The following is a 220,601-nucleotide window of genomic DNA, read 5'->3' on the forward strand; positions in this document are numbered from 1 at the left end:
CAGGACCGATGGAGGGGATGAATGATTCAGGGATGCTCTGGCAGCTCCATTACCAGCCACCTAGTGCAGGGGCCTGGCGAGACTCCAGCAGGGCTCAGCCTAGGGTGGCAGCAGGCACAGACGAACCAAGGCACTGGGCTGGGAGCTCACTGGGGCACACAGCCCCGGGCAGAGCTGGTGCCCACTGGTGCCCCACAGAGCCTGCATGCTGGGCAATGCTCTTGGCAGCAAGGACAGGGCCAGAAGCTGCAGGGTCTGGTGCCACCCCCCCCAGTCGAGCTGGGCACTCGGGGCAACTGTAGGTGCCTCACAAAATGGGGCTGCCCACCCCAGCCCAGGCTCTGGGCACCCTTCGGCCTGCAAAGGCCCCCTACCAGCCCCAGGAGAGAGGGATCATGGGCGTGCCCTGCTACCTACCTCTCTGCCCCCCACCCAGGGCTCCAGCCAGAGCAGCCTTCACCTGTGCACGCCCTGACGCCACGTGGACTGGCTGAATCCAAGCACAGCTCCCGGCTACGCACCAGATCTCGCCTGACCCCCTAGCACACACGGGCGGAGCTCAGCCTGGGCCCGGCAGGCACAGCCAGGCTGCAGCCACCTTACCCCAGAGCAAGCTGTGCCCCGGGCCCCAGAGCAGCCCACCAGGCCAGACCTCCATGGGAGCCCAGGGTGGGGTGGGCAAGGGGACACAGGGACCTTTCAGAAATGGGAGAAAGCCCCAGCAGCAAAGACCCCCCCCCCCACCCCACATCCATCCACAGCAGGACACAGGGTCGAGCTGGGGGACATCAGAAAAGAAACCTGCTTTATTGAGCTGGCTGCAAAGTCCAACCCCAAACCAGGGTCCCAGTGGGCACTGGGATCCAGCGACAGGCAAGGCACAGAGGTGGGGCTGGGCTCTGGCCCTTGGCACGTGGTCCGACAGCTGCAGTCAGTCCTGTGGGCACAGCCCCTCGCCTCACAGCTCGATGGCATAGAGGAAGTCCTCGGTGTCAGCCACGGGGCTGGGGGGCGGCTGAGGCGGCCTGGTGGGGCAGGGAGGCTCGTGGAGGCTGCGGCCCAGTGCCAGGTCAGCGGGCGCCAGGGCCTGGCCCTTGACCATGGTGTAGAGGAAGTAGTGGAAGGCGGTGCCGTAGGTCTCATGGCGCAGGGACCAGCCGTAGGCCGGCTGCGCGTAGTGCGGCTTCCGGAAGTGCGGCTGCGCAAAGCTGATGGACACGAAGCGCCCACCGGGCCGCAGCACCCGGCTCACCTGCAAGGGGAAGCAAGACCATGACTGCCCGGCAGAGCCCCCGGGCCGTGCCCACCCCTGCTCCGAGGCTTCCCAGCCTGGTGACCTATTGGGCTGCTTCCCACCTTCCCCCAGCTCCCCTGCTTGCAGCCAGTCTCCCTCAGCCCCAGCTCTACAGGCTGCCAGGAGACCAGGGCTGGGAGTACAGCCACTTGCTCCATCGAGTCACACCAAGGCTGCAGCCCCTGGAGCCCAATCCCATGGGCACCGCAGGCATCGCCCCACGACTCCTACACACAAGCCAGAAACACCTCGGGGGGAAGGAGGGGCCCATTCCCCTGGCTTCTCCCCCGCTCCCAGCCCCAGTGCCAGCTCCCTCCAGCCTGGGCCCAGGCTGCTTGAGGCAGGGAGGACTCGACCCTTTTAATCATCCTCCCCTGGCTGGGACTAAGCTCCCACTAATAGGATGGAAAAGAACATCAATTTTCCTGCCTGGCTTTGCCCAATGTCAGAGGCAGCGGCGGGCAGCACCAGCGTGCTCGGCATGCTAAGGGGCACAGGGCGGAGCAGAGCGGAGCAGGCAGAGCCCCCCGCACCGCGCTGCCGGCTGGGGACTCCCCCGCACTCGCTGCCCGGGCCCGTGGCAGGCGGGGGGAGCAGGGGGGCTGGATGTCCTTCGGTGCTCATGACTCACGGCCTGGCAGAAGCAGCTGCAGAGCTGCGGGGGGGGGGGAGCAGGGGGCTCTGCAGCAGGCGGGGGCGGCAGAGACAGCAGAGCTCCAGCAGCGCCCCCATGATCACACAGCCACCCCCCCGCCCATGCATGGCCAGGCCGCCCCCTCCCTATCTGATACGGAAGGGAAGGGAGGATATGGGGGCCCCAGTGGTGGGACCGGAGCAGAGAGGAGGTGCCAGTGCCGCACCCGTGCTCCCAGCGGGGGCATCTGGGGGCTCCCTGGGTGGAAGCCCACCAGGCTGGAAAGTGCCAGGCTCACCCTGCCCCTTGCCCACAGCCCAGGAGCACCCTGCAGCAGCCGGGACCTCTTCCCTTGCAGAGGCCTGGAAGCCCCGGCAGGAAGGGGCGCCCGAGCTCTGCCTGGGTCCGCGTCGCCTTGGGCTGGTCTCAGGAGCCCCAAGCCCATGTCTCTGCCCCTCGCCACACGGGAGGAGGTTTTGCAGTCCCTTTCCTCAGCTCCCTGCCTGCACCCCTCCCACACAACACCCCAGCAGGGAGAGGACAAGTGCTAAGAGTCCAGGAGCCAAAGGCCTGGGATGGAGATGGGAGGAAAACAAATGCCCTCAGTCCCTGGGCAGGGCTATCCAGGGGAGCCCCAGCCCCCCATCCAGGAACCAGGGCTGGTGCTGGGATCCCTGGAAGAGGGGCAGAACCCCAGCCTGAGGTGTCAAGGCTGGGGGGTGGCACTTCCCCCAGCCACAGCGAGAAAAGAGCACGGGGCGGGACTGGGCCTGGGCACGGGCACCAGGCCCCTGGGAAGCCAAGGGGCCATTTCATCAAGGCCCAGAGTTGCCCGCAAGGCAGGGGAGGGGGTCACACAAGAGCCCCAGGAAGGAGGGGAGGGGAGAGGGGAAGCAGGGTCTGTATTGGCACTAGTCCCCTGCCCCCCCCTCCACCCCACAAGAGAGCTGCACTGGGCTCAGGCAGCAGGAAGGCCGGGAGCAGCCACAACCCATGTGGCAGAGCGGGGAGAGGACACCCGGGGGGACACCTACTGCTGCAGGGATCCCCCGGGACCCCAACCAGGCCTCCATCGCCCCTGAGCAGAGCTCTCCACAATCCGCTGGGGAAGCAGCCGTGGGGCTAGTGCCTAGGAGCCATGGGCTGAGCACAACGGGCAGAGATGAGCCGAGCGCCACGGGGCTGGGCTGGGCCAGGCCCCACAGCCCTTCTCCCCCGGCTCCCCTCCCCTCCTGCCAGCCCCAGACAGCTGATGCCTGGGGCCTGCACAGACCCTGACCCAGAGCCCAGCTGCCAGGCCAGGGACAGGAACAGAAACAGGCTGGTGAGGGCTGCGAGAGCACAAAAGACCCCGTGCCCAGGAGAGCGGCACGTGCCCCAGTGAGCACTGGGTGTGAGTTGGTGCTGGTGCGCACATGCCCAGCTCTGTGCTCACCGCTACCCCCAGTTCCTCTCAAGAAGGGCTGAGGCAGCTGTTCACACCCACGAAGTAGGCAGCCAGGTGCTGGCAGGGAGGTTTGGCACTGAGGTGGGCTCCCAAGCCGAGATGGGGCAGAGCCCTGTGGACTTAGGGTGGTGGCGGCAGTGCCCAGCTTAGGAACAAGCTCCTCCAGAAGCCAGGAGGAAAAGAGACCTCCCCTGGCTCCCGGCTCCTCTGATTCAAAGTCGTCTTGGCCTCAGCTCCCCCAGGACGTGCCTCCCCAGAGCAGCAGTGCCGTAGCCAGACCGAGCCCCCCGTCCACCAGACCGCGGAGCTGGAAGGAGCCAAGCCTGGACCTGACCTTACAGCACAGAAAGGAGAATGACCCCAGCAATCCCAGGGCTCCACGCAACTGTCCTGGGGGCAGACACAGGCAGCAAGGCAGGGGGATGGGACTCCTGGCCCCCTGAACATCAGCTGGGGAGTGGGGGCCCTGCAAAGACATGGGGAAGGTCCCACTGGGGGGAGATGCCAGGAGGGAGAAGTTGGAGGAGCACGGGGCAGGAGTGGGCAAGAGAGACCATGGGGAGGAACAGTGATGGGGCAGGGTTTGCAACAGGCTATGGCTGCGCTTGCCAAGGCCTCCCCCTCACCTCCCAGGGCCAGGAGGGACCGGTGCTGGGCTGGACAGACCCTGCCTGGGCTTCCTCGCCCAGGGAGGTCCCTGTCCTGCACAAGGCTCCAGCCCTGGAGCAGAGCTGGGGGGTGCAGTCTAGATGCTGCAACGCCGGGTTTGAAGGCCAGGGAGCTGGGAGACGCTGGGGGCTGCAGGGATTGAGCTGAAGATTAGCAGCTAAATCCCTCCAGCTGGGCCAAGAGACAGAGTCAGACAGCACCTCAGCCAGCGCGGGCTTGGTAAGGGGGCCCTGGGGCAGCAACACGACGCAATGGGAAACAAATGTAGGGCAGACCCCAGCGCGAGCCCAAGTCCAGCCCTGGCAAGGAGAGAATCAGACCAGACAGAGCCCCTTCACTCTCCACCCAGTCCCCAGGCAGTGCCTGCAAGCTAACTTTGTCGGGCAACAGGGGCACAAGAACCGCCCTGGCCTGTCCTAGCACGCGCACAGCCCCGCCAGCACGGTGCCAGCAGGAACCAAGCAGCAAGCGTGCATCTCCAGCCCTCCCGCCCTGCTGCTCCCCCCCACCCCGGCCAGGGGCCCCAGCCCAGCCCAGCTAAGGGAACAGGGATCCCTCTGCCCTCCCAGCCTTTCACGCTGCCCCCAGCTGCATCAGACCAAAAGACGGCAGCAAGGCTGTAAAGCCCGGGTGGGGGCTGGGCCTCCTCTTTCATATAGTCAATTTACTTTTGCATCACCAGTTCGCTGCTGGGCTACTGCTGAGCCTTCGTGGTCTTCTCCAGAAGGAAATGACTGACCCCCTGCCGGGCTCCCTGGCACCATTGCTGCTACCCATCCCTGCAGCACGCGCGGCTTTGTCCCCTCACCCACCTACGATCTCGCTCCTGGGGCACCAGGGCGCCGGGACCTGCCGCCCACGCCCAGCCTTCCCCCAGCTGCCAGCCCGCTGCCCGGCTCCCCACGGGACTGAGCCCCGGAGCTGGCACCGGGGGCAGCAGGCTGAGCAGAGTGCCTCCGATCCACGGGGACCAGCCAGCACCGAGCCCCCGGCTCTGGATGCAGAAGGGAAGCGGAGACCACCCTGACAAGGCGAAGGTGTGGAGGGTCCCAGGCGACACGGCCAAGCTCTCAGCTGCAGGGCCATGGGACCCGGGTGTCACCCCCGGTGCAAGGATGCCCGGTCTGGGGCAGGGAGGAGGGCAGTAGCAGAGCCCAGCCGGATGAGACTGGGGTGAGAGGACCCCACCAGGGATGGACTGCGCCCACGAAGAGCCCAGCTCAGAGCAGGGCAGGGCGGAGGGAAACCGGGGGGGGTCCTGCCGCCAGCCGGGGAGCATCCAGCACATGGCGGCCCAGCCCCCACCCCACCTGATCTCACTCCAGCGCCGGCTGCTGTGGTCGCATCTCCCCCCTCACGCCAATTAATAAGGGCCTGGAGGCATTACCCGTCCCCATGGTAATGTCACTGCCTAGTCAATACTGACGAGGGTTGCCATGGCAACCGGGGAGCATGAGCCAGGCAGATCTCCCTCAACAACGGGGACCCCAGCTAATGAGAGCGGGGGGGGGGGGGCTGGCTTCCAGTGCTGCCTGGGGGCAGGGCGCAGCCGCTCACCCCATGGGGCACGGCCCCCACTGCCGCCCAGTCCAACCCAGGCGCTGGGGCCCTGCCCAAGGGCCGAGGCCGGGGCCATCCCCCCCCCAAGGCCATGAAACTGGGCCCAACACCCCATGAGACAGGACAACAACACGTGAGCCCCTGGGCGAGACAGACGGCAGGGCTGGGCACTGCTCCAGCACCCCTGCCCCACGGAGAACCAGCAAGGGGGTGGGCACCAGCAGGCAGCAGTGCCCAGCCGAGGTCACTGCAGCCAGGGCAGGGGCCCAGCCTGGGCCCGCACCCCGCTCAGGTCCCCCAGCTGCCCGGGGAAGGATCCTGGCCATGCACAGCCCCAGTGGCCCCCCAGCTCCGCCCCAGCCTTGAGGCAAGGGCTGATCCCCAGGCATGCAGCCACCTCTGCCCCCACCTCCACCCCAGGCTTCCCCAGTGCCCCCCGCCCCAGCAGGCAGGCGTGAGATGCTGCAGACCTGTCACCATGGCAACCCCAATGAGTCAGGCTGCAGGGACGGGCGATGACAGGGACCAGGAATTTCACACCTTCCCCTGCAGAAAATGCAGCATTGGGGAGCCGGACCCTATGGGCATGGGGGGGGCAGCACTGCCAGGGCCCCTCGCTGCCAACCTGCAGCCCCAGCATTGCTCCCTGACACATGGATGTGCTCATGGCCTTCAGCCCACTGCCCCCTGCCATGCTCCCCACACCCAGCTGTGACCCCCTCCCATTGCCACCCACAACCTCCCCCCCACACCTGTCATTTGCCTCCCTGGACTGGCATAACACGGCTGGGACGCCCCGGCTGCAGCTCAGGGTGAAAGGGGAGATGACACCGACTCCCCTTCCCAGGATGAGGCCCAGCCTCAGACGTGAGGGCTCTCGCGGGCTGCGGGTGTTGCATTTGATCCCAGACCTTGCTGTTCAACTGGAGGACCCCCCCAGGAACCCAGTGGGACGTAAGCAACTGGGGTCTCCCCCACCCCCTTAGGGGCACAGGGGACACTGCAGAGGCTGGAAGAGATGCAGCCCCTATTACCAGACCCTGCAAGGGGAGGCCAAGACAGGAAGCCAGGAGAGGGCCCTCAGGGATACTGAGCCACAGGCCCAAGGCAGGCTGGCTGGGCCACCCACTGCTGACTGGCAATGGCTTCCAAGGGGCTGGAGTGAGCCCAGCTTGCCAGGGCCATGTCTGGAGGAGCTGCCACAGACACCCACCCAGCCTATTATAACTTAGCCTGACCGCACCCAGGCCTCCTCCAGCCAAGATATGCACGACCTGTTTCTATCAGGGCACCAACTACCACCGCAGCCCAGCCCAGGGAGCTGCACCAAGGTCCCCAGAGGTTGGCATCTAGTCCTTGTGGTGCCCTCACCCCTGGTGAGACACCAGCACTGCCCTGGGGCAACCGTGGGTCAGCATGGAGCCCTGACCCACTCACCTCACTCAGCACTCGGTCCAGCAGCGCTGTGGCCTGGGGCGACACATGCCAGGGGTCGGCCTCGCCAGCCACCATGGCATCCAGCACGCCCTTCTCCAGCACTACATCAAAGCTGCCATCGGGGAAGCGCAGATCACGGGCATCCATCACAATCCAGCGCAGGCCGGGGCAGTGGGCATAGCAGGCACGCATGGCTTCAATGCACACGGCCGAGTAGTCGATGCTGGTGATGTCCACGTAGCCCAGCTGGAAGAGATCATAGCTCAGCGTGCTGCTGCCACAACCTGCAGGGGCATGGGACAGCCAGGGTCAACCCTACCCTGGACCATGGCGCGGTTCCATAAACCCAAGTGAGTGCAAGACAGGGGCAGTGCCCAGCAGCCAGGAGCACGGGGTGCTCTAGCTGGTCCACCCCAGCACGCACAGGATGCCTGCAGGCACGGAGCCCTAGGGGGACCAGCTGCTCCAGCCAGCCATTAACTCTGAAGCCTACAGAGGACAACTCAATGCAGCATCATGGATTACAGTCCCGGGCACTGCAGCAGCAGATTTAGCTACTGCACCCTCCCCAGGGCATAGGGACAGCAAACCTGGAGCTCTAGCCTCAGGCACATATTTGCACACACCCCCCCAGCACCATGCAATCTATCACCCCCTCTGCCCCACCCCAGGGGCCTGCTAAGGAGCAGGACATCATATATCTGATGCAAGAACAGAGCAGACATCCAAGAGGAAGGCTCCTCTTATAGCCCCAGCAAGCAAAGCCACCTCCCCCCAGTCCCATTCATGGCAGGTGCCAGGCACAGGGACCTGCCCTCACCCCCTCCCCCCGCTCAAGGAGACGAGAGAGATCCCTCCAACAGGGCCCTGGCACGAAGCCCAACAAGTGGCGGAGAGACAGGAGGGAGCTGTAGTGACCTCTATTTTGACAGGACATCAGTGCACTCCCTCATGCGGGCATGGCGGAGGGCCTGCGGCGAGAGGGGCATGCTGGATGCCCACCCCCCTACAAGCTGGGGAGAGGCCAGAGCAGGGAAGGAAGCAGTCGGGGAGGGCCCTGGGGTCATTCCCAGACCAGCACTGCCCCCACCTCACCCAGGATCCGGCCATACTGTGGAACACCAGGGCTTCCCCAGCCCCATTCAGCAGCTCTGGGCCGCCAGGCGCTCAGGGGAGGGAGGGCCGCTACAAGCAGTCAGCAGGTTCGAATTAACTTAATTAGTGACAAAGTGGCTCATAATGAGCAGTTTGAATAGTCAGTTTTAATTACCTCGCCTGCCTTCATGCTCCATCCTGGTGTCGTGTATGTGGGCACATGCACCGCCCCCCCCTTGGGCAAGGGCAATGGAGCACAGGGATGGGGGCACAGATGGAGCACCAAGGGAGACCCAGGGACATGAACATAGGCACACACATGTGTGGGCAGAGACCCAGGGCTGTGCCTGCCCTGCTGTGGCTCCTGGCCTACGGGCAGCCGCCTGCCCTCCCCAGGGGCTTCCCCATGAACCAGCGCTGGACGATGCCCAGGGGAGAGGGAGTGGCAGAGGCTGCTCTGCCCAGGCCCGGCAGGAGGCGAGTCCAACACAGGACGCACGCACTGCAGGCAGCAGGGAGACAGGACCCTGATGCCACGCCAAGGTACAGGAGAAAGGGCAGCTCCAGGGACAGCCCCACGCCCCCTGATTCCCAACCAGCCCAGGGCTCCCTGGGCCTCCCCCAGCACAGCAGCTCCAAGGGCCCCCACACAAGCAGGGGGGAGCAGGGAGGTGTCCATGCCCGTGGCCCTGCCTGGAGCGCGTGGGGAGCAGGCCTGGGAGGGCTGCGGCAGGGAAGCGGGGCACTGGCAAGTGAGCAGATGACTGCAGCACGGCACCATCTGGCAGGACTTCCCGCACGGGGGGAGGGGTGGCCAGGCCTTTGCAGAGAGGCAGAGCTGGGGGGGTGGAGCATTAGCCCCTCAGTCAGCCCACAGTGCAGGGTAGGGGGCTCCCAGCTGAGCCGCCTCCACCCTGGAACAAGGGCACCGAGGGCAGGAGAAAGGCTCACACAGGGGGCCCCAGAAGTGGCCCCCGCCGGCAGCAGCAGGTGATAGCCCTGACCCGGGGAACACGGCTCCCCCCAGGTCGCTGGCGCCGAGGTAGGATTTGCTGGCCATTAATCACAGATCGCAGAGACTGAGCCCTAAGGGGATCAGGGATTAGGCCGCTCTGAGCCGCACCTGCCAGCCTCCCGCCCCGGGGATTAGGGAACCGGGGCCGGCGCCGCAGCTCAGCGGTCCTGGCCCTGCGCCAGGTGGGAGCACCGCCTTGCACCCCCACCCCGCGAGGCCCGGGACCCGGGGGTGCGGCAGCTGTGACTGGCACAAGGCAGCACCCAGCCAGCTGGGCCGCGCAGACCGGCTCAGGTCCCGGCTCGTGGCCTAGGGGGGCAGGGCAGCGCCGGCCAGCACCGTGCCCCGAGCGCAGCCCTCCCGCGCCTGGAAGAGCCGGCCGGGCATCGCAAGGAGCAGTCCTGGCTCCTTCCCGGGTGCCCCGAGCTCCCTCCTTGCCCCGGGAGGAGCCTGCCTCGGGGAGGGCACGGCTGCAGCAGGCAGCTCTGGACGGCGGCCCCCGCGGCACAGGCAGCCAAAGGGGCCGTGGGCAGCCCCGGGCTGGCGGTACCGACGCAGGTCCCGGCCCCGGCCCCGGGCGAGGGCTGCCCCCCGGCGGCAGCAGGACGGAGCGCGGCCCCGCCTGCCCCCGCCGTCGTTCGGCTCCAGAGTGAACGCGGGCCGCGCTCACCCAGCACGAGGACGCGGTCCCCGGGGCGCAGCTCCGGCTCCAGCTGCCGGCGGAAGCGGCCGAGGCCGCCGAGCCACTCGGCCGGGGCCGCGCCCGCCCGGTACCGCGCGTCCCAGAACCCGCGCGCCCGGTAGCGGCGCGGCTCCATGCGGGCGGGGCCGCCGCCGCCGCCGCCGCCGCCACGTGCTTCCGGGCCCACACGTGGAGCTTCCGGCGGGCGCTTCCGGGCCGGGCGCGGTGCAGCGCCCTAAAGCGTCCGGCCGGAAACCCTCCCTCCCGCGCGAGTCCCGCGGCCTCCCAGGAGCCGGCATCGACCCGGGCGCCCCCCGCGCCGCAGCCGGGCGAGCCCCGCGGCCCACTCCCGGCCCGGCCGCCGCTGCCCCCGCCGCGAGGGGCGGAACCCTCCGCGCGCGGCCGCGTTTCCCGCCGGCCCGCGGGGCGCGGGAGCCCGGGCGAAGATGGCGCCGGCGGCGGCGGCGGCGGCGCTGGGGCTGGGGCCGGGGCTGGTGCCGGGCCCGGGGTTGCGGCGCGCCTGGCGGGAGCGGCGGCGGCTGCTGCTGGAGCCGCGCTATACGCCGCTCGTGGCCGCTTGGCTCTGCCTGGCCGAGGCGGGCGTCTGCGTGTGGGTGGTGCGCAGGGCGGCCTGTGAGTGCGGGCCCGGGGCGGGGGGTGCGGCGCCCCCTCCCCTGGGGCACGGGCCCTGCCTGCCGGGCGGGGCGAGGGTGCCCTTGTCGCCGCTCACGCCCGCGCCGCCCGCCCGCAGACACGGAGATCGACTGGAAAGCCTACATGGCGGAGGTGGAGGGCGTCGCCAACGGGACCCTGGACTACACGCAGCTCAAGGGCGACACGGGGCCCCTGGTGTGAGTAGGGGCCGCGGGGCGGGGATGGGGCCGCGGGGCCGGGGCAGCCCCCTGGCAGCCTGTCTGTCCCCACAGCTACCCCGCCGGCTTCGTCTACATCTTCCTGGGGCTGTACTACGTGACGGGGCGCGGCGCCGACATCCGCCTGGCGCAGCACCTCTTCGCCGGCCTCTACCTGGCCACGCTGGTGCTCGTCTTCCGCATCTACGGCCGCACGCGGAAGGTGAGCAGGGCCACGGGGGCCGCGGGGCGGGGCGGGGCGCTCCCCTCCTCCCGGGCAGGCTGCCGACGGCGCGCGGGCCCTGGCCCAGGTGCCCCCCTACGTGTTCTTCTTCATGTGCTGCGCCTCCTACCGCGTCCACTCCATCTTCTTGCTGCGGCTCTTCAATGACCCCGTCGCCATGGCCATCCTCTTCGTGGCGGTCAACCTCTTCCTGGACGAGCGCTGGTCCTGGGGCTGCTTCTTCTTCAGGTCAGTCCCGGGGCCTCTCTTCCTCGGCCCGGCCGTGGGCATCCCCTGCAGAGCGCGCCCAGCCCAGCACGGGGCAGGGCTTTGGGCCCCCATCCCCATGTCCAGCTCCCTTTCTCTCCTTCTGCTGGGCTGTTCACCCAGGTGCAGGGTCAGCCTGCGAAGGCAGGTACTGACTGTGCCCTTGCCCCCAGCCTGGCTGTGTCAGTGAAGATGAACGTGCTGCTCTTTGCCCCGGGCCTCCTCTTCCTGCTCCTGCGGCGCTTCGGCCTCGTGGGCGCCATCCCCAAGCTGGCCATCTGCGCAGTGCTCCAGGTACGGTGCTGCCAGAGCTGCATGACTCCTGGCAGCGTGAACACTTCTAGTCGCCCCTGAAGGGCTGAATGGCAGGGGAGAGGGCCCAGGCTGCCCACCCCAGCACCAAATCTGCCCCTTTCCAGCTGGGGCCAGCCCAGCAGATCCCCCAGCCTGGGTCAGCTGCTTGTTGCTTCAACAACTGGCTTCTCCCAGCTGCAGACAGACAGGCAGAGCCAGCACTTGGCTGGGCCTGGCAGCAGCAGTAAGGCAGGGATGGCAGAGGGGAAGTCCTCAGCCAGTCCCCCATGTCGCCCTCAGTACGTATGCTCATCCTGTACCCTCAAACCCCCAGGCACAAGGCTGTGGAGCCACAGAAAGGGACAGGGGTGGGGAAGAGAGCTGCTTCCGCTGTCCCCACACCACCATCCTGACCATGGCAGTACCTGGGGGCCTGGCATGTCTCATAGGTGGTGCTGGGGCTGCCTTTCCTACTGGAGAACCCAGGTGGGTACCTGAGCCGCTCCTTTGACCTGGGCCGCCAGTTCGTCTTCAAGTGGACGGTGAACTGGCGCTTCCTGCCCGAGGAAGTTTTCCAGCACCGCGCCTTTCATGCAGCGCTGCTCGTGGCCCACCTGACCGCCCTGGCCCTGCTGGCACTGCGCCGGTGGCACAGGTGAGAGCCTGAAGCAGCTGAGCCCCAAGGTGGTGCTTGGCCCCAGCCAACAGGTCTGGGACCCCAGTCTAGCCTGCTGCTGGGTACAAAGGGGCCCAGGCTGCCTAGATACTCCGGCATTGGTGAAAGGAGCCCCACAAGGGGCAGACGTCAGTGCTGGTGCATTTCCTTGCAGGTCAGAGGAGAGCATCCTGTCCCTGCTGAGGGATCCCGCCGACAGGAAAACATCACTGCAGCCATTAACACCCAATGATATCCAGAGCTGGGGGCAGGGGATGGGAGGTGGATGGTCCTGGGGGCCACAGAGCGTCTGGGAACAGGGCCTGGCTGGGCTGGAAGGTGCCATGGGGGCAGACAGGCACTCACAGGCCTCTACTCAGCTCAGCTCCTGCTCGTAGCTTCCTTGACGGCTGTGCACAGATCATCTTTGTGCTGTTCAGCTCCAACTTTGTGGGCGTGTGCTGCAGCCGGTCCTTGCACTATCAGTTCTACGTTTGGTACTTCCACACCCTGCCCTACCTGCTGTGGGGCTCCCCTGCCAAGAAACTGGGGCACCTGCTCCGGTACATGCCCACCTCGCCCTGCCCTGTTCTGCAACACTCAAGGGGACGGGGGAATCCTTAGGGCCTCTCTACGTGGCTCGGTTCTGTTTACTTTGGCCTCGCTGCTGGGGTAGGTGGGGCTGTGGGTCGGAGTAAGGAGCGACAGGGCTGGGGGCACTGACGGGCCTGTTGCCCCTGCAGGGTTCTGGTCCTAGGCCTGATCGAGCTCTCCTGGAACACGTACCCATCCACGGTGTACAGCTCGGCCTCCCTGCACGCCTGCCACGGAGTCATCCTGCTGCAGCTCTGGTATGGCCCAACCTCCTCACCTGAACCTTGCGGCCCCCCCAGGAGAGTCGCGGCCTCCCCGAAAAAGACACAGTGAGATGGGGGCACTGGACAATGGGAACTGCTGGCTACTCTGCTTTGCTCTGCTCTGCACCTCCAGGAGCAGTGCTCTGGCTTGGACAACTATCTGCTGACTTGGCTGGCCCCACCGGAGCCAGGACTGCCCCCACAGCTTCTCTAGGGGATGGGGTCCCACCAGGGTACCAGCTCTTAGCTGGGATTCCCCCAATAAAGGTGGCAGAGCCCTGCTGCAGGCTTTCCAGCCCCTCCCTGACACTCCTGTAAGGGAGGAGCTCGCCTGCACTCTAGGGTGAGAGCTGCTGTGGTTCGGAGCCAGAACTCCTGGGGTCTATTCCTAGCATAAGGAGGGAGCATAGCTGCAGGAGCACGGGGTCCTCCACTCTGCCAGCCTCTCCCAGCCCTACCCAAGGGTGGGTAGGCAGGCAGTGCGTAGGGTCTAGCCCAGGCTGCCCCCCTTTACCCCTGCTCCTATAGAGCAAAAGGCCCTTTTACTGTCTCTTCCCCCTACCATCCATGCACTGCCAAACCCAAGGCAGAGCTAGAGCCCACATGAACGTGTACCAGGATTGCCCTGATGCCCCTATCCCCCTTGTTGCTCATGGGCTGCCCAGCTGGGCACAGACTCCCCTGGGGTAACAGTCAGAAGGGGGGTGCCCTACCCCCTCCCCCCCAGCAGTGCAAGGACAGGTGGGAACAGCTGATGGGAGCCAAGCCTCTTTATTGGGCAGGTGAGGGTGCAGCTCGGGCTCAGACACTGCCGGGGCTGTAGCAGAGCATGTTGAGCTGGATGTTCTCGTCCCAGTGGCGCAGCAGCAGGAAGAGGTGGCGCGCCGCCCCCCTCAGGGACCCCATGTCCACGCCCTCTGGGAGCTGCTGCGCCCGCAGCCATGCATCTGCTTTGGCTGCTGCCAGCTCCCACTCCACAAAAAAGCCAGCACAGCGGTGCTCCAGCCAGGCCAGCGCCACAGCTGTGGCCCAGCTGGCGCTCTCCAGGTCACCCTCCTCAGCTTCTGGCCCTGCGCCTTCCTGCAGGCTCAGGCCGGCCTCCGAGGGGGCTGGGGAATGGTCGTAGGCATCTGTCTCAGACCCACGGCCACTGTCTGGCCACACGGCCATGCTCAGTACCTCGGAGCAGGTGCTGTGGGACTGGGGCGAGCCTGGCTCTGGCACCTCCTGGCTGGGCTCCTCTCCCTCAGGGGAGGGCTGGCTGCCTACAGGCTTGGCACCACCCTCAAGGCTGCCCTTGGTGCCCAGGAGCCCCGGAGAGGGACAGGAGGCAGGGCTGAGGCTGGCGCGGTGTGAGGCATAGGGCGAGGCCCGGCGCAGGCGGTCCAGGGGGATCTGCACTGCCTCGGCGAAGCTCTCTGTCAGCTGGAAGGTGCCCGGAGCCTGCTGCAGCCGCACCTGGGATGACAGGTGAACGGTTGGGAAGGCTGGGGGGCCCTGAGGCAGCCCCTCTGCCAGCTGAGCTGGGGGCTTTGCTCATGGCTGGGGCCTGCTCCTGGGCACCACTGATGGAGGCAGCCACCCTGCGGCCTTGTGACCAGGGCAGCCTGGGATTGGGGCCATGAGCATGCAGCTGCACGCGCCACATAGGCCTTGGGAGAGTTGCTCCCTTACGGGCCTCTGTGGTGCCTGTGCCAGCTGGTGCTCACTGACACCACCCAGCGGATGCAGCTTGCGTGTGCCTGGCACTGGGGGGGGGTTCAGCTCCTTCAGGGGCTGTTGGACAGGAGCAGCGCAGAAGGGCTGGGGCAGCAGGGGGTCCTCACCAGCGGCAGGTAGTCGTGGGCAGCACGGTCGCGGGGGGGCTCGCCCTCTGGGGTCAGGCACTGTGGCCACGCTGCCAAGCCGTGTCCCCTGCGCCGGCTGAGGCTGAACCTGCCAGGGAGGAGGCTGGTTAGCACCTGCAGGCACTAGTGGATGCCCCATCACCCCCAAAGCCAGGGGGAGCCCAGCCCTGAATGGACCAACCCAAGCCCCTTAGCCAAGGCGTCCAGCATGGCCATGCTGCCCCCAGCTCATGAGACCCTACCCAGGTTCCCTCCCCATGATGCAGCCCTGGCAGGACCCGCTCCCTCCCAGAGAGGAAGGTGGCTGGGCAGAGCAGGGGGACGGGGTCCCAGCCAGCATCAGGCCTTGGGCACTGGAGCTCACCTGGAACCAACAAAGCTTTCGGCAGACTTCTGGGATCCTACGGAGTTGGCAGAGGGACTGGCCGAGGGACCTGCAATGGTAGGTGAGGAGACTAGGGGACAGCCCCGCTTGCCTGCTTCTGGCCCAGGCGGAGTGGTCCCCCTTCGGTGCCACAGCAGCTCCTTGGCCCAGGCCCCCCTGCTGTCTGGCTGGGGAAGGGCCCTGCAGGATGCACAATAGGGTCGGGGGGCTGGACCCTCTTCCCCACCTTGGTGTTCCCATGCCCTGCCAGGGGATGCCCTCAGGTGTGCCCATGCAAACAGGGCAGCTTTCCCGCGGCCCCCCCACTCCCCTTGCTGCAGAGACCCAGCCACGTCCCAGGCCGAGCTGTCCTCGTGCCTACAGGCTGGAAGCATAGCAGGTAGAGGTTTCCCATTCCCACCAGAGAGCCCAGCAGGAGCCACAGAGCCTGCCAGGCGCAGGGCAGTCTGCCCTCACCCTTGGGTGCCCCCATAGTGTCTGCCCTGCAGGGGCTGAGCCCTGCTGGCCACAGCCCCCAGCCATTGTGTGGGACTCACCGTTGGGGCAGCTTTGCTTCTCCCAGCCTTGGGTGGCGGAGGAGACGCTGACCGGAGACGCCGGGATCCCATCGCGCTCTGCAGTGGAGCAAAGGGGTGGCCAAGCAGGGCCTGGGCAGCTACTGAGGGTGCTGAGCTCAGCCCCTGCGGTGGCTCTCGAGGGTCCCACTGCCAGAGGTAGGAGCTTGCCCCAGAGTCCTAGCCCCCACAGACAGCCCTGCAGGGGCCCACACCACCCTGGAGGGCCAACATGCTGGTCCTCAAGTTTGCCCTTGGGCTGCGGGCAGAGCCAGGGTGCACCCTGCTCCCGACACCGGCCCTGCGCTTAGGCTGCCTTGAGGGAGGCTGCGGTGGGGCCTCCGCAGGCACCACGCGCCAGACCTGAATACCAGCCTGGGTCGGTACCTCCAGAGATGGCAGCGTCGTCCAGCTCGTCCGAGTCATGCCTGCGGCCCAGGCCCATCGAGTAACTGCGCTGGCGCCGGCTCCCGGCCTGGGACCCACGCTGGTGGCCAAGTGAGCTCCCTGCAAGGAGCCAGCCCCCATCAGCTTCCAGCTGCCTGTGTTTCCCCAGGGCTGGTTTCAGCTGCACTTTTCCTGCCCCCTCTCCTTGGCTTCCTGGCCTCATCCTCTTAAGACCTCTGACAGGCGCACCCATGAGAGGTCATTAACTACCTTGCTCTGAAGTCAGCCCACAGGCAGGACAGATATGTACGGACTAACTCGGGTGCTTAACCTCGGGCCCACAGCTCCGTCATCCAGGAGCGCCCAAACCCCGTGCACTGGGCTGGGTGGAGGTAGTGTGGGGGCTCTGGGCCCTAACCCCAGCACACAGGCAGGGAGGGGGAGATGCTAAGCCCCAACTAGCCCACAGACCAGCTCCATGCCACCTGGCCTGCAGGGCCAAAAGGTTAAGCGGCACCAGACTACCAAAATATGACTATATGTATAGCACAAGCTTTGGTGAACCCCGGTTCCTTTGTCAGATGCTGTGAAAGGACGGTGCAGAGTATAAGCAGGAGAGAGAACTCAGAATACAAAAGACAAGGGAGGAGGAGGAGAGGGGGGCACTCCCAGGACAGCAAAGCCAACAAGGTGCACCGCACTCGTAATGGACACAGACCCAGGAGGCCAAGTCCTGGTCTTTCCCCAGCTCCACAGGCTCCCCGCGATGCTGAAGCCGGGCCCCTGGGGTCCTACCTGTGCGGCGAACCTCAAGGGCTGTGGGCAGGGCCTCCTGTGTGGAGGGGTCCACGGGCACCAGGCAGGTGTAGATGGAGGGCACGTCACAGGCCTTGGAGGACTGCATGGCCTTGAGGCGGAACCGCCGGGCGAAGCCTGCGGATAAGATGTGGGGTGAGGAGGTGCAGGAAGGGCCGGGCTGGGCGAGGGGTGCGGGCCCCCGGGCAGGACTCACCGTGCTCCAGCTCTGCTTCTCGCTGGGCCGTGTTCTCGTGGTCCCGGATGACGGAGCGGGCAGTGAGGCGGTGCAGCAGCTTGTCCCAGCCTTTCCCTGCCTGCTCCTCCTTGCCCGGAGCCTCCTTGGCATGCAGCAAAGACTCCAGGGCGGCACTCGCCTGCCAGGAGACGGGCTTGCCGGCGCTGAGCGCGTGGATCACCACCTGGCAGTGCATGGGCAGCACCGTGGCCTGCTCGCCCTCGGGCGTGCTGAAGAGGTAGGGGGGCTCCACCAGCATGTCCCAGTCCAGGTGGGGCGTCGAGAGCAGGTGATCTGCCGGAGAGCGAGGCGGGGTACTGGGTGAGGGACCCACGCCCGCCAGGTGCCCCCCACCGCCCGCAGCACTCACTGGAGTCGGCTTGGCTCCCCTGCAGCAGCCGCAGCCCTGGCCCCAGCTCGTCCAGCCGCCCCTCCAGGGACCGGTTCCGCTTCCGGGACACCTTCTCCAGGGTGCGGCGCAGGCGGTGGGCGTCCAGCTCGCCGTGTGGGGATGAGAAGCTGCGGCCGGAGAGGGCGGCTCGTGCCAGCGCCTTCTTGCGCCGCAGCAGCTCCTCGGAGCTCAGCGCCATGCTCACCTGGGAGACATGGGGTCAGCGTGGGGCGCAGGGCCCTGTGCTGGGGGGCTTCCAACCCATCGGGGGCCATGCAAGGCACCAGCTGGATCCTGCCCACACAGCCCAAGGTCTGGGTCCTGCCAAGGGGCAATGTGCTGCCCACCCAGTGCCTTAACTGATGGCAAAGCCACGGCTCCACACACATTTCAACCTGGGCGCAAGGGGCTGAGGGCCATGGGGCTCCACCCGCCTCTGCCTTCCTCAGCCAGGCAACAGAAAACTCAGCCCCGTGATGCTTGGTCCTCGGGCTGCAGAGCGAGTAGGCAGGAGAGCAGCAATAGGAAACCGTATTGCTGGTGGGTAGGTAAGGATGAAACTGTATTTAAAGCTGCCCCTGCCTTAAAGGGCACGAGAGACCACCGCTGGGCCCCTGGTGGTCCAGCCTTAGGACAGGACCCAGCTAAGTCCTGCCTGGGGCGAGGGGGTGCGGGTCTGAGCCTGTACATGGAGGATGCCGAGGATGCTGAAAGAGGGCTCTGTTTTCCCGGGGTACCGGGCGCAGGGATCAGGCCCTGCAGGGAAGCAGGGGCAAGAGGACGACCTCTGTCCCCCGCCGCCCCCGTCACAGGAGGCCTTACCTTAGCTGCAGCTGTCACCTGGGCCTGCGGGAGCGGAGCAGACTTGGTGGAGGATTCACACAGAGACACGCTCTTCTGGCCCTGCTGCGAGGCTGCCTCAGGGGTCCGGGCCAGCGAGCCCCCGTCGGGAGCTATGTCCCGGGAGCCGGTGGACTCGCTGCTGGTGGAGCTGTGGGAGAGCGGGTCCTGGCTCCGGTCGGTGCTGACAGAGCAGTGGGTGAGCACGTACTGCTCCTGGATGTAGGACGCCTCATAAATCCGCTTCCAGATGTCTGCCCCTGACGTGAGGTCCCCACCTGCCGTGGCAAGGCAGCTGCAGTGCTGCTCTTCCCTGCGAGGCACACCCCCACCCCAGGCTTCCCCGCCGGCCGGCTCCCTCCGGGCACAGGGAGAAGCTGCTGCAGCCCCCGAGCCCGAGCACCCCAGCAGGCAGCGCAGGGCCTCCGTATGCACTCACTCTTCTCCGACTCCTCCACGCCCCCGGCCGAGAGCTCCAGGGAGATCTCACAGGAGATCTCCTGCAGCGTGCGGCTGAGGTCCTGGCTCTCCCCAGCCGGGCATAGCGGGGGCCCGTCTGGGCCAGAGGCCTCGTCCGGGGACTGGAACACGGACCCCGCAGAGCCGCGCGACAGGCTGCGACACGCCCGCTCCCGGCCCTGCAGGGGACAGCGTCGGGGGTTACAGCACAGCTCGGGGCCAGGCCTTTGGTGGGCACGGCCCGGTGCTGGGGTCCTGCCCCGCCGCCCCCAGGCAGGGCTCTTACCACTGCCTTCTTGTCCCGGAAGCAGGCGATGTTGTAGAGGGTGCAGTAGCTGATGAGACAGTCCCCAGGGTACAGGGCCGCAATCTCGTTGGGCGACAGCAGTGCCTCCATGGTGTCAGGCACGTACCAGTCGATGGTGATGTCGCTCACAGCCGGCTCGATCGCCTTCTTCAGGGACTTGATCAGCTGAGGAGGGGCCCAGCGCCAGGGCTGTCAGCAGCAGCTCGTCGCATCCCCTGCCGCACACAACCCCCAGGACCCCCACCCACTCCTGGAGCCAAGAGGATGACGAGTGATGCTGAGCCCCGCAGCCAGGCCCTCTAGAGCGGGCAGCCCAAGCCGTTGCCTCCCGAGGAGCAGGAGTCCACCAGAGAAGCCTGGTCTCGGTAGGAGGGCACATTTTGGGGCAGCACAGGGTGAAAGCTTAAGCTGGACCTCAGGAAACGCTTCCTCGCTGTGCAAGCAGGGAGGCAGTGGAACAGGTGCCCGGGGAAGTTGTGGACTCGCCACCGCTGGAGGTGTTCACGGAGGGGCTGGTCGGGGATGATCTCGGCATAACCAGGCCCGCTCTGCCATGGGCATTTCCCAGGCCTCAAGGGCTTTGCTGGTTGTCCCCCCTGCCCAAGCTCCTGCTCCATGTGGCAGGGTGTTTTTAAGCTTTAAAGGAGGTTAGCTTATGGATTTGTACAGGATGGTTTGCACAGGGCTGATCTTTTAGTCAGGGGTTGGACTGGATGTGACCTCTGGAGCTCCCTTGCAGCCCCACGTCTCTAGGATCCTACGAGTCTTTCCCCAGCACAGTGTCCCGATTGCTCCCGGCCCTCCGACGTCCCATCCTGGAGGTGGGAGATGTGGACAGCTTGCTCCAGAGCCCAGCAGCACTGCTCTGTGGAGGGGAAGACCCTCCAGCCCAAGGGCTACATGAGGAGGAGGTGGGGAGAGCCGGTTTTGTTGCCAGTCCCCCCGCAAGACGCCTTCCCTTGCCTGCGCGCTCCCCTGAGCGGGGCTGTCCCTCGCTACGGTACAGCTGGGCTGGGCAGGCGGCGACACCTCAGCCCTTCGGCCCCCGGTGCCAGTCCCCGTGCTGCTTTAGACAGGGCAGTGGTGGTCGATGCCTGCTGGGCGTGGGCACCCTCAGCTGGAGGGCCAATAGAGAGCACGCCCGAGCCCCACGCCTGCGGCAGGGAAGAGGCTCTTACCTTGGGCTGCAGCCTCTCCCCTGGGCTCAGGAACTCAGCCCGACCTCGGCTCACCTTGGCCAGGCTTCTCAGGAGCCTCCGACAGGCCCCAGAGCCCAGGCCAAAGCTGAAACACCTGCAAGGAGCAGCAAGGCTGCTATAGAGCCACCCAGGGGCTGCTCTGAGAGCCCCCAGGCCTGGCTGGAAACAGGCCCTGCCTGAAGGCAGGACAAGGTCTCTAGACGGCACCGAGCTCCCTCTCCCAGGGCCGGAGATGCGGGGGGCAGGGAGGCATTCATGAGCGCAGGCGTGGGATAGCTGTGGGCGCCACCTCCCCAGCAGAAAAGTGTTAGCCCTGCCAACGTGTCCCGTGCCCCCGGCCGGCTCCGTACCTGACGGTGCTTGCCTGCCTCCTCGCCAGCTCGATGACCCGCCCCGGGTTGCTGACGTTGGCGTCGGTGAAGAGGAAGAGCTGGCGGGGGTAGCCCCGGTGCAGCCGCTGCCCCAGCATCCAGCTCAGGGCTGCCAGGAGGTTGGTGCCGCCCATGTCTGCCCGCAGCTTCTGGATGTGCTCGCAGGCCAGCCGCAGGTTCTCCTGCCGACACGGGGCGGGGGTTACCCGCAGAGCCCTCGAAACCCCTCACTCCTCTCCCCTCCTCACGTGGCCAGCGGCATGAAGGGAGCAGGCAGCAGGACAAGGAGAGGACAGATAAGCAGGACAAGAAGGGGCTGGGCTACAAGCAGACAGCACCGGGTCCTGGGTGCCCGCGGCGGGAGGGAGGGTCACAGGGGCTCCAGGAAGGGTGCCTGGGTCCTGGGATACTGGACGGAGAAAGCCCCGAGCTCCCGGGCACAGCACTCACGTTGCTGCACGGTTTGCTGGCTGGGAAGAGCGGCTTGACGTTGGAGCCGAATCCAGCGATGTTCAACAAGGAGCCTGATGGGAGGCTCTTCACCGCCACCAGCAAGCCCTCCTGGGAAGACAAAACCGGGCACGCCAGGCAGGTGAGGACGGCGAGAGAAGAGATCTCGGAGCTGGGCGCTGTCTGCTCGGGAGTGCTTGTGGCAGGAGCAGAGCTGTCCCGCTCGGGTGTCACCTGCTGTCACTCCCTGGGTGACCGTGCTCAGGTCTTCCGGGGGTTGCTCTTTGCAGACAGGGCCGAGTAGCAGGGCCTGCGGATGCTGCTTCAGGAGGAGCAGACCAGTGAGCAGCTGGGGACAGGCTCACTGGGGGGAAAGAGGCAGAAGGCGGCATGAAGAAAGAGAGGGGGATTCAACTGGAGAGGCTGAGCCGGGAAGGGGAGGATGAGGAGCCTAAGCTGTCTGCTGTGAAGGATCGGCGGCTGCAGCACCATGGCTGGGATGACAGTCTCAACCTTTGGACCTGGCTGCATCCGGTGAGAGCCTGCAGGGCAGGTCCTGCAGCTGTCCCAAGGCCCTGCCATGCCCCCTGAGTTGGAGGGGCATGACCGGCGGTGCACCCAGCGGAGCTGCACCAGCTGAGCGTTGCCCCGTGCATCACACCTCTGGAGTCCCAGGGCTCGCGGACCTCCCAGGCAGAGGACCCCCCGCTGCTGCTCTAGGAAGCCCCCATGTTTCCCCAAGGCTCGGGTCTCCCTCCCCATCTCTGCATCCTCTCCCTGCCCTTGCTGCGACCTGTCGCTTCCTCCCTTGGTCTCGGCTCTGAATGGCATTAAGCCGGCTGTCAGCTTCTCTTTCGGGCACTAACGAGGAGCGTAACGAAGATAAATCCGTTAATGTTTATACGGCAGCTTTGGCACGTCGAACACCAGGTGAACGCTGCACTCCCTCAGCCAGGTCCTGACATGGGCTGGGCCAGGGGGTCGCCCAGCTCTCCGCCAGTGCCAGGGAGAGCCGGGCTGAGACGTGCTCAGCACACCCCCAGCACTCAGAGTCCTGCTCTGTCCCCTGCTGCCGGGGGAGCAGACAGGCTAAATGGCCCCCAGCTGGCCCTGGTTGAGCCAGGACACCAGCGGCCTAACCACCTCCAGCTGCCCCAAGTGCTTAGCAGCAAAGCCCTCGGGCTGCTGCCTCCTTGGTCTTCGTTTCCTGGCTCCTGCCTTTCACTCCTAGTGTCCCAGGCCCTGGGTGCAGCCAGTTTATGCCCAGTTTCCTGCTCCTGGGGTCCTACTTGTTGTCTTCACCCTTGTTCCTGGTCCCAGGTGCAGCCTGGACCCTTGTGCCGCAGACCCCAGTCCTCTGGTGGTCACCGCCAGGCTCGTGGCTTGGCTTGATGATGCCCACATCCCAGCCCCATACAGATACACCCGTCTGCCCCAGACACCGGCTAGTGACACCCGTCTGGCTCCCTGCCTCCTGTTCCTAGCACCCTTAGCTCATGGCTCTAGCCAGGGTGACCGCTATGTCCCGGACCCTTGCAAACCCTGGCCCCGCAACCCACCTGCGTCTGGTCCCCCTGCTCCGGTCTGCCTCCTTGCCTCTTCCTGACCCCCTGGGCTGTGGCCACCTGTATCCGGACCATGCTCCTGTCACCTGCCCCCTCATCTCAGGGTCCCGGCCTGCAGTCTCCACTAAGACCTACATCCCAGCTTTAATGCCATTCACCAGGCCCCTTCCTTCAGCCTCGCAGGGTTTCCAAGCCACACTGCAGCACTGGCTGCGGAGCCATTAGGACGAACGATGCCAGCAAGACGCCATGAAGCACGACCAAGTGCTTCCCCTCCTGTCATCTCTCCGTGAAACTACCATGCTCCCTTCTTCCATCCATTTCCAGGTCTCTTTCTGGCCCCCAATGCACCTGCTCATACTTCTCTTGCTGATACCCCGCAGAGGGTCTGTCCCATTGCTGTCATAGGGAGAGGCTACATGTACTCTCTGGTCACCCTCTGGCACGTGCATCATGTAGAGCTGCACTGAGGCCTCTCCAGGACTCTCTGCCACTCTCCAGACATTGCTCTGCGCTGTGCTGGGACGAGTGCCAGCCAGACTGGCTGCTCTCACGTGTGCCAGGTATTCCCTCACAGCTTTCAGTGCTGGTTCTAGGTCCGCCTTATTAAATAAAGGGAAAAAATCCAGCCAGAAGAGCTGGTCTGAAGAGGGGCCAAGGAGCTGTACAGCAGCTGTGGAGCTGTTCTGCAGAGGCCGCTTCGGCACAGCGGTGCTGCCCAGGGCACTTATGCAGCCTCGGCCCCATGGGGAGGGGATGAGAAGATCCAGACAAAGGCAGATGCCAGCCCGCACCTCTAGCCAGTCCATACCTCCTTCCCCAGTACCCGCCCCTGCTGTGCCCATGGCTTCATTCCCCTACCCCCCCACCCCCTTGGTACCAGCTCACTGGAGTCACCCTGGGTGCCGCAGCCAGGGACCCCAAGAGGAAGGGCCGGATTTAGCCCTGAGGGTCCAACCCTCCTCGCTGGATTTATTTTGCTACTACAAATGTTTCCCTGGGCAGCTCAGGCTGTCAGCCACCCCTGGGTCAGCAGCAGCAGCAGCCCCTCGTCACTCCTCCGGGCTCAGGAGAAGCCCGTCTTGTTCACTCCCTGCCCAGAGCCGTGCTGGCCGACCGTCTCCTCCACGGATCAGTCTATCCAGGAAGGGCCCTGGCACTTCCAGCTGGAACCAGCAAGCCTCACCCTCCAAGATACTTCCCCTCCAGCCCAACAACGGCAAAAGCTGGAGGGAAGGAGGGGGGCATTACACAGCCCTGGCCGGCTCAGGCCCTGATGGACTGTGCAGAGAAACCAACCGGAGGGTCCCTTCTCTCCGCCGCTGAGGATGCCATAGCTATGGCCAGGCCCCCTCCCCGTAACCTTCCCACGGCAGCGCTCTTAGCTTGAGCTCGCCCTGATCTCGACCGAGCAACCGCCGAGACTGATGGAGTCGCCGTGTTATACTCAAGCCTTGTGATGAGCATGAAGGAAATCTGAGAGTGACCGAAATCCCTTCTCTCCACCCTCCCCGTAATGGGACGGTTTCAGACAGCTCCATAACGCTCCTGAGCGCTCAGGGACCACATGGCCACGGGCTGCTCCTGGCAGCGCTCCAGGTCCGATCCCCCCAGGCAGGGGGACGTTGCCAGGGCCAGAGCTGGGCCCTGCACCTGCCCACCTTGATGCGGTCGATGTTGGGGCCGCTCATGCTGCCGCTGCGGTCGACAAGGAAGAGGATCTCCCGAGTGATGGTCTGCAGGTCGGTGGGGAAGCTGCCCACCTCCGGGCAGAAGTTCAGCATCAGCACCGGGTTGTGGAAGATGTCTTTGTGGAACCGCTTCTGAACAAAGGCCACCTACAAGCAGAAGTGAGGGGACCGGTAAGCTCTGCCAGCCCTCCTCCCCTTCCCACAAGCCTTGGGGGGCTCCTCCTTGCCCCAGCCTCCAACCCCGCATGCACCAAGCCCTGCACTGGAATTGCCTACTCCTCTGATGCTCCAGCCTTTCCCTGCCTGTGCCTCAGTCCTTTAGCTGGCCCCTTCCCTCGACTGTCCTGCCAAAGACCCCTAGGGCAGGTCACCTGTCTCTCCCCGTCGCTGTCCCTCTTGGCAACTCGAACGTAGTCCCGGCGGCTCCGGATGTGCGCCTCGTACTCCTGGTACGTCATCGTGCCTTCCTCAATAACGAGGTGGGGGTGATGAGGCTCTGGGAACAAGGACAGACACTCGGAGTGGTCCGTGGCACCCACCCAGCAGCCCTTTGGCCGCTGAATTAAGCATTTAAAGGGGAAAGCAGCTGAGAAGTGAGGTGCTGGAAGGGGAGCCTGGGCCACAAGAGCCCTGCCCTTTGCAAGCATGCCACAGGACAGAAAGGGCCCTCCTGAGGCTGTTCAAAGCCAGGCAAATGGAAAACAATCTGCAATACCAGCCATGTCTTCATGTGGGGGAGCCTCCACCCCAATGCTTCCAGCTGGGAAAGGCACGGCGCCAAGCCTGTGCTGCTCAACCTTCCAGCCCCGGGGCTGGATGAGTGGCACAGAGTTGGTCCACGGGCGAGATCCAGCCATGGAGCAATCCCATGGGCCAGATCCAGCTGTGGAGCAATCCCACATGCCAGATGGGGCCACGGCCGGGCTCCACGTGCTGGAACCAGCTCAGAGCCATCCGGCACATGGAGCTGTATCACGCAGCCTCGAGGACTCCCTAGGGACTGGGTAACACGGCCTCCTGGCCCAGATTCAGCTCAAGGGCTGGAAGTGAAGCTGGCTGAGCTCAGCAGTCGGGAGCTCTCCCAGCCCTGCTCCCTTCTCCGCTGCACCCCCAGGAACTGCAGCTGCCCGGACCTCTCTACAGCCCCCGTTCCCACCCCGCTCCCAGCAGTGCCCCCTGCCAAGGGAAGCCTTGTGCTCCCCAAAGTCAGCATCTCCTGCATTTCCCTTGCCTCAATCCCTGCGCTCGAGCTCTGGGCTTCTGAACCGTGGGTAGCAGGGCTCCTCTTACCGCAGGGGTACAGAATAATCTCCAGATTCCGGTCGCAACAGTGACCCTCCGCCAAGGTCACACAGATGGTGGAGGCCGAGCTGGCGTAGGGGTTGGCATCGGCCCGGAGGGCGTGCGATGGGCTCTCCAAACCTGCAGAACGAACGAGTGGTGGGAGTCATGGACACTGCAGGTACCAAGGGGGGCGGGGAGAGAGGGGGAAGTCTTCCAGCCCGGCCTCTGGATCAGCACTGTGGTTGTACTCCTGCCACGCTGAGAGCCTGGACACATGGCATGTCTACACTGTAGTAAGCAGCCTTCACGGTAACCTACTTCACTCTGGAGTAGAAGCACCCCAGGAAAATCCGGGGTAAGCTCAACTGGTAGAGGTCCGGCATTATCCTGGGGGCATCTCTAAGCAAACCAGCTATTGCCTGCTGTCTTGCCACCTAGCCATGAGGTGTTGCAACAGCCTCCTGCTGCCTTCAGCTACCCCAGAGGAGCTGCTCCTGGATCTGCTTTGGGTCCCAATGTCATTTCCACTGAAGTCCAAGGCAGATGGTGGGAACGTGTCGTGTCACGTGGCTGAGCCCTTGGGCCCTGCCGGAGGAGTCGCGGCTCCCCCCTGTTGTGCCAATCCATTGTCTGACCTGCAACCTTCAGGTCCTCTGCTCTCCACCTCCAGGAGCTGGGCAGGAGCTCGCGGCATGACAGTAAAATGCACAATAATGGCATTAAAAGAACACTGTGGTCTCTGCAATTGAGGATGGAGATGTTTGGAAGCACCGGTGCATGTACATGTTGCTACTCCCCGCCCGCCCCCAGTCCCCAAGTATCCTGCTGCAGGGTTTTGTCCCATGACAACGTGCAATGTCTTCCCCAGGGGATGCCTTCCTTGTTCAGTGAAGTCACTGCTTGCTCCAGGGGCTAGTCCTAGGCTTGATTTATCATCATTCATCACACACCATTTAAACCCTGCACCAAATCCAGAAGGTATCAGTGACCTCCCAGGTAGTCAGCTAATCACTCATCTGCTCTCACCAGCAAAGTGCTCCACAGTCTTTCATTATTTAATCTTCACAGCACCCCTGTGAGCGGAGGTGAGGCAAACTGAAGCATGGAGAGGAGGGCAGCCAAACCTGTCAGATATAGCTACTATTTTACGTGTTTGTGCCATAGGTTTCTCTGCAGCCCTTCCCAAAAAAGCCTTGGGGTGTCTGACAATAAAAGAACAGCGTTCATAAATAGAGAATAAGACATGAAAACGAGATGGTACAGCAAGACAAGCCGCCTCCAAGCCCCCAAAGTCCCAGGCTGCTCACCCCCACTCCTGCTTCCCTGGCTCTGACCACGGGCCCCCACGCCTCCAGCCTCCCTTCTCAACCCGCACTCACTATCTCCAAGGAGAATACAGTACCTCCACCTTTTCCCCATCCCCTATTTTCCCTCCCACCCCTGTGACGACTCTGAAATTCATGCTAAGCTGGGGCCTACACTCAACGGTTAAAATACAAATACCGATGCTGATTGCCTAGGGCACGAGGCGAGTTTGCAGCTAGTGCTTCTGAGAAGAAATAATGAGGTATCACTTCCAGCTCATCTTACTATATTTGTGATGGTTTTAAGCAGGCTCCCCTAGTTGTCTGGGTTGTAGCCGTGTGAAACGTTCGTCCTTGATTAATTAGTATGGTGAATATTTCTTTTGCAATTCACTCATGTTATGTGCAGGAGGAGTCATTCTCCGTAGGGGACAGATGGCTCCTCCTGATTTACTTCTGTTTTGTCTGGGGGTTCTCTTGATTTTCCAAGGGCGCTCTTCAAAACCTTGCATTTTCCCTGGTCGTTAATCAGTTCCTTAATACGTTACAAACTTCGTAGTAATTCATTCAAGTTGGAACTTTCTGATAACCAGTAACGAGCAGTTTGATTAACAGGATGTTCCTGTCAGCTCTTGCTGGGGACTCGCTCTTGATTTACACAACTACAAGTATGCTTTGAAGATGCCGAGCTAAAGGGGATCAGAAGAGGAACGACCCAGCTAACGGGGCACATGCTTCAAGAATGAAAGATCTCTCTGGCAAGAACTGCTGCCGCGCCCCAGCCCTCTCGAGCAGCTGGAAGAAAAAGGCCGGCTCTCTTGTCGCCTGTTTGATTCATAGATGTAAGGTCGGAAGGGACCTGAGCAGATCATCAAGTCTGACCCCCTGCCACGGCAGGAAAGAGTACTGGGCTTATATGACCCCCACTAAGTTAAGCTCATATGACCCCAGCTAGGTACTTATCAAGCCTCCTTTTAAAGACCCCTAAGGTTTGTTGAGAAATTATCATGTTATAGAGAAATACTGGACTTTGCTTTGGTTTGGGCTCATTTACCCGTGAGTACTTGTAGTAAATACAGGTACTCCTTGCTTGTCCCAGTTAATGTTGTTTCGTTATTACGTCGCTGATCCATTAGAGAACATGCTTGTTTAAAGTCGCCCAATGTTCAGTGATAATGTGGCTTGGCCGCTGCTTCCTAGTAGGTAACTACTGGGACATAATTGGAGTCTCTTAACATCGTTTCGCTTCAAGTCTCGTTTTCCAAGAATGTAACTACAGCGTTAAGCGAGGAATAGCTGTAAAACCTTTCTGTCATTTATCGAATGAGGTGTCATGTCAATCCTTTAAGGCTAGTCCGAGATCCCATTTCATTACTTCACCCCCTGCCAGGAGGTCTCCCCACACCTCGCTGCCCTTCCCCAGGCCATACCTCCCCCCACTCTCACAGAGGAGCTGTGGCTCTCCCCAGCACCTGCTCTTCCTCCCCCCTTCCTCCCAAGGAAACACATCATTCAACTAAAACTAATTAGAAAAAGCAATACAGACCCTGCACCCCCTTCCCCATCTCTGTCTCTACCAAAGGGCAATGGCAAAGGGCACCCATGAGCAATCTCAGCTGCACAACCTGAGGGCCTGATTCTCTGGAGGACGTAAGGGTTTTTATAATGCTTTAACTGCTCCAAGAGCAGCTCCTGTGCCGTGAAGCTGTGGGCACTCAGCAATGCTGCTCATCTTCCAGGTGTTTCACACCGGGCAGCCAGGGAACAACTGGATTTGAGTGACTTATCTGGAAGCCCACAGGAATATGAAGCCGAGGTAGAACCCAACCCTCCAGGCTTCCCAACCTGGGAGCCCATCCATCCTCCTCCGGCAGTCTCCCGCTCAGTTCATTTTTATGCCTTCCTACTCCCATAACACACGTGGCAGGGACCGATGCACCCCAGCCTCATGCAACAGCCCTGAGGCATCCCCCAAGTGCAACCCCACTGGGTGCTGTGGAAAACACTAGCACTGGTACAGTAAAAGTCTGCACCATAATGCACGGCACCGCTGGGGGTGGAAGGAAGGCTGCAAACTGAGCACAGGCAACACCGCACTTCCCCCACCCTGCTCCTGGCTGGTCCAAGAGGAACTCAGCCCACAGCAGGCTCCCGGCATGGTCGAAGTCTGGCAAAGCTGGAAGCAGCAGCTTCTAATGGACAGTGTTAAGCAACTGTAAGTGCAGGGGGTACTATCGCTCGCTCTGCCTGCGCAAGCGGGTCCATGCCCAGGGAGGGAGAGAGATAGAGCATGCTCCTCTGCCCCAACCTCCAGCTCCTGCCCAACCCCAAGCTGCCCTGCAGGACTGCCCCGTGCCAAACGATGGCTCTGGGTCCGCATGTCTGCAGTAGCTGCCACGTGAGCTCGAGGGGGCACGTGGGGCCTGGGTTTGGCTAAGGCACACCCTGAGAAGCAAGCGCTGCTAGGCAAAGGGGTGTCATCAGCCAGGTGGGAGAGACCTTTTCCCCCTCCTTTCAGCGGCGTGCAACTCGTATGATCAGGGGTCAGCAGGGCAGGCCTTATGAGGATAGGCTACGGGACCTGAACCTGTTTAGCCTCCACAAGAGAAGGCTAAGGGGGGACCTTGTGGCCTGCTACAAACTGGTCAGGGGGGATCAGCAGGTATTGGGGGAGTCCCTGTTCCCCCGTGCGCTGCCAGGAGTGACCAGGAATAACGGTCACAAACTGGCGGAGGGTAAGTTTAGATTAGATATTAGGAGGCGCTACTTCACAGTCAGGGCGGCTAGGGCCTGGAACCGGCTTCCAGGGGAAGTGGTGCAGGCTCCTAGCCTGGGGATTTTTAAAAGGAAGTTAGATGAGCACCTTGCCGGGGTCATCTGACCCCGGTGCTCTTTCCTGCCAAGGCAGGGGGTCGGACTAGATGATCTACCTAGGTCCCTTCCGACTCTAGCTACTATGAAACTATGAAACTATGAAGTGTGCTCACTGGCATGTACACACACTCCTGCTGGCACAAGTGCTTGCACTGATGTGCGCGGCTGCCTGAGCACGCCTGGCTCCATGCCCTTGCAAACACTTGCATTCAGGTGCCTGTTCCATGTGTGCGCCAAAGCAAACAGATGCGCACCCCCTTGTGCTCACATCTGTGCACACAGACCTCCCCACCCATACAGCCACACGCGTGGGGGCTCACGCTCACGTGGGGCCCCAGCTTGCTGAGAGGGAGTGGTAAGGTACTAGGCTTCATGGAAGGAGGAGGCATCCTGGGAGGAGATCTGGGGGAGAGGAGGGCGGGAGCTGACGGGAAGGGCCAGGAAAGGAGCTCTAGGCACGGGGCAGCACGGAGAGGCCCTCGGCCCCTCTCGCTAAGCCGGTGCCCTCCCTCTTCACCCTGCAGCCTACCCAGACGTGGCCTCCACCAAGCAAGCCGCTGTCTAGTCATCACCCTGTGCCATGCTCAGCGCAACCTCCCAGCCCCAGCAGCTCGGAGAGGCAGAGATGAGTTTCCTCGAGCCACAGGAAGAACCGCAGGGATGTTCACAGCCCAGCTGGGATCCCTGAGGACTCAGGGAGGGAGGAGCCGGCCAGCAAACTGATGCAGCATCTCAGAGGCAGACGGGCCCCGAGCCAACGCTAATGGTATTAGTTCTGCTAACCTCTCCAGCACCCGCTCCACTCTCTGCAATTCACTCCCATCACCCGTCCGCCCCAGCACTTCCTCTCCCCACAGCCATCCCTCATGTCTCTAAGGGGAGGGTATCGACTAAGCTATAAAGAGGCAGGCTTTTACCACTGGCGCGAGTGGTGGAGAGCCCATCATAGGTGAAATGAGTTGACAGGTCTCAGCCATAAATCCATGATGTTCAGAGGCATGTGGGCAGCTCAGCCAGCATCTCTCAATGCCCTGAGACTCCCCCTGCTTTCCCTCACTCAGGAACCGCACTGAGAGATGCTAATTAATTCTTGCTGCTCTTCGGTCCTAGCCATAGCCTGTTAGTCCTACCTTAGACCCAAAGGAAGTGAGTGTAACGCTCCAGCCAGGGTGTTGTACCATCGGCGAAGAACCCAGAACAGCCCTGAGAAGAAGGCACCCAAGAAGGGTGCGTGGTGGGGTGTTTTGGGGCAGGGCAAGACTGCCACTGGCCCACAGTGTGGCTTTTATAGGCTAAATCTAGGCTGTCTTGTGTCAGATTTAGATCCGGCCTGTAGCAGAGCAGGATGCCATCAGACAAGGGCCCTGGGGAAGGAGGAACCATGTTAGCACAAGTTCCTTGGCTCTGGCAGGATTATGTCATATTAATTCAAACCCCCCCACCCTTTAATTTATGTCCCATAGATTGGAACAGGATGGGGGGTGCTGAGGAAAAGCAGAAGGAGAGGGTTTGGAGGAGGGATAAAACCTAGGTTTGTCCTAGGGTACCAGAAAAAAATTCATTTGGCAGTGAAGTGCATCGCTATAGAGTCATAGAGAAGTCAGGCTGCAAGGGACCTGGTCCAGTCCCCTGCCCAAGACAGGATCGTCCCTCTCCAAACCATCCCATACACAGCCAACATCTGAACTCTTCATAAAACTACTGTCAACCCTGACACAACACAAGACATCGGACCTGAACCTGCCGCAGGTAAAGCCGGGGCACCACAGCAGTCAATGTCCTGTTTCTGTAAAAGGTTGTTAATGTACATGTGAGTGATCCCAGGGAGAGGCCATCCCCCACGACAGAGGAAGGCAACACCCTCACAGTCCGTACAACAGGACCGTGGGGTACAATTCCTTCCTGACCCAAAATACAGTCTGACCAGGAGTGGAGGGGCAAGACCCTCTAGCCAGAAACCTCCTGCAGAAGCACTGGCACAAGTGCTGGCACTGGCAGAAGCCAGCTCCTGCCCATGCTCTCGTCAACTGACCTTTTGCTTTCATGAAAACCAAGGGACAACTGAGCCCACCGGCAACCCCAGCCTCATACCTGCCAACAGACAGGGCCCCTTGACCAGCAGCTCAAAGGTGAACTCGTAGGGGAAGGGGTTGTAGGCCGGGCCCCTGAAGACATCGGTGCTCTCAAGAGGTGCTGCGAACGACTGCTCGCTCCGCGGGCTGGGGGCTCCAAAGCAGCTGGTGGGACTGAAACCAGACACAAGGCACAGTCACACTTTGCCGGGGAGGCCTCCCCGGGAGAAGGCCCATTTGCCTCTGCAGTGCAGCAGCCTGCAGACACCCCTTCAGTCCAAGCAGCCCCCACCCCAGTCTTGCCACAGGCTCCCAGGCATGTCTGTCCCCTCCTCCTGATACCCAGGGATGTCTGCTTGGCTTCAGTATATGCACACCCAGGTTCCTCAAGCCACTGGAGCTCCCCAAGGCCTCGGGACAGGAACATGGAGGCTCCTCTTCCACCCCAGCTCCCTCCCATGCTACTTCTCGGGGAGCTTACGGTCTGCCCCAGGCTCATCCAGGAGACTGGGGATGTCCACTACTCTTGAAACCCAAGCACACCCCCCGGTGTGGCACTGTGCTCAAACCTGGTGAAGTGGAGTTACCCACAGAACCAGCCCTCTGGTTTCATCCTCGCCCCAGGGCCCCTGCTTGCTCTCCCAGCCCACTCTGGGACCTCCTCACTCAGCCCCTGGGATGGCATAGACTCTGAGAAAGCCATGAAAATCACCATAGGGCCAACCTGTCGTCACACAAGCCTCCGGGCTCGCTCTCACATTCAGGGATGCGCACGACGAGGGGTGTGAGGATGGAAGGGAAGGTGATGTGGAGCGCACCATCTGGTCGGGTCGCCAGCTCCTGGCTGCTGCTGAAGACTATGGTCAGGGTCTCCGAAGGCCGGATAGGGCCCGTGCTGATGATGAAAGTGGAGCGGTCTAAATCTTCATCCAGAATCAGATGACCTGGGCAGGCAAGGAACAAGAAGGAGTCAAGAAGCAGCTTCCAGTGAGAGCCCTGAGCTGCTGCTACCAGATACAGGCTGGTAGCAGGATGGGGCTGAGATCAAGGGTATCATTGGACTAAGAGCTGTCAGGCATGGCAGATGCATAAGCAGGCATGGTCCCTGCCCCTAGTCACAGATGATATAGGGCTGGCACCATTAGCACCCTCCCTAGAGGTTCAGACCAGCCTGGAGGGAGGTCATCACTGAAGGGTCTGACAAAGAAGGTGGGGAAGCTCGGGACAGGGAGCAGAAAGCAGGGGGAAATGGGGGCAGAAGTGCAGACTGGGCTGATAAAGCAGGGTCCTGAGACTGAGTCAGGAACCGGGAACTAGATGGGGAAGGAAAGGAAGTGCCCACGAGGGATCCCACCGGAGAACCGCGCAGGCCAAGGGGCAGGAGAGGAGGGGAGAGGTGAGCTGTAGTGGACAAGATGGACTATGCGAGAAGCCAAAGGAGGGGAGGAGGGCGCAGTCGCACCAGGAGGTGACAAGGGGCAAAGGGCCAGGGGGTAGGAAAGAAGGGATGGATTCTGAAGCAGGAACTGAAAGGACCTCTTAATAGGCTGAATGGCAGGAGAAGACAGACTGAAAGGGCCTGAAGATGATCCTAGATGAGAACAAGGATGTGCTTGTCTGCCACGGGAAGGCGGGGGGGGGGTGTGATTTTAAGAGAACACCTAGAGAACAGGCTGAAAAACACGGAGGTTAAGACAGGCAAGGCTCTTTGGGGAAATCTGGTATCTTTTATTAGACCACCTCAAATGGCTGGACAAAAATTATTCTTATCAAGCTTTTGGGCATAAACGCCCTTCGTCAGGCTGAGGAAGCATCTGTCGATGGTCTGTGCTCTTCCTGGATGGAGTGGTAAAGCAGCCAGAGGCCGGTATGTAAGACAGGGGATTCAGGAGATGCTAGGCAGGCAGCCAGAGACGCAGCCTTAGACATCCCGGAGATTCAAAAGCCTCCAGGGGAGAGCACGAAGGAGTGGCTAGAGATAGGAAGGGCAGCAGGACTGAACTGAGAGGCAGATGCTCAGGTGGGAGAAGCAGTAGTGAACAGGGGTAAAAAGGCGAGGGGTGGGAGAGGGGCGAAAAGGGAGGGCAGACAGAGGAGACGATTAGTGAAGTGAACCCAAACCGCAACGGCGGGACGAAGAGGCAGGCAACTGGGCTGAAGGCATGCAAGGCAGAGTTGGGGCAGAAGACCTCGGGGCTGGTGGACTGGTATGGCATTCGCAGGCGAAGGATACGAGTGAGACGGCATCACGGGGAGGCTCTATCAGCTCATGCCTGCAGCCAAGAGTGGGGCTGAAGGGAATCCTTTCTTCAGGAGCGGGTTCAGGGGAATCGAACCTCAGCCCCTGCCAAGCCAACACTGGGCTGCTGGTATAAGAGGGATCAACCCGGCATTGACAGTCCAGCCCCGGGAGAGCAGATCCTGGGAGCAATACGACAGACATAATCGATCACCCTCCCAGCCCCGACAGGACCGGTCTCACCTCCGGGGCCTGTCCAGACTGGGAGAGATCACTTTCATTCATAAGGGCAAACCTCGAAAGGGGCAGAGTTTCCCTTGGCAGCATCCAGACATGGACAAGCTGCCTCCGAGCTTCGCTGAGCGAGACGCCAGGCTGGGAGCTCAGGAGCGGAGGCTCTGGCTGGCTTTCCAGCCTGTCTGACTCCCAGTCGTGCTGGTCTTCCCTTTCCCGGGGGTCTGAGACCCCGAAGTGAAGGGTAACCTTCCAGCCCTCAGGGGAAGCCCCTGATTTCCATCTGTCCGAATTTGAGCTGAGCCACCCTCAGCTGTGACATCCCTGTAGCCACCCCCGTGTCGCGCCACTGCAAGGCAATGCTGTCCAGCCCCCCGCGCTTACCACTGGCGCAGCGCAGCGGCTGGCCCAGCCCGGGGCTGCACTCGGCGCAGCAATCCTCCGCCTGGCGCCGGTGCTGGATCTGGAAGGCGACGCGCCTGCCTCCCGTCTCGGCTTCAAAACCCGCGACGACCTCGGACTCCTCCAGAGGATAGATGAACACCCCTGCAGGGCGCAGAAAGGACTCTGAGGCCAGGCGCTCCGCAGCGCCCAAAAGTGCCTGAGAACAGACGCAACCTCAGCCTCCGCACCCCGACCCTGCAGCACACAGCGAGGCCGCTCGTCACTGCAGACTCTGCTTTAGCACTCGGGAAGGTCGTGGGGAGCGACGGCTCGCGTCCAGCCACAGAGCAACAGCCAGGACCCCCAAGGGTCCCCCCTTGGTGGGTCCCCCAAGGACCACAGAGCCTCCTGTGTCTTATCTCTGCCCACCGGGGGGGAAGAGTTCAGCCTCCGTTCACTCCAGAGCCCTTCTGCTGAGCCTCCGAGCGAAGAGAGCTGAGCCCGATGGCAGACACCAAAGCCAGACAGAGACCCACAAAGTCACGGCACCAACAGAGCCACCAAACAGGAGTGACTTTCAGTCACTACGGTGGGGAGGACAGACTGGAGCTGCAGATTAAAGGTTGGTTTCTCTTTCCCAACTCCCTTCTGAACTAGCTAGTCCTCCACCGAGGAATTTCCAGCTTTCAGCCAGGGCAGGCCAAGGCAGCTAGAAAACAGCTCCAGATCCATTTAAATGTCTTTTTAAGGCACCAAAGAGTGCCTGCTTTTTAAAACAAAGCAGCTTGGCCCTTTGTCACCTTGCTGAAAGGTATCTGGATCACAGCCTCCTGGATGCCTACCAGGAAAGTCCACCTCTGCCTACATCTGTGCTGTGTTGGGTTTGGGAATGATCCTGCTGACACCAGTATGCAAGTCCTGGCTTAACTGTGTGGTGTGTTCCACTGTCTCTTACTGGAAGATGCTGGTTTTGGTTCTGCCTCTCTCAGTCCCCTCTAACAGCTGGCCTCATCAGCCCTTGTTAGCTCACCATGTAGAGGCTGGAGCTTCACGCTAGGGACAGACATTACACATAAACCATTTTAAGTGACCAGAAACTGGTTTCAACTTGTAACAGAACAGACCTTGAGTGCACATAAACCAGTTTGAAAATGGCTGAAACCGGTTTGAGATAAACCTGGTTGAATGTAGTATCAGACTTAACTGATTTAGGTTAAACCGGTTTATGTAATGTCTGTCCCAGACCCCTTCCTGGCTTAACTTAAACCAGAGTCCCCCAGCATCCCAGATGCTTTGCAGCCCTAGGCGGGGCTCTCTGCTCCAGGGAGCTGGGCTGGCCTCTCCCCTCTGCTCCCTGGCTGGAGCTCCGGCAGAGAGGACAGGCATAGCAGCGTCTGCCCAGCTTCCCCATGCCACCCCAACACCCCCACTCCCTGCTCAAGCAGGGATTCCCCGCTCCCCTGTCCCAGAGCATGGACCATAGCCAGTATGTCGTATGCTAGCTAATGCCGAGAGGTGTCTGTGTAAAGCAGACAGGACAAAGGCAGACAGGACAGTGTCTACTTAGGGCTTTTTGGAGCTAATCAACAGGTAGCTGGTAATGTCCCTCCTCCATTCCTTCCCTGGAAAAAGCTGTGTAAGAGCTTGAACTAATACAAGAGGTTTTTGCTTTGCTGACGGGCTCATAAATGCTCTGTTATCTTGACCTGCTGAGCTGGTCAAGAGCAGCAAAGGGGGTGGGGGGAACCCCTCCCTAGCCAAAGCATCCCACCAGGGCCTGGCCAAACCCCCACCCCCCTCAGCTCAGCATTGTAGAAGTGAAGGGAGGGCTGCTCTAGTGCCCCGCCCCAAACTTCTAGCCTGAGCTACTGCAGGCATGTGCCTGCATTTCTTCAGTTCAGAGAGGATGTCTGTATGGTTACAAACCGGTTCAGCCTAGCCAGGTTAGACTAACCTGCAAAGATTGAGTCAATTCAGACTCAGGCTCTTTGAATGTCTGTCCCTAGCCTGAGAGACCAGGGCTGAGTGGATGGGAGGGTGCTCCATACTGAAGTGGGCTGGATGTCACCTGTATCTCCTGGGTCTCAGCTGGGAACAGCAGCCTGCTTAATCCCAGAAACCCATCTTACCTTCCACGGGCTCCTCCTCAGGGTTGATGTAAGTGAGGTGGGCAGTGAGTCCCAGGGAGTACCCATTGGCACAGGCCTTCACACATGAGCTCTTCAGAGGGAGAGCTGTCCAGGTAGATGGTGAGTACAAGCCTGGCATGGTCTCTAGATACAGTTACAGAGCGGTGCCAGCTGCGACTGCAAAGAGCGGGTGAGAAAAACAAAAGCAAGCATGGGAGCCTGAAGACAAGAGGTGGAGATAAGACTGCACACTGACTTCAGCTACAGGGAGAAGATGCCCCCATGTCTTCCACGTCCACCCCAGAGGCTGCTCCCTCACCCGACCTCGTCTGTCTCTCTCCTCATCTCCCTCCCCTCCAGCTTCCCTGACTCTCATCTCACCCTTTCTGATCTACCTAAAGCACTGCTGCCCGATCCCTCCTCCTGTCCCACTGCTCCACCTGGTCCACTCCCCAGCTGAAGGCCACTGCGACCTCACCAGCTTTCTGCATCGCACCTTTCCCATCCAACACCTTCACTCTCATGATCATGCAGATGTTTCTGCCGCCCTTTCTCCCTGCTCCCTTTCAAGCCTCCACCATAGTTTCATTTCTGTATCTCTCTCTCGCATCTCCACACCTCTGCCCGGAGCCATCTTGCTCTGCCCCTACATCAAACCATTCCTTTCGGTGCCTTCTAATCCTTCAGAAAAACTGTTTCAAGAAACAAGTTTCAATAATGAATTTGGGGGTTCATCTGACCCCCTCCCCTTCTCTCAGTGCTCACAATAGGATATGCCTGTACCTGAACTTTATTCTTCAGCATTTGTGCTGGGCCTGCTGGTTCTTTACAAAGTTATACTGTGTAGATCATGGGTGGGGAGCTAAGAAGACAGCCCCACGATAGCAGGTGCTCAGGGAGAGCTCATTTACTGTAACAACCGTAGAATTCAATTAACTGAGATGCCAGACAGGGAAAAGCCTTCCCCTGCGCTCAATAGAAAATCAAAAACCAATCCCAGTGCCAGTTGCCTTTGGAAACAGATTCGGAGTCCAGCTCCTGGGCCTGATTCTTTGCATGGTTAGACCAAACAACAGGGCACTCGTACTACGTTTCTGTTTATTTTTCCATGCAACGGTTGAGCATTTTCCAGTGAAACCCACGTCAGAGCCTAAGACCCTCCCAAGAAGCCTCCAAAGACACTGAAGGCACAGGAGGATTTATCCCAGACTAGGGAGCATCCCTGGATGGCCCAAGCACCCCCTTCTACCCATAGGGACTAGACTGTCACAAGTAACAAAGCCGTGCCTGGGTTTCATAGCAGCATGTCTTCTGTTCCCAAGCCTGTCCACCACCACCTGGTCACAGAGGTAACCAGGGTAATTTATGAACAAGGGAGGGGGAAAAAACCCCAGAGTCACTAGGACAAGACAGGGATGGGAGTGTTTGCTGGGGGATTAATAATTAACAGTAAGGTCAACATGCAATCTGAGCACTGTGAAGAAGGGAAGGAATGGGAGGGAGGGAGATGCAACCCCAAATAACATGCAAGGACACTTGCAGTCCATGGGCAGACCCTGCAGGTCCCTGCTGATCACAGCAGATCCCAGGCCATGCCTACTTGCTACCTTGGGTCACTCACTAGAACGGGGACAGAGTCCAAAGGCCTGGATGCCAACCCATTCCTTCAGTCACCAACCATGGTCACCGACCATGAGAAATGTCCAAAACTATTACTAGGGCTAAAATCCCTGGGATTTCCAGAGGTAGAAGTGAGATGTAATGGTCTCCAACCTGGCACCTCAACACGCAGGTGGGAGGGTAGCCTGCTCCTTCTTGCACCAATAAGTCTTGCAGAGAGGGACTACCTGTTCCCTCCTCCTTTCATCCCCATGCCTCCTTCCCTTACAAAGAGGGATCACTGGGTCCTGAAGGATTCTGGCTCTGAGCTCCCCGGCAGCTGTGAGCTGCTGGATGCCTTCTCCCCATCCCATCTCCACGGGGGAAAAGTTCAGGTTCCACATTTCACACTCTTCATTTGCTGCGGTGTTTGTTGGGCCCAATCTACCTGAATGTCTCCTCCTACTGATCAGTCTCCAGCCTCCCCTTTCCCTCCCAACCCAGTCCACTTAAAACACTTTTTGTTAAACTTTTGGATGAGCCACAACACATCTTCCCTGCAGATGGTGTGTGCAGAGAAGAGGGATCTGCACAGTCTATGGTGTCTGTGCCCACCCAACTTGATCGATGCTCCACTTCAACCCTAGCTGAGAAACACCTAAGTGTAGACCGGATACAGAGATCCCCAAATTACTAACACCTGCTGAAGATTTAGCTGTTTTTGGTGGAACAGGCTAAGCAGAAAGGGCAAGGCCAGATGGAAGAGCAGCACCTGGTTTCATCTTGCTCTGGTGGCCTTCATCTCAGGAGCAGCTTATGAGATAGTCTGTAACTTAGGACTCCACAACCCTGAGATTATGGGTTGAGGATGCATCTGCCCAGTGCAGTTGGAAAATGGAAGAATAATGGAGGCAAACCTGGAATCGAGTCAGTCGCTGTTAAGGGAGATGATGCCAGGGAGCTACACAGACAAGAACCAGCCAAGCAAGCAGACCCCCAAAATACAGATGAAAAAGTAATGTTATTGCCGTGATACTACCTACCCACCCCAAAGATCCAGTGGGACTCATGCCTGGACCAGGAGGCTGAAACTTGGCAGTCCAGCTCTGGTTGTGAATCCACTGAAGTGAGGAGCTGAGGGTATGATTCCTGGTGCGTGTGCCCAGGGATTACATCCTAGCTCTATTAAAGTCAATGGCAAAGTTCCCATTCACTTCAATGGGGCCAGGATTGCACCCCTAAAGTGTAGGTCAAACTGCATTCAAGGGCTGGGAGCAAATCCTGTCTCTGCAGGGCTGCTTTGTGCTCAGCTGGCATTGACTGGGCATTGCTATAGGGTGAATACACTGATTACACTGCAGCTCACAGAGGCGGCTCTAGACCACGGTGGGCCTGAAAGCCAACAGCTGGAGGGAAGTTCTTATTGATCTGTATGACGGATAAAGGGAGCCAAGACTGGAAGAGATCAGTCCAGGACAGGGGCCTCTCCATGCCACACAGCCCGAGCTCCATCTGAAAACTGGTCAGTCCATTTTGCCCCCACTGCTCCGTCAGGGAGGTGATTTCATGCTCATAGGGCTTTGGCGGTTCAAAACCTTCCTCTTATTTCCAACCTAGTTTTATCTCCTATCCGTTTACCCCCATTTGTTCTTGTGCTAATACTGTCCTCGAGCTTAAACATTTCTCATCTCTCCCTAGTGTTTACCCCAATGTATTTATAGGCAGCAATCTCAGCCTCTGCTTTGCCAGGCTCAACAAGCCAAGCTCTGTTAATCCCTCTAGTGACACAGGCTCTTCATCCCCTCATCACCTAGCAGCCCGTAGCTGCACCTGTCCTGAGCGCAAATTCATCTCTTTTAAATGCCGTATTCCAAAGGAGCTCTTGCAAGGCACAGGAACAGTAATAGCACAACTCCCCTTTTCTCTACTGGAAATACCTTCTCTGATGCACTTAAGGATCGCAGTTGCCTGTCTCACAGCCACATCACACTGGCAGCTCCTAGTCACCAAGTCCTACCAATGGATGAGCTCCCAGATGACAGCAGAAGTCCCCACACCTCAAAAAGGATATAGAAAAACTGGAGAAGTTACTGAGAAAGGCAATGAGGATGATGAGTGGCATGAGGAGAGACTAAAGAGACCAACCCTATTCAGTTAATAAAAGTGACACCTGATGGGGTGAGAAGGGTTTATAAAACACTACGTGGTGAAGAGAAAGTCAGCAGGGTTTTAGTACTGACTATCGTGTCACAATCCAAGAACTTGCCGGGGGAGGGGAGGGTCGCAAAATGAAAACTAGTGGGTAGTAAGTTGACAACTTACTACCTAGAACATAATTAGGCTGAACATTTGCATTCCTAATTTGCGTGGTTATTGCCTACCCAAATCAAGCAACTGCAAAGACAAATAAGCACGTTTTTAAAGAAAAGGACTGAAACAGCATGGCTTCCAAAAGCACATGGCTGCATTCTTCTGCTCCTGAGACATACAGATGGAAAATGATGTATTAGTTTGGGACACCGCTTGAAATTACACACACGAGTAAGTATGCCACCTCTATGCGGTTTGCCCTACACTGGAGGAATCCTTTGGTGACCACTCAAACTGGTTTTCCACCAGGTTTGCAGCTCTTCGGCGGTGCAAAACAGGGTAGGATGGGAACGAGGATCTGGGCCCTGATCCCTAGCAAAAGGATGTTCTTTTCACACATGGTGTATAATTTAAGTGTGGAACTCGGTGCCACCGGATACGGTGGAAGCTGCCAGCTTAGCTGAATTCAGAAAGGGATTGGAAACATCCTTGGAGGACAGGGGCATCAGGAGCTACTGAGCGTGGGAGTGTGGGGCACAGCCTCTGAATCAGAACTTCCTAGACCCTAAATGCTGGGGGCTGCAAGCAGGAGAGAAACAGGGGGAAAAAACCCTGGTTAGACCCAGTTGGCCCCCCCTTTCAGCATCCACTCTCTGCCCCATGCGGTGCAGGAGACTGGGCCAGATGGACCTCTGGTCTGACCTAGTAAACGGCAGTTTTCATGTTGTTAGGGCCTAAGTGCATGGCTTGTATTTCAATTCCATCCCACATGTATTACTCTAGTCCTCGCTGCACGAAGTCCCAATCCCCACCTGTATGGACCCTGCCCTCCAATACGGAGTCAGCAGCGGACGACATTACTCCACTCCAGCTCTTATCTTGGCCCTGCCCAGGGACGGGGGGTTCGCTTTTCCTCACCAGACCCTCGGGTCCGTCCCAGCCCTGATCTTCAGCAAAGGGGAAAGCAAGGAACCGAGCCAACTAATTGAGGCTGGGCAAGGCCATTAACGACACATTTCACCTTGGAGCCACTTGACGCGTGCCCAAGACACCACGCTTAACGCACAACCAACGAGCCCGGTGTTTGCCCGCCTCTGATTGGCCACAACGTCATTCAGTTGTTTACCAGGGACCTACTAGGAAAGCCGTTCCGGCTGCTTTTTTATCAATACCCTTTACATTTATTCTACCAAAGTAAACAAGCCCCATCTGGCCCTCTCATGTTTTATGTAGGCTGCTCTAGGCCAGTTGGTAATGCATAAAAACAGACCCACAGGTCCTCGCCCCGCTCTCATCTTCCTCCTCCGCCCCATCCAGAAGCACGTCCTGCGACTAACTGTTCATCCCGGGCACCTCCAGCCGGAGAGGTCAGGTCCCCTCACCTCTGCAAGGTGCCAGCTACCCCCTGGCTTTCTGGGTTTCTTATCAGACATCACCGGGGGAAGCCGGCTCACTTGTTCGGTCTCCATCGACCTGCCACTTGTCACTTCTCACCTGTTACCTGAGGGAGCAGCTGTCGGCTGTTCGCATCTATTTTATCTGGCAAGAGCAGCGATCTTAATGTAATGAACTGGTATTGAGATAGATCAGCTGACTCGGAGTCAGGGGAGGAAGCTGTGTGCAGGGAAATGAGAAGCCAGGGAGAGCAGAACCAGCTTTCTTTCCACAGGGCTGAACTCAGGCCTATCACAAGAAGACACAAATCCCCAGAAAACAACCAGGTTGCAACCATTTGAACCACATTTTTGCCCCAGAGCATCTGATTGCTCAGGGAATGACCATGCTTCGTTAATGCACTGTCCTTTAAAGTTTCTTATATCCAGAGATATATATATATCACGCGGAAAGACCAAACCCAAGGCATCCTGACCAGGCACAAATAGTCAAGACCTTAGTTTGACTTCTCTACCAAAAGACGGCACCTCCAGCAACGCTACGCCCCTGTTAAGAACTTGATTGCTTTGAAAGAAACAAGCCCAGATCGTTCCCTGCCAAGTGCGCTCTGCTATTAGTTCCTCTCCCTGGATGGGTAAAAGCTCTGCAGACCTGCCAAGCAGGGGCCCTGCCTGGCTGAGAATATGCGCAATGGGCTGCACACGGAGAGTGAATTCCCTCCGGGGCTCAGGGGAGGAGACCCACTGCATCTGGTGCACATGGTACGAATCTCCTCGTCCCTAATGCAGTCTGCTTCCGCAAAGCCCAAGTTTGGGTGGCTGCGCTGGGCAAAGAGTGATCACAGTTGTCTTGTCTCTGGCTGTCCCTCCATTAAACCCCTGCTCCCCTGTCAGGTTCTTAAAACCTACCTGGAAACAAAAGAGGATTTAGGGTCATAGAAGCATAGGAAATTAGGGTTGGAAGGGACCTCAGGAGGTCACATCTAGCCCAACCCCCTGTTCAAAGTAGGACCAGCCCCAACTACAGCATCCCAACAGGCTTTGTCTACCTGGGTCTTGAAAACCTCCAAGGATGGAGACTCCACCACCTCTCTGCATAACCTGTTCCAGTGTTTTATCACCCTCCTCGTGAGAAAGTTTTTCCTAATATCCATCTTCAACGTCCCTTGCTGCAACTTGAGCCCATTGCTCCTTGTCCTGTAATCTGCCCCAATGAGACCAATCCAGCTCCAGCCTCTCTGGAACTGCTCTTCAGGGAGTTGAAGGCTCCTATTAAATCCCACCACAATCTTCTCTTCTCCAGACTAAATAAGCCCAGTTCTCTCCGCCTCTTATATAAGTCACATCCCCCAGCCCCCAAACCATTTTCATTGCCCTCTGCTGGACTTTCTCCAATTTGTCCTTGGAGACTTGCCTTGTCTTGCCACATTGAAAACCAGTCCTCTCTCTCCCCCAGGGAATACCGAGGCAGTCTTCAAACCCTGTGGCCATGGCTGAGTACAAGGCTACTCTTGGGAGGGTCAAATGCAGCCTCTGTATTTTTAGTCCTTGAAGCTTGACACTAAGAGTGGGAAAAGGAGAAGGTCGCACACGCTCACAGATGCACATGTCAGATGTGAAGAATGGGCCCTCCAGTCATGGGAGTGCCAGCCTGCTCCCAACCCACTGTTCAGGCAGGGAGGGAAACGTGTCACGCTCGCCGAGTGCCAGGCACAACCCAAGGAAGTGGCTCGATGTGTCTCGGGTGCAGCACTCCTTTGTGACAAGCCAGCTGAGACTTATGGGAGCTGGACATCAGAAAGCAACTCACCTGAGCCTCTCATTTAAGCCAGAAAACCAGCTCTAAGTCTCCCTGAGCCCACCGCACACCAGATCAAGTCAACCCCTTTAAAACCAGAACCCGGGGCCAGGACTTTCTTCCAGTCGTACCGTTAGACCCATTCATTCTCAGGCCACTAACCCATAAACCAAGTAATTTAGAGCAAAAATGGCCCAGGACTCTGCCTCCTTCGCCCCCCCGCTGCTTCTCAGCACAGACTGAGTGGAGGCAGCACTGCAGAAAAGGGTCCCACACTCCTCTGAGGTTGGGACTGTAACAATACAGACCCGGGAACATTTGCTAATGTACCATGACATACCGAGCAATAAATAATTAAAGCCACGCTCCTGAAATCTATAAGCGCAGGACAGCCTGTGATGCAGCGGCCTTGGCTGGACAGTTATTTTATTGTCTTGATTTGCCTTCTTGCTCATTCACTGCATTTAGACCCTGTCTGCAATAAGTCTCCCAGTCAGCAAAGATGAACACTGCCCCCTCCTCCTCCCCCACAACTACCTCCTCTGCCAAGAAGCAGGAGTTGCCGCCTGGTCAGGGAGTGCCGACTGCAACTCACCCCCCAAAGGTGCCAGGGTCCCATATTTGCCCCTCCACCATCAGACCTTAATGTGATTCATAACCCCTCTCCATTTCCTGCCCTGCAAAGTTGCACGGCAGGACCAGGCGGGAAGCACTTACCTGGAGGATGACACAGAGTCTGCAGTCTGGACTCGCCCAGCTCCAGACAAATTAGACTTGCGCTGGGGGCAGGAACGAAAGCTGCCCCTTCCTGGATGGTGCCACCTCGCCGGGAGTCTGCTTTTTCCTGCCCCTTGGGCTCTGGCTTCTCCTCTTAGGAGGAGGATGATGGGCTCCCTCCCCTGCCTGCTCTCTGCTGCAGACTCTCTCGCTGGCACTGGCGTGCTCAGTACCGGAGCTACATCTCCGCTCGGTGCCAGAAGTAAGGCTGCTGAGCTGTTCCAAGCCCAGCCTCATTAAAGGGCCACACGCACTGGTCTGGCAGCACCTGGGAGAGGATGGGGCCAGCTCTCTATGCGCTCTCTTGCTTCTCAGGGGGAGGGGGAGCACTGCCAGAGGTGTTTGAAGAACAGACAGAAAAGCCTCCAAGAGCACCAAGCTAGCCTGAGCTCTCCGCTTCCCAGCCCAGCTCAGACGCCTCAGGACAAAAGCCCATTAGACTAAGTTTAAATGCCCACGATATGCCCAACCCTTGCTCTTCCAAGCCTTGTGCATTTGTGCACCCCTTTCCACTGCCTTCGATCCCAGTACAGCGTCACAACCTGCAAACCCAAATCAAATCCCTCCCAGCTAGCCAGGCTCTTTATTATACCAGCCCCAAATGTCACAGGCGAGAATCCAACCTGGCTCTCCCAACAAAATACTTGCCAGGAAGGGGGTCCAGCTCACCATGAGATTGGCAGGGCGACAAGAAGCATTAGGAAAAAGGAGTGCGGGAGACAGTCCCCCACTCAACCCCAAACTCCAAATCCAAAAGCTGCCTGGAAGACATCAGGTCCTGGTGAGTCTCTGCACCTTGTGCTTTCATTGCTGTGACACTATCATCTGGAGGAGAGCAGAAAACACGGCTGATCTCAGAGGACATCCCAGTCGCAGGGGATGCCGGGCCAGCAGGGAAGAGGAGGACAAGAGAGTCCAACACAGAAGAGTGCCAAGGAGCTAGAAAAGGCCTCCTGGAAGGGAAGAGGAAACCCAGGAGATATGAGGGAGGGCTTGGCCTCTGGAAAGTCCAGCCTGGAAAGAGTGGGAAATCTCAGGGGAACTGCCGATTCAGGTCCAGAAGGAAGGTGGCAGCCCGGGACTCTCACAGGAGAGGCTTATGCCGTGAGGCCGTTTCCATCCCAGTTCTGCTCGGAAAAGGCGCAGACTTTGGGATGGCTTTATAACCTGGACTCCTATTCAGGCCCCCTTCACCATGGTATAATAGCACTATGCTCCTAGCAGTCTGAAAAGAGCCCCTACCCAATAAACACCACCCTTGTTCATCCGCAGCCCCCGCTCCTGTACTCATCCCCCTGCAGAACGGAACAGGGCTAACCATGCAGCGACGAGGGAAGTGATCCCAAACCGGGCACGTGGCCGCACGGCCCCACACTCAGGAAGAGCTCAGTCCCTACCCTGCCCCAAGAGATGGTCCAGGATGCCCCCAGCTCAGCCTGCGTGACACCAGCAGAGCTCAGCCTTCCCTACCCTCCCAGCCCGGAGGACGGGGGGAAGGATGTTGCCTTTGCCCTATTACACATGCCTACAGTGCTTACCCTGGTCCTCCTGCCGGCTGCAAGCAGAGGATTCTGCCGACTGTGTCACCAGGCGCAGGTTTTGTTTAGCGACGGACGTGCCTTTTCTGCACATGGAGTTTAGCAACACACCCTCCTCTCTGCTGGAGCAAAGGAAGACCCTTAAGGGCCCCACATTAGCAAACCTAGTTACCCCTACATACTGCTGAACCCTCCTTCAACCCAGGACTCCTGTACTGTATATATTGCAGCTCGTTTCTTCCTTGCCCTCAGAGTGTACACACACACACACTATACATATAGATATGGGAATAGACATACATGTATCTGTACACACACAGATATTTATCTATATACCCACATGCATATACATACGCACAATTTTATATACACACCCATTTTAGAAATATATGCACACATTATATATATATTATATACATACATACATGTATGTGCACATATATAAAAATAATATGTGTATGTTTCATGCAAGCATTGTGCACGCGCACACGCACACGCACACACACACACACACACTGCAACTGCCCCTAGCTTATCATTTTTTGCCCTTGCCCCAGTAATGTATGCATGGTAACCTATAGGTTATGTAGTATATGCCACTGGATGCAACCCCTGCCTCACAGTATATGGTATATACTGCTGTATGCTTAACCCAACCCTACTGCTTATATATAGTACGGCACCCCCTACAACAGAGGTGGCCAACCTGTAGCGTGCATGCTACAAGTGGCATGCCTAGCCTCTCTGTAGGGTGCACGGCAGATCATGGAGGGGGCAGGCAGCAGAGCAGCAGATAGGACAAGGAGCACAAAGCAGAGCAGCAGAGCAGGCAGCAAAAGCAGAGCAGTGGATTGGGCAGGAACAGGACTCGGGGAGGGTGAGAGACTAATGCATGGCATACCTGACAGAAAGGTTCCCCCCACGACCATACAGCAATAGTATCAAATACCCAAGCTGCCTCCAGTCTTTATTTGGCCTTTGTAACAGATTCGGGTTCTGCAAAAATGCAATTTTTTTTTAAAGGAAGGATGTTTCTAGGCCATACAGAGGCTGAGAAAAGCTTCCCTGCATGGCTCTAGTGGAAGCTCCTGGGAGCAGGGACAATCTTACACAGTTTTATAGGATTCTGATCATGTAAGAGTGCCATTGTAGCCCTGAAGGTCCAAAAATTACATGAGACAAGGTTTTCTTAGGGAAATATCTTTTATTAGACCAGCAAAGTACTTGGAATAGAGTTAGAAAATATCTTTTGAATGCAAGATATTCTTCCTCGGGTCCCTTGAAGAAGAATGTCTTGCATTCAAACTTGTCTAATTCTATCCCAACTACATACCTGGTCCAATAAAAGATATCCCCCTAAGAAAGGCGTCTCTCATCAAAAACTGACCAGGGTGCCCCCCAAGATTCAGGAGGCACTAGTCACTCGTGCCAAGAGCTCTAGGTGCTACTGCAGTGGGAATGAATGAATGCCTCGATGAATGAATAAAGGACGCAGCGATGTCTTCCTGAGTCTGGCAGCAGCCTGCAGCAGCTCTGTGAGATGGCACTGTGCTTCCCTTTGTCTCAAGCCAGCATTCCTGCCAACAGCCAGGTGGTGAAATAATTAGGCTAAACATTTGCATTCCTAACGTGCATGGTTCCTGCCTACCCAAATCAAATAATTGTAAAGACAAATAGGAAACTTTTTAAAGAAAAGGACTGAAACAGCATGGGTTCTGAAAGCACATGGCAGCATTCTTCTGCTTCCGAATGGAAAAGAATACATTTACCTGAAATTAGATATGTGAGTAACTATGCCACCTTTACGCACTTTGCCTGACACTGCAGGAATCCTTTGTTGGCCGCTCAAACTGGTTTTCCACAAGGTTTGTACCCCCTAAGTGGGGGTACAGACAGGGTGGGACAGGAATGAGGATCTGGGCCCTTACCCCTGCTTCTATATACTTTATCCTCTATTCCATGAGCTGAACTATCCCAAAGTAGACAGCTGATTTGGTGCTCACAGGTGGAAATGTGGTCACAGATATAGCCACATCTTAATCCACAGATGGCCAAGAAAAGGAGAACCAAGGATTTGATGTGCACACCCCCTGGAAGCAGGCATGGACTCCCTGGAGGGAATGAAGAATAAGGGTCATATTCTCATCCTAGTAGGCAGCAGGGGTGGTCACATCCTGCACAAGCTACGCTTCTCAGCATCACTTCCACTTTCAGCTCTGAAGACAACATACACAAGAGTCATCCCATCCAGAAGGAATAAAGCATCATCGGGACAGAAAGAAAGAGACAGACGTTTCAGCAAACTACTTGGGTGTTTTGTACTGATGAAGGAGATCTGCAGCTACAGAGAATAAGGGAAATAGCTGTATCTTTTTAAGTGCCAACTGGGTGACCTTATCCTGTCCAGCTGCATGGATTTAAATCAAAGGGGAAGCAACTGAAAACAAAACACTGGCAAAAATAAGGGGCAGTATGGCTCCTTGGGGAAGCAACAGGGAAGGTAAGACTTGGGAAATACTCCCAAGCTGACAAAACTTTTCTGTCTAGGTCTAACCCAAGATCAAAGTTGTACTGAGACCTTGAAGAGACTAGCACAGCCAAGAAGTTGGGAAGAGTGGGTTGTCAGCAGCTGCTGGTTGAGGGTCTCTATCGGAGACTAAATGCAGTCAGCTTCTCCAGCCCTGGAGGCAGAGGGACCTGGACCATTTGGAACGGACCCACACTTGCAAGGAAAAGTTTAGGCAAGGGACAGTATATGCATATAGGCCTCCGTTGCCCTGGCCCTTTCCCTTGCCTACATACCTGTGGGTGAATAAATTATGCTTTGCTTTCCATCACTTTAACTAGGGTCACAGGCCCCCAGAGAACAGGGCCTTAACGTATGGCCATTGTGTCCTCAGTTGGGAGAGGATCAACGAGAGCCATTTCCAGATAGTGATGCCTGGTAATGTCTCTGATGGCCCAGAGCTCCCGAATGGACAAAACCACCAAAGTGCACAAAGACAAAGGTACGGACGCCGTTTCTGCCATACAGAAGAACAGATGGGAAACAGGAGGCTGCCCCGGGGGGCCAGTCCAAGGGCAGCTGGGCCCTGTCTAGGTGCGCACCATTTGAAAGAGGTGCAAGAAGTCTGGCTGTCACCCTACGGGAGCACTTGAGAGGGACTGGAAACTCACTCTGCCTTCCCCTGGCTAGATGGTTGCTATGTGCCATATGTCAAAGCACTGCTGCCAGGAGCACTGTGTCCCAGACTGCTCCCTAAGCATTTTTCTCTTGGGAACATCACTTCAGTCTTTGCTTGAATTCAGCTTGAGCGAGCTGCTCCTCACCCAGGTGCTAATCATCCAAAGACATGAGAACAGGCCTGCAACGGCACTAGCTGTGTCTGCAGGATGGGAAATGTATAACCAAGAGTCGCTGGCATTTTGTTGGCTGCAGAGCCCACGCAAGCTCACCGTGTCTCCAGCTGCCTTCCTGTGGATCCTGAAAAGGGAAAGATGCGAGCTGAAGAGCAGGGGATGCTACAGGTGGGGGATCTGGGAGAAGATCTACGTCACCGGTGTCTGGGTCCCATCAGGCAGGAAAGGCTGATGCCAAGTACCGCTGCACCCTCTACCCTCTGTGCCACGTCGATGGGGCAGCAGCATCTTGAGGGCAACGGCATTCAAAGCTGCCGACTGAATGACATGAGTAGAGACGTGACCTATACCACCACTGGGACGACGCTTTTGTTTTCGGCCCACGAGCACTGCTTTTGTGTTGTGCCCTCCCTGCAGCCTGGTCACAAAGCACCTAGGACACTATCACATGATACTGGAGCTATTGTTCGTCCGTAGTTTTTTGATGATTTAGCTTAGAAATCAGAAGCTGAAGGCAGGGCATGTGCTGGTGAGATCATTCAGCGTTTTTGTGCGAGGACTACTGGATCTTTCAGCAGCTGGCAGGTTTGCCTCTCCGAAGTACTAAAAAGCAGTTGTTTTCTTGGTTTCCACCAGCTAGCAGATGTAAGGAACATTTCTCTGCTCGTGGGTTGAATGTTTCCAAAGGCTTCCAATGCTTCGTTGTTGGTCATAAACTAGAAGTCCATCAGAGTGGTGGGGTGGTAAATCCCATCCGTCCATTGCCAGGGGTTTTGCCCTGGAAAGCTCACGATGTGTCCGGTGGCCCATTGGTAGGACGTAAGATAAGGACTCCTTGGAGTTGGTGGTTGGATCTGACGTCGGGGTTACGCAGCCTACATGGGTTAGTTGGTTTACGGTGCAGAACAGCTCTGCTGGCAGTGGTTTTATGGTTGTGAGGGAGGATAAAATGCTCTTGTGCAGTGGCACAGCCTTGTAAGATGTCTTTGTGCTGTTGACAGATGGATGTGGAGCGGGTTTTACACCCACAGCAGTCTAGCCTTGCACCCACCACGTTCCTCACCCGAGACGGTCTGCGGGCAGTCGTGGTCAGTATAAGGGCGGAGAGCTGATTGAGCCAAGGATGTTAACAGCAGCAATCAGTAGGCAAGTTTACTTCTTCACTAGCTTGGCACCTCTGCTGCCTGGCTGCTGAATTTAGCCTTCTCTGTTGAGCCAAAAAACTTAAAAGAATTACAATTTTCCTTTCAGTTCCCTAATGAGGGGGAAGGCAGATCACAATCTTTGCCTAGAAGAGGCAACAGCTTCTTTAGGACAGTGGGAAGTTATGAGAACCAGGGATACAGGTTGTCTGTTTCTCATTGGGAAATGGAAAAAAAAAGGGGGGGGGGGATTTTTCCTTTTAATGGGGAAACACGCAGATTTTCCATTTTTGCAAAGAGCTGTCTGCAGGCTGGCAGAGCTCCAGCCTGCAAGGGGCTGGGGGGAGCGGGGGGGAGAGGGGGGAAAGCGATTAGGCAGGGGACTCCACGTGCTTGTGCACAGACACATGCACAGGGCCGCCAGGAGCCGGGAGAGCAGTTCCCGCAGGCGAGTCCGGCAGTGGTGAGGGGGGATCGAGGGAGGGATGGAGTTGGGCAGGGCTGGGATGCTGCTGCTGCCCAGCGTGGGCAGTGCGTGGGGCTCAGAGCCCGAAAGCGCGGCTGCAGGGCCCCGGCTGAGCATGGGACAGGGCTCCGGGCAGCTCATCCAGCGGGGCAGGGGGGCTGGGGCTGGCTCCCCGCCGCTGCGCGCAATCCCGGAAGGGGCAGAGGAGGCACATGCCCCCCAGATTTGTGCATGGGGCAGCTGCCCGCTGCAGGCCCGCCCCGCAGCAGCAGCATATGCCAATAAAATTTTGTGTTCAGTTGATATATATATAGAGAGAGAGACAGAGAGAGATAGTGGCGCTTCATTTCAATTGCAGCTCTGAGGTTGTTCAATCAAAGAATTTGTGTTTTTATCAGAGAATTTGTGATTTTTAAACAGAGGAAACCAGGATCCCTGATGATAACCTTCATTTCTATTCTGAGAGCTGTGATCAGATCCACCATGCGCCCAGCTGAAGATCTTGGTCCGGACACCACATGGCTTCCATGGGTCCCATACGAATGAGGAATCCAGACAGCGTGGTGTTGCCTGGGTGTGCAATACAGTTTTGAGAAGGATGAAACGGGGCAGTTATGGCACTGCTGGACAAAAGATGTATTAGTTTATCCATGGAGTCTTTATCTGGAGGCTTGAGGCTGGAGTGGGAGATGACTGCTGTGTCACCGTCTCCCTTTCCGTTCTCCCAGGATCCTGCTCAGTTTATATTAAGTAGCAGGCCTTGTATGCATGGTAGAGGGCCTTGTATGCATCATGACGACAAATATGTTATAGAAGTATTAACAGCCTGCTTACACTAATACAGAAAAAAATGTTAGCTTGTTACACACACACACACGTATGGGCCAGCAGAACTACAGAGGGGCCCCGGGTGGTTTTAAACCAGGTGGTATTGATGCAATGGTCAGAGGCCTCATCCAAAACCAGATCAAAGATGGTGGTGGGCTTGTGAGTGGCCAACCTCGCATTCATCATTATGAGCTCTTTATCTATATGACAGCACTTAATTAAAGACTAGATTATGTCTTTATGTAAAAGAGGGGGGCAGAATTAAGGTGCCACAGGCTACCTAACCTACCTCAAGTGTTTTACTTCGCAACCTTAATCAGTGTTCTTTTAACTGGATTGGGCTATGCATGACCTGGTCTATTCTGCTAATCCAGGATAGGGATAAAAAGCGTAGCCTGTCTACCAGTATGGATCTGATTCCAACTGGCATATGAGTTGGTCATGGAGATGGAAAATGAAGAGGGACAAGAAGACAGGGAGAAGATACCCCTCTACCTGGGACCTCTTGAAAGTATATTAGCAACCTTTCACAGAAGCGGGGCGTTGCCTGCTGTGGCTCCCCTGCCTTACCTGCGGCAGCTAAGGATGTTGTGTTTTGTGTTGCATGTGGGTTGACAGTAATTTTACAAACAGTGTAGATGATGGATTAGCATAGGATAGCTTTAGATAGGGATGCTCCTGCCTCAGGCAGGGGGTAGGACTAGATGACTTCTGGAGGTCCTCTCCAGCCCGACTCCTCTCTGATTTCTGTGATCAACAGGAAAGAGAGAGACCTGAGGATGGTGGCAGGAGGAAAGAAGGACCGGAAAGAAGGAGAATGGGAAAGAGGCTACAAGGATTGAAGTAGGCCCCTCTTCACCCACCCAGCCAGATCGTGCTTGGAGGCGGCCATCCCATTATGTGAGCTATGCTGGAACGAGAGTCTCTCCCCACCTAAACTGGACCTTGCTGGGGTGTGACAGTTCCTCCCTGCCCCTCTGCAACGGGCTGAAGCGGCTTGCCTTCTCACTTCCCCGTCTGGACCGCGTTGGATAAAAAAAGAGGACAGAAGGTGACCTGTGGTGAGCAGGCAGAGGAGGACGTGCCCTCCAAAGGGCAGGACATCCCTCAGCTCGACAGCTTCTTAATCAGGGGAGTAAATCCCATGCAGATGGGCTCACCCAGCTGCTGTGAGGCTCCCATGGCAACTGTTCTTCTGCCTTTTGATATTAAGCAGCAGAAAGTGCACCCGACAAGGACCTGTTAATCCGCTGATGCCTGAAAGGGAATAAGGTGTTCCACCGAGCTCACGTGGCTGCTCGGCCTTGCGATCCAGGGGAGGGGAGGACAGCCTTGTAGCTGGAGAACAGGCTTCCCCTAACCCATGCTGCAAGGCCGCTCACAGCCTGTATCCCGCGGGGGATGCTCGCTCCCGGGGAGGCAGCCTGGGGCGCCCTGGAAGAAGGGGGTTTTAGTGCCGACGCTGCAAGCAGAGCTCTGCAAACAGGCCGCTTCATCCAGCTGCGCCAGAACAACGTTTCACTGCAACCCCCCGCCCCCATGGCTTCACGCAGCAAAACATGCAGCTTCCTGCCCATGGGGGAAACGATGAACACCAATTTCCCCCGTGTGAAAGTTAGTCAACGCATAGAGAAAGCTCGTTCTGCCCGGAGCAAAAAACAGCTGTTTTCCTCTAAAAGCTGAAGCGTCGAAGGTGACGAGCGCGGGACAGGAGGAAGTTCGGTTCCTGCTGGCGGCCAGTAGTCAAGAGAGAGGGAGGAAAAGAAACTCTTTCCCTTCTGTCCATCCGAGAAGGGCTGGGCGGCTTCTGGGAGGCCTGCGCCCCTCTCTGGGCCGACCAGGCTCACCAGGCGGCAGGGAACCCCACAGCCCCCCTTCCCGCCCCGTTTCTGGCTCTTCTGCCGGGCCGCTGCGGCTTGGCCGAGCTGACAGCTCCCTCTAGCGAGAAAACCCACCCCTCGGGACCGCGGAGCGCCCGGGCAGCTGCGCCCAGTTTCCATTTCGCTTCCGCCGCTTCAACTTTCTATTCCGACGACCGGCGGCGGGCGAGGACAGGAAGCCCGGCCTCTTCTGCTTCAAAGGGGCAAAGTCTCTGATGAAAACCCGCGTCTTTCTGCTATTAAAAGGGAATGCCGCGGGCCCCGCAGGCTGGGGGCCCGCGAGCTCCCGTTGGCGGCCAGCGGGCAGCTCCCGCAGGCAGGCGCGGGGGGCACGGCGGCGGGGGAGCCCGCCACCACGCTCGGAGGGTGCACGTGCGCCCGCCTGCACGCGACGCGTCGCCGTGGCCCCTATCCCCACCCGTCCAGCCCTAGGCGCCCGCTGAGCCCGGTGCTTTTCTGATATGTTTGCAGCGTTAAAGCAATGTGGAAGCCTACCGATGCCCCGCTGCCCGCAACCCCGGACATGTCAACCACCTATCCATTGGGGGGGGTCACGGGAAATCAGAGCCCCCCACGCCCTCGGGTCCGACACCGAGCAGCAGGCAGTCCCGCCTCTGGGCCACGCCCCGCGGCGGTGGGGGCGGAGCCTGTGACCCCTCCCGCATCCCGGCGGGAGCGGCCGGGCAAGCCGGGGCCTGCCAGCCGCGGGGTGCGGTGGTCGCGGGCCGCGCCGGGCGCCGAGCGGTCGCGCAGGAGGCAGCCCCGCAGCCCGGGTAGGTGCCTGGGCAGGGAGCAGGCCCTGCGCCCCCCCGGAAGGCCTCGCCGAGAGGAAGCGGCAGCTTCCCGCCCGTCGCAGCGCGGGAGGCCGCGGCCCTTCCCCCTCGCGCCGGGCCCTGGGGAAACGCGGAGCAGCCCCGCGCCCTGCTGGCTGCCTCGGCTGCTGCTCCTTTCCGGGCCCTGGCCCCCGGCCCCCTCCCCCCTCCGCCCGCCTGCGAGGCGGCCCGGGAGAGAGGGCATTTTGTGCCTGAAAGCTGCCTAACATCCCCCAATTATGCAGCTGGCCCCGTGAAAGATGCACCAAATCCCCCCTGGCTTCTCGCCCATGCTCTGACCATCTGCTACAACAACACCCCGGCCCCAGGGACATTCAGAGTCAATGGCCCTGCAGGTTATAACCTATTGTTCCCTGGATGGCCCTGCAAGACAGCAGGTTTGCTGGGCATCAGGTCTTAATGTGGTTGAAGGAGACAAGCGTGGTGGGGGGGAGCAGGGACATAGCTTTTCTGGGCTGCGGAGAGGCACAGAGGTCATTGCTGGGTGCGGGTGCCATAGCTGGTCTGCGCTTGGGCGCGCATGTCTAACTTCCTTTGTGCCCACAGAGTGTGACCCCCAACGCTGAACGATGGGGCGGCCCCGCAAAGACCCTGCCAGTGCGTCGTCCCCTCGGCAAGCTGCAGCTGTCCCCAAAGCGACCCCGGCTGCACCTCGTTCCTCCGCCTCGTCCCAGGCCAAGGCGACGCCGGCAGCCACTCGACCGAAGAGCGCTCCAGCCGCCAGGAGCGAAGGCAGTGGCCGGAGGCAGCCAGAGAGGGCAGCCAGCGGCACCGCCGCGAGCAGAACCAGGCAAACCTCATCCCAGCCAAGTGTCACGGCAGTGCACGGCAGCGACGCGGGAGATGCCCAGAGGAGCTACAAGGCATCAGAGAGGAGCCCTGCAGCGACAGGGAAACCTCCCTCCACCAAAGGAAAAGCACCTGCCAGCACCGAGCCCTCCTACCCGGGAAGGAGCCAGTCCAGCCGCTCTCAGGCCGTCTCCAAAACCCAGGACAAGGCCAGCAAGTTTCCCTGCCAGCTCACGGGAAAAGAGATACAAAATGTGGAGGAGGAAACCCGGGGCCAGCGGGACAACCCCAAGTGGTACGAGTGGCGGGAGAACCGCATCACGGCCTCGGTGGCGCACAAGATCGCCAACAGCAAGTTTGTCAACAGCAAGACCTCGGAGGTGCCCCAGTCTTACCTGAAAGCTGTGGTGAGCTCGGGCTCCAGCGTGCAGACACCGGCCATGTCGTGGGGCACCCAGAACGAGAAAGTGGCGGTGCAGGCTTATGAGGAGCTCAAGTCTAAGTCAGGCAAGCTGGTGAAGGTGGACGACTGTGGCCTCTTCATCCATCCTGGGAAGGAGTGGATCGCGGCCAGCCCCGATGGAGTCATCAAGGAAGCGGGTACAGAGAAAGTGCTGGGGCTGCTGGAAGTCAAGTGTCCCTACAAGCACAGAAACAAGACGGTCAGCGAGGCCTGCAGGGACAAAGACTTCTGCCTGGAGAAGGAAGGAGACTCCTATGCCCTGAAGAGGAACCACGCCTACTTCACTCAGGTGCAGTGCCAGCTGGCAGCCGCGGGCCTCAAGAAGGCCGACTTCGTTGTTCACACCAACAAGGAGACGGCCATTGCCCCCGTGGACTTCGACGAGGCGTACTGGGACAAGACAGTCCCCAAGCTGGAGAAGTTCTACACGGAGGCGGTGATTCCTTACCTGGAGGAGAAGGGAAGCCCCTCGGTCTGGGCTAAGGAAGAGTGAAGGGGTAAGGATGTGCTCTGGCCAATGCCCTCTCCTCCCCCGGCCCCAGCTTGGGTTGCAGTGCTAATAGAATAAAACGTGGACCTGGGTTTCCATCATTCTTGGCTTGCTCCGATTCTGTACCAGCAAAGTGCTGAAGGACCCCGCTGAGACTAAGCTCTCCCTGGTTAGCTTATGAGGCCCACGGGGCAGGACTCACGCCCATCTCGGCCTCCACAAGGCTGCACACCTACGCATTAAGTATGGTTCTGCCCCAATTGCAAAACATGGCATTGGCAATTCCTTGGGACTGCACCCTTCTCGCAACAGACCACCCTACCTGGCTGCTGGCAAACCCCACTCCCACAGAAAAAAAAACGGCCTGTTCCCAAGCCACCATCTGTTTCTAAAACTCGGTACCGGGACATCAGACTCAATCTCTGACTAAAACAGCGTTGCCTTGTAATCAAGCTGGGCGTGGGGTTTATCAGAACTAAACTGGCAGTCTAGTCCTTCTGGGCGTCCCCACTCATCTCGCAGCTCTGCCAAACGTCCAGGCTAAGATTGCTACTAATGACCGTAATCACACTGTGCCATGAGTAATTAAGTGCCTTATTGTCACCTTCAGCCCAGGAAGTATCACCATGTCCACCATCTTTGTGGCTTCGCCATGCCATTTCCTTAAAAGCTTCAGCAACTAACCGATTCCTGCCATTACTACTAGGCTTTGGTCTTCCACATACCCCTGCTTCCAGATCTATTGTTTCAGGCTGCCTGCAGACTCAGGAAGACCGAGTAATGCTTAGAAGGTTAATTAAGCAACCAGGAAGTCCCCAGAGGCTTCTTCGGAAAGAAAGCTTCTTTCTTTGTGGCTGGCTGTACCAAGTGTGTCACGGTATGTGAAGCTGGCTCCCGGCTTGGCATTGTTTGTTAATTGAAATGGAAGCCCCAGTGTCCGAATAAAACGTTTGCTTTGGGCAACTTGTTTCCGGTCATCTTTTCTGGAGCGAGAAGTCATCCTGGGGGACAGGGTGGGGTAATGAAGTAGAGGGGCTCATTGGCGGGGACCAGCGTGTGCTCACAGAGAACAGCGATAGTTTCTAGGGTCGGAAGGGACCTGAGTAGATCATCTAGTCTGACCCCCTGCCATGGCAGGAAAGAGTACTGGGGTCAAACAACCCAGGCTAGGTGATTATCCAGCCTCCTTTTGAAGCCCCCCAGGGTAGGGGCCAGCACCCCTTCTCTTGGAAGTTGGTCCCAGACCCTGGCCGCCCTGACCGTGAAGTAGCGCCTCCTGATAATGACCCACAACTGAGGAACCCTGCCATTTCCCATACCGTCTCCACACCCAGGGCAGTGGGAGGCCATCAACAACCCAAGTGTGCTTCCCAGCGAGTGACCATGTCCCAGACTTCATCCCAGCCCCAGATCTAGAAGTCCCGCGGCCTGTCCCACCTGTAAGCCAGTCCCAGAGTTCACCTGGCAGGTACACCCCCTACCCTCATAGCCTTGGTTTTTAGCGCCCAGATTACTCTTACCCGGGACAGTCTCAACCCGTCACTGCTGTAGCATTTCCCCTGCTGCTTCGCCGACTCCACGCCCTTTGCTAGTCATTCCTTCCACCATGCAGGGAGGCTGGCTCTCTTCCAAACGCTGCAGGCAGACACTTGTTGCACCCACTAAAGAGTTTACTTCCCTTCTCATGCCTGCATCCTTCAGGATCCAGCGAACCCTCGAGAGAACTGCTGTCAGAAGAAAAGGTCCAAGCCCCCCACCACTCTCCCCTACAGCAAGGAAGGGGACTTCCCCCAAGACCCACAAAACCATGACAAGGCCACGGGGGCTATGGCAAAGATTCTTTATTATATACACTTCACTCCAGCCACACTCCACAGGGCACAGACCAGAAATGTGCTATTTTACAGATCAATAAAAAGTGACTAAAAACTAGAAAAGTGTAAAGCACTTGAGGGCCTCGGCTTCCTGCAGCAGGAGAGGGGCACAGAGGAGTGGTGGAGCCATGGGGGAAGCAGCCCCCGCTCTCCCCACAAGTGGTCCCATGGCAACCAGATGTGCAAGTAGGAAAGATCCCGGTTTAGAAACGGGCCCGGCTTTGTGGCGTTGGGGTCCTTTCGACCCCCGCCCCACCCCGCAGGGAGGCCCAGCACAGTTCCTCGAGGTACAAGAGGCAGAACAGAAGGTAGAACCACGGCTAAACCCCACGTCTCCCGTGGAGAAGCGCACACAGCACAGAAGGCACATGGGTCTGGGTCTTTGGAGTGGCGGAAGGAAAGGAGCAGAACGTGGGATCCAATACTTAGTGCACGTGGACCCCGTGCCGCCCAGCGAGGGCGACAAAACCAGACATCCTGCCAAGAGACTTGAGGGCTATCCCATCCAAGGGCAGCGAGTTGCATAGAAGATGAGACTCAAGGCACAAACCCCCGGTCTGGAGGTATGTGGAGTCTCACAGTTTCCCCGGGGAGGGGAGGGTGCCTCGCTGGCCACCAATGTGGAAACTTGGAGGGAGGGGGCTGCCTGGAAGTAGAAACCTCACCTGCTTCCTACTCTCAAAGCTTGTTTCCCCGTGAGCCAGCAAACTTTGGGGACAGAAGCTCCCCCTTCCCCGAGTGCACAAGGGAGCAGCCAAGGAAAGAGACTGATCCCAGCCCTCCCTCCACAAAGCTTGCTAGCCCCTTCCCAGACCGCCCCGGCTGCATGCCGCTTGGCCCTTCTGCCAGGAATCCCTTGTCCCTCTTGTCCAGGGACTCCAGTGCAATTGGAAAGTCCAGGCCGGGACCCCAGCCGACAGCTTAGCAACAATCACTCAGTAATTTCTCTAAAAGTGTCTGCTTTACAGATTATTTACAGTCTCTCTCCAACACTATTTACAGTAACTGCACACTGCCCCTTCCCCTACCCTGGAGCTGGCAACTTTGCTCAGATCAGAGGGAGCAACCCCCCTGCAGACTCCAGAAGAAACAGGTCTGGGGAAGAGGGCATGTCAAAGCTTCGGCCCAAGCACCTTGAACACAGCACCTGCTGAGACCGGGCTCTTACTTGTTAGGTGGCTGCCTCGCCGCAGGAGGCTAGGCAGACAGCCACTTCCCTGCACTCAGCGCTGCTCGAAGACACCCAGCCCAGAGCCGGGCAGAGGGGACAGCTCCCCTTCCCCACTAGAGCTGCCCCTCCAGGGCCCCGGAGCAGGAAGCTTCTGCTCTAGTCTGGGCTACGTCTGCTCTGTTAAAAGACAACTTCAGTCTGGGGCCATCACAGGACACCTCTCACCAGCCCTGCAGAGACTTAAACAGGCCGTCAGGGCCAAGGAACAGGCCTGAGCTGCAGAGAGGAGCAATCCACTGAGATAAGGGTCAGCAGCCACCACACCACACCACGCCACGCCCCAGGGGAACTATTTGGGCTAGGCTCTTCCAGGCTACCCGGGGAGGCGCCGAGCCGTGCTCCAGTCGGAGCAGGGTTGTCTGGCTGGCCTCGTGCACTGGCTTCTCCTGCAGGCCCCCCTCAGCGCCTGCAATGCAGCGGTAACTGCTCCCTGAACGCCACAGCCCGGGGCGGGGAGAAAGGTGGTTTCTCCTGAAGCCAACCAGGTTCCTGGTGCTGGGAGCGCAGGGGCTGTGTCCAGCACAGAAGCTCCCCTGCCCCAGCAGCGCAGGCCCTCCCCAGCAGTCACCGGGCGTTGATTGTCTAGCCAAGTTGGGCTGCAGTCTTAGAACGACGGGGTCCCCACGCCCTCGCGCGCGGGGACCGCTCAGTCACAGAAGCGCTTGCGGGGCACCGTGCGGGCCCGGTTCGAGCGGCGGATCTCCTGCTTCGCGTCGCGGCATCGCTGGCAGATGAAGACCTCAGGCACGTTGGACTTGCGGATCTTGGCGCAGGAGAGGTGGATCCAGGTGGTGCACTCGCTGCACTCGATCATGGGCCGCCCCGCGAAGGGCTTCAGGCAGAAGCAGGTGATCAGGTCCCAGGCGTCATCCTCTGGCGAAGAAGAGACAGACCCCAGTCAGACGACGGTGCCCCCGCATGCTGATGACTTGGACGGAGACAGCGAGGGGGAGGGGGTGCAGCGTCCCGAGGGAGCGCCGACTCCCACGCATAGTCGGACAGCAGCTCCAAGTCAAACCCCAACCCCTTCCAGCCTGGCCACGCTCTCCACGTGTCCAGCCCACCCGCCGCTGGAGGCTCTAGGCTCTCACTCACCTTCTGCTTTGGTGTTGGGAGCTGCTGTAAACTCCCCTGATGGCTCTGGAACAGAGAAGAGACATTTAGCTTGGCTCAGGGGGTTCCCATTACAATCCACTTTGGTCAGGCTGTTTCCTAGGCTGCAGAATACAGCCCTTGGCCCAAAGGAAAGGGAGATCCCGAGCCCCAAGCTGCTCCACAGCACCCCCCATTTCTCTGCACTTATAACAGCCTTCCTACCCCACTCCCTCCACAGTGGTGGCCAACCTGCACGAGGGGCCCAGGCAGAACAGGGAAGGGAGAGGCAGCACAGGGGCAGACAGGCCGGGGAGCAGAAAGCAGAGCAGCACAAAGCAGGAAACGAGCAGCAGCAGCAGGTGAAGCAGCGGAAGGGGATGGGAGTGGCACTCGGGGAGGATGCAAGTCTGGTGCGTGCCACACGTGCCGGAAAGGCGGCTCTCCGGCCCCAGGGAGCTCTTCCTGCAGGCAGGGATGGCGCAACATGCCCAGCTAGGACAGGGCAACCCGGGGCGCCGCCTGACACCACGAGAAAAACCCTCGCGCCACACATCCCGTGGGCTCTCCCAGCACGAGCTAGCTCAGCTTACCGCGAGGCTGGGCGCTCGCTGCGCCGCCGGCGTCTGCTTTGCTTTGGTCCGAGGCGTTCGAAGAGCTGGGGCTGCTCTCCTGCCGCTCCGGCTGAGGGTCGCCGCCGGCTGGCGTCTCCGTCTCCGGCACGCAGTCCTTTTCCTCCTTGATGGAGGCCTCCGGGAGGGACGCGGGCTGGGGCTCGCCAGCCGGGCTGACGGGGGACTCCACGTGCTCTTCCTTCACGGGCGGCGCCGGCCCCTGCGGCGCAGCTGGCTCTCCCCACTGAGGCCGAGCATCCCCCGAATGCTGCGTGCCTGCCGGTACCGCTTTCTTTTCTGTTTCCTGGTCTAAAACGAGCTTCTTCGCAGGCGGTTTCTTCTTCTTGGGTGGCTGGGGCTGGGCGCTGTAGAAGCTGGGGGCGAAACGGTGGCAGCCGAGGAGCAGGCTGTCCACCCCGCCCCTGCGCCTGGCGCTCCTGCTCTTCCCGTCGTCCGGCAGGACCTGGCACTCGGAGTGGGACGAGGCCCAGCTGTCGCTGTCCTGAGTACTGCCCGTGCTGTTCTGGGGGCTCATGCTGCCGCCGAGGGCCCAGGGCTCGTTCTGCCAAGGAGACGGAGGGGAAGAGACGCGGCTGTAGCCCCAGAGCCGGCGGCGCAGCGGCGGGGGGAGGGGGAGGGGGAGGGGGAGGGGGGACAGGGCCGGGAGGGCGGCGCGCACTGACCTCCTGCGGGTAGGGGATGTAGCCGGCGTAGGCCAGCACGAAGGTGCAGAACTGGTTGAAGTCCTCCACCGTCCTCTGCCGCTTCTGCGGGGGCTGCAAGGGACGGCTGCCGTTACCAGGTAGGGGCGCGGCACCGGCACACGTGCGGGGGGCGGCTCCCGGGACCGGATCGCTCCCAAGATGGCGGCCGCGCCCGGTCCCGCCGCGGGGTCAGTGCGGGGGGGCCGCGCGCCCGCGGCAGTCCCCGCCCCCCGCCCGCGCGTGCACCACCCCCCCGACGGCCCCCCGGGCGCCCTCGCCCCCCCCCCCCGGGGGCAGCGACTCCCCCCCGCCCCCTTCCCGCGCCGCGCTCACCTCGTCCGGCGCCGGCGAGCCGGGGCTGGGCATGGGGCTGCTGCCTGCGGGGCACGAGCGGGTCAGCGCCGCGGGCCGGCCCCCCCCCGCCGCCGCCCCCCGCGGGGCCCCCCCAGCTCCCCCCGCCCCGCCCCGCCCCGCCCCGTCCCCACCTGCGAGCTCGGCGGCGGCCAAGGGCCCGTCCATGCCGCGGGGTCGGGCCGGCTCCCTCCGCTCCGCGCGTCCGCCGCCCGCGCCGCCCGGAGTGCCCGCCCCCGGCCGGCCGGGGCGGAACCACCTGGTGGCGGGAGGGGGCGGGACGCGCGGCGGCCCGCCCCGCCCCCGCCCCCGCCCCCGCGCGCGCCCGCGAGCCCCCCGGAGAAACACACGGCGCCGAGGCCCCGGCGAGCAGCTTTATTTGCACCGCGGCGCGACGGGAGCTCTGCTCAGCGCTCAATAACTTACCCCGTGCAGCGCCCCGCGGGGCTGCCCGCGCGCCGGGGGCGAGGCCCGGCCCCCCCGCCTGTGCTCCCGCGGGCGGGGCAGATAAGCCTCCGCGGGGGCGAGAGGTCTCTCCCCCGAGTCCGAACTGGGGGCTCCATGGCTTCCCCCTTCGCAGCAGCAACTCAAGGCGGAGACAGGCAGCACGCCCCCGCCCCGTGTCCTTTCACCCCTGCTCGGCAGCTGGAGGGAAAAGCAGGCCCCGGCCCCCCCCCGGTGCCCCTGCCGCTCCAGCGGCCGCAGCCCCCCTATAGGAAGCCCTCCTTCCGGAACTGCTCCTGCAGGATGTCCCTGTACTCGTCGAAGCCGCCCTCGATGCGCGTCACCGTCGCCTTCTCGCACACCCACAGCTCTTGGCACAGCAGGCGGATGAAGCGCTCGTCGTGGGACACCAGGATCACGCCGCCCTGGGACAGAGAGAAAGGGCTTGAGCCAGGAGCCCCAGGCACGGCCCACCTTGACGCGGGGGCACGGCCTCTCCGCATCTCCCGGCGGGGCCGCCGTTAGTAAAAGCCGTGGCGGAGCAGAGCGCTTGGCCCTCGGGCTCAGAGGCTGCAGCTCACGGCACGCGCCGCTCGGTGGGCGAGGCCGCGCCGCGTGCTGGAGCTTCCAGTCTGCGTCAGCTGAAGGATGGGTGCGGCGCTCGGTCCAGCTTCGTGTGGAACAAGACCAAAAGCGGCCCCCCCCGGCCCGTTCCAGCATGGCCCAGAACGCTCCCCTTCGCCCTCGCGTGCAAGGGGCACGGGCCGACAGAGATCAGCAAGGGAGGCAGCAATGAACCGCCAGGGTTCCCTCCCCTCCTCCCCCAGAGGCTTTAGGTGGTGTCCGCAGCTAAGGCTGGGGCTTGTGCCGGGGCTGGGACCAACACTGGACGTTCCTGGGTACAGGGTCTTACCCCTCCCTTCCAGGTCACACCAACTGACTGACTACTTGGGGTCAGGAAGGAAGTTTAGCCTCTGGTCAGACTGGTACGGACTGAGGGGGTGCGGGGAGGGGTGGTGTTTGCTTTCTTCTGCAGCAAGGGGTGTGACCTCTTCCTGGGACCTCTCGGGTATTTTGACAGCCCCTGCAAGAGCAGGGCACTGACTACCACGGCTTCAGGTTGGGGTGCTATGCTTGGTGGTTGTGACAGGGCCGCCTGTGTCATTTCAGTACCAGGCGAGACAAGGATTTGTACGGGACGGGGCTCAGGCACGGGGTTGGACTAGATCAGCATTTCTCAATCTGTGGGTCGCAAGAATATATGAAAGGGTCGCGAACAAACTTTAAGAATGGATTCTCCTTTGAAGGAGAAAGACATGGGAAACCGCGGCTTTCCCCCACAGGCTGGCAGAGGTCCAGCTTGCAAGGGGCTGCTTGGGGACCCCCATACCCCACACACTGGGGGCAGCAGGTCAGGAGCAAGAGGCATTAAACAAATGGGTCCTGGTACAAAAAAGGCTGAGAACCACTGGACTAGATGATGACCTGAAGTCCTTTCCAGCCCGACTTCCTCATGACTGTGAAGATGGGGTTTGCCAGCACTGCACTCCACACCCTTGGGATTAAGGCTAGTATGCCACTAGCCACCCAAATTCAGGTAACAGCCCAGCCACCACCTGCCTCAACTTTGTCTGCACCAGCAGCAGCTTCTCTTCTGAAGGGAGGTCCAAGCTGCCCAGGCAAACTGCATTACTCCATGCGAGACGCCGAGGGGCCTGTATTCAAGGCCTCCACATCAGAACCCCTATGCTCGGCACACCTGGCACTGGCACAGCAGTGCTGGGAGCTGGGTCAGGGTGGAGGCGTGCTGCCGAGCTGCTGCTCTTTGGCCAGCTTGAGCCTGTGTCAGCCATGTCCCCAACCTGTATTTGTCCAAGGAAAAGCTGACAGCCAGCCCCTGACAGGCAACGTGAAGCTAAAGCAGAAGAGCACCCCACTCCGCTGCCCACCACGGTTGGGAAGCCACCCAAGCCTCGCACTGGGGTAAAGGGGGTACGACAGCACAAGGCAGGACAGTGCATCCCATGAAAGCAAGACCTCCCGCCTGTCCCAATCTGCAGCTCAGGGAGCCTTACCCGAAATTTATTCAGCGCTTTCGCCAGGGCCTCGATGGTTTCCATGTCTAGGTGGTTTGTCGGCTCATCCAGGATATAGAAGTTGGGACTGGAAGCGGTGAAAGTTGCAGGGGGGGAGGAAAAAAAATCAGCATCTCCGTATTCCACTGGGGGATGCCCAGCAGTGCAGCCACCCCCCACAGAGCTGTCCAGAATGATCCACCCCAGCCAGCAGTGCCAGACAGCATGGCCTAATGCTGGGAGGAGGATCCTGGGGGGTCTTGCTGCTATGACAGCGGGACAGAACCTGGAGGCTTACCAGAGCATGGTCATCTGGGCAAATGCTACGCGGCTCTTCTGACCTCCTGACAGGCTAGCAACGGGGCGGACGGCCAGCTCCCCTGAGACGCCGTAGCTTCCCAGCTGGTGACGATACTCCTCCTCCGTCTTCCCTGAAAAAGCACAAGGGCAGCATGTCACAACACAGCCTCAGCCTGTTGGCATTAGCACCCAGGACACTGGCACAGAGCTGCTGGCCCACTCCAACTTGCACTGAGCTCTTTGTGCTCGGCAGCGAGCTGGACCAAGGTCTTATGCCAGGATCCTCGCGTACCACAGCTCTTGAGTGAGGCAGGGCTTCAAGGAACCACACAAATGGAGGCTCCACTAGGAACATGAGTGACACAATGAGGACAGGGGCTCCAGGGGACTTGACTGTGACTGAATTCAAGTGACGCTGTCCCTAAATGCAGTGCCAGGGATTTATATAATGTGAGATTACAGAGCAGGAGGAAGCTGGTGACTTTGGCAGCTGAGAATGACGAGGAGGGAAAAGATGGGGGTCGCCAAGGTTTTGCTGGCCTAGCAGCCAGCTACACTGCCTGCAGAGCTGGTGCTTAAGTCAGAACCCCAGTGAGAACTTACTGCCTCACCAGGCAGGTGGGGCTGTCATTTCAGGCTGGCTGCAGACTCTCAGCCCTGTGGCACTCACAAGGGGAAGCCACGAATCAAGGGACCTGCAAGCCTCCACTTGAGGCATCTCCAAGACACAGCTTGGAGCTCTTGGTCCCTAGAATCAACCGCTTCACAGGGAGCATGTTAGTAGGGAAATTTGGCAAGGATGTTCCCACAGCACTGCAGGAGGTTCTCCAGGCAGCAGCCCCTGAAGTGCCCTCCCTAAAGACCGAGTTCATCACTGCTGCTCCTGGATTAGCCAAAGGAACTGCTGAGGGCCAGGCGAGAGACTCAGCAATGGCCTAGGCAGCAAGAGACCAAAGGCAGGTCTTGCTTGGCACAGCTGAGCTCCTGACTGGCCTAGAATTAACAGCTCTGGAAACTGCCGGCACTCACCTGGGAACTTCTTTGCCAGTAGCTCTACAGCACTGATGTTCAAGTCCAGCTGGTCTACATGGTGCTGACTGAAGTAGCCAATCTTCAGGTTCCTTCCAAGCCAGAGAAAAGCAACCATTAGAGATCACAATGCGGAAGGCTCCTGCAGCCTCTGCCAAGGCCAGAGGGAGGGTACAGCAGAAAAGAGAGAGACAGAGTGTGTGCGGGGGGGATACCGGGGGGGCAGGGACACGACAACTTCCCCAGGGCTCAGACTGCTCTGGACACAACTCTGGACACAACTTGGGGCCACTGGTAACGGGGAGCAGGTTAGAGGCGGGTTCCCCAGACCACCCCGGTTCCATGAGTTGACCCCAGGGCACAAGAGAGAAGACTCTGTAGGAACCCATTCAACAGTGGAAACCCATACCCCCTCCCCCAACAAATCAGCAATATCCTTCAGCCCATCTCCCACAGCCCCTCCCCTACAAGACATACCTGTGCGCGTGTCTGATCCCTCTGACTGGAGCCAGGTCTCCCATCAGGATCTTCAGCATAGTTGACTTCCCAGCTCCATTCTCCCCAACCTTGAGAGAGAAGCCACAGTTGAGAACTCCCCTAGGGACAGATCTGGGGTCCCAGAGCCTAGAGGACTCATCTTCTCCCCAAGACCGGGTTGCATTTTGGGGGATGGAAGATCCAGTCACTTGTCCCCCATTACTAGGTCAGCAGTGGAGGTCTACTGGCCAGGAGTCAACAGAAGGGGGACTCCCCTCAGCTCCAATATCCTTGCATGGCATTCATAAGCTAGAGCCCAACTCTAGCGCCTGCCAGGACCTTTGTGGAGCATCTTCCCACTGCCCCATTCCAGCCAGGTGCCTGGTACGTACCACACAGATCCGGGATTCCAGGTCAGCCGAGACAGAGAGACCACGGAAGATGTAGTTATTTGAGTCATAGTAGAAATCCACTTCGTCCAACTGCAGGATTGGGGGAGAGAACTTCTCAAAGCCATCGGGGAACCTGTGGATGGGTGGAGAGGGTCACCCAGAAGATGAGAGCTCAGCCGTGTCCCAAACAAAGGGATCCACACACTGCAAGGAGCAGCAGAGGAAGAAGGGAGACTGCAGCTGCTAACCTCCTCCCCATAGGACACCCAGTGGGGTAACTGCAGGGCTGCCCTCATCGCAGGACCTGACCCACCTCCCAGCCACCCACACCTGAGCCCTCAAAGTCAGACTAGTGTGAACATGCCAAGGAAATAGCACCATTAGGTGCTCTGGCTGCCTGCCCCAGCCCAACACTGCAGAGAGGGACCAACCCCAGAGCATGGCAGCAGCTACTGCAGCCTTAGCAGCAACTTTGAGCCATGTTTAAGGAGCACGTTTCAAGTGGCAGGGCCAGTGGAGGGAAGGGACAGTGGGTCTCAGGCTGCCCACTCTCCACAGGCACCACAGGAGCCTGGCCTGTCTGCCCCTAGCGAGGGGGCTCAGGGACACTTACTTCATGATCACCTCCGACTCCTTGTCCACTGCTTTCAGCTCTGGCCTGGGAGAAGGAAGAGTATTCATCGCTCAGTGTCCTGAACCAGGACATGGCATGCCACACCCCACCACTCACAGCAACCTCAGTCCGGAGGTGTCACTGGGAGACTCCCCAGGCCAGCTAGAGTACAGCCAGGCCCACAGAGCTGTCCCAGATGAAAGGACAGCGATGCCAGGGATCAAGCTGCATGCTTGATGAAAATGGAGCCATGATATGGTGGTCATGTGGGCCAGGTGTCCTCTCCCAAACAGGAGCCCAGAGACCACCGACCTGTAGACCCCAGCACCCTCCAGATGGACCAACTGGGAACTCCTCAAACCCCTTCTGCCCTAGCCCCCCTCCAAGACTGGGGTGGAGCCATCTTCTTCACCCACTCTCCCCTCAGCCAAACCCGTGGCATGGCTCGACTTCCCAGTCCTTTCCCTGCCTCCCTCTCAGCCATGAGCAGTGCAGCCCAACACAACAGTGCTGCTTCCCCTCCTCCCTCACAAGCCATAGGGAAGGGCAGGGCCAGGCACTCACAGCTTCTCCAGCAGCTTGAGCTTGCTCTGCACTTGAGATGCCCGGTTTGCATTGTAGCGAAATCGATCAATGAAGACCTAGGAGAGAAGATCAGAGTCCCTCAGGCCCTGTCTGGGGGTGTTACTTCCCGTCCCCGCCACCCCGATGCTCCATTATTCTGCCCATCCTACAGTGGGAGCACTACTGAGGGCTAGAGCATCCCTTGGATGTGGAGGGTGCAGGGGCAAGACTGAAGAACGGGTTACAATCCCACAGCCGTCAACAGGGAAGCAGGCCAATGATACCAGCTGTCTTCCAAGCTAAGGAGCCCCCTCCACTGCCACCCAGCCCCCAAAGCAGTGCCGCACATGAATGAGTCCCTCAGCACCTCCAGAGGGGATCCCAGGGTGACACAGAGCCATGTTTCTCCCAGAATGTGCGTACACCTCCCCCCACTCCCTGCTAGCACCAGGGTGCCTGTCCTGTACCTGGATATGCTCGCGGTACTGCTGCTGCGCCTCGTACTCGCGCTGCTGGTTCTTCAGTCTCTCCTCCTTGATCTTCATGAAGTTCTCAAAGTCGCCCCGATAGGCGTTCAGCCGCTGTGAGTGCAGGTGGATGATGTCAGTGGCCACGGCATTGAGGAAGTTCCTGTCGTGGGACACCACGAGGATGGTGGACTGCCACGTCTGAACAAGAGAGCAAAAGGGAAGACCTGAGTCAGGACACACGGTAAGCCTGTATCGGGACGTGTCAGCCTTGCCTACGTGACGGAAGACTCTAGCTAGCGTTGTGAAGCACATATCGCCACACCTGACATCAAGCCATGGGCCACCAAGAGAAGTCTCTTTTCCAATCTGTATCACAATACCAGGGGAGCTTCCCCCAACTGTTCTGGACAGTCCCGCAAGGTCTACTGCCCTCAGCCACCCTTACCTACCTGCAGGTAGTTCTCCAGCCACAGAATGGCTCTCACATCCAGCATGTTAGTTGGCTCTGAAGGGAATGAAAAGAGACATCAGGACAGAAATGGGCCAGACCACAGTGGCTCGTGATGTTCTTACTAAGAACTGCTCCAGGTAGGAGCACTGGGAAGAGGAGCCAGCTCCACCAGCATTTCTATTAATGCAGGGTCCAGAGGTGATGGTTGGATCACAGCCCAAGTGCTTAGGGCTGCACAGAGTCCCTGCCCTGAAGGGCTCATAGCCCAGTTCTGGACAAGATGCAATGATGGGTAAAACTGGCAGTGGGAAGCTGGCACCTGCAGATACCAGAGCAGGCATCACACCTTCTTCTGCAAGGCCTGGAATAACCACCAGAGCCTTTAGACCAGCCTAGAGGCACCTCCTGGAGAACTCAAAGGAGGGAGGGACCTCTCATGTGCAATTCCTACTGGGCAAGAATCCCAGGTGCAGGGGGAACACAGGAGCCAGCCCCACAGTACAGCGGGCACTCCCCCCCTGCACCATTATATCCACCCCCACAAGGCCCCAACACAGTGGTGGCATGCAAAAAGTATGTACCTGGGCCCAAGAAAGCAGGATACAAGTCAGGGCAAAATCCCTACTGCCCGCAGGGGAAAGTTCATTAACTGCCCCCAGCTGCTTCTCCACTGCTGGGAGCCATTAGAAAAGGGACTGTTTGCAGCGAACAAATGCTGTGCTGGGGCCACATCAGGGCTTTGTAGGCCCTGAGGCTCAGCGATCAGCCATCCCCAGAGCTGACCATCCCGCATGTGGAAGGCACCAGTGGGGTGGGTGGGGGGCAGGACAACAACCCAGTGAGGCTCCTCACCCAACCTCTAAGCTCTTGGGAGAGCAGTGCATGCAGATCTCCCTCTCCCACTCTGTCACCACTGTCCTGATGTGCCTGTGCCTGGCCAGAGACACCCTGGCTGTTTAGTCTACACAGGCAGCCAAAACTCCCGCTGGGTCTCCCATTCCTAAACCAAGGATAGTCAAGGCAACCCTGGGGTCCATTCAGAGATGAGAAAGGACTCGGGGCATGAACTTACCATCAAGCAGAAGAAGATCCGGCCTGAGAGAAAGACAGGGAAAGAGCAGTGTTAGTACTCAGGGTGGGTCTCCGGGCCTGAGCAGTGGTGCTGCAACTCTCACTTCCACTCTCACCCCCAGCTGCAGGGCCTGCCCCACAGCCTGTGCACCCTGTGGGTGCCCTGTTGGCAGCAGCTGGGAGCTCCTCCCACAGCCAGCTCTCCTGCCCCTTAGCCTAGAGTGCCTCTTGCCAGTGCAACCAGCCTGAGCTCACCCCAAGGCAGCCCATTAGGCCACTTCGGCAGTCACCCACCTCTTCACACTTCCTTGGACAGAGAACCAAGCGCAATAACATCAACCCAGACAGCACTGTTTGGAGACCTACCTGGCAAAAAGGGCTCTGGCCAAAGCCAACCTCATTCTCCAGCCTCCCGAAAACTCTCTGGGTAGAGATAAAACCAAATCCAAGAGGTGTTAGCCCTGCACTGCTGTGTTGGCCCACAATCACTCCTCACCCACTGAGTCCCCTGTTCTTAGACCCTCAACAGCTGAGAGATGCCAACGGTGCTCCCTGGGGGCAGGTACCCTTGTAGGTCTGCTGTCCCCCAGAGGCAGCTTAACACTACGGTTGACCCCGGCCGCAGGAGAGGACAGGGGGAGTCCAAGTTTGCCAGGCTTGTGAGCAGCCACAGCTCCAGAGCAACAGCACATGCTACTGGGCTGGCTCCAAGCAGGGCCCTGTAGCCCGATGCCTCAGGACAGCAGCCTACATCAGGAGCAGAAGAACCAAGAGGCACCTCTTCCTCAGCTGAAATTACAAGCAGTCCCTGCCCGTGCCAGTGCCCTGCAGAGCCCTGGCTATGTCTGGTGCTTGTTGGTAGGAAGTAGACAGCTTAGGGTTCTCTGTGCATGGGGCAGGACACTTACTTGGTCATCTGCTGCTGCATCTTTGCACTGAAGCCCAGCCCAGCAAGAATGACAGATGCCCTATGTAGGAGAAAGAGACACGCCTGAAATCCCCCCCAGGACTAGCACCAAGATCCCAAGGTCCACAGTAGAAACTGCTGTGCTAAACATCCCCTACCCATGGGCAGCACCAGCTCCCCAGCAAGGCACCCATTCATCCATAGCCCTGACAGCTACACATGCAAACACTGAAAGCAGGCGCTGGCCCACAGAGGTACAGCCCTGGCTTTCAGGCCAGTCTTCATCATCTACTGGCCTGGAAACATTCCCTCAGCTACTTACAAGACAGCCAGAGGATGGGAAGCTCCCAGGCTCAGTGGAGCAGCATGAGCTCAAGTCAGCAGAGTCAGGAATTCTGGCTGCCCGAGTTCTCAGGCGCTCCCAGCTACTCCAGACCCTATCTGCCCCAGCAGGCAGTAATCCAGGGAGGGAAGCAGCCCCTATGTGGATTCCACAGGGACGGAGGGACACCCTCTCCCCACACCCTAACACTTCCTCCACCCCAATCACACATTGCTTCCTAAGCTCTCTGTGGCAAACTGGCAGCCCCTGTGCCCGGAGCAGCGGGGAGACGGGCCTTACCTTGCTGGCGCCTTGTCTGCTTCGATCTCCTCCAGCTTGGCATAGATTTCTGAAAGTCTGGCACCTTCTGTTCCCTCTGCCCTGGAACAAGACGCAAGTGTGGCATGAGGGCTCCCTGCAGAGACAGGGTATAGTCGGCCTCCTCAGGCCAGGAGTGAGGACACCTGGGTGCCCCTCTCAGTGAAACTGGGGGGCAAAGTCCATACCAGAGGTTTAGTGGGGGACACTCCCAGAGACTGACAATGGCAAGGCAGCAGGACAGACAAAAGGACCAAGTTCCTTGTGGACACAAACCCAGCATCCATGTGACCAGCCTCCTGTGGCAGGACAAGCACCAGCTTCCATGAGACAGGCAGCTTAGCAACTTCTCACCTGCCGGCATTGACCCTAGCCGTCAGCTCCTTCTCCTCGTGTAGCAGGCCCTCCCGCATGATGTCGCACTCCAGCACACTCTGCAGCGCCGGTGTGTCGTCCCCCGCCACCTCCTGCTCCACGTGCAGGATGCGGATGTGCGAGGGGATGCGCAGGCTCCGGCTGGCGATCATCTTCAACAGGGTAGTCTTCCCCAGCCCGTTCCTGCCCACCAGTCCATAGCGCCGGCCAAATGCCAGGTTCAGGTCTGAGCCTGCTAGCAGCACCCTACGCAAAGGGAATAGCCAGGCGTCTGCTCAGCAGCAGCCTCCAGACTTCATGGGCAGATGGAAGTTAGCTCACTGCTCAGGACAGTGCTACAAAGGCAACACATGCCTAGCCTGCCCCTCAGGCCTGTCCCATTGCCTCCCTCAAACCAGGGTAATTTCCAGGCTCCCACAAGGCCATCTCTGCCCATCCTCGTCCCACGTCCCCCAGCCTCCCAAGGACTCACCGTTCACCGAAGGACACATCGAAGTTCTCAATGCGCACATCATATGACTTGTTCTTGCCTGACGACTCCATGCGTGTTTCCTTCTTGCTGGCAGCTTGGCTGGCAGATGCCTCCTCCAGGACCCTGGCACCAGAGGAGGGAGGACAAGTTTCAACGTAGGGAAACACTTGGGCAAGTCAACCTCCTCTCCTCCACAGCACATGGACCTGAGCAGCTAAAAGCCTGGCCTGCCCTGGGGCACACACTGCACACTCACAGCGGGTTACTGGACTTCAGGGTATCCTTCTCCATCCTCTTGTCCTGCTTAGCCTTCAGCCTGGCTTCGGCTTTCTGCAGCTTCTTGACATTCACCATCTGGGGCACAAAGAAGGGATTCAGAAAAGACCAAGAATCCTGCAGGCATCCTCAGGCACAGGTCCAGGAGGGAGCAGCCCAGGTACTGAACACAAATCCTAGGAGGTCTGGGAACTCCCAGGAAGGAGCAATACTTGGTGGGGCACAAGGACACAAGGGGCGAGACAGAATTAAAGGTCACTGCAGGGAAACGTCTCTAGCTGGGGATTCGCTCAGGAACGGAGTGGTCCATGGGCAAGGGTAGCCAGTGGGTGCCATGCAGATGATCTGGTAACCATTTGTTCTGTCCCACATATAAAACACCACAATTTCTCAGGAACTCCAAGTGTCCCAGTCACTTCTCCCCCATGCTCTGCAGCCCACACGTCACCTCTCCCTCCATCAGCTGCTCCACTTCCCTGGTGACCAGAATTTCATGACCCAAACCTGACCCAAACTCCCACTATGTGGTCAACAAACCAAGATGGGGCTCAGAAACACCATGCAGACTCAAAGAACCAGAAGGCACCAGGCTGATCTGCCTGACCAGCTATAAGATTCCCCCAAACCAATTTCTTCCTCAAGCAAAACCATTCTAGTTAAACTGCCGCCAATTTTCCAAACAACATAAACCTAGTATCTGGTCAGACCAACTGCACCCAGCCTGCCAGGCAATATAGATCCTTCTTCAGACAGCCTGTCCCCTCCACCCAAGGCATCTACAAGAAAAATCTTATGGTTTTACCCCAGGTTAGTGGTAAGAAGGTTAAGTAGTGAAAGACTAAGAACTGCTCACTGCAAAAAAACCTGCTTCATTTCGAGTCCCCATTTGCACGTGCAGAGACATATTTGTTGGGCAGCTTGTAATCAGTCTGTGCCATGCTGACGAGTCTGTAACAGCCTGGCTGCTTAATCACAAAGCCCTACAGGAAGAAGCCAAATGCCCTGCAGAAGTCCAAGCATGCCACATTGCCACTATGACTTACAACCAGGCTGGCTCATCCACCCCCTCATCAACTGACATCATGTTAAAAATTCAACAGAATCTGTAAGTTCACACTGTTGGACATCACTCCCTGCCTCCCATTTAATTCTTTAAACATCAAATCCTGTATCATCTACCCCTTTGTTTTGCTTGTGATGTCAGGCTGACAGGCCAATCATTGCCTGGGTGATTTCTATTTACCAGATTCAGTCCAAGCAGTCCCTGAAGTTAACTGAAACCTTGACACAGAGGAAGCAGCGTAAACATGTAGTAATGGACCTAACAGAAGACCCCCAACCTGACTAGAGAAGATCTCTAGTGGGACAGACTGGGGGAAACCAGGGGCTCTCACAAGGTGTGGAGCAGAGGCGGCAGTTTGCCTCTCTGAGTGTTTATTGCAGCCTGGGGAGCAGTAATGGGAGGAAGGTACGATCATGTGTGACACCTTCTATCGTTTTTTCCAGTTAAAAATAAACCAAAGTAAGACCTCCTCACCGAGGTCTGGTCTCTCTTCAGCAGCAACTGTGGTAACAGGTCCACGCCCGCATCTGCAATCAAGCAGGAAGTCCGTCAGTGCCAGTTCTGGACACTCGCGCTCGGCCCAGCTCCCCAGCTCCATGCCGCCCAGACAGCAATGAATACACAGGACTCACTGGCAGGCAGAGTAATAGCCTGGCATGGCAGGTGCAAACACCAAGAAAGACAGAGGCCAAATGGCTCATCCGAGGTGACATCAGAACCTAAATCCTTACCCTGGTTCTTGCCATCAGGTCTGGCGGCCTCACAGACCTTTAGCAGCCAACACCCGCGCCTCGGTGCGTCAGCGGCACCACCCCTCCCACCACCCCCAGTACGACTCCTGCAGGAAGGGGCAGGTCACATGGGAGACAGGCCAGCAAGCGGCCCAGCACCACAGCGAAGCCTACACGTGAAGCCTCCTCACCGCAGCCGTCTGTGATCTGGGAGAGCTGAATGGGGGCGTCCAGCAGCACCTGGTTGCAGCCCCGGGGTTTCTCGTCATCCCTGCAATGCACACAGCAGTCAACAGGGAAGCTGCCCGGGCACCAGCCCTGCTTCCCCAGCCCCGGCCAGGATGCCGCCACAGCCTGGTTGCAAAGGCAGCACCCACCCGGGCTCTGCCACCCCCCGTGCTGCAGGTACACACATGTGCAGGGCGTCATACATCCTGCGGCAGACATCCCGGATGTCCTCATCGTCTTTGGAGTCACGGGACACGTCCTGCAGGAGCTCCCCGACCGCGTCGAACAGCTCGTCCTCCGACTCGAAATCTGCCCCGCCGCTGTGCAGCACCCCTGTGGGCGGAGGGGCGCGGGGCTGAGCACCGGGGTGGGGGTGCTGCCAGGCCAGCCCAGGCACAACCGCGAGGCCAGGGGCCTCCAGCAGAAATAGACACCCCCGGGTGGCCGAGGGCAAAGCCAGGGCACCCGCTGCAGACCCTGGGCTGGGCAAGGCATGGCAGGGCAGCCCTCAGTCCCTGCCCCCAGCCCCAGCCCCTTGCTCAAGCACCTACCCCCAGCCCCTGCGCCTACCTCCAGCCCCAGCCCCTGCACCTACCTCCAGCCCCAGCCCCATGCTCAAGCACCTACCCCCAGCCCTTGCCCTCAGCCCCAGCGCCTACCTCCAGCCCCAGCCCCTGGGCCTACCCCCAACCCCAGCCCCTTGCCCCAGCCCCTACCCCCAGCCCCAGCCCCTTGCTCAAGCACCTACCCCCAGCCCCAGCCCCTTGCTCAAGCACCTACCCCCAGCCCCAGCCCCTTGCTCAAGCACCTACCCCCAGCCCCAGCCCCTTGCTCAAGCACCTACCCCCAGCCCCAGCCCCTTGCTCAAGCACCTACCCCCAGCCCCAGCCCCTTGCTCAAGCACCTGCACCTACCCCCAGCCCCAGCCCCATGCTCAAGCACCTGCACCTACCCCCAGCCCCAGCCCCATGCTCAAGCACCTACCCCCAGCCCCAGCCCCATGCTCAAGCACCTACCCCCAGCCCTTGCCCTCAGCCCCAGCGCCTACCTCCAGCCCCAGCCCCTGGGCCTACCCCCAGCCCCAGCCCCTTGCTCAAGCACCTACCCCCAGCCCCTGCGCCTACCTCCAGCCCCAGCCCCTGCCCCCCAGCCCCATGCTCAAGCACTTACCCCCAGCCCCAGCACCTACCTCCAGCCCCAGCCCCTACCCCCAGCCCCAGCCCCTTGCTCAAGCACCTACCCCCAGCCCCTGCGCCTACCTCCAGCCCCAGCCCCTGCCCCCCAGCCCCATGCTCAAGCACTTACCCCCAGCCCCAGCGCCTACCTCCAGCCCCAGCCCCTACCCCCAGCCCCAGCCCCTCGCTCAAGCACCTACCCCCAGCCCCTGCGCCTACCTCCAGCCCCAGCCCCTGCCCCCAGCCCCATGCTCAAGCACCTACCCCCAGCCCCAGCCCCTGCCCCAGCACCTGCGCCTACCCCCAGCCCCTTGCTCAAGCACCTACCCCCAGCCCCAGCGCCTACCTCCAGCCCCAGCCCCTGCCCCCAGCCCCAGCCCCTTGCTCAAACACCTACCCCCAGCCCCTGCGCCTACCTCCAGCCCCAGCCCCTGCCCCCCAGCCCCATGCTCAAGCACTTACCCCCAGCCCCAGCGCCTACCTCCAGCCCCAGCCCCTACCCCCAGCCCCAGCCCCTCGCTCAAGCACCTACCCCCAGCCCCTGCGCCTACCTCCAGCCCCAGCCCCTGCCCCCAGCCCCATGCTCAAGCACCTACCCCCAGCCCCAGCCCCTGCCCCAGCACCTGCGCCTACCCCCAGCCCCTTGCTCAAGCACCTACCCCCAGCCCCAGCGCCTACCTCCAGCCCCAGCCCCTGCCCCCAGCCCCAGCCCCTTGCTCAAGCACCTACCCCCAGCCCCAGCGCCTACCTCCAGCCCCAGCCCCTGCCCCCAGCCCCAGCCCCTTGCTCAAGCACCTACCCCCAGCCCCAGCGCCTACCTCCAGCCCCAGCCCCTTGCTCAAACACCTACCCCCAGCCCCTGCGCCTACCTCCAGCCCCAGCCCCTGCCCCCCAGCCCCATGCTCAAGCACCTACCCCCAGCCCTTGCCCCCAGCCCCAGCGCACCGGTGACGTAGGCGAACACCTCCCCGTCCAGCTCGGGGAACTCGCTGCGCAGGATATCGGCGCACGAGGCCATGGCCCGGCCCGGCCCGGCCCTGTTCCGCTCCGCCGGGCCACGGAGTCCCGGAAAGGGCAGCGCGCGCTGGGGCTGCCGGGAAGGCGGGTCGGCCGTACGCGAGGGTTGCTGGGAAACCGAGTCCGGGGACGGGGGAGCGCAAGGGCTGCCGGGAATGAGGACGCGCGGGGGCTGCTGGGACATGGAGTCCGCGAGGCGCGGGGCCTGCTGGGAATGGGGGCCTGCAGCGGCGAGGCTTCCCGCCTTGCGCGGGGGGCGCATGCGCAGTGCTGCCGTCCACCTCGTTTCCCTCGTGGGGGGCAGCCCCGGGCCTGCAGCCAGACACATGCCCGACGCCTCCGGGGCAGCCTCGGGCGTGGGCGGATCTAGGACTTTGCGAGGGGGAGGTGCAGGATGGCGCATGACACCGTCCCTAGTTTTCTCCGGTTACAAATAAACCAGAAGCTTTTCTCCTCAGCCTGGACCATTCAGTTGAAGATCGAAGCCAGAAGAAGCAGAGCTTCAGTGGAAGTTCGCAGTAAGACCATGTCGGCCTGGCCAGCACGGTCTCCCAGGGTTCGGGACTTGGACCGACGCATCTTCATCGAGGCCCTGGATGCGGGGGTGAAAAGCAAACTGGCAAAGCTCACCGATGCCACGAAGCTGTGGGGAAGCGTGGCCACGCGTCAAAGGAGGCTGAGGATCCAGGCAGCCCTCAACATATTAGTTGGAAGCAGATGCTGTTCAGCACTGAGAAGCGTCAAATGCTCCATCTGGGGAGGAAAAATCTGCGACAAACTTATAGGCTCAGTGGCGCTACACTAGCAAGCACCATGTCTGAAAGGGACCTGGGGTCGTAATTGACTGTAAAATGAATATGAGCCACCGGTGTGATGCTGCGGTTAGCAGAGCAAGCGCTACGCTGGCGTGCATCAACTAGTGCATCTCAAGCAAAACTAAGGAAGTTTTTCTCCCGCTCTACTCAGCTTTGGTGAGGCTGCGGCCGGAGGACTGCGTCCGGTTCTGGGCACCACTTCAAGAAGGATGTGGAGAAGCTTGAGGGAGTCTAGAGGAGGGCCACTCGTATGATTAGAGGCCTGAAGAGCAAGCCCTATGAGGAGAGGCTGACAGGTATGAGACTGTTCAGCCTAGAAAAGAGAAGACTTTGGGGAGATTTGGTGGCAGCTTAGAAATATATCAGGGTGAGCAGCAGGGGCTAGGTGAACAACTATTCACCAAAGCGCCCCAGGGGAAGACCAGCATCAATGGACATAAACTAGAAGGAGGTTTCAGACTGGATATAAGGAAAAACTTCTTCATGATTCGTGTTCCCAGACTCTGGAATAGACTCCCAGCCAGGTGGTGCAGGCACCTACTGTGGAGATCTTCAGTAGGAGACTGGACACCCACCTTGCTGGGGTGATTTGACCCCAGCTGTCTTTCCTACCCAGAGCAGGGGGGCTGGACCCAAGGATCTCAAGGTCCTTTCCAGCCCCTAACCTTGTGTGAATCTTTGGAGTGAGTTAAAAACAAGCTGCAGGGCTGTTAAATAGGAGCTGCTGCTACCAGGAACAGCAAACAGGCTGCAGAACAAGGGATAGCTTGACAGGTGGAGCAGCAAGATAATGAAAAAGAAGAGGGTCGTTAACACCTGTAGAGTGAAGAGTTTAGGAGGGATCAGTTCTAGGGCAACAAGCTATGAAGTCAAATGACTCACTCAGCCGGGCCCGACTATAAACGCTGCTGTGGCTGCTAGACAGTTGCTTTAAAACTTTGGATGCAGCAGGAATCAATCCAGGGTGCAAGTGCACCCCCCGGAACCACCCCTGGGCCGCAGGGCCTGCTGGCTGGCCAGGAAAGCCCAAGGAGGTGGGCATAAAGCCGTGGCCCCAGAGTGCCACCAGGGCAGGGCAGGCTGAGGATGTCTTTCTGTTTCTAAACCCCATCTTCCCCAGGATCAGGTGACAGTGATGGCTGTCTCCCTCAGTGCAAAGCTGCCCCCGTATGAAGAAATAAAAACTGTAGCGGGAAGACTGGAAACCTCTCTCTCAGCTACTGCTTTACATCGTTCATACTGGTTCGTCCTTGCACCTAGCTCTGCCTTTAAAAGGCCCGTGGGCTACCTGGACCCGCTGTCCACGGATGCTAGGCTTTCAAAACAGCAGATTTCGGCCCAGGAGCTCCTTCCAATGCAGTGTCTTTAGCAGCAATGATTTGAACTATCCCAGTTCATTGCATCCTGTACCCCTCACCATAGGATCGAGTACCTTAGAGCAGTTCCAGCGTGACTCTTATACCAGAGAGCATGGGCTTCAAAGGAGGGCTGAGGAGCCCACTAAAATTTGGGAGAAAGCACTTTTAAAATGCCACATCTGCTGTCATCCCCCTCACATCTGTCCCCTGCTCAGCAGGATGGCGGGAGAGAGGAGCACTTCTGCCCAGCAAGGCGGCAGCAGTCACCGCCAGCTACAGCCCACAGGCGACAGAGTCCCAGCTGGGCACCAGAGGGGGCTGGTGAACAGCAGAGAAACCATCCAAAGTCTGTGGCGGCCAGTCCCAAAGTGGCCTCTGGCAGGCAGAGTCCCCCGCCCCCTGTTTGCGGTCACTGGGCGTCATTCCAGGAAACACCCGCGCCACACACGCATGCACGCACACACTTTCCCGTGCAAGCTGCCCTTGCAAAAGCAAAGATTTTGCCACTAACTGCAGTCAGCCTAGCAGTCACTGGGAGCGCCAGGATCACGGCTTACAAAGGGCAGCGCAGTTCCAAGAAGGAGGGCAGAGAAACACCGCTGGGGTTTGCATCTGGGTTTTAATTCAGTGCCTGGTTTGCCAGGGCTACAGCAGAAACGATCCAGGGTGGAAGCAGGAAGCTGAGGGGCAGGGGAAGAGGGGACACGAAAGAGCTCACTGCTACCTTCTTGCTGCAGGAGGGACCCCCTGGATAATGCATGTGAGTGAAGAGAGAGGAGCATCCCACCCTCTCCCAGCAGACAGGCAGGAAATTGCTGTCCCAGGGCCAGGAATAGCAAGCACCGTGACTCCTGCTGGGCCCAGGGGAGGAGTCGTCCTGGGGGGTTGGGGTCCTCTGCCATTTGGACAGCCCTGGTGCGAGTGCAAGAGGAGGAGGAGAGGTGGGTCAGGCCCCTTTGCAGTGGGAGACCCCTGCTAGGAGCCGGGGGGCACACAGTGAGGATCGCACACGTCTCACTGCCCTGTGGACTGGGCTTGTGTGCTCCCTTGCACATCCCCGTGGGGCCTGCATGGCTGGGTTGGAGCTAAGGGATGCTGGCCTTGAGCTTGATCTGCCAGGAATTCGCATGGAGGATCTTGCCGGCGCAGAGGACCAGGCACGTGTCCCACCCCTTGCTGAGCTCAGTGGCAAGAATGTGCAGCCCCTGGCACGGCAGCAGCTCCAAGCCGGGCACGGAGCGGGAAAGGAGCTCCCGATCTTTGTACCACCTGTGGAGAAAGGGGGCCGTGGCGAGAAGTCCAGCATAGCTGCTCTCAGCCAGCTACAGCTGCCAGCGTGCCCGCGCAGGTGCGAGTGCCTTCTCTCTGCCAGCCTCCTCCAGACACTGCTGAGCGCCCACCTCGCTGCCTGCCGGCCTGCTGCTCAGGGAGGGGCGCGCAGTTGATGCAGCAGTAAAGATGCAGGGACTGGTTTTATACAGGCTTGATCAGAACCAAGGCCCCCGGCACCCGCTGCCATACAAGACATCCCAGCTCAGCTGCCAGGGCCCCCCATCTGCTCTGCGTCCGGAAGCAGCCGCCCTCCCCCTTCCTCCACAGCTCCAGGAGCAGCTCCCTGCCCCATGGAAGAGGTCTGCTTGCAGAGGCCAAGGGTGGGGCTGGGGCGTAGGCAGCTCGGGGTCAGGGTTGTTGGAGTGACTGTGGGAAGGGTGCAGCCCAGCCCCTCCCCTGCTGCATCTCACCTGACGTGCAGGTGCGGCCTGGAGGAGTTCAGCCCACAGTGGAAGGTGATGACTCTGCCTTTGGAGATGTACCTGGCGTGGGGAGGCTGGGCCGGGGGAGTTGGGGGGGCAGCGGGGGACTCTGGAAGACAGAGAGACATACAGAGCAGCGACACCAGCAGCTCTGGGGCCTTGCACCCACCCCTGCACGCCCTCTGTCCCCGCGGGAAGGTCTCTGCAGGCCTGGCAGGGGCAGCATCAGCGGGACATGAGGGGGTGCCAGGAGGACTTTGCCCTGGGGGGGCTGGGCAGGAGGACAACCCCCAGCTGGGGGCTCTGTGGGGAGCTGGCTGCCATGGGCCGTGCCACTGCGGGGCTGCAGGGCGGGGGCACCTCACCGAAGCAGGAGTTGCAGATCTTCGGGCAGTGCCTCTTCATGAAGGCTGGCTGGCGCGCGCAGAACCCCAGGCGGGCCCAGGCCTCGCACCGCTGCGTCTCATCCACGCAGCCTGCGGGGTTGCAGAAGGGGTTGGCCAGTGCCCGTGCGAGGCCTCGCAGGCAGCGCCTGGGGGAAGCCACCTTCTGCCCCCCAGGACCACGGCTGCTGGGCGCTCCCCACTTCCAGCAGCGTCAGGGCAGAGCTGCCCAAGACACGGCTCCCATCCCATCCCCAGCACGCGCTTCACCCCTTTCCCCTGGGCAGCCCTTGTTTGCCTCCCCCCGACCCAGCGCTGACATGCTCACTGGTGCTAAGGAGCAGAGCCAGGCCCATGCTCTTCCAGCCAGGGTAACAGCACAGCAGCACTGGGTCCCCGGCGTGTGGCTGGACGCAAGCAGCCCCCAGAGCTGAGTGGTCCCCTCTCCCGATGCCAAACAGCCCGTGTGGTCACTCCGGTGCTTCCCCTGTACCGTACAGTCGCTGCACGGCCCAGACGTCGTCCTGGCTGATGCGCCTTGTCCGGCTGTAGGTGGCATTTGGGCGCATGAGGGCATGGAAATCTTGGGAATGCCACAGGCCCAGGGCATGGCCAATCTCATGAGCAGCCACCTGGACTAGGTTGTTCATCCAGACCCCTGCCAAGCACAGGCATGCCAGGGACCTTGCCTGGCTGTTTTCCCACCCTCCCGCACCAGGGGTCCTTTCATCCACCCCTGGGCATCTGGGGGCATGACTCCCTCCTTCCACGTGTACACAGTCCCTTTCCCGCTCCTGGGGAGATGGGTTTAGCCCTGGGCATTCGCCCTGCAGCCCGATGGGATCTGGGAACCTGACGTACATGGAACATGCTCCAACACAGCCCACCGCTGACAGCCCCCTGCCCTTGCCAGGCAGCTGCTGAGGCCTGGAGAGGGGCAGAATGGGCCCACGGGGGCGCTGGCAGCAGCATGAAGATGACAACCAGTGCGCTGGCAGGGCTGGGGCAATGCACTTAAATGGGTCCACCTGCATGGCTGCTATACAAAGGATGCCCACGTACGTCTCGTGCAGGGCACCATCCCACGAGCATGGAGGCCTCGAGTGCAGGGGGAGCTTGCCAGGTGATGCGCTTGGACCCTCCGTGCCAAGGGCAGGTGCGGTCACTGCCCAGTCACAGTCGGAGCCGTGGGGCAGGAGCACGGGGGCTGCATTTTCACCCCTCACGTCTGTGTGTGGCTTGCAGGCTACCAGTTGGATGGCCTCGCGCTCAAGCAGTGGGGGCCGAGCTTTTTAGGCAGGCAGGCCACAAAGTAAGCCCCACATCCTACCCCAGTGCCACACCAGTCTCCTTCCCCTGCCTGCTCTGCTTTCTGCTCCCTGCCCCTACGTGGGAGCAGCAGCCCTGCTGGGGAACCACGGGCTGGAGGGGGGGCTGCTCACACCAGGGGAGGGGAAGGCAGGCAGGTGTGGTCCCTCTGGCAGGGTGCAGAGGGGGTCCAAGAGCTGAGCCCTTGCTGGTGCCTGGCCACCCCGGGGTCCCACCTACCTTGTTTCCAGCTGAAGCGCGAGCGGCCCAGGATCCAGAACTCATGGTTGTCGAAGTGGCTCTCCCTGCAGGGTGGCAGGAAGGCATGGGCCAGCTCCCCCTTCAGCCCGTCGAAGCAGCGGTGCAGCAGCGAGGACCAGCAGTCCGTGTGGTTGAAGGTGTAGAAACCTGCCTGAGCAACCAGAGGGATGCGAGGCCGGCGGGGCACAGTCCCTCGACCGAGTCTGCTGGGCTGGGGCACCCTGCTCCCAGGGGTGCCGAGCTCAGGGCTTGTGCCAGCGGCAGGGCAGGGCAGGGCAGGGCCCCAGCTCGCCGAGACAGGCCTCCAGTCCGTGAAAGCCCGTTGCCTGTGTCCAGAGGTCTTGAGATGCTGCTGGATGCTCTGCTGAGGCTCAGCTGGTCCTGGCGAAGGAGCTCAAAGCTCCCATGCTCCTTATCCTGCTGCAGGGTGGGCATGGTGTCACAGCGCTTGAGGTCGAGCGCCCCGCAGCGATGGGTGGGAGACGGGCCGTGGGGTGGAAGGGCGTGGGATGGCCAGGGCAGCCCAGTCCCTCGCAGCGCACGGGCCGTCCCTACCGATGGGGATGTCGGCCGGCTGCGCGGGGGGCGGGCGCCGGAAGCGGAGGGGCGAGACGTCGCTCCACACGCAGAAGGCGGCAGCGATGGCTGTCTCCGTGTCGCCCCTGTTCAGTGTGCTGAGGAAGCGCGTGATCCTGCCAGGCCAGGGACGTGGGGGGCGTCAGCCGGCACCACTGCCTCTCCCACCGCCTGCAGGGGCAGGTCCTGGGCTCTGCCAGCTGTCCAGGCCGGGGTGCCAGCTGCCCGGGCCGCGCCAACAGCTTTCACACGGCTGCAGGCCCTGACCATCTCCCTTGATCTCAGCACCCAGCCCCTGGTGCCCACTGAAAGGCAGCAGCTGCCCTTGGGGCCCCATTTTCCATCTCTACCCACCTATCCCCATGGGGCAGGGGCTTGCCATGGGTTGCGCTGCTTGGCGTTAGGGGTCAGGGAGGCGCTGGCGCTGGGTGATGGCAGGGCCCGTTCCCCGCACCGTGCTGGGCCCTGGCCTGGAGCTCTGTGCTCAGGGCATCTGCGTGGGCGTCACCGTGCTGAGCCCAGGACCTCAGGGAACGAGTCACCCCCTCTGGGACAGGCTGGGGTGGAGGGATCAGGAGCCTGGGAGACGCAGCAGGGCTGTGGGGAAGTGGCGCAGGGACGCTGTAGAGGAGAGCAAGCAGGGCCAGAGGCAGGGGGTCTGCCCCAGCCGCAGGCACCGACCCAGGCTGCCCTGGGAGCGCAGGGCCCCCACGCACTCACCGATAGGTCAAGTTAACATGGTCCCACTTGTGGCCCAGTGGGTTGATGGCGTAGCACCTCCTCCTGGCCACGTCTCTGTTGCCTCCGTGGGCTGCAGTGGGGCCTGAAGCAGGCGCTGCGCCAGCCTGCAGGCAAAGGAGCCGCTGAGTGCTGCCCTGCACCTCTGCCGCCCCCAGCCTACACCCGGCCTGCCCCCTGCCTCCACCCAGGGCCCCCTGCACCACATGGCCCAAAGCTGTAGCCTGCCCACCCCCAGGGGCACCACCAGCAAGGGCTGCTCCATGGCACGGACTCCCACCAGCTCAGGCAGGCAGCACTCTGGCTGGAAGGTCTAAGTGCTCCCCGTTCAGCGCGGGGGTCCCTGCCCCAGCCCTTCACCTCCTAGGTTTCCCCTTTCCCAAGCAAGGGGGCAAGCCCATGGGGTCCCCAAGGAGCAAGAGGACCTCAGGGGTGGGGGCACAGGGTCTCCACTCACCCCTGGGTCCCAGCCAGATGTTTGCAGGATCCACAGAGCAGCTGGCAGCAGGAGGAGGAGGAGGGAGAGCAGAGCAACTGCTGCCTGCAGGCCCCCACTCCATGGCTGGCTGGGGACAGGAGGTCCCAGGGACATGGCCTGGCTCAGCTCTGCCCTCCCAAGTACAGCTGATCCCCGACAGTCCTGCGCCGGGGGCCTCCCAGACCTGCCCCGCATGAGCGCACGTCTGCCTGGAGCGCCAGGCAGCCCCAGCCCTGCTAGACTGGATCCATCTGCGTGGGATGGGAAGTTGTGCTCTGCTCCGCTCCCAGATTCTCACCCACACCCCAGCCCCAGCCCCAGCCCCTTCCTGGCAGTGCAGGGTGCGAACATCTCACTTCACAGGACTGAGCACTGACACTCCACTGGGGGTCCTGGATCTGGCCTCTGAATCTTTTGCTGGGCCCCCGTCACCTCGTGCGAGGGAGGAGGGTCCTGGCCAGGGCCAGGGCTGTGGGCCTGCATGTGGGAACCCTGTCCCCCAAAGAGGCCAGGGCTGGATGCCCCCCACCCAGCCCCAGTCCTGTAGCCCTGCGGCCCCAAGGGCCGGGGCTCAGGGGGCTCCTGGATGCCCCTAGAAAACAGGCTGAGCTAATCTCACTGCCATGCACAGGGGAGGGCTGAGGCTAACCTTGCCGGAAACATGGCGGAAAGGGGACAAAAATGTTCCCCCTTGGAAAGCCACCAGGGCTGGGAGGATTGTCCACGGGCAGGGAACAGAGCGGAGGTGGTGTTGCCCTGCTGCCCAGTGCCACAGGCCCAGATGGCATGGGGCCAAGCACAGCACAGGAGCAGTTTGCTTTGGATGCAGACACTCAAGGGCTACTTTCTACCAGCCTCACTTCAGGCTTGCCCTCCAGGCACACATGCTCCCCTCCTAGCAGAGAATAAAGGCCCTTGTGTGCTTCGTGCCCAGGCTCTGGTGCAGGGCACAGCAAACAATAACCCAGTCTTCTAGCCCGTTAGAACATCGGCTCCCGCAAGACACGACGCTGTTGCCGAGGCAGGGCAGCTGGCAGAGCCCACCAGGATCCCATTTCAGCACGTGGCTTTGTGATGTAGCAGCAGGCTCCCCTCCTTTGTTCTGCATAAGGACAGCCACGTGTCGGGGTGAGGGGGAAACCTTGGAGCCACATGTTACATGCACCCTCCTTTCCCAGCCTTCCTCTGCCTGGCTGGGCTCCGTGCCTGATGCAGGGAGCTCCATGCAGACATCTCTTCCTGGGACAGGGCACAGGGTGCGGCAGGCCCAGAGCCTGGGAGCACCCAGCTGCAAGTACTCACATAGCACCACCGCTTACCCATCACAGGTGGGGGGCACTGGGCTCAGACCTCACTTCAGCAGAGGGGGACCTAGACCCAGTGGGGCTGGTAACAACCCTGTCCTTGCAGAGCACCTGGTTAGCAAGTAGGGCTGACATGCAGCTACTACACTTCAGGAGCTTCCAGCCAGAAGTGAGGCTCACACAGGCTAGGCAGAGCAGTGCAGTGGCAAGGAGCCATCCAGGACACAAGCTCTAGTGCTTGGCAAAAGCAAGGCTACCATGAGCTATTACGCTGGCACCCGCTGCTGCAGGGGTGAGCAGAGGTGCTTGCCTGAGCCTGTCCAGTGGAGAACTTCACCCATGCCCGCCTCTGGGAACATGGGTCACAGGCGGCAGCCTCACTTCACTGGAGCAGAGGCACCCAGACCCAGATCCAAAGTCTACACAACCAGGGGTCTGTGCCTCTGGTCCTGGGCAAGGGGAAGCCACAAAGTCCCAGAGAAGTTGCCTACAGGCACCAGGGCAGAGACCAGTATCTTGTGGCAGGGCTCCCTACTGCAGCCAAGTCAGGGAAGCTAGCGGCCAAGTGAGCAGTGCTGCTGCAGCCGGAGGAGCTGCTCCTGCCCCTTCCATTTCACCCACCAGCTTCCCTTCCTCGGTGATTGGAAGACCCCAGCCCCAGCTCCTCCGCAGCCCAGGGACAGCAGCACAAGCAGCCATATCCATTCTACATACTTTATTAGGTCTAGAACCGGACAAAAATCACAAACTGTACGAAATGGAGACCACACTATCAGAAGCAGAGGATTGTGGGTAGCAGCAGCATTCCTATGGGCCCAGAAGCATCAGTAGAAGTGTGGAGAGTGGCAGCTGGGGCAGGGGCTCGGGCTCTTACTGGCCATTTCCATTACAGACTGGAGGACGGACCCCATCATTCCCATCCCGGAGAGTTAGGCTGCCCCACACCCTGGTGCCGTGCAGTGACGGGACAGCTTCTGGCTTGAGCGAGCCAGCAGGTGAGGGACATGGAGGGGTGGGAAAGTGCTCCAAAAGGACCTGGCATGGGCTTTGAAATGCTGCGCCACCCACATACACACCAGCAAGGGGGCAAACCCTCATGCTGTTTGGTCACAAACCTCCCTGCAGCAGGACTCGTTACTGAAGACTTTGCAAGAAACAAAAAGGTGGCCAGGCCCAAAAGCCCAGCACCCCCTTTGGCGCCTCAGAGCATATAGCAACACCTACCACAACAGCAATAGCTAGTACAGAGCCAGGTTAGCGTCAACTCAGATTTGTCCAGTCTATGGTTTTTCAGGCCTATTCTACGAGTACATATGCACAAGAACTTCAAAAATACTAGGATAAGATGCAAGTAGTGAGACACCAACAGAAGAGGGAGTTTAATGGTGGACGTTCCCTAGAAAGATCACGAGGGATGTGGTTAGACTAGCCCTTCCCTGCCCTGGGACAGAAAGCAGGAGGTTGACGACGCTCCTCCTGTCCATGGCTGGGTTCTGAACTTCGGCTGTGACAGGTCACAGGCAGATGAGTCCGTTCCCAAGAGGAGCCACGGGCATCTGTCAATCCATGTGCAGAGGGGGCCAGATGGATGTTCTCTGAACGTACTTGGAGACTGAGGAGACTGGGGGGTTGGCTGGGGAGAGAGGGAGCCCGCCAGCCTCTCGGGGCTAGCATCTGGTCTCATAGATCCCGCTCCTGCCAATGTATCTCACCCATTTTATCACATCGTGGTCACTGTAGTTCAGCTTTGGCTCAAAGACTTTCAGGTAACGCACCTTCAGCCCAGAAGGTGCGAACGGGACCTGGGCAAAAGAACAAAGCAACAAAGGTTGAGCCAGGCTGACAGGAACTGCAGGAACACAGACCAGGAGAACCACTGCTCAGGCCCACATCTGAGTAAGAGGGCAATGGGCTCTAGTGCACATTGGGGAAAAGCAAAAAGGAGTAAGGGGGCAAAGGAGTAAGGGGGCAAAGGAGTAAGGGGGCAAAGGAGTAAGGGGGCAAAGGAGTAAGGGGGCAAAGGAGTAAGGGGGCAAAGGAGTAAGGGGGCAAAGGAGTAAGGGGGCAAAGGAGTAAGGGGGCAAAGAGCTCTAGTGCCCGTTGGGGAAAAGCTCTGCCCTCTATCAGAGATCAACAATGGAGGCGGCTTCAATCCCTGCTCACACCTGCGTCTCCCTAGACGTCTGAGCTGCACAAGAGCTCCCAGGGCAGAGGCAGACCTGGCTCCTGCATGTGTGAAGTCACTTACCTCAAAGTTCATGGAGATGGGCGGCCGAGCCCATTTCTTCTTGTCATTGGTGGGCAGTAGCTCTATCTCTGCACTGATCTGGGATTCCTTCATTCCGGCCATGCGCTTAATCCTAGTGGAGAGAGCCAGATGAGTCAGCGCTTAGGTGGCACCTCCTCCCCCTATGCTCAGGGCAGAGCAGAGCCACTAGCACTGATTTGTGCCCTGCTGTGGACTTGGGGCCCAGGTTCACTCACTTCCAGACAATGGCGTTCTCACTGGCCTTGTACTTGGCCTTCCCCTTCATGCAGATGACCTGCACGCCACTGGTGTTGAGTGGAGTTGGGATCCGGACCTGCAAGAGAGAGCAGATGGGCAGGCTCAGTCTGGTCAGCGCATGCAGCTGTGCATGAGGCCCCCATCAGTTTGCCCAGGCCCTGTAGCCCCTTGCCTCAGTCCTCCCTACAGCCTCCATTTCAGGGCCCTGTCCACTGCTGGTTAGTGTGGACTAAATACCAAATGCCACTCCAGGTGTCCTGGAGTAGGTCTCTACCTAGTAGGGAGTAGAGGCTTCAGAGCCTGGGGAGATGCTTCAAAACCCTCTGGCACAAACTGGCCATGGGAGTTGAGGGAGCCAGGCCAGGAGCGGCCAGAAGCCTCTCCCTTCAGCTCAGGCAGGCAGCTGTGCTTCAGGAAGTGAGGCCACACTGGTTGGCAGGCCCCCTTGGAGCAAGGGTGGGCCCACTGCAGTAGGTCTCAAGGGACCAGACTGCATAGGAACCAAAGACCTGTCAAGGGTCTTGTCAACAGCAGTCTGGCACAAAGCTCTATACTGCAACCCAGACCAAGAGCAGTGGCATATCCAGTAGTGATGTGCATGTTGCCTCACTCTTTGCTGCTTGCTTGAGGCAGCATCAGGCAAATGCAAGACACCGAAGAGCTCAAAACTCTGGAATGCTCCGAGAGCAGCCTCCGCGCAGGAAACTGGAAGACAGCACGTGGGGCTGGCTCAGGGCCTGGGGGAATGAATGGAGCCGTCTACAGAGCTGGGCTAGTGCCCCTCATTCTGTGGCTCTGGCAGTTTTGCCAGACCTAGTAATGCTTCCTTCTGGTCTCAGCCTGAAGTCAAAGACACTAGGGCCTTGCTAAGCCTCCTGCTGTGCTCTTCTGGGGTCATTCATCTCTTACCTCTATCTTCTGGGCAAGCAGGGAGGGCTTGAAGTTGGATTTGATCACCACCTTCACTTCCAGCTTGGTACGGCCCACCTCCCGCACCAGGGGGATCACACGGAAGGGGAGGATGATGTCTTTAGTGGTTCGGTATCTGCACAGACACAAGAGAGTGACAGGTCACTACAGCCTGCCATGGAGGATGCTCCAGGGGCCTCAAATAGCAGCTGCTCTTCCAAAGCCAAGTTGGGAGGCCATCCATGGCTGATAGGAGAGCATCAAATCATAGAGAAGTTTAAATGAACCATGTGGAAGAGGGGAAGCAGAGGCCATGGTCAAGAACAGCTCTGGGAGCCTGGATTCCCAGCTGCTGCACAGATTGATGGTAGGGCTTGGTTCTCAAGAACTACACCCTCTGGGCACTGCTGGGTAGTGGATGAGGTGGCCCTGGACTTCAGGGTAGAACAGTGGTACCACCATAATGCCATGAAGGTTTGCAAGGCTCCAGTTTTAGCTGGTGGAGAACACGACTTGGAGAAGATGAGGTACAAGGGCAGAATATCCTATTGAGGGCTCCAGGAACTCTAGTTAGCAGGAGACTAACAGCACCATAGCAGCCCTCAGCTGACATGTAGGCTAACAGCATCTCTGCTTGCTCCTGGCATCCCTACCTCATTAGCTCAAACTCTCCATCAGGTGGGATGAAGCTGATGCTCCTCTCCGAATCGAATTTGCTGAGCCGCACGCACTGGTGGAAAGTGCAGTCATCGATGGCAATGGACTGTTTGCCACTGAAACACAAGACAAAGTATCAGCTGCAGCCCCAGGAGTATCAGGGTGCACGTGGAGTCTGCCCAGGCTGCGGTTCAGGGTGAGACTAGTCTACAAGAGCGTTCTGCCATCACAGCTGTGTCCAGGAAGTGAGAAAGCAGAAAAGAGATTCAGGGGACACGGGCCTGCCAGTTCAGACTGGTTCCCCCGTCTCAAGCTGCCAAGATCAGACTTTAGGACACCTGCCCGAGATCTCTGGTTTTCAGCTGTACCCTCAATCCAGGCTGGCCCCACAGCACCCAAGTCTGCCCTGCCAGCCATGCCCCAAGCAGGCTTCCTGCAGCACAGTCTGAAGAGAGATGCCCCCTTCCTGCGTGCAGCAGTGTCCCAGTCCAATGGCCAAGGATACCCTTGTGGCATCTTCCTGATCAGAGGCTTCCTCATGGGAGACACGGACTACCATGGCTCAGGTTTCCATGCACCTCTAGACCGCCTAACTGAGGCAGTCAGCACAGCGTGTTTGGTGTGTGAAGAACACAGCTGCCCTTCCACAGACAGCGATATTCTGGTGTTCTACCTCTAGGAGCCACCTGCACTGCTCATGGACTAAAGGGAACCACGGCTCAGTGCAGTGCACCTGAACAGGGGCTAACATGGACTGGACCAGCTGCCCTTGTTACGGCCCAGAGGTAGGCAGCACTCATTTGGTCAGCTGCTTGGAGGGAAGGGGTGAAGGGATAGTGTGATACAGGCGGGAATCAGAGCAGAGAAGCAAGTACTTTGGGAAAATAGGACAACTGTGTTAGTGTCCACGTTTCACAAGTGCAAGCTGACTGTCGTTTCTGCAAGCAGTGACTGCCTGTCTTGGGATTCGGTGAACGCAAGGCTAGACAAGCCCAGTCAGCTGCTGCTTTCCTGTGTAGGCCCTCGGCACTGCCAGCTGTACATGGGCCTCTGCTTACTGCTGCCTCAGAAGAGCAAGTCCACTTCCTTTCTAGCCTGTCAGAGGAGAGACTCTGTGGGACCTGGTGCCCTCCCACACCCATGGGAGGCCAGTATTCATGGACTAGGCCATTCACCAGATTAGGCTACACTCCAACGGAGCAACAGGGAAGCCCTGTGGTAAGAATGGAGACAGAAGACAAAACTTCTCCATAGTGGTTCACTGCAATTTGTTAAGGTCAAGACCTGAGGCAATGCACATCTTTGCTCCTGCTCACCAGTAACCACAGCTAGTGACAGCTCCAATTCTTGCCCCCTCAAGACTGTACAGCCACAGGAAGTTGAACAGTCTACCCCCCACTCCTGCTTCCATGCCAGAGATAGCCTTTCCAAGTAGGGATGCTGTGAGGGTTTCTACCAGCAAGCCTACAGAACCCGACCTGCAGAAAGCCTAGAGCAAGGTACCTGCTACTGGCTACCTACAGCCAGAGAAGGTTTTCTCCATGTCCCAGCCCCAGCAGGAAGCCTGCCCAGCCATGTTATTTCCCCATAGCAGCAACCCTCCACCAAGGCTTTGTCCATCTTTCTATCTACAGCCAGCTAGACTGGAAGTACTGGGTAAAGAGCAACAGTTCAGAACCAAACGAAGAACTAGCATTTAGAGACAGGCAAGTAGCAGCTCAGTCACAGGAACCATTGTGGGAAGTGTCCAAAGTCTGCGTCACATGCACAAGTCACGCAAAGCGAGAGACAGGAAAGGGAGGAGTGCGCACACAGCAGAAGCAGATTATCTACCTGCCCAATTCACTGGGGTCAGCAGAAAACAAAAGAAACACAGTCAGTAATGGTGTTAGTGGGAAGGAGACTCACTGCTGTAGCCAGCTACTGCCTGCTTCAGCGCTCTAGTCCTGAACGGAAAGGCTGGAAAGAGCACAAGCCTGTCTACAGCAGGAGGGCAAGGGAACTGACTGAGGGTGCAACATGAAGGGTAAAGCTAACAAGGCTCCTGGGATGGGTAGGGCAAGTCTCCATTTGCATACCTGGTGCAGGGACAAGTGCACTGAACTGGTCATTCTAGCCGAGGCTCAAGGGCCAGCAAATCTGGCTGGCCCAAGTTGGTTACAGAGAGGGACTGCACTGTACATCTGTCCTCTATTACCTCTTCGGGACCAGCAGCAGCATATCCCAAACATGGGAACACCTCCCCGTGCACAGGCCAGAACCACTGAGCATGGAGTGAATGAAGTACTAGTCGCCCAACTCAAGGCTCCCCCATGAATATGGTACAGGCATGACAGATCCAGAGGACCCCAGTCTAATCCAGCCTCTTGTAGGGAATGCCACCAAAGCTTTGGCTGGCTGGCAGCACATCCTACTGCCAGGAGTCCTTTGATGCCTTTTACCCTTTAGGGAGACCAGCAACAGTGCAGCCTCCTCAGGTGATGGCTGGGGATCATTACTGGAAGTGAAGAAAGAGATCAGCTATTTACAACATCAGAAGGAACTGCAACCCTTTGAGGGCGTCCCTGGCTCATAAGGGACCCTACTCCAGCCCCTCTTACCTTTTCCCTGTTTCATCTGCAGTCCCTTTGCCCTGTTTCTCAATGACGATCTTGTCATTCATGCCAAACTTACACTCTGGCATTCCGCTCAGATAGCTCTTCATCACCACCCTGCCAGATACATGCGCACTCAAAACCTGCCCTGGGGTGGAGAAGACAAGATCACTGACACCGTGCTGGAGGTGTACGACTCCCCATTAAGAGTCCACACTCCTGTCCCACATGGAGGTTTGGACTCCGGGCTCATCCTTCCTACTTACCCTGTGGTGACATCAAGAGATTCACACTCTCCAGTACATCAAGGAAAAGCTCATTCCGACGATACTTAATTCCCTCGCGTCTCCAGCCAATCTGCCCAGTCACCTGGCTGGTGATCTGAGATTGCTCTTCCTTAGTCTGAAAAGGAGGGAGGAAACACTGTTAGAAACCTCAGGTTAGGCATCAAGACTGAAGCCAGACCCCCCAGTCACTCTGAGGCAGCTGCATCTGGGGCAAACTCAAGAGGTATGACACTGCATTTGCCCTTAGACAGGGATGCTGCCACATGCTTGTTGGGATCCATGAAAAAAGGGTTCCCCTGTTACTGGCTAGTGACTGACTAGTCAGTCACTCCAATAAGCAACCTGGGATGAACCTCCATCTAACTAAAGCAGAAGACCATTAGTCAGGCTGTGGGTTAGTTACAGGCAGATTAGTCCCAGGACTGCTACGTTGAACCACTGCGGCAGGGTTACAGCAAGCTACTGTAGGCCCAGGTAGACCAATGTAATGAAGGTAGCTGAACACTTTGTTCAGAGCTTCACTGAAAATCTGGCCTGCTGTCTGTGGCTGGCACAAGCAGGCATGAGTTGGGAACAGAAATTCAGCATCGAGTTCAACTCCAATTAGACGGTGCCCAGTAGCAGTCATACTTGTCTTTAGTCCCATGAAAAGAGAGTCAAGTACTTGCTGGACTGTATAGCAAGTTTTCCTACCTGGTGCTATAAGCAGGTCCAGTCACACGCAGAGGGTAGGAGGAAGCAGACGTATAGCAGCAAGTGTGGCACATGGGATTAGCAGGCAAGCAGGTCAGTAACAAGAGGGGAGGAAGGAAAAAAGGCAGGTTAGGCTCAGGACTATTTCAGGAGAGGAACAAAGCCAGTCAGCTTGTTATCACGTGGGAAAAACAGGGATGCGTGACAGGGCTTTCACCATGAACTCAGGCCTTCTAGGGATTCAGACAAAACTTCACTATCACTGTACCACTCAAGTACATGGCAGGAGCTCACAACCTGCTCAGCAGGACAGGCAGAAGGAAGAGAACACAAGGCTGGCCATCCTGTCCTGCATCAGAGCCCCTCATGTGCCAGGAGTGCATTCTGTACTGCCACCTCCAGACCTCTGCCGTGACCCGACACAAGGAAGGAAGCTGCAGTCACAGGAGGGCACTACTCCTTGCAAGGTAGGAAGGCAACTCTTGAAACATGTATACACAGGTAATCTAATCCTAGTCTTCCACCAACATGGCTGTAAGGGCCAAAGGCAGGTACTACTGTAGCATCCCTAGGGGCTGTGGCCGCAAGAGGGCAGCATGGGAGCTCAGTACTGCAGTCACCTACCTGACTAGCAAGGGGTTTGCTTGCTGGGCTTGTCTGGTGTTGAGCTGGGTCATCATGCTAGCAGTAACACCTTCTTAAAAAGAGAGAGAGCCAGGCACTCCCCGTACAGGACTTTGCTTCTTCCCAGGTGACATGCCTTATGGTCTCCCACCTCACCAGTAAGCTTCCCCATACATGCATCTTTGTACCCCTGAACACCTGACAGGCTACTGCTTTTGTCTGGGTGCAGTGACAGAAAGGATTGAGCAGCTATGATACCAGGCACTCCAATTTCAACAGCACAAGTATCAGTTACTCAAGCAAAAGGACACTCTCAGCATGCGCCATTATGAAGCCTACACAAGACAACTGAAGAGTGAGCAAAGACTTGTTTCTAATGATGATAATTTTAGTCACTACCACTAGCCAGATGTGGCTACACAAAGCATGGGAGCTCAAATCACTACTTGGTTGGATGCATCTACAAGTTTATTCAGTGAGGCCAGGAACAGTGATTTGAATCCAAACATACCGCACAACAGCGGAAAGATTAGTTAAAACCAGGCGTGATGAGCAGAACAGTAAAAAAGGAAGGAAGCAATGGATGGGGTTAGTGGAGTGTTTTCCTAGGAAGGAGAGCTGACTCAGCCAGTCTGAGTCCTGACCCCTCTCCCCACATCCACGTGTCAGATTACAGCAGGCACAGGGGACTGGGGGAGGGAGCCCGGAAGAGCAGCTTCCCCACAGCCTTCACATCTGGCCCTGATACTTCCTGCTAAAGCAGAAGTCAGCGGTTTGAGGGAAGATGAGCAGGGCCCAGGGCTGGCACATCTGCTTACCTGCCCAGGCCAGGGATTCAAATGACCCCACAGCTACTGGATTCCTGTTTTTTTGTTTGTTTTTTTTTGGGGGGGGGGGGGGGGTTGTTTTTTGTTTTTTAACTGAGCTACCAGGGAAGCCAAAAGGCTGCAGCGAGAGACCCAAGGCCTTTTCATTCATGGCAAAGGCAGCAACAGGGCAGGCTCCACATCAAGCTTCTGTAGCTCTAGAAGACTCTCAGCCAAACCAAGGCAAAAAAGTTAACATTTAGCTATTAAACAAGCTCCTCAACCCCTAGCAAAAGCCTCTGCTGCTCTGCAGAGCAGGCAAGACAATGTTTTAGCTGCAGTTCTCAGCTGCATGCTTCTCCCTATGTTAAGGGGAGAACACTCATTGCGAAGCCTTGCTGGGCAGGGCCCTGGGCCTTCTGAGGGACAGCAGCACCCCTGAAGCCCCAGGAAGGTGGAGACCACTGCCTCCCCTTCCGACACAGGAACACTGAGCAAATGCATTCACACCACTTGGTTCTTCCTCCTCCCCTCCAGGGCCAGCTCAGGAACTGCTCAAGGCAGCTGTGAACACCTACATAATCCTGCCTCAAGGAAGACCGCTGCCTCCCCCAGGGTCAGATGAAGCAAATTTTGAATGAGGCCAGGTTAGTCCACTGCCTTAAACCATGCTGTTACACGCCTTCCTTCGCATCTGAGGAAGCAGGCAGTTCTCTAAAAAAAGGCGTGTGCCTCTAAATGAGTCTGAGACTCCACCCCGCCATGCCTTCTTCCTTTAGGAGGCTCCCTTTCCATTCAAGAGTACTTCCCGTATGTAGAAGACTTAACATTTCATCCTTCTCTCTCGTCTCCAGTGCTATAAAAGTTATCAGAACTGCAAGCTCTGCACAGCAGGGACTGCCTGGTGTCTATAGAGAGCATCTGGCACAGCAGGTCCTAATTTCATTTGAGGCTTATGTGCTACTCTAGTGGCAATGCTGAAGGGTGAGGAATTTTGAATAGGAGCGGAAGGGGCACGTGGTGGGGCGGGGGAAGCACATATATAGGCTGCAGAACAGATCACCTAAGGAAAGGTGGAAGAGCTCTGTAGCCCAAGACACTGAGATCTGAGCAAGAGCCTCTCTGCTCCTGGAGGCTGGAGATGAGATCTACATCTAGCAGAGCTATTTTTACAGTTCTGCTGGTTTCAGAAAAACTTGAAGCTGCACTGTCCGTTTCAGTTTAGACTGTGGTGTGTCTGAGTGCTATACCAGGCAGGCCCAAAGCTTTGTAAAACATGTTTCATATTCCCCCGCCCCGAACTGGTCAACCCTGTATCTTGTGCCAGCCCAGCTCTGGCCCCATGGGCAGTGCATATGGCTTATATTAGCGCTTGAGAGTTTTTCCACCAAATTCTAAACCAGGAAGAGAGCAGTGCATCCCAGATCCCCTCAGTTACCTGGCTCTTGATGCCTTGCTGAGTGATGAAGGTTTTCAGAGCCCCCGTCTCAGAGTTCTGAGGGTAGCCAAAGTCCAGAATTTCTATACAAGGGTAAAAAACAATCAGCTCAGAAGAACCTCAAGGCAACAGGCACAAGTCACTTCCCACACAGCCAGCTATACCCATAAAAGAGTTCCTAGAGAGGAAAGTCTAGTGCATGGATGCCCCCTGGAGCCTTGGAGTTCAAGCATCAGGGAACAGTTGGTCCAGGACTTGCAATGTAGTATTTAGCCAAGAGGAAAGGGGCAGCCTGGTCAGATGAACTGCAGGAGTTATCTAAGGAAGAGAGTCTTTAGGTGCAGAGCAGGTTTCCTCAGTCAGGAAGGGGAAAGCTAGTGCTTATTATGAGGCTGTACACTTCCAAGTACAAATACCAGAGACAGACAACCAGGGGACACTGACCGAGGGTTTATCCACAAACATCCAAGGGTTTATCCAACAGCAGAATAATCTATCTTTGCAGCATTTTCTTTAGGTTTTGATTTTCGCATGAAGATGTAATAAAAATCAAAACCTAAAAAAATAACAGCAGAGTAGCGACACCGCAGGGAAGCAACAGCCGTTAGCTACCTTGAGAGCATGAGCAAGCTCGGGCCCTCCAGGAGGGAGCGAGCCACCCACGGGATCCAGTGGGGACAGGAAACCTGTAATGCGAATACAGAGTGATGTTGCGCCTTCAGAACTTCTCCCTCTCTGCTTGCTGGCAGAGGGCAGGCCCTTGGCTCCCACAGTCAGCCAGGGAAAAGAAACTGCAACCAGTTCTTCCACAGCTCCAAGGAACCTGCAGAGCTTAATTGAGCACTAGCCTCTAGGCATACTAGGAAATCTCAGCACATCCCAGCCTGCTCCTCCCGAGGATGCCTTGAGGAGGAGCAGCCAGAACTTGGAGTGGAAGAGAGTTACAGATTGCATGTAGTAATGCCAGACTCCCTCAAAGGCAGGTCTTTAGCTCCAGAGGGCTGCTGTCCTGCCCAGCGTAGCACTAGTGAGTACGTGAGAGAACAGAAAGGTTTCCATATAACCATTACCTTTTAGCCCAGCTCTGAACTGCACCAACTTGTCAGGGAGTCTCATTGCACCCTGCCCCCCAGCTAGTTAATATATGTATATAAGAATGGGAAGGCCATTTCAGCATCAAGTTTGCAGCTTGCTGCTATGTTGACTTAGCCAACTCTCCAGCCAAAAGGGGCAGGAGTTACAGCCTTGCTAGAAGGGAAGGCCTGAAGACTCCCCAGATGGGCTGAAATAAAACAAGTCCTACAAAAGACATTAAGAGAAAGAGCAATTGGCCATGCATGAAGGACATCAGGTTTTGATGAAATCCCACAGCCATTTGCTTCATCTTACATAAACACTTTACATCATTCTTGCCAGCAAAGCATGCTGCAGTTATCACAGAAGTAAGACTCCGAGAAGCGGGAGAACTCAACCCTTGAATGCCTGATGTTCCCAAAAGATTTCAAAGCAGTGGCAGCAGCAGTGACCCAATCCCACAGGAATGTCAGACCAGCACCATAACAAAGCTAAGCTAAGGCTAATGAAGCTATGGGAAACCAGCTGTGCTTCAGGCAGTGGGCCAGAAAGGAATTTCCTCACCATCCAGCAGCTCGTAGATCAGGACAAAGTTGTTCTTTATGTTCTCCTCGCTGATCTTGCCGAAGTAGGCAGTCATCACGTCGCACATCTTGTAGAGGAACTCAAAGACCATGGCGGCATTGACATTCTGCTTGGTGACAGCGGCCAGCCAGATGTTGGAACGTTTAACATGGAAGAAACTGGTGCGGGCAATGTTGGTGACAGGCGAGCGCACCTGCTGCCGCGCGTGGATGACATTGACACGGAAGGCGTCCACCGCATTCCGCCTAAAGGGGTGTCGGGCGAGAGAAAGCCAGAGTCACACTCCACAGGGACTGTATAGAGTTGGCTGCTTAACATCTGCCTGGCTGCTTGGACAAGATGCCTGGTTAAGCTACAACCACGTGCCCCAATCCCCTTTTCAGGTAGGGTGCCTTTGGACACCAAATAACAGGGGCCTAGAAGTGTTACACTGATGTTAACCTTACAGTATACAGGGTAAAGGAGACAGAGAGGGCAACTGGGTCTCTTAGCAGCTCTGGACTATGGCTCAGTGATAAGGTAAAGGTGGGAGTTAATTCCCCCCACCAGCTACAAAGAGCCAATGCCCAACTTCACCTTAGTTGGCTGGCTCAGACACCAAACACGAGGGGAGGCTGTGGCCTAGTTACAGAAGGCAAGTTATCAGATTAAGTGCACCTGCTTCCTATCCCCATATCCAAGCTTTTGCACCCGTGTGCCCCTCCACCCCCCAGTATGTTAAGTATAGTCCCATTCCTCCGAAGGAAGGGTCTGTCATTGTCACATCACTGACAAGTCTAGCACATCCTACTGATACATCCTTCCTTTGCCTAAGACTAGTTAGCCAGGAACAGGAGAGAGCTGCTCTTCCCTGGAAGCTTTTGTTCCCAGTTCTGCTTCACCTCCAAACACAGCAAAAGCATGGGGGTGGGGCAGGGTTTAGGAGGCCAATCCAAGTGGTTTCTATTACCATCTAGCATGTTTTGGTCTTCCTAATCTACACTCCTTGCTTCTGCTTGAAGTGTGGCAGGCCAGAAGGGCCAATGGCTTCAAGATCCAAGAAAAGGTAAAAAAGGGCCTAATAAAATGCATTTTATTGAATGGCTTAACTGCCCTTATGACCACAGAAAACAAGTTTTCTGTACATAGTATAAGCCAGGTGTTCTGCAAGCTTCTCCTACACAGGTCCTTAATCCAAATATCTTGTGTTATCTTCCTAATCCTCCATTTTACAACCCACACAGATTTTTCATCCACTATAGACTGAACTAAGCCTCTACTCAAAACGTAGTCACTTTTACAGGAATGGAATTTAAACCCATGTACTCCCAAGGCCAGCCCTGAAACCTTCTGTAACATGGTTTTGCCATCTTGACCAGCAGCTGTTGGAATAAAACTCCCCAAATTAAGTCTTTTAGAGTCCAGGAAGAACTTTTTGTGCCACCTTTCCTTTATGTAGCAATCCTGCAAGTAAAGCAACACCTACCTGCTTGCTAGGATCCATCAACTACACCATAGCCCTTCACAGCACCTTAGCTTTGACCCAGTTATGTTGGGGACACTCAAAGGAGAAAGACAGATTTAAATTGGAGTGGGGAAAGTGTCTTTGAAACAGATACCTTTGCATTTTGCTAGGCAGGTTAAGGGATACCATTACTGATTTGGGGAGCTAATAACCAACCCTCCCTCGAGAGGCCAGATGCGCCAGCTCTCTGAACCTTCACTTACACGGTAGTTTTTTCAAGCACTGCTTACTTGTCTGCGCTAGCCTAATGAATGCCTTCTGAGCTAGAGTCTGTTTCTTCTGTGAAGTTAACCTGACTCAAACCACCTGAGCTTTTCAGTGAGATGCAGCACCACCATTTACCAGACCCACACAGCAAGGAGAGATCAGCTTATTCCCAAAGCCTCAGCCCTCCCATCTTTAAGTTACCCTGCAATAAGGTAAGAACCCAAAAAGCCAGACTGGGTCAAAATGGAAGGGGAAGCCTCAAGTGAATGAAGCTTTTCCAGCACAAACTCCCCACTGTGCAGTGCCACTCATGGCCTGCAACAAGTCTCTTACCTATTGCTACAGCAGCCAATGAGATGGGATGGACAGAAATGGCGCCAGCGAAGAAAGGAGGAGTGACAGCAACAAGAGAGAGGGTTAGAAACACACACAAGGCACAATGATACCAAAGAGACAAGGAGAAGACAGTACCCCCTCCCCCTGCTTCCAGCCATAGAAGGTCAAGGAGGTACTTCATGGGAAGTCAAGCCAGGGCAGCAATGAAGCCCTTGCAAGCAGAACATGCAGCACCACACAGGCCGGCAGTGCCAACAGGCATCAATGCTGCCAGACTGCTAATCCAATTGGGATCTTAAAATTAGAAAGTTTGACTGAAATCTCCATGTTACCCAATTTGTACTGTTCTACTTAGTTTATTACAGAGAAAAAAAAAAACACAAAACCCCAAGAGTCTCAAGCTACAGGGGCTGGAAAAGCCCAACTTCTGCAAGTATACATTTTTCCCCCCTACCAGATTTCAGGACTGATGCTACAGATGCAAGATGGCATTTCCATTGCCATGCCTCCCCCAACAAAATACTGCTTGGGCTAAAGCGTCCCAGGCTTGGCTCAGCCACAGGGATTAACAGCAAGTCAGACAGAAGCAGAGCATGGAGAGAGGACACTTCCTGGACATTCAGATGCTGCGTTGTTAATGATGTGATTCTAAGAATAAAGCACATCAGCCACAAAGCAGAAGAGCATTACTGGAAATGATTTTTTTTTTTTTTAAACTAAAGTGATCAAGAATTACAGTGCATGCAACTTGCCAATGAAGATGCAGAGATACTTGACAGCATGTTCTTATCCAATGTCTCCCTACAGCAGTGGTTTTCAACCTGTGAGAGTCTGAGGACCCCCAGGAGTCCATGAAAGATGACAGCGATGAATGAAAAGTATGTGAATACCCACACTTACAATTCAAAGGGCTCCACACCTCCATAAAAAGAGGGGGGGGTTGTTTAAGGGGTCCACAAATAAATACATTTAAAAAAAAAAAAAAAGTGTTGAAAACCACTGGTCTAGGGCTACATGTGAGAAGCCAGTATAGCTTTTATTACAGAAGTAAACTATTCAGCTAGAGGGCTTGGAGGCTACACTGAATCCCCCTTCCATGGTATCCTGAAGGAACTGCCTTGCATTTGTTCTTATGAAATTTAAGTGAGTCCTATTTATGCATGCAGCTACTTGTTGCTTAGACCAATGCACTATGCATTTATTTTAAGCCATTCTTTGTGCAAGCAAAAAGCCTTAGGTTTGTTAAGTGGCAGGGAATTCAAGGGAACGGTTCTTTCCATTAACTGCCACTTTGCTCAAGTCCCATATTCAAATCTGAAGTTTTACACATGTATAAGGGGAAGGGTTCTAGTTGCTCTAGACTTGCAGCTTTGAGTTTCTCTCAACACGTAGGCTGTAATCCACCACTGCAGATGCTCTACTTTCAAATGCTTCACTGACAGCCAGGGAAGCTGAAGCCCCAATTACCGCTCATGTGAAGCTTAGGTAGCAGTTGGGCAAGTCCCTAGCCTCCTCCAGTTGGCTGCTCACCCCCACCCAAAAAAGTGGCATTATTAGTAGGACTCTAGCCTGAAAATGAAGAACCTTCTCTGGTAACTAGTTCCTTCTGTGTCCTCCAATGTCAAAGCCATCAGAAGCACCAGTGAATTGTACACCTACACCACAATAACCAACTAAAGTAGACATGGTTTCACTGTTTGCTAGTCTGGACACTGGCACTGCAGACATCCAGCTCTACTTGCTTGCTGCCCACTATGAAGATGGCAGCAGGCAATTAAACTCCATAGCTCCATCAAAAACTCACAAGACCATCGTTTGGAGAAGACATGTGCCTTGTGGGACTAAATTACAAGCTTGTTTCCTAGGCTTAGGCCAGACACCACCAGAAACCATTCAATGCTTTGGCTCAGCTCTAAGTCTGCAGGAAATCCTTGATATAGACTTGATACCCATGGATTTGAAGAGCCAAATAGCTGCTTGAGTGTAACCGAAGCCACTGCCTCCCATTTTCCAGTTTTGCCCCAATATGATGTTGAGTTTTTTCCTAAATCAAAAGGAAAATGGAAGGGACTCCCTGGACAGTTGCATCTAAAAAGCTGACCTCTGCCTGACACCAAGACAGATTAAATCTACTCAAGTTCCTTCCACACAAAAAAAAAAGTCATAAAAGCTCAGCTTCCATTTGTCAACACACGCACACAAACAGCAGCAGCAAAATGCAACTGAAGTCCTACCATAGTGCTGCATCTATAGCCTCATGAAAGTAACAGGCATTTACCTATTTACTAAATGAAAGCTAGGCCTGCATGGGCTAGACTGCTTGCTTAGAAAGACCTAGGAAACTAGTGGACTGGAAAGAGGCCATTTTCTGTCCTGATATCCATGTTTTTCAGAGTTTTCTTGGAACACTTCAACAGAAGCAAGTTCACATGCCATGCTACAAGTTTGCTTCCCGATGCCTTTTTGGGAAGCAAAGGGGATTTACAGATTATTGTTGCCAAGTTGGACTTCTGCCCCCTTTTCAGGCTGTCATACTAAAATTAGAAAAAGGAGGTTTATCCAATGAGGAACAAGTTGCCAGCTCTAAGGAAAACCTGTGAAGCTGAATTATGCAGACGTAAAATGAGTGAGCAGTTTAGAAGCAAAAAGGTTTGATCTGTTTTGACCCATTAACACAAAATACCCAACACCCACATTTAAGAATGTCTTAGGACAGAACTTACAGTAAGTGTCAAGTTATAGCTTTGAGCTTGTCATCTTCTAGCAAGCCTTAGCCATTGGGTTTGATATGTCTAGACATGCAAAAGAGAGACATCAAGGAAGCTTACAACTCCTAAACTGCAAGGCTAAAGAGCAAACTTAGGTTCAGCTTTAAGTCCTCTTCAGGGCTCAAAAAAAGGATCACCCTAGCTATTACCAAGAATTGCTCAAGACATTTTACGAAGGACCCAAGGCAAAAAGTAAAAAAGTTGACCTCCAGACTAGTGCTAGCACCATCCCATTATACCATCCAAGAGATAGCTTTATCAAATTTAAAAGTTGCTTTGGTCCTTTTGATCAAGGAGCCAGAGCTTGCAGCTACACAGGAAAGATCTCCTGAAGAGGGTCTAGGACTGCAGGGGCTTAGAAGATTGAGTTTTATCAAGTTAGACTGGCTGTTTCTCAGCATTGAAGGAGTCTTCTGTACTTGCAAAGCTGAGGCCTGTATCAAGGAGTCAGGCTGCTGGGATAGCCATGTTTCCATCTATCCCGTGGCTATCAGGCACTCAGGAGCATGACTGGGATGGGGGCTAACTGAAGAGTGAGAAGAAATTCTTAAAATCTTATTAATCTGGCAAGATTTTTTTTTTTTTTTTTTTTTTTTTTTAAGTGCTGTCAGATAGCTGTATTACCCCCCCTTCCCACAAGAAGGGAACAGCTGGTCTCACAGTACAGTTAAGCCCCACAACACAGCCCATCTCTGGAGTAAGAGGGACTTTTCAGGCTACAGAACTCAGAGGGCAAATCTGCTGTGAAGTGGCAATACCATGTCTTATACCCCCATCAAATCTGAAAGTCTTCTTGGCTAGCGTGCCATCCCATCAGAGGTTCTCTGCACCACACTAGATCCTGTGCACTTCACCGCATTCAGGCCGTTTGCGTAGGTATGAATAGCCTTAACAGAGGACAAGCTGATCAACCAGAACTCACTAGAGTTACAATACAGAAGTGAGCCTTTTACAAAATTACTTTCCACCATTAAGACTACACTTAAGGGACAAGATTAGCTTCAGTGAACTGTGCAGCTCCCAAAGAGGGAGCAATGTCAGCTGGTAGCAGTTTCCAACAAAGAAATATTAGGGCAGGGGTGCAAAGATTAAAAGTCAAGAACTGAGCAAGGTAGCACACAGCAGGGGTCTGATAAGGTAGACCCAATTACTCAGGAGGCTTCTCCCAAAACAGCTGCCATCATCTTTCCACTATCCTTGGATGTCAGAGGCCTCCATTTGCTCAAATCAGTCAGACTGCTGTGTGCGCTTTACCTAGTAGGCTCTGCATGCATGTCCAAAATCAAATGCCGCTTACCAAGTGAAGTCTGGTTTCACTGCAACCCTGGCAGTATGCCGGTCTTCAGAAAAATTAGTTTTCTCCATATAGAAACAGTCACCACTCCACCCCCTACACTCAGAAGGGCCTACAGGTGAGCAATGGGACTGGTATGTCAGAGACAGGCAAATGCCACATTATCATTCAGACTTTAAAGCCCAGCTTATGGAACGTGGAATCTACCAGCCAGGGCCACACTAGAGGGGCAGGGGGTGCAAATAAGGGCAACTGGCCCAGGCTCTGTGCTTTGGAGGAGCCCTGTGGAGCTGGGTGGAGCGGCCACGGCAACTCTGCACTGCCATCAGCTTCACATCTGGCTGCTTGGCACCCCTGCTTGCCACCGAACCTGCTGCCGACTTCCCTGTGTCTGGGGGCAGGACCCCATACAGTCCGATTTGCCCTGGGCCCTGCACTCTGGTCAGGTCATCTCTGCTACCAGCTTCACTGCAATTCTTCAGATGATCCATTGTTCAGGAGGTGCTTGGAGTGTCAATATGCTGTTCGTCTTGTAGGGGGTGGGTATCTAACAGAGGCCCCCTTTCACTTGCTTACTAAGTATCACTGAAGACAGGACCCTGAAGGTAAAGGAGAGAAGTGTAGGAGATTCACGAGTAAATTGAGCTAGCAAGTTTGAGGGCTGCCGTGTCACATGTGCATGCACAGCTAATGCAGAGGGAAGCGGCTCTGGAACACTGTCTGCGCACGGAGGGCAGGATGGGGTGCAGAGGCCAAGGATGCAGAAGAGGCACTTACCCAATGTCATCCCGGTAGACTCGAGAGATTAAAACCTCCCCTTTGTGATTATAAATGAACAAGCCTCCGATCATGATGGAATTTTAGTCTTCTCTTCCCATGTTGCATAAGACCTGAAGAGAAAGAGACAGCAACAGGTTGCATGTGGCAGTGAGTACACTGGACATGACTGGGCATCAACATTTTAATACTGTAAACATTTAGTAGGGATAAAAGGAGTATGAACAACACCTGTATAAGGTCAAAAGCTACGCTCAATTCTGATGCGTCAAATCCCTTAGAGTCACAAGCTTGAAAACACTGCATTTCTGTATTGCCTTAAAAAAATACTAACTTCCAGCAAGGTGGTAGCATTAGACAAGCCACAATGCTGTTCATTCAGCTGTCAGCCTGGACAAGCTATGTATGAAGCCCCAGTGTATTCATGCAAGTGAACAATGATCTGTCACCATGAAGGCAGCTTTGTGGTTCAGTTGCTCTTAGCATCCAATCTGTTCATTGTTGGGCACTGCTGGAAAGAATAACCTTAGCCTTTTTTCAGAGCTGCAAGTCCAGACAGAGTTGGCATAGGAGTCTTCCACTCTTCCACCTTCTTAACTAGGAAGCTAGACATACAGTCAGTTCTGTGACTCTTGCCAAGTTCTCAAGCTGAAGGTCAGGCACAGACACCCCTTTCCAAGTGTTAAAGCAAATAAGCTTACTGTGGAACAAAGTTTACAGAGGATTCACATTTTGTAACTTGAACAGAACACCCTGAAGCCACCAGCTGCACAGCCTGGAGCTAGTAAGGTGCTAACTGAAGGCAATGCGTGTCAACTGCCAGGAGCTTGTGTTACAGAAGTGTAGTTTTGGGGCAACTCTAAGATCTTGCCCCTTGCTGCGAGACCTCCACACAATGCAATGGTGACCATGGAAAAATTAAGCCTTAAAATCTGTTTAGCTCCGCACTGTAATGTCCAATCTAGAATCCTCTAGCCACTTCAGTTGTAAAAAGTGTTTCCAGATCCAGAGGCTGTCAAACAATAAGCCCATCCCAAAACAGCTCCAACAAGAATAAACGCTGCAGTTCATCTCAGCAAGATGCTTACTGTGAAGGCTGAGGAACACCCGATTGACACCAATTAACAATTTAACAAGGCAAGCCAGCATGCAGCTGATCCTGAGAAGTAGCTAAGCCAGAGGCAGGCAATTATTTCCAATGGAGGGCCACTTACTGAGTTTTGGCAAGCCATCAAGGGCTGCGTAACAGGTAGTCAGGGGCAGCTAAATATCTAAATTTTCAGGGGCCCCACAAGCCAGACAGGATGACTTGGCGGGCCACATCTGGCTCACAGGCCACATTTTGCCCACCCCTGAGCTAAGCATACAAGGAGCAGCTATTTGCTGTTAAGGGTCAGTGGAAGTGGGATACTTCATACTCCTCTCTCTAGACTGGAATTGGAGATACAACCCTAATAACTAAAGACAATATCGTATTCACAGAATTCAGAGCCATCTTCCATACTATGCCAGGGATCACCACCATCTTCTTTCCAAGGTACAAGGCTGCACCTCCACAATAACAATTTCTGAAATGCAGTTACAGGCCAAAAAGCAGCTCATTACTGCACAGAGTTTGTCTTCACATATAGTTGCAGAAATTACCGATTTGAGTTGCCTGGAACCATGATACTTGACAGAATCAAACAGAAGCTGGGACTGTTAAACCTTGTAGATGCCTCTCACTAGAGAATATCCCAGGACACTGTGCTAAGGAGCAAATTAAGCATACTGCCAATAGCCACATGCACCAAAGAGTCCAATTAAGTAATGCTTTGGGGGTCCCCACAGGGTTCAGAAATAGAGATCTGGCCTCCTGAACCTGGCTAGCCAGCACAAGCTTAAAAAACAAACTCTGAAAACAGACAAGTCCTAGGCCCAGTATCACCACATCTAACATTTTCTGCAGCTAGAAACAGAAAGTTTTCCATTGTAGAAGTCCCATGCAGAGGGACTGATTTTACTGGTGTCAGATCTGAATGAACAGATCATTTCAGGGAGAGCTCATAGACAAGTAAGGAAGTTGTCACAGAACTGTTTACTGCAGAAAAGTCTCATTTCTACGCAGCAGTAAGGTCACAGAGTTTGCAATGGCTTTTTGAGATTAGTCTTACATCTGCAGGAAGCATAACATTCATCTTGGGTGCTGCAGCTGCACCTATTAAAATCAAGGGTGCCGAACAGGCACAAGACAATCCATTGCCGGATTTTTCCATGTCCAAAAGAACACCCTAAAATAAAGGATGCCACTCATCCCAAACTGGACCACTGCCTCGTATACACTAAAGCTGCCAATATCTAGGTTGATATTTCTTCACTACATTTCCTGTCACAGTGGACATTTAGATGAGCAGAACAATCTATGCTGGTTTGAATTACTTACAGAATAGATATGCAAAGTTGCATTTATATTATGTTTGCTAGAGTATGGTTTGCTAGACAACTGCCTTGGACTAGTTCAACACCATCTTTTCATCTACTTATGATTCTCAACCTCATTGTTTTGCTCACACTATTAAATCGGTTTACCCTCTATGCTCCTTTATTGCAAAGGCAAAGCTTGCTTACTTTTTGCTCAGGAGGTAAGCAAGCTTTGCCTTTGCAATAAAGCAGCATAGGGGATAAGAGAGATTTAATGGAGTCAGAAAAACAATGAGGTTGAGGAATTGTTTCTGTACCGCAGAGCTTTTTACTGCAAAAAGGGTACCCATCCAGAATTCCCCTTCATTAAAAAGTACCTACATAGTCAAGATGTCTGCAGCTGCTAGCCATCAATATTTACCCTCATCAAAAAATTCTATTTTTCACTGGAGATGCAAGGATTCATGGGGTGGAAGGTCAGCAAGTAGTTTACAGCCATTCGAGTTATTTTACTCCTCCAGAAGAGTCTGGAAAAAAAAAGCCTCCAAGCTCCTCAGTTCCTTGCTTTGAGTAGTGATCCTTTCAGGGTTTTCCTTTCTAAGTGGGAAAGATTAGTTAATTTTGCCTGGGAATTCAGATGTGTACTCCACTAGCCTCACAGCAAAACAGCTCAGAGGTCACCACTAATAGTGAATAAGGATGCCCAATTTATCAGCATACAGCCATCTTAAGAGAAATAGCTTCTCCAGCTCTTTTCACCTAGCTCCGCATCACAACATCCATCCTAACAGCTGCTTGGGGCTTAAGCAGCACTGCAAACAAGACAGAACAACCCATCAGGAGTACAAGATGACCAGCCAAGTATCTCACAACTTAGACACTGTGGAGTATTTTGATAACCGACTGCTCCCATACCACTGTTACAGTAGATTAACCAACACCCACATACTTGGGGTGGGTGAGAAGAATGAGTACAGGATAACAAGCAGCAGCAGATGGAGATACCAAGGTGGCACATGCATGTTCCAGGAACACACCAAGGGAAGTTTTAACTATTCTAGTCCCTCTTCACCTCCAGAACATGGAGAAGTCTGTAGATGACAAGCATAACTAGAAGCATTAAAAAAAAAAACAAAAAAAAAAAAACAACCTTCCATGAAGAGAATGAAAATACTAATTTGCTGAGCTCATACTGTATATTACTATTCAAAAGGTAGAACTGCCATTTGAAGGCCAGCACCGAGATTTCGCAAGGACTAGGAACCTCATGCCCAACTACACACCTTGGCCTTAAGGGCACTGGTGTTTGTGCATGCAGCACTACAACTAGCAAGGCAAGATGCATCGCACGTGACATGGAAAGCTGCACCAGAGGCATTTGGTAGTTAGCCATTAAGACTGCTTCATGGATAACGCTCATATTTCACAAAGGGAGTTTTGTAGAGGACACAGCATTATGTTGCATTTCACAGACTCCAGTTACGGATGTCATTATTTATAGGTTATGCCATTTAGCTTCAGCTTCAGTTTGTCATCAATATTCTGCTGAATCTTTAAGTACGGTTCCTGGAAGTTTGCACAACTGATCAGAAGTTGTTACATATGAAACCGATGTTCTTCGTCCAGAAGATTCCTAGAAAGCACATCCTAGTTTTAAACAGCCTCTCCCCTGGGGGTGGGGGAAGGTTTAATGCTACTTAAGCTATTTATTTTGCTATTATTAGCTTTAAAAAAAAATCTGCTTTAACAATCAAACAGGATCAGATATATAGCAAATACCACACAAGGCAAAAAGCAAGGTATCTTAACATGCCAATCAAATCAATACTCTTCTAAAGGTGGTTGAAGTACAGGTCAAGCAATTCCTGTAATCCTCTTAGCTGAGGGAAGGAAAAGAGGTGAAAAATTCCCCAGTGATTTTTTTTTTTTTTTTTTTAAAAGCAGAAACACCTTTGCTGGACTTAAAAAGTGATGTGGGTACCAGAGCTTGTCATCTTCTTCACTCACAAAGGCTTTTTGCTAGAAAGAACTAGGCCTATAAATCAGCCACTTGTGGAGTCCCAACTGGTGGCAGAAGTGGCAACTCCTACATTGACACAGTAGCAATTAAAGAAAGTCCTTAACCTACAGGCGAGTTGGTGAACCATGTGTTTCACCCCTTTTATACTCTAACAGTAAATGGGAGTGTCTAGGGGTCTGGTGTATTCATTCTCCCTATACCTTTGCTGGGGTAGGCAAGAACTTTTCTCCCCACCTGGGGAGGAGAAACTGAGGCCAGAAACCAGATGACTTGCCCTAGATTAAAGATCATGAGAAATCAGCTTTCCCCGACAGCAGGCCCACTGCACATGCGCGCAGTTTATAAGGGCCTGCCAAAACAGGAAAAAAAGCTCAGTTAGGCTCCGGAGCGGTGAGAGACACACGGGTGAAGCCCGCTGCGCCCCCGCTCCCCCGAAGCCCCCCAGACACCCCCTCAGCAGCTCCTGAGCCCCCTACCAACCCCCAGCACAGCCGGAGGTAAGCGGGCTCGTGGTAGGAAGGGGTTAACTCCTCACTCCCTGGGAGGAGGTGGCTGCCTGGAGCCGGGCCAGGTCAAGCCCCCGCCCAGGCCCCTGGTTGGCCCAGCCCCCCAGGGAGCCCCGCGACCGGAGCCGCGCAACCAGGCTGCGTAAACAGGCGCTCGAGTTCGTGCAAGAGAGGGCGTGGGAGGGCACGAGACCCTGCCTGCGAACCGCCCAGGAGTAGTCAGCCCCAGCCATAGCCAGCCTACCAGAGGCATGACACGGATGGGCACGCGCCGCACCCCGAGGGTCCCCTCGGGCTCTGCGGATCCCCCCATTGGGCACCTCAGACGGGGCCCACGGTCCCGGGCTCCACGCAGACAGAGCCCCTGGCTCTTGGCTGTGGGGGCTGCCCGTCCCTTTTTCAGGCTCTGGGGCCTGGGAGCATGGCCACCTCCCCGTGCAGGGTCTGCTCCCTACTGGGGTCTCTGGCGCGCCAGCAGGAGGAGCTCCAGGCCACAGTCCAGAGACTGTGTGCCATCAGGGACTGCGAGCAGGAGATTGACTCCTATTGCCAGGCCCTTCTCCCCGGGGAGCCGCAGGGGAGAGCACCGTCTCCCTCCGCGACTAAGGAGGACTCTGGGACCTCCCGCTCTGCCCAGTCAGGGGCATGGACCAAGGTGGTCAAGGGCCCTAAGACCCGCCGCACCAAGGCCCCTGCCCCGCCGGAGCTTAGCAACAGGTTCGCACCTCTTGCAGCCCCGGCAGAGCCCACGCAGTTGCCAGCTCCCGCAGGCAGCCCAGGCTCGACCGCAGCTACTGGCCCCGCTCTCCCCAAGACAAAGCGAAGGGTGTTTGTTGTGGGAGACTCCATCCTGCGGGCACTGAGGGGGCAATCTGCCGCCCCGACCCCTTAGCCCGGGAAGTCTGCTGCTTCCCAGGGGCCCGCATCCGAGACATTGCGGAGAGGATCCCGCAGCTCCTCCGGCCCACAGACCACTACCCCATGCTCCTTATTCACATGGGCACCAATGACATAGCTCGGAGCACCCCCAGCCAGGTCATGAGGCGCTACAGGGAGTTGGGAGCAGGGCTTAGGGGTCTGGGAGCTCAGGTGGTGTTTTCCTCGATCCTCCCAGTCTCAGGCTATGGGCTGAGAAGGGAGAGGAGGATCCACACGGTGAACCAAAGACTGCGGAGCTGGTGTCATCGGGAAGGCTTTGGCTTCCATGACCACAGCCCGCTCTTTGGAGAGAGAGGCAGCGAGCTGCTGGGAAGAGATGGCCTCCACCTCTCTCCCCTGGGGAGGAAGCTCTTCTCAGCCAGGCTGGCTGACCTGCTCCACCGGGCTTTAAACTAAGCTCGCTGGGGGACGGGGGGACTACTGCCCCTGCTGGCCCGCTGAACAGCCCTTGCAAAGCCAGCGGACCAAGGCACTTAAGGGAGCCCACCAGTCCCCAGCCCTGGCACAATCTGTGGGCAAGGCAAGAGCCTCCAAGGGCACACTTGCCTGCCTGTACACTAATGCCAGGAGCCTGGGTAACAAGCAGGACGAGCTCGTCCTCCTGCTCAGTGCAAAGAAATACGATGTCATTGGGATAACGGAGACCTGGTGAGACTCCACCCATGACTGGACCACGGGGATAGAGGGCTATACCCTGTACAGGAGGGATCGTGTTGACAAAAGGGGCAGGGGTGTAGCTCTCTATGTGAAAGAAAGCTACATGTCCCTGCAAGCTGATGTTGGTGACTGGCACGGACAGCTAGAGACCCTCTGGGTAAAAATTTGTGGGGAATACGGCACAGGGGACACAATGGTGGGAGTCTACTACAGACCTCCCACTCAAAGTCCTGAGCTTGTCATGGGGGACTTCAAATTACCCGGACATCTCGCGGGAAGATCACTCAGCAAAATCCGAGCAGTCGCAAAGCTTTCTCTCGTGCGTGGATGACCTCTACCTGACTCAAGAAGTCTATGGGCCAACGAGAGGCAAAGTGCTGCTCAACCTGGTACTGGCTACGGGGATGACCTAATCGGCGACCTAGTGATCAATGGGTAGCTGGGTGACAGCGACCATGAGCTGATCACCTTCACCATCCGCCGTAAAGCTGGCAAGTCAGTCAGCAACACAGAAGTCCTTGACTTCAGAAAAGCCGACTTTGACAAGCTCAAGAGGCTTGTCGGTCAGGCCCTCAGGGACCATGACCCCAGGGAGAGGGGAGTTCAAGAAGAGTGGTTGTTTCTCAAGGAAGCAATCCTCAATGCACAAGTTAAATCTATTCCAACACAGAGGAAAGGCAGCAAGGAGGCACAGCAGCCCTCCTGGCTCTCCAGGGACCTACCAGACCTCCTACAGCTAAAAATGAAAACCTACAAAGGATGGAGGACGGGATTCACCTCCAAGGAGGATTACTCCGTGCTGGTCCGGTCCTGCAGGGACCAAACCAGGAAAGCCAAGGCTGCAACTGAACTCTAACTAGCTTCAAGCATCAAGGACAAAAAAAAGTCCTTTTTCAGATATGTGGGGAGCCGGAGGAAAAGCAAGGGCAACGTTGGACCCCTGCTAAACCAGATGGGGCAACTGACAACTGACGCCCAGGAAAAAGCCAACCTATTAAATAGGTACTTTGCATCAGTCTTTCATCAGTCCCATGGGACACCCATGCCCGCTATGGGACAGGGAGATCCGGGTGATGGGGATCCCCTACCCTCCATAAATGCTGACCTCGTGAAGGAACACCTTGAGAAGCTGGATACCTTCAAGTCAGCCAGCCCTGACAACCTGCACCCCAGGGTACTCAAGGAGCTGGCGAGCGTCATAGCCCAGCCCCTGGCACGGATCTTGGAAAACTCCTGGCGCTCTGGTGTAGTGCCCGAAGACTGGAAGAAGGCCAATGTGGTGCCGATCTTCAAGAAAGGGAGGACAGTGGATCCAGCTAACTATAGGCCCATTAGCCTGACTTCTATCCTGGGGAAGATCTTAGAAAAGTTTATTAAGGAGGCCATCCTTGAGGGACTGGCCCAGGCTAACATCCTAAGGGATAGCCAGCACGGGTTTGTTGTGGGTAGGTCTTGTTTGACCAATCTCATTTCCTTCTATGACCAGGTGACCTATCACCTGGACGAGGGAGAAGAGACTGAGGTCATACATCTTGACTTCAAAAAAGCTTTTTATCTGGTATCCCATGATCACCTCTTGGCCAAACTGCTCAGTTGTGGCCTTGGCTCCACCACGATCCACTGGCTGGGAAATTGGCTCCGTAGTTGGACCCAGAGGGTTGTAATTGATGGCAGTCACTCATCGTGGTGCCCTGTGACCAGCGGGGTCCCTCAAGGCTCTGTCCTGGGACCCATACTGTTCAACATCTTCATTAACAATGTGGACACTGGAGTCAGGAGTGGACTGGCCAAGTTCGCCGATGACACCAAACTTTGGGGCAAAGCATCCATGCCAGAAGATAGGCAGGTGATCCAGGCTCACCTGGACAAGCTCAGCAAATGGGCGGACGAGAACCTGATGGTGTTTAACACCGAAAAATGCAAGGTTCTCCACCTTGGGAGGAAAAACCTGCAGCACCCTTATAGGCTCGGCAGTGCTACGTTGGATAGCACTACAGAAGAAAGAGACTTGGGGGTCATCATTGACCACACGATGAACATGAGCCTGCAATGCGATGCTGCGGCTAGTAAAGCGACCAAAATGCTGGCTGGCATCCATAGATGCTTCTCGAGCAAATCCCGGGACATCATTCTCCCCTTGTACTCGGTCTTGGTGAGGCCGCAGCTGGAGTACTGCGTCCAGTTTTGGGCTCCACAATTCAAAAAGGATGTAGAGAAGCTTGAGAGAGTCCAGAGGAGAGCCACGCGCATGATCAGAGGTCAGGAAAACAGAGCTTACGATGGCAGGCTGAGAGACTCTTTAGCCTGGAAAAAGCGTAGGCTCAGGGGTGATCTGGTAGCCACCTACAAGTTTATCAGGGGTGACCACCAGGATCTGGGGGAACGTTTGTTCACCAGAGCGCCCCAAGGGATGACGAGGTCAAACGGTCACAAACTCCTGCAAGACCGTTTCAGGCTGGACATAAGGAAGAATTTCTTTACTGTCCGAGCCCCCAAGGTCTGGAACAGGCTGCCAGCGGAGGTGGTTCAAGCACCTACATTGAACACCTTCAAGAGTAAATTGGATGCTTAACTTGCTGGGATCCTATGACCCCAGCTGACTTCCTGCCCTTTGGACAGGGGGCTGGACTCGATCTCCCGAGGTCCCTTCCAGCCCTGATGTCTATGAAATCTATGATGCAGATGAAGAAACTGGACCCAGACCTGAAATCCAGGATGGTGTGAACTACTAGACACTTTGATCTAGTAGAGATCCACCCAGTGGCTTGACTGTTCGAAGTCTAGGTTTATAGCACAGTCAGCACTACAGCTGGAGGCAGATATACCCATGCTGTGCTGCCATTAGCATCACTGGAGCTCGCAATAATTCAGGAAAGGAATGGACTGTCAGCTCCAACCCTTCTACAAGTTGTACTTACCTGTTACATTCTTCAAAGTCATGGGGATTTAAGTGTGATATCATACACAGATTACACCCAACTATTGCTTTTCTCCAGACACACAGCCCCTACCTAACATGGTCTTCGAGTAAGTTTACATTGATCTTTATGCTGTAAAACAAAGACCATTTAAAAAAGAGACCCAAACTGTATCAGTGGATGGCATCTGTCATCCAAGGGTCAAAGCTGCATGTTTGGAAGGGTTCTTATCCCTCCACTGCTGTCCCAACTCATGAGATCAGTGATCAAGGAGAACTCTTCACCAGTTAGAAGCTTAAGCCTGGTTGCAACTGTGTTCACATCTCCATTTACCCTGCAAGGTATACTGGCTGACACCAAAGCTTCAAGTGGTATAATATGGATCAGTTGAAGCTGGGAGGGAGACAAGAACACATTAGCTCAGTCCATGGCACCAACTCCCTGCAAGTACAGCAATTACTTTAGCAATTCTGTTTTCCAAAGCCAGCCCATTTTAGTCCTGAACACAAACAAATTGGTTCCCATGGTTCCTATGTTCTTCAGGGAGACTAGAAGCAGAAGAGGTAGAACAGATGGACATGAGTCTCAGCAAGCCCAGAGCTATATCACTCCCTGCCTCAAGACCAAGGAAGACATATTGGTAGCTTCATAACATGCAACACTTCATCTGCCAGTCTTCCATGCTACAGATAGAGAGAGAGATGAAGCATCAAGAGAGGATATGAATAACCTACGGTTATGGAGCTAAAAGCAGAACTGCTCCAAGATGAGACTCAAGGAGGAATAAGCAGGAAAACTAGTTTAGAAACAGGATCAAGGAAGAGTGAAGACAAGAATGAACAGACCATTTCTGGATTGCAGGTTTGCTTACAGAAGCCAAAAAAAAAAAAAAAAAAAAAAAAATCAGCTAGAACGGCTATCATTTCAATTTACACCTCTAGTTATTCTGGGTGCAAGTTGTTTTTACTTTCCAGTACCTTTCATTTACCAAGATCTTTTATACCCTTCTCACTCAAGAAAGGTGTAAGAACATTTTCCCCCACCATTTCAGAAGCAAGGCAGAAGCGTTTCGGTGCTTACCGTAATGGTTAACTGCATCTGTTTGCAGTTCCTATTACACACAAGAAGCTGACATCTTTGAATGACTCATGGGTGTTGGAATTGGGAGGCCCCACAACCTGCAATCCAAGGAAGCTGGAACAATCTGCTGTGCATAAAGCAGAATGACTCAGAAAGCTTCCTAGTAACAGCATTGCTCAATCAGCCTCCACTGACTCATGTTCTGTTCCTCTCTTCACTGCCAGACTTCTCAGGTTAGCTCACCCGATGCAGGGCTATATTTCCTTATATTCATAGCCGAGAGATACAAGATACAGCTCAGGGTGGACGCCTGGAAGTTTCAATCATGCATCACTGAACCCAGGAGCCAAGGTCAGCCTAGCTGTAAACTAGCTGGAAGCTGATTATAAAAGATCTTTAACCTGAAGATGGGAACTGCATTTGCAGTCTCTGCAACTGCTGTTGCCAAGTGTACACATGCTTGCTGTATGTTCAGGCTTTCATAACAGAAGCTGTGGTGAATCCACCCCTTTTCTAGGTATTGCAGATGCATCTATTCAGTTAACAGGCATTATGATATCTGTATTAGTTGATTAGACTGACTATGTACAAATTTGAGAGCCAGTCAGTACTCCATTAAACATACTAGATAAACAGCTCTCAACCAGGGTGACAAGAACTTTAAGGGTGCCACAGGGAACCACACAAAGCTGGTACCATTACATTTGCTAATACAATTCACAAAATAGACCCAGAGATTTCAAACTGGAAGTCAGTGTTAAAACTATTCTGCCCTGTTGTGGTCTGAGTCCTTTATACCAGAAGAGTTGCTCCATTATTTTCCTGGGGGAAGAAAAAAAGAGCCAATTGAAAAGTGAAGAGCTGGCATTTTCCAAGGGGTGCCTCAAGTCCAAAAAGGTTGAAACTTGATCAGTAATCACTGCAATAGATCAGTAGTTCTCAGTCTTTTTGCCTATGCAGTTGGAGGAGCAGTGCCTGGTCCCTCCATGGGCTGGATCCAGCCAGTGGACCCAATCTGGGGCCCCACTGCACCTGCCCTGGGTGCCATTGGGCCATATGTTGGGAGTGGGGGGGATGGGGACCAACTCCTAATCCAGCAGGGGAGGAAGGGGGCCAAACCAGGGAGAGGGGGGTCTGAACCCAGCCATGCAGAGTGATTCCAGCTAACTGCTAAGCTTCCATATAGCTGTGTATAGATGGCTGTGCGTAGTTGTGCCCATCTTAGACAGGATGACTGCCCCCGTGCAAAGTATTACGTTTACTATTAATGCTGCATTGATCCAACAGGGCTTTTGGTAGCTCGATGGTGACAAGTGAGCCTTCATTATCGTGTTGAGGGCAATACAGAAATTCTGTATCCTGCGAGATGAGGACCAGAATCAAGTGGGCATAGATGCTCGTGGACTACCATTTCAAAAGGTGCAGTGGGAATACAACATTGATGCATTATTTTCTTTGTCAGGCTTAGCTTGGTTTCAGCAGAACCAAGTTGCAAAGCTGCCATCTTCCCTTCCTACCCACGTGTACCAAGGTATCCAAATTCAACACTAATGCTGTTTCCTGGGCAGTGGTTTATGCAGTACGCTCAGTGAAAACAAGCTCCAGGGTGGCCTAATCCAAGTTTTATCTTGGCAACAAACAACTGTTAGAGACTTTGCCCGAATGCTTGTGTGCTCTGTAGCATCTGTATGTCTCAAGTTATGGAGGAATGCCCCAATGCAGCATGGGGGACAGCCGGCACTGCCTGGCAGGGACGGTAAGCACACTCCCTACATTCCAGGTCATCCTGCGCTGCTTTGTGTCCTTAAACCCATGTTAAGGTTTGGGGGCATTTAGCTTTTTGTTGTAAACACCTTTAATACATACTTCCCCACAAACGAAGGAAGCTTCACTTTGCAGCACTCTTCTTTCCTGAGTAGCTTTCACCCCTGCAGCAATCTCGCTATGCACTCAGCCTCTTGTCTGGTCCTTTTCCGCTGTCCAACAAAGCCTAGTTCTTCCCTTTCTAAAGGGGATGTCTGTAGAGCAGTGCTTCTCAAAGTAGTGGTCCACAGACCGATGCCGGTCCGCAGCAAGTTGCCAGGAAAGAAAAGAACTGTATTTTCAGAAGCATAACATTGGTATGTCATAGCGCCACAGTTTGTATGTTCCAACACTCCAGGTGACGTCACATCATGCGAGATGAGGAAAGAGAAAGAAACAGCCAGGAACGCATTTGTGTAGCGTTGTTATATGCAGTTGCTGCCACTGGCTGAGCCAGGCACTGGTCCCTGGCCCACTGGAAAAAAAAAATTGCCAGTCTGCCACATTAGATAGTTTGAGAAGCCCTGCTGTAGAGGATCCACATGCTGAGAAACTGGCGAGGAAGAGATCAATGCTGGAATTGCCATAGAGCAGAGAGAAACGCCTCCGGATCAGCCACTACACAGCTCTGCCCCCTCCTTTTTCATTCCACTCTGAAGCACTGTTTCAGCACCACCTCATCCTCAGCTGTAGCCCCAAGCCTGCCATATTGCCTTCAAACTGTTTGCTCCCTAACTTTTCCCTCCAGGGTATCCAGTGCTACAGCCATCCCCTCTGCTCCCTTCCCCAAACTACTCAACACTACTTGAGGGTCTGTGAATGGAGGAAAGTGGGAAGGCTATGAACGCATGTACCTGGTAGAGCCAGAAAAGTGGAGATCTAGATGTGTAGTAGGGCCTCTGCATCAGGCATACGGTGGACAGGGCTCTAGACATCCACTGGCAGCATAGCATAGCACTGGGCCTAAATGCCCCATTCACCCAGCCGAAGTTTCAGTTCACAGGCAAGTGAGGCCTCGGAGGAAGCCCGATTTTTCAGCTGGCATACAAGGTGGGTAGGGGGTTTCTCCACCTAGATCAGGGAGGGACTGCCACCCTGTTCTCTCTTCCCCCCCGCTGAGGTATCCCACTCAAGTCCCTGGCTGTTGCTTTTTAGACATGAGTCTGCCAACAGAAGAAGCTTCCCATATATACCCACCCAGCTCCATGTAGCCCAGTGGAGGGACATCAGCTCCCAAAGGGAAAGGTAGGAGAAGGGGCTCCCTCAAGACCTTCCTATAATGCTCCTGATCAAGCAACATTTAAACCGTCCTGTCTTGTCCCTGCCACCAGCCTACCCCTGCCTTACCCTCAAATCCTCCTCTTTCTCTACCTGCTCCATACTGCTGGAGCCAGGCCCCCCAACTTAAAATTTTAGATGCAACTCAGCAGCAAGAACTACTCATGTTGGTGGCTGTGGATCAGGAACCCCTAGACCAGACACCCCAGCAATGAGCTTTCTTTATGAAACTGCCTGCTGATTTAGGAAAAAATACAAATTAGCCTAGACTTCAGGATTTTTAAAGACCAAAGAGGCAGGTGGTTTTGGTTTCAGCAAAATCGCCTCAGACTACGTGCCTGTAGAATATGGGCCCAAAGTATCAATTAGCCATTCTCCAAAAACTGCTAGGGATCATGCCTTTAATTCAGTGCATGTGGGCAGCTCAGGTTGAGATTACAGTTTCTGTGGCAGACTGTCTATCATCTAGCTCTGTGTGCACATTTTGCTCCAACATCGGCTTGGCATGCACCCACCTGGAATGACAAATGTCACCCTTAACTCCAACAAATGCCTAGTAGATGTGGGCTGTAGTATGAGCCTCAGGTGTGCGCTCATGTAGTCTAATGCAGTTGTTTTGCACCGAGCTGTAACTCCAGGGTCCTTACTCATGTGGCCCAAATTTGGGCCACTAACTCTACATGGCACCCCCAGAAGAAAAAACAGGTTAAAGGTATCAGTAGCAATATGTGCCTTTAAGTTACTCTGACCCGCCTGCAACCCAACAGCAAGTAATGCCCAACCATTACCAGGCTGGAAGGAACATAACATTGAGTTTATTAGCTATTCCTACCACCTCTCTAGAGAGAGCCCCTTTCAATATGCTTGTACTTCTGGTTTCCAAGCCTTGGTTTCCTGCCCAGGCAGGGGTTAAGGAATCTCTCTACAGCTACAAATTCCAAACCTGGCACAAGAGGTTTCTCTTAGTCCTAGAGAAAGAAGGGCAATGCCCAAGGAACACAGTGTTGGTGCTGGGCTGGTAGCACCATGCTTGGAAAGCAATTGTGGCTTTCCCTAAAGCACACAGTCATGTCCCCCTGCACATGGGCTTCTCCAAGAATGCCTCTCCTCGGGAAAGATGGCAGCTCTGCTGAAACCCAGCTAAGCCTGACAAAGAAAGTACTGTAGCAGTGTTGCATTCCCACTACACCTCTGAAGTGGTAGTTTAAGACGATGCACGTCCACTTGACTCTGGTCCTCATCTTGGAGGATACAGAGTTCCTATATTGCCCTCAACACTACAGCGAAGGTTCACTTGTCGCCATCCAGCTACCAAGAGGGCTATCAGATCAATGCAGTATTAATAGCAAGTAGGATCCAAATGCAACCCTTTGGCACAGGGGGTGGGGCAGTCATCCTGTCCAAGATGGGCACAGCCACATACAACCATCCCCACACAGCTATACAGATGCTTAGCAGCATCTCCAGAACAGGAATAGCAGTTAGCCAGTTGTCAAGGCCAGACCAAACCCAGGACTTAAGTAACCACGTGCTTGTATGACTTCTTCCCTAGCAGCCAGACAGTATCCCAAACTCAGCAAATAGACACAATGCCAAGAAGTCACCCCAATGACCTGGTCTGCCGTAACTAAAAGCAATCCCATCTGCTGGCCTTGGACAAGTCCTTTGTGAAATTGGTGGGTTCAGCCCAGTTCACAGCAGCCATCAAGGAGACAGAGTAGATGAGCATAGAGGGACTCTGGTGGGGCTTCACACCATGGCTCAAAGCTAAAACTAAACCTACTCCTGGGGCAGCCCACAGCCATTTCAGCAGTAGCTTTCCCCACAATATACATGATTTCTTTACACCAGTGATCACCTCATCAGGCCCACGTTCACTGACAAATCATGTGGTGGTCCATAAGAGGAGTTTGAATTATGACTTAGTGACAAAGGCTCCTGAACATTAGCACTGAACCAAATAAAGCCTCTAAGAAATAGCAGCAACCAGGCTTGCTCTAGGAGGAGTCCAAGAACACAATGCCCCTGAATTTACAGGAGTGGTTCACAATCAATCCCTATTTCCAAAACACTTAGTTCAGCACTGCATAAAGAGAACTATTCTGGGGTATTCAAGGGCACAAGCATGAGTGGCTGAAACAGGAAAAGTATTAATTCAAACTGTTCTGACCTAAGCAAATTGAAGTTGCTTGGTAAGCCAATTTTCAGGATAGCCCTAACATTATCAGATCAACCAAGAGAAGTTCAAAGCCCACAATGTAGCTTCCATGTTGCCCAACTTTAGCTCATATGCCCCATTAGACATTTGACCAGGAGTTGTACCTAGATCAAAGGTAGCTGTATTAAAACAGATAGAGCAGGCTGCAAAGTAAGAGGAGACCACATGCATGGATGTACATTGAAAATGGGGACATAGAAAGGTTGCTAGTAAGAGCTACAAGATGCCAGGCCTCACCAAAATTTTTTTGGATAAAGCCAACAAAAATCTCCCCCACAAGCAGGAGGCACAAAAAGGAAAAAAAAACACAAACCAAAACAAAAACCCCACACACACTTGGATATGGGAACAGAGCCATATGCCTCAAAAGGCTTCAGCTTTTCCCTCCATTGCTTCCCCCCTCCCATTAGTAGGAGGGGGAAATTCAATAGTTTCACTGCCACACACAGCATTTTGAACAGCAGCAGCTTAACCTCATTGGTTTATCACCGCTGCTTGGCAAGCCCTGAGCCGTGGGAGGGAAGTCAACCGAGAGCAGCAATCCATTTACCTCTGGGTATCTTGGGCTGGGAATTTAGGGTGGCAACATGCCAATGGCTTTGCCTCCACCCCTCACCACCGCAAGCTACTTACTACCCTGGATGAGCTAGCAAGTGTACTGAGTCCCAGTTACAAGTTACTTTTTATTTATATATAAAGTATCCAAGGCCAAATTAGCCAAAACTAATTACAGTTCTGGATTCCTGCCTTTGGAAGTGCCCCTACCACTGGCAAACATCCTCCACCCGCACCCTGAGCTTCTGATGTTTCCAAAACTTCTGGTGGGTGTCCTACATGCAGGCCCAAGGCCGCAGGCGCAGGGTTCAGATGCACCCGAGTTTTGCTTGCCCACAGTGGTATGGCCCTGGGGAGGAGACTCCCGCATCCGTAAACTGGGCGTAGAGCCTCTGCACCATGGCGGGCACTGCCAGCTAAAATGCTTTCATCAAAACAAGACACTATTTGCTGGGACCAGTGCAGACCACCTCCCTGGTGCCAGTCCAGGGCAGGCAGCACATTACAAGTGGCTCAGGCACCCTGAGCTGCGCCCGGTCACTTTTCAGCCACAATTGGGTGCTTACTGCCTCCCCTTCCACAGGGCCCGCTTGGGGCGCAAATACGCTAGGAAACACCCCCATCTCATCGCACCTTAGGGAAAGGTAAGCATGAAACAACAGGACTCATGCGGCTGCTCCCTCGGGCATTCAGGGGGCACCCCCTTGCCACCGGGGAAGAACAGCTGGCCACAAGACAGCCTCGCGTCGCACCCGGCACAGCTGCCCACAGCGCGGGAAGGCCAGCTCGCTTCCAAGCCGGGGAGGCCCGGAAGCAGCCCCTGGAGGGGCTGAGGAGACCGTGACACCGCGCGCTGACAGCGCTGCCCGTCGGGGGTCAGGCACTGCCGCAGCTCGGCGGCGAACTAACGGGCCACTCAGCTGGGATGCCAGGGCGGTGGCCCAGCGCCAGGTAAGACCGGGCCGCGAAGGCCGGCAGAGCGGGGATGCGGCCCGGCCCGGTCCGGCCCCAGGCTCGGGCAGCACGACACCCCCAGCTCCGCGCGCTGGAGGAAAAGAGGCAGCCCCGCAACCTGCCGCCCCGCTTCGCCTCGCCTCGCCTCGCCTCACCTGCTACCGCTACCGCTGCCGCCGCCGCCACCCGCTCGCTCCCCGCGCCCAAGATGGCGGCCGCTCCCCCCGCCCGCGCCCCCTATCACTGCAGAGCGGCCGCCGCCGCGCATGCCCCGCCTCCGCCAGCCCCGCCCCTCCCCCCGCCGGCGCATGCGCCTGAAGCACGAGCGGCGACGCTCCGGGACTCCGGCTCCCAGCATGCACCGGCGGCCTCCCGTGGGTGCGCGGCATGCTGGGAGTCGTAGTCCGCTGGCGGATAAATATAGATAGATGTAGGGTGTATGCGTCTAGAGTCTCTATGTAGGATATCTATATGGCAAAGTAAGTATGTGTGCATGTATCTACATATATGTAATTAGATAAAGTGTGTGTGTGTGTGTATGTGTATATATATATATATGAATAGATAGATATCAAATCAGTATAGTGTGTGTGTGGGGGGGCGGGGTATGTAACCAGGAAAACCTCATTGGTTGACACATGGGACCAAAAAATACCAACTTCAAAACAAGCAGGTTCCAATGATCCAAATGACTATAGGTACCTAAAGACTTACTTCACTCACGTGCTAGCCTTACATTTAATAGACTTAAGGGTTAGGTCCATCTAAATGCCCAACTGTCCACCCCCACCCCTCCCATCCCACGAAACCTCCTGGTGGACCTGCCATCCTGGACCCTACGAAAGTCCTCCCAATCCTGCAAACCCCTTCCCTCCTGGGAATCCACTAACCCCCAGTCCCACCCAACTATTCCCAATCCTGCCAAACCTCCTGATCCCCCACAGACCCACTAACCTCTAATTGCAACAAACCACCCTGATCCTGCCCCTGAGATCATGGCTTATCTGCTCTTGGAGTCTTTTGGGGCCTTGAGTCCCCTCTTAAGCTTCAAAAATGAAAGCAGAGATTCCCATCTTTGTTTTTCTCAGGGTGGGAGGCAGAGCCAGAGCCACTCCTGCTTTCTCACCTCTGCCCTGACTGCCCACTCCAGATCTTGCTGCCTGCTGGGGGAAGACAACCCCCAAGCAGCATCAAAAGGGAGTATTTCAGCCCCAGTAGGGAGGGTGTGATGAGTGGAGATAGGCTTGCGATGGGATGCATTCTCTTTCATGAGCCTGTTGAAGGTATCAGAGGCGGGGTGGCCGGGGGAACTGGGGCTGCAGGCACCTGGAAGACATGCGCCTGGTGTGGGTAAGTGTTATAGGCCAGATATGCATCTGCCTGCATGCCTAGGCTAGCATGGGAGCCTGGCAAAATCCCTCTGATGCAGACACAGCTTATTACTGGCAAACTGCCCTTTTGCCTTTATACGTCATTGCAACACCCCTGCCCCCCCCCACCTCTCTAACACAGCAAAAACATCGACACTCATTGCAGAGTCCTGTCTTTTTATTAAAACCCAAGCCATTCCTGCTGTGGAAGTGCCTGGAGGAGGGTCATGCACCCATTCCATTTACTTCCATTGCAACCCCAGTTAAGAGAGAGGTCCTGACTTCATGAGGCTTGTTCTCGGGAAATTTTTCCCAGATGACCTCCAAACGTTTGGAAACATGCCTTCTCCCCTGGAAACTGGAGTCTCAGCCAAAGTCTGATTCTCCTGGACCCAGCTATCCCCCTAAGAGTAAACACAAAAGGGCGACAGTATCCGATTGACTTGTTTAGGAGCTGGTCTGGCTGCACCTGGGAAACATTGCCCAGAAGGAGACAGGATGAGGCCTTCTAGGCCTCAGCAGTGAGGGGCCACATCCAGGCCAAATACAGAGGAACAGAAATGAAAGGAACCAAAAACCACACCAGGAAGCAAGAGTCCAATAAAACTATGTTTATAAATAAAAACAAGGAGATTGGTGTTGTTTCTATAAAACACAGCAGGCAGGATGGCAGGGGAGGAAACGGGATGGGGGACAGGGCAGGGTAATGAGCTGATGAGACAAAGTAGGATGGGGGCTGGCAGTATGAGCCGGGAGAAGGATGGTGGGTGGTGGCGTGGAAGGCAAGAGAGCAAACAGGGTCAGGGGAGGGACTGTAAATAGTTGGTGCCAAATATGGAGGGGGCTAGGAGGATGGCACATTGGGCATTTGACAAGCTGGCACCTGGGGGGGTAAGAAGGATGCTGAGCAGTAGATGAGCTGGGGGCACATTTGGGGCTAGAACAATAGAAAGGGCATTTTGATGGGCAACAGTGGAGCTGATGCGAGGATGCAGGAGCTTGGAGCATAGTGGGTGGTAGATGAGCTGGTGCCAGGAGTAAGGTACATTTCATCTGCTGAGAATAATAAAAACTGCAAGTCCAGGAGAATCTAAAGGAGCTCGTGCTACTACAAGGGAAGCTGCTGTGTGGCAGCAGGAGGGCGCAAGACTGTGACACAGCCCAGCATTGGCTGCAGTGGGGTTGAGCATCCGTACCGCGTACAGTCCAGTGCACCCAGTAGGCTGCCCACGGCACACCTCCTCTCCTCTCCAGTACCAGGCAGGAGGAACAGAGCTCTGAGGTTCCAGGAGAAAAACGGGAATGTAGGTGTTGGAGCAAAGCGAAGCACAGTAACAGAGGCTGCTGCAGTGCTCCCGAGATAGGCCCACGGTGTACATTCGTGCCTAGAGACTGTGGTCAGGCTACTCAGAAGGGAGCCATGTCTCCTGAGAAGCAGACTCCGATAGCAGACCTGCTGCCCAGGCCTTAAGCCAGATGTGTCCTTGCCTCCATGGGACCTGGTCCAAACCCCAACACTTACATACATGGGGAGCATGGCAACGGCAGGAAGGCAGCACTGCTCGTCCTCTGAGCCCCAGCCCTTTTGTGGACAGCAGACACTGGGAACTTACTATTTGGCTTCCTATGCAACTTGGAATTAACAGGGCTCCTGCAGCTTGGCCCCCGCCCCGCCCCATCTGACCTAACAGCTCCCGCACCCTGGCACCCAGCTGTGCATCCTGACATTGGTGCTGTGCAGCAGTGTTAAGAGCACATCTGAAACCCCCAGCTTCATTAGGGCCATCTTGGATTGAACATCCTCCATGAGTATGTGATCGTGCAGGGGCAGGAGAGCACAAGGGGCTTGGTACCACTCCCAGAGCAAACGTGGGCAAACAGAGGCCACAGCTTCGCACTCAGCCAGATCCACAGCATCCAGGCCAGGGGGGCCGGGGCAAAGCCCAGAGTACCAGGAGGCAGATAGTTCAGTAATTTTAGGCACCTGGAGATGTGGGAGACGGGGACCTGACAGCACGCAGCCAGGATTGTACCTTCAAGCCTAGGAGGGCCCTGTCACAGCAGCCCACTGGGCTTACTATCTGCACAGCATTAACAGGCCCAAGCCTGAGCACCTGTGGGCCTGGGAAGTGAGGGAGTAGCAGGAAGGGGCACCCTCCCAGCCAGGGCCTCACCTTCTCCACTCCCCCAGGCACTGAAGCCCTGGAACATTCATGCCACTGGCTGTGAGGCGACTGCGTTTATTGAACACACAAAAGGCTGGAAACTGGGTCCTGCTCCCCTCTCAGGGCTGTGGAGGGGATGGGGCATCTTCCACTAGAGGGAAAGGAGCCATCTTCAGCGCCGTGTGTACCCAGCGCCCGCACGGATCCGTGTCCTCCTCTGTTGGGCCAAGGTGTCGCGCCGTGCCATGCTCTGGCTCTCGCCCCTGCGGGCGGCGAGCTCAGAGGAAGTCAAAGACCCCGTAATTCTTTGCTGCTTGACAGAAGAGACACAAGAAGGTGAAAAGAGAAAGAGGAGATGTTTAGGGAAGGAAGGAGCGAGGCAGCAGTGGCACACAGGCGGGCAGCACAGGCACCAGGCTGGATGCAGATTAATGGGGTTAGAAGGGGGAAGGGAAGGGGAGTTAAGGGCTCGTGCAAGCGGCAGCAACTTGCCTCTGCACACGCAGCCTGGAGGCAGCCGGGCCAGCGGGGCCTCGGGGCCCCCTCCCTCCACACGAGCAGGGATTAGAGTCAAGGTTTAGTTCAGTTTATTTTTTTCCCTTTTTTTTTCCGTTATCAAGACAAAATAAAAACAAAGAGTGAAGCTGGGGCTGGTCCTAGGAGACAAACCGACGGGGCGGCAGACAGACAGGGGGACGGGCGCTTCACATTACATCCACAAAGAACTCACTAGGGTTGCCCATGGCCATTCGGAACGACTGTCTACTGGCCGTCAGTTCTGGGGGCACAGAGGCCAGGTCACGGCCTGGCGGGGCGCCCGGGGGCCCCATGGCTGAAGGCGGCGGAGGCATCAGCAGCATAGGCGGGCTGTAGAGGGGAGGCAGGCCTGGTGGCCCATATGACTGCTGGCTGTGGTGACTGCGGAGGCTGTGAGCCAGGGAGTGCTGGCTGCGCTGGCTGTGCTGGCTGGCAGGCACCGAGCGCTCGCTGGCTGCCCGCTCCCGCCTCATGCTACTCCGAGTAGTGTGATCCGACTCGCTGCCGCTGCCACCCGACTTGGACTCGCCGGTCTTTGGGTCTCTCTCCTTCCTCCTCTCACTGCCACTGCGGTTCGATCCGCTGCTTCGGCTTCCTAGGAGATGCATAAAGCTAAGTTAGGGAATGGTCCAGACAAGCACAGGCCTCCCACCCCCATCTGCACGGCAGAGGGCAGCTGGAATAAAAGAGCCTCTCCTCCCCCCATGCTAAGCTAACCATACTGGCAGGGGGGCAGGGCTGCACCATGCATGAGCTGCTCCATGGGAAGTGACTGTGTGCACGCTCTTACCCTGTAATAAGTAAAAGCCAGATGGAAATACAGGCCCCACCTTTCGCAGAGGTCTAAGCCACCATGGATCAAACTTCCACTTATTGTGTCGTAAGTCTGTGTACATACAACAGGCCAGCTGACACATGGAGAAGTCCTGCCCTCGTTTGTCTCATGTGAGGTTGCTTATAAGCCCACCCCCTCAAGCCAGGCTACAGCAGCTCTCCTAGTCCAGACCTCACTGACCTCCTTTTCTCACATTGTGCCTTGCAGCACACAGATCTTGCCTCTGGTAATGGCCTCTCCTTGAGGCTCCCAAGTTGCTGGTCACACACCTCCCCAGCTGTGCCACATTCACAGCATGTGCGCATGCTGTTCGGACAGAACGCTTTCCCCCTCCCAGCACATGACTCAGACCGTGGCTCCGTTTCCAAAGGTGTAAAAGCCAAGCCCCCGAGGCACGTCCCAGCTCCCTGCCCCCTTGCATTTACCTTCACTGTGTTGGCTGCCTGCACTGCCCCCTCCATAGCTGTAGCCTGGGTCAGGGAATCCTGGGTGTGGGTTGTACGGATGAGGCAGTGGGTATTGGTATGGGAAAGCCATGGGCCACGGCGCAGCTCCTGGGTGAGGGAGAGGAGCCAATGTGTCCTGGTCAGAGGCTCCACTGGATCCATCATGGTCATGTAGGGAGAGGTTAGCCATGTCTGCAGAGACGCAAGCAGAGAACACAGATTAGTTCTGGCCTAGGCAGTGCAGCAGCTAATAAGAGGTAACTGGAAAGGCAAGAGGAGGTTTCTGGGGACCAAGGGGAGGGTTGTGCTCACCTCACCCAGGGGCGGCACCTATTAGCACTTCCTAGCTGGACCCTTGCCCAGGATACATTAGAAGTTACTGCTCCCCATACACTCAGGGAGGGGGTTGTTGCTCTGCTAGTCAGAAACCAGCTCTGAAGGGCCTGTCAGAGCAAGCCAGAATGCATCCCCTTGCACCAGGTTTCTCTCCCCTCCCTGCTCATGCTCCTCATCTGAACAAAACCACTCAGATGAACCTAAGAGTCTCCCTTCCGTAATGGAAATTCCAGTAGCACCGAGCAGAGCTTGTCACAATAGTTGATGTCTAGCCTAGAACCATGGAAAGGCCATGTATTACTCCTCCCTTCTTGAGTCGGGAAGGAAGGCCAGACAGCAGCAGATGGGCACTGAAACGAGCTGCATACACTGGCACCAAGGACTGAAGAGCAGTAAGAAGGGGCCTAGCCTGGTAGCAATGAGCTAGTGCTCAGAGAGCTGGTAGGGCAGAGCTGAGCTCTCTCCTCTTGCGCCCTCCCTAAGCCCGCCCCCACTGGAGCCCGCCATACTGCCACAGAGGTCCCCGAAGATGTAGTAGCACTGCTCTGAGAAGGTGATCTTGTTGACGGTGTGGCGGATGTAGCCGGCCTTCAGCAGATTGCTGGCATACTTGCGGGACTCTCGCCGGTCAGTGAAGCCCTCCACGTGGTGATAGAGCCAGTCCACCACATCTGAACCTGCAGCAGGGAGTATCCCCCAATGAACGTGGTTAAACATGGCAGCATAGGAAGGAGGGAGCCTGGGGGCAGACCAGAGTGATGACAGCTGGTCCCAAAAGTGAAGGACAAGAGAGGTCCAAGAGTAAGGTGTGGGGAGATGGGTCAACATTTCAGATGGTTTCCCAGGCCCAACCAGCCTGACAGCTAGATAGTATACAGCGGTGAAGGCTGGCACAGGGAACCCGCCAGCCCATCTATGCATCTATCCCCACGCCCTGCCCTAAGGAGGCAGTGGCCACCTCTTACCGATGAAGGCGTTTGGGATGGTGATCTTCAGCCACATGCGGTCACGCACCTCCAGGCCGGACTCAGGTGAGGCCATGGCTTTGACAATGGTGGCCATGTCGCTGTGGATGGACAGGTGAAAGTCATCGAGGCCTGCGAGGTGGACGGAGGGAAGGGAGGCACAGATGAGAGGGGATGGAAAAAGTCATGGAGCCACATGGAGGCGTCGCACACAAGGGGATGGGCCAGGGAACAATACATCGCAGACTTGCCTTCTGACCCCTCTGACGCTGCAGAGCCCACCTCCCAGCTGCCTGCTGGCAGACTATGGCTCAGAGGCTCTCTCCTCCCTCTCAAAGCCAAGCCAAACTAGTCATCTTTCTCCAGTAGCAGCTGCTACAAAGCTTGCAATGTTCTAAAAGCTGCTACGCAGCCTATGCCGGCTCCCCTGGGGAATTCAACTGGCACTTGCCCTGCTGGCAAGGCTACAGGGAGCAGCTGGCTCATCTCTCCAGCCCAGGAAAGAGCTGGTGCTAAAGCCAGGTTCCAATCAGGTGCTTTCTTCCATGCACTCTTTACTGGTGGCACCACCACCCTTCAGTAAGACACCCCCCCTCCCCCACAAAAAAGGAGTTTTAAATTAAATCTAATGATCTCACTATACAAATCCCCTGACCCCCGCTTACAGCTCCTCTGCTTGGAAGACCCCAGATCTGTGAGAGCCAAACCACTGCTTGTTTGTCACTCTTCATCTGAGCCCTCACATGCTTTACAGGCCTATTTGTTGTGCAAAGAGCAGTGGGCCCTGGCCCACCAAGAGAGCTCTAAGTCTCACTCAATCAGGGAGGCCAGAAGAAGTGCAATGAGAGATTCTGGGGGACAACTGAGAAAACAAGGATAAGAGTGCACGTCAAAGGTTAATAGTGAGTGTTGCAAGGTGGGGGGGGGACACACCAAGCAGAGCATGCCAGCCAGCGCTCACTGTCCTTCAAACATGTCCCCGGAGCCTCTGGACACCAGCCAGTGAAACTCTGCCCAAAGACATATGCAGGGAAGTGACAGGAACACAGCCCAACCGTTGTTCAGGCTGCCCGTGGCCAGAGCACCCTTCCTGGTCTGGTAGATAAGTTTGGCTGAAGCCAGGAGGAGGTCCAAGGACTTGGCGGGGCCATGGATGGGGAGGGCATAAATGAAAAGAGGGGGGGGTGGGGAAAGAAGTGTGGCCAGAACCTGAGGAGGAGATTCCTGAGAAGATGGTGGAGGGGCTGTAGCCTGGCATAACTGAGTTAGGCAGATGCTAGGGTCTCCTTCTGCTGACAAAATGGGCAGGTGTTGGGGGTGTCAACACATACATGCAGGAGCTGCCAAATGAAGCCTTGGGTGGCTTGTGGGATCCAGGTGTAATACAGGATGGGTCCACCGGGGACTCTCATCCTCACCAAGGGCGTTTCACCACTTGGTGACTGGGTGAGACACGAGGACAGGACGGTGGAGTGGTCGGACCATGAGCGTGTAGAGCTGGTAGCAGCAGACTGTGCAGAAGCACATGGGCCTGGTGTCCCCTGACCGGCTGAGGTGGTCTTACAGGAACTGGAGGTTCACCTGGCACCTGTCTGACCCTAGTACCTAATGCCTTCTGCCTTTGACGGGGTGCTCCTGCCTGGCCCAGCCTCTCTTGCCCTTGCAGGGGACCAAGAAATCTGACACTAATTTGCCCAGCCCACGATGCCACTTTCCCTGGGCTACTGGGTAGGTCTTTTCTTAGCTTTCCTCATTCAGATGCCTCTATTCCTGGCTTCTCTGCTGGTCCCTGGAGTGGAGGGATCTCCCCTTCCTCCAAACCCTAGTCCTTGCAACAGGGAGCTGTGGCTCTGGGGCCACTTCCCTTTCCCCCCAGGCCGCTCCCCCCACCTCTGATTTCTGCCTGCTCCGATGTATTGCTCCCATCAGGCACAATGGGGTGCTGACAGGCACAGCACAGGTGACCTGAAGCTGTGCCGCGGGGGGGAGCACGCAGGCACGAGGACTTACGTTCGGTCTCTGGGATGGAGCTGGTGATGGAGGAGCTGGTGGAAGTGATTGTGCTCATGGATGGGCTCATACCGTACGCTGGGTAGGTTCCGGTCATCGCCGCCGTGTGGGAAACCCAGGCCGCAGGGTCGATGGGTCGGATGGGCTCACCTGCAGCAAACAGAAGGGCAGTCAGATGTGGTCTGAGAACCGTCCCCTTGTTACTGCTGCCTCTGGGGGGCGCCCTGCACAGCCCCCACCAGCCATCCCCAGCATCAGCCGGGACTCACCCGGATCGGAGCATGGAGAGTCTGGCCCAGCCCAGATCCGCTGGGGAGCAACTGGGAGAGAAAGAAGAGAGGGAGGGTCAGCAAAAAGGGCACAGAGGGAGAGAGTCCCCTGATGGCTCAGTGGCAGCAATCTTGGGGGTGCTTCTCCTTCCTCTGGAGCTCCAAGAAGGTGACCCCCGCCCTCGTCAAGGTGACATGTCCCCAGCACGATCTGGGAGGAGGCCTGGGCAGAGTGGGGTGGCAGCTGTCCTGGCTGTGGGCTGCCAGGAGGTCTGCTCCACACTGAGGCCCTGAGCTCAGACCAGGGGCCTCAACCCCAAAACAAGCCTGTACCAAAGCATTGCCTAAATCAGCCCACACACAAGGGGACACAAACAAGATGGCATCCATAGCAGGGCTCTTGCAGGGGCCAGGCCCTGCTGTGGACAGCGGGCAAGTGATCCACTTACTTCTGGGTAAGGAGAAGCAGCCCCGGGGGCTGGGGTCCCAGCACTTGGCAACCGTCAGGGTGATTGGTCTGTGGCACAAACACAAGAGCAGTTATTGCAATGCATGGCCCAAGCTGGGCTGCTCAATATGAGACATGGGACATGCTGGCCCTCTCCACAGCCTACTTCAGAGGCAGTGTAAACTCAAGGAACGTGCCAGCACAGCTGGCCCCCTCCCAAGCCAGCGGTCATGTTCCCCCAGCCAGCACAGACAGAGTAACCAGGTGGGCAACGGGAACCGCAGCACAGCATGCTGGATTAGGTGGGAAGGATGGACATTAGGGACAGGAGCACGTGGCTCAGGAGCCTCTGACCAGGTAACTCTGCTGCCTAGAGCTCAACGCAGGAGTCAGGGGGACACTAACAAAAAGGGCCAGAGATGAGCCCTGGGCTCCCTGCCTAGATCTGGTGCACAATGGGGATGGAGGAACTGGCTACAGAGAACAGCAGGGAGCTAAGAGCCCAAAGGCAAGCTGTGCTGCCAGCAGCTGAGGAGCCAGAGCAACAGGACAGCAGCTGGTGAGGAGATGCAGGCTTGGGAATGACCCACCCCCAGGGGAGAAGTGGTGGGTGAGGGATGAGGGGGAAAGGCACCTACCCTGGCTTGTGTACGATTTCCCTCAGCACCCGTACAGCATCGTCATTGCTCATGTTCTCAAAGTTGATGTCGTTCACCTGCAAAGACGATGGATCTGAGACAGGACTGCAGACTGGGCTCAGACATGGGGTGGGGGGGGGCTTCCCCCTCCCAGAGACGTTTCTGGGGCCAGCCTAAGAGTAGGGGCTGGGGCTGTCCAGTGCTTTCACTGTCACTGCCCCAACCCTGGGAACAGGGGATACAGCCATGCAGTACCTGCAAGAGCATGTCTCCAGGCTCGATCCGACCATCTGCTGCCACAGCACCCCCCTTCATGATCGAGCCAATGTAGATGCCACCATCCCCACGCTCGTTGCTCTGCCCCACGATGGAGATGCCCAGGAAGTTGTACTTCTCTGCAGGAGGAAGAGGTACGGTGAGCAGGGAGGAACAGAGGAGCCTTGTACCCATCAGCCCAGATCCAACTAATCTCCACTCGCTGGTCAAAAGTGCCTCCCAACCTTCCCGTTCTCCATTTGTTTCCTTTGCCTTCCCTGCTCCATTTTTATACAGTTTGTCTTTCATCTTTTCAAGCTTCCTGGTTCTGCTTGTCCCCAACACCTACCCTCCTGACAATGAGGGCAATTAATGCCCACACTCCCAGCGCTCCTCCCTCACTCTGCAGTGGAAGGACCTCCCCCTCATGTCGCCAAGGAAAAGGGGGTATTTTGGGCTTGAAGCCAGAACTTTCTGCCTCTGTCCTGCTGTCTTCTCAGGTGAGCTGTCCACCCAGGCAGAAAGCAGCTGGGAGCAACAGTGAGATCAGATGGGACATGGGGTGTGAGGAGGCCCAAACCGCTCCTCAGACAGGTCCCAGGGTTAGAAACTCCTCTTCTACCCCAGCTCTGGGAGCTGCCCAGTCCCTGGGGAGACTCGTGCTTCAAGCCTAGCCGGTCCTGTCATCTTCTTGCTCCTCTGTGCGCACTCAGTCCGCACCACCCCCCGGCCCAGTCCCTCCCTGCTTCTTTGCTCCACCACCTGATCTCGTTCTTGGGGCTGCTCCCTAGGTCAGGCCCGGATCCAGTACAAGAGGCACCATTGGGTGTCCCCACTCACCCATGTTCAGCGTGACTGTGATGATGTTCAGAGACATAGTGGAGTCCGTGATGCTGCTAAAGGATGACGACTGTAACACAGCAAAACACTGTGAGATGCCCCCTGCTCACAGCCCTCTGGCCCAGGGACCAACACCTGACTTGCCTCCAAATCTTCTCCTCACTCCCCACTGTCCCTGGGTTCCCTGCTGTCCCTTGTAGCACTGTCCCCATGGCCTCCCCCTGTCTAGCACAGGGGCTGCTGCATCCAACTCATTCCCACCAGCAGCAGGACAAGAGAAGCCTTTTGTCCCCATGGCTGGGGTTACACTGGCTTGGGAAGCTGTCTGGGACTATTTCCAGCAGGGTCTCAGTGTCTGGCCTTAGTTTGTGCTGACCCGGATTTCTGCCGAGCCGCTGTGGGCAGGGGGTAACCTGGCTCACCCACAAGTCTGGCTCAGGCCCCAGAAAGCCCAGCCCCTGCCCTGCTGTCACCCTCCACCAAGCACCCAGGCCAGGAGTACCCGCTCGATGCGTGGAGTCTTCTGTTTCCGTCGGCGTCGCTTGTGCCTCCTCATCAGGCGAGAGGCGCTGCTCTGCTCTGTGGAGCTGCTAAACCTACAGGCAAAGGGGAGGGTCAGTGCTGAGGCCACATGCAGGTGGGGCTCTTGGCATCAGCATGCCACAGGCAAGGGCAATCTGTGACCAAGAGAGGGCCACCAGTGCAGCTACGAGCACGAGGAGCAGGGGTGGGGAGTCACTGGTAGACCCACAAGTGTGGAGAGCAGAGGACCATCGACAATGGTGGACACTGCTGGTCAGGATGGCAGGCCACTGGCAAGGATAAAGGAGCCCCCAAACACAGGGTTACAGTGTCTTGCTCTAGCATCTACCTTGGCATAAGGGGCTGAGGAAGAGCCCATGTTCTCCCAGACCCCGTGTTTTCCCTACCTGCTGGTGGAGTCATCCTCGTCTGAGTCAAAGAAGCTGGTGGTCTCCAGCTCGCTGCTCATGAGTGTGGAGGAGCTCTCGTATCCTCCTAGGTCTCGGCGCCGCTCTCCCTTTGCCGTCCCATTCACCCGGGGTGCTGGGGAGATGGAGCAGTCAGCACCCATGGCAGGGGCTGTGAGACGCCTGTGCAGCCCTCCCTCCTGTGAGCAGCACCAGGGGGCTCAGGGCTCTGCAGTGAGAGGAATTCCCCGAGGAGGACCTGGCCTTCAAGTGGTGTCTGGTGGGGTGGGCTGCTGGAGGTGCCACCCCAACCATGGCCCCTGGGTACTCCCCTGCCTCTCTAGATAACAGGAAGGTGAACCACTGGGAACAAGAGCTGGAGCCACAGGATCCCCAGACAGTGAAGCAGGTTGCCACATGGTCCCTCTGGGATGGAGTGGCCTGAAGGTAGGGACAGCTCAGGGTGACGCTTTTTGGGAACAACTCCCCTCTGCTGGTGAGTGCCTGAATCTGTGCAGGGATCTCAGCCCTCCTCTGCCACTGGTGGACACCCAATAGCAGCTTCTATGGGATAGCTGCCCAGTAGGATGCAACCCCAATCCCAGTGGTCTCTCTAGGAGCAATAGTTGCTCTGCCCCGGGGGGCTCTCGTCACTAGCTTTGAAGTGATGCAGGGTGGGAGACTGAACTTCACTTCTGCCTGCATATGCCTGGGCACAGTGGTCCCCCATGCAGCTTGCACAGCCGGGACCAACAGCTCAGCTACACCCATAGTGGCTTTGGATGGGGTGTGGCACTCACCGTGCTCAGGCCCATCTTTCCGACGCGGCCGCTCCCGCTGAGATGACACCACAGAGTCCGTTTCTGTGTCATTATCCAGGTTCTCCCGACTCCCGCCAGTGTTGGGGCTGTGAGGGGTGAAGAAGATCGATGTGTCCAACATGTCCAATGTCTCCTCCTCCAAGGACACTTGGACCTCCCAGCTCCCCTTGCTCTGACATACCCCAGCTCTTCTGCACTTCCACTTGTCTCCTCCCTTTTGAGCTACACGTTGGGGCTCCTGGAGGAAAGTGTTCACTGTTCCCTTGGGAAGGAGGGGAGCCTAGGGAGCTTAGGGTGTACCCTGCATGGGGCACTCAGGAGAGTTGGGGTGTAATCACAGGCCCACCCTGCAGGGGGTAGGAGGCTAGAGGATTTGGGAGCAGACAGAGGGGACTGGGGCCACGATAAGTTTCCCTATCTCCTGCCAAAACCTCAGTGGAGTCTGAGAGTGAGAAAAATGACAGAAATCTTTTTCCTGTGTGATGGGCAATGAGGCATCGAGGGAGCAGCAGCAGATGGGATGTGTTCTCCTGCTGTTTCTATCATGCCCGGTTAGTCAAACCAAAAAACTTTGGAGCCCCTCTTTCAATTCCCTCTCAGCCCCACCACTGCCCTATCCTAGCACTCCTTTCTCCCCACCACTGCAGCCTCTGTCAAGGAAAGTAACTAATCCTGGCCCTGACTGCAGCCCCGGTCAAGAAAAGTAGCTAATACTCCAGCTCCTGTCTTTGCATTCCTTTCCACATCCCAAGTACAGAAAAACAGGACAGTATGGACCCCTTCTGCTCTGAACATGTGTCCTAGGGAAGCCCGATGAGATGGGTCCTCTGGTGGCTTACTGGAAGGAGGGGGGCCTGGAGTCTCCAATGCCTCCAGTGCGCTCCATTGAAGGTGGCAGCTCTGGCTGGTTGTCGGCACAGACTGACCCAGCATCTGAATGCGACCCCTCTGCAGACACGAGCTGGAGAGAGAAGACCGAGAGAATGAGATGGCTCAGGATCAGAGTGGGAGCCCCAAACACAAGAGACATCTACAAAACTACACTGGACATAGGACCAGCCTGCCTTCCAGATCCCCTACCTGTAGGAGATGATAGTAAGGCCAGCTCTGGAGCAGACCCCACTGTGCCTCCCCAAGCACACTAAACCCTCAGCCTCAGTCAGTTGAGCTGGTTTGGCCATGGCCTACAAACTCTCCAGTGATTAATACCCTGTCCACCACAAACTCACCACCTGCACATGACTGTGTTGAACTGGCTATGAAGAAGCTTCTATTGTACATGTGTTGGGAATACATTCGGCAGAGCTGGGCTCCCATCCAGATTAGGACCTTGCTCTTAATATATAAACCACCAACTGCCCTCTATTTCCAGGCTCAGAGACTGGAACACAGCCTTTGACCTCCAAGCAGATTGCTGGTCGGCTCAGGACAGGAGACTGAATGTTCAGGGGAGTAATGCCATGTTTGAAATGGCTCCCGCTAAATCATTTCTACTTGCATTTGCTCCCTCCAGCTGGCCATCCAACTGTGCTGGGAGGTGTTTTAGCTAGCTCTGTGTTTAAGTCTGGCTTTCCACCTTGACCCCCGGAAAGATGGGGACCCAGATCTCTGATTCCCAAGCCACCCAAACTGTTCCAACACAGCCCCCACAACAGAGGAGCCAAGGGCTGAACAGACTCTGTTCAGCTGAGCCAGGATTCCTCGAGGGAGAAGGATGAAGCTCACTCTTGAGGGAAACCTGACTTCAGGCCAAGAAGACTGCACATGTGGCCCCTTCCACCACCTCCTCTCTCAGCTCCAGGGCCTGGCTGCCTCAACCATGTTTCCTCCATCCCCTGACCTGGGAAGGATTCTAGCACCGGACCTCAGTCTTGGTTCAGTGCAGCTACAGCCCTGGAGCAGAGTGGGGGCAAGTCTGGAGACAGCCTTGTGGAAGCACTGCACACCGGGTTGAAGACGTGAGATGCTACCACCAGCCAGGGAAGGGTCAGGCCTCCACGTGCTCACTCATGCCCGAGTGAGTCCCAGTCTTTGCTACTTATTGGTAGCCACGAGCCAAGACAGGGCCTGATCATGGGTCGCACAGGAGGTGCTCCAACACAGGCTCAGATGGAGCTCTGGAGAACATAGCTTCAAAAGGATCGCCAAGGGCGTGAGGGGAGAGAACTGGCTGGCAAGAAACCAGGGGCATTTATACACAGACCTTTCCAACCCGTGATGCACCAGAGATCCGGCAGGATCTGCACTGTCGCGTGCAGTTGCACAAGTGGCAAAATGCACGTTAGTGCACAGAAAATTGTGGCGGTACACCTTTGAACTAAAACACCTTCAATGTGTTTGAGTTCAAAAGCGTGCTGCCATTTTCTCAGCACTGACACACATCTCACCACTTATACAACTATATGTACTGCAGGCTTTTAAAAGCGCCCGGCACTGCTGCGCAACCATGTGTACAAATGCCCCAGGATTGCAGTGGGATACTATTCTCTCCTGGCTGTGGCTGCAGAGGATGCAACTGCAGCTCTGCTTCCTGCCAGCTGAGGGCACCACATGTAGGCAAACGAAGGGTGGACCAAATGCTCAACCCTACCGCCAAGGCCTGGCTCCAGGGATCTGGTGGGCGAGCTCAAGGAGAACAGCAGGGCCTGGCCAGCTCGGGGAAGGGGACTGGCTGTTCTGCCCGAGCCGGCTCCTCTGACTGCTCAGGATTTAGGGGCCAGCACACAAGAAGCATGAGGCTTGGGAGCTGAGAGAGCACCAGTGGATGCTACTGGATGGGGCCAGGCAGAGAACTGGATCCAGGGAGCAGCCTAACAGTGCCACAGGGGGCTGTGGGGCCAATGCCCACTGCCACCAGGGAAGCTTTCCTCCCTCCTTCACTGTCAGGAAAGATCCAACCTCAAATCCCCGCCTTCCGCTCTGGCTAAAATTAGCCCCAGGCTCCTGAAATAGGCTCACTCCAGCCCGACTGGCAGCAACAGCAGCACAGAGCACACGGCTCCCAAAGTCGCCTGCCGCAGGGGGAAGTGGAGTGCGAGGGGGAGAGGGGCAGGTCATCAGCTGTTGAGAGGGGGCTGAGAGCCGTGTTGCCTGCTGCCAGCTCTGGCACTTGGGAACGCAGCTCCATGCGTCTGACCCGCATTCGGAAACTGGTGGCAGGTAGAAAAAATAGGAGCTGCGCAGCAAGGATTCAGAGCCTCTGGGACCTGCCACTAGAGCCTGCGAAAACAAAGGCAGCTGGGCAGGGAGAAAAGCAGGCAACTACGGACAGATGCAGCAGTAATAAATACTGGGTGGGGGGAGAGGCCTGGAGGAGCTCTGTGCTGTGCCCATGAACCACGAGGGGGAGAATTTCAAACAGTGCAGCAACCGGACCCTGCGGGTAGGGGGGGCCTTACCCAGATACTCATCGTAGGATCACCCCAGGCACCCAAGTGATGGCTCTACTCCCCTTATCTTGTTGCTCCTGACCTGACCACAGCCAGTGAGTTGCCCCAGTGGCATGGGAGCAGAGCAGCAGAAACCTGAGCCTATGCCTCGCTCTGGCCTTGTGCCAAATGCTGCCCCCATCCCACAGTGTATCTGGGTAGCTGGTCATTCATACCTGGTCATTGGCCCGGGAGCCAACAGTGGCTGGACGCGATGTTAGCCACAACGTGCCCCTTTGTGCCACTGGCTGCAGGCACTGGCATGCTGCTGAGAAGAGACTCAGCTCTCCAGGGTAGGGGCTGAGGAGGCATCGGGTCTGATCTAGGCAAGGCTGAGAGAGACTGGTGGCTGCCCTCATAGTGGGGAACTGCTTGGTGACCCATGGGGAATGCACTGCCCTGCTGGAGTTCAGCTTAGCCTCGAGCAGACAGACCCTGGCACTCATCCAGCACTAAACTCAGCCTCAGCAGAAGGCAAGGGCCATAGAGGCTAAGCATCCCTCTCACCCCAGCAGACCCCCTTCAGGACAGAGGGAGGATGCCAACAGGGAGCTGAATATGTGTGTGGCGTGACATGGAGGGAGAAGCTGGCCCTGCAGCTGCCCATGCAGTGCCTGCAGTCTTCAGGGCAGTCAAATGCAGCCCATTTCAATAGCACAACATTCACTGGACCCCTCTGCGGCAGTCCTCAGGGGTGAAGGCACTCCTGCCGTAGGGGCACAGTGGTTGCCGTGGGCAGGCCTGGAGCAGTGCCACGAGGATGAACTATACTGGGTGGCAGCAAAGCAGCTTTAGAAGGTTCTTGTTTAACACATCACAAAAGGCTTGGGACTATCTCTCCATAGGAGTGGGGGGATCCTGACCAGTCTTCCTCCAGGATTCAGGCCTAGGAGGACAGGACACAGCCCTCTCGGCCCATCAGCTCCTCCTGGGCTTTGTCTTACGTTGATACCAAGTACAGTTGTCCCAGGTCTTGACCTGGGACTCTGCAAAGCAGGTGGCATTTTCAAAGCCAAAGCCACTTATATAGCTTGGAGGAAGCAGACAGACAAGGACAGGCCATCACATAAGCTGCTTACCCAGGACACCACCCGGCCATTGAAACAGGGAAGCTTGGCATTATCGTCCGAGATCTCTTCCTTCACAACCCTGCAGAGAAAGAACGGCAGGTTAAAACCAAGGCCCAAAACCCATAGCTAAGGTCCACCAACCTGTTCCACCTGGTGGGAAACCAATCGCATTCAACCACAGCCTGGTCACAGGGCCAGGAGTGGAGAGGAGAGGTGGGGGGGGAGAAGCTATTCCCACAAGGGACCCTGGGATGCAGAGTCAGTCTTGTAACACAAGAGAAAAAATGCCTAGTTGCTGGTTCAAGGAGAGAAGCAGCAGTGAGCATCAAGCTGCTCTAATGCCCCGCACTTTGCTGAGACAGGAGAGGGACAGAAGCAAGCAGGGCAGACAAAAAAGACAGAAAAAAGATCAAGTCAGATCTGCATTTCAAGGATTTTCTTTTTTTTTTTTAAATAATAAGCCTCTTTGTGATAACTGGAAACCATCATCACAACCCGAGTCAGGACTCGGATGCACTATACAGTAGCTTGTTCCAATTTAAATTAATTCAATATGCTGCATCCAGGAGTCGTCCTCACACGCTGACGAGTTAAAAGGCGGTGCTACTTAATTAGACATGGGATCAGGGAAGCATTTATTTTTGCAGGCTGACTCAAGCTCCATGAACACGTTGCAAGGTCACACAGTGTGTTAAGCAAGCAGCTCTTATCATTCAGTCTTTACAGCAGAGGCAACGCTGGCACCTGCATTTCTCTCGGTGTGAACAGGTTTATTATCTCTGCACAGAATATTTCAGCCTTAATTACTTTTAGCGAGCGCTTAGCTGGCAGCAGCAGAAAGCATCCCTTCTTTCTCTGGACTCATCCATTCAAAACGGGCAAACAAAATGGAAGCTGGAAAAAAATAAGGAAGACTGATTTCTATCACCTAATCCAGAGATGCTCGGACTGCACAGCTCCTTGGCTCACCACTTGGGGCTCTTCACAGATAATGGGCTTTTCTCCATTGCATGTGCTGGATCTGTCCTCCCCACAATCATGAACGACGTACAATCTACCCGGCCACTTGGGCCAATGCTATCCACGTCACTATATAGCACAGGGTTTTTTCCTTTTGCCCTGGAGCGTTTGACACCACCCAGCCAGGGGGGTATATGTTGCTGTGGCACTTTGGTCAACACCGACTGCCCAACCAGCTCCTGACCCAGACAGGACTGAGCAACACTGACTTCATTGATGGATAAAAACCAGAACACCTACAAATTCTAGCAACTAGAAAGACACGAGGCCAGAATTTCAAAGATATTTATGTCCCCAATCCTGTTTCAGGAAGCTCATACACAGGGTAAGTGCCCAAATCCCACTGATGTCAATGGACGTTAAAGATCTCACCTGCTTAAGTGGGTTTGAAAACCCCACTAAATGTCCATCTGCATCATCGGGGCCTGAATAGCTTTGCCCTGAATAGCTTTGAAAATCTAACCCCGGGTGATCAGAAACAAGCTGCCAATTCACTGGCTGCAGTTAATACCACCTTTGTTTAACAGGCTCGTTTTAATAAACCCATTTTCCCCTTATATAACCAGTGCATTCAAAGTCGTTTTCTTCCACTAATAAAAAACAATTTTCAAAAGCCGGTTGTGTGCGTTTGCACTGAATTTCCACGTTCCATCCAAAATAATCTAGTATGTAACTGGGGCATGACACAGTCTTCTAAATACAGTAAAATTGACTCTGAATAAAGGTCTGTCAAGCTCCAAGACTGCTAGTCAAGAGTGTCTAGCGATAGTGTATCCACTGGGTTAGCAAACTGCAGCACCGAATGCATCACGCAGGCTATATTCAGTTGCGATGGGGATGCTCTGATGGGCACATCAGCCAGTGAGAATGAATTTTTCCTCAGGAAATAAAGTGAAAGATAAAAGTGCAGCATCAGATTAAACTCGGTGATTTAAAGCAATCTACCAAAAACTTCCAGCAGGGGAGGGACCCAAAACAACTGCCATCTCAGCGTCTTCTTGGGACTGTAGAACTGTGTACATGGATGAATGCAGCCGTCTTCTCTGGACCTGTGGCTCTGCATGCAAGGAGGCCTGGCTGCTTGGACTGAGACGCAGCATGCTGGAGCTCAGAAACCAAAGGTCCTCTGGGCTGTGCTCAGCTACGTGGGTGTTCAGAGCTGCCTAGACAGACACTGAAAATAGGACACCAAACCACATTTATGCTCTCAAAACATCTGCCAAAGGCAAACAGACCACGCTACACACCAACACCTGCAAGCAGGCTCTGCCTCACCCTGCCTCCCATACCAGCTGCCCTATTCACAGAAGGGAAGTCCTACCTGCCAAGACAGACAAAGCCAGCTAGCACTGCTCCCGGGAGGCCGCACGTTCTCCCATTGCCCCTATCCAGCATGGATCTCCTGCATAGTCCAGGTGTCAAATGCTGGCAGACTGCTCCAGGCCAGCCCATCTCCTCCCCCTTGACTAGCATCCGTTACGCTGTCGCTGGTAGCCTGGACTTCATCCAGTTCCTAGAGAGAAATCCCAGCCAAGCCAGCTTCCAGTATTGCCCGTGACTTCCACAAAGGCTCCAAGTCCCATATGTTGGCAAAGGAGACAGTGCTACAGACTGGCAGGGACAATGTGACCAACTGCAAGGAAGGGATTACAGAGTCCCCCAAACTGAGCTTTCCCATGGGGCAGAGGGCTGTGACAGGGAAGACCCCATGGCATCACAGAATCGTAGGGTGGGAAGGGACCTCAAGGACCATCTAGTCCAATCCCCTGCACAGATGCAGGATGCCGTCCCTAAACGACCCCTGGCAAATGCTCATCCAGCCTCCTGAAAGCCTCCAAGGGCAGATTCCACCCCTCCGAGGGCAGCTCCTTCCCCTGTCCTGCTGTCCCTACAGGGAGGAAGTTTCTCCTGAGGTTTAAGCTAAGTCTGCTTTGCTTGATCCCTCTGTCCTGCACCCCGCCCTCTGTGGCAAAGAGAACAGCTGCTGTCCCTTAGGGCAGTCTTCCTAATATTTGAAAACGGTCATCATGTCCCCCCCTTGATTTTCTCTCTAAACTAATCATACCTAGTTCTCTCCACCTTTCCTCATATGGCTGCATCCTAAACCCCTTTAGCACCTGCTGCTCACCTCTGGAACCTGTGCAGTTTCTCTACATCTTTCCTAAAATGTGGAGCTCAGAACCATACGCAAAACCCAGCTGAGACATAACCAGTGCCGAGCGGAGCAGTTCTGTCACCTCTTGTACCTTATGTATCATATTCCTGTTACTATCGCCCCAAATTGCCTTGGCTGTGCTGGCAACCACATCACATTGCTGGCTCCCATCAAGTCCGAGAGGCACCCAAACCCCCAGACCCTTTTCAGCAATGCTGCTGTCTAGCCACTTATCTCCCACTCCGTATTCAGACCTTTGGGTTAGGGTTATGTTTTCCTAGGGTTAGGGTTAGGTCTTCTTTAGGCATAACCCTTACATCAGTCTTTGCCGCACTTCCTTTGGTCACTGTTAGCCCAGCTCTCCCATCTATCAAGAATCTGCTGAATTCTATTCATTTCCCCAAAAATGTCTGAAACCCCTCCCAGTTGTGTGTCATCTGCAGACTTGCTCTAGTCCTGCATCCAAATCATTAACAAACAGGCTAAATAATGCTAGACCAAGAGCAGACCCCTGAGGAACCCCACCCGAAACCCCTCGCCATTGAGCAGCTCAGAGTCGCTCTCTGACTGTGGTTATTCAGCCAACTTGCCCCTACCAAACATGACTTCTGCCTAGCCCACAGTTCTCTTCCAGTTTCCTTATGACAACGTCACGTGGGACTGTAGGAAAAGGCTTTCTGAAGTCCAAGTCCACTGCACTCCCTCCGTCCAAGCTAGGATTAAGTCCCTGCCCTGCCCCTTCCTCCCCCCACCACCTCCCCATCTCAAGTTATTTTGCCTTTCACCCTTAGCCCATTTTGGGAAGGGCAGCAGAGATATGCAAGGAGCATTTCAAGGCTCTTTCCTGCTCTCCCCCATCCAACCCCCACCCCAGGGGCGCTCCAGCAAGGAAACAGGCAGTCCAGGGCTCACACCAAAGCTGGAAGCAGACTTCTTTCCCGAAGAACAAAGACAAGCACCCCCCGCCTGTCCCCGTTCGCCTCGTGCCAAATCTGCATGCTGCATTATTCATTACATACTTACCACTGGGATTCCACGGCTCAAGGAATGATATATTTTGAATCCCCAGAGCACAGGCAGACAACAGTAGGCTCGAGTCAGACAGGCCGAGTGGTAACAGCCCCACACTTCTGCCGAGGCCTGGTAAACCAGACCCAGCCTCTACGACTTTCTAACCCTACATTTTCCTCCATGGGGTTACTGATGACCCTCCATCCTGGATCACAGCCCTCTGCACCTTAAGCTGCCCCAGGCAAGTTGCACCCAGAGCCGAGCATTCAAGGCCACGTTGGTGCTTTGCCATTAAATGCGCCACGTGTAGTAAATGTTGGCCCACTGAGTGCAACAGGAGAGCCCTGGGAACGGGGGCTGACAGGGAGGGGGCTGCATCCTAAACTCCACTGCGGAGGAAGGGACTTTATCTCAAAGCAGCTTGAACCCCTGCCCAAACCATGGTGGCACAGGCCACACGCACATGCCAGGGAGCAGGCTGCAACCGCTTGATGGCCTGCAGACGTGACCCAGCCCAGCTGCCAGCGGGACCAGCTGACACACAAGAGGGAGTCTCCACGGGCTCCCTCTCCTTATTACCTCCCAAGAGGGATTTTGGCAGCATCAGCTTGGAATCCAGGTGCGCCAGGACTGACGACGCCAGCAGCTGCAGCAAACGGTCAGCCACGATCGCAGCATCATTTCACCCCCCACAGCAGTCTGCCGCGCTCCGGAGGGGCCCTGGAAGCTCAGAAACCAGCCTCCCTGCAGAGGCCCCGGGTTCAACACACGGCCTCTCGGCACACCGTTTCAAGAGACCGATGGCCCCGAACCTTCCGGGACAGTCCCAGATTTCAGGGCTGTGTCCCCAGAGACTCCTTGCTTGGGACTTAAGTTCAAAAAAAGGTGTCCCAAAATGCAAAATGGTGTCGGCACAGAGAGGGAGCCACAGGAGTGTGGCTCTATCGCTTTCAGGAGGGAGCCGCTGTCCCGATGGGATGTATACGGCTCTGCGCCCGTGCTACTCCACATTCGCTGCGTCGAGGGGGCTCCTACAAGACCCAGAACCGGAAGCAGCACTGCCTTCTCGCTCCAGAGGGCTGCACCTAGGATTTTGCTCCCCGAGCTCCAGTCCTCACATTGCCCCTGTAATCTTCATCTGCCTCCAGTTTTCCAGAGACCTGGGGGGCAAAGAGAGGCTAGAGGGGAGGCAGGGTGAGCAGGCTGGTGATCCCAGCTCCAGGCCTGGAGACATGGAGGCAGATTGTGCGTGAAGCCAAGCCGAGGGGGAGGGGAACCCTTTGGCCGCTGCAGGAGCCAGGCTTGGGCTTCCCGAGGAGCTGACAAAAGCAGCACATCTGCTCCCATGCAGCTGGGGGAGGGGGAGAGGCAGCCTGAGATGGGGAGGAAAGGAAAGGAAAACCAGCCTTGCTCTTCAGCCTAATTGCCTGATCCCCTCCCTGCCAGCAGGAAAATGCCACCCCGGGGCTCTCGCCACGGAGGGAGGGCAGGGAGCCCTCACCAAGAAGGGAGCACCCTGCTCACCAGCAACCTTCAGGCCGCGCGGGTGGGATTCGCCCTGTTCCTCCCCGGGCAAGAGGAGGCCAGGCTCCAAGAAGCTCCAAACCACGGCTTGGAAACCACGGGGCTTTTCAGATCACAGGCGCAGTGAATTGGGTGGGGAGAAGGTGACAGGGAGAAAGAGAGAGAAGGGAAACACACTCTCTCTCTCTCCCCCTCCCCTTGGGCTCCACAGTCATTACCAGCTTGCCAAATGCACAGCTGCTTCCCCAGCCCATCGCCAGGGCGCAAGTACTAGCTGCAGGCAAGCTGCTCAAGCCCAGGGCTCTCTTACGCAGGACCCGCTGAGTAAAAGGGTAGGGGAGAAAGCGAGGGAACGGTGCCAAGACTTATAATAATGTGAGTGATTGCATCTGGGAAAGAAAGATTCAGTGGGAGGAGAGACGTGGGAAGCATTTGCAGGGCCGGGGGGCGAGAAGGTTTTGCCCTGGCCAGCGGGGCTGGAGCTGCACACGTAGACACATCCTGGAGCGCAGAGGAGACAGGCGCCCTCCGGCCGCCCCTGGCTAACCCCACCAGGAATCTCAGTACAGCTCCAAGCCTCCTAGTCGGAAAGCTATTCAGAGCGAACCACATGTGACCCGAGGGGCAGGCAGCTGGCTTGTGGATCCAGGGGAGGGGCTCCCAGGGCGAGCCCTGCTCCACCCCAACTGCAAAACCAACTGCTTGGCAGCTGCAGCAGCATTTCTATTCAAGCAGTGATGAGGGGAGTCTATTGACTGAATGGCTCATTATAACCCAATTCCTGCTAGTGTTAACGACCCTTGCTCCTTTTTAACAGTCTTGATGATCCACTATTCAAGCTAGCCTTTCTTCTAAAGAAATTTTTTTGCAAAAATCTTGTTGGTCTACTAAAAGATATCATCTCTACTACAAGTCCTGATGATCCTTTCTTCTGCCCTTCTGCTGTCCCTTAGTTGCCCTGAAGACTCTTCTATGCTCTACCTAAAAACCTTAACGCACGTGTCAGATTATCTCAGATGTGGAAATGACTGAAGTATTGTCTCAAAATACTCAAGGAGGCTAGAGTTTGTCTCACAAATCTCAATAAGACATGCACATGTAATATACTGACTGTTGGACAAATGAAACAATATTTTTTAACTATTTGTTGACTGATTTGTGGTTTTATATAATCTAGCTGCAAATTAGGGCACATTCCAACAAAGTTATATTTTTTTTCGCTTCAACCTTAAATTTACTTTACAGTTAGGGCTGTCAGGCTCTGGAATGGGCTCCCAAGGGAGGTGGTGCTCTCTCCTACCTTGGGGGTCTTCAAGAGGAGGCTGGACAGATATTTGGCTGGGGTGATACGGTCCCAGCACCCGTTCCTGTCTGGGGCAGGGGGTTGGACCTGATGATCTGTATAGGTCCCTTCCGACCCAAAGTACTATGACACTATGACTAATGTAGTGCTAGGTCCTTAGCATGCTAATAAAGCTTCTTTTTCTTGAAATGGAAAAAAAAATTGTGTGCATTGATGTGCCACACCATTTGCAACCCCCTTTTCAAAATCCTACATCCACCCATGTCTGGATCCATGCCGTTTAGGGAGGGTGCGAGGAAGGAAGAGGGGCAGTAACATCATTCCACAAATGCTGGAAGTGGGTAAGTATCAAGGATAGAAAGGCTGGGATTGATTAGTCAAGCAGTACAGAAGGCCGGGAGAAGGTGGAGCAGTGGCACTTTCAGGTTAAACAGCAGGAAAAGGACTACAGAACTGTGCAAGATCAGGCATTCAGGAAAGCGCAAGGAGTCTCCTGGGGGAAAGACATGCAGGTGGTTAGGTTACTCGAGGGGGAAAATATTCTTTGCTGAGCAGACTGTTTCTGTAAGGTTCAATGCAGCACGACATTTAGCCCAACGTCAGCAGAACCCAAACATTGTGGAGCAAAGCGCACAGCTAACTCACAGGATCTTAACTCTGCCCGGGTGTTACACCCCACAGCACCCCTGAAAAAAACCGGCAAGCTACCCTGGCCTCAGGGACTGAAAAGCAAATAGCTTTCATTCCTGTAGCCCAAGCATTTTAGAGCAAGTCTTGCCTGCAGCCTGCCGTGCAGGTGAATGGTGCTGAATATACAACGATAATTGTATGTTTGTATCAACATGCAGCTTTCCTGAGTGTGGCTGTAAAATCTCCTTCTCTTCTGTGGGGTCAAGGGAGATGGACACCGATGTTGCCTCACAAGTGACCACCCAACCGAGACAAGCACCTGGGAGCGGCTCCCCAAAGGAGACAACGATTCCAGGGTGAAATGTCCCGGCATTCCCAGTTCAAAGGCCTAGCACAAGCCTCCAAGCCTTCTCTTGGAAGGGAATGAAGCATCTTGTCACCTGATCCCCGTGGGCTGCTGAGAGTCGTGACAAGCTGGTCTTGGTTTGGGCTGGCTTTTTCAGAAGCAAGGCCTGCAGATCTGCTGAACTGTGCCTCTGTAACAACACAGCTGCTGAGTGCAGTCCTGCACCTGTCACCTCTGCTCTACCATGCGAGTCAGGCACACGCCAGAGCCAGGGCCCTCCACCCCCACGAACAGACGTACAGCACCAGGCACTGCTGCTTGTTGCCTGCTAACCTGGGCGTTCTCCATGCCCTGGTGCTCCTGCTGCCAAGGGGGGCAGCAGGCCAAGCAGGTTGAACCTGAGATGCCCAACAGTACCAGCCTGTGCCGGGTCAGCTTTTTCCCCACAGGACGTTCCCAGCCAGGTCAAACGGGAAACGGACAATGGCCCTGTGGGTGGGAGTCCCCGAGGGGCAACTGAGCACATGTACCATCGAAGCCTCAGTCACTCAGAGTGCAGGCTGGAGGGAGAGCAGTAGCCAGATCAAACAATACGGTTACAACCGATATGCCACAGCTGTTACATCTGCACACGCTGGTGGCCTTAGAAATGTAGCAGAACTCTTGTAGTCTTAAGCCGGCTTCTTTCTGCATCCTACCAGCTGATGTGCCTTCCTCAGAGACTGCTCCCCTGCCCATTTAAGAGTGATTACAAGTCACAGAATCATAAAAAATGAGGGCTGGAGGGGACCTCAGGAGGTCACATCCAGTCCAACTGCCTGCGCAAAGCAGAACCAGCCCCGACTACATCATCCCAGGCAAAGCTTTGTCTAGTCGGGTCTTCAAAACCTCCAAGGATGGAGACTCCACCACCTCTCTGGGTCACCTGTCCCAGTGCTTTACCACCCTGCCAGTGAGAAAATTCTTCCTAATTTCTAACTTAAGCTTCCCTTGCTGCAGCTTGAGACTGCTGCTCCTTGTTCTGTCACCTCTGTCCATAGCCTTATTTCCCCACTATTGATCTTAGGTTTCATAGTTAGTAGGGTAGGAAGGGACCTGAGCAGATCATCAAGTCCGACCCCCTGCCATGGCAGGAAAGAGTACTGGGGTCAGATGACCCCAGCAAGGTGTACATCTAGCCTCCTCTTAAACACCCCCAGGGTAGGAGCCTGCACCACTTCTCTTGGAAGTTGGTTCCAGATCCTAGCTGCCCTGACCGTGAAGTTGCACCTCCTGATGTCTAGCCTAAACCTCCCCTCTGCCAGCTTGTGACCGTTATTCCTGGTCACTCCTGGCGGTGCTCAGGGAACAGGGACTCCCCCAATGCCTGCTGGTCCCCCATGACTAGTTTGTAGCAGGCCACTAGATCCCCCTCAGCCTTCTCTTGTGGAGGCTGAACAGGTTCAGGTCCCGTCGCCTCTCCTCGTAGGGCCTGCCCTGCTGCCCCCTGATCATGCGAGTGGCCTCCTCTGGACCCTCTCTATGCTGTCTACATCCCTCCTGAAGTGCGGCGCCCAGGACTGGACACAGTGCTCCAGGTGCGGCCTGACCAGTGCCGCATAGAGGTCCCCCTGCCTGATCAGTGTCATCTGCAAATTTGAACAGGTGCTTTTTACCCCCTTGTCCAAGTCACCGATGAAGGTGTTGAACAGTGCGGGCCCGAGGACCGAGCCCTGGGGGACCCCCACTGCCCACCTCCTTCCAGGTCGAACATAACCCATCCACCACCGCTCTCTGGGTGCGGCCCTCCAGCCAGTTGGCGACACGTCTGACTGTGCGGGTGTCGACACCACAGCCCCCAGTTTCTTACTGAGAACGGGGTGAGAGACAGTGTCGAAGGCCTTCCGAAAGTCCACGAAGTCGATGTTCACTGCTGCCCCCGCATCTATGCATTTGGTGACCTGGTCATAGAAAGCCACCAGGCTGGTCTGACGGGACCTGCCACTGATGAACCTGTGTTGGTTGCCCCTAAGCATAATCTCCCCTGCCGGCCCCTCGCGGACATGCGCCAGGATAATTCTCTCAAAAAGCTCACCCAGGATCGAGGTAAGACTGACTGGCCTATAGTTCCCCGAGTCCTCCTTCCTCCCCTTTTTGAAGATGGGAATAATGTTGGCCCTCTTCCAGTCCTCTGGCACCACACCAGAGCCCCACGAGTGCTCGTACAGCCGTGCCGGGGGTCCCACAATGACCACAGCCAATTCCCTCAGCACGCGGGGGTGGAGATCGTCCGGACCCACTGATTTGAACACATCCAGCCCCTCCAGACGTTCCCCGACTAGATCCTCGCTGACCCTTGGCCTGGGTGCGCCTCCCTGTAAGGTTGATTCTTACAGATCCCTAATCCTAAGGACCCTGCCACATATTCATATATTATGCAATTAACTGGTTAATTGTGCAATAACTTTAAAACGACCACATGTGCCAGTCATATTATCACACCATAAAATGTCCATCCAGCTACAAAGAGAGCCAGGCAACTACAAAGTTGGTGCTTGAAAATGTGTGACAACTTTATAGCTGGTTTTTATCCAGTTTTTGTTTGAACGTGGGGCAGGGCTCTAACAGTCACCCCTGGACCCCGCTCACCAGCGGGGACTTTCTTGAGGCACCTGTTGTATCGTGTAGACTAGAGACTCCCGTGAGGCAGAAGAATGGGTCCTGTTCTGAAGACGTGCTGGCCCGTGCAGCACTGTCACACCTCTGGACGCACAAGAATGGAAACCAGCCTGGGCCCCAGGGCTCAGCGCTAGTCCTGCTGCACTTGGCACCTCTCCTCATCTCCAGTTTAGCGCTCTTCCAGCCTAGGACTCTGGAAAGGCAGGAGGATTTTGCAATAAGCAGATCAACCCTAGTGGCCCCTCAGGCAGCAAAATTTAACATTAAGCATGAGGCCTAGAAGCCAAATGGAGCCAAGCGGCCCCTTCCACCTTGGCTTCTGGAAGCTGACTCCTGGCAGCAGGAGTCCTCTACAACAGACCCGAGCAGGCTGCTCGGTGACAGACAGCTGGGCAGACAGCCATGGGAGACACTGCCACACTGATATGTTCTTCCCCATGGAGAAGATGCCACAAAGTCTCACAGCACTACTCGGAGGTACCACCGAGGAAGCCGATTCCCCTTAAGGGTTTCCGGCCACTCAGTGCCCCTAAACGGGGGACTCGGGTACAGGCAGTCCTCGACTTCCGACTGCTCAAGTTGTGACAACGTCATGTATGGCAATTACCACAGCGCTTCCAGGTGCCGACCGGTTTCAACTTTACAACGCTGGACACAGCTGCCTCCAGCTGGTAAGTCAGTTGTGGCAGGGCATGCAGGGGCAGACTGACGCCCCCGCAGTGATGGAGGGATTGGGGCTGGGACAGGCGCTGCCCAGCCCCGCACCTCCTGGACGAGCAGCAGCTTCACCCCGGTTGGGCAAGTGGCTGCAGGGTATGGCGGGGTATGTGCCTCTGGATTGGGGTGGTGGAGCAGGGGCCACAGATTTTTGGGTGGCACCCCCTGCATGCCCTGCTGCTGCGCATTTGGGAGGCACGGGGAGGCCGGGCTGGCTCCCACCACTGTGCACCACTTGCCCCGAGGCAGTGCAGCGGCACAGTCTCACGCCAGCCCTGCGCTGGCTGGGCTAGTGGCAGGGGGCACAGCTTCCACCCGGCCTGCACAGAAGCTGTCACCGTGTGCTTGTGCAAAGATTCAAGGAGATGCATATTAACTTCTGAAGAGCCGCATGCGGCTTCGGAGCTGCAGGTTGGTCACCCCAGCTCTAGGCAAACAGGGGGACCTCAGCACACCAGCAAACCTAGAAACACTCAACAGCAGAAAGTCGGGCCCCGGCTGAGGGAAGATGGGCTCCGAAGAGCTGCAGCAATGGTTACAGACACTTACCAGGAAGAGCAGAGCAACCACCAGAGGGGTAGGGAGCAAAGGTTGTAGGGCCCGGCCCAGCATACTGCTCAGCTCCCAGCCAAGCAACTGGGAGATGCAAAGGTGCTAACATGGGGGTTAAACCATCCCTACGTGCCCCCACTCTAGGACCCTTGCTTCTGTTGAGCCGTGTCAACTTGAGGACAATGTGGAATAGGAAAGATCCCACTGGAGCTGGACAGGAGGGAGTCAGACTGCAGAGCAATGGGAAGGGAAGGGAAGGGCTCCAGGCCAGAGCGCAGCTGACCCGATGGTTATAACAATTCCTCCTTACATCATCTGCTTCTACAGCAGCTTGTTAACGAGGCCCCTCGGGAATCCCCAGAGTCCAACACACAAGTCGCCCTTCTCTGGACTCCCTGGGAAAGCAACTCAAGGCTTCCACCTGCAGCACCCTAGGCAGTCACAGGAATTTAGTGACACATGATAAATAGCACAGTGGAAGCACATAAGGGGCATGAAGGACTTTTGCTGCAAAGGCACTGGAGCCCCTGCCATTGCCTGCACTCATGGCACGCTGGGCAGGGGCAAAAGGAAGTCCAGCACAGCTCGACATGTGTAGTTGGGCAGGCAGGAGTAGGCCCTCTCCCCTGGCCCCCGGAGGAGAGCAGCCTGGCCAGCCCCTGCGCTTTCCTAACGGCAGGCAAAGCTCCTGCCAAAAAAGTGCTGATGCGGTGGAATGTGCTGGGCCAGCAGAACAGCTCATTCCTGGAAAAGCAGCAACTCAGCGGGAGAGCAAGGAGAGAAGACAAGGGGAAGGGGGGCAGGGGGAGCGTCTGAGCGCTTCGACCGCCACACCTGGGGAACAAGAGTCACAAAACAATCTGCTCACCAGCATCCCCTCCTGCAGGCCTCTGCATACAGGGAAACCACGCCAGCACAGCCCCTGCGCTCACAGACCCATCCTGTCCCTGTCAACAGAGCAGCACTGGGAAGGCCCAGGACACCTCCAAGGACTCGGTGCGCGGTAGACATTGCTGGAAGGAGGAGGAGTCATCACTGGCTCATTCTCCCACCACATTCATTATCAGCTTGCATTTAATTACAGGTCTGCCCCAGGAGGCAACAAAACTGACCCTGCCCTCATCTCATCGACCATCTCATACCACCTTCTCCCCTGCCCCAAAGAGCAGCGTAAGGATCTCTCAGGAAACCAGGAGACAGAGAAGTGAGACTCAGCATCGGAGACTCAGAGTGAAGACGATTTGCTAGACTGGAGTCCCGTAACACAGGGTCTCTCGCATCAGTTCACCCAGCCTCCCATGGAGCAGCCAGCCACGATGGGTTCACACAGCAGAGGACAGTGGATTTCGCTGGAAGCTTTATCAATATGGCTATGGAGCCAAGAAGGGGGGAAGCCTAAAGTGTGCTGGGCTGGACAATGGCAGGCGCTGCACCCAACAGGGTACCTTTGCCTCCTAGAGAGCAGAAGCAAGTACCCGTGGGTCACAGGTGAGGAGGCTGCCAACTTAGGTTCTTCTTTGGGAGTAAATGCCAAAAGCTCCCTTCTCAGGCTCAGTGGTTACTCTCCTGGAGGCAGCCTGCTTTACCTGGCCATGAAAGGCTTCACAAGGGCTGAGGGCAGGAGCTTTGGGAAGAGGCCAGGTCCTGCACCCATTTCTCGATAGGTTCAATCTCCAGATGGCCCTTTAGGTCATCAACAGCGCTGCCTCTCCTGAGCAGCACTGGCCCCTCTCATCTGCGAAGCCAACTGGGGGGGGGGGGGAAATCAAGAAAGCGCCGTATCGCCCTCTTTACAGGAAACACCAGAAAGTATTTGGTCCAGGCAACAAGAAGGATCCCACCACAGTAGACATGAACCACCTGGACACTGCAGGAGATGGTGCAAGAAACAGCTGAAGCATCCTGACTTCTGACCTCCATGTTGTCACTCCCTTGTGAGAAGGGGACAGCGTTAGCCCATCTCCCTGCAGGCCTCAACTGCAGGAGAGGAGAAAGCTTGCAGGCCAGCTCAGAACGGTTTCCAAACACAGCTGAAGCAAGTGCTGGCCACCTCCTCCCTCCACAGCTCCAGCCCTTGGGACCACCACACCTGGAAAGGAGACTCATCTCATTAATAGAAAAGTGCCACAAAAGGGAAAGTACTTAGCGTAGAGCAGCAAGACACCAGGAGGCGGACTAGACAATCAGAGCTAAACCTGCGTAGGTATAGGCAGGCATGGAAGGTAGGACCTGCCAGTACCAACAGACTGCACCAGAGGAAGGCATGAGAAACCCACAAGGCACACAGACATCAAACAGGCTGATTCAGACTAAATTCAGCCACCTTGGCTTCTTCAGAGTGGCTCAGGCCTCAACAATGCAACCACCAAATGCCAGGCCTGACCTTTCAGCTGGGCCAGCTTGGAGCAATCCACCAGCAGATTGTTTTCCAGGAAAACCCAACTTGCTTGGTTGTGTCCTACCCTTTGCCCAGCCCTTGGGATGTGGTAGGCAGCAGACCTGGCATGGACTCCCAACCAGGGGAAGAGAACATTGCTCTTGGCAACCTGGAGGAACAAAGGAAGAGAGATGATTTGATACTGAGTAATGAGAAAAAATATGTGCTGGGACTGAACCAGATACCTGGCAAGTGAGGTCACAGACTGAGGACAGCACTGACCTTGGCCAAAGTAACCAGCACCAGCTTGGTCAAATGCGTGGGGCAGCTGCTTCTGACCGTCTGGAAGCTCCTTCTCAAAGTCACTGCGCTTCGTCTCCTTTGCTTTGATGATCATTGGAAAAGCAGGGCTGGAAGGGACCTCACCAAGTCACATCTAGTCCATCCCCCAGCTTAAGGCAGAATCATCCCCGACTAAACCATCCCGGCCAAGTGTCTGTCTAATCTGCTCTTGAAAAATTTCCAGGGATGGAGATTATGTCACCTCTCTAGGTAATGCATACCATTGCCTGACCATCCTCATAGCCAGGAAGATTTTCCTAAACTCCATCTTAAATCTCTTTTGCTGCAGTTTGAGGCCATTACGCTTAGCCCTGTCCTCTATAGCTGTTCAGCAACGTCCATCTTCTTCCCCTCTGTAACAGCCCTTCAGGTATTTGAAGACTGTTATCAAATCTCCCCTCAGTCTTCTCTTCTCCAGACTAAATCATTCTTTCAACCTTTCCCCAGAAGTCATGCTTCCTGTACGCACAAACAACTCTAGAAGTGGAAAGTAGTTGCAAGAACAATAAAGCCTTTTTCACCACAGGTTCAGAGACGTACTGCTGACTTATTGCAGCAATGATACAGTATTCATGCAGAATGCCCCCCCTTGCGTTAAAAGTCACCGGGAGCATTTAGAGCCAGTACAATGCATTGAAAGCCCAGGAGACGCATCTGCCTCTCAGGAGCCAGCACAGCACAGCAAGACAGGCCTGTGATCGCTGTACCTGCCTCATCCAGAAGCAGAAAGCTCTGCACCTGGAGAACCTGCAAGCACACATATGCAACAAGCAATTTCCCAATATGAAGCGGTGCCTAGGCACTGGCCACAGGGAAGATGTCAGGTGAGGGAACCGGGAGAGTCCCGAGGGCCCTGGCGAGAGCCATCCATGTGGGAAAGGCAACCCAAGCGGACACAGCACACACACACTTTGATTCCTGGCGTGAGAATCAAGGTGCTCATCGCAGTCAATCTGCCTCCCTCCACAACTACCAGGTAGGTCCCGTTTCAGGAGACTCAGCCCTCTGGCCGAATCCACAGAAATCCAGCTCTCTCAGGGTCATCGACAATCACCAAGAACTCAAAGTACAATGAACTACAGCGCTCTGTTGGGAAATCCTTACCAATAGTCCCAAAGTCCGGATGTCGTAGTCTTGGGTCAGCCCTTCCCAAATCTGGGCCAAGAACTGCAAGCTACTCTCTTCCCTCCTCTGAACCAGGCTGTTTTTTCCCCTTTTAGGCTTCACCTTCCATGCATCACAGGTATAACAGGGTTGAGCCAGTTAATACCACAACAGCTCATTAACCCAGTGATGACTAGGGTGGGGTCTATATAGCTCATCATCACAGCTTCAGGGAAAATAGGCCTATATTCTACAAGGCTTGTCTCTACATCAATGGGGACAGCCCCTGGGGGAGTGGAGAGGGCCCCTGTTACAAAGCCAAGGCAATGCACAGGTGAGTCACTTAATGCTTCCTGACTAGCGACTGCCACCCTTCTCTGCAGGCTCAAAGCGCTGACCTCACCAGGCCACGGGTTCCTGCTTATTGCGACATTTTGTGCATCCCAACAGGCTACTTAACCGCGGCCGAATGCAATAAAGACACAGTTGGCTGCTCTGGACTGGCCCCTGGGAATCACTGCACATTAGGGTGGGAGATGCTCCACTCTAAGGGGTGCGAGACGCCCCAGGAGCAAGCAGTATGGTTTCCTGGAGCGTAGGCTGGTTTAGGCCACTCCACGCTGCAGCAAGAGACCAGAGGTGCTTTCCCTCGTCTTTATGGCAGTCTGTTGGGTATGTGAAGACTGCAATCGGGTCCCCTCTTAAGGACCTTTTCTGCAAGCTGGACGTGCCTAACTCCTTCAGCCTCCCTCGTACGACTTGCCTTCCAAGCGCTTGATCATCCTTGTTGCCTGCTTCCAGACACTCTCTAACTTCTCCATGCCCCTTTTACAAACGTGAAGCCAAAAACTGCATTTATTAACAACCCCGTGTAGAAGCGGGTCATTGGCTGCTTTACCCGCGGCAGGTTTGGGTGTTATGTCTCGTCTTGCATCAGGGTTGATGGTAGTCTTATGAAGATTATGGATTGTATGGGATGGTTTGGATAGGGCTAATCCTGCCTCAGGCAGGGGGCTGGACTCAAATAGATGACCACTGGAGGCCCTGCTTCTCTGTGACATGATGATACGCCATAGTCAGAGACCTCCTAAAAATCAAAGGGGAGAGGCTGGAGTCTCAGGAGGAGGGAGAGGATACGGTTACCAGAAAGCATAATGTGGGCCGCCAGCAAAAGCTCAGCGACAGGAAAGAGCCCTGCCTGCGGATTTCTAGAAAGTTTTTTCCTAGAAAAGGCCTGAGAGCCAAACTGCTTGAAGCAGTTAAAGCCTGTGCCGGGACAACGCACTAGAAGCAGCACAGCAGGGACCAGCCCTGTTTCTAGCCCCCACCAATCTGGCTACAGCCTGCACTGAGACGAGGAAAATGAGGTGTCGCATTGTCGCTGTTTCTTTAATTAATTAATGACACCTCAAAGTACCTAACACAGCAAAACCCTCTAGGGAAGCGCAGCCCTGGCAATCGCATCAGGATAAACGCTAGCAGCAAACTCCACCTTCTCCTAGTGAAGATAAGGCTCAGAGGACCTCGTCCCCCATTTAACTCCTAACCCCCTTCCTCAGCGCCCGGTGCTGGAACATCTTGCATGCAGCAGCTGGGTTCACAGCTAATATGTCATTGTGAAGCCAGCTTAGGAAAGCAGCCCACAAAATCCTAGCAGAGTCCTCAGGACATCCCTGTTAGCAGTAACCCAGCAGGAATACTGTCTGCACAATAAATCCCTCTGGAATCCAACACCAGGAGGCTGGAATAGCGTTTCCCTAGTAAACAACAGCCAAATCCTTGCCAAACACTGATTTCCACCCCACCCGCCTTCCCACACAGTCGGTCAGCATCGCCCCCAGGTTGCAGGGGCACACAGGGAAGTGCCGTCACCCATGGTCAGAGGAAATCAGTAAAATCATAAAATCTGAGTCCTCCAATGCCCAGGTCTGTGCTTTAACCTCATGTTTCCCTCCAGCCTAACCCGGTCCAGAGCGCAGCTCCCACAACCCAGTCCTGCTTAGCTGACCCTCGCAGCCCAGACTCAGACAGTGCCTGGCAGCAGCTGCTGGGCATTAGGGAGCAGGGAAATCCCAAACGGCCTGCATTAGTCACACCCTGCGCTGCCCATGTGTCACCGAGACAGCTGCCAGCAAGCAGGGAGGTTAGCCAGAAAAGCCACTCCTCTCCGCACCCCAGGAACAGGACCAGATGCCAGAAAGGAAAGGCTTTCGCAGCCCAGGCCTGCCCCCAGCTCCTGGGAGAAGCTGCTCTCTAGGGGGAAACCCAGAGTCCCTGCTCCAGGAGACATGAGAAAGCTCATCCCTTTGCACAGATGCAAGGCTTCGGTGCAGCTCGGCGTCGGAAACACCAGGGCTGACAACACGGATGCTGGGAGTGATGGCTCAGCTGCCCTTCGAAGGTACCTTCAGTCATTGGGTCACCTAAGAGGTAAAGCTCCGCCAGGCAGGCAGCGGTCAGAGAAGGGAGATCCAGCTCCACCGTGGATATAACACACCCTCCGAACGATGCACCCACTGCTTCCAAGCAGAGCTTGGGAGAGGCCTGGGGCATGTTTGCCACTCAAATAACTGATCGAAAAATCCCACCCATGCCCACTTTGAACCTCATCGCTTGCAGGGCAGAGCTCCAACTGCGCCTGCCGAGGCCAGAACAGCGCTGCTCCCGGGCCTCTGTAAGCACCGCATCTGTAACAGCACAGGGCTGGAGAGATGGAAGACAGAAACCAGACCAGAGCTTCAGAGCAGCTGCTCAGGGAAATGTTGATACTTCATCTCAGAGTCACCAAAAGTCCACGAGTCCCACGGGACATGGACAGCACGCATGGTTTTCAGCAAGCCTGGGCCCCTATATAAATAGGAGTAACAAAGACCTTTCCTGTGGATGTATTCAGAGGGCCCTGTAGATTTTTTCATGCGCCCACACCATGTTAGAGAATCCTGCACCCCCCAAATTCAGACGCAGGTGCCCCCAAAATACAGCAATTGGGGGAAGGGGGCGGGTTAGGCTTATTTTAAATATTGTCCTGGAAATCCGCCTGTCTCTGAAGTCCTCTCTCGTGTGCATGTCCTCCCAACAGACCTGAGGTGGTGGGGCTGGGATCACACGATAATGCAGCTGAGCAGGACCACACCCCCAGCACTTTGGAAAACCTCGATGCACAGAGCAAAGGTCATGAGAACGGGCTCCAAATAACAGAACGCAGGCCGGGCCGAGGAGAACATCAACAGGAAGCGCCCAACAAACAGGGCTGGGTCGTCACCGCGTGGCATCAGCCGCCCTGCAGCCCAAACCTGCATCCAGAGAGCACCCGGGCAGTCTGCTACCCCGCGACCTTCTGCAGCGTTCGGCAAACCAAAAGCAGCCTAGACGGGCTGAGCCGCAACGGCCGCTAGGCTGGTAAAAGCCAACGTCCTGGACCAGGGCGCTGGTCTGTTCTCATGGACCTTGACACAGGATGCAACCAAGGTTAAACCAAGGGCAAGGGAGACAGGATAAAACCAATTCTCACCCTTTCAGAGGTATCCCCAGCACAGGCTCAGGCAGCCCGTCAGTTCCAGCACGGGTCCGACAAATCTTCCCCAGCCGCCGCATGGGAGGCTTCCAGCTACCGTCTGTCATGGTGGCCTTGAAGAACCCAAGGGGATCTCCCCAGGTCCTCTACATCGCTTCACATGCGGCCTGGATGACCTCTGTGGGGAGGATAGAAGTCAAGCTGGTCGGCGATGCGAAAGAGCCGTGGGACCCAGCAGGTCTGCCCATCCAGAGGCTCCTCTTCACACTGCCCTGCTTTCCTGGCTGAGGAACACCACAGCAAGCTCTGGTGCACAACCCGGCTCTGGGTTGTAGCACTGCAGATCCAACAGACCGGCTCCTATCAGCCTCCTGGGGCTGCCGACTTGTTTCTTGCTGCTAATACAGTGGTCTTTGTCCTAGTCCTAGGCCTCCGCTGCTTAGGAACAGCCCTCTCCTGGCTCCAAAATTAGCATCGCAGTCCTGATGAGTGTCCGACCTCTGGGGAACTGGACTCAGATCCATAAGGGAGGCAAATCGCAGAGCTGTCCAGGAAGATAACCAGGTGGGGAATCCAACGGCACGCACGTCCAGTGCACAGGAGCAATGTTTGAGTAGACTGAGTGACTGACCCTGGGCCACGAGCACAAGAGACGGGGTCTGGCTTGTTCTGCACCATGAGCTCCAAGCCCCCCACCTGTTTTCTGCCTCTGAGCTTCTCAATAAACCCCCTTCTTCCTGCCCCTTGCTGCCTCCAACAAAAGGGGAGCTAGCCTCAACTCACAAAGGGCGACCTGGAAACCCCATGAAAACGCACCCTGCTGCCAGAAGCGGAGTGGAGCTGAGCTGCATTCAGAAAGGCAACGTAACAATTCATTTTAAATGGAGACTGAGTAGCAGCACTGTATTGTCGCCAGCAGCTTAAGAACTGGGCAAACGAAAGAAAAGGGCACCAGAAAGCCAACAGGATCGTTCTCCAAGCAAGCACCGGGGGAGCACACTTACTGCCCCGACCAAGGCCAGACACACACACCCCAGAGCCCTGGCAAGATACTCCATGCATGAAGCCTCTTTCCTTCACTCCAAGCCCCAGACTCGCTGCCACTAGCTACCATCTAAAGGCTCGAAACCACACCTTTCTGCAAACACAGCCCAGGGACTGACACCAACTGAAGGCTGGCCACAGAAAACTGCCTTTCCGGCAGAGTGTTTCCATGCAGGAACCTTGCGATAGACAGTGCAGAGCAAGTAGTGAAGAACACAAGTGTGTAGGGTCATGGGCACACAAGGGTTAAATCCAGCTGGCCCATGTTTGAAGTCGTGCTAGTCGTGACCCAGTGCAGGCAATGACCAACATGCCGCTGGCAGTCTGTGAGTGGGGTTAATCAGGTTTGGAAGTGGGCACATAATGCCAGAACAAACCATCTCAGAGTCCGACTGAGCTGCAGCAGGAGGTGGCTGGCTACAGCGATCCCATTTCTTTCTGCAGGGGAAGGAGAGCAGAAACCTTTCAAATACACTCGTAAAACCAAACCGTGTTGAAACAACCATGTTCGGATTGAGGGAGGTCAGGCTTTTGAGCACCCTCTGACCCGAGAGGCATAAAGAAACCTCTTCAACAAGCGCTTTGCCAACATCAACACATCTGCACAAAACTATTCAGCTTTGACAGAGCAGCAGTTTTAAAGGAGGATGCCCCGGTGAAAACATAGCTGACCACCTCTAGCTGCAAAAAAGAGTTTGGTGTTGTCGTTCATTGTCTGGACAGGGCAGACAGGGCCTCGAGGGGACTTGGCTAGCCTGGGTTTCAGACCACCACCCTTGGGCAAAGAAGCCAGGCTCCGAGTGCCAGTGAACGTGGCTGTTGCTAGCCTGGTTCCAACCACAACAGACAAAGAAGGACACCTACAGAGCCTGCGACAGCCGTGAGCAGTGCCAGGGCCTGGCCACGTGAGGCACAGACAATGGGAGTGAGGGAGGGAGTGATTATCTGCAGCTAACTTTCCCCCATGTGCTCCTCAGCCCTGGCACTCTCGCTCCCAACACTTGGAACGAGCTTCTGCAGCAGCTGCGGATCCGTTCCGGATTCATGTGAACCTCCCCCCGCAGCAGGGGATATCGTGGAAACCCGTCTTCGGAGGAGCAGGCAGAAGCCGGCCAGCCCTGGCAACCTCTGGGACAAGAAACACAGCCGGCATTCAGGTGTCCGAGTAAGGCTTCAGCTTCAACTCAAGCCACGACATCCCCTTGGAACAGCAAAGGGGCTGCTGTGTCCGCCACACTAAGCAATGGAGCCGGTGATACGTGAGCTTCTGGGACCCTGCCTACCGCTGACTGCCGTCCTCCCCGAGCCTCACAGGCGCTCTGGCCAGGTACGGGGGAGGCAAATCAACCTGCAGATCATTAGCCAGCCACACCGATTCTGCCCAAGTCCCTTCTGCGAAGGATTTCAAGGGCCAGTCAATGCAACAGAGCTGCACCAAGCAACCGACACTGGAGACCTCTACAGTTTGGCTCATCCTGCCCGCCACGTCTTCTGTGCTCCTTTGTTTTTTAGCAGGAGTGCGCAGGACACTCCAAGAACAAGCCCCGCTTTGCCCCAGCAGGGAATTCACCTGCACAGGAAAGCTGCAGCAACAGAGCTGTGCTCACTCCACTGAAAGGGAAGCCCCAGCTTTCCGGTGGGAGAGATTAATGGGCACCAAGCAGCCCCAGGGAGAGGACAGACAAGGACCTGGCCATCACTGGCTGCAGAAGGACGGGAGACGAAGGCGAGCTCTGCACCAGGGCAGGCAGTGACTTAACCAGACCCGCTGCAAGGAAAATAAGAATGCATACAAGTCCAGGGAGGTGTCCAAAGTCGGCGAGCGTCCTTCCGACAGATTCCCTACCCGCTCTTTCTCTACAAGGAGTCCGCTCGGTGACAGCAGCATCCAAAGCCAGGAGCACGGCGCAGCCAAGGGCTTTCTGCAGAGAGGGAAGTTCTCGCTCAGGCTACAAAGAGCAGACACCCTGAGAGCCAGAGGGAAGCCGGGGGCATGGTGCCAGCTGGTCACTACAGGTTTCCCTCGCTTTATGCTGTACATGCGTTCCTGCACAACTCAAATTGGCATAAAGGGAACCCACTTTACAATGTAACACGTAGGGATGCGTTCCAAGACCTCAATTGTGCTGACCCCCTCGATTGTACTGACGTGGCATCGCACCGCTCCTGGGGCAGCTGCAGCTCCAGAAGCACGGGCATCAGCTGCCCCGAGCGGTGGCCGCGGGCACTGCTGCTGGGCGGCTTCGTGGCTTATGCTGACAGGGCCGGACCGAGCCAGTGCTGCAGCCTGGCCTGGGCACCACCACCCGGCTCAGCCCCAGAAAATAACTTTTTCTTCCTCCGCCTTGCACAAAGCAGCTGGCAGCGGGTTTCCAATTGCATAAGAGTGAATTTACCTCGCCTATAACCAATTGTTGGTATAAAAAGGGTCATTGCATAAGAGCGAATCTGCATATACATCAAGCAAGGGAAGCCTGTACGACCCGGGGACTGGCACAGCATATCAAGTTGAGGATCAGTTCCCCGTTTCTACACACTGTCAACCAGGAGGACAGAGGGTCTTGGCAGAAGGATCTTACAATGAAAATCAATCAGTCAGCCTCTCAGCAGACATCAACACATCTCCCCATGCACATGTGCAAGAGATGAGGTCGCCACATACCACCACCGTCTGACCCGCACGCTGGGAATTCCTGCAGGGCCTGCTTTGTTCTGCCTCCAGAAAACGCTCCTCATCTCAGCCTTGAACCCAGCTCTGGAGAGCTGGGCAAGAACTAATCCGGGCCTACTTCATTATCAAGCGCGTGATTAGGCAGACATCGGTTTTCACTCACCAGCTGAGACCCCAGAATCGTTCACAAGTTAAAATAGGAAACAACTCTGCAAGAGAAGAATCAGCAGGAGCAGCAGCCACAGCCCACCCCCCTGCATGCCAGCCCGACTTGCTTAAATGATACAGCGTTGGAGGGTTTGCCCATCTACAAGAGAAGGGGAGATCGGGGGAGCCCAGGGCTTAAGAGACAGCTGAGAAAGAAGAAACAGAAGCAAACAAAATAATCAGAATGGTCCCTCCATGCCAGGCTTCTCCCAGTACACGGGGACTTGGGAGGGAAAAAAAAGGAACAGAAGAGGAGGGACGTTAAAACTTTTGGGCAGACCTAGAGCAGTGATTCTCAACCAGGGTGCTGTGCCAGCTTGAGGTGCCATGAGATCCTTTCATGGTACTGGTGGGGTGCCACACCATCCTAGCACCGTTGGTGTATAAACACCTATCCGCGATTCACATGAAAGCCTTCCGGGACCGAATAAAAATCCACACCATCGAAAGCAGTCTGAACTTTTGCAGTCTTTCTTGATTCTGTGACAGAAGAATCACTCCACTATTTTACTGTGGTCACAAAATGAATGGAAGGGAAAAGCTGATGTCTTCTGACGGCTGCCTTGAGCCCAAAGTTGAGAGCCACCGGCTGCGAGAGAAAACTTGGGCCAATTGCTAAGGGCTTGTCTACATGCAGAAGTCGCCTTTGAGTTTGTCAACCCAATTGCAGCTCAACCAGAACCAGCCCGTGCAGACACCCATCTAATGGCCTAAGACGGGTTATATTGCTTAGGTTACAACCAGCCAAACCAATAAAAATAGGCTGTTATGTAGACTTAGGAGTGTCCACACACACAGCTGTGGACCAGATATGCATCAGTTTACCTCACCTGATTTCAAACCACCCCTTGAGTTAAATCGGTGTAACCACGTGGGTAGAGAAGTTTTCATGGAGAAGGACCTGAGGCTCATAGTGCCCAATGCAGGACCCCTTTTCCCACACTGACTCACGGCGGGGGAGAATTTTCATCCATTACCGAGACCTGTGGCCTGGCTGAAAGGTTTTGCAGGCTAACAAGAGTACCGGGAGGTCAGGTCTTTGTCACGCACATGCACAAGCACCCTGAGCAGTTGAGGTGTTAGGTATTTAAAAAAACTCAAGTCAGAGCTCCTTCAAGATAACCGCAATGCAAATGCACACCCAGAGCCTTGGCCCCAAGACACTCAGCATCTAAGAGTGATTCTCCCTTGGGTGCTTTTCAAGGATGCTGCAGGGTCCCATACCACGTTAGCACGGTTAGGTTTATAAACATGATTCACAAGATAAACCCAGAGATTTTAAATAGAAACCTGCAGCTGTGGGCTGTCTCAGTTCTTTGCAACAGAAAAACTGCTTTATTATTTTTCTTTAGGCAAAAAGAAAAGATGGAAAACGAAGAGCTGGCATTTTCCAGGGGGTGCCTCGAGTCTGCAAAAGTTGAAAACCACTGGTCTAGGGACTTCAAGAACTTATTTTCTCCCATCTGTTCCCTGAAGTCCCACTTTACAGATGAGGAATTGAGAAATTAAGTGGTCAAGACGCGGAGTCACCTGGGAGAGGTATAGCAGAGCTGGGAACAGGACCCAGGCCGCACGAGGCCCAGCCTAGCACTTTCACGGCAAGACCATCCTTCCCCTGACCGGCAGGAGCGCCAGGGACACCCGAGAGCAGTGTCATTCAACTCCCGAAGACGCTGGAGTCCAGGGGCAGTGGACAAAGGTCTGCAAACCACAGCGCTGGACTCGCACCCCCTCCACCACTACTTGCTGCTGTTGCCCCACAGTTCGGTAACAGGCTCCAATGTCCAGATAGGGAACCATCATGTTTACTCCACGCTGATGAGCTCAAGAAACACACTGTCTCCTCTCTACGTAAACCTCCCCTCCCCACAATTTATCAGGCGATTCTTTTCTTGGGTTCCTTTTTTACAAAAAACACCACTCAGGTCCATGGGCCAAGGCCGGGCACCTTTCCCTTGGACTACCATTAGCTTCCTGTGCAGCCTCACACCCCACACCCAACAAAGCCTTGGTGCATATTTCTAAGGAAACGTAAAGCCCGAAGCAGCATTGCTGTGACCCCGAGTCTTGCAGCCAACAAATACAGACGAGAGAAACAGCAAGGAAAGCCCACGCACTGCGATGGCCGCGCTGCCTCTTTGGACATGGGAGGAGCTGACGGGAGCTCCCGAGGGAACACCAGACCAGTTGTCCAGCCTGGAGAAAAGTGAGAAAGGCAAGATAATTAATCAGACCCAGGCCAAGGACTGGGGAAGAAAGGCCAGGGCTCTATTATAGCAGATAAAACCTGCCTCTGGGAGAAGGTAAAACGCCTTCATTCCCAAACGATGGATCTGCAGAGAACTCAGCCTCGTGCCACACAAGATTTGGGGGACCTTTGCTCTCAAAAGCCAAAGTTTCTACTTTGTCTCCAGGCAGCTGCCATGGGACCTCCAGGCGGACAAAACATTGCAGCTGCTCAAAGGGTGCTTGACGCTAACACCTTCCGAGATGTTTTCCCGGGTGCTGCCTCCATGCGGGTGCTGGGGAAGGGGGCACTTTAGGGAAAGCAGCAGGCTGCCCGGCAAGAACCGAGGTGCAACAACTGCACGCAGATACACCGTGACTCACGCAGAGGTCACCGCAAAACGCTACGACCCCACCTCCCCATCTATCTCGCGGTCTAGGTTGGAGAAGGAAGACCCGTTCAGTTCTAGCTCTCCGTAGTCCAACGCAAGGCCGGTCCCCCAATGGTTCGTGGTTTTGCTTTCCACCACTAGTCACCAAACCTCCTCAAGCAATAGGGTTCCCACCCCCTCCCTGGAAACGATCCCACAGGTACACGGGCCTGTCCCGCTTGTTCCCCTGTCACTTCTTTGAACGAGGAGGTTTTCTTCCGTTCTGGGTAGCTTGTTTCCAAAATGCACCCCTCCAGGTGGGGCTTCCCCAGGGCCAGGGGCAGAGGGACCTTCCCCTCCCAGCTCCAGACCACCCTGGCTTTCCTCCACGCCTGCGATACCTGGACAAAACCACACTGCCTGCTTTATTCCACCCCAGGTCACGCTGCAGACTTCATCTGCTGCGCTGCTCACTGCTTTGGTGCCTCTCATCCAAGCCTGCTCCTTGACTCTCTCCCTCTCTGGGAGGACCAGGGGTTCAGGTTATTTTCCCCAGATGCATTAGCTGCATTTGCCCACGCCGGATCCAATTTCATTGTTTTCCGCCCGTTCCTAATCGGGCCGAGTCCCCGTCTCATTTCTCTGGTTTCTGCAGCTTTTTCCAATTCTGCTTCACCTGCAAATATCATTCATCTGCCGTATGCCTCCTCTTCGAGACCATTCCTGAAGCTATTATTTTTTTAACTGAATTTGTATCCCAGGCCAAATTGGCCCAAGCCGACTCCAAGTGCAAGAGGCCAGAACCAGACGTGGGCCTCCCCCCGCACCTGGGGCTTCACGTTCCCAAATCCTCTGGCGGGGGTCCTCGCGCAGGCCCGAGCCCGAGCCGGAGCCGGAGCCGGAGCCCCGGGTTTTGCTGGCCCGCAGCCGCGCGGCCCCGGGGACGAGACTCCCGTGTCTGGCGGGCACCGAGCCACGGCGCGGGTCAGGAAAGCTGCGGTGTTTCCCTGCCGGGTCACGACGCCACGACGCGTCCCGCGCTGGTGAAGGAGAGCAGGGCTCCCGCCGCCGCCCCTCCCCGCGCCTCGCGGCGGTGCCGGCGCTTTTCGGCCCGCCCGGCTTCACGGCGAGAACAGCGGCGTCAAGGCGCGGCCGCAGGCCGAGGGGCGAGCGCCGCACCGGCGAGGCGGGCCGAGGGGGCCGGCCCCGGGCCAGTCCGCCACGGGCTAGGGCTAGGGCTAGGGCTAGGGCCGCCCCCCCGCGAGCCACGGCGACGCAGCGCCCGGCCCCGGCCCCGCGGGGACAGGCCGCAGCCCCGGCCCCGGGCTTTGTTCGCGGGGCGCTCGGGCTCACCCGAAATCGTCGTCCATGGACTTGAAGTAGAACTTGTAGTTGGGCCGGTTCAGCAGCCCCTTGAAGTCGCCCAGGGTGACGCGCTCGGCCGGGATCGGCAGCTTCACCAGGTAGGGCGTCTCCTGCTCGTCCAGGTGGTAGATGATCTTGGTCTCGGCCGCCGCCATGGCGCCCCCGGCCCGGTCCGGTCCGGCCCGGCCCGGCCCCCTCCCGGGCCCGGCCCCGGCTCCGGCTCCCGGCGCCGCGCAAGCTCCGGCTCCGGCTCCGCCCTCCCCGCCGCCTCCTCCTCCGCGGGGCGGGACCAGCACGAGCGACCGCGCCGGGCCGGCCACCCCCCCCTCAGCGCCCGCCCGCCCGCCGCCCGCGGGGCCTGCAGCGCCGCCTCCAGCCCCGCGCCGGACTCGCTTTGTTCCCCGCCCCGCCCCGCCCCGCCCGGGGCCCGCTGCCACCGCCACCGCCACGCGGCGACAAGGGCCTCCACCATCCTCCGCCGCCGGCCAGACGCGACACGAGGCGACGATCCGCCACCTCCTGCGCAACACGAAGGTCACCCGCCACCAGCACGGCGCCACGATCCGCCACGCGGCACCAGGGTCCCCCACCGCCGACATGACGCAACGCAAACGTCCCCCACCGACCGGCATGACACCGCTGACAAGTTCCCCCACCGCTACACACCACGATCCTGCACTGCCAACACAACGCCAAGACCCCCGCTGCCGACACGAAGAGCGCGGCCTGCAGCATCCTCGCCGAAGCCAGCGTTGCCGGCCTGCAACCCGTGACCCTCGAGCTGGACACGGTCTGCGAATGCCCACCGACTCCCACCACGAGTGCCAACAGCCCGAGATGTCAAGGCGGCCGGAGGAAACGCTACAAGGACGCACCGAATGGCATTGCACTCTCAACTGAGCGGCTGCCCATGTCGAGGTAAAGCGTCTTGCCTTTGAAGCAGAGAAAAAAGCAGAAGGGAAAGGAGAGAAATTGTGGCCTACAGCCTACCCGCTCGGACAGAAAAGCCGGGCAGTCCTGCGGACAGGTCTGCCACTCAACAGCTGAACTCTTGAGTCGCCCGTCAACCAGCCACAGCAGTGACCATGCTTGAATCAAGGAGACATTTTCTTCCCATGGCTGGTCTTCCCTGCCCCGGCTCTTCCGTGTCCACAGCACAGTCAGGGAGACGTCACTGCCCCGTTGGAAGCCTTTATCGCTAGCTAAAGAGAGCAAGTCTTTCACTGTGCCAGGCTTGCACGGTGCCTTCCAGCAGGGCCTGCTGGAAGTTGGGTGCAAGGCAGGCAACGTGACAGCCGCAGGCTCTCGACTTGCCTGGGTCCCTCCAATGCAGAAACGTGCAGTTCCTTGGAGAGCTCAAAACAACAGTGGTCTCCCTGTGCCTGAAGAAGGTACCCAAAAGCTTGCAAAGAACAGGCAGAAGGAGATTCCTGGTCTGAGATGTCCAAGGAGTGAAAGGAGCTAAAAAAACGTGACAGGATGTCAGTACGGGATTGTAATTCCCACCTATTTGCAATCTTTTACTGACATCCTGGCACACTTTCAGCTCCTTGGACATCTCAGACCAGCAGAGCCCCCCTGTGCCTGAAGAACAGTGTTTGTGCCTTGAAAATTTGCAAAGAACTTCTTTCCAACAAAAGATCTCACATCCACCCAACAAACTTTGCCTGCCTGTGTCCTTAGACCAACACGGCTACAACTGAAAACCCTGAAACTTGCATCCTTGACCAAGACACAACGGCAGCGGCTTTTGAGTGCTTAAATACACTGAGCCAATGCACAGAGAGACTCAGCTGCCTGCAAAAGTCTTGCAAAGTCACTGAGATAGGAGCCAAAGAAACTGGCAGGAGAGGATTAGGTGAAGCAGCCCCATGCCACCGACCGGACAGTGGTTCTCACTCTTTTTAGACCCCTGACACCCCTCAGAAAATGCCAGTTTTTAGTTTTCACTTTTTTTTTTTTTTTTGACTGTGGGAAAACAAAAGCGCAGTTTTTCTGTTGCTAAGAACTCAGCACAGGCACAAGAGGCCAGCGTGGTGTCAACACTGTGAATTCCTATGTGAAATCTCTGCGTTCATCCTGTGAAGGCAGGGCAGGGATGCACCTTACGGACTAAACCGGAGATGCATAAGCTTGTGCGAGTCTGAGCTCAGACTCACGAACGCTTATGCATCTCCAGTGTAGTTAGCCTATGAAGTGCATCTGTATCCTGCCTTTTGCCTGACTTCAGACGACGACAGTTCGCTACCTCTATTTTGTGTGTCGTCTGCACACCTAACACTAACATCGCGTGGCACGCTGCCTTCCAAGGATCTCAAGGTACCCCGGTGCTGCAACACCCTGCTGCAGAATCGCTGCTGTAGCTTTGTACCTGCATTAAGAAACATCGCAGCACCACCGCTTCTGCCGTTACACTCAGCTATAGGCTGGGTTCAGGCATTTCAGATCATTTGAGCCCATCTGACTTCCTGCCCCTTGGGCAGGGGGGCTGGACCCCACGATCTCGCAAGGTTCCTTCCAGCCCCGATGCTACGAAATCTATGAAATGTTTAGCACAGCACAAAACCCTCAGCCCAGCCCCAGATGCGGTGAGGTGAATAGGCTTAGGCTCCAGCACTTAATTCTTTAAACAAAGCAGAGATGTCTCTCTAAAAGATACATTCTCATTCAAGCAGAAATCATGGCCTGATGCAGGACCCAGCAGGTGAGTTCTGATCTGGTGTGAGACTAGATGATTGCACTGGCCTTTTTTTTTTTAAGGCCAAAAATCTCAGGGCTCTACCACTCACATTGCTCTTAAAAAAAAAAACAAAACCCAGCATGTTTCACTGCATAGTCAAAGCTTCTTCCTCGAAAGCAGTTTGCATCCATCCAACTCACTTCCAAATAAGCCATACAAATCATTGGGCCCATCCCGCTCTTTGATGCCATCATCAACTCTCCATACACACAGAGATAGGTATCTATAGATGCACACGTGTCTATATATGTCTAGACACACGCGCACACACGTTTATCTGCCATTTTAGAAATGAGCAAGTTTAACCCAACACAGCTCTGCCTTGGAGGACGTCAAATATGCTACTTGGTCTCTGTTCCGAGTGATGTAGCCAGAGATTACCACGGTGGGGGGGGGAACCCCGTGCAGAAGAGACTGAGGGTAAGGACAAAGCATCCTCACGTAGCGACATTCTTAGCCCTTTGAACCCTCTACCTTAGGTATGTGCCTGCAACCCTTGGGTCAGATGGTGGCTCGCAACACGGAGATTTTGGCCACTTGAGAGCAGAGACCTCAGGCTGTGGAATGCAGAACACACAGAAAGCAGAATTGTTTGTTTCTTGGCACAAAGAATCCAGAGGCTCCGGCCAAAACAAGCCAGTTACGGAATTACAGACGAAAGCTTCTTTTTAACCTTCTTTACGCTGTTAAAAAAAAAAAAAAAATACTCAAGATGTCCAGGGAGATTTCCAAATTCCTGAATCTCGCAGCTGGCTGGTAAACACTTTTGCAAAAGGGTTTGTTACCCACCTCTTCCCCAGCAGGGTATGTTGTAGGACATACTTTAATGCGCATATGGCAGGGAGGATCATGCTTCAGCCAGGTTTAAAGCACATCTTTTTAACTTGTTCTGAATAAACAGGAGCCTCACCCACTGCAGGAATCTGAAGTGCTGGAGTTTCAACTGGGTGAGTTCCCTTGCAATTCCTAATGGTAATGCTGCTGGATAGGATTGAACACCTATCCCATGCCACGAGCGCACTAATTTTATGCCTGTTAGAAGCACAACTTTGGATCGTTTTGAAAGATAAAAGTGGAAACTGTCGATCCTCCTGGATCATGGTGTATGCATGAGGGCCACCCAGATCTTCGATGCGTATGCCTGGGCAGGAATTTTTTTGGAAGGGTGGAGGTTGCCCAGACCTTCCATCCTCCCTTTAGGCCACTGAGACAAAATCCAAAGACCAGATGTTTGATGCCTCCATGGCTGTAGTTGGCATAAAAGTGTCTGGGAATTGAACCACAGGGGACTCCTGTGAAATAAGGTAGCTATGGGTTATTATGGACAAGTCAGTGAGACCAGAGCAGAACTCATGGGTAATGCCACGCTCTGAGACATGTACTCAAACAGCTGATTCTTTATACCAGGATGGTTTTAATCGCTCCCTGAATTAAATATTGGCAGATACAGAAAGTTCAGATACCAACTATTTTCCCAACGCTTACAAGACTGGGTTCCACAGTGCGAGAAACCAAGGGCCTTCAGGCACAGTACAGATACGGTGAGTGCTCAAAGATCACCCCTTCCCAGTGCTCGTGTGTAAGAGGCAGCATTCCCACCCTCTACCAGCGCCCCACCACAAAACCGTGCGGCACCACTGACCCAGAACACATGCCAAGTAAGCAGGTTCAACGCATCTCCCCAAGGGATCTATTTAACACTTCTCTTCCTAAAGGGACAGTGGCAAGGTAAGCATGTCCAACATGACCTACGGACAATTGTAAGCAGATTCTCTGCTCCACTCTTGGTGGAGAACAAGGGAGGGAAGTAGCACAGCGACATGGACAGAAATGCTGCTCCTGAGCGCTCTATTGCTAGCATGGAAAGATGGTGCAGTAGAGGTGGGCTTAAAAAAAAAAAAAAAAATGCTGCCTTCATTCCTGCTGCACACCCAAGACTTACCTTGGGACTCCTAGGTTGGCAACCCCTTGAAGAACCTTTCATTCTTCTTCCCCCCCAATAAATAAATAAATAAATAAAAAAAATCCCACTTGCTCTGAGAGTGTGTGGAACAAAAATCTTGTAGGGAGACTCAAAAATAGAAAAATACTACTTAAAAGGAAAGCCCTTTCCTCTCTTCATACTAGAACAGAGCTCAGGAGCCTGCTTTTCCCTTAAAGAGTGGCTGCTGCTGTTGCTAACACTTAAAGCAGGGCAGGTAACATCAGCAAGTGAAAGGACTACTCAAAGCCCTGAGCAGAGCAGCGCACTCAGCTGGTGCTGAACATCTCCATTCCCTTTCAGAAAAAAAAACCGAGAAAAAAAATAAAACCTTTCATCTCCAAAGCACCATGTCTGCCAGCATCCAGAGGTCCAGGAAAGGCACATCATATTGCTCCAGACAGCACTTCACTGGCTAAGTGCATATCTATGCAACCAATCCCCTGCAAGACAAGCAAGTGAGCATCTTCCCCTTTACACACACAAAGACACTGACACAAAAGATGATGCGTTGCGCCAAGACCACAGGACAAGTCCAAGTCAGATCCAGGTATGCCTCGAGGCCAGAGGTCCTCCTCCTCCTCGAAAGACAGCCCGAGGGCTTCTTTCCAGGGTACCTTAGGCAAACTCAAACTAGGCCTTCTGCCACCACAGGAGTTCCAGGTCACTAACGCTGCACTTTATGTGCCAACCTTGCCACTGTCCCTCAGGAAGGGGATCTTCATACGTGAACTCAAAGAATTCAGTGACTCTGAATGAATCTGGTCATAGGACCACATTTACACAAACCAGAAATAGTTCAGAATGACAGGGAATTTGTATGCATCTGTCTCTGTCACCCCACTTTAGGAGCAAGAGCCTCCCAACAGATAGCTTAATACACCATATATAGGCCCCAAGAAAGATCTTAGACATATGCATCTCCTATTTTCCCCCACTGGTTCTCACATCATGCTGTGACTATCCCATGTAAGGTGCCATTTGGGAGGGAAGGGCTGGGAATAAATGTAATTCACAATGGGATTGTCAGTCAGTCAGTTAGATTTCAGGCCCCACACCCACACACCATGCACTGGCATCAATCTTCCTTGGCCCACCCTGCCAGGCAAAGCCTGGCTGGTAAGAGGTCCCTCCCTCCCCTCCTGAAAAGGCAGTGGGAGCGCGCCATCTCATGTCAGCCTGCTGCGTCAGTCTTGGTCGCCTTCAGACGACTCTTCTTCTGCCTCTTCCAGCCACTGGATAAACTTCTGAAGCTGCAGGGACAACAAAAGGCAATTATGTAAAATAAACCACTCAGCAGAGATACTTTAACAAGATGACTGCAGGGTCTCAGCTGTCAGACATGACCACAGTTCAGAGGGCGGGGGAGACTGGGAACAGTGAAAACAGAGCAAACAAGCAGAAAGAGACAATTAAATCCAGATGCCATGGGAAACGGATCTTCCTCAGATCCCAAAAGAGGCCTCTTTAGGGCTGTGGCACCCCCAGAACCCCACTGAAAAGAGCAAGGTTGTGGCCAAGCCTTGACCCCTCAAAAGCTAAAGAGAAAGAAGCAATGACAGTTGCACCTAGTTTTCCAAAAGCCTCTTAAATAATCCCCAAGCTGTAGATTACCAGACAGACTGGAGGCAATAGGCAGAGTGGGTAGGCAGGGTCTCCATGCAGACTAGTTTGGGACCTCCGAGGGCAGGGCATGCTCAGCCAGGCAGGAACCAGCATCCAGGAGCACAACGGGCAGGCAGGGCCAGGGCCCAGGTCACAGGGCAGTGCCAGGGCCAATCCACTCCTCACGTGACAGATTGTGACTGACCTGACGCAGGTGGGGGGCAAAGCAAACACAGGTGGGGGGCCCCCGCTCCAACACAGGCACTCGCAGGCAATCACAGTACAGCGCAGCTGAAGGGTGGCATGGCTCCAATGGACTGTGAGCGCCTGTGCTGGATGCAGCAGGGGCCAGGTCATGGGTGTGCACTCCGCCTCCCTCCTGGGTTGGGCTGGGCACAATCCATCATGCAGGGAGCAGATCACAACTCGGCTCCGGCCTTGGCCCCATGTTGTCACCACCCTGTTATTCAGGCCCCAGCCACCTGTCCTGCTTCCCGTCCAGCCGTGGCCCCATCCCACACACCTGGTTGAGCATGCCCTGCCTGCGGGAGTCCCAGGCCAGTCTCCACAGAGACCCTGCCCACCCACTCTATCTGGCACCCCCAACTGTGGGTGCAGGGCAAACTGGTCAGGGTGGCCAGGCAACAGGACTGAGTCTAGTGGCAGTGGTGACATTGGTAGAAGCTACCAGAAAGAGCCACCACAGCAGGGGCTGCCAGGAAGAGACGTCTGGCTACCACACTGCCCAGCCCTGCTGCACACCTGGGACCACCCATGTGCCACAGCCTGGGTGGCTCCCACAAACCTGGGTAAGCTTGAGCTGAGGGACCCACCCATGGGCTGGATACAACCCCTGGGTGAACTGGATCCAGCCCACAGGTCATATTTTGCCAACCCCTGGGTTAGACAAACACTGGGCTTGGATGGTTTAGCATGGATGGTCCTGCCTGGAACAGGGGGTTGGATTTGATCCAACCCCCTGAGGCTCCTTCAAGCCCTATTTTTCTGTGACTCAATGACAAAGAAAGCATTGATGTTTCTGGCAATCGCAAGCCAGTTATGAAATGACTATTTTGAAACCAACCATTCAGCACTGTAAGTGCTCAGAGATGGGGATGCCAAGAGATTGCCTAGCCAGGTAGAAAGGTTTCATGCAGAAGGCAATACTGCCTTTGCCCACAGCCCATCTGAAATAGTTGTCTAGCTTAGAGAGGCTTCTCAAAGTTCAAAGTATATGGTCTGATCCCAGCACTCAGTTCCTGCAAAACCTGCTAAAAAACCTGTCTCCCCCTGCTACCTCCATTCTTTATTCAATCACAGTCCAGTTACAGAAGAAAAAAACAGTTATGTAGCTTCTGCTCTATGTAAAGGCCCCTATGCATTTCACTGGTCCAACGTATCATGATCACTACTCCAGAAAAAAGCCGTCAGTGATCTCTAAAGGGCCATGACTCCATGCAAGGCTGCTAGTGAATCCTCCACTACTACAGACTTACCCGCTGGTTTCTGCGAAGCTGCCTGCCCTTATCAGATGTGTCCCGCCGAGAAAACCAATTGAGAATCATCTCTTCTTCCAGGATTTCCAGCTGGTAAAAGGCCATCAGCACCTGCAACCATCAGAGAACAGCCGCTGGGGGTTACAGAACAGGCAACTCTTCTGGGATTAGTACACTGAACAGACAAAGGCTTGTGAATTGTGACCTGTGTCTCCCAAACACAATCATGAGTAGGAGAGGATACAATGCATTTCCTTGTGGTTTTTATTGATTAAAATGAATGCATTTCTCACAAGCCAGGCTCCCAGCATCTGGCTGCTCTGGTGCACAAACCATTCGAGTCTGAGATCCTCTCATGGTTTTCAACTCCAAAGGATGCAGGGAGAAGCATTTAGGTGTTGAGAGTCCCAAACCACCCTCCTGCCTCCAGTTCAGGAAGCCATCTCTTTCTCTTCTTTAAAGTACACTGACAACCAGCACTGAAATGGATCTTACAGGGACCTCTTGTGTTTGCGGAGTCAGATACATACAATTTTTGCAGCAGTGGCAGCAGGGAAAATTGCCAACGTGGTTCACCTGGCCCTATCTGTAGTAGCCACATCTGCAACTCATCCCTGTATGGTCTTTTTTAAAAGGTGCCTTCTGGTGGGTGTCAAATGCAATTGATCATTTGTAGAATTAAGCTACTGCCTGATGCAGCAAGGAGGTGTCAAGGCAAATACACACTTGCTTTCTGGTGCTTCACCACCACTTTATGCTCAAGTTGATAAGACACTTTGCAATGAGTCCCCTTGCGGCAGAATATTTTGGCTGTGTATGCCAGCTCCAATAATAAAGTGTCACTTCAACTCCTGGCCACAGGGGAAACCTAGGCCCCTAGAACAATGGATGTGTGCCAGACAATCACTGTAATTCAAGGACATTTTGGCTTACTGAGCTGAAGTCTTTTGGCTTTAGTCCATGCTTAGTTCTTGCGTTGCAGCAGGAGTTAAGATTCCTCCTTACTGAGGAACTGAGGTGCAGGCAAGCTCACAGAAGAGCTGCGAAAGAGACAGGGCCTTGCAAAGTAATCATTTGTCAAATGATTTTGGACTGGGAGGGGGAAGTTCAAAAGTTATACAGCAGAAATAATCTGGTAATTGAAGGTGTGGGCGGGGGGAGAGGTGCATGTTTAATATTCTCCCGGGTTGAAACTGTGGAGAGGCCTACCAGCCACACACTTTATCCCTAGATTACACCAGGTTCAGCCTGCAGAAGGGGTCCCACTCTATCCGTCTGCTCATTTTGCATCTTGAAGCAGGGTACATTTCATGTGGCAGCTAAAAACTTACTGGATTCTCCAAATTTGGGGGGAAAACGGGCTTGATGCTTCAGTGAAGCAAATCTTTATCTGTAAATGCTCCCGCCCATTCTGTAGCACCTCTGGTGAGTCAGACACTGCCAGATAGCAGCTCCAGGTAGCATGTTGTTAGCCAGCACTGGTCCCCAGCTATGCTCAGATATTCTTCCACATACCCCTCCCAGCAGAAACAAAGAACTTCCCTTCCTGATGGAAGACAAGCTGATAAACCCAACAAAGCCACAGCTGGTCACAGAGATGGTAGAAACACCAGTCCTCCCAGCTGCGAAGGGGAAACTTACTTTAGCCATTGAGGTGCAGAGGCCATCATGTTCCAAGAAGAATTCCTCAATGGCAGATAAGGCATCCAAGTGATCTGACGCCCGCTTAATGTAGTTCTTAAACAAAGGGGTCCAGCTCTTCAACAGCTGCAGGAGTAAAGAAGGTTTCCTGGATTACAAGACTTTTCAGTACCAACATGCCTTGAGCCCAGTGGGGACAGAGACCTTATAAAGGAAGTTGACCTAGAGAAGAACATTTTTGGAAGCCATTTGCATAACATCCAGACCACTTGAGTCTCCTGCCCAACACCTGAATAGGGCTAAGGGGACAGCTGTACAGACAGGATACAGAACTACTAGGTGTCCCCAGACACATCACCTTCTGTCCCTGTTTGTGTGTGCGTAACCTGGCAGCTGTCAGCGATGTGTTTTAATGTTATAATAAAGGAGATTAAAGGAGCCAGGCAGCTCAAAGGATGCCATTTTATAAGAGACAGCAGTAGGTCAATTAGACACATTGAGTCCACAACAGCAGTTGGTATAAAAAAAGAGGTTCTGCTGGAAAGCAGCAAAAGCAACAATTATTCTTAATAGAACCAAATGTTAAAGGGAAGACTGTGCAGGGCATAAATCCCAGCTGAGCCAAAGGGAACATGGCAGGATGGCCTCCCTTTAGAACAAAAACACAGCAGCAAAAGTATCCAGACTCAGTCTTCATGTGTTCGAGTGCCTGCAAGGATAGTGGATCTGCCAAGAGAAAGGGGGAGCAGACATAACAGACAGGAAGCTGCCATGTTACCAGCTGATCTCAGTTTCTCCCTCCAAGGCTTATATTTAATTAAACCTTTAGTTTAAGGATTTGGGGCTGACTCTTCAAGCACTGTGCTGCTGCTCTCACTGGTACACTGCCAAGAAGAGGAGACAGCACAAAGCAGCTTGCTGACCACTTCGCATCTGGGAAGGGATGGCTCCAGGTAGCGCGGAAAGCACACGCCCTGATCAAGATTTCCAAGAGCTTTCAAAGTACCCAGCCAGAAAAGAACTCAACACAAAGCCTTCTGCTTAGCCTCACAAGGATCAAGGGTGAGTAGCTCTCTTTAACATAGCGGACAGCCATGTCAGCGAGCTTTCCTTCTGCTTAAATGGGTTACTTTGACAATAGGTAAAGCAGTGGCTAAATATTTACAGCATCTCAACCTCCTCCATGTGCACCTACCCAGCTGTTCTCACTCTGCCCTGCTGCAGCCCTGGGATAGCAGCTGCCTCTGGGAACGAACACATCCGCCTGCCGAGAGGACAGAGGAGCCCAGACAATAGCAAAAGGGACCTCTCCGGAGTTCATGGCAAGCCCTTTCTCCTCCATGTCCTCTCTCAGCCAACACTACCATTGAGAGGTAGCGGCTTTGCCAGCTGGAGAGCTGAGGTCCTCCATACCACGCACAGAAACCTGAAGTACCTTCCAAGACAGCCAGAGCTAAGAACACAGACTGCACCACACCAGCACCAGACAGCATCACAAATGGCTCCCAAGGGCGCCACACTCCAGCTCCTCTTTATAATCCTTTCCCATCTTGGGCACATGCTGGATCTCTGTGGTTTCAAGCATCCAGTGCAGGAATGAGGGACAAGAATGCAAATACAAAACAGGAGGATTTTATATATTTACCAATGACTGACTCATAGCACATCAACAAAAATAGGGCACAAAGGTCCCAACACTGTGGCACTGCAAACAGTTGTGCAGACCTGTAAGCTGGAGAGTTTCAGGAGCTATTTTAACCCCTGGGCCACCTGTTTAATGCCAACACTCCCCATCTCCAGCAACAAGTCATTGCATTTTACCCTTCTATGGGATCTTCCCCCCTTAAATGCACTGCAGCAATTATTAAGCAGCTTCCATGTAATGACTGAAACTGTTCTGGAGGACGAAAGATTTTTCCATGCGAGTCTGAATGTGGGAAAATACATTCTTCAGCCATACTGAGGAATTGCAATATTTTGGGTTTGCACAGACACAAAAGAGAAAACAGGAATGTTCAAGACTTCTCCAACCAAAACTGGGTGAGATCCCTAAAGAGAAACACCACCCAGCAGAAAACCTGGCTAGAAAAAGGTCCACTGCAAGTTCCTGTCATGGGAGATTTCCATCAGTTCCTCTTACACTGGGTCCAGGCACCACCGCTGCATCCACTGCACCCTGAAAACGTGGGTTTGTTCCAGCTCTTCCTGTTTTCCAAAACCCAGTCCCTGCAGCTGGATCTGAATTTCACCCAGACTCAAGCACAAGGTGCCATGACCATGCTTTAGGCATGTTGTTTTGCACAAGTGCGACTGAGATGCGGCTTCAATCAGCAATCACCTTGGCATCATCCATGCTGACTCAACTTAGCTGCTTCCACTGAAAGTGTGGATCACCAACCAATCCCTGAATAAGGCCTTCAGCTGCTGCTTTCCCTGCACAATGTTGTGAAAGAGAATCAAGAGTAAATTGGATGCTTATCTTGCTGGGATCCTATGACCCCAGCTGACTTCCTGCCCTCTGGACAGGGGGCTGGACTTGATGATCTCCCGAGGTCCCTTCCAGCCCTAATGTCTATGAAATCTATGAAATGTCTCCTTCACAGAACTGGAGACATGCCTCCAGTGCTGGAACCCAGACAACAGACAGCTACCCCATCATACCAGACTCCCAAAAAGCCACTCTCCAAGTCTGCCATCCTCATCCACAACACAAGGTTGTGTGACAAAAATGGTCTTCGATCTGTCCGCTGCATCAGGCCTTATAACACAAGCCAGATGTCAGAAGTTCAGGGAAGCAGGAGTTTTCCTGCAACTTTTCTATATTATAGATTCCAGTATGATTCACAAAGACACCAAACAAGATGCCTGATGGGTGCTTATGGCAACACTGCCAGTTCAAGTTACCCAGCCCTGCTGATTTCTCAAGGCTCTGTGTTTCCTCTGAGAAAGAGCCCTGACCATATGCCTTACTTGCGGGTATTTGGTTTCAAAATGTCATAACTTTGAGGGCTTCACGCTCATGGAAGCCACTGCTTCAGAACACTGTGGTTTCAAGTCAAACTGTACATCATGACTATGGTATTTCCACAATTTTTCCCTTCTGAGCTGTCTTTGGAAGAGCGCTGCTATCCACCCTTTCACAACCAATCCCTCTTTCTCCACCATCTCTAAGACCTCACAGACCAAACAAAGCATGCAACATGGCTGTGCGAGGTTTGGCCACCTCCTGGCCGTAAATGCCTTCACTTCGACCAAAACTGTTTTAATAGGGCCTGGATTTTCTTGCACAAGGCTGTCCTAACTTAATTCTGGTACCAGCAAAGGTTCTAGCACTGTGCTACTCACACACAAATTGTCTGGCCTGCGTGAAGCTACTGGTAGTGAACGGTTCTCTGATCACAACATGGTAACTCTGAAGGAACACATCCTAGACAATACATAGGCGGGTATTCCTCCAAGTCTGCTGCCTCTGTTTCCTTGGCCTTCTCCAGCTGTCTACATCCATCTGCTATCTCTTTTCCTATACCCAAACTGCAAGCTCCTTAGGGCAAGGACTTTCTATGTCTAGCATAATGGGATCTGGGTCTTTGACTGGGGTCCTCAGCACTGTTGCAGTACAGGGCATTCATCTTTACAAGGTGTGCTTGATACATTGTCTCATTTTAAGTGTACTGCTGACCACCCATAACACACCTCCTCCCTCCCCTGGGAGTCACAATTTCCAGTTTGGGAAATGCTGCGCTAAAATTTCTGCATGTGGGAAGGACTTGAATACATAACACTGTTCCTAAGATGCACACATGTGGGCTACTCTTTTCAATGGAAGACTTGGAGAAGCTGGCAGCCCTGCTGGAAAATTGTTTCTGCATGTGATCACAAAAAACCTGCTTGCAACAGTACAAGTAATGTCTGTATTCAATACATTTGGGAAGGGTATATGCCAGTATGAAATCATGCAAAGCACATCTGTACCTGCCTTGCAAAATTCCACTTGTCCCTGCCACATCATCAGTACACCCAGAAAATTAGTCCCTTTCACCTAACTTTCATCGTGCAAGAGGGTGAAGAGTAGATTTGCTGCTTACATTGGAAAATGTTCCTGCCAATATGGCCATGGTGAAAAAAAGTTATACACAAAACATGCCCCCTCCACACATCTTACCTTTCATTCATTTTCTAGCTAAGAATATTGCGTCCAGGATATAAGAATATTGCGTCCACACTTGTCCAGCATCTAGTACAACACAGCCCTGAACTGAGACCGGCATCACTGGGAACCACCTTGCTACAGGGGCAGCCTGTTTTGTTTTATTTTGTTTTTTTCACTATATTTCTTTATTCCAAAAAGAGCTAAAGCCATGGGCTCAGCTCCTCCCCAACTCACCTACTTCTCTGTAGTAACCCTGTTTCAATGTTTCCTGCATGTCAGATATTCACTGCAAGATCCAGAAAATGGTGGAGCTGCCTCTTATTCCAACTCAGCTCCCCTGTAACAGCAGCCTCCAGATAGTCAATTCTCTGTTACATTACTTTACACGAATGCTTACAGTCTGAAGTCTGCTCTGGCATTCACCCCAATTCATTTTCTCACTGGAGTATATTTTTGCTTGGGCCTCATAAAGAACACTGGTAAACAGAATAGGGGGTTCTCCAACCTGGAAAATTGTGCCTCGTGAGGAAGAACAAATGAGCATGAACCAAAGTGTTTAACTACTGCAGGTTTCCAACAAGAGGCATCTCAGAAACAGAACTAAGCTGCATTATGGCATCCACTTACAGAAGTGTTAGCCATGTTGCTCTACACACCAAGGAAGTTTTCCATGTGTCTACAAGCCACATAACTCCCCCATTCTCCAAAGCCAATGTAACAGCTGTCGAGTAGAAATGAGTGTCCAACAAAAACCAAGTCATTTCCAAGCAATGATCTACCCCCACACCTCTTTGAGATTCTTGTATGGTATGCAGCACAAGGGGAAGGGAGCACCCAGCTCTTGTTCCTACAACTTGTCAAATGTAAGTTGGCAGCAGGGAATGGGGCCTTCTCTTTCTAAAATCCCACGTATGCTGCACAATAATGGGAAACAGATGGAGAATCACAGGAGGGAGGAGGTGCACTCACAGGAAGTAATGACACGCAATAGTGTTGAGGATCCAGTTCTCCATTCAGCTGCTGCAGTGGGAACTCCAAGACCACCTTACTAAGCACCTGCATCACCTCCTTTAGGCTGATGTTATAGGCATATCTGTAAGGAAGAGGGGACATCAAAAAGGGACCATAAGCCTGCAGCCTCTGGCACAATATTCCAACCACAGCAAGTCTTTGCCTGGCCGCTGTCTGAAGTCTCTCCCTGTAATGCACAGCACACTCCTTTAAGAGCAAAGCTGAATTTTAAACTTCCCTGTCTTGGCCCCAAGTCCTTTCTAAACCCAATCACGCAGTCAGAAGTATGCTCAAATTGCAGCGGGTCTCATTAAATGCCCTGCTCCTAAAGACCTGGCTTCAAAGTGTAATGTACTGCTTTGCCAGGGACAGCAAGCTCACTGACTGGTGTCCTAAGGGAAGAAAGGAAACACTTATATTTAAGAAGTGGTGGGTAAAAGACACTATTAGATCCCATTCTTTAACTCTTGCCTATTTGACTGCTATGTAAGCAGAGTGGAAATGCCACATCAAAATGTGGAAGTCTTGGCTCTGGACTTGTTGATTAAATATTGCACTGTAAGAGTGGTAGCTCCTTGCCTAAATTAATACAGGCCTTGCCTACAGATATCCAAGAGTTATTTAATCCCTTGCCTTGGGACTCAGGACACTTAAATGGCACAGAGGTTACAGAGTTGGGCACACTGCTTACGTCACTGGTCAGTTATCCTCCTAGACTGCCATGCCCATGGTCACTGACATTGTTTCCCTTTTTCTTTTTTTCGCCAAAGCCCCATGTGTCAGGCTTATTGGGTGTAACACATGAGAACTGCAGTTCCAAGGGAGGCACTTACTTCAGAGAGTTTATTTCCAGGACCAGGTTGTCACACGAAATGTTCTCCTCCTTGCCCCTCTGCAGGGTGCCCAAAACTTCATTCTGGAACACTGGAACCAAACAAGGAGAGGCCATTAGAGGAGAGGTGGCAGCCGAGCACCCAACTCCTCCCATGACAGAGAACACCACCCCCTTGCCAGGTGCAGGGATAAGCCGACTAGAGGGCTGGCATTTGCCACATGTAACCCAATGCAAGCCCATATTGACAATACTATGAATAAATGCACTATGCATGGAAAAGAAGAGACAGTTAGAGTCCACCAATCCCCTTAGCCTCCCCTGGGAACCAGTGCAGGATTGCCCCCCTGACATCTCTCTGTATTCTCCCAGGGCTATACCCAAATCTGTGTTAAATGGACTTGGACAAGGGGCTTCTACCATTCTCTGTTCCACAGCCCAAGGAACATCAAGGACCCATGAAAAATAAAGCACATGAGAAACACTGGTCAGGAAGCATAAGACAATGCAACACAAGATGTTCTGAAGCACCCTTATCAGCATAAGGCTCACTCCAGTGGTTACAGGCTCAGGGTCTCTCCCCCACCCCAGTCCTAGGTCTCTTACCTTTGATGTCATCCAGCTGAGGGGAAGCAGACCGACTGTCTGGCTGCTCAGAGCCCAAGCTTATATCACTGTCTGTCTCACTCTCTTCCCCCAAATTCAAGTGGGGGCCTGAGGAAAACCAAAAAAAAAATCACCTTTAAGAGGCACCCCTGGGAGTAAGGGAGCTGCAGTCACTCAACTGGTGGGGAAACAGGGGTACCTCAGGTGCCACCCTCCCACAGACAACACTGAGGTATCTGCCTAGCGGATTTTCTACTTCTAGGCCCAGTCATTCATAACCTAAATAGGAAAGTGGAGCCTGATGCCAAGGGAACTGTGCTTCTGTAAGCATCAGAGAAGGCAGTATGTGGCCAGGGTTACAGAGAAAGCATCGCAATAAAACTGCTCACTCTCAGTCAGTGAGCAACAACTCAATCACTTGAGCTGGAAGTCTGGCAGGACAGATATAGCCTGAGCTGGGCTTTTCTAGGGAAAAGGACAATCAAAGTACACACCCCAAAGGGACAACAGGAAAACCTCAGTGACAGGCAACAGTACTGGACACTTAACAGGCTTCCTCCCTACGAGCTCAGACACAAGCTTGGAAGTCTGTTATTTTGATACAACAAGCCTATGCAGGAACAGCAAGAGCTGGAACCATCATTTGGAGAGTGTAAGGGGAGTGATTCTGGTCCCTAAATGCTCAGAAGGCAGGTCTGTGCCACACAACACCATAACTATAGTCAGGACCCCATGCACTACACCACTTGGGCAGCCAGAGAATTTGCCACGGGATCCACCCACAGTTGAGAATTGTGCTCCAGGATCTCAGCCTTCCCCTTTGAATAAAGTGCTTCTTAGCCTTTTATGGCTGAGGATAAAATTAAGCCAAAAAGCATCAAAGAAGCAACATCTGCCAGTCTGAAAATCACCTAGACCAAGTGCTACAGGCAAAAGTAAGACTCTCCTCGTTTCAGCATGAGTCAATCGTCTAACCCAGAGGTTCCCAACCCCCTTAGACTCCAGGCCTCCTCAGAAAATGCCTGCTCTTCACTTTCACTTGTTTCTTGGCTATATATATAAAGAAAATATGAGAACAAATTTTCTGTGGCAAAGAACTTGGAAAGACCACGGCAGAGCAGGATGGTTTGGATGCTCTGCATTCCTTTTGGAAATATCTGGGCTGATCTTGCGACTCAGGTATAGGTGCCTGCAAACCTAACGGTGCTAATGTTGTGTGGCACCCTTCAAGAGATCTCACAGCACCCTGGTTGAGAACCACTGGTCTAACCCAAGAGCATTCCCCTGGCCTTCCCCCCTCCTCCTAGCCCAGCTCTGTATCATGGAGTTTGCATCCCCTTCCTCAGGAAGCCATCCTTAGTTTAGCTGAGCACACCAGGTTTTAACGTCTTGCATACAGACATCATTAATGCCCCCTCAGCAGCTCTCCAATGAAGGAGCACATGCTTGTATAAGTCTCTCTATTCCCAGGTGCCTATATTAAACTTTCCTCACCCCATAAGCTCTGTCTCTGCTCTTCCTCATCCACTTCGTTCTCATTGTCCGCTCTCCAGAGATATCCTCTCCCTTCTGACCCAACCTCCAGCTTGTTGTAGCCTGAAAGGAGATGACAGTGTTTAAAGGGGAACATATAGGGACGGCCAGGAGACCCGAGATGGACTACCCTCTTGTGGGGGAGTGAGGGCATAGCCGAAGGGTCTGCACTATAGGCGATACACTCAGCAGGGCCTGGGTCGCCCATTGACATGCAAGGGCTGTAGCTCTTTGGCCCAGGCATGTGGGGAGACAACCACACTATCCTTTCATCTTGGCCCACAAGCAGCACAGTCCAACTGGCTTTACATGCCCTGACCCATGTTTAGAACCATATGCAAAGGGGGGCTGATAAGAGTCAATATCACATGGGCCAAGAGGGATACGGTTCAGGCGCTCCCTAAGGTGCAGAGGAAGAAGGAAGACCAGGCATCAACCTCTATCCTGAACTGAATGACTGGTTAAGCATTAGCCGGTCATCTGAGTTTTGGCATGGGCTCAAATCCTAGGGTGAAAGTACAATGCTAGAGTCCCCAGTGCTTCATGCCAGAACTAAAAAGCTGAGTGCTGGGCAGGACAGTGATATCACGTTATCCCCTAGGAAAAGGCTGCAGGGGAGCTGCAGTTACTCCTCTAATACTATATACAAAGCTTAGCATAAGACTTTCTGCCATCCTGGGGTTTGAGAGAGCTCAGAACATGGGCTGGGCCATAGAGGGCAAAAATTCCACACGTGACAAGCCCCGAGAGTCCATAAGAAACACAAACCTTTTAGCTTCACTTTGATCTCCTCCTTGTTCACCCCAGAATCATCACTGAACTCATCATCCTCATCCTCATCCTCATCTGGGGGGTGCAGTGAGATCACTGTGCCCTCCGGGAGGGTGATGTCAGGACCCACCACCACCTGCAAGTGAAAAGGTTACACACTTAGTGAGGCACAGCAGCACAGCTCCCTCTGTTGTTATCCCCATCTCCTTCAATAGGCAGCAGTTACCTCAACACTGCTTACCCCTGAAACTCCTTTGGAACTAGTAGTGGTGTCTAGCACCAGATGAGCCAGACTCCTTACAGAGGGGACAGGGTGGGAGAATTAATCCACAGCCCAACCAGAAGAAGACCTGGAGCAGCCCTCATTCTGGGCGCTAGACTGATCTATTCGATCCAGGCCTGTTCCAAGTTGCCCTGGTCCAAGTTGCCCTGGTCCAGCCATTGTCCAAGGGTGAGTAGGTGGAGCTCTGCAAACATGAAAGCAGCTCACCTGGGAAGTGAGAACGCAGCGAGGCTTTAACTTAACGCTCTCCTTCACCTCAGCTTCATCACAGACGAGGGACTCCCAGATCTCCGCATCATTCGCTACGTTGACCCCGTTCCAGATCAGTGCTCCATCCAGGATAACTCTGTCACCTGTCACGCGCAAGCACAGAAATGAAGATCAAGGGAGATCTCAGCTCCCAGCCTGTATTTCAGCACTGTAACAATGCTGAATGCATTGGAGAGGATCCAGACCATTCACTCTAGAACTAAAGAGTGCCCTTGGGCACAGTAGAGAGCAGATGTGCTGGCTGAGACGGTTGCAAGGCTCCACAGTCCTCTCTTGACCAGGGCAAGCAGAAGGAAAATGAATGGGTGGTCTGTCAATCCAGCTAGACTGCAGCACTAACAAGCCTCCCACTTGTGGGTAAAGTGAGAACAATGAAGCTTTATTCAAAATTGTGAAGCAAGGATGCCAGGAGCTTTGTGGGCGTGAGATCGGGATGTGGAGATTGTCCACCCCCAGGGCACCAATCTGAATGAGGCAGATCAGTTAAGGAGACATTATACACACAGTCCCTTGGCATCTAAAGCTGCTTCCTCCTCCCCAAGCGAGAAGTGCCTTCCCTCTCACACAGCTTGTTTCACCTGGCATTCTGGCATTAGCTGGACCCCCAACACCCAAGGCCTGGACCCGTTCTCTCCACCCAAAGAACAGAGCCTCCCCATGCTCCCTCCTCCCATGAATGCCAATCTGGCACCATTCAGCAGAGCTGAATTCCCTTGAATCTCAATGGCAGCCTCAATTTGCCTGTGAGCTCACCCCCACACCTCCCATCTCTGGCACTCACCTATCTTGCAGTTCTGACCAATAATACTGTTGGTAATAGAGCAGTTGTTCCCAATGATTGTTCCCCAACCAATGAGGACGTTTTCATCCAGCACACTGTCATGACCCAGGCTCACGTCCCGCCCACGGTAGATGTTGTGCTTGGAATGGGTGTAGCTCTGTGCTGGGTCATCAGTGAAGTTTATCTCTGGAGTCAGAGGATAAACCCAGCGCCGGATGATATCAGAACACACAGCTTCATACATCTGCAGGTTGCATACATGGGCACCGTACTCCTCGGTGGTCACATGCATGTGAATCTGGTTCCCCAGGACCTGGGAAACAGACAGAAGAATGGCAGGGGGCTAGGCTATTTGCAAAGAATTCTACTCCTTGTACAGAGCTCTATTCCTGGTCACCTGCCACACACCCATTGCCTTTACAAGCCACTCTTCTTCCTACTGTTTTTGCTCCCATGCAGTTCAGGCCCTCTGTCAGATGCCTCACACTCCCCCCTAATAATCTTCAAGGACATCTAGGGCATTATCTATGTTAAACTACAAGGCTCTGGTGATCTAGTTTTCATCCCAAATGTTCCTGATCTCCAGGCTCCCAAGTGTGTTTATAAGGCAAGACTTGTTATCATCCTGAAGGCTTTCAGAAGGCATATCACTTATTTATACAGGGTTGCTTGCTTATTGGCTAGCAAGGGCTGGAACCAAAAGCATTACTTTTGCTTATGTCAAGAGAGATTCACAAAGCTACGTGAAAGGTCCAGAACTGAAATGCTCCTAGGATGAGGTTCCCACATAAGACAGAGAAGCATCAGCAGAGGTCTGCAGAGACAGCTAGCATACCCCTGCTGATGTGACACGGTGTGCTCTAACCAGAACTGACATTCCTTCCCACTGCAGAAATCCAGCTTTACAGTTAGAAAGGGAAAGGGCCTTTGCAATCAAGTTCTGCTATTTACAACTTGTATTATCATAGCCTAAAAAGCCCAAACATGGTCACAGCCCTGTTATGCCAAGTGCTGCCGATCTCGTGACAGTCCTCGCCCTACACAGGAAAACCCAATGTATTGTTCTATTATAGGTGAACTGTGGTTACAGTTCCATCAGGTTTTCTAGATGAAAAAAAGACAATTTTTTGTACCGCCTATCCTTCTGCACAGAAGCTGGGCCAGGAGAAGAGCCAATGCTACTGTGAATCAGGAATTGTAGGTGCTAGTGAAGGAGAAAATTGTCCACCCCTCCCTCAGGACATGTTAGAAGACAAGCTAGGTTATAGGCCTTCATGGAAACCCTTCACACAAACATGGCACATGAAAAAGGGCCCTAGCTACCAAAAAGTCACTTGAGAAGCCATTAGCTTCTGTGAGGTCAAGCAAAAGTAGGTTGTCTCCTTCTCACCTCCTCATTCACCAGCAGGCCGCGCACAAAGTCATCCCGAGTCTGATAATCAAAGTTATCAGTGAACAACTCTGCCACCTGCAAGCAGAGAGAAAAATATGACAGCAATGCACAATCAGCTGCAAAAACAGTACAATGACTAATGCTGAACAGTATGTGATGCAGGAAGACAGTGCGCTCCTGCCCTGAGGATCAAATGGCTTCTCCTACCAGCTTGAGAGAAAGCTGTGACCATTTCCACTAGGAGTGTTGTGGGAGAAGAGATGGGCAGTGCACATTGAACAGGTTCCACTTTTTCAAGAGAAAAGACACCACTTTGGTACTGCAGGCTGCTCAGCCCAACCTAGCTTCATAATTTTGCTGGGACGGAGAATGAAAACCAGTTATCCTAATGGCAGAAAAATCAGCTACTTACTGACTCTAGGGTGTAGTGGGAACACCCCTGACTGTTATACCAGGCAAGAAGTGACCTTTGTGGGGGGGCTCCCTGTCCCCGGGTGTCAGAGATGCCATGTCTGTTGCTGTTGCCTGCACAATACTCAGACAAATTTAGTTACTTCTATTTTATCCTGGTCAAGTTCATCCAAGTATACACATCCCAAGCCTCTTCTGTTCTAACTGTATCCACAACAACAGGTGCTAGAAGCTAAAAGTACAGGTGCAGTCCAAGAATCTGTCCTGTTTCTTGTGTCTGTTTCTCTGTGGCTCACCAAAAGCACATGGGAATGTCTCCTTGCTAAAAGGAGGCTTACACCCAATGGAAAGAAGGGGTCATCACAAGGGAGGACTATTCTGTAGTTGCTCAAGGATGTAGCGGGGTAGTTAGGAAGGCCAAGGCACAGATGGAACTGGGACTAGCTTCCCAGATTAAGGACAATAAGAAGTCCTTTTTTAAATACATAGGGGGTAAAAAGAGGGTCCCGGGTAATGTGGGGCCCTTGCAGATGCGATGGGAAACTTGGTCATCACACCAGACGGCAAAGCTAACATGTTTAACGATTTCTTTGCCTCTGTCTTCCTAACTAGGGACCAGAACAGCCACCTCCCTGCTGGGCCCCCCTCGGGCCCCGGGGGAGGCACACCTGGGCCACGGGTTAGCGAGGATTTAGTTAGGGAGCTTCTGGAGGGGTTGGACGTATTCAAGTCAGCCGGTCCGGACGATCTCCACCCTAGAGTTCTAAAGGAACTGGCTGAGGTCATTGCAAGTCCCCTGGCACAGCTTTACGAGCACTCGTGGTGCTCTGGTGAGGTACCAGAGGACTGGAAGAGGGCCAACGTGGTCCCCAACTTCAAAAAAGGCAGGAAGGAGGACTCTGGAAACTATAGGCCGGTTAGTCTTACCTCGATCCTAGGCAAGCTGTTCGAGAAAATTATGCTGGCACCCAGGAGGGGCCAGCAGGGGACTGCATGCTTAGGGGCAACCAACACGGGTTCATCAGTGGCAGCTCCTGTCAGACCAACCTGGGGGCCTTTTACGATCAGATCACCAGATCATTAGATGGAGGGGTAGCAGTGGATATAGTCTTCCTGGACTTCCGGAAGGCTTTCAACACTGTCTCTCACCCCGTTCTCATTAAGAAACTGGGGGGCTGTGGTGTAGACACCCACACAGTCAAATGGGTCGCCAACTGGCTGGAGGGCCATACCCAGAGGGTGGTAGCGGATGGGTCCTTCTCAACCTGGAAGGACATGGGCAGTGGGGTTCCGCAGGGCTCGGTCCTTGGGCCCACACTGTTCAACACCTTCATCAGTGATTTGGACGAGGGGGTAAAAAGCACCCTGTTCAAATTTGCTAATGACACTAAGATGTGGGGGGACGTGGGCACACTGGAAGGATGCAACAGGCTACAATCAGACCTAGACAGGTTACAGGGGTGGGCGGACGAGAATAGGATGGGTTTCAACACAGACAAGTGCAAGGTGATGCACCTTGGGAGGAACAACCGGCACCATACCTACAGGATAGGGAACTCCCCTCTTGTCAGCACGGAGAAGGAAAAGGATCTGGGGGTCATCACCGACTCCAAGATGAACATGGGCCGGCAGTGTGGGGATGCAGTCAGGAAGGCCAACCACACCTTGTCATGCATCCACAGATGCATCTCCAGCAGGTCCAAAGAGATCCTCCCCCTCTATGCGGCACTGGTCAGGCTGCAGTTGGAGTACTGCGTCCAGTTCTGGGCACCACACTTCAAGAGGGATGTCGACAGCATGGAGAGGGTCCAGAGGAGGCCACTCGCATGATGAGGGGACAACAGGGCAGGCCCTATGAGGAGAGGCTACGACCTGAACCTGTTCAGCCTCCAAAAGAGAAGGCTGAGGGGGGATCTAGTGGCCTGTTATAAACTAGTCAGGGGGGGATCAGCAGGCATTGGGGGAGTCACTGTTCCCCCCGAGCGCCGCCAGGAGTGACCAGGAATAACGGTCACAAGCTGGCAGAAGGTAGGTTTAGGTTAGATATCAGGAGGCGCTACTTCACGGTCAGGGTGGCTAGGGTCTGGAACCAACTTCCAAGAGAAGTGGTGCAGGCTTCTACCCTGGGGGTGTTTAAGAGGAGGTTAGATAAACATCTTGCTGGGGTCGTTTGACCCCAGTACTCTTTCCTGCCATGGCAGGGGGTCAGACTAGATGATCTGCTCAGGTCCCTTCCGACCCTAGAAACTATGAAACTATGTGTCCATGACCTGCTTTCCAGATGACGCAGCAAGTGCAACTGGGTTTTCAGGATGCCTCTTCTACTTAGCAGTGTTCCCATCAGACTACCACTAGCAAACTAGCTACTGGGATGTTCCCCTGTCCTACAGAGCTGCAAGAGCTTACCTGTGGGGAACAGATGCTGATGTGACAGTCTATCAAGTCGTGGCGCACTTCCACATTCTCAATATTGCTCTGGAACAGGTTCTGGAGAGAGAAGCGAAAAACAGAAGGGCTGAGCATTGCAAGAACTATCCGAGCGAGAAAACAAAACTCTGCACCAGTGGGGGCATCATCTTGAGAAAGAATTTCAACATGCTGCAGTTCAGGAGAATGTCCCCAGATTTAAACTACTACTCTGGTCACACAGGCAGCAACAGTACTTTGTGTACTGAAAGATGAATTATTGCAACAAGGGAGAAATCAATCCAGCAGTGTCCCTCACAAGGAAAACCTCCATGAGAAATGATCTAAACCACTAAGAGGGGTGACATTATCAGCAGCTTCTTTACACTGGGAGCTACATGAAAATGAAGCATCTATAAAACTTAAAGACCACCCCTGGATTTCTCTCTTTAAGACTGTGTACCTCTTTTTACTCATCTAAAAAGGGAAAGCATGATCCAGATAAGAACAGTGGTCTGGGAATGATTCACTTCTACTGGGGGAGGGTTATATTCAAAATATCACAGGAAAGGATCTGCCTAGTCACGTGACATCAAAGAAGGGGCTTTAAGAGACATTTCATTGACTACATCCCATAGCAAGGCTCATACAAGTCATCCTTGCTGCACACACAGAATCCCAATGGAAATGAACTGATTTATAGTAACCATAATTAAATAAGAAATCAACCCAATCTGGCTTAACCATGGTCCCACCACATCTGTCTTGCCCTCTCATTCCCAATGCGACTACAGAGCGGGGATAAACTGAAACATCAGGAGTTGTAAGTTCTCCTATGCCACTTACCCCGCTCTGTTCTGCAAACGGAAGCATTAAGGACAGCTCCCCCAGCCCCACGTGTTAGCAAAGGGCTGCTTAGGGGCACAAACAATCTTTCACCTGCCGCCCTCACTGAACACACCATAGGAAAGGGAAAGCGTTTCAGCCCCTGGGTCTTCTGGTAGTGCAGGACACGGTTTGTTGCACTGTCCATGGCAAGAATGATGTCATCCTCCTGGCACCTGGCACGATGACCTGGCGAAGACTCTTTGAAAACCATTGTCATCACAGACACGTTCTTCTCCAGTTTACGGCGCACCCTGAGCAGAAAAGGGAGCATTGTAAGTGATGCTCTTCACTCTTCCTGAGGAGACATCAGAAAGCTTCAGCAACAAGCCAGGCTGGTGCTCCTTCTCCCTACACACCTACCTGTGCTCTTCCAGGGCACTAGAAATGTTGATGTTGGACACCACATCCCCAGAGACGAGGAGGAAGTCTGAGCGGACAAGGGACTTGGCATCAACGTCTCTTAGCACGTCACCAAGCGAGCGGTACAGGTCAGAGGGTACAAAGCGCACGGTATTCGGAGAGGTGTGGCAGCACCACTTGGACTTTCTGGTTGGAAAGAATGAATGAAAGGGTTATGCTCACAGAAGCCTAGGCTATAACACAGTACTCCAGTGCGGGGGGTGGGGGGGAGATGACAGAGTTCTGCCCACAACTATAAGTATCACTTTATAATAGGAGGGTAAGAAGCAGACTTAGGCAAGGTTATTTTTGTAGGACAGACAGAGACAAAGATGCTAAAGCCTCAAGACCACTGCTTTGGAAACAGGACTCACCTATGAGGAGAGTTTTGAGAGAGGAAGAAGATAAAAAGCAATTACATAAAACCATGCAGCGAGAGCAGGAAGGAAATGCAGCTGCCTGCTCCTCTTTAGTACATGGGCCTATGGGCTGTGGAGGCAAGACACTTTTGAACGGAGAGCTGTCCCCAATGTGCCAAGTGAAGTGGTGAGAAGGGTCAGGCAACAGTGTAACAAGGCAAAGCATTGTAGTTTCAAGGATGCCCATGTCAATAAATGTCTAACTGGGAAAGCTCTGCCTGTAAATACGAGCAGCAAGACAATCAAGTACCAACATATACATAAGCCCCAGACCAGACAGACACAACCGTCTGACAGTGCTGCCACACCTTGTCTCCTATGGGAGGGATATTTCTCCCTTCACATGGGCAAGAGAATTCACTGAACACCCCACCTCCTAGGACAGAACAGCATGCAGCTGTCATCAGCCAGTGGGGTCACCATGATCTAAGAGCTTAAGAGCAGCTAGATAAAGAGAAGACACAGCAAGTTTACTAGAAACCGTTCCTTACTGTAAATGCTCCTTTATCTCAGCTGATTTCCAGCAACAAAAAACAAAGGTTTCTTCCACTCCGGTTGCAGTAAGGAACTCCAGGGTGTAGTCAATCATGGCCACATTTGCCAGAGGAAGGAGAGCCTAAAGAAGCAAGAAAATGAGCTGAACACATGCTTCAAAGTCAGTGGCAGACTCTGCCAGCTGCAGGACACATGACTTTCAGCTGTGTCAGAATAATAAAATCTATGACTGCCCCCCCCTCACCATTCCCAAGGTAACACGAGCGGATTCCCAACATCTCTGAGGGGAATGAGAATCCTCCGTTTTAGGGATCCAAAGAGCTAAACATGCCACACGCAGCCCCCTCAGAAAAGCTCGCTAGTAACTCAATGACAAAACTACAAAAAAGAACTGGGAGTGCTGACTCCATTTTTCCAGCTCTGATCATTTGAAAAAATTGTCATATATGAACGATGAAATCAAAGGATTGCCAGACCTCAGAACAGAAAAACAAAAAAACCCAGAAAGCTTATACAAGTGAAATGAAGACCATCCAGCAGCTGGGGATTCATGTTGTTCCTTCAAACATCATCTACAGCTGAAAGATCATTTAGAATTAGTTTTGAATCCATTATTTGGAATTAAAAAATGATTGTTCCTTGACAATGAAAAATTTACGATTTTTTTCCTCTTTCACATCTCAGCTAATAACCAAGTACAGATCCTGTAATCAGGACTGCAAGAATATTTAAATAGCCGATGAGACAAGACAACATCTCAACCCTACATCTGAACACACTCTACTTTAGCACCCTTAAAATTAGGGCAAAATATTCTCTGATTTGCTTGCAATTTCATGGGAAACATTACTGTTGCTTGAGAGAGCAACTTTGCTTCTTCCTGCTCAATCAAAAAGGTGCTCGTCCTACATCACCACAAGATGGAAAGCAAAGGGTACTATTGACACTCTCCCTCCAGTCCCCAGCACTGCCACTGATGTGGTTTGGATTTGTGGTTCATTTTTCCTCATTGTAAAATGACTCTGAGTTTTCCCACAGAAAAAACTGGAGCATATAAACTGACATATAGTCAAAATCTTTTGACATGCTCCTCCCCTTTGTATTACATGTTCCTCCAATAAGACAGCAAGGCAACCAGCTTGCTAATCTCTTTTCATAGTGCCATGAAATGCAGCACTTATCTTTTATTCACAGCCAAGACTGGAAACACAAGACAGTGTAAGATAAGGTAACAAACAGCCCATCGTGGCATTCAAAAATGTTCCCTCCAATGGTGCACTTGGCTAATGCACACAACGCTGCATTCCTGTTACTGTCACTCTGACTAGATTCTTTTCATCATTGTGCTCTGAGCCCATTTGTCATGTCTCATCAGACTAGAAGCTAGCTCTTTGGAGCAGGGAGCGTCTTACCACACTGGTACAATACCCAGCACAAAGAGGACGTACGCCTCCTTGTCTGCTTATAGTTTTCTCTCTCAGGCTATTTTCCTGTTTGGGGGCATTATGCTTTTTTAATATGCTACAGCTTGCATCTGAGAACTAATAAGATCTCAAAGGACTACTCTACCATTGTTTGGACTAGTATGAGGACAACATTATTTCCACGCTTAGTTTTCTATTCTACAGCCACTTCCTCTGCAGCAATTCAGAAGCTGGCACATCAACCTCCACCCCAACCTCCTGGTCTTGGAAAAGAAGCAAGGCAGCATCACACTGTCCACTATTTCACTGTAAGAGTAACTTTTTAAAACCTCCTCCATTTAACATAAATTGAGCTTCTCATTGAGTTCCCATGCATCTGTGTTGTCTCCTTTACGTTCTCTCCTGTGCAACTCCTTTCTGTTTTGGGGTACTTCGTTTTTTCATGTACTGTCAATAAGGCTTTAACAAAAGCTCACAGATCTTGATTAAGGCCAGAAAGAACTTTTATATCACCCATTCTGATCTTCTATATATCACAGGCCTTTAAATGTTATTCGGTTACTGCCACATTGAACCTGACAGCTTGTACTGGTCATAAGAATATAAGCAGTGCCATACTGGGTCAGACCAACAGTCCATCTAGCCCAGTATCCTGTCCCCGACAGTGGCAGTAGCAGATGCTTGAGATGGGAAGTGTGCAAACTGAGTACCCCCCGTGTCATCTGTATTTGTGCCTTAGTTCGTTTCTCGTGGACGTATTCGGTTACAGATGCTGCTTGTTGGGAAAAAGCTGTTGCCACCAGTGTGACCAGGGTGGCAGTTCAGACTTGGAGACATTCTCCTTATCTTCAGCCAATTGAAACACCTTCTCAAGACATGCCCCAACCAGTGGACCTGCAGCATCTCCCACTATTCTAGTCCTGGCTCTGCTAATGGATTGCAGTCCTACCCTTCCCCTCTTTACTAATTAAGCAGTGGGGGTCCCAACACAGCTTTGTTAACACAAAGGTGTCTTTGAGCCTGAAAAGGTTAAGAAATATTAGTTTATCCCAACCATGCAACTGGTCCAATAAAATGTCACCCACAAAAATCCTCGTGTCTTACATGTTTCCTGGACCATCATGGCTACATCGCTTGAGCTTGGTGTCTCGCTGTGAGGTCTGCCTTAACATCTTGTCTAAAGTGTGGAGATATGCATGGCTAGACAGATGATATATATTCCAGATCCGGCCCACAGACCAGTCGCACAGTCTGGATCTGGAACAGGAGTCGTGTGCAGCGTAGTCCTGCTCCTGCTACTCACCGGCCAGCGTGCTGCGCAGCTCTGAAGCCTCCACCACATGCAAGCGCCCTTGAGCAGCATACAGCTGCTTCAAGGCTGCACTGCACCTGGTGGCCACTCTGGGAGGAGAGTTGTAGTGGGCACTGCATGCAGCAGATGAAGCTATCGAGTGAGCCCTGCATGTTCCCTGTAGATCACTCTGAGAGTCATAAACAGCATCAGGGGCTGGATGATAGGGCTCTTTGGGCCAGATCTAGCACATGGGCTGCATCTTGACGCCCCTGATCTACAGTGATCCCTGCCATACTCTCCCTGTCATCCAGCAGCCTTGGCTTAGAGATGCCAGGATTTACATCCCTGACTGTTCTGGTAAAAGACTAACTCACATCTCCAGAAGGGTATCCAGTCAGCTGGAAAATATCAAGGAATGGAGAATCTACCACTTGGCCATTTGTTCCAATGCTCAATCCCTTGTACCAACAGAATATGCATTTTATTTATCATTTAATTTTGTCTGGCTCCAGCTTCCAGCCCCTGGCACTGGCTATGCCTTTCTCTGCTAGACTAAAAAACCTATTAATATCCACAATAGTTTTTTAAGGACATTTTTCATGTTCCAAGGCAAATCAGCCAAATCCATTCCAAATCCATGAGTCATTCAAGAACCACATGTCGCCCCTGCTACCAGCAAACATCCTCCATCGCCACCTGGGGCTTCAGACACTTCCAAATCATTTGGCGGGCATCCTACGTGCAAGCCTCAGCCTGGAGGCTTAGGACGCGGATGCCTGCAAATTTTCCTTTGCATACGGCCGCAGAAGCAAGTTAGGGGACTCTCTACCATGGACCATTATACCTGCTGGGCTCAGCACGTGATGTAATGAACTGGGGACTGGACCTGATGATCTTGCGAGGTCCCTTCCAACCCTAATGTCTATGAAATCTATGAAAGAAGCCCACTACAGTCAAACTCCTTTTTGGTCACCTGAGCTTTGAAATACCAAGGCTTCTCCCATACGATCAACAGGCTCTCCTAAAAAAAAAAAAGTTTTCCTGGTGGAACACATCACAGCAGCTTCCCTCTCCAAAACTGCTCCTCCAGGCTGCCAGCTATCAACCCAGGACCACACGGGAGCTGGCAGCAGCCCACTCCTGGCAGAGCTTCTCCCAGAACAAGCCCTGAGTCTGACGTCTCTCTCCATTCAGATGTTGCACAAGGTACAAATTAGGGAGCTCCCACGGCAACCCACTCTGCTTTCCACATGCCCGACATCCACCCAGTCTGTCCTCGCCAAGCCGGTCCGGGTGCTCCTCGAGAGGCGGGGCTGGCGATCTGCTGGCGTGACAGCAAGCACAGGGCGCTTGACACCTGCGCACAGCCGAGGCGGCGTCTCCTCCCATCGCACGTGCGACCGCAGACACGAGCCCCTGGGCGCAGATGAGCAGCCCCCGGGCGCAGATGAGCAGCCCCCAGAGAATCTCCACTAGAAAACCCTCCCCACACTCGAACCAGGACAAGCCTCTCCCTGTGGCGGATAGGGAACCCCGGGTCACAGCGCACCCCGGCCCAGAGGGGAGAGGGCAGCGTCGCGGAGGACCCCAGGTGCCAGGACCCGGTAGTGAGACCGAGCGGGGGGGAGAAGGAGGGGTGTCCCGGCCAGCCCCTCTCACCCGAGGCCGGTCTTTGGAGATGGGGAAGAAGCGGCGGTTGAAGCTGTCGGCGACCAGCACGGCCTGGAGCGGGGGGGGCGGCTCCTCCTGTGGCTCCGGCCCTCGCGCCCCCCCGCTCCCGCTGCCCCGCTTCCCGGACCCGCGGGCCGCCATTTCCTCACGCGGCCTCATCCGCCACTTCCGCTTCCGGGCCCGCTCTGGAAGGAGGAACGGCAAGCCGGCATGGCCACACTAGATACACTGAGAGGCTCCACGTGGCTGTCGGAGCGCGGCGCCTGCGCAGTAAGGCTGCAGCCGGCGTGAGGGCGCCTGGGCTGACACCGCATGCGCAGAGAGGAGCTTGCTGTGTCTGCAGTGAAGCTGGCAGAGACCGCGCTGCCCCGCGCATGCGCAGGGGCAGGTCTCCAGCCCTTCCCCTATGCTGCAGCTGCTTCTGGGCTCCAGGAGCTGTGTGGGGCTCAGCCTTCCACGGCCAGGTTTGCTCTTTAGTGAAGGAGGCTACAAGTGTGACAGGGTGTCAGTGAGAATGAAAATATGTGGAAATTGCGTTCTCTGTTGGGCTGAAGGGGAGTTCCCTGCTCAGCCTAGCAGATGCACAGGGCTCTGGGCGTTGGTGCTGACGTGTGAAAAATTGCCATTTCCTAGGTCAGATCATAGGTCCCTCTCGCCCGGTCACACAAGGGCAGAGAGCAGATGCTGAAAGGGAGAGTGAATTGGGTCTGACTTTAGACCAACTGAATAGTTGGGGAAAAGTTCTTTGCAAGCGTTCAGGTGCAATCGCCCTTCTTCAGGCAGAGGGAGACTGCTAGTCTGAGATGTCCAAGGAGTGAAAGCAGCTAAAAGTGTGATGGGATGTCAGTATGAAATTGCAAATAGGTGGGAATTACAATCTTAATGACATCCTGTTACACTTTTAGATCACTCCTTGGAGATCTCAGACCAGCAGAGACATCTCCACCCCCCAGTGCCTGAAGAAGGGTGTTTGTGCCCAGAAGTTTGCAAAGGACTTTTTTCCAACTACTCAACTGGTCTAACAAAAGATATCACATCCACGCAAAGAAGCTTGCCTGCCTGCGTCCTTAGACCAACACAGCTACAGCCAAAAACCTTGGGTGTAACTTGGTTCAGGTTATTTTTGCCCAGGTTGCATGCCCTCAAGAAAAACCAGGCTGTCTCCAGTGCTGCACACTACCTCCTTTACAGACCTTCCCATTTAAGTTCTCAGCTGGGGGAGGCTGAGCCGTCTGCATTGTGAGTAGGTGATGGGGAAAGTTGAACATTGTTGTCAGTCCCTTGGTATGAGAATGGCAGCAGAGATCAACCATAGCCCTGTCTGCTCCTGTTTGAGGTGCCCATGTTCAATGTTCCTCTGTAGTTGCAGAGCCCTCCTAGTGCTGGGAGAGGTAGCCCCCCTCTGCCAGGTGGAGTAAGGCATCTGCCTCTGTTTGTCAGCCGGCTTCCTGAGTCGCACGCAAGCCTCTCTTGCAGCACAGGTGCCGAGTGGCGCTGTGTCTGTACTCTGGGGCCTGGGCAGTGGTTGCTGTCTGCTTCTGGAAATCTGGCACTAGATCAAAAGTAGTATGGACACAGCTTTAGAAACACGTGTACATTTACCCACACACAGCACCGTACCTAGACTCCTGGCAGCCCTGGGCAAACTCTTAGTATCGGGCCCCGCTTCGCCAAAGATAATAATAATAATTGGATGATGGGGAAAATATACCATTTTCGGGCCCCCTTTCTGTCTGGGTCCCAGGCAGCCGCCCAGTTCGCCCATGCCTATGTCCAGTCGTGCCCACACATGTCTGTTGGGATACGATTGGCGTGGAGGGCACATCCATGCTTTACCAGAGGGATGATTGCAGCAGGTGTAGAAGGCAGGGCAGAATTGCACTTTAATGACTAACTATATCAGAGGTACATCAGTTTTTGTAAGCAGCAGCTGACTTCACCTGGCAGTGCAGCAGGTGTAGTCATACCAGCCCTAGTATTAGCTAGCATGGGGAAGAGTAGCCGTGAAGTACTGCATTGTGGACTTCAGGATTACTATCTTACTGAGGATATACTGTAGCCGCTAATGCTTGCTGAAGTGCCTGCTCATATGCCTTGCTTATTGTTATCCAAGCTAGGTGGGTGAGAGCTAGCTCAGGTATATCAAAATGTGTTGTTATCACATCTCTACTGCAGTGTGGATCTAGGTACAGACTTGCCAAGACACAGACACAACTTTGTCCATCCATATACTTGTGCGCACACATGGACACTTGGACACAGCTTGCCATATGGCACATGCTCCCCGCCCCCCATGGGCTCATTCATGGAAATGAAAGCTTGATAGCAAAGTACAGAACAGCACGGCATGAGCATCCCCTGCATAGCGCAGATAAAGACTATCTGAGGCTAGAAGATTCTTCTATTTAGCAAATAAAGACATAGCAGGATTCAATTTCTGCAAGCTGAAGCCAGGCAAATTTAAATTGGAAATAAGGTACAAACACCACAAGTAATTAACAGTGAGCATAATTAATTGCCAGAACAGTTTCCCAACTGACACAGAGGGTAGATTCTCCACCACTTGATGTCTTTTAATCAAGACCAGATGTCTTTCCAACATGTGCTCTAGTTCATGCACATATTCTAGTGCTCGGTGCAGGACTCACTGGGTAAAATTGTATGGCTTGAGCTACGCAGAAGGTCAGACCTGATTCTTAAGTTCCTTTTGTCCTTGACATTTATATGAGTATTGATGTCTGAGGCATCTCCACAGGTAGAAGGTTTTCTCTTGAACTTTCCCAAGATTGCATACTTCCCATCTACCCTCTTGTCCTGCAGTAGTGTCCTGAGGAGGGGCAACTGGGTAAGTAGCTGGAGGAACTGGCTTTGTTGGAGGGGGGGACACAAAAACATGCACTACTGTCTCTGGCGCTGTGGCAGTGGGCACTGCCCCATGCGCTGCAGCTTCCTGGAGTACGGAGCTGCCCTGTTATGCTTCTGCTGTCCCAGTGGCTTTTTGAAATTAGTGTTCCTCCTTGTAACCCAGAGTTGTTTGCTAGAAACCTGGGATGGTGCAGAGGATGCAAACTGCATTTGTCTGCCCTCTTTAGCTGGTAGCTCCTCACAGCAGGAAATCAGAGCTTCACTGGAGACTCCCTGCTGCTTTCAATATGGACAACTAAGAAGTGAGCAAGTAGAAGAGGCAAGACATGGCATTGAGGTAATAAGTTCTTCCTGAAAACAGTGCGTAGGACATGAAGACCAGAGGTTTCAGGAGACAGAGTGGCTTGGTTGGATGACAGGAAGATAAGGTGTGCAGGAAAGGGCAAAGGGTAACCACCTGGAAGACACAGAGAAACAAGTAACAGCTCTGGTGCATCAGCACTTTCTTTTTAACTTGTTGCTACTTCTCCAGTTAACTGTTCCCCCAATCTCATCATGGTAGGTTCAAGCAGACTGCGGCAGGACAACAGCTTTTGGAGGGAGTCCATGAAGCCTATTGCTGTGTTGACACTGGAGTATTGGCCAGGACATTCACAGCTCACTGAGCTCCTTCCAAAACACCCAGCCATACAAATTATCCCAGGCAGCAGTTTTCCCAAGGCTGTCACGAGGCAGGAATGAAGCAGTCAGCACTACTCAGTGTCTGCCCTGAACCGGACTGCCAGGTACAGGCATGATGAGTTGTATATGCATGAGTCACGCTTAGCAGAAAGCGGAGTGTCAGATGAGTAGTGTGGGGCGAGAATACTTTCAAGCAGAACATAGAAACAAGACAGGCCATTTCTCTTTGCTTGGATCAGACCCCCTGCACCTCCCAGAGCTTTCTTCTGCTGTTCTTCCAGCATCTGCCTGACATTAGAAGGATCTGAAGGTCAGTGAGCAGCTGTGGAGGGGAAGCTGTTGCAGCTGCCTGACCTGACTCTCCACAGAGGCTTCTGGTAGCATGTGTGGTTCATGTGCCCTATGGAAGTGCGGGGCTGGGACAGACAACACCTCCGCCCTGAGCAGCAAGGGGACTTCATAGGAAAGCATAGAGAAGTGTTAACTCCACCAGGACTTCCAGGCAGAAGAAGCTGCAGGGGAGAGCAAGTAAGGGCACATCTGAGCTCCTACCTCTTCTCATGCCCTTTATAGTCTAAGGTTTACTCCTAGCATCCACTCCATCTGACACCACCCATGGCCTCGCTGCCAGCTCAGCCCACTTACCACGTGAAGCCAGCTCCCACATTACCTTAGCTCCTGGGAAGGAACCAGTTGCATATAAAACCCCCAGAAAGTCCCTGCAATAAGAGAAGCACTTGGACAAAAAGCATTTCCTTTCCTTTACTCTGCTTTGCCAACCACTCCTTTCCCTCACCTCTCGCTAGTGGTTGAGGCAACTCCTAAACCCAGGCAGGCTGGATGCAGCTTTCCTGTCTATTCACCAGCTGACAAAGGGAATAATATTTGATTACCTTCAGACTCAAAACAGCTGTCACAAAACAGAAACCCAACATAGGCCTGGCTATAACCCCTTGCTCGACATTAGTTGCCGGTAGCAGGCTCTCTCTTCTCTATCTATGAGGCCTCTGTCTGTCTGGCACCCTCAAGCATCTCTGGGCTACTCTTCTCCCAGTTCACCCGCAAGGTAAATATGAACTCCCTACTTTTTAGGGCTCCAGGTCACAGATTTCATAGATTTCATAGACATTAGGGCTGGAAGAGATCCTAGAGGATCATCAAGTCCAGCCCCCCGCCCCAGGGGCAAGAAATCATCAGGGATCATAGGATCCCAGCAACATAAACATCCGAGCATGTCTTGAGGCATTCAAAGTGGGTGCTTGAACCACCTCCGGCGGCAGTCTATTCCAGACCTTGGGGGCTCGGACAGTGAAGAAGTTCTTTCCTTATGTCCAGCCTGAATAGGTCACAGTGGAGTTTGTGACCGTTCGACCTTGTCATCCCTTGGGGCGCTCTGATGAACACACGTTCCCCCAGATCCTGGTGAACACCCCGATAAACTTATAGGTGGCCACCAGATCACCCCTGAGCCTGTGCTTTTCCAGGCTGAAGAGTCCCATGGCTCTCAGCCTCTCATCATAAGGTCTGTTTTCCTGCCCTCTGATCATGGAGAGGGGAGTTCAGGACGCATGGATGCTCCTCAAGGGAGCAATCCTGGATGCACAAGCAAAGTCCATCTGGTCTCGAAGGAAAGGCAGCAAAAGGGCACAGCAGCCCCCTTGGCTCTCCAGGGAACTGGCGGACCTCCTGCATCTTAAAAGGAAGACATACAAAGGATGGAGGACTGGAACCGCCACCAAGGAGGAATACTCTGCTTTAGTGCGGACTTGCAGAGAGCAAACCAGGAAAGCCGAGGCTGCGAAGGAACAACAGCTAGCTACAAATATCAAGGACAATAAAAAGTCTGTTTTTAGATATGTGGGGAGCCGGAGGAAAAACAAGGGCAACAATGGACCCTTGCTAAATCAGACGGCACAACTGACAACTGATGCCCAGGAAAAAGCAAACTTGCTAAATGGGTGCTTTGCATCAGTTTTCCATCAGCCCCATGGGACAGCCCTGCCCACTGTGGGACAGGGAGGCCCGGGCAAGGGAGATTCCTTGCCCTCCGTTGAAGCTGACCTCGTGGAGGAACACCTTGACAGGCCAGATACCTTCAAGTCAGCCGGCCCTGATGGGTTACACCCAAGGGTACTCAAGGAGCTGGCGAGCACCATAGCTCAGCCCCTGGCATGGATCTTCGAGAGCTCCTAGCGCTCTGGTAAAGTGCCGGAGGATTGGAAGAGGGCCAATGTGGTGCCTATCTTCAAGAAAGGAAGGAAAGTAGATCCATCATACTACAGGCCCATCAGCCTGACCTCTGTCCTGAGGAAGGTCTTGGAAACAGTTATCAAGGAGGCCATCCTTAACAGACTAGCTGAAGGCAATATCCTGAGGGATACCCAGCATGGGTTCGTTGAGGGTAGGTCTTGCTTGACCAATCTCATTTCCTTTTATGACCAGGTGACTTATCACCTGGACAAGGGGGAAGAGATCAACGTTGTATACCTCAGCTTTAAAAAAGCCTTCGTAGCTAAATTGAATAACTGCGGCCTTGACGTCACCACGATCCACTGGCTGGGGAACTCGCCCTGCGGCATGACCCAGAGGGTGGTGGTTGATGGAAGTTAATCATCGTGGTGCGCTGTGACCAGTGGGGTCCCACAAGGCTCTGTCCTAGGGCCTTTACTGTTTAACATCTTCATCAGTGATGTGGACATTGGTGTCAGAAGCGACTGGCCAAGTTCACCGACGACACCAACTCTGGGGTAAAACATCCACATCTGAGGACAGGATGGCGATCCAGGAACTCCCCTCTTGTCAGCACGGAGGCGGAAAAGGATCTTGGAGTCATCATTGACCCCATGATGAACATGGGCCGGCAGTGTGGGGATGCGGTCAGGAAGGCCAACCGTACCTTGTCATGCATCCACAGATGCATCTCGAGCAGGTCCAGGGAGGTGATCCTCCCCCTCTATGCGACACTGGTCAGGCTGCAGCTGGAGTACTGAGTCCAGTTCTGGGCGCTGCACTTCAAGAGGGATGTGGACGGTATCGAGAGGGTCCAGAGGAGGCCACTCGCATGGTCAGGGGCAGCAGGGCAGGCCCTATGAGGAGAAGCTACGGGACCTGAACCTGTTCAGCCTCCAAAAAAGAAGGCTGAGGGGGGATCTAGTGGCCTGTTATAAACTACTGAGGGGGGATCAGCAGGCATTGGGGGAATCACTGTTCCCCCGAGCACCGCCAGGAGTGACCAGGAGTAACGGTCACAAGCTGCCAGAGGGTAGGTTTAGGCTAGATATCAGGAGGCGCGACTTCACTGTCAGGGCGGCTAGGGTCTGGAACCAACTTGCAAGAGAAGCGGTGCTGGCTCCTACCCTGGGGGTTTTTAAGAGGAGGTTGGATGAACATCTTGCTGGGGTCGTTTGACCCCAGTACTCTTTCCTGCCATGACGGGGGGTCGGACTAGATGATCTACTCAGGTCCCTTCCGACCCTAGAAACTATGAAACTATAAGATCTGGACAGACTCATGAAATGGGCGGACAAGAACCTGAGGGTGTTCAACACCGAAAAATGCAAGGTTCTCCATCTTGGGCGGAAAAACCTGCACCAGGCTTATAGGCTCGGCAGTGCTACGTTGGTTAGCACTACAGATGAAAGGGACTTGGGGGTCATGGTTGACTGCAGCATGAACATGAGCCTTCAATGTGATGCTGCAGCTAGCAAAGCGAGCAAAACGCTGGCTTGCATCCATAGATGGTTCTCAAGCAGAGCCTGGGACGTCATTCTCCCCTTGTACTTTGCCTTGGTGAGGCCGCAGCTGGAGTACTGCGTCCAGTTTTGGGCTTCACAATTCAAAAAGGATGTAGAGAATCTTGAGAGGGTGCAGAGGAGAGCCACGCGCATGACCAGAGGTCAGGAAAACAGACCTTAGGGCAACAGGCTGAGAGCCATGGGACTATTCAACCTGGAAAACTGATCTGGTGGCTACCTATAAGCTTATCAGAGGTGCTCATCAGGATTTGTGGGAATGTCTGTTCACCAGAGCACTCCAAGGGATGACAAGATTGAACAGTCACAAACTCCACTGACCGATTCAGGCTGGACGTAAGAAAGAACTTCTTCACTGTCCGAGCCCCCAAGGTTTGGAACAGACTGCTGCCAGAGGCGGTTCAAGCACCCACTTTGAATGCCTTCAAGACACTTTTGGATGCTTATCTTGTTGGGATCCTATGATCCCTGCTGACTTCCTGCCCCTGGGCCAGGGGGCTGGACCCAGTGATCCTCCGGGGTCCCTTCCAGTCCAAATGTCTATGAAATCTATGAAATCATGCGCGTGGCTCTCCTCTGCACTCTCTCAAACTTCTCCACTTCCTTTTTGAATTGTGGAGTGCAAAACTGGACGCAGTACTCCAGCTGCGGCCTCACCAAGGCCGAGTACAACGGGAGAATGACGTCCCGGGATTTGCTTGAGAAACATCTATGGATGCAAGCCAGTGTTTTGCTTGCTTTACTAGCCGCAGTATCACATTGCAGGCTTATGTTCATCTTGTGGTCAATCATGACCCCCAAGTCCCTTTTGTCTGTAGTGCTAGCCAGTGTAGCACTGCCAAGCCTATAAGGATGCTGCAGGTTTTTCCTCCCACGGTGGAGAACCTTGCATTTTTTGGTGTTAAACATCATCAGGTTCTCATCCGCCCATATCCTGAGCCTGTCAAGATCTGCCTGGATCGCCCTCCTGTCCTCAGGTGTGGATGCTTTGCCCCAGAGTTTGGTGTCATTGGTGAACTTGGCCAGTCTGCTTCAGACACCAATGTCCACATCACTGATGAAGATGTTAAAAAGTAAAGGCCCTAGGACAGAGCCCTGAGGGACCCCACTGGTCACAGCGCACCACAATGATTGACTTCCGTCAACCACCACCCTCTGGGTCCAGCCGTCGAGCCAGTTCCCCAGCCAGTGGATCATGGTGAGGTCGAGGCTGCAGTTAGCCAGTTCTGCCAAGAGGTGACCATGGGATACCAGATCGAAGGCTTTTTTAAAGTCAAGAGATACAACTTCAATCTCTTCCCCCTTGTCCAGGTGATAGGTCACCTGGTCATAAAAGGAAATGAGATTGGTCAAGCAAGACCTGCCCACAACAAACCCGTGCTGGCTATCCCTCAGGATATTGCTGTCAGCTAGCCAGTATACGATGGCCTCCTTGTTAATCGTTTCCAAGACCTCCCCCAGGTTAGAGGTCAGGTTGATGGTCTGTGTCGCAGGGCACTAAGATGCCTGCTCCTCTTTAAGCAAAGATTGCCCAGGGAAGAAACACAAAGGGCCAGATAAGAGCCCAGGTGTGGGTTGCCATGGCAACTGACTAATGAGGGAACTGGTCGCACCTGCACCTGGCCGAAAGCAGCAGGGCCCTGGGCCCAGATAATCCTGGGGCTGCGACCCGGCAGTTCAGTTCCCTGCTGGAAGCCAGAGGGAGGAAGGGCCCAGTGATGTAGCAACCGCCCAATATGCTGCACCCAGGGCTAATGGGGCTTCATGAGCTCCGCGGGACCCTTGCTCACTAGAGACTTAGTGCTGGGGATGCAGTTCAATGCTTTTAAAGGGGCAGAGCACACCCTTGTCTTTTGTATTATGTTATAGCCCAGGAGCTTGTGTTTTGTTTGCTGTTCCATAACACTGGTGGTTTGGGTGAGGCTATCTGGGGAAGGAGGAGGCCTCACTGGGGCCTATGGCACCGTGGGGACCCCGGTGCCAAAGAGGGCATGGAGACAGGGCTGCATAGAGCCCAGTGAGGACAAGGGGCCGAATTATAACAAGGCCTGGGCAAGACGATGCCAGTACCATCTGTGAGGGTTGGGGTGTGGTAAAGGGGTAGTTGGAGCCATGCATATAGCCCATAAGGCTAGGGTGCCCTGAAACACCCATTGTAAAACGGGACCCACAAGGGGTCCGGTAACCCACGGGGTCAGAGAGTCCATCAAGCAGTGTCCAAGAGGACTTAAAGGCAGGCTCGCTATTGTCATATTTCCATCAAAGACGTGGCAGGAAAGAACTGAGGGTGCCCATTTGGCCAGATTGGCATGGTGAAGGGGTCTTAGGAGATCACAGCCATCCTTAAGGACCCCGTCCCATGACAGTCTGTAGTTTGCCAGATCCACTTTCCTCCCTCTTTTGAAGGCTGAGATATGATGCTGCCAGCTCTTTGAGTACCCTTGGGTGTAAACCGTCAGGGCCGGCTGACTTGAAGGTATCCAGCCTGTCAAGGTGTTACTTCATGAGGTCAGCTTTGATGGAGGTCAAGGAATGTCCCTCACCCGGGCCTCCCTGTCCCGCAGTGGGCAGGGGCCGTCCCATGGGGCTGATGGAAAACTGATGCAAAGTACCCATTTAGCAAGTTTGCTTTTTCTTGGGCATCAGTTGTCAGTTGTCCCATCTGGTTTAGCAAGGGTCCATTGTTGCCCTTGCTTTTCCTCCAGCTCCCCACATATCTGAAAAAGGACTTTTTATTGTCCTTGATATTTGTAGCTAGCTGTTGTTCCTTCGCAGCTTTGGCTTTCCTGGTTTGCTCTCTGCAGGTCTGGACCAGGGTAGAGTATTCTTCCTTGGTAGCGGTTCCAGTTCTCCATCCTTTGTAGGTCTTCCTTTTAAGATGCAGGAAGTCCGCCAGTTCCCTGGAGAGCCAAGGGGGCTGCTGTGTTATTATTTTACACAATTATTGGGGTTCTGGGAAGCACATGCCAGGCCCAGATGTCATGGCTGCCCAAGCCTTTCCTGCTGGATTAGCCAAAGCTTCATGGGCTCAGATCAACGGTGTTTCACAGGAAACGGGAATGGGGATCTCTGTGCTGAAGCACCCACCTGTGAGGAACACAGACCCAAAGACAAGAGACCATCGAGAACTACAAACACCAGCCCCAAGAAGTCTCAGGCTTCAGGCCACATCCAAAAGCCAGGTGGCCAACATGAGTCCTGAAAGGTCTCACTGAGGAGATCCCCTGCATATCCATCATGTGCTGAAATGGATCTCATCTTGTGCTAATCTCATTGTTACTTAGCCCGTGGATCCTCCCGACTCACACACTGTACTGTCCAGCTTGCTGTGGTCACAGCGCTCCTTGCAGGATTCATTCACATCCTTTGGAACTCAACTCTTGATCACATGGAGGTAAAACAAACTGTGCATTTCCCGGTACCAGGAAGGCAGGAGATGGGCCAGGAGGGGGTCTCCCTCCTGGGTGCTACTGAGTTGCAGAGGGACTTTCCCCCCAGAAATAGTTTCTCTCTAGGGGAAGGATCCTGCTGACACTAGGGAAGAAGTGTGCTTACCAGGAACTACTACTCAGTGAATAACGTGCTGCTAATCTCTGGCTTCTCCGGTTGCAAATCCCTGGCCTCCAGCTCTGCCTCAGTAAGATCTTTCACCATGAAGGTAGCAGGAAAGTATTTCCTGTTCATCTCTTCTCTGATGTCCTACAGATGTGGGTGCCTTCCAGGGCTATAATCTTCACCACCACCAGCCCTACACCACTCCCGGTGAGCACAGGCTCAGGGCTCCCCACAGAGCTGTGGCTGTAGGACAGGTGTCAGGAGCGCACTCCCCCGCGGGTTCCCGGTGTGTACTTGCATGGTGTTCCTGGACAACCCTGCAGCGCAGGATGGTGCAGCTCAGTGGTCTGAGCTAGCCCAGAGTTCAGGGATGAATGGGATGGGGACAGGGTCTCAAGAACAGCTTCTGGGAAACCTTCATGAGGACAGAAATCTGTATCTTAACACTGTTCTTCCTGCATATTGAAATGAGTTGCTGTCTGAGCAGGATATATGCCAGCTTTCAAGAAGCAGATCTATACCCTCCTTATAGACTTTTTATCTTGGGCTTTCAAGCACTTTACACCCATTGCTAAAGCCCTGCAGTGTCACTGTGAGATAGGTAGCAGTCCTTTAGAGATCACTTCAGCAACCACTGAAGTAGGACCCGTCCTGGGCGGAAACTGGCCGCTGTTTGTCAGCTCCCGGTAACACCTACGCAATAGTTCATGGCAGGAAGGAAAGAAGTACGCAATACCCAGCTGAATGTAAGGGGGAATATAGAGAGGCAGAGTACAAGGACCTGAATTGAAGAGTGGCTAACATCCTACTGAAATGTCCTGGCTGGGAGCAAGTGTCAGGGCCATGGACCTATGCCCTGTCAGCTAGATCCCACAGCTCCACAGTGTCCCCTGGCGCCATGCTAGGGCATTGGATTGGTAAAAAGCAGCCTTTCTGTGTCCTCAGGAGCACCTCCATCCCCAACTAAAGTTGACAAGAAGAGCAATAATTAGAAAGACGCTTTCACGATCACAACCCTGAATGTCACTCTCCAGCTTGAACAAGTTGTTTTACCTCTTAGGGCCTTTGGTAAAGCAGCTGGTAGGTTGGGAGAAAGTAGGTAGGAAGGACACAGCTGAGCAGCACCTGCTGCATTACGAACAAGATGCCTGGGAGAAATAAATTACCTGCATCCTGTTAAAAATAGGGAGGAGGTGAGACGTCAGCATATCAGAGCATCAGAGTCAGCATGGGAGCGCTGCTGTCTCAACAGAGAAGTATGGCATGGAACAAAGGGGCCAGGCTAATGTTAGTACAGAGGTTACAGTCTCGAGGAGTGATCTGAAATGGGAGATTTACTGTGTCCTTCTTAGGGCAGGGACACTGCCTCTTTTCTGCTTGTACAGCACTAAATACAGAAGCCGCTCCAGAAATTTGGCCTAATGCCTGTGGTTCCCACTGCTGTCAGAAATGGGCCCACAGGGACCCCAGCAAAATCAAGCAACTTTGAGCTAATTACATCCAGTTTCCCAAATTATCACTCAGAGGCAGGAACTTGCCCATTCATGGCTAGGGGAAGCCACATGTGAATTTTCAAGTCAGGGCAATTGCTGATGATCTATAAATAAAAAATGGCTGGAATAATTCTCCTTAAACTTTGTAGAAAAAATCCTCCTTAGGCTTCAGAGTAAACACACCAGCCAGCCACTTCCTAGCTCAACAAATCTGAAACTCAGATGATCAGGATGTTATAAGGAAGCTTTTTCATAGACAATGGGACATTCAAATGGTGGAGAGGGGACTGGCATAGACTTTTCAGAGGCAAGCCCTCCAAAGAGAACAACAAGGACAACAGTGAGGACAGCGACGATGATGAGGACAAATATGATGAGGAGTGAAAGCACTGGAGTGGTGATGGGTGCGTGGGCACACAGGTGCATGGTGCAAACTAAAATAGTTTAACTAGTAAAGTGTGTTTTAGTCTGTCAAGTGAACCACAGTGGTCATCTGATGGGTTGGTAGAGGTACAGTTATATATTTGCAAAAAAACCCACCAAAATTAAAAATGATGGATCCTGAGTCCCATGTGGGTAAAGACAACCACCTCCCTTCATGGTTTTTCCTTCTCTACAAGCGCCACGGGGCAGGTTCTGCATCTTGCCACAGGGGCATGTAGCAGCAGGTACAACACAGCTGTCTCACTTTTATTGCTGTAGGGTAGAAACCAAGCCAAACCACAGGCAGCTGAGATGCTGTGGATCAAAGGACCAAAGGCAGCGAGACTCACAGCACCAGAGGAACTGGGGGTGCAAGAGCCCAGCAAAGTCCCAGCCAGTTCCTCCAGCTGATTTCATAGATTTCATAGACATTAGGGCTGGAAGGGACTTTGGAAGATCACTGAGTCCAGCCCCCTGCCCAAAGGGCAGGAAGTCAGCAGGGATCACAGGATCCCAGCAAGATAAACATCCAGATGTCTTTTGAAGGCGTTCAAAGTGAGTGCTTGAACCACCTCCAGTGGTAGTCTCTTCCAAACTTTAGGGGCTCGGACAGTAAAGAAGTTCTTCCTTATGTCCAGCCTGAATCGGTTGCAGAGGATTTTGTGGCCATTCAATCTTGTCTTTCCTTGGGGTGCTCTAGTGAACAGTCGTTCCCACAGATCCTGGTGAACACCCCTGATAAACTTATAGGTGGCCACCAGATCACCCCTGAGCCTGCACTTTTCCAGGCTGACGAGTCCCATGGCTCTCAGCCTGTTGTCGTAAGGTCTGTTTTCCTGACCTCTGATCATGCACGTGGCTCTCCTCTGCACCCTCTCAAGCTTCTCCACATCCTTTTTGAATTGCGGAGCCCAAAACTGGACGCAGTACTCCAGCTGCGGCCTCACCAAGGCCGAGTACAAGGGGAGAATGACGTCGTGGGATTTGCTTGGGAAGCATCTATGGATGCAAGCCAGCCTTTTGCTCGCTTTACTGGCAGCAGTATCACATTGCGGGCTCATGTTCATCTTGTGGTCAGTCCTGACCCCAAGTCCCTTTTGTCCGTAGTGCTAGCCAGCGTAGCACTGCCGAGCCTATAAGGATGCTGCAGGTTTTTCCTCCCAAGGTGGAGAACCTTGCATTTTTCAGTGTTAAACACCATCAGGTTCTCGTCCGCCCATTTGCTGAACCAGTCCAGGTTGGCCTGGATTGCCCGCCTGGTGTGTCTGGAGCAGTGGAGAAATGGAGAAGGAGAAGGGCAGCACTGGGGAAACAGTGCCTCGTGGGTGGAGAGGAGAATAGAGCAGGGGCAAAGAGCCAGTTTGCCACCCAGTTCAGGGCCTTGTGGTTATTGAGTCACTTCTGATCTTGGTTGCTGCCTAGGGAAGAGACAGTTCTCACTCCTCTGGTCCCGTTATGCCCTCATGCCAGTGCACAGTGGCCATGAAAGCTCATTCTGAGGGCAGGTGTTTAGTTATGTAGCAGTAAGCTGGCCCATGCAGGCCTACTGACAACCTTTGGTGGTGGGTCAGAGGAGAGAGCAGGCTGTAGTGCTGGCTGCAGTGGGCATTGAGGGCTGCTCCAGGTCGTGGGCAGCTCTGGGGAAGTTGGTATAACTTAGAGTAGCTCCCTCCCTCCCCACCAATGGCTATTGCAGCCCCTTGCAAGGCTCAGAAGCTACCTTTGTTCTCACCCCCCACAATCGGCTGCAGTCATATGTTCTGTGTTTTGCCCCAGGGTGTCACCACAGTTGTCTTCACAAAATGCCCACGATTGCAAAGTGAGTTGGTTCCTCCTGCATCAGCCACTGAATTCTTCACCAGGTTCAGGATATGGGAGGCTGGTGCTGCTGCAAGGAGGATGAGTCCTGCTGCATTTTCATGTCCTGGGCTGAGTCCCTCAGAAAAATGGTGTTTTTCTGCCTGAAAATGTTGCAAACCATTTGGAAAACCCCAAGGGGAGAGTGACCAATGTGAAATGGATGCTGCTGAGTGGAGATACCCAGGCTGAGTCTTCTCCCAAAGCAGGGCAAAATCTTACCTGACAGTGAGGCAGGGGGATTTAGCTGGGAAGCCCATGGCTATGACCTGTGGGGCACTTTGAAGTCAGGTCAGACTGTTAAAAAAGGCACTGGAGAAAAGAGAGGTAGTTACCAGGGTCAGTGACTGTTGGCTTCTGTGATGGTTGTGAGTGGGCCCACACCAGGCCACAGCCATCGCTAAGAAGTCCCAGCATCAATCTGATCGCAGGCTATGCAGTTTCAGCTTTCTCCTGCTGGAACTGCTGCTCCTGATGGCTCTTAAACCCTGGTCCAACCCCACTTGGGTACCTCTGGCAAAGCTGCCTGCTTTTTGCAGTCTCCTGCAGAGGAGCTGGAGGACCACCTGCAGTCAGGAACAGGGTATGAGCATGAGCTAACCCCCTCCCAGGCACTGCAGTGTGGAGAGGGGCAGAGGCTAGGGCCAGCAGAGACCATGGCAGAGGGCAAAGATGTGGGGATATTCGGCTCAGCCCAGCCTGGGGTTTCACTGGCATTACAAGAGAGTGTGCACAGAGGCCTGTGCATCCGTGTCCTGCCTGCAGCTTTGCTGTTGGGACTGTCATGTCAGCTGGTAGGAGGACAGCCATGGGGGCACATTCAGCCACTCCAGGGGTGGCACTGATGGAGCCGACCATCAGGGTCCAGCCAACCCTGCTTAGGTGGGCAGAGAGCAGCAGTGCTGGTGGTATCCGACAGGGTTTGCAGACTGGAAAGGACAGTATCTTTGTAGACTGGAAAGGACAATGTCTGAGCTCTGCCCCCCTTGTGTGGGAAGGAAGAAGCTCCACATACCAGGAGTCCCTTGCCTGTCCCAGGTGCCTGGCAGAGGAGCAGACAGTGTGAAGCTTGCCATAAGCATCTACCCAGCAGAGCAGTACCAATGCTGAAGGAGCTGCCTCGTGGCACAGGCTGGCAGCAGCGCAGTGCAGCATCAGCATCCTCCCTGGCACGCTGGGTTCTGGTGCAGGACGTGTGACAAGGGCAAAGTAGACACCTGTGCTGGCCCAGCGTCCAGCAGAAAACCCTGGCTCGGGTTCAGCCCTCCATGGGGCTGGTAAAAGTCAGGAGCAATACTACAGACTCACTTGTGAGACAGGATTTCCACTGGTGCTGCCGTTGGGCTCCTGGCAGCACCCAGGATCATTAATAAACCCAAGAATTAAATACAACATTGTGATTCGAAAACACTGACCTTTCTACCGGATTCCTCCCACTCACTGGCTCCCAGCCAAGCCAGCAGCTGGGAGACTTACTCACCCACTTTTTCTTTGATGAGTTCCTCTCTTTTCCATATCAACAGCAGTGAAAGCCTGGCACCTGCGGAGAGCCCCAGTCGGGGATGCTGCTGGGCTTCCCCTGCCGCCTGCATTAAATTGCTCCTTTGTTGGCTGTCTCAGTAGAGAGGCCAAGAGCTGAATAAACCGCAGGGGCTGAACTCCCTGGGGCTCCCTCCTGTGACTGAGAGACAGTCACAGCAGCAGGGAGCTTGGCAAAGGCTGGGTAAATGAGCCCTCAAGGAGCAAGTTGTGGCTCTTCTGGTTTGCAGGAATGGGTCCCTGGCTGCAGAGGGGTGTGAGAGCAGCCCCTTCTCCAAGGGCCCTGTCATGCTGCATCTGGCCTTCCCAGCTCATGCCAACCCTGTGTGTGGGGGTGAAGCCTGGCACGCTGATGCTGAGAGCAGGGCTGTTTGTTGCATTAGCACAACCCTGAAAAGCAAAGTGAGAAAGGAGGACATGGTTCGCTGTAAACTTTTTGGACTCCAACTCAGACAGCTCATGGAACTGGGAAGCTTGTCATGAGCCGTGTCACTCCCAAACTGGGCTTATCAGCCACACGCAGATTCATCAGGCTCCTGAATAGGCTTCTTATGGATCATCATGATCCAGAGCACCGATGGTTGCCTACTGCTATTATATAGCACTGAATGAGCGGAAAGCCTCTGCCTGCCTCTGAGCCCTGGGGATTATGGATCCCAGTTCAGTGAAGCCTGAGGGACAAAGGAGAGGGGACGTGTCCTGCTGTGGGACCATGGCAGCTGCCTCCTTCCTCACCTAAGCTTCACGCTAATCTCGTTGCAAGCGTTTCAGTCTGTTTTATCTGGGCCAGATGCTACTAGGATCCTTTCCCACTCGGGCCTAATCTCTGCTCTGGCTGGTGCTGTGACTCCTCGTAGCAGGGGCTGCCGGTCCACCGGCTTTGTTTCCAGTTGACAAAGCTAATCCACCCTTACACTGAGAAAATGCCCCAGTGGATTCTCGCAGCAGCAGCAGATCATAGGATGGGCACGTGATGCGGCGATACCCCATCCTCCGGACCCATGTTTTTCCCATAAGTAGTTTCTACAGTCTCAACAAACAGCCTCAAGGTCTCAGCATAATCAGAAACTTTCCCTTAGGAGTTCTGTATGATGCAGAGCTAGCCTAGGCACAGGCTGACACCCAGCTGTGACACTATTACCATCCACAGTTAGGGACGGATGGCACCAGGGGGTGTGGGGCAGAGCTTGGGGTCCACTTGCACTCAGGCAAGTTGCTCACCTGTTTGCAGTGAGGGCCCAGGTGAAAACCCTTATGTACTAACAGGCCTGCAGTGCCCTCCCAACACCCCTCCCTTGGCTGGGCAGCAGGTTGACAGCATGTTTGCTGACTGCAGCGCAGAGCTGTAGGTGCTCACTTGCAAAGGGGTTTGCAGAGTGAGTGCTCACACCTGGCCTAGGTAAGCTCATACCCTGGTGTCCCCCACCCTTTGAGATGCCAGCAGGACTTGGGGCTAACAGACACCTTGAGCTCTGACTTGGAGATCGCAGGTTAAGTGTGGAGCTAACGGCAGGTGATGGCTGCAGCCGGACCATCTCCATGCCTTCAGAAGGGCAGTGCCCAGAGCAGCCTGCAGCTTCCAGGGGTGATGACTTTTCTTTGGCAAGTACTCTCCTCTCCCTGGAGCTTGGTGGCTCAGAAATCTGCTGGGGAGAAGCTGAGAAGAGTGGTAGAGCCTGTTCTTTAGCAACAGAACAAAATAAGTTTCCTATTAAGGCCTAATGGCTACTTACTGCTCTGGTCTGCTGTAACAGCCCAGTGCGTACAGGTAGCAGGACCGTGCTGGATGCATGGCTGTCTGCATCCCCCAAGGGCCCAAGAGGCAGGAATCCTGGACTGTACCGACCTCTGTACAAAAAAGGATGTGTGGGCTGTGTGGGCTGGCTGTTCCCTTGTAAAGCGTGCTGGAGCATGAGTGTGGGAGCCTTACTTTGCAGGCGTTCCAGGGACTCTGGGAACATTTCAGGAGCTGGATAATAGGTCTCCTCCCTGATTTGGCACTGGGCAGGCAATGCTGCAGGGAATCTTTCTCATGACCCACAAGTCACACAAATGATCCCCACGGAAATGTAGCTGAGCCTGACATGAGGAGCATTAAGTAATCTGGCTTTGGTGAACTGGCATCTCCATGCTATGTTCATAGACTTAGAAAAAAGAACAGAGCAAACCTGTGCAGGCTCCTGTGACCCACGAGGCAGGGGAGGAGGGGGTGGAAATCTCATGGACCTTCATGGCAGCACTAACTGGGCTGGTGTCCATGTAGGGGGCAGGGGTAACATGAGGATGTCATCTATTAGCAGCTGAGGGCAAAGGGCCCTCCAGCCTGGGATGCTCCTTAATGAAGCCAGAGAAATGCCTGCCAGGAACTGATCCCAGCAGCCTCCCAGTGCCTGCCCACATTTCTACCTCTTGTGCCAGAACGGACAAACGGGTTCTCCCATAGTTCACTAACAGGCATAGAGCAGGTAATATGAGGGGCTTGGGGGAAAAAAGCTGCCAGGATGATTTGAGGTCAGCAGAGTCTCCTCTTGGTGAGAAGAAGCAGGCCTTTCTGTTAGGTTTTTCTTTCAGAGAGGAAGTGAAGAAGTGCTTTGCGTGTGGCCTACACACACGAGGAAAGAGCTACTGAGCGTGGATGGCTCTTCAGTCTCCCCAAAAAAGACATAACAAGATCCAGTGGTGGTCGGGCTTCAGCTTCTACATTCAGACTACAAATACGGTGCCATCCACCTCCTGTGAGGGTAACTGAGGATGTGGGTAAAGACAACCACCTCCCTCCATGGTTTTTCCTTCTCTACAAGCGCCACGGGGCAGGTTCTGCATCTTGCCACAGGGGCATGTAGCAGCAGGTACAACACGGCTGTCTCACTTTCATTGCCGTAAGGCAGAAACCAAACCAAACCACAGGCAGCCAAGATGCTGTGGATCAAAGGACCGAAGGCAGAGGACTCGCAGCACCAGAGCCCAGCAAAGTCCCAGCCAGTTCCTTCAGCTGATGTGTTTGGAGCAGGGGAGAAATGGAGAAGGGCAGCTCCAGGGAAACAGTGCCTCGTGGGTGGAGAGGAGAAAAAGGAGCAGACATACATTCCTAATCTGAATTCTTTCATTGTTTCTAGAAGTCACATCCCACCTCAAGCAGAGGGCACAGGTTTGAAGCAGGAATGGCAGACAGAGTGGCCTAGTGCAGCGATTCACAGCCTTTTGCACCTTACGTCCCACCAACCATTGGCCCCAAAAACCCTGGTTGCACCATGATAAATGACGAGCCGGGAGGGAATCCTCTGGCAGCCGGTTGATTAGCAAACCTGGAAGTGCTGGTGGCACACAGCAGCAGAGGCGCCGGTGGCAAACCTGGAAGCGCCGGCCACCGCTTCCCCGTGTCCCACCTACATGACCTTCATGTCCCTCCAGTGGGATGCATCCCACCGGTTGAGAAACACTGCCCTAGTGTGTTAGCAGGTGACTACAAATGTGAATCCCTCCCAGTCGCCTATGGTTTGCTAGGTCATTCCCTCCCTTGGGAGCCAGGTGTGGGATTAGGCATTGTGCCACCCTAACGCATGGCATGTTTGGAAAAGGAAGGTTCAGTGGCTCCAGTCCGTTAGTGGGCCAGAGATCAGTCACTTCCTCAGGGAGGCAATGTGGCAATGCATTGTTGTCTTTCTGAGTCCTTTGCAACCAAAGAATTGCTCTAAAATTTTTCTGCAGCAGAGGAGAGGAAACTGAGAGCTCGAATTTTCTGCAGCGCGCCTTGAGTCTAAAAAGATTAAGAACCATCGACTCAGAGAAATGCAGCAGCAAAGGGGTTAATGGACTGCGACGAGAAATACATTAATTTCCGCTCTACTGGAAGGGCCGGGTGAGCATGGGGGATATTTCTGGTGAAATGGGAGTGACCAGGTCAGAAGGAAAACATTTCTCTCCTGCTTTGGCATGCACAATGCGCTGTGGAGATGAAGAGACATGGTTCTAGTGGCTTCAAATCCCAGATGGGTGGCTGTCCTGATGTGCTGTGGGTAGCTGCCCGCAGCAAAGCTTTTAACACTACTCTGATCAAATGCAAGGCCATGTCCTTGCTGCAGAAGCCTGGATCTGAGATTGTTTGCACAGCTGCTGGCTAAAACCATGCACTCCCAACACCCCTGTGACATGCTCTGATGCTGAAGAGCCATCCCATAGCCACCCAGGTGGAGCTCAGGGCTCTGCTGCCCACAGAGGCATGATAGGGAGTGCCTGGCTGACTGGGTGGCCTCTTGTGCAATTGCCCATGAGTTAGCACATTTCTTCTTGGCAGGTGTTGGTGCCCCTTGACCGCACTGTTGGTGATAAGCCTCACCAACCCTTGGGCTCGAGTCCCAGTGACTGGGACCATACAATAGCATGGTTTCATTGCGCTGCTCAGTGTAAGAGCAGCCTCCTAATGACAGCTGTTATACTGAACAGGTCTGCCTGAAAGGACCTGTTCCCACAGCTGAGCCAGGAGGCAGAGGAAACAGATTTGGCTGCTCCTTTGTGGAGCAGATGTACCTGGGGACATCTGCCCTCCATCTGTGTCTTCTGCTGTCCCTCTCGTCCAACCCCCTGGCACTGGTCGGGGGAGCCTGGGGGAAAGGTCTCTTGTGTTCATTAGGTCAGCCTAAAAATAACACCTGCCACCTCCGAAGTAGCCGGTGAAGAGAGTACAGGGCAGATGCCATCAGTGTAGGGTGGAGGCACCCCCACTGCTGCCTCCTGGTGTAGCTGCATGTATGTCCTGATGGCTGCTGCAATGCTGGAGCCCTGGGCTTTCAGGAAGAGCTCAGCTCCTTGGGACTTCAACGATGGCTGGATTTCCTCTGAACCCACCAGGCTGTTCTGACAAGCCAGCCTTAAATGTCACCATGGAGGATGCCAGGTGCTGAGCATCCACACAGCCCAGAGTCTCGTGGGTGTGAGGTCTGCGCTGCCCTGGGGAGGAGGGAAGAAGACGGCGTGAATGCTGTAGACCGACAGATCCAACAGAGCCAGACCCGTTCACAGAATCCTAGAAAATAAGGTTGGCAGGGACCTTGGGAGGCCACATCTAATCCAGCCCCCTGCTCCAAGCAGGACCAGCCCCAACTACATCATCCTAACCAAGGCTTTGTCTACCCGGGTCTTAAAAACCTTCAAGCATGGAGAGTCCACCACCTCTCTGGGTAACCTGTCCCAGTGCTTCACCACCCTCCTAGTGAGAAAGTTTTTCTTAATATCCAAGTTAAACTTCCCTTGTTGCAACTTGAGCCCATTGCTCCTTGTCCTGTCATCTGCCCCCACTGAGACCAGTCCAGCTCCAGCCTCTTTGCAGCCCCCCTGCAGGGAGTTAAAGGCTGCTATTAAATCCCCCTCAGTCTTCTCTTCTGCAGAATAAATAAGCCCAGTTTCCTCAGCCTCTCCTCATAAGTCACACACCCCAGCCCCCAAATAATTTTTTGTTGCTCTCTGCTGGACTCTCTCCAATGTGTCCATGTCCTTTCTGTAGTGGGGGGCCCACAGCTGGACACAGGACTCCAGGTGTGGCCTCATCAGTGCTGAATAGAGGGGAAGAATCACTGCCTTTGACCTACTGGCAATGCTCCCACCAATGCAGCCCAGGATGCCATCAGCCTTCTTGGCAACAAGGGCACACTGCTGGCTCATATCCAGCTTATTGTCACCCCCAGGTCCTTTTCTGCAGAGCTGCTGCTTAGCCAGTTGGTCCCTAGGCTGTAGCAATCTCTTCCCACAAGCCCCCTGCCCTACCAAAGATGACAGGCCAGGTTTTGTGAGGTGTGGGCTTAGAGCAGAAGCCTGGCTGCATTTTCACAGTTCAGATGTAATGGAAACTTTGAAGGGGCGGAGGGAGCAGAAGGCCTCTGCGGTGAGGGAGTTGCAGGAGGGAAGCCAAGTCAAAGGTCATGGGTCTCTGCTTTGGGGAGCGAAGGGGTGCTGTGACTCCTCTCACTGGGGCAGGGCCAGTGGGTCAGAACAACGTGTGGTCAAACAGGAAAAAGAAAACGAATGTCCTGTATAGTGAAGTCTCTAGAGACGCATGTTACAAGGGAAGTGGTGTGAGTGAGCAGGAACAACTGGGTACAGAATCCAGCAAAAAGGAGCACTAGACTGGGACTTCTGCAACTGCTGGGAGTAGATGAGGAGCACACTGTCTTCCTTCAGCTCTTTCCCCCATTCACTAGTGGGATCTAAGTAGGGGAAGGTTTATGCCCTGGACAAATCCTGCTGGGGAGCTGTGGGGTTAGGGGAAGTTTCAGCTACTGAGTGCCAGCGGGAAGGGGGTGCAGGGGGCTCAGGGTGGGCAGGGGAGCAGGAGTCTTACCTACTTAGGTCTGTACTCAGAAACAGTCCCCAGCTGCTGTTGTCCAAGTGTGGTCTACCTGTGCTTCTTGCTCCTGCAGCTTCTTGCTCCTGCAGCAGCAGTGCAGTGTCCATGCACCCGGCTGTTGCTGCAACAGCAACACTAAGGTTGCTTCTGTTGCTAGGGCACAGACTCCAGGGATGGGGGTGCCATTGTGATGCTCTTCCTAAACTGGGACCTGGGGCTGGTGCACTGATTACCCACCCCAAGTTTCATGGATTTCATAGACATTTGGGCTGAAAGGGACCCTGGAGGATCATCAAGTCCAGCCCCCTGCCCCAGGGGCAGGGAGTCAGCAGGGATCATAGGATCCCAGCAAGATAAGCATCCAAAAGTGTTTTGAAGGCATTCAAAGTGGGTGCTTGAACCGCCTCCAGTAGCAGTCTATTCCAGACCTTGGGGGCTTGGGCAGTGAAGAAT

At 55.0% G+C, this 220,601-nt stretch overlaps 10 protein-coding genes across 15 annotated transcripts; 2 read left to right on the forward strand and 8 right to left on the reverse strand.

Annotated features, from left to right (window-relative positions):
- Positions 1-784: 784 nt before the first annotated feature.
- EEF1AKMT4 (EEF1A lysine methyltransferase 4) lies at positions 785-10,026 on the reverse strand. The gene is made up of 3 exons (XM_090050578.1): positions 9,822-10,026; positions 7,042-7,325; positions 785-1,252 (listed from the first exon to the last, which is right to left on the reverse strand). The coding sequence occupies exons 1-3, from the start codon at positions 9,967-9,969 to the stop codon at positions 959-961; spliced, it is 726 nt and encodes a 241-aa protein (XP_089906704.1). The 5' UTR covers positions 9,970-10,026; the 3' UTR covers positions 785-958.
- Positions 8,146-13,263, forward strand: ALG3 (ALG3 alpha-1,3- mannosyltransferase). Of its 2 annotated transcripts, none has more exons than XM_090050574.1 (9): positions 8,146-9,178; positions 10,585-10,684; positions 10,760-10,907; positions 10,996-11,156; positions 11,348-11,468; positions 11,918-12,123; positions 12,299-12,375; positions 12,542-12,686; positions 12,867-13,263. In XM_090050574.1, the coding sequence occupies exons 2-9, from the start codon at positions 10,611-10,613 to the stop codon at positions 13,048-13,050; spliced, it is 1,116 nt and encodes a 371-aa protein (XP_089906700.1). In that variant the 5' UTR covers positions 8,146-9,178; positions 10,585-10,610; the 3' UTR covers positions 13,051-13,263. The 2 variants fall into 2 exon arrangements, with proteins under 2 accessions (XP_089906700.1, XP_089906699.1); XM_090050573.1 differs by lacking the exon at positions 8,146-9,178 and adding an exon at positions 10,180-10,466.
- Positions 13,264-13,491: 228 nt separating this feature from the next.
- On the reverse strand, positions 13,492-45,013 carry VWA5B2 (von Willebrand factor A domain containing 5B2). Its single transcript, XM_090050568.1, has 22 exons — positions 44,798-45,013; positions 36,980-37,156; positions 34,851-35,012; positions 32,718-32,937; positions 32,013-32,167; positions 25,750-25,881; positions 24,831-24,955; positions 24,430-24,606; positions 21,204-21,314; positions 20,733-20,935; positions 20,362-20,476; positions 19,163-19,348; positions 18,857-19,055; positions 18,400-18,695; positions 17,557-17,782; positions 17,166-17,480; positions 16,949-17,086; positions 16,154-16,273; positions 15,749-15,826; positions 15,192-15,261; positions 14,807-14,915; positions 13,492-14,438 (listed from the first exon to the last, which is right to left on the reverse strand). Exons 2-22 carry the CDS (start codon positions 37,116-37,118, stop codon positions 13,782-13,784), a joined length of 3,933 nt encoding a protein of 1,310 aa, XP_089906694.1. The 5' UTR covers positions 37,119-37,156; positions 44,798-45,013; the 3' UTR covers positions 13,492-13,781.
- A 9,674-nt stretch (positions 45,014-54,687) lies between these two features.
- Positions 54,688-57,609, forward strand: LOC149863184 (uncharacterized). The gene is made up of 2 exons (XM_090054549.1): positions 54,688-54,844; positions 55,451-57,609. The coding sequence occupies exon 2, from the start codon at positions 55,474-55,476 to the stop codon at positions 56,647-56,649; it is 1,176 nt and encodes a 391-aa protein (XP_089910675.1). The 5' UTR covers positions 54,688-54,844; positions 55,451-55,473; the 3' UTR covers positions 56,650-57,609.
- An 861-nt stretch (positions 57,610-58,470) lies between these two features.
- LOC149863185 (PHD finger protein 13-like) lies at positions 58,471-63,070 on the reverse strand. 2 transcript variants are annotated; one of them, XM_090052848.1, is made up of 6 exons: positions 62,939-63,070; positions 62,495-62,538; positions 62,141-62,233; positions 61,437-62,019; positions 60,847-60,891; positions 58,471-60,624 (listed from the first exon to the last, which is right to left on the reverse strand). In XM_090052848.1, the coding sequence occupies exons 2-6, from the start codon at positions 62,525-62,527 to the stop codon at positions 60,398-60,400; spliced, it is 981 nt and encodes a 326-aa protein (XP_089908974.1). In that variant the 5' UTR covers positions 62,528-62,538; positions 62,939-63,070; the 3' UTR covers positions 58,471-60,397. The 2 variants fall into 2 exon arrangements, with proteins under 2 accessions (XP_089908974.1, XP_089908973.1); XM_090052847.1 differs by lacking the exon at positions 62,939-63,070 and adding an exon at positions 62,647-62,817.
- A 53-nt stretch (positions 63,071-63,123) lies between these two features.
- On the reverse strand, positions 63,124-77,367 carry ABCF3 (ATP binding cassette subfamily F member 3). Its single transcript, XM_090052846.1, has 21 exons — positions 77,211-77,367; positions 75,276-75,423; positions 75,054-75,133; positions 74,606-74,658; positions 73,049-73,146; positions 72,793-72,915; positions 72,300-72,566; positions 71,928-72,008; positions 71,307-71,366; positions 70,765-70,821; positions 70,400-70,422; positions 69,326-69,381; positions 68,874-69,074; positions 68,407-68,483; positions 67,843-67,887; positions 67,230-67,362; positions 66,838-66,926; positions 66,361-66,452; positions 65,330-65,462; positions 65,032-65,119; positions 63,124-63,381 (listed from the first exon to the last, which is right to left on the reverse strand). Exons 1-21 carry the CDS (start codon positions 77,281-77,283, stop codon positions 63,223-63,225), a joined length of 2,136 nt encoding a protein of 711 aa, XP_089908972.1. The 5' UTR covers positions 77,284-77,367; the 3' UTR covers positions 63,124-63,222.
- Positions 77,368-81,252: 3,885 nt separating this feature from the next.
- On the reverse strand, positions 81,253-84,740 carry LOC149863187 (matrix metalloproteinase-23-like). The gene is made up of 6 exons (XM_090054138.1): positions 84,708-84,740; positions 84,458-84,582; positions 83,717-83,853; positions 83,141-83,308; positions 82,086-82,250; positions 81,253-81,685 (listed from the first exon to the last, which is right to left on the reverse strand). Exons 1-6 carry the CDS (start codon positions 84,738-84,740, stop codon positions 81,435-81,437), a joined length of 879 nt encoding a protein of 292 aa, XP_089910264.1. The 3' UTR covers positions 81,253-81,434.
- Positions 84,741-86,957: 2,217 nt separating this feature from the next.
- Positions 86,958-122,936, reverse strand: AP2M1 (adaptor related protein complex 2 subunit mu 1). 2 transcript variants are annotated; one of them, XM_090051674.1, is made up of 11 exons: positions 122,800-122,936; positions 105,317-105,429; positions 98,410-98,675; positions 96,772-96,854; positions 93,190-93,325; positions 92,930-93,071; positions 90,326-90,445; positions 89,673-89,808; positions 88,742-88,839; positions 88,506-88,617; positions 86,958-88,059 (listed from the first exon to the last, which is right to left on the reverse strand). In XM_090051674.1, the coding sequence occupies exons 2-11, from the start codon at positions 105,388-105,390 to the stop codon at positions 87,925-87,927; spliced, it is 1,302 nt and encodes a 433-aa protein (XP_089907800.1). In that variant the 5' UTR covers positions 105,391-105,429; positions 122,800-122,936; the 3' UTR covers positions 86,958-87,924. The 2 variants fall into 2 exon arrangements, with proteins under 2 accessions (XP_089907800.1, XP_089907801.1); XM_090051675.1 differs by having other exon boundaries at positions 105,317-105,431; positions 122,808-122,843.
- A 1,674-nt stretch (positions 122,937-124,610) lies between these two features.
- On the reverse strand, positions 124,611-167,414 carry DVL3 (dishevelled segment polarity protein 3). Of its 3 annotated transcripts, XM_090051154.1 has the most exons (17): positions 167,132-167,414; positions 140,016-140,085; positions 136,348-136,469; positions 135,488-135,594; positions 134,688-134,823; positions 134,261-134,354; positions 133,759-133,828; positions 132,919-133,058; positions 132,664-132,740; positions 132,027-132,094; positions 131,578-131,628; positions 131,309-131,458; positions 129,299-129,430; positions 128,843-129,010; positions 127,977-128,189; positions 126,910-127,311; positions 124,611-126,489 (listed from the first exon to the last, which is right to left on the reverse strand). In XM_090051154.1, exons 1-17 carry the CDS (start codon positions 167,296-167,298, stop codon positions 126,458-126,460), a joined length of 2,199 nt encoding a protein of 732 aa, XP_089907280.1. In that variant the 5' UTR covers positions 167,299-167,414; the 3' UTR covers positions 124,611-126,457. The 3 variants fall into 3 exon arrangements, with proteins under 3 accessions (XP_089907280.1, XP_089907281.1, XP_089907282.1); XM_090051155.1 differs by lacking the exon at positions 131,578-131,628; XM_090051156.1 differs by lacking the exons at positions 124,611-126,489; positions 131,578-131,628 and having other exon boundaries at positions 126,750-127,311.
- Positions 167,415-171,277: 3,863 nt separating this feature from the next.
- Positions 171,278-197,829, reverse strand: EIF2B5 (eukaryotic translation initiation factor 2B subunit epsilon). The gene is made up of 16 exons (XM_090052679.1): positions 197,632-197,829; positions 193,251-193,375; positions 192,302-192,487; positions 192,015-192,192; positions 191,054-191,134; positions 188,234-188,311; positions 186,844-187,156; positions 186,000-186,145; positions 185,507-185,645; positions 184,700-184,801; positions 183,206-183,313; positions 182,601-182,691; positions 181,726-181,849; positions 176,607-176,732; positions 174,966-175,076; positions 171,278-173,117 (listed from the first exon to the last, which is right to left on the reverse strand). The coding sequence occupies exons 1-16, from the start codon at positions 197,800-197,802 to the stop codon at positions 173,052-173,054; spliced, it is 2,145 nt and encodes a 714-aa protein (XP_089908805.1). The 5' UTR covers positions 197,803-197,829; the 3' UTR covers positions 171,278-173,051.
- Positions 197,830-220,601: the final 22,772 nt, after the last annotated feature.

The sequence above is a fragment of the Crocodylus siamensis genome, chromosome 6 (assembly GCF_052110815.1).
Source record: "Crocodylus siamensis isolate JL-2025a chromosome 6, ASM5211081v1, whole genome shotgun sequence".
Classification (NCBI taxonomy): Eukaryota; Metazoa; Chordata; order Crocodylia; family Crocodylidae; genus Crocodylus; species Crocodylus siamensis.

Excerpts from the sequence above, each read along its gene's own strand:
- EEF1AKMT4 (XM_090050578.1), bottom strand. The coding sequence starts at position 9,969 with ATGGAGCCGCGCCGCTACCGGGCGCGCGGGTTCTGGGACGCGCGGTAC. Across the intron at positions 7,326-9,821 it reads GGACCGCGTCCTCGTGCTGG|GTTGTGGCAGCAGCACGCTG; the intron begins GTGAGCGCGGCC and ends ATGCCCCTGCAG. Across the intron at positions 1,253-7,041 it reads TGGACCGAGTGCTGAGTGAG|GTGAGCCGGGTGCTGCGGCC; the intron begins GTGAGTGGGTCA and ends TTCCCCTTGCAG.
- ALG3 (XM_090050573.1), top strand. The coding sequence starts at position 10,280 with ATGGCGCCGGCGGCGGCGGCGGCGGCGCTGGGGCTGGGGCCGGGGCTG. Across the intron at positions 10,908-10,995 it reads TCTACGGCCGCACGCGGAAG|GTGCCCCCCTACGTGTTCTT; the intron begins GTGAGCAGGGCC and ends GCCCTGGCCCAG. Across the intron at positions 12,687-12,866 it reads AAACTGGGGCACCTGCTCCG|GGTTCTGGTCCTAGGCCTGA; the intron begins GTACATGCCCAC and ends TTGCCCCTGCAG.
- VWA5B2 (XM_090050568.1), bottom strand. The coding sequence starts at position 37,118 with ATGCCAGGCTTGTACTCACCATCTACCTGGACAGCTCTCCCTCTGAAG. Across the intron at positions 21,315-24,429 it reads CCAACATCGACCGCATCAAG|GAGGGCTTGCTGGTGGCGGT; the intron begins GTGGGCAGGTGC and ends TTGTCTTCCCAG. Across the intron at positions 17,783-18,399 it reads AGGTGACAGCTGCAGCTAAG|GTGAGCATGGCGCTGAGCTC; the intron begins GTAAGGCCTCCT and ends CATGTCTCCCAG.
- LOC149863184 (XM_090054549.1), top strand. The coding sequence starts at position 55,474 with ATGGGGCGGCCCCGCAAAGACCCTGCCAGTGCGTCGTCCCCTCGGCAA.
- LOC149863185 (XM_090052847.1), bottom strand. The coding sequence starts at position 62,680 with ATGGACGGGCCCTTGGCCGCCGCCGAGCTCGCAG. Across the intron at positions 62,539-62,646 it reads GGCCGCCGCCGAGCTCGCAG|GCAGCAGCCCCATGCCCAGC; the intron begins GTGGGGACGGGG and ends CGTGCCCCGCAG. Across the intron at positions 62,234-62,494 it reads GCTCGCCGGCGCCGGACGAG|CCCCCGCAGAAGCGGCAGAG; the intron begins GTGAGCGCGGCG and ends CGTCCCTTGCAG.
- ABCF3 (XM_090052846.1), bottom strand. The coding sequence starts at position 77,283 with ATGGCCTCGTGCGCCGATATCCTGCGCAGCGAGTTCCCCGAGCTGGAC. Across the intron at positions 66,927-67,229 it reads TGGAATCCCGGATCTGTGTG|GTTGGGGAGAATGGAGCTGG; the intron begins GTACGTACCAGG and ends TTCTCTCTCAAG. Across the intron at positions 63,382-65,031 it reads AAGCGCTGAATAAATTTCGG|GGCGGCGTGATCCTGGTGTC; the intron begins GTAAGGCTCCCT and ends TCTCTGTCCCAG.
- LOC149863187 (XM_090054138.1), bottom strand. The coding sequence starts at position 84,740 with ATGGAGCAGCCCTTGCTGGTGGTGCCCCTGGGG. Across the intron at positions 84,583-84,707 it reads TGCTGGTGGTGCCCCTGGGG|GCTGGCGCAGCGCCTGCTTC; the intron begins GTGGGCAGGCTA and ends CTTTGCCTGCAG. Across the intron at positions 81,686-82,085 it reads GGCCGTGCAGCGACTGTACG|GCTGCGTGGATGAGACGCAG; the intron begins GTACAGGGGAAG and ends GCAACCCCGCAG.
- AP2M1 (XM_090051674.1), bottom strand. The coding sequence starts at position 105,390 with ATGATCGGAGGCTTGTTCATTTATAATCACAAAGGGGAGGTTTTAATC. Across the intron at positions 93,326-96,771 it reads AGCAAGGCATCAAGAGCCAG|ACTAAGGAAGAGCAATCTCA; the intron begins GTAACTGAGGGG and ends CCTCCTTTTCAG. Across the intron at positions 88,618-88,741 it reads GAGAACGCCATTGTCTGGAA|GATTAAGCGCATGGCCGGAA; the intron begins GTGAGTGAACCT and ends TCTCTCCACTAG.
- DVL3 (XM_090051154.1), bottom strand. The coding sequence starts at position 167,298 with ATGGCGGCGGCCGAGACCAAGATCATCTACCACCTGGACGAGCAGGAG. Across the intron at positions 132,095-132,663 it reads GAAATCGTACACAAGCCAGG|ACCAATCACCCTGACGGTTG; the intron begins GTAGGTGCCTTT and ends TTTGTGCCACAG. Across the intron at positions 128,190-128,842 it reads CTTCGGGGACCTCTGTGGCA|ACATGGCTAACCTCTCCCTA; the intron begins GTATGGCGGGCT and ends GCGTCTCTGCAG.
- EIF2B5 (XM_090052679.1), bottom strand. The coding sequence starts at position 197,802 with ATGAGGCCGCGTGAGGAAATGGCGGCCCGCGGGTCCGGGAAGCGGGGC. Across the intron at positions 187,157-188,233 it reads GCCTGCTGGTGAATGAGGAG|GTCCTGGGGAACCAGATTCA; the intron begins GTGAGAAGGAGA and ends TCTGTTTCCCAG. Across the intron at positions 185,646-185,999 it reads GCTGCGTTCTCACTTCCCAG|GTGGTGGTGGGTCCTGACAT; the intron begins GTGAGCTGCTTT and ends TTTCACTTGCAG.